At 43.1% G+C, this 270,807-nt stretch overlaps 2 protein-coding genes, 2 long non-coding RNA genes and 1 other non-coding gene across 15 annotated transcripts; 3 read left to right on the forward strand and 2 right to left on the reverse strand.

Annotated features, from left to right (window-relative positions):
• The first annotated feature begins 1,473 nt into the window (after positions 1-1,473).
• LOC128344344 (uncharacterized) lies at positions 1,474-10,301 on the forward strand. 5 transcript variants are annotated; one of them, XM_053294300.1, is made up of 5 exons: positions 1,474-1,497; positions 4,166-4,234; positions 5,591-5,715; positions 7,973-8,259; positions 9,477-10,301. In XM_053294300.1, the coding sequence occupies exons 4-5, from the start codon at positions 8,073-8,075 to the stop codon at positions 10,244-10,246; spliced, it is 957 nt and encodes a 318-aa protein (XP_053150275.1). In that variant the 5' UTR covers positions 1,474-1,497; positions 4,166-4,234; positions 5,591-5,715; positions 7,973-8,072; the 3' UTR covers positions 10,247-10,301. The 5 variants fall into 5 exon arrangements, with proteins under 5 accessions (XP_053150275.1, XP_053150274.1, XP_053150273.1 ...); XM_053294299.1 differs by lacking the exon at positions 1,474-1,497 and adding an exon at positions 2,329-2,348; XM_053294298.1 differs by lacking the exon at positions 1,474-1,497 and adding an exon at positions 2,414-2,469.
• LOC128348419 (small nucleolar RNA SNORA13) lies at positions 4,355-4,484 on the forward strand. Its single transcript, XR_008318142.1, has one exon. It is a non-coding gene; the product is annotated as a small nucleolar RNA SNORA13 (small nucleolar RNA).
• Positions 10,302-14,144: 3,843 nt separating the features above from the next.
• Positions 14,145-207,799, reverse strand: EPB41L4A (erythrocyte membrane protein band 4.1 like 4A). 7 transcript variants are annotated; one of them, XM_053294290.1, is made up of 24 exons: positions 207,716-207,799; positions 205,248-206,137; positions 204,343-204,953; positions 100,407-100,511; positions 89,752-89,803; positions 88,518-88,596; positions 84,394-84,491; positions 80,585-80,705; positions 74,877-74,964; positions 68,929-69,017; positions 64,020-64,083; positions 59,949-60,040; positions 59,334-59,411; positions 56,368-56,489; positions 50,823-50,904; positions 38,380-38,463; positions 36,696-36,809; positions 36,387-36,464; positions 34,470-34,589; positions 26,595-26,642; positions 26,419-26,487; positions 19,543-19,653; positions 17,331-17,412; positions 14,145-14,976 (listed from the first exon to the last, which is right to left on the reverse strand). In XM_053294290.1, the coding sequence occupies exons 3-24, from the start codon at positions 204,439-204,441 to the stop codon at positions 14,848-14,850; spliced, it is 2,004 nt and encodes a 667-aa protein (XP_053150265.1). In that variant the 5' UTR covers positions 204,442-204,953; positions 205,248-206,137; positions 207,716-207,799; the 3' UTR covers positions 14,145-14,847. The 7 variants fall into 7 exon arrangements, with proteins under 7 accessions (XP_053150265.1, XP_053150268.1, XP_053150264.1 ...); XM_053294293.1 differs by lacking the exons at positions 204,343-204,953; positions 205,248-206,137 and having other exon boundaries at positions 207,716-207,740; XM_053294289.1 differs by lacking the exons at positions 204,343-204,953; positions 205,248-206,137; positions 207,716-207,799 and adding an exon at positions 186,920-187,641 and having other exon boundaries at positions 36,696-36,776.
• Positions 206,550-220,073, forward strand: LOC128344350 (uncharacterized). The gene is made up of 3 exons (XR_008315808.1): positions 206,550-206,603; positions 210,306-210,424; positions 219,938-220,073. It is a non-coding gene; the product is annotated as an uncharacterized LOC128344350 (long non-coding RNA).
• A 6,843-nt stretch (positions 220,074-226,916) lies between these two features.
• Positions 226,917-228,795, reverse strand: LOC128344347 (uncharacterized). The gene is made up of 2 exons (XR_008315805.1): positions 228,084-228,795; positions 226,917-227,144 (listed from the first exon to the last, which is right to left on the reverse strand). It is a non-coding gene; the product is annotated as an uncharacterized LOC128344347 (long non-coding RNA).
• Between the last annotated feature and the right edge of the window lie 42,012 nt (positions 228,796-270,807).

A 270,807-nucleotide genomic window follows, 5' to 3' on the forward strand; every position in this document is an offset into this window, starting at 1 on the left:
ATCCCCAACGTTCCAAAGCCACGGCCACTCACTTAGCCTTTTATTATATAGGATAGTGGCATAAATGTCACAGGGTATGTGAGTCAGTATGTTTCTGCACCGCGGCAACACACGAGTTTTAAAAAAAACGGGTTTGCAGAGCGCTCGCTCCACAAACCTGTTTAAGGGCAGGGGCACTGTAGCGGGTTACCCGCTTAGGAACCACCGGGCTCGCAGTCGAGCCCGGTGGTTCACACGATGGGAGAAAATCGGGCTAGCCTCTGCTAGCCCGATTTTCTCCCATCGTGTGAATAGCCTCAGAGGCTGTTCACAGGAACATGCAAAACTGGGCTAAGGGAGCCCAGCCTGGTTTTGCACGCTCATGTGAACCACCAGGATCGCGCCCATTCACGGCGGCAAACACACCTAACTAGCCACTTAGTTAAATGAGGTTAAGGGAGTGAGCACTCCCTTTACCTCATTTTTTTAATCATGTGTCAGCTGCAGCTGCTTGCCTGGGGGGACAGGGGATCCTACTAATGCACAGCACACTCACACGGTGCATTATTTGGACTCCTGGGGGTGGGGCAACACACGGCGGCGCATCACAGCACCTCGACCCCCAGAACTGCCAGGCGAGCCACAGGCGAGTCACCACTCGTCTGGGCAGGTGATTTGCCTGCCCAGGAACGGACAGATCATATGCGAGGAGGGTAAGCATACGTGTGCAGACACACACATATATGTGCCACAATAGAACATCATCCTAAATTATTTTGTTAAAGTGTTTGTAAATTGTGGACAATGCAAGTCATTTAATGGTACTGGAGAAAGACATGCTGTTCTGGTAGCTCCAGGTCTTAACACTCACATCAATTCTGGAGGATGAATACAACTGAAGGAAGCCCAGGCGGGTGCGCAGCTGGGGGAGTCAGTCATGTGACTTGCCTCTGGGCCCCCAGACAACTGTCTCCCCTTGCCCTATTATAGTTACGCCCCTGCACACACCACTCCCAAACCCGGGTAGAACACAGTTTTTGATTGTGTGAATGACCTCATAGAATTCAGTCAGTTGACCATGTTTATAGAATGTTAACCAAATCAGCAAAATGTAATTCAGCCTTTTAAAAACCAAAAACTTGGACAAAGGGCTAACTTGTGTTGCTCTGAATCTTAGTAAGTTGTCTACATGTCTTAATGGAGCTTTGCTGTCATTTTCTGCATACAATAACCTCATTCAAAACTTCCTTCCAAACACTCTTTATGAATGGTTTTTCCAACCAGTTGTAAGCCTGCATAATGCTGTGTAATTTTGTGTAAAAAATAATCCTGGTTTATTATGTGTAAAAACGATTTTAAATTTTTAAAACATTTAAAGATACACATACTACATCACAGTTATTATTCTGTATTACAGGATTGGGAAGATGGAGTGCTGTGGCTGAGGTCCTTATGACAGCTCTGCACAGGAAGTTTTTCACACCTGGCTTTCAGTTCGCATCTCCTCCGGAATGGAAGGTGTGCATTCACATATCTGCCAAATTTACCTGAAATCTCTGCGAGCTATCAGGGAGCACTTCACACACAATTTGGGGTTTTCACTGCATATTAAAGAGTGTAGTCCGATTTATATCCAGGGTAAAAAAAAAATCCACTTTTTATGTCAGTTTTTGGAGGGCAACTTCAAACTCACAGTAAACCTGCGGTAAAGCCTGCCATCTGGGAAAGTTCATGTAGTTTGTGGTTAATATTGCAAAGTGGAGTTGGATTGAAGAAGGATGAGTGGTTTACAACAATCCTGCAATATCGCCCAGTGTTATTGTGCAGAGACTGGAAAGGTAGCTCATCAAATCATGGTAATAACTTGAGTAAATAATTGCGTGATTAGGAACATATGATAAACCCTGGCAGGATTTTGTACATCTGTCAGAGGTGTTAAGCAGCGCTTTAATGCTCCAATGGAATACAACCCCTTCCACTCCACTCCCCTTCCTCAGCCAATTTCTGCAGGTGATTGTTTTGTATGATCTACTCCCCCCACCCCGCTTTCCCTCCTAAGAAAAACTTGTTTAAAAATGCACCTCAATTTGCAGCAAAGGTAATTTCAGTTAATTAGCCACCTCTCTGCTTAATTTAGTAACGATATCTTCTCCCAATTCAGTTGCAACGCCCTTTCACACCTCTCGAAGTGCAACGTGGAGACATTCAAATTCAATTACCCACAGGAAACCGAGGCGGGAAAGCTGCCAGACTCTCTGCATATTCAGCAAGCTTTTGAAAGGGGGGGGGGGAGAAGAATAGCTAGCACCTGACACGGCTTTCTCTCGTTTCTGCAAGAGAGCGACTGATGTGCGTTCCATTTGTATTTGGTGCGTGATGTCACGCCTTTGCCTTGTTCCTCTCCTTCAGCCCCCCTGTAGAGCTGAATGGTACAGTCTTCCATTCTCCAGCAATGGCTTATCCCGAAGCAGAGCCGATAGGGAGCCGAAGGTGGGGGGAGGAAAAGTCTTTTTCTTTCCGGCGTCAGCGGGTGGGGTCAACGTGGGCGTGCTGAGGGAGGCCGTAAGAAAGGAGCGCCGTTCTATGGAAGCTCCTCATTTTTGGCTTAGCCGGTGGTTTCCTGCCCTGGGGGTGTGTGTGGCAGCTGGCGACGGGGAGGCGGGCGGGTAGTTCGCTGGGCTTCTTTCTCCTGCAAGCGAGCCATTGCGTGCATCCCGAGGGTGGTGGTGCTTCCTTTCACCTTGTTGCTGTGAGAGGCCTGTGAGCGAAGAGCACGTGGCAGGGCTACAGCCGCATGTCGCAGAACTCTGGGTCAGGGCGTGCTCCAGCAGCCCAGGTGAGTTCTCTGGGGCCGCCCCGCCCTTCCTAGATGGGGAACGCTTAGCGGGCTGGTGTGGCTTCCGTGTGGACTGGGAGTGCGTGCCAACCATTCGCTGGCTTGGCTTCTGTCTGTGCCTCTGCTCCTTCCCGCCTTCAATGCTGCCGGGCCGGCTCATTTTGGCCGCTAATTAATATGGTGTCGGAGAAGGCGTAAAACAAGCTCCTCCTTCGCAGCCGTTTCCTCGGCAAGGAGGTAGGACACGATCCCCCGCCGGGGATTGCTGCCGGTCACTGGGGAAAGAGGAAGTGCGGTCCCTGCCTGGGACTGGGCGCCTCCCAATCAGTGAAAGAGAAGCCTCGGAGAGAAGTTAAGTCTTAACGTGAGTCTTGAGAAGTGCTGATCGAGGGGCCTAGATGCGACTTATTTGCAACAGTCACATGTTGTGTTCCAATGCGCATATCTAGTTCTGTTTGGATATTATGTTGTAGGTGTGTACAAATATCAAGGAGCTAACGGCTCTTTCGCACTGGAAGGAAAGGCTGCTGCAAATATGCTCTCATCCCAGCCCCTGGGGATAACTTCTGGAGGGATAGCCATGTTAGTAGGTTGCAGTAAACACAGAATAGGTAAAGGTAAAGTGTGCTGTTAAGTCGACTTTGACTCTTAATGCCCACAGAGCTCTGTGGTTTTCTTTTGGTAGAATACTGGAGGGATTTACCATTGCCTCCTCTCACACAGCATGAGATGATGCCTTTCAGCATCTTCCTATATCTGGGAAGTATACTAGTGGGGATTTGAACCAGCAACCTTCTGCTTGTTAGTCAAGCATTTCCCCGCCGTGCCTCTTAAGGTGAAAACACAGAATACTGTAGATCTTTAAAGACTTGCATGTTTATTTCAACGTAAGCTTTTTTGGATTAGTAAACTTCTTCATCATATGCATGTGATGCAATAGACTCTAGCCCACAAAAGCTTATGATGAATGTGCTGGTTTGAATGAGTGATGAATTCCTTAGGGCAAAGGAGATAACTTGCCACAGAGTGGTGCTGTGTAGCCTATATATTGTTTCGCTGTGTAGAAAAAGCCATGTGTTGGGCAGGCTGCCACTTGAGAAGTTGCACAGGGCAGTACTATAGCATCCTAATCTGGAAAGCAGAGCTGTGACCATTAGGTATGCTAAGCCACACTTGCACAGCTTTCTCCCTCTGGTATTAAGTGGTAGTAGTCCTTTCTGGTATTAAGTGGTGGTCACCTGCACCTGGGGAAATAACTGGGTTATTTTAATGGAAAATGTTACTTTAGATTGAGCAACTAGCAACCATGTTGAAATGACTGATTTATTATGTTGCTGCTTTACTTTTCAGATGTTGACACAATCTACCCATGGACAACAAACATAATTCTTGGACAACCAACATTAAATATTAGGATAGGTATGAAAGCTCCTGAGTAGTGTACTTCTCAAGCACATACATTACTGTGTCTTACATATAAAATCAAATACTTCCTACATTACAACTCTGCATTGATTCATATTCTTTATTATATAACTTTGCCTTTGTGTTGCCCATTCATTACTTTCTCCAGTGAATGTGGTGTCAGAAAAGGCATATAATAACTCTAGCTGACCTGTGTTCAAGAGCTAGTTACTAGATCTTTCTCGGCACTTCAGCTAGAACATGCCTTAAGTAGAAAAATGTGTGATCCCTGCCTTAAGCTACCCACACACTCAATTCAGTGTGAAGTATGATAATATGAGTTGGAAATTAGACCGGATCTTCTCTTCCAATGCTTGCCCTAAAATAGGATATTCTGTGCCTGAAGTATCTGTACTTGGTGTCTATAGCTTTTGGGCTTCATTAAGGGCTTCATATATCATGTACTTGAAACCATCCAAAAGAGATTCCATAGTCCTCCTGAGCAACTTGTTCTTTTGCCAGGTTCTTAAGTGTGTTACAGGGCATCATCTCTGAAGTCAAATAAACAGCAGTTCCCCCAAGAGGTTCTAGTTTTTAAAGCAGGCTCATCAAATCATCAGAGCCAGCATGGTGTAGTGGTTAGAGTGCTGGACTAGGACCGGGGAGACCCGAGTTCAAATCCCCATTCAGCCATGAAACTAGCTGGGTGACTCTGGGCCAGTCACTTCTCTCTCAGCCTAACCTACTTCACAGGGTTGTTGTGAAAGAGAAACTTAAGTATATAGTACACTGCTCTGGGCTCCTTGGAGGAAGAGCGGATATAGATGTAATAATAATAATAATAATAAACTGACATCAGAGCAAGAGAGTGCAAAACTGTTCTAGTTAACTATAAGTCTGGAGCTTTTGCTCCAGATTAGTGTTTTGCTACTGAATGGAACAATGCTTGTTTGTGTGTGCAACATTTGCACAGATGTGGTATGCACTGCATCTGTTTTAATGGGAACTTTTGGGCACAGTAGTGCAATAGTAAAGGTAAAGTGTGCTGTTGAGTTGGTGTCGACTCCTGGCGACATAGTGCTCTTCTGGAAATCCAGGTTTTTTAGTGCAGCTAAGTTTAACTTCTTAATCTCACACAAACTTGCTTGTTTGCTCTAGATGCTAGCCCCTGTTTTTTGTGAGCTGGGACTCCCAAAACAGAATGAAGCTCAGTGGCTGATGATTTTGGAAAAGTTGCTCCTCTAGCCTAACTTGTTTCAGTGGTGGTTGAGAAGTTTAAATGCTGCTTTGTGGTATTTGAAGGAAAGTATACAACTAAGCTGAATTCAACTTGAAAAATGCCGAATGCATACTAACCCTTTTACCTTGTAGGCAAAAGGAAGCTGATCTAGAAAATGGTGCTTTCTGTAGCTGAGCCCAGATCAAGACATGGCTTGATCTGTGGTAGAAGATGTTCTGAATGCTGCTGCTACCTTTGCTTGGCTAAAGATGACTAGGTAACTGTTCAATAATAGGTGCAGGCTAGGCAGTGGGAAGAGCAGTTTTGCAGTGCTATATATTATACCACTATGCTTTTTTAAAAATCACACTAAACTGTTCTATAGTCTCAAGGGCCAGGATCAAAAAAACTGCATGACGACTACCACAAGTATTTATATATCGGTTTTCAACAAAAGTTCTCAAAGCAGTTTATATAGAAAAACAAATACATAAGATGGTTCCTTGTCCCAAAAGGGCTCACAACCTTTGCACTCACGTGTTATTCCTTCCTACCATTTAAACAATATTAAAAATAAAATAAAAATGGTTTTAGTCTTATCCTAGCCATCCTCACAACAGCGCTGTGAGGTAGGTAGGTTGCTTTTATCCTATAATGTCTGTCTCAAGTGGGTGGGGGGGGACCCAGCTGCTGGTGCCTCTACACTGACCCAGCTTCCTGAGCTGGAGCAGATGGTCCTCCTCATACTTCCGCTCTCACCGCTGGCCCTCTGGAGCATGCTGTGGTAGCAGCACCTTTGCTGGCTGTCTTTTCACAGCCCACTGCAATGCTTTGCAAAAACCAACTCCCATCCCCTGACACCATCATGTTTACTGGAGGGAGTTGAGAGAGCATGTGCACATGTACAGCAGTGGTTTTTGCAAAGCATTGTAGTGGGTAGTAATCACAAGTTAGCTGGTGAAAAGGTTGCCACAGGCCTATAGCCAGACATGGGCCCCACCCCCTTGTTTTTTTCCTAATCACCTAAATTTTTACAAATTATATTTATTGTGGGAATTTTAGAAAGAATTTCTAAACAAAGTGACGCTGTGGGAAAAGCCCTTGGAAAGAAGAAGAGCCAGACATATTGAGGCTCCACAAGCAGTGTGGAGAGCCGGATTGGGTCTGGAGGGGAGAGCGGGCTTGGCCTGCTCTCCCCATCGATGATCATACCGCCTTCCCTGGGTGGCTGGTTTGGCTGCCCACACAATAACCGACTCTGTCACGGAGCTGGTTGGGGCTGCAGGGATCGGGGCATTCTGAGGAGACCCCCAAGGCCGGGAGGCTTGCTGCAGCCTCCTGGTCAGGGGGTCTTCTCGTGAGTTGCTGTGATGACACACAGTCATGAAAATTGGGTTAGTGGAGCACTAGCTCCACTAACCTCGTTTTAGAGGAGGAGTATATAGGCAGACTAGCCACCGGGCTCACCCGCTAGCCTGGCAGTTCCCACAACTGCTGGAAAGCGGGCTGGGCTCCCTTAGCCCACTTTCCAGTAGTCATGAGAATAGTCTCATTGAGTAAATAGAGTGTGTGACTGCATGAAAGGAGTGGGCTTTTTTGATGTATTATCTCTAAATAACTGAATGGTGCTTGCACTTAGGATGAGGGCAGTTCACCTAATGGAATAGAATAGGACTGTGGAGTCTTCAGACTACACTTCCCAAGAGCTCTGCAGTGACTTGTATCTTCGACGTAGAGACGAGGATTGTCTTACTGTAAAAAGGAAGGAAAGGGGAGGGAGAGATAGAAAAATGGTCTATAGCCTGGGAGCAGTTTTGTAGGAACTAATGAAGCCCTAGTGGGGAGTTGGGGTTGAAGAAGACTCCTGCAAAAGTGGTTTGGAAACAAAGGTAGCTGGGCCCTGGGATTGTTGCTAGACAAAGAGGTGGGTCTCATGATCTGTGAGACCCGCTTTTGCCGATACTGCAGGGAGAGCGGGCTAAACCTGCTCTCCCTGCAGACGATCTCTGCAGGAGCCCTGGGCGGCCATATCGGCCGCCCACACGATTGCCGGCTCCATGACGGAGCCGGCGGGGGCTGGGGGGAGTGGTGGCCAATCGGCCCCCGCAAGCTCCAAAGTGCCCTGCGCTAGAGTGCAGGGCATGCTGGCGAGACCCCCAGAGCCGGAAGGTGGCTTTTCGCCTCCCCTCCGGGGGTCTCCTCGTGAGGAGCCACGGCACTCACTCCGCAAACCCGGGCTAAGGGGCGGGCTACTTGAGTGGGTTAGCCGTTCAAGAACCACCAGGCTTGTAGCCGAGCCCAGTGGTTCTTACGATCGGGGAAAATCGGGCTAGGCTTTCCTAGCCCGATTTTCCCCAATCGCGAGAATAGCCCCAAAGTGATGCTTTGAGAAAGGCTTGCTGCGGGGTGGGGGGAAGGCCTAACATAGTTCTGAAACTGTGCCAGGCCTACTGCTGAACGGAGGCTGTGCTTGACTTTGGTTAGAGTGTGACTAATCACAACTTCTTGATTCTGGAATTCAGTATCTGTTTTAGTTGCAGATATTGACCACCGCCATTATGACTTTAAAGCAAACATCTATATCAAGTTTCTTTGCTGGAAATAAATTGAACAAAACTCCTCCTGCCAGAGGCAATGTGGTGGCGCCTTTACCAAATGAAGAAAATGCTGAATCCAACTCTTCTTCTATCAGCAGGCCCACTGCTGTTTTGGAAAGAGCATGCCACTAAGGAGTTAAGAAGTTCAACTGACTTTCCTGTAATCACATCAGCAGACTTGCTTGACTCTAAACCTGCCCAACCTCATCTGTCGTCATATCCAGGTACTAAAATATCTGGCTATACATGGAGGTTCCAGTATTCCCGGTTTAAATCATGGGAGTGGCTGGAGTATTCAGCCAGTAAAGATGCTGCATTTTGTTTTGTTTGTAGAAAATTTCGTGTTGCAAACTCTGACTCAGCACTTGTAAATACAGGCTACACTAACTGGAAGCATGTGGCAGACAAAAGCAAAGGCTTTTCCAAGCATGCACAGTCACCAGCCCATAAAAATGCATTGTATAATTTTCTGGAGCAACAAATACAAGAACTAATAGGAGAAGCTACTCAGATAAAAATGAGTAATGAAGTTATTGAAAATAACAGGTACTATGTGAAGTGTATTGCTGAAGTAATTCAATTTTTAGTTGTCCGTCAATCATCTTCCAGGGACAATTCAGGATGTGAACAAGGAGTAGATACAAGTGAGTTCTTATTGCTTTTTGACTTTTCTATGAGAAAAGATCAAAAACTGCAAGAAATTGAGAAGACAATCCCTCCGAATGCTAAATACACTAGCCTTGAAATCCAAAATGAAATAATGCACATCATGGCTAAAACAGTTGTGAAAAAGATTATGGGACAGATTAATGAAAGTAGGTGTGTTGAGTTATTGGCTTATGAAACTAGGGGCAAGTGAGGCATTGAAGAGGTTGCAATTGCTCTCTGATATTTTGTAAAGATGAAGCTGGTGGAAAGATATGTTGTTGTTTTAGAGCTTCATTCACAAAGTGCTCAGGGTATAACCTCTAAAATTTTGTCAACACTGATTGGCTTACAGTTAAATTTTGACAAACTAATTGCTCAGTCGTATGATGGAGCATCTGTCATGAAAGACTCATCTGATAGTGTTCAAGCTTTGCTCTCAAAAGAACTTGAGCGAAACATTCCATTTGTTCATTGCTTTAATCACTAGTACATGCACTTGAGGCTATACCGGAGGTGAATGAATATTTTGACTTATGCAAACAGTTGTATGTATTTTTTAAGAAGGGGTGTGTTGCTAGGGTTTGTAAAGGTGGTTCTTTAAAACGCCTGTTGGTTCAACAATGGACTGGATCCTTGGATTCAGTTATAGTTATACGTTCAGAAAAAGAATTCATTCTGTCTACACTCAAATTAATCAGTGCATCTTCTCCTTGTGAAAAATTTGGTCATCTGAAAACACAGGCTATTGGATTGCTCAGTTGTAGCAGTAACCTTTCTTTTTCTTTCCTTACAGAACTTATGGTGGAAGTACTGGGATATCTTAAAGCTGTAACATTACATCTGCAGAAGAACCTGGATATTGAGGCAGCATTGAAACATGTTAAGTGTGTTGGGAGGCTCTTGCAAGAAATGAGAGATATGGTTTTCAGCAACACTTTTGAAGCAGCCAAGAGAGCCTGTGAAACTGCTGATCATGAAGCACCATCAAAACATCTTCGTAGACTCTCATATAATTGTTCTGACAGTATTGGTGGTGGTGGTAACGTTGAAGAAAGGAGTGAAACTGAGCTTGAGTTCAGAAGGCTTTATAACAGTGTGATTAACCACTGTGCTCAAGAATTAGAAAGCAGATTCAAGGAGAGAGATAGTACTGTTATAGTAGCAGCCTGCAAGCATTTGCTCCAGCATGGCAATAAAGAAAATTTGAATCCACTATGTGAAATATTGAAACACAACTTGGACAACTGTGAAAAGCTGGTAGACTTGCATTTGGAGCTTCAGTTGGCAGAATCTCTTATTAAAGAGAGACTATCATTGGTGCAATTTGCTGATGAATTCACACAGTTTAGATCTGCATTTCCTGGAATTAATCTTTTGGTTGAGGCTGCCTTGATAATTCTGGGCAGTACAACAGATGAAAGCTGCTTTTCTCATTCAATGTCAGTTTTGCATCCACTGAGATGGTCAATGCTACAAGAACGTAAAGCTTGTACTACATTTGGCAGCATCAAAGACAAGAAAACTGCTGTTGTAGTTCTTGATTATCTACTAGTAGGTTATTGATTTTTTGTTTATTGCCACCAATAAAAAAGATGAAGTTGCTTAGTTAACACTTGAATATATATGAGTTGTTTAAAATTTTTTATATGTAAACCATTTAAAAACTTAATCATTTTAATTGTGAATTTTTATTGAATGCAAGGAATTATTTTAGAGAATTGCAGCTTCTATAGACTCTTGTACTAATTTTACAAATGCACATTTTATAGGGCATAAAGAAAAGTTTGCCAGACCCAACTGCTTTCATCACCTAACCATAGCTGGTGAAAATACACTGCAAATTATTAACATGAACTTGTTAAAACAAATTATTTACAGCCCATGTACAATAGGAGTATCTTAGACTGCAAGTTGTCTTAAGACTTGCTTTTTGTGCTGCCTTTGTGAACATTTAGGCTAACTATAGATAGGCATGTCCTCTTCATTTCTAGTGGCAAGGAAGCATAGGAACAGCCCTGCTTGATCAGGCCCATGGCCCATCTAGTCCAGCATCCTGTTCCCACAGTGGCCCACCAGATGCCTCTGAGAAGCCCACAGGCATGAGGTGAGGGCATGCCCTCTCTCTTGCTGTTGCTCCACTACAACTGGTACTTAGAGGTATCTTGCCTCTGAAGTTAGAAGCATGATAGTTCAAGAACCCATGTCAAACAAATATGTGTAGTAGGATACAAAATGTACATTGACAATCTAGAGTTGTTAAACTAGCTCTGGCATTTCCAGAAGCGCCAGTCTTATGAGCAGCTGCTGGGGTGTTTTAAGGGGTGCAAAATGCCACCTTGGGGCCATTACTTACATCAGAAGATACATGGGCGAAAGAAGCATTATCTTTTGGGGAAGAGTGTATATAATTCTAAGCAAAATCTGACTGACCTTGTTGGGGGCTTAACCTCTTTCAGTCCACTCTGTAAAGGAGTAATTGAGGCCACGAATTGTGTCATAAGGTACATGGCTGAATGATACCATGTGATAGAGAGGACCTTCCTGCATCTTAAAAAGTGTGATCTGATTGCTTTACCTGAGGCCAATCCCAGATCAGACCACATAATGTATATGGGGCACTAACTGCATTATTTCTGAAATTATGGACTCTTAGCAATAAAGCCATCTCAACAGATACGGCTTGTTTCATCCATGTACTTGATGATGCAAGTAACAGCCCCAAGGTGGCTTTTTGAGGGGCTTGCAGCACCTAAATGCCCCAGCAGCCACTCATAAGACATAAATCTAGATCAGGTCTGCTCAATTTAGCCCCCCTTTGCTGCTTTTGGACAACAACTCCCATAATCCCCAGCCACAGTGGCCAATAGCCAGGAATTATGGCAAACTTGGAACGTGTCCAAGTCCTCCCACATATCTAAAGTGGATGGTGATATTAACCTTTGCTTGCTGCCCTTGGGCGGCTCTTTTGCAATCCAGGCTCACTTCTGGTATCTTGAGTCTAGTCAGGGAAGAGACAGCTAGTGGGTGGGGTGGTAAGATCAGCACGTACATATTGCTAAATGTTGCTTTGTCATACCTGCCTTTAGATATGCTTAGAGAGATGGGTTGTAGCTTGGGCCTGAAGTGCTTTCATAACTAGTGTGGTATGGGGTGGGGAATATGCCATTTAATAGGTGGGAATGTCAAATCCTACTTAACACATACAAATCTTAGGGCTGGCTTAGGTGGGGATCCAAAGATGTACTTTTAAGTCTGCACTTTAGAAAACTTGCTTCTTTTCCTTTGTCAAAGTGTGCTGGCACTTCATTTTCCAACTGGCACCTTGCTGGTTATTCCAAAACTTCCAGTTGTTTCCTTGGATAAACTGCATCTTTCCCTCTTGCTCCGAATAGTGGACTTGGCATCACTCTTCCAATCTCATCCTGCTGCTCATTCAGTCTCGTAAATACAATTCCTCTGCTGTGCTAGGAATGGGGCGGGGGGGCGGTACTAAGCACATCTGCAATGGCCAACTGTTTGCAATACCTTTAAATACTGTTTAACTTTGAAAACTAGGTTTTATGTATTGGACTTTTTAAAAATAACAGCTTTGTCTAATCTAAAACTACTGTCAGGCTAAACACTTGGAAGAATAGCAAAATTTAGATATAGACAATAAGTATGCTTCAGAACAAGCGAGATACAGGTTAAACCTGATTCTCGGCCATATCCATAATTAAATACAGCTACTTTGATAGATCCAGATGACATTCTTAGAGTGGAGACTCCATCCATGTTGGCATCACTAAACTGTCAACAGAACCATGACAGTCAAAACTCTGGATGTAGAACCTAAATGGTGAGGTAGTGCTGATGGTATATGAAGCCTCCCTAACAGAAACTTACATTCTGATGATCTTGCCTGTCCCTGTAAAATACTAGCCTTAAGAATGACAAGACCATAGTAGCCCTGAGGAAAGTCCCAGCATGCTGGACAGGGTAGTGGCTTGTCTCTTTGGAAAATGTGAACACTTTTTCTTTTCCAAAGAAAATGGAAAAATGCTCCATACATAAAGGATGTGTAGCACTACATTGCTGTATTCAAGGACCACTGCAGACTTTAAGACACTGTTCAGAAGCAGCAGGTTTCTCCTGTGACAGGGGGAACCTGCAGAAGTGCCGTTTTCAAACACCATCAAGCAGCCCTGGGGCACAGTGTTGCAGTTCCATAATGCTGTGCATCATTGTCAGTGGACATCTGTTGTAAAGGCAGGCCTGGAGTCCTCAGCCCTCACTGCAGCACCCCAGGAAAGCTCTCTAGGTGGTCTGAGCATTAAGTGGAAGATGTTGTGACTATTGGCCACCTTTTCTGACCATCCTAAAGGAACCAGAACCTCAGCATCTGGTCACACACAGGTCTCTGGGACAAAGCTTCCAGCAGCCTCAGAGTGCTATCAGTAGCTCTATGCCTAAATAGCAAAGGTACCCATCCAATCTCATGTTATCATACACCTTGGAAAGAAAAGGTGCAGTAGGAGGAAGATCTGTAGCTCAGTGATAAAACAGGTTCTGCATGCAGCTGGTCTCATGCTCAATCCATGGCATCACCAGGTACTGCTGTGAAAGATCCCTCTGGAACCCTGCAGAGCTACTGCCAGGCAGTGGAGGTCACTTTGAAAATACCCTCATACCAAGTAACACATTCCTAGCCATGTAGTCCAGTATCCACTCTTGACAGGCAGTGACTCTTAAAGTCTTTTGCAGAAGATCTCTCATATCACTTGATAGCTTTAAAAAAAACAAACCTGGGGATACTGGAAGTTGAATGTGGGACACTGAGCATTTATAAAAACATATGCACAATTGCTGATCTGTGAACACTTGTGTTCCAACCACTTTGGCAATTATGTCACTACTATCCTAAAGGTAAAGTGTGCCATTGAGTCAGTGTTGACGCCTAGCGACCGCAGAACCCCGTGGTTGTCTTTGGTAGAATACTGGAGAGATTTACCATTGCCTCCTCCTGCTCAGTATGAGATGATGCCTTCCAGCATCTTTCTATATCCCTGCTGCCTGATATAGGTGTTTCCCATAGTATGGAGAACATACAAGTGGGGATTTGAACCAGCAACCTCGGGGTTGCATGTCATTTTCCTTCTGCACCATTAAGTGGCCCTATCCAAAAGGTAGTAGTGACATAATGGACAATAGGATTTTGATAAAGTGACATATGGAATGATGGGGAAGAGTTGGTGGTTTCATGTCACCTTTCTCCTTCTCTGCTTATGTTAGTCTCCTTTCTCCCTCATTCTCTCTTTCCTACCCACTGAAAACACTAAGTAATTAAAAGGTAATTAAGCTTCCAAGTGGCTGTTTTCTGTAGTGGGGATAGTGTGTATGTCTGAATTTTCTAAACCTTCAAATATCCCAGAAAGTGAAGGGGAAGTGTGGATTTTGGAATATGAACAACCAACTCACAGCACACACTTGGAAATTATGTATATATAAATATGAAAGATACAGAGAAGCCTCCAATTCTAATACAGCTGTTCATTGAAAATTAGACCACATAAAGTTCTTGAAAGAAAGCCTGTTTTTTCATAACCAAGTCTGCATGAAAATTCTTTACATCAAGAGCTTATGACAAGTTCTAATAAGAGATTCAATACTAGAATGAACAAGAACAGTATGTCATTGCTAGGCAAGTAGAGGCATATGAATTACAGCCCTCATTCGGGACACAAGCCAAAAAAAGTGAATTCAGAAAGAATATTTACTATTGCACATTTGGCAAATGCATCGACCCTTTGACACCTTAACTGGTACTTTCACTTTTGGAATCAAATAATTGTCATCTAGATGGTGGTCTGTCCATTGTTATAATCCTGGTTTGGTATTGGAACAGCTGTGATGGCTGTTTTATTTTAATATGATCTCTCTTTCCATTAGTCTAAGTCAGAAGTGGACATTTTTATTCAATGCTCTGGTCTCAAAGTAGGAATGCTGAGGGGGAAATCAGTGTCTCCTCCAGAGCGATCAGATCATTGTTCCATATCCTCTTAAATGTTCTTCCACAGTCATCTTCTTTTTGGACCAAGAACCATCTTTTCAAACAACATGTATTGGAACTTCTGTACCACTTGCAAATCAAGGAGCAGAGCCTATATGGTCCTCTGTTACAGGAATCAAGTCTCTAGCTTGAGCTGGGAAGCTTGTACAATTCTTATTGTCTTTGCATTGTGCTTTCCATCCAGGTGGTTAATGGATGTCTGTGACTTTTCTTCTATCAAACTGTCTTTAGATCCATTTTGCCTCTGCAAAGAAAAAAATAAGACATTAAAGGCCCTAATATTGCAAACCAATATATGCATATCTTGCTGAAATAAATGGTAGTTCTGTTCCTATCCACAGTGTTTGTTTATTTTTAAATTAATGGATGGATGGATGGATGGATAGATGAGAGAGAGAGAGAATTTTCTATCTGGCAGTGTTTAATAGTGATGTGGAATAAACTAATTCCTAATTTTAGAAGCAAATGAAAACCAATTCCTAGATACACTGAGGCTGTTTTCACAAGCAGCCAAGATTGGGCTAGGGCAGCTAAGCCTGGGCTTGGCTGCCCGTGGGAAGTGTTGGGAGCCAACTGGCTCCCTGTGGAGCATTGGCGGCAAACTCAGCTAAGAAGTCAGGCTCTTAAACAAGGTTAAGGGAGCGAGTGCTCCCTTAACCCCGTTTACCTGACCTTGTGTCAGCGCTGGTGGCTTTCAGCCAGCGCTGAAGCACTGATGGGTGCCCGCCCGGCGCTGGGGAGATACTCACAATGCACCATGCACGTGTGGTGCATTGTGGGGTTTCTGGGGGCCAAGGGGTGATATGTCCCGACCCCCATGCTGCCCGTTGCAGCCGCGGGCTGTCTGGGCACGTGATTTACACGCCCAGACCCCCCACCCTAATCGTCTGTGGGGAAGGCAATCGTCTGCTGCCTTCCCTGTCACCCACCCTCAAGCCCTCTCATGCGATCATGTTTTTGAAATTGTTATACAGGATTTCAAGATGTAGCTGTCCTGTTTCTACAAACCGTTCATGAAGATCTATCTTCCTATCGGTAATATACATTGCTACAGAGCACAGTAAATATGCTTTGGTTCTGAAAATAGTGCCTATGTTTTCATCCTATATGTATGGTGTGAGGGTATTTTTATTTTTATTTACTTATTGTTAAATTTATATACCGCCTTTCATTAAAACAATCCCAAGGTGGTTTACACAGAATTAAAATCCAAATTATAAAAATGACACAAAATATTAAACCCAAAATATAAAACAAATCTGATTAAAAATTTAAAACACAAGCATAAAAATATTTATTTTTTTGGCTGTGATGCAGCCACTTTGCTGAAGTTAAGCCAGACTGGGTCTGGTCAGTGCCTGGATGAGAGGCAGCCTGGCAACTCCATGTATGCCTCCTTAAGTTCCACTGTGGAAGAAATGTGAGATAAGCAAGGCATACCTGTGGCTAATCCTATGTGTGGCAGCTCTCGTGAGAGTTTGGAGAATTGCCGGATAGGCTAGCCATGGGACAGGTGGGAATGGGGGAAATGGCAGCTTCAGTGTGGCTGAAGAAAACTGTAGCAGGCAGCAAAACGGCGGTGATGGTGGCCAGGGAAGAAGGTGGTGATGGCGGCCGGCCGGCGGGCAGGGGAAGGAAGAAGCAGGGTGGGTGGGAGAGAAAACAACAGCGACGGGGGAAAGGGCAGTAGCAGGTGGGTGGGGGGCGCAGCAGCTAGAGGTGCAGATGCTCTGAGCCTGGCCCAGCTAGTACATAATATTGCCTCCAAGGAAGTTCCACTGAGTTCAAAAGAACCTATTCTCAAGTGCATATAGGACTGCATATATAGGACTGCAATTTGCAGCTTGGGTTATTTTAATGATTTGCCACCTGGAAACTTCTTTTATTCATCTTATATCATCTACTAGTATGTGTAAGCCCGTTGTAATAACGGGCTCTAGTGGGGGGGGGGTTCCCGCTGCCGCCTCGGGCGCACTCCTTGGGCCGACACCTCCGCCGCCGCCTCGGGCGCTCTCTCCGCCTGCCGTTTCTTGTGGCGGCGGCCGCCGCCATCGGAGCCAGTCGCCCCGCCACGGCCACCGCCTCCTTGGCCCGCACTCCTTTGGCCGAGGCCGCGGCTCCGCCGCCGCCTCGGCCGCACTCTCCGCCCGCCGCTTCTGCTCCTTCTGGTCTCCCGTGGCAGCGGCCGCCGCCATCGTAGCCAGTCGCCCACCGGCGGCCGGGTCCAACATGGCCGCCCATCTCCGCGCATGCCCAGAACGGGCGAAAAAGACACGGGCAGCACGGACGCACGCCCAAGGCTTTTATGGGTAAGGATGCTTAGGAACTAAGTGGGGGGGGGGACCATTTCAATGTTAGAAGAGGGTCAGTGTTCAAATTTAAGGAAACTAATGTGATGAATAATGAGTGTGTTTATTTTGTTCAGAATTTAAAAGAATAATAAAATATAGGAAACATTCTGCTAAACCTCAGAGGAAAAAATGGAAAGCAATAGACCCAAATAAAAATAAGCCTTTCCCCCCACCTTTTAGAAAATTTACCATGGATTACAATATTCAACAAACATAAGTACACAAATAAAACTACTCCATTACTAACCTGTTGAGATCCTGCAATGGTGGGGCACTGAGCATCTGAAGAGTGGGTTACAGGTAATGGAGGTACAAGGTCTGTTTTGGAGCTAGAAAACAAAAGGCAGTAGAAGATGTGTGGAACTGACAGAGTAAAAAGGGGTTTGGAGCTTGAAAAGCTACTTGTGTATGAGCAGCAATAACTGATGATGCTTTTATCAGCAAAAAGCTTCCTAAGCTGGCAGTCCCATGTTTTCTAGCTGACAAGTGCCCGTTAGGCACAGGTGCATAATAACTAGTGAGAACAATTGAATCACAGCTGCTTAGACATTACGCTATTTAGTTCCAAAATTACGAGTGAAAACTGCAGCCTGTTCTGGGAGTCTTTAACAATAACGTGTTTTTGAACTTGGAGATGCTGCTGCAGAATTTTATTGCCCTGCATTCAAGGGGCCAAACTACATATTATGTTAAACCCATAGTTTGTGGTGGTTAAACAAAATAAAGAGCGGGGGGGGAGGGGGAGAGACAGACAGACAAACACACACAGAGAGAGAAGGAGATCAGAATTGGGACTATGGTGCACCAGAAAGGGTTTTTAAAAAACCCAACAACCTCTCCCCTCATACCAGGGTGCCAATGAAAATACTTCTCCAACTCATCAACCCTGCAAAAAAATCATAGGATGAAACCTCAAAAAAACCCCACAGAGGCCCAGATGACACGCAATGTGCAATTTGGCCATAAGTCAGGATTGCTTCCTAGACTATACTTCAAGTCAGGTGGATATTCATTTCCAAGAAAGCCAATATCTTCTCGTGAATGGAGCATATTCTCCTTTTGTCACCACGGAACAGAATGACCAAGCAAAAAAGCACTTTTAATCACATCATTTGGTCCTGTATGTTAGAAGTTAACCATGAGGGGTGGGGACCTTAAGCTTTTGCCCCTGTCACAGTTCCAGTCTGGATCATGCTGCCCCGCCCTTTGCCCCAAGAGGGAAACTCACATTGGCACCAATGGGAGCTTCCTTCAGAGCAAAGAGCAGGGGGGCTGAGCCAGACCATGATGGAACAAAGGGCTACAGCCAGTGTTCCCTCTAACAGGGATTCCTAGATGTCTAGATTCCGAGACTACAATTCCTAGTCTAGATTCCTAGACTACAAGTCCCAGAATGCCCAGCTGCAATGGCTTTTGCTTGGGGATTATGGGAGTTGTAGTCAACAACATGTGGGAATCGCTGTAAGAGGGAACACTGGCTACAGCCCCCACCACAGTTCCATGCTGGATCCTCCTCTTCCCACAGCTGTTTCAAAAATCAAGCACACCAGCTCAAACAACATGATTAATGGAGTCTGCTATTGCTATGGCTCTTATTTAAATTTTAAAATACAAATATACATGAATGTCATGTCTAGTTACATCCCTATATAATATATTATGGACCTTTCCCATCCAACATTTTCCTGAGGAGCCAGGCAGGAAACAGCAAATATGGTCATCATACCTGCCCCCCACCCCAAAATCCTAATGCAATTTGAAACAAAGGCAGAATACCCTCAGCAGCAGAGTCCTTGCCCTTTGCTGATCTCCACACACTAGGGGAGATCAGCCCCACGTTTTCTATGCGCACCTAATTCCTACACAATGTTTCTGAGCCCTAAAAGACAGCCAATGCAATACCAAAAAATGGACATATAACCCTTTTTGTTAGATATCTATTACCTTGTTTGTTCTCTAAACATTCTCAGTCTCTCACCATTCCCTCCCATAGTTGGGAATGTTATAATTCCAAGGAAATAAAAATGTAAATTATAGTTTGGGAAATCTGGATATAGCTATATAAAAGTATTTCACAGGTGGTTCATTTCCTCATCAGGTAGTTCCTTAAATTCCTGAGGAGGAGAAAGAGGCTCATTGTTTTCATTTACTGCACTGCCCTTCCCTCTAACAGGACAGTATGTCTAGTTTTATGCTTCTGAAAATACAGGAGGTACAACATCCTGTTAATAAAGATGAAGATTCTGCTCTAATCACAGTTAAGCATAATGAAAAAAGGAACAGGCCAAAGTGCAAGTCCCTGACCTTTCCCACCTAGCATTTTCCTGAAGAGTCAGGAAATATTGTAACAAAATGTTGCACAGTCATCTTCTTAAATAGTAGTCATGGTGATCCAGTGCAGGTGGAATATTTCTTTGTCATGAAACCAACCATTATGAATGACCAAATATTTAACATACTTCACTTCTGACAGAACAGATCTCTCGCCATCAGAACACTGGGATCGACGATACTGACGATAGCTTCGAGGAGAATGGGAGTGTCTAATGCGAATAGGATCACCTTGAGTCCTAAAGGGGAAATAAAGTTTGCAAACTCTGGTCAGCATCTCTGTGACTTGGTGTCAAAGAAGAAAATACAGAAATTGATAATCCTGGGATAATCCCTGTTCCTTTTAAGTTTTCATTATTTAGAAACAAATATAATTTAAAGTTAAAAATAAATTTTTAAAACATTTAATTTAAAAAGAGGTGCTCTCTTAAATAGCCTGGACCCAAGCCATTAAGGGCTTTATAGGTAATAACCAGCACTTTGTATCTCAACCAGAAACATAGCAGCAGCCAGTGCAGTTCTTTCAAAACCAAAGTTATATGGTCCCTGTTGTTCCAGAGACTAATCTGGCAGCCGCATTCTGTACCAATTGTAGTTTCCAAACTATGTACAAAGGCAGCCCCACATAGAGTGCAACACAGTAGTCAAGTCTGGAGATTGCCAGCATATGTACCACTGTTTTAAGGTCATTTACCTCTAGAAATGGACATAGCTGACATATCAGCCAAAGCTGATAAAAAGCACTGCTGGCCACTGCCTCAACCTGAAAAACTAGGAAGAGCTTTGGGTCTGGGAACACTCCCAAGCTACATACCTGATCCTTCAGGGGCAGTGTAACCCCATCCAGAACAGGCAGATTTAAACCATCTCTTGGGTCCTGACCCCCCACAGTCAGTACCTACTGTTTCTTTTATTCAACTTCAGTTTGTTATCTCTCATCCAGCCCATTACCACCTCCAGGCAGGCATTTAGGGAAGATATGCCATTTCCTGATTAAGTTGACATGGAGAAGTAGATGCTGGGTGTCATCAGCATATTGATAACACCCTGAACCAAACCTCCTGTTGATCTCTCCCAGCGGTTTCATGTAGACATTAAGGAGCACTGGAGACAGTATGGAGCCTTGTGGAACTCCACACTTTAGTTGTCGCATTGCAGAACAGTCACCAAGCTACACCATCTGGAATCTACTAGCGAGGTAGAAGTGGAACCACTGTAAAGCAGTAATACCCCATCCCACCTCCCTCAGGCGGTCCAGAAGGATACCATAGTCAAGGGTATCAAAAACTGCAGAGAGATCCAAAAGGATCAGCAGAGTCATACTCCCTCTGTTGATAGCCAGTTGGAGATCATCCATCAGGCCAACCAAGGCAGTCTCAACCCCATAGCCCACATGGAAGCCAGTTTGAGATGAGTCTAGATAATCTGCATCATCCCAAACTGCCTGGAGCTGAGAGGCTACCACCTGCTCAACCTTGCCCAACCATGGAAGATTAGAAACAGGTCTGTAATTAGCTAACTCCAAGGGATCCAGTGCAACTTTCTTCAAAAATGGTCTAATAATAGCTTCCTTAAGACAAGGAGGCCCCCCTCAGAGAAATATTTATAATATTTACCAGACCATCTCTGATAATATGATTATCAGATGAGATAAGCCAAGTTGGGCAAGGGTCAAGAGAACAGAATACACAGTCCGAAGTAGTTTCTCCACTTCCTCAGGAGTCACAAACTGAAAATGATCCAATCTAATCCCATAAGAAGAGTTGTGGACACCTCCACAGTGGACTCTCCAGTAAGTGTGGAATCCAGCTCGACCCGAATATGAGAGATTGAATATGAGAGATTTTATCCGCAAAGAAGCCATTAAAAACATCACAGCAAGTGACAAATGGTTCCAAGTTTAAATTCAAGGGGGAGGGGTACATACTAGCTCCCTCACAACTGTAGACACCTCAGCAGGACATGAAGTTGCAGAAGCAAGGCAGGCAGAAAAGACCTGCTTCTTTGCCGCCTGCACTGCAAGAGCATAGATCTTCAAATGTACTCTGTGTTGTTGCCGATCATACTCGCACCAAGTCTTCCTCCACTTGTGTTCTACTCTACCTCGCCTCTTCAGCTCCCGTTGTTCATCCAAATACCACGGGACTGTCTTTAAAGCAAGTCAGAGAGGACGTTTAGGAGCGATTATGTCTATTGTTCTAGTGAGTTCAATATTCCATGTATTCCATGTTTGCACCACAGCATCAACAGAATCACTATAAATATAAAGGAAGCACCACAAAACACTAGGTAGACAGTACTTCCTGGTGTTTCCTCTACTGCCCAACTAGAGAGAGTGTGTGTGTAGGCTGGGGGCACTAACTCCAGAATAATAAGACACAATGTTCATGGCTTGCATGTATGAAGATAAATCCTTTGGATTATCAGCAAAAGAAGTGTGTGGAAACTTTCCCCAGTCAAAGTGTACCTCCCCTCTTAAGCTGGGTTTAACTCAATGCTGGCATAGTCTTGGGTTCAAACTTGACTCCTAAGGCCATTGATTGAGTTTGTCACTCAAGTGAAGTCTTTATTCTTTCATCTTCAGCAACATCCTGCAATATGGAGATAATACTACCGGGCAACTTTTCAGCGATGTTGTAAGGATTACTAAATTGCTTCTCAAGTCCTAGATATTTGCTAAGTATCAACAACAAAAATTGAAGCATGCCTTTGTTTCCTACAACACTTGAGTGTCCCAGAACATATATAGGAGAACCTCAATAATAGCAGCCCAACATTCACCATTTTGCATATCTGCAGTCATGTAATTGCCACCCAACTTCAGTATTTGCAAAAATAAAAATAAAAATAAAAATAAAAATTGACAGTTAAGTGGTTAAGACTCTCATATCTGTGGATCGGGTATGGACAGAAATGATCTCTGAGGTCATTTCTGCCCACCATTTTGAGGGAAGAAGCAATTGTGTGGCTCATTTTTGTTGAAAAAAGTTTTTTAAAAGTGTTTTTTCACGGGGGGAGGACTGCAAGTTAGGACTTTGGGGGGCATCGCTGGACAGCTGGGGACACACGGAGCATGGTTGGGGGGACACGGAGCATGGTAGGGCACTCCCCCCTCCATTTCCCCCACTTTCAATCAGTTTTTTTCCCATTTTCGCTTGTATGCCCCGTTTTCACTGCCATGTTTTCGCCCGTATGCCCCGCTGCCTCAGGAACCTAACCTCCCAATTCCTATTGCTCTATGGTTTCACTATCCACTCCCTTCGCATGGAATGGAACCCCCAAAGATAATGGGGTTCTCTTGTATTAACAAAGTCAGAGATTAAAAATAAACATCTGACTTGGCTAACATAATGATGTGTGTGCGAGCATGCGGCTACATGTGTGCATGTGGTTTGAAAAGTAGTTTATTAAAGTTTGTTTCACATCTAGCCTGCAGAATTTTACCACTATCATTTCCTCCTGTTTAGTGATGCGGCAGAATTACATTGTGCTGCAAAATAAGATTGTGCTCCTGTCAGAAACACTTGCTCGCATCATTACACAGCATCCCGGATGCCCAATTATCAGAATGAAATGGAAGCTTCATGTGAAACAAGCAACTTTGCTTTGGCAACTGGCTGTGATAATGCTGAAGTAGGCAGGTCAAGTGGGTCAACCAGTCATTTTAGATGATCAGAGTAAATTTTAAAAGAGTAAATGAAAATGGGTGGTTTAGCTGTGTTTTCCCAACGCCTCTGAGGTTTTCAGTGCTATTCCATATGCTATTTAGCCAACTGACAGGAGTGTACCAGATGCCACTGAGAGCCAAAATGAGGCATGATGCTGATACAACTGTGTGTTTAAATATGGACCAGCCTCCCATACAGAGAGGGGTGAGGAGTTTAATGTAAACAGCAAAAGAGGTGTGTAATAGGTAAGGCGTATGGAACCCCTTTACCACCCGCAATTTACCTTGGGAAGTAGTGTTCTTCACTGTTAAGACCCAGGGCAAGTGGCAGCCCCCATCAACCTTAAGTGCAACTCCCTTACTAATTATTTATTGGGCTTGTGCAAAGCTTCAGTCAAAACTGAATACTCTGCACAGTCCCCCAGCACCATATGGAGGTGACCATTATTAGAGATGTGCAAATAAATTAGAGCTCGAATTAATTAGAGCTAAAAACAGGCCGTTTTGAGCTCAAAACAAAAGACCTTTAAAATAAAGGGCCTGTTCCGAGCTCAAAACGAAATATCTCCATTCTACTTGAGACATTTTGAGCACCATTTTGAGCCCTGTTTTTCTGGGGAGAGCTAGTCTACCAATTGGGGTCAGCAGGTAGATCAGCCCTCTACCCCAGACTTAATACGTTGACCTGTCTCAGAGGACTGGTCTATCTGCCAACTCCAACTGGTTGGAGCTCTCCGCAGAAAAACGGGGCTCAAAATGGTGCTCAAAACACTCAAAATGTTTCGAGTGTTTCAAGGTTGATTTGTTGAAACAGCCGGCTTGGGCCGCTGTTTCAATGAACTGATTAGAGGATTTTTCAATTTGTTTTGAACTCAAAACAAATTGCAAAATTCATTTCGTGCACATCTCTAACCATTACTACCATGCAGTGCTGCGCTTTGCCCAGCATCAGGTTCTTTAAGAAGCTCTTAAACACTCTTGAGCTCCTGCACCATCTTGGAAGGTGTTTATGGAGTGCTGAGATGTGTAGCACTTCCTAGAACTCTCCACATAGAGTTCTTGAGAGGGCTCCATCTCTCTTAAAGGGCCATCCCAACACTGAGAAAAGCACAGTACTGTGTGGAAGTCAGCACAGTGGGAAATGATTCTCACATTGAAGGTTGGTTGCTGAAGCGGCCCCCGCTTAAAAAAAAAGGAAGATTACTGATGTAGTCTGTCCTCAAGGCTCACTTCTAGTATTGGATCTCAGCTGGAGAGAGAAAAACCTATCCTGGGGGAGGGGGTGAAGAGAGAGAGAGATGGCACAGAGGTCCACCATGAGTAATGCAGGGTCCATATACTACTTTTTCTGTTTGCATTAGATCCCACACCAAGCTGTGATTTCTATATGAAAGAGGCAGATCCAGGATTAAACACAGTGATCTGCCACTGCAATGTCCATTACTGTACATTATACTGGGAACATGACAAACCTGACTGAAATGAATGGGATTTGAGAAATTCAAATTATTTCTGTGAGGTTTTAGAGATTTTCACAGTATATTAAGCCCCATATTATTTATTTATTTATTTATTCATCACATTTATATACCGCCCAAACTTTCATCTGTGGGCGGTTAACATAAAACAATTAACACACATATATAAAGTTAAAACAATTCAACAATTTAAAATCAATCACAAAATTAAAACCAACAAATTTTAAAAGGCTGAGAAAGCTTGGTTAAAAAGATGGGTTTTTAGATGTTTTTTAAAAATTGCCAGAGATGGGGAGGATCGTATCTTAGTAGGGAGTGCATTTCACAATCTCGGGGCAGCAACCAAGAAGGCCCATCTCTGTGTAGCCATTGTGTAGAGTTGGCGGTAACTGGAGACGATGTAGCCATTGTGTAGAGTTGGTGGTAACTGGAGACGGACCTCCTCAGATGACCTCAATGGGCGTTGGGGCTCATAGTAAACAAGACGCTCTCAAATACCCAGGGCCTAAGTCGTTTAGGGCTTTATAAGTTACAACTAGCACTTTGTATTTTGCCCAGAAACCTATTGGCAGCCAGTGTAACCCCATCAGCAAAGGAGTAATATGGTCTCTCCGAGATGACTCAGAGACCAACCTGGCTGCCGCATTCTGAACCAAGTGAAGTTTACGGACTATGTACAAAGGCAGCCCCACATAGAGCGCATTACAAAAGTCAAGTCTGGAGGTCACCAACAGATGTACCACTGTTTTGAGGTCACTGATCTCGAGAGACGGATGCAGCTGGCGTATCAGCCGAAGCTGATAGAAAGCACCCCTGGCCACCGCCTCAACCTGAGAAACCAGGGAGAGGTGTGGATCCAAAAGTACTCCCAGACTGCAAACCTGTTCCTTTTGGGGAAGTGTGACCCCATCTAGAACAGGTAGATCAAAATCGTCTCTAGAGTTCTGACCCCGCACAATAAGTACCTCCGTCTTATCTGGATTCAGCTTCAGTTTATTCTCCCTCATCCAGCCCATTACCGCTTCCAGGCAGACATTTAGGAAGGGTATGCCAGCTCCTGAAGAAATTGACATGGAGAAGTAGATCTGGGTGTCATCAGCGTACTGGTAATACCCAGCTCCAAATCCCCTGATGATCTCTCCCAGTGGTTTCATGTAGATGTTAAAGAGCATTGGAGAGTGTATGGAGGCTTGAGGGACACCATACTTTAGCTCACATTTCGAAGAGCAACAATCTCCAATCGACACCATCTGGAATCTACCCAAGAGGTAGGAGTAGGAGCAGAACCACTGTAAAACAGTGCCTTCCACCCCCAACACCCTCAGACGTTCCAGAAGGATACTGTGGTGAATAGTATCGAAAGCCGCCGAGAGATCCAAAAGGACCAACGGAGTCACACTTCCTCTGTCAATTCCCAAATGGAGATCATCCATCAGGCTGACCAAGGCAGTCTCCACCCCATAGCCCACCCGAAAGCCAGTTTGAAATGGGTCTAGATAATCAGTTTCCTCCAAGACCAAATGCAGCTGAGAGGCCACCACCCTCTCAATTACCTTGCCCAACCATGGGAGGATGGAGACAGGCCTATAATTGCTCAGCTCTGAGGGATCTAATACAGTACAGGCTTCTTTAGAAGAGGTCTAATAATTGTCTCCTTGAGACATAGAGACATCCTGTCCTCCCTTTAACTTAATGTAGAAAATTAAGTTAAAGGCTTGCTGCCTTCTTTACTCTTGCACGACCCTCTCCAACAAACATCTTCATACAAAGCAGACAATATAGAGAACGGACAAAGTAATGGGCAGCAGATTAATTGTATTGGAATAGGAAAATGCCCATTCTCCAGTGAATAAACTCACTCTATTTTGGTATATGGAATCTCTCTTAATTGTTCTTCAGAGAGGCCAGATGGGTCCACAAGTTCTTTCCTGGAAAAAATTAGACAAAACAGAAGTTAGAGGCACTTGCATTAAAAAAAAAGAAGATATCTATTATTTGAGAATAATAGTTCACCCCTACAGTAAATATTACTTACTGAATGTGTTTCCATAATTCTTCCTTTGCTTGCACATCTGGACTTCTCCTATAAATGCCAACAAAAAGATACTATGTCATATATATAATCCTATGAATAATTCTGGGCAAACACAAAATCCTGAAATTGTACCAAACAAGAACAGTGATTTAACCTGTAAATATTTCTGTAGAGGTAATATTTCATGTTATTTTTTTGTAACATGGGAATGCATCTTTTGCCTAAGCCAGGGTTCCAAACTTTGGGTTTTCATATGTTCTTGGACTACAAAGGACACTGTGGCAGGATAATATGAGTTGTAGTCCAAGGAGCTGTAGGATCCAAGGTTGAGAACCCCTAGATTAAGTAGTGCCGAGCTGAGTCACAATTTGTCTTCCCCCCAGCATTCAGTAAAAGTACACATAAAAGACAAGATATTTTTATGAGAAGGCCAGTCAAATAAGAGACTCTTGAACTTCCTTCTTCTCCCTACTAATTAGCTAGATGGAAACCCAATACTAAGACAGGCAACTACAAATCCACTTCCCGCGTCACCAATAGTGACTGCCCCCACCCCTCTGAGAGCAGGACATCCAACACCTCACAGATCCCCTTCCCAGAGGGCTTCCACTGTCATTTTTGAGAAAGTAAGAAACAGCAGGAATCCCTTCTGAGCAATATGAAAGGGCTCCTACTGTTTCTTACAATCTCCATACCCCAGTGCAAATGACAGAAGACCTGCTTCTTGGATTGGTGGTGACTATAAATAATGGCTAGCAGGTGAACTAAGCCTAAATTTGTGGATCCCTGGAACAAGACCAAGAAAACCTGGGTTCAAATCCCCATTCATCCATAAAACTCACTGGGTGACTTTGGGACAGTCACTTATTTCTCAGCCTAATCTATTTTACAAGGTAGTTATGAGGATTAAAACAAATAGCCATGTGCACCACATTAAGCTCCTTGAAGGAACTGCAGAATATAAATGGTAAAATAAAATGAATACCAAACTTCCAACAAAAATAAAAGGAATGCCAAGCATCTATCTCCATATCACCTTCAGTGAAAAATCCCACAATACAAGAGAAATGTGGACCAGTTTTCCTTTCCTGTTGAGGCTATGGATTATTTTAGTGTTTCATATCTTCCAACCTTTGTATCACTGCTTTCTTCTGGCAGATTCTTCTCCTCCGCCCCACCCCAAGTGCTTTTTTCTCCCTAGGGCAGAAGCCTAGTGCATTAGTTAGTATTGTCAGGGGGAGTGATTTTAATAGTATCTTTCAGTCTTTAATGCTGAGCTACTTTCTTCTTTCATTAAGTCCCAATTCACACAAAGCAGCAGCTGTGAACTCTGCCCTTATCCCGAGGGACTGACATCCCCTTCTGAATCTGTAATAATCAGGCACCAGGATGCAAAAGCAATCCATGATTCCCCAGGATGAAGACTGAGTGAATTGCTTTGATAATGCTTATGTCTCAGCTACCATGGCAAGGAAAAGCCCCGAGGTCAGTGTTCTCAGCATGCTCACGTCCCATGCTATCCAGTAGATTAGGCTACATTAGTGGTTTATGAAAAATGGAATTGGGATTCATATTAGGCCCCTTTATTGCCAGCAACCAGCAAGAAGTAACAAATAAGCTAGATAAAAAGGCCCTTTGACTTTTCATGGTTTGTTAGACATCTCACATCATTCATACCTACATTCTATTGTTTGATTGTCAAGGTTGTATGTATACTGCAGCTCATTAAATATACACATGATGCACAGACCACACAGTTCATGTTCCTCACATCATTAGAAATAAATGTTTAGTAATAGTAGCTTTATAGCAAAACTGAATCCAGAAACCTGTGTTTAGATGCACAGATGCATACAAATAAAGAAGGCAGCTGGTGCTTCCAAAGTGGGGGTGAAACAAGCCCCAGCCCACCCTGTCAAGACATTCGCATGGGAGAAACAAAATTGGTTGTTTGGGGCGGAGCGGGATATACAGAAATGCAGACATTTCATGTTTGTGCTTTGAAAGAAAAAGGCTTTACTGAATATCAACAGCTGACAGCAAGGACAAGATTAGAGAAACATTATCCTTTAAATACAAGATTACAGAGAAGGGTTCATTTGCTATTTTCTGCATTATATGAAAGATTTCCTTTTCCTTAAACCTGTTTTCAAAAATAGAGAGATTCTCTTGGCTGAGCAAATTGCTCCATCATCACCGTACAAACACTGTGGGGACAGAGATGATCTTGGGGGCAGGAAATAGGCCCTTCCAAGGGCCCTAGGCAGTCACCCACTAAGCGAATGCTGGCCCTGCCAACCTCCAATACATTGTAGGTCTGCCCTGGAAGAAGTCCTTCCTTCCCTAGTACTTGTGCAAGAGTTTGTTGGACAGCACACAGACATCTTCTCCTTCCGCTCATTGCACTCTGGATCAAAGTCATCATGATCATAAAGGGGCAAGCTGTAGTGCAAAGTTATCCTTTACCCTGTGCAGAAGAGCTCTACTGCACAGTAGGCTCGCTTAAGGTGGAGCAGGGCACTGATTGCCCCTTGTGCATGATCTAAAACGTTCAGGAGAGGAGAGCTGGTCTTGTGGTAGCAAGCATGACATGTCCCATTAGCTAAGCAGAGTCTGCCCTGGTTGCATTTGAATGGGAGACCACACGTGAGCACTGGAAGATATTCCCCTCAGGGGATGGAGCTGCTCTGGAAAGAGCAGAAGGTTCCAAGTTCCCTCCCTGGCTTCTCCAAGTTAGGGCTGAGAGGGATTCCTGCCTGCAAGCCTGGAGAAGCTGCTGCCAGTCTGTGTTGTAGACAATACTGAGCTAGATAGACCAATGGTTTGACTCAGTATATGGCAGCTTCCTATGTTCCTGACTAGCTGCAGATTGCCTGATGTGTAGCAAAACTTTCACTCTAGATTCATAAGTGTTAGAGCAGTTTTAGGGCTGGATGACCTTGCTCCACTTGCTACGCTCTGTGCAAACCTCTGTGCTGCTACCGCAGCAAAATTAACCCATTTGAGATCAGACTGCCTGCTAAATATCTTCCCTTCTAATCTAAGAACAGCCTTGCAAAACATGTGAGCCACAAATTCAAATACCCACCAGGCTTCTATGGTAGCCTGTTTGGGCTTCACTAAACCCTGTTTTTAATGCCTGCCTGGATCTCAAGAACAGGGAGGCAAGTATCTTACAAGTCAAAACACATAGCTGATAGGCAATATCCAGTGGGGTGAGTCAGTCATAAATTGTATAGGTCCACTCTAAAGGATATGCCTAGTATATTTGGATTTTGTCCATTTTTGTTTATTGTATTCTTATTTCATTTAAACAAATATAACCAGCCACAAATGCTAATGTATACATTACTTTTATGCCTGCAACTGCCACCCTTATTAATAATTCAAATTGAATTATTTTGTACTTTAACTATAAAAATTTAATGGCTATTTTTAATTCTAAAAAGCCCTTTGGCTACACAGATGTTTGACTTGAACTCTTAGAAATGAACCTTGCAGCAGTAGAATGTTGATCTTTTTATGTTCATTGTTGCCATAAAAAGTAAACTCCTATTGAGTTTCTTTGCCTCATCTGCAGCTCACACACAAAACCACCTCCAAATACATAAATACCCTTTTATTAAGCCAACTAAGCTTTGGTGGCCAGTGAAGTCATACATGAGTAAAGTAATCCCGACTCTTTTGAACTAAATCTAAAATGTGCACATTGTAGGAAGACAGTGGTGATTTCTTTCCAAGGGCTTGGATCCAAAGATGCCCTTCTGCAAGTGGAAAGTCTGTTCCTCTCACAGAAGGGCTTTTTATGACTTAGTGGAAGAGTGTTGTGCAAAAAAAAAGTGACCCAGATCCAGGGTAGTTCCTCTGTTAGTGCAAGCATATGCACAAGCTCTTTTGAAGATCTTTTAATGGCCACTCAAATTTACACACTGCTGTCTGTGGCTGGCATCCTAAGGAAGCGGCAATGCAGTGAAAGGATCAGAACAGCAGCACTTGCACAGGGTGTGTGCACGTGCGTGCAGGCATACACATGTGCAAAGGTGCACCTAGGTCATTTTGGAGCCTGGACCTAGAGGCCTTTGGAGGCCCTCCTCCCCTACAAATTAAGCATCATCACATTTGGCTGGGCAACCACAGAACCCAGGACAGAATAAAGATTTGAGGGCCCTGAGGGGCTGTGGAGGCCCTGGACTTCGGCCCCAAAGTCCAGGGGTAAGTGTGTGTGTGTCTCTGTGTGTGTTTGTGTGTGTGTATGTAGAATTTTGAGAACCTCTCCCTCCCAAGGAAGTCCTCTGTGCCACCCAAAAATATGTCCCTGAGGGTTGTGCAGCTTGCAGGGACATATTTTCAGGTGGCACAGAGGGCTTCCAGAAGAGTCTCTGGAAAAAATCAGCCTCCCCACCCCCCATGTGAGCGCCAGTGCTTGTTAGTCTGAACGTGCTGTTATTCTGAGCCTCACTGCACTAGCGCTTCCTTAGTCAGGGTCCCAGCTTGTATGTTCCAAATTCACTATGTTTCACATACTGTAATGCAGCCCCCCAATAACTGTGGCTCTGCACCGTGAGATATTTTGCACTAGCACTTGCACAAGAGTTCACAGCAGTAAGTCATTGCCTCCTCCTGCTCACTGTTGTATGAACCCAAGCTAATGCATCTGTGTAGCAAGGTAACTTAACCTGTAAAAGATAATTTTCATGTTAGACAGCTTGATGCTCCACAGCAAATGTCTAACACCTAGAAACTGACTTCTGTACATAGATTTACTATAGCAAACAGGCAACTCTTAAGGAGACAAACACAGCACCTAGCTTGCAAACCCAGCACAACTCTTAGGAAGCCTCACCGATCACCAATTTTTTAATTGGGGGTGCATGAGCAGAGGGAACTTCTGTACTGAATCTGGGCACCCCTTTCCCTGCTTTCTGTACTGCACTGTCCGCCGGATGAGTGAGACGATGAGAGAAGCTGCTGCTCTCCAGCCCCAATTAATCTGGGGGGCTGTAAAGGGAGCAGTGGGTGGGCACCCTTGTGCTGACCACATGGTTCTCTGGAGCAAGGCCAACAGGTATTTGTCTATGTAGGTGAGTATATCACCATCACTTTACTATGGCTAATTCCATAGACTTTAGATTAGTTTAGAGTAAGGGTGTTTAGGACTTGGGCCATAAAGTCTTAAAGATGACTTCTACACAGTCTTTTCTTTTTATTCATTGTAGCAGGGCAAGTTTTCTGTGCTGTTACTACAGTAAATGTAAAGGGAAAGAAAAACCAGTCAGTTATCTTGCTAATTAAAAGCTAATTTTTAGTGTTCACGTTGTCCACAAGAGGGAGCCTCTACAATCTCATCTAAGTATCATTTCCTGAACCAAATTGAAATTATATATTTACATTTAAAATTAACATTTACAGTGTATATCCTTTCTGCTTCTTTGCAGCCTAGCTTTAAATTAAGAACAAACTGCTTATTTTTCAACATGTTTGTCTAATAACATTTTAATGTGGTTAAAATAAAAAATAATTCTTAAAAAAACTTGACCATGGAATTTTAATAGCAATTGCAATGACTAGGTGTGAAGATTTGCTCCTGGGAGAACAGAATTTATTGCAAATGTGTGTGTTTGCTGGCAACAACTTGTGCTATGTTGCTTATATTTAACAATAAAGAAAAATACACACTAATTTACTGTAGGAGATGGTAATACTCCCCCCCCCCGCAATTTCCCCTAAGGAAGAGTGCTTTCACTCAAAATATGCAGGTTTTTACCACCATTGATTAAGCCTGTTAATTTCAACTATTTGAATCAATGAAGTCATTTAATATGTGGCATCACCCTCTCCAGCTTACATACTCTCTTTATATTTAAATAAATATAGCTGACAGCCATATTCTGTTCTATGAGTTTCATTCGCTGAAAGTGAATTCTATAATCTAATTTCTGTGTGCGTGCGCTGCCCTTTTGAGTTCAGTGGATGTATCCATATATGCATTATCTTCAAGATCCAAATACCAATCACACATTCTTCTAACAAGTTGTTAGTCTGATTTTCCAACTCTTCCTACGGAACTATTTCATCAGTAGCAAAAACCGCTTAGTAGCAAATTTACAAAAAGTGATGTGGTGAGATCTAATCCCTTAAAAAACCCTACAAACAGCCATGCACAGAAATTATAAGACACAGGAGGGATAATAAATCTATTCTGGAAATGCATTTACACTTAGAGGCATCCAGAGGTCTTTCTGAACCACACACCCATATTGTTATGCACTGATTAAGAGGAATAATATTTTTGAGGTAACAAGGGTGATGGAAGGGTGCTGGTTAAGCAAAGTAAGATCTTGAGCTAGGCCTCAAAAAGCCTAAAGGCCTGTTTTTGCTAAATGACAAGACAGATTTCAGATAGTATCTTGCATTAGCATTCTGTCTTTTCACCCATGACCCTGAAACCGTCGATCACTCTCTCCTACTTTTTTCAATCACTCTATTCCTATCCTAGTTTTATTTCATTTTGCTACCACAAATCTTTAAAATTCTCAAAGACAAAGATTCTCAGGGATCTCCAATATGGCAAGCATGAAACCAATATGAAAAATACACAGGAACGCGCTCTACTTAAAAAGAACATTGTGTAGCACCCAGACTAAGTACCCATGACTAAATCCCATTGAAATTAATGGGACACAAGTTAGTCATGGTTATCTTATTTCATAGATTTCAGTGGTGCTTTGCCATGACTAAGTAGTACTGTAATGTTGTCCAGTGAATATTTTACTTAATTCATTAAGTTATTTTGGACTGGGTAGTCTTGCTGCTCTGTGGGTGCTAAATGTATGCAGGGGCATGCATAGCAACGGTTAAAAATACAAGAAGAGAATACTGCTTAAAACTAGTAATTTGAACTTGTAAATTTAGTAGTAGTTTATGAGAATCTAGGCCAATGTTTGAAAGATTACACTGGCAGGACTTAAGTAAGTCATCTATAGGACTTAAGTAAGGAATACAACAAACAAAACAGCAGTAAACATCTGGTTGCTCGCCCAGGATAGCAAAAGAATGTTGTTCAGCTTAAGTAGCACACGTTTTACAACTTATTTATTTGGACTGGAAATTTAGCTGCTGTAAGTGGCACTGGGCCCAACCCATCAAGGTCTAACTGCATGTGCTAGAGGCTGTAGGTGTATATCTGGCTGCTTTTTATTTCATTTTCGCTACAGGATCCTCCCTCCAAGATTTTGAAATCACCACTTGCAGTTTGATAGGAGCTGCTTGAGTGAATTTGAAAACAAACGTACCTGTACGAACACATGGATTTCTATAACACACCACCTGGGGCGGAGCCACCATTGGGCGAACAGGTCCAAAGAACCCGGGCCGCCGCCAACTAGGGGCCGCATCTCACGGCCCCAACTTGCCCCTCGCCCCATGTCTGGCATCAGATGCAGGGGGCATTATTTCACTCCCAAACAGGGCTGCACAGCCCTTTTGGGAATGAAATTGACTCGCACTACATTGGCAGAGTGGGCTGGAGAGACTCTCCCTGCCTTTAAAGGCAGGGAGAGCTGCTCCTAGCCTTGCTGCCAACGCAACAGGGTCAATCTCCCTTCCAAACAGGGCTGCGCAGCCCCATTTGGGAGGGAGACCATGCCCCCGTGCCTGACGTCAGATGTGGGGAGCAGGGCCAGGGGGCTGCGGTAGCAGCCGGACATGGGCCACCACCAGCCTCGCTCCACGCCTGACAACAATCTTGATTAGAGCACAGATAAGAAGATACGTTATTTTCAGATCTGCTTAACTGAGTACTGGAGAACAACTAGAAGATTGTTGTTAGAATTTATAGCATTAGATGTCTTATTAAAAGGATCAGGATTAACATACGATCGAGATCTGTGCCTGGACCGCCGATGATTGGGATCAGATTGGTTTTTCTCTTTTTGTCGCCTCAACACTGCTTCCCACTGAGGAGCAGAATCAATCATTTCATTGTCCTGCCGTAATCTGTGGAAAGATTAACACACTAAACATGAACTTTTGAAGAATTAATATGTTGAATTTTCATCACTACCTGATGATAAAAATTCATCACAGCACAACTTCACTTTATGAAGACTTTTTAATCCTCATCCTGTATCATGAAATCCTATTCCAAAGTATGAGTCATTACTCCAGACTAGTCCCATTGGTTACATTACATGTCCCCCAACAATAATTGCATATTTCACTTTAAGGATGTGAAGTGATGCCTCTGCCAAGCCTATTGACCTGTGCTGTGCACAACTCAATGTGCTACATTTTGCAGCACTTGGAAGGTGATAGCCCTGAACAGTCCATGCTGTTTTTCTCTTCTGGTTGATATGCTTCATCTTATGTTGGTATCTATAAGTTGTTCCCCAAGAATGACCAGGAATAAGCACCATTTCATCCATGCAGACTGCTGTTCCCAGTCTGGATGGTTGGACAACTGACAATAGCAGCAACATACATCATGTTGAAACACAGTGCCAATGGCCAACTGTTGTTCTTTTGTTGGTAGCTGTACATTCTCATCAGACAATCTAGACTGTCAACACATTCTTCGTCTCACTGCAATGCAAAAATATGAGTGGCTTCCTCTGCTCCCCCTTCCACCACCACATAATGCATATGAGTGCATGGCTGACAAAAGTAGTATGGCCTTGCCCTACATGATTACATAGATTACCAAGGTTTTCTTTGTCATCAAAGCCAACACAGACAACAGAGGTTCCATCTCTGGGGCTATGTCTGCCTTGTTATAGAGCCTCACAGGTTAACGTCTTCCTTAGGAGAGCCTCTGCCTGCTGTACACTGGTAAAAAAGTTGTCCTCACCACTCATCTCCAAGTTTTGTTCCATGGCTGCACAATATGCAGGCCTACTTGTCTTTGTGGTAGCTCTCCAGCTTGCTTCCCAGAGTTAACACCTCCTATCAGCAGTAAGATGCTTCTACATCACAGTACAACCAAACATACTTTAAAACCATACTTGTTCTGCTTTGATGTGCATTGCCAGAAAGGAAAGATCCTCCAGAAAGACTGCTCATCAGCTGTTTGATCAGACTTGGGAATGTATCACTGCTGCACAAACAAGGTCCAGCTATCTCCAGTTTGTCATTCACTCTTCTCTCCTGTTGAGTTGCTTTGTCATGGAATTTTAAGTAACCTGGTCTCAAGTTGTCTCTGACTCATAGTTGCATGGAAGCAGGAACTCTCCAGACATGCTTCCCACAGTTCCCGCAGCCTTTCACGATTGGTGTGAAACACACAGCCAGGATTAGCAGGCCAAAATGTGCTCTTTTAAGTCAAGGAGCTTTCAAATTCATTTCCCCCCCTGGATGGCTCTCATTCCATTGCATAAATGCATGTTTAGCCTCTCAATTGGTTACCCTAAGAATGATGTGCAAAATATTTTCTGTGACCACAAGTATGAAGTTTTCCTCTATTGTGTGTCTAATTATTCCAGATGCTGTCCCTCCATGTTTGTATAGGATGTCTACATTAGGCTGGTTGTAGTGTTATAGACCATTTTTTGTCAAGAAGAATAAGTATTTTTTGGCACAGAAATAACTGCTTCCTGGGAAGGAAAGAGTAGGGGTGGCAGGGCAAGAAGGAGACATTCAGCTTTTAGCAACACTTTTTTTAAAAAAAAAGTTCTATGCAAATTAAACAGCTAAGCAAATATAGTTCCACACAAGCCATTTTCTACTTAAATCCATTTTGTTGTAAGCAATGCAAATTATATGCTTTGTTTCATATTCTTGCAAAATTTACATACTCACCTATGTCTTTTCTTCCGATGTTCTCGGTTGGAATTTTCTGATTCACTACCACTACTAGTATTGCAACGAGATCGTGACCTAAAAAGGAGATGGATTAACAATGAGAAATAATTTAACATGTCTGAATTATACATTTAAAAGAGAAACTGGAGAAAAGTCTTGCCATAAAACAGTAACCAATTATATATATATTATTTTTTTAAGTCTCACTATGCTGAATGCTACCTTGTCTTGGTTACCTAATATTCTTTCTTCAGATGCATCCACTGAAAATTTTTAAAATACTTCCGTTAACATCCAAGCTCTCACCTTCTCCTATGGGGCTGCCCAGGTTCATTTTCACTCCCACCTGAAGGATGTCGTCGTCGTGAATAAGGAAACTTTGGTGATCTGTTGCGGTCATTGGGAGAATTATAAAGCCCACTAGGGTCAAAGAAGTGTTAAGAGTAAGCAAGAGTTAAGCATAAACATTAACCCTCCAGCATTTATAACAAATACAATGTACATATCTTCTTTTCTTTTTTTGTACCATTACTTTGCTGGCAGTAGTGGAAAATACTATGATTTTCTACACCATGTTATTTGAAAGGTACACAGATAAAATTTGGTCATGCTGAGACTGAAGATGTTATTGCTTTTCAGGAATAATACTGCACTGAATTCTTCAAACAAAAACAATTGCACAGAAACCTTCAGAGAATGCTTACAGAACACTAAAGACATTTCAACTAATGCAATTACTGTAAGAAATCATGAGGTTTATTAAAAAACACACACATTTTTGTATTGTGGGATTTCAACAGCAATTTTTCCTTATAATATTAAGGAAAAGGAGTTCCTGTCCCCCACTAAGGTCAATAGCAGCACAGCCGTACACAGGATTGCAGTCTTAAAATTTGCATATACTATACTGCATTCTCACCACATCTATTTTTTTTAACAAATTGTGCTATAATGACTAATGGTGGGCCAGCAAGCATTTCTCAGTCCATTGTTGTGAACAAACAAGTGGGAAAATAAGATAACTCACAATGATGAGAAGGGGCAGGACGGACCTGCACCATTCCTGCTACCCACTCTAAACAATATGCTTGCACACATGCGAACATAGTGCACATGACGGGGAAAGAGGGAGGGATCCCTGATCAGCCTCTTCACCCACATACACACATGAAGCTGATGGAGGGGTTGGGCCAGAGGAAGAGAAGTCTTCCCCACTCCCACGCACACATGCATGCAACAGATATTCTGGCTGTCTGCTCCTATTCCAATTTCTTTCCTCCTCTTCCTCCTCCTCCCCCAGGACTCAATACCCGGTGCTTTCTTCCCTCCATTTTTCCAGTGACTTGGGTTGGAGGAAAGAAGGGCAATGAGAAATAGAAGGGTTGCCAGGCACCTCAAGCCAGGAAGAGTCGCTAGCAACTGCTTGCAGGTATGCACTGGCTGAAGTGGTAACCCCAATCCAGCCTTCTACATATCAGCACTCATTTTTATTATTATTATTATTATTATTATTATTATTATTATTAAATTTGATTTCTATACTGCCCTTCCAAAAATGGCTCAGGGCAGTTTACACAGAGAAATAACAAAAGTCAGAAGGAAGCCTGTCCCCAAAGGGCTCACATTCTAAAAAGAAACATAAGATAGACACCAGCAACAGTCACTGGAAATACTGTGCTGGGGGTGGATAGGGCCAGTTATTTCCCCCCTGCTATATAAAGAGAATCACCATGGTAAATGATGATGTCTAAGCATCCACTGAGGAGGATTGTTTTAACCACCAGCAGCCCTCTTCTGCAAAAACATCTTCTTCCACCTACCCTATCTTTCAATTTCTATCCAGTTGTGAATGAACATGTGATTGATAGAATTCAGAACTATGTTAGCATGTCAGAAGCAGCAAAATCTGTAGCCATTAAAATGAATATTATTTACAGAGCCAATGTATATTAGTGTATCTATGTGGCATGGTACCACCACCACTGCTTACCTTTGTGGGCAGTTTTCTTCCCATGGTGCACTCGTTTTACTTCTTTGGGTTTCTGGACTACTTTCATTTCTTGACTTTTTAAAACTGAGAAGTACAGAAAAAAGACATTTTCTTTGAAATGTCAACTTTTTGTAATGCTCAAATTTGATGTTATTTGAAAATCGTACTCTCTAGAACTTATTCTTAGGCATTTGTTTTCCATGCCATATTTTCTACATAATTGCCTTTCACTAGGAAATAATTCATTGTGGGGAGCTGCTGGGACTAGATCCAGGGCCTTCTGAACTTTGTTCTACTGCATCTTGTGTGAGCCAAATCTGGTTCCAGAGAGCAAGCTGAAAAGCAGTACCTTTTGGGCCAAACTACTAATTCCTTTATACACTGTCACTGACAAACACGTTTACACCTGGAAAATCCTCTAATTTAAGAAAAAGCAACAACTATTTGGCCCCAGGCTGTGGGTAAGCCCTTTACTCTTGCACTGTTAATTACAAACCACTACTTTGGTGGCAATATAGCACCCTGGGGGTGGGGTGGGGATGTCATAATTTTCAACAGGAAAATTTTTATTTTATTTTTTATTTTTTTTTACATTTTATATCCCGCTCTTCCTCCAAAGAGCCCAGAGCAGTGTACTACATACTTAGGTTTCTCCTCACAACAACCCTGTGAAGTAGGTTAGGCTGAGAGAGAAGTGACTGGCCCAGAGTCACCCAGCTGGCCCAAGATCACCCAGTGAGATTCATGGCTGAGTGGGGATTTAATTCATGTCTCCCTGGTCCTGGCTGAATGGGGATTTGAACTCTGGTCTCCTCGGTCCTAGTCCAGCACTCTAACCACACCACCACGCTGGCTCAATGCCTAAAATACAACGCCTAAAAATAAATGTGAGGGAAAAGTTAAAGACCTTCCCTTCACTACAGGCCCAATATGGCTCCCCCACTTCAGTAGCTGCTTTTTCCTAAATAAGGAGCTACCAGGATTAAGCACATCCTTTAATGATGTGTTTAAGGGTGGCCCTTATCCTCCCAGGAACTAGCATAATTCCACCCACCCAGGTAGCACTTTGGTTCCCTCTTGTCTAGCTTTTCTATAAAAGCTTTCAGCTTTTATGTATTTCTTTATTTAGTATATGCGTATATTGCCCCAAACTCACACCTCTGGGCAGTTTACAAGAAATATATCTGGGACTTTGCCTGGACAGATTTTGGCTTTGCCTCTGTGGATGACTAAGAACTGCCCAAGTCTTTATACTCCAGAGCATTCTTCCCTCCTCTGCAGTCTCTGCTTGTCTTTCTGTGCCTACTAGGGTCTTGCAAGTTCTGCCACTACCCTTTCTTCTGAGCTCAGGTTTCATTCTTCAGGGACTTATAATAGAACCTAAACTCCTGGTTGCTAATGTCTGAAAGTCAGCATAATGTAGTGGTTAGAGTGTTAAAGAACGACCAGAGAGACATGAATTAAATCCCCACTCAGCCATGAATCTCACTGGGTGATCTTGGGCCAGTCATGGTCTTCTAGCCTAAATTTCATCAGAGGGTGGTTGCAACGATTACAAAAACCTGAATTCCCCTTATATTTTTTATATTAAATATGCATAGCCTTGATTTCACCTGTGCTTGAGGAGGCTTACAAGATTAAGCTGATTGGGTTGTAAAGTTAGGGAGGAGAGCTGGTCTTGTGGTAACAAGCATGACTTGTCCCTTTAGCTAAGCAGGGTCTGCCCTGGTTGCAATTGAATGGGAGACCACATCTGAGCACTGTAAGATATCACCCCCACCAGGGGATGGAGCCACTCTGGGAAGAGCAGAAGGTTCCAAGTTTTCTCCCTGGCATCTCCAAGATAGGACTGAGAGAGATTCCTGCCTGCAACCTCAGAGAAGCCTCTGCCAGTCTGTGTTACTGAGCTAGATGGACCTATGGTCTGACTCAGTATATGGCAGCTTCCTATGTTCCTAAGTTGTTCACTCCAACAGGGAGGATATCAGTCAGTAATTTGTCTTCATGGTTAAGCAAACAGTGGGCAGAGAGTGGCTGGATATTTGTTTCTGTCCGAACTTTCTTGCTCAGAAAATGCTATGCCATAGAATGTTCTGAGGTAAAACCACACCCAAGTCATTGGGTCAGGAAATGTGTATCCTGCAGGAACACTGGAGACATAGGATGCTTGTGAGGTAGAGCAATCCAGAGCTGAGGGGCAAAGACAGTGGAGGTTGATGGTTCCCAATGGCTGTGCTGAAGGAAAAACAGAAGACCTAATTGGCTGAAGTCCTCCATTAAGGGCAGTGTTCCTTTGGCAGGAAGGGATGTTTTAAAAAAGCCAAATTTCACATGTAGTTCCAAAATATCCAGTCCAATGTTGGGCTGCATGTCTAATATTATGTGTTTGCACAACATATAGCCTCAGCTTGTAAAATGTCCTACCCAAGAAGGATCATCAGTTATAAATGGCTCAGTGGGAGGTAGAGCAGAGGCAAACTACAGGCCAGTTTTCATTACCTTCTCAAGGCTGAAAAGGCTGAGAATACCAGCTATAGTCATTTCCGAAGTACCTTTCAGAGTCCAACAAAGAATTTAGCAAAGAGCGAAGGGGTGTACAGACTAGCATTCTTTGCTTTTATTCATTCATTCATTCATTCACCGCCTTTCATTAAAACAATCCCAAGGCGCTTTACAGCAAAATTTAAAAACAAGATTGTAAAAAAGACAATTAAAATATTATGCTAAAAATATAAAACAAATCTGATTAAATTTTTAAATCAAAAGCATAAAAGCAATACAGAGTACAAAGAGCAGCAGCAGAAACAATCAAATAAAAGCCTGGGCAAAAAGCCAAGATTTTACACTCTTTCTAAAAGCTGTGATGGAGACAGAGGAGCGAATAGCCACCGGGAGAGCATTCCAGAGTCTGGGGGCAGCAACAGAGAAGGCCCTGTCCCACGTGCACGACAACAGCGTCTACCTCATTGTCGGCACCCGGAGCAGAGCCCCCTCAGATGACCTCATCAAGAGGGTAGCAACCCTTGAGAGCAGGCGGTCCCTCAGGTATCCCACGCCCAAACCATTAACGGCTTTAAAGGTCAAAACCAGCACCTTGAATTGGACCCAGAAATAAACTGGTAGCCAATGCAGCTCATTCAAAATGGGTGTAATGTGCTCCCACCGGGCAGCTCCAGATAAAACCCTAGCTGCCGCATTTTGCACTAGCTGCAGTTTCCGGATATAGAGTGCTGTTATCTGTGACAGGTGCCACTAGATGCAAGCAATTTGCCTATTTGACTTCTGAACTGCCTTTCAGGTCCAGACTTTGCATTCATGAACTAAAAGCACAATCCTAAATCTGTTTCCTCAGAAGTAAGCCTCACTATGCATTGTAATCCTATGTGAATTAAAATTCCTATCCTATCATTTTACACATGTAATACCACTGACTTTGGTATCCTGAGTCACCTGTGGGAGTTGGGATATATACTGTATAATGTATTGCTACAGTCAGGACTGGAAAGTAGCAAACGTAACACCCATTTTCGAAAAGGGTTTCTGGGGCGATCCGGAAAATTACAGGCCGGCTAGCTTAATGTCGGTTCAAGGCAAATTGATGGAAGGTATCCTTGAAGATAAAATTGTAAAGCACATAGAAGAACAATCCCTGCTAGAAGAGAACCAGCATGGCTTTTGCAAAGGTAAATCTTGCTTCACAAACCTTTCAGAATTCTTTGAGAGTGTCAACAAGTGAGTGGATAAAGGTGATCCGATTGACATAGTATACTGGGGCTTCCAAAAAGCTTTTGACAAATTTCCTCATCAAAGACTCTTGAGAAAATTTGAACAGTCATGGGATAAGGGGACAAGTACATGTGCATCAACCAGAAGTAACTGGTTGAAGGGCAGGAAACAGAGGATAGGTATAAATGGAGAGTTTTCACAATGGAGGGAAGCAAGAAGTGGGGTCCCCCAGGGATCTGTACTGGGACCTGTGCTTTTTAATTTATTCATAAATGATCTAGAAGTAGAGGTAAGCAGTGAAGTGGCCAAATTTGATACCAAACTATATAGGGTAGTGAAATCCAAAACAGATTGTGAGGAGCTCCAAAAAGATCTCTCCAAACTGGCTGAGTGGGCTACAACATGGCAAATGTGGTTCAATGTTGGCAACTGTAAAGTGATCCACATTACGACGAAAACCCCCAACTTCAAGTATACGTTGATGGGATCTGAGCTGTCGGTGACTGACCAGGAGAGGGATCTTGGGGTCATGGTGGACAGCTCGTTGAAAGTGTCGACTCAATGTGCAGCAGCTGTGAAAAAGGCCAATTCCATGCTAGGGATCATTAGGAAGGGGACTGAAAATAAAACTGCTAATATTATAATGCCCTTATACAAAACTATGGTGCGGTTATATCTGGAGTGCTGCGTATAATTCTGCTTACCATATCTAAAAAAGGACATTGTAGAACTAGAAAAGGTGCAGAAGAGGTCAACCAAGATTGTCAGGGGCCTGGAGCACCTTCCTTATGAGCTAAGACTACAACACCTGGGGCATTTTAGTTTAGAAAAAAAGACAACTGCAGTGAGACATGATAGAAGTATATAAACCCATGCATGGGGTAGAGAAAGTGGATAGGGATAATTTTCTCTCTCACACACACACACACACATAACACTAGAACCAGAGGTCATCCCATGAAATTCGTTGCCAAGAAATTTAGGTCCAACAAACGGAAGTACTTATAAATTTTTTTTAACCTTTTCACATAATGCATAATCAACTTTTAGAATCTTCTGCCACAAGATGTGGTGTTGGCTACTAGTTTGGATGGCTTTAAGAGGGGTTTGGATAACTTCATTGAGGAGAGATCTATACTAGTCTGAGGGCTATAGGCCACCTTCAACCTCAGAGGCAGGATGCCTCTGAATACCAGTTGCAGGGGAGTAACAGCATGAGAGAGGGCATGTCCTCAACTCCTGCCTGTAGGCTTCCAGTGGCATCTGGTGGACCACTGTGTGAAACAGGATGCTGGACTAGATGGGCCTTGGACCTGATACAGCAGGGCTGTTCTTATGGAATTGGGTGGCACTGTTTTACAGTGATTCCATTCCTACCTCTCCAGTAGATTCCAGATGGTGTTGCTTGGAGACTGCTGCTCTGCTCTGTAAAGCAGGAGTTAATGTATGGAGTTCCACAAGGCTCCATACCAATGCCTTTTAACATCTACATGAAACTGCTGGGAGAGATCATCAGGAGATCTGGTGCGGGGTGCTATCAATATGCAGATGACACTCAAATCAATTTCTCCATATCAATTTTATCAGGTAATAGCATAACTTCCCTAAATGCCTGCCTGGAGGCAGTAATGTGCTGAGTAATGGATAGCAAACTGATATTGAATCCAAATAAAACAGAGGTATGATTGTGGGGGGTCAAGACCAGAGAGATGGTTTAGATCTGCCTGTTCTGGATGGGGTTGCACTCCCCCCAGAAAGAACAAATACATCGCTTGGGAGTGCTCCTGGATCCAAAACTCTCTCTGGCTTCTCAGGCTGAGGCAACAGCCAGGGGTGCTTTTTATCAGCTTCAACTATGTCAGCTATGCCCATTTCTGGAGGTAAGTGACTTTAAAATGGTGTTACCTGCTGGTAATCTCCAGACTTGACTACTCTAATGTACTTTATGTGGGGCTTCCTTTGCACGTAATCCAGAAACCACAACTGGTACAGAATGTGGCAGACAGACTGGTCTCCGGGATAACCCGAAGAGACCATATAACATCAACCTTAAAGGCACTGCACTAGCTGCTGATATGTTTCCAAGCAAAATACAAAGAGCTGGTTATTATTATTAAAGCCCTTAACAGCCTGGGTCCAGGGTATTTATGAGAGTGCCTCCTTTGTCATGAGAGCCTATTAAGATCATCTGGGAAGGTCCGGATAGCCTGCTTAATTAAGATCATCTGGGGAAGTTTTGATAAAGCTACCACCAGCTCGTTTGGTGGCTATCCGGAACCAGGCCTTCTCTGTGGCTACTGGGGCTCTGGAATGCACTCCCTGTTAAAATAGAGCTCCTCAATCTCTGGCAGTTTTTAAAAAGACCCTTAAGGAGCACTCAGGGGCGTAGCAAGGTTGGAGGGAGCCCAGAGACAAGATTTTAAAATGGGCCCCTCGCTGATATACACACACAAACACACTTCACAATATATCGTGCACGTACACTCACATCCCCATTATGAATACGGTGAATATCTAGTTCACATTGAATCTAGTTTTTTTACTCTGTGCTCCTGCCGATCTCCAACATAATTCATAGGGGGTGCAACATGTGTGGGTGGGCAGTCATGTGATGTGCCTCTGGGGGGCCCCTCAAGGCAGTGGGGCCCCAAGACGACTGCCTCCCCTTGCCTAATTGTAGTTACGCCCCTGGGAGTACTGGTTTTCTCAGGCTAATTTTTAATTGGTGTTATATCATACTTGTTTTAATCGTTTTATCCTTTTTAAATATTTGTTGTATTTTAACTTATGTACACTGCCTAAGGATGCACATATCAGGTGGTAGAGAGATGAGATATGATAGATAGATAGATAGATAAATAAATAAATAATAGCATTCTACTACTCAGCTGAATTTGGTAAAAGTCTGTCCATTAGTATGAAGAGACATTTCTGCACAGCGATTTGCAAAATGCCACTGCGTCTAAGAATATGCTCTCTGCGTTTCTGTCCAATGTGGATTTAAAATAGAGAATGAACTAATCCTGGGTGGTGAATTATATGTATTATCCTCCTAAGCTGCTTGTCATTTATAGGAGACACATTTCACAGTTATAGTGCTAAATCACAGTAGCTCTCTAGATACCAGGATTATCTACAGCAGAAGAGAGGATGGACAATTTTAGATTTGAAAAGGGTTGGGATGTGAATTTCATGGACCATTTCTGTTTTTTTTCTGACAAATTCTTTGTAGGCTGATTCATGACCAATAATCTTTTCAACAATTAACAAGAGGCTCAGCTCTGATGATTAGACTTAAAGGAGTGACTTGGCATGCATATTTTAATGTGTTGTTTGAGAGTGAGTAACGGAACTCCCCCATTCTGAAATGGTACAGAACTCATACCCTAATCTCATTAGGAAAGATATCTGGCTATCACCCTGGTCCTGTCACTGTACTATTTCGTAATATTAAATCTTTAGTCTTTCTCAATGATTGTGAGTTAGTCATCCATCCGATAGCAGCAATGCTCCTCATCTGCTCTAGCTGGAAATGCCAAACCTCACTCCACCCCCCTATGGCCAGATTGGCTCTCTAAAATTTGGGACATGGTTTTGATGGTCAAACTTACTAGCCTGAATTACTTCCTTAGATTTAGGGAAGGCAGGTCATTAGAGGATAATTTTGAGTTTAAATGGAATCTGTTTATCCACTGCTGGAACAATAAAACACAAGACAATATTAATCTAGTTGCTACTCTTAGATCTATTAGAGCACTGGAATAAGATTAAGTTACGCAGGCATCAGTATTTTTTCCCCCACCCCCTCCACTTTTCTTTTTATATTTAGGTTTATAAAATGACATATTTTAGTATTTACTTGTTTTTGAAAATTGCATTAATCATATGGTATGTGTTAAAAGAGAGAATGAATGAGATTTTGCTATATATGCCATGTTTTGATTATTTGTTTTCAGCTATGTAATGCGATATTGAGAAAATAACATTGACTGGAAACATAAAGGAAAAAAGACATAGGCACAAACAGATTTCAGGAGCACAAGGAATTGTATAATTGCATAGATATTGGATGAAGAGAATCTGTCCCTCTCTACTTCATAAGCAGAGCTTTCCATAAAATATATAGAACACAGACTGAATACGTGGTCTATAAGAATACCATCTCCCTTACCAGGATCCCTCTCAGGGGGTGTTAATTCTTGGCTATGGGAGTTGGTTAACTCCTTGCTACATGAGGTTTCGTGCCAGCAGCCCTTAAAGAGGCGATAGTTCGCCCTCACTTGAAGAAACCCTCCCTGGACCCTGAGGTCCTTGACAACTATAGACCGATATCCAACCTCCCTTTTTTAGCGAAGGTCTTAGAGAGGGTTTTATGTGCCCAGCTTGAGAGCGTCTTGGAAGAAACTAGTTATCTTAATTCTTATCAGTCAGGTTTCAGTCCTTGGCATAGCACAAAGACAGCATTGGTCACTCTGGTAGATGACCTTCTTTGGGACTTTGACGAGGGTAGTGTCCCTCGCTTGGTCCTTTTAGATCTCTCAGCGGCTTTTGACACTATCAATCATGCTATCCTTCTTGACCGCCTGCGTGGGTTGGGTATCGGGGGCACTGTCTTACAGTGGTTCCATTCTTACTTTAGCGGGCGTGTCCAGTTGGTATGCATTGGGGACAAATGCTCTGACCCATAGCCACTCCTTTATGGAGTTCCCCAGGGTTCAGTTCTTGCCCCGTCCTCTTTAACATCTATATGGAGCCGCTGGATCAAGTCATTTCCCAGTTTGGGGTGAGATTTCATCAATACGCTGATGATACTCAGCTTTATATTGCCATCCCAGACCATTCTGGGATGTTTCTGTGTTTATTCAATGCCTGGAAGCTGTTAAGGTCTGGATGGATCTAAATAAGCTCAGACTGAATCCCACTGAGACTGAACTACTTTTACTCAACCCTCGCACCAGCCAACAGCTGGATGTGAACCTTGTTCTAGATGGGGTGGCGCTGCCCCCAAAGGAGCTTGTTCGTGATTTGGGGGTCCTTTTGGACTTGCTCCTCCTGCTTGAACAGCAGGTGGAGGCTGCGGCCAGAAGTGCTTTTGCCCAGCTTCATCTGATCCGCCAATTACGCCCTTACTTTGCTCTGCAGGCATTAATGGCAGTGACCCATGCCCTTGTTATCTCCCGCTTAGATTATTGTAATGCTCTCTATCTAGGGCTACCTTTGAGGACAATCAGAAAGCTACAACACGTCCAGAATGCAGCGGCTTGCCTACTCATGGGTGCCAGAAACTATGACAGGGTAACACCTCTCCTGCAGTCATTGCACTGGTTGCCTATTCGCTTCCGAGTTCAATTTAAGGTCCTGGTTTTGACCTTCAAAGCCTTGCGGGGTTTGGCACCTGTCTACCTACAGACCCGCCTCTGCCATCCAGTTACATCCCGTCTGGTCAGATCTTCTCAGATGGCCCTTTTGTCGGTCCCTGATTTCTGAAAGGTTTGGGCCGCTAGGACCCATGAAAGGGTCTTTTCGGTTGCTGCCCCACTTCTGGAACTCCCTTCCCCTTCAGATTTGTTTAGCTCCTTCCTTATTGATTTTTAAATCTCTGTTGAAGACTTTTCTTTTTCGCCAGGCTTTTGCCCTGTAGTTTACCTATTTGGTTTTTTCTTTTTTGTTAGTTACTTTAGTTTTTAATTTAGAATGTAATTTTAATGCTGTCTTGCTTTGCATGTTTTTGTACACTGCCCAGAGTCTTCGGAGTGGTTGGTATATTAAATGTTTCTAATAAATAAATAAATAAATTTGGCCTATATTGAATATGTGTACCTAGGTCTAAAACCAGGGATAAATTGGGACTTCTGCTGGTGTACCGATCACCCCTGCTGCCCAGTCGAGTCCCTAACTGAGCTGATGAACCTGGTTGCTGAGTGGGCTTTGGAGTGGTCGGGGACTTCAATGTTCATTTTGGGACTGGGTTGTCGGGAGCGGCTCAAGAGTACATAGCAGCCATGACGACTGTGGGCCTATTCCAATTGGTCACTGGGCTGACACATGATGCTGGTCACACGATCTATTTAGTCTTTTGCTCTGATCAGGGTGGTGCTCTGTGCGTGGGGACTCCTGTCATCTCTACATTGTCAGGGATGGATCACCATCTGGTTAAGGTAGAACTTACAGCCTCGGCCCACCTCTGCAGGGTGAAGGACCCATTAGGTTGGTCCACCCAAGGAGGTTATTGGATCGAACAGGATTCCAGGAAGGCTTAGAAGGGTTTAGGGTTGGCTCTGCTAGTAATTCTGTTGACACTCCAGTACAAACATGGAATAATGAACTCACTAGAGCAGTAGACACAATTGCTCCTAAGTGTCCTCTCCGACCTGCTTTAAAGACAGCCCCGTGGCATTAGGATGAGTTACAGTAGCTGAAGATGCGAGGTAGACAACTAGAGTGCAGGAAGAGAAAGACTCGGTGCGAGTCTGATCAGGAACAACACTGAGCACATTTGAAGATCAATGCTTTGGTAGTGAGGGCGGCAAAGAAGCAGTTCTTTTCTGTCTGCATTGGTTCCGCAAACTCACGACCAGCTGAGGTGTCTAGGGTTTTGAGGGGACTAATATGTATCCCCTCCACCTTGAATTTAAACTTGGAACCATCGGTTACTCGCTGTGACATTTTTAATTTTTGTGTGGATAAAATTTCTCAAATTCAGATGAGCTGGATTCCACGGTTATTGCAGAGTCTACTGTGGAAGTGTCCAGCAACTCCTCTTATGGGATTAGATTGGATCATTTCAGTTTGTGACTCCTGAGGAAGTGGACAGTCTGCTTCAGACTATACGCCCTACAATCTGTTCTCTTGACCCTTGCCTTGGAGTTAGCTAATTACAGACCTGTTTCTAACCTTCCATGGATGGACAAGATGATTGAGCGGGTGGTGGCCTCTCAGCTCCAGGCAGTTTTGGATGATGTAGATTATCTAGAGTCTAGACCCATTTCAAACTGGCTTTCATGTGGGCTATGGGGTTGAGACTGCCTTGGTCAGCCTGATAGATGGTCTCCAATGGTTATCAACAGAGAGAGTGTGACTCTGCTGATCTTCTTGGATCTCTCTGCGGCTTTCAATACCATCGACCATAGTATCCTTCTGGATTGCCTGAGAGAGGTGGGATTGGGTGGCACTATTTTACAGTGGTTTTGCTCCTACCTCTCTGGTAGATTCCAGATGGTGTCGCTTGGAGACTGTTGTTCTGCAAAGCGACAACTAAAGTGGAGTTCCACAAGGCTCCATACTGTCTCCAATGCTCTTTAACATCTACATGAAACCGCGGGGAGAGATATAATCAGGAGGTTTGGTGCTGGCTGTTATCAATATGCTGATGACACCAAGATTTAATTCTCCATGTCAACTTCATCAGGAAATGGCATATTATCCCTAAATGCCTGCCTGGAGGTGGTGATGGGCTGGATGAGGGATAACAAACTGAGGTTGAATCCAAATAAGACAGAAGTACTGACTGTGGGGGGTCAGGACCCAAGAGATGGTTTAGATCTGCCTTTCTGGATGTGGTTACACTGTCCCTGAAAGATCAGGTATGTAGCTTGGGAGTGCTCTTGGACCCAAAGCTCTTCCTGGTTTTTTAGGTTGAGGCGGTGGCCAGGAGCGCTTTTTATGAGTTTTGGCTCATACGTCAGCTACATCCATTTCTAGAGGTGAATGACCTTAAAACAGTGGTACATATGTCCATGCTTGACTACTGTAATGCGCTCTACATGGGGCTGCCTTTGTACGTAGTGCAGAAACTATAATTGGTACAGAATACGGCAGCCAGATTGGTCTCTGGGGCAACACGAGAGGACCATATACCTGGTTTTGAAAGAACTGCACTAGTTGCTGATACGTTTCCAGGTGAAATACAAAGTGCTGGTTATTACCTATAAAGCCCTTAATGGCTTTGGTCCAGGCTATTTAAGAGAGTGCCTTCTTTGTCATGAACCCTCCCGCCTTTTACGATCTTCTGGAGAGGTCTGGTTACGGTTGCCACCAGCTCATCTGGTGGTGACTCAGGACTCGGCTTTGTCTGTGGCTGCCCCAGAGCTTTGGAATATGCTCCCTGCTGAAATAAGAGAATCTCCTTCTCTGTTTGTTTTCAGGAAGACCCACAAGACTTCCCTGTTCTTGAAAACTTTTAATAAGTATTTTAATATTTTCAATAATTTGTTTTATATTGTTTTTATCGAGTTTTATTTTAACCTATGCTTTTAATATTAAAAACTGTACACTGCCTAGAGATTTACATATTAGATGGTATTAAAATATGACTAAATAAATAAATAAATATCTAATGCCTACTCTTCTGCTTTCTGAAGCCCTCACAGAAACAACATAAATTCAACCTTTTCAGTGCAAAATGTACAGTATGCTGATGGTTTTCAGCAATATATACTGCCCCAGATTCACAAATATAATTTATAATGTACCACTGCAAACTGTTTTACTAACTCTAAGTCTGTAAGGATGCTGTTATTCCCATTTTACAGAACTAGACTATTTGTCCATAACCGCTCAGTAAGTGTCTAAAGAGGGACATCACACAGATTTTTCCAAGTGTAAAAGGCCAAAAGTCTAGTTCCAAACTCTGTGCTTCCAGGTTCAGGCATCTAAAGTATCTTTCTTTAGACTTGCTGGTGAGCGTATGCCCATATTTGCAGCAGTTTAATTATTACCTTTTTATTTGTGAGGGTGCAATAATTTTGGTAGTTCCCCCATTCTCTCCACTGTGTGTCATCTGGTTTGTACAATGAGATCCTAAAAGAAAGAAAGAAAATTAAATAAATGTTATACTGGCTCATTTGGAGCACATTCTGCTTACAGATCTTTATGTGGTCCTATGGAATCTGAATGTGTTGCAGTTTTGTTATGCAAGCACCTAAAACTGCCAACACACTGGTTTTCAGCTGAAAAAAAAGTGCTGTTGTTTCAAGTGTAGACAAGTCCCAGGGCTGTAGCTCATTTCTCTGCTGCTTAATGCCTCAGTACAAAGGAAAAGCACATTACGTTCTTGTGTAATAAAACCTTTTCGCAAAGGAATTGCTACAACTTTCCCAAATCCATTGCTCAAATAGGACACAACAGTTTTCCCCCTTTAGGCAGGAAGCAGTGTCAATAAACCAAACACATATTGTGAAAATTCTGCAAAATAATGTCTCAAAATACTACTGTCAGGGAGTCAGTATGGGCCATCAGTATCAGAACCATGGAAAACAGATTGAAGACAGGTGACAAGAGGAAGACACAAGAACTTGTTTCAAAATCTAAAACAATGCAGTGATTTTGTACACTGCCTAGAGATGTACATATCAAGCAGTATAATAATAAGAAAAATAAATAAATAATACTAAATGGGTGAGGATCTAACAGTAGATTTTAAAAGGGCTTTGAAGTTGAATTGTAGATACTATGCAGATAGAAGTATGTCCATAAGATTATATCCATAATCTTGAAAATTACTTATTACAATAAGATGTGGCTTTTTGTTTTATTAGATATTGTCACTGCAATGTGGGATGCTGCATGAAACAGTTCACAACATAACAATGTGAGATACAGTGAAAACTACATTAGTAAAGCTGCTCCTGTAGTCTGAAACATGACTTCCTATGATTTCTTGAATCTTCAGAACACCTTGTCCTTTTATAGTTCATCACCCTGAGTTATTAAGAAAATATTTAGGGCCTGCTCTGACCTAGCTTCAAAGACTCAACCAATGCCTGCCAAGTTCGTCAGGCATACAAATAAAGCAATTTGCTTGTGAGCCAGTTATTCATGCAAACTTTTAGGGACTGAGCAGATACATATTGCAGAAAGAAAGATTTTATAGGTACCCTGGCCATTAAGGTGGCTTTAACCACCAGATCCACGTGTTGCATTTTTTTCTTACCAGAGAAGTTATAAGTATTTCTGTTCAATAAAGCAAGCAACTGGCTACTGTTTGGAATGCCCTCACTGTTGTCGTCAGGTAGGCGCCCACCTTTCTACATCAAGTGAAAACAGAGCTTTTAAAGTTAGCATTAATTTGATTTGTGGTGCTACATGATTGTAGTGCTGATTTGTGGTGGTTGCTGTATTAGTGATATTCTAATGGGTTGGGTTTTTGTTTGTTTTTGTATGTTGCTTAATTGTATCTGTAAGTTGTTACTATTGTTTTGTTTTTGTTGTTTTATTTTTCATGACTATAAGCTGCCTTGAATCTGATTAGAAAAGGTAGGATAAAAGCTTTAAAAAATAAATAAAATAGGAGTGATTAACAACATATATGCATTGTTATCTTTTTGTAAACAGCTTTTGATAACACAGTTTGCAAAGGTCATCCAATGTATATGAGCAAAGAGGTCCACACACAAACCATAGTAATAGGAAATTGCAGGTTTGTTTTACACAGGAGCTTCTCCAATCAAATGTGCAACATCTTATTCTAATAATTACGAAGCTCAGTGTTGGAACTGCCAAATGATCAGGATGGATGTGTGGGTTTAAATCAACTGTAGCTAATTTTCATTTTAACTCATTTGCTTTCCCTTTTGTACCATTTTAAAAATTTGTTTTAAAATATGCATGAAATAAAATTCAACAAGATAGCAGATGACTACATCTTAATGGCAAACTGGACCAGTGCTACAGTTCCAAGTTACAAAGCATGATTCTAATGCGGGGCGGGGGGGAGGTTAAGTGAATGAGTGAGTCATTTTGCTTGTAAACATTAACTATGGTGGTCAAAGAATGACCATTTATTAGCACTTGAGACTTATTTAACACTAATGTATACTGTGAATTATTCCCGTTGCATTAGTGCATAAAAGGAGATTTTCTAGTGTGTAAAAGGAGATTTTTCTGTGGTCTTATTAGTAAGCAGAGCATACAGCCTATATTTAAGATGCCCAAATCTTTTAATACGTTTTTTAACAACAAAAGGTCAGGTTGTTATATGTATGTCTGAGCATTTCATTATGCAAGGGATAGAACACTCTGCTATAAAGCCTACTGTCACTTCAATTATCAAATAAATATATTGTGAACACATAAGTAGTAAAGAGACATCAGGCATTACACGATCCCAAAAGATAAAATGTGTAACTCGTTTAACTTATACTTTAAAAATAAAAATTACATCTGATAAGTCAAAATCTGGGCAGTAAGAGAGTAGTCAGGCTCCTCCTCGTCCTCTTTTTTGGCCATATACTATTTCAATTGTCATTATGCTCTACTACCAAGTTTTCATTTAAAAATATTTAAGACATGCATAATGTCTTATCCAACAAATCGAACAAATAATGACAGATATATATGCCCCAGTACAAAGTACCATGCATGTAGCAGGAGGGTTCAGAGAGTGGAGATTTCAGCCCCAGTTATGGAATGAGAGTGGAAAACTGCACAGGCACCTGTTTGTGCAAGTGGGCCCCTTGTATTACTAGCCTTAAGATTATACTGAAAATATTTATACCGCTTTTCAATTAAAAATAATAATCCCAAAGCAGTTTACATAGCAAATGATATGAGCAAGTGTTTCCAGTCCCAAAGGGGCTCACAATCTAAAAACATACACACAAACAATAGGGATAGCTGCTCTTTCCAGCTAAACGTAAGGAAGTCACCATTTTAAAAGGTGTCTCTTTGCCCAGTTGGCAAGGCACACATAAGCCTATCAGCCTGTCTATCTATCTATCCATCTCCCTCTCCCCCACCCCGCACACACCTACCTATCAGCATGAAAAGCTCTAAACATCTATACATAACACACTACTACCTATTGTAATACTATCAAAAAAGCAAAATATGAGAAAGAAAGGTGTTTTAAAAGAAAATTCTACATTTTACTGTGAAAAAAGAAACTAACAGATAGTGCTCAAAGGCCCAAAATGCAGACTATGAAACCCTGAGCTGAAGACTATGTGTAGTGGAGTTAGCTTTCACACTTCAATAATCACTGAGCCGGAGGGAAATAAATGCACTAATTCAAGAACTCATTCATGAAGTCCTCACATCAGCCTTTTCTCAGTTCTACCAGTCTTTTGAGTGATTTACACATGCCTGCAAAGAAACAAGGACTTTGTCATTTATTTAAATTAATTCATGTGGCTTTAAGGGAATATACTAATGAAGGAAGGGATATCACTGGAAGTAGCTTGATTACTTTGGAGTCTTTGAAATAACAGGCTTGATACACAGGAAGCCTAACAGATGTAGCCTCCAGTATCTCAGGGTCCCATCCATGCATACAATGAAACACTCTTCAGCTCTCTCTCTTCCAAGAATGCCCTTTGTCTTGCCAGCCTAGTGCAAACCTTGGATGGATGAAGCTCAAGCTAATGGTAACCAGCTGTGAGGTTTAAGTTGGGGGGGGGGATACTTGCTCCATTTACATCTGCAATATCAAGTTAGGTTCCAAAATCCACAGTAGGATAATAATGTTTCCCTCTCACTCAGTTCAAATTTAGGAACATTTCCTCACATATCTGCATTTTGCTTGGTTGGCTCACCACTGTTGGGGGGATTCAGTGTGCTGCTGTTCACTCACTCAATGATGTCAAGTTCTTTTGTCTATTTCTATTGTCTATTGTGGTATTTGTCTACTGTCTATTTCTATTGTCTATTGTGGTATTTCTTTCTCCATTTAGTTTCTGATGTCGAAACAATTTACCTAGGGAGTCAGAGCTATAGGCTGAACAGTGGCTGGTGGGCCCCACAGCACAATGTGGGCAGTTCAAAACTGCCTATGTAGTTGCAGGGCTCTAACACACACATACACAATGCCGCACGAGGAGGTTGTTATGGCGCAACTCACCCTTGTACAATTGTTGGTCGCATATTACTTGCATTAGGAATAATGCAAGTAATATGCGACCAACAATCGTTGCATTACGAATAATGCAAATATTGTGTGACCTGAGGTCATACAAAGGTGAGTTGTACCAGAATGGCCCTCTTGCACAGAACCGTGGGTGTGAGAAAAACCCATTTTTCTCAGCAGTGGAAAGAAAAGCGAATCTGCAGGCATAAATATGCCATAGATGGGTCCACATACCCTCGTGCTCCAATTCAGAAATGCTACAAATGCCCATTACCTGTGTTCTTTGTGACACCCATGGTAAAGGTTTGCTATCTATGGCCTATATTGATGCCATATATATAGTGATATATATAGTAAAACACCTCCTTTCTGCGCCATATTTAAAGTAAGACAAGAGATTAATCCTAGACTAACAGCACAAATCCTACATATTGTCTACTCAGAAAGGAATTTCACTGTATTCTATTAGACGTATTCCTAGGAAAGCATACAGGACTGCACCTAAAAAGCATTCTTAGCAGCACTAAGAAAAAGAAAATGCTCACGAAAAGAAAATGCTCACGAAAAAAGACAAGAAGTGAGATCCAGCTTAAACTGAAAGTAGAAGCAAAGAAAGAATACTTCACAGGAAAGCTGACTATATAGACCTAAGCATATCAGTATGCATTTCCTGAAATAACAAGGTGTTTCCAGAGGAAGCTGCTCTCATTTATGGCCAAAAAAAAAAAGTGTAACACTCTGTAAGGAAAGGAGTGCCTTCCTGATACAATTAAACATTGTAAATTGCTTGCATTTTCTGAGTAGCACAACTACAAACCCACCCTTCAAAGACTTATTTCCAACCAGAGGGTGAAGTAATGTTAATGGTAGAAGCACTAACTTTTGTTAGACATCAAAGAGACCATAATAGTATGGAACATTCCCGTACCATTCAGCTGCCCAGCTTTTCTGTTCTAATCGAAACATGCTCTAACAAGGTGTTTTTTGAGAAATTCCATGAGAACATGTAAAATTTCCTATCCCCATTTTTAAAAAAATTCACTGGGGTATTGCTCTGCTCTTCAGTCAAATATCTAAATAAATTACAGATATTAGCATTGAAATTAGACATTTGATTTAAAAAGTGAAATTTTCAAAAGCACTCAATACCAGCTTAATTATCTTCCTATCAATTCTGAAGTTGGAGTGTTTTGCTGCAGTTAGCTAACTATTAAATTTAGAACAAAAATACAAGATGAAAAATATACAAATTTAATGCTACTGTTAACAATTAAAATGATTTCCTGAGAAATAAAGAATGAGAAGAATCAATGGCAAAATTCCTAGAATTATACGAGTTTTGCCATTGATTTCCGCTGAATAGGTTTTGCATCTTAGCTTTTTTTAAATTAAAGAACTCTGCTCAGGTCAGTAGGACTTACCAATGGGCTGTGTTTTGGACGTTCTTTTTGGATAAGTCTTACTGCGACTTCTTTCAACTATTTGATCAGGTCGAGGAAGTGGTACAGAAATGTCTCTGTTCATTTGCAGAGCTGTCCTCCCACTAAAAAATGGAAAACTATTTAATTGAAAATGGAAAACTGCAAAATAACTCTAAACCCTTCATATTGGTGTAAGAGGCCACTCTGTTTCTGAGTTTCACGTTCAAATACACAAATCATATTCACACAGTGGGTAGTTCTCACAACCCATGTGCGGCTGGCTGGCTGGGAATCAGGAGATTCAGGAGCTGTGCATGCTCCTGATTCCCAGTCATAAGAACTTGGAATTTTCAGTGACGTCAGCAGCATGCCAACCCAACTGCGATTGGAAACCTTTGGCCAAATCTTAGGTTACCAATACCATTAAGTGTCAGGTTGGCATGGTGACAACCCGACTTTGCCAAACATTTCTGGATTCTTACTATCGGATATTGGGAGCGTGCGTGGCTTGCAAAAAATATATATATATATGTTTGCTTATCATCACTGTTGCCAATGACATACTCCAATAAGTAACATATCCTGAAATCTCAGGTTTTTAGCATCAAGCGATATATTCTGTAAGTAGTGAAAAACATTCTATGACAGGAACCATTTCACAGAGAACATTCTATTTTTCCTGTTGTTGCACAATAAGATCTACTGAGCAGATAACATTATTTTAGTTTCAATAAAAGCAAATGCATGGACTTGCCAATCTTTGTTCTTGAGCGGCTATTCATGATGCAAAATACAATCCTTTTCTAGCAATAATTCCTAGTTGCCAAAACATCTGCTGCTAAATGTATGAAAAACATCCAGGTGGGTTTGTCTAGTGAGTGAAGAGCAATTATATTGTATGTAAACATGTTTTAATTACCGATGGATTCATATGAATAGTATCTGCAAGGACAGGTAGCGCTTCACCAAAAGAGTGCCAGTGGAGAGTTCAAGAGCAAGTTTAGATTTCTGGAAGGAACCTAACAGTCTCAATTTAGCTTGTCCAATACAAGGCATTCCTAAACTAAAGCCATTTACAGTTACAAAATTCCAATGTAACCCCAACACTATAGATATGAGCTACATGGTGGGAGGCTCAACCATGACAGGCTGACATAACTCTTCAATCTGGAATAAAAAAACTATCTATATCTATATATATTTATATATAAATAAATGCACTATACTCAAATTGGTTTGCAAACCAGATGGTCTAAGTGAGAACTGTGAAGCATGTGTTTTGCTTTTATTTTTCTTGATTTTTCTGTAGAAATGCACTATATGTCCAAGCTGGTTGGACATGTCCAAAAACCTCACTCAAACTATTTATACTTTATGTCATCAATCAGTATGATTCTGTAATGATATCAAATGTTAAGGCACATGCTGATTTGCCCACAGCCCTGCACCCCACTAGGGACAGCTCTGCTTCCAATAGGGATGTGCAAACAGGCTCGAAACAGAACCGGTTTGATGTCAAACTGGTTCGGTTTGAAGGTTCAGGGTAAAGATGACCTCCCCCCCCCCCAGGTTCAGCTCAACCCTGAACTGAACCCTCCCCTCGCCACCAGTTTGGGGGTTCGACAAGCCTTTTAGATTTTTTTTTTTTAAAACAACCCCTCCAGGGGGGGTTCTCCAAGGTGGTGGGAGGGGGTTGTCTGTGGAGGTTCCCCCTCCCCCTGACGGCTTTCCTTTCTTTAAAATTCACCTGGTTTGGGTGTCTTCAGCCCTTTCAGGGCCTATTCCCTAGCGCGGCCACACAGGTCCCACTGCGCAGGCACGGCGTGCTCCAAAATGGCTGCCACACCAGGGAATAGATGAACCGGACAAATTTTACATGACAGAAGGGGAGGCAGAACCTCTGCAAACCTCCACTTCCACCACCTTGGAGAAGCTCCCTGCCTCGGAGGAGACGTGGTTTTTTTTGTTTTTTTTTTAAAAATTAAGCCTCATCAACCCCCCCCCGACCAGACCGAGGGGGGTTCAAAGGGGGCCAAAACCAAACTGGTGCGGTTCAAGTTTGGCTCGAACTCAAACTGAACTGGGCCAGATGACAACAATAGAAAATGCTTTCCCAGCCAAAAGGCCGAGAAGCGATATCCGGGCCAAGTGGTTTTGTGCACAGCCCTAGCCTCCAACTCTAAAATTCTGTTCAGAGAATCATTCAGTTAGAAATGGTATTAAAACTGCCTGCGTTTTTCTTTTTCTTTTTTTTGCTACAGGCACTTCTTTCTCTGCTGGACATACAGATTTTCCATTCCCCCCTCCCCTACATGTTGTCTCACATAACCTCTTTGCAAAATCACACAGGAGCTTGAAAATTTTCAGCTTTAAGTAACAGTGTAATTTTATTCCTCACCATTGTATATCCAAACTTAAAAATATTATGACATAAAGTTCCAAATGGTTCAGAAATTGGAAGATAAAACAAAATAATTCACTACAAATTGTGTTTTCTGGGAATTAATGTTTGCTAATTAGAAGAGTCAGAGGAATACCCTTTTTGCATGTCAGGAGGAAAATTGGACATGTGTACATCTCCTCTCCTAGCATGACTCCATCACCAGCAAGGAAGCTGCTTAATCTCTAGAGGAAAATCTCTGGTGTGGCTACAGGAATCAGCAAACTAATGCATGTGTGAAAAGAATTTAACCTATAAAGATTTAATCTGTAAATAAATATACATACTTGCTCAAAGCATGCCACAACTGCCATTTTGTTTAATACCTGTAATTTTAATGAGGCAGGAGATAAACTCAGGGAATTCATTTTGAGCAATGTCTATGATATATAACAGCTGTTCCAGAGTCCAGAAATAAACAGGAGACAAAAAGCACATTAAAGATATACCTAAAGATTCTATGATCAGAAAAATGAACTAAGAAATAAGAAATTAACATGAAAGTTCAAAGTCATAATTTCTTTACCTGTATCGATGCTTATAGCCCAGGGATCCAAGTTTGCCAAGCTTTCTCGATAGAGAATTGGACTCATTTTCTGGCATTCTGGGTCATTTAAAAAATTAAAAAGTTCTGCAATTACACATCATATATTTGCCCTCATATATTCTGAGCTATGCACAAAACTTGTGAGCGTGCAACCGTGCGCACGCCTTAGAGGGAACAGAGGCTGCAGTGAAAGGGAAGCCACTGCATTTTATGTCTTCCTTTTCTTTAACACAGAAATCCAATCCAGAAAAGGTTAGTCATGCTTAAATTTCACTGATCAAGACTAACTTAAATCTCACTTATGTCAATGAAACTCCAAAATTCTCTGAATCAAGGCCAGAAAGCACACTGATGCAAATTACCCCATACTGCACTAGCTGTTTTATTTCCACTCAAAGATCTTTGAATCCAACCTAGTGTAAAGAAACCAGCTGGGATCCCCATCTGTAACAATCCAGCTGAGTTAACTGATCCGAAAATAATTTCCTTTTAATGGCAAATAAGGATTAGTCTTACACTCTCAAACAACTCTCCCAAAATATGCTTGTCTTCTATCATACCATTGCAGGTTCTTTACAGTTGTAGCTTACTTACCTGAAAAATGTATGTTGTTCGACACAGCATTTCCACAAATGTTTGCATGCAGTTTTGCTGTGTGCTTCAAAAAAGAAGGAAGTTTCATTACACTGAAATTTAAAAAAAAGTGAAAGCACTGTGAAGAATTCTTCTGACAAAGAATTTTGGACAAAGATGGTATGGGCATGTAAAGCTACATGTGTCTTTGATATCTTATATTCATGCACTAGGAAGCAAAAACATGGCACACCTTTTCCTGCAATCAAATTACATATAATTAAGAAATACATAGTAAGTGGTTCCATACTTGAGTTATAGCCCCCAGCCTCACCCCTAAAAAGAAAAGAATGCAATGTGTAAGAAACATACTAGCCTTCTGAAGGGACACTGCCTTGAGATTTTTATACTGGGCAGTATATTCAATCGATCAATCAATCAAATTTAATTTACAGCGAGTTTGAAAAGAACATCTGTAAAACTAGGGTATATTTATTAGACAGCGTATTTCAGACAGAATTATTGTTGTTTCTTCATGAACAGTTGCACAAGTTATAGAATTTTTAAAAGAATGCAATCATTCCATTAAAAATGTTGAACATTTTTAATAAGTTAGGGGGCTAGTCTGCACCCTGAATTAAGAAACTCTATCAAACCAAAATATTTACTGTTTAGCGCTGTCAATGGGTTAAGGTTGCCCAACTGGAATTTCTAATACTTTTCTATTTATTCATTCATTCGACTTATATACTGCCCTTCCAAAAAGGTGGTTTACATCCAAATAAAAACAATTAAAATCAATTAACAGTTAAAATCAAAACTATAAAAACAGCATAAAATTAATTTACAGTTAACACATTTAAACAGTTAAAAATCCTGAAGAACCAGGCAAAACAGCTACAGCGCTTAAAAACAATTGACAACAAATTAAAAACCCTAGAAGGCCAGGCCAAACAAATAGGTTTTAAGGGCTCTCTTGAAGGCTAGCAATGAATTCAGATTACAGATTTTGGCTGGGAGTGCATTCCACCAGGGCAGCTATAGAGAAGTCCCACCTCTGAGTCGCCACCAGATGAACCAGTGGAACTGGAGATAGACCTCCTCCGATTACCTTAACGTGTGATGGGGATCATGTAGAAAAAGGCACTCTCTAAGATAACCTGGATCTAAGCCGTTTAGGTCCGGGTTAGCCTATTTTGCCCAAGGAAGATGTGCAGCCAGATCCTATTCATATTTACCAAGAAGGATGTCCTATTGAGATCAATGAGACTTACTCCTAAGTGTGCATGGGATCACAAGCATCTTTACTGTGTTACTGATATTCATATACTGCTTTTAAAAAATTCACTAGGTGTTTACTGTCGGGATGCCATATTACCTGGTTGCTTGGGTGGCCCTGTGGAGTTTGGAGAAGGGCGTGGCATCCCTCCTAAGGGGCTTTCGTTCCCTTCAGGGGGCAGTAGAGATGAGAAGGGTCCAGACTGGTCGGATCCCATTGGGGTTGAGAGGGCAAGGCAGGGAAAGCTGCAGAGAACAGCTCCAGGGAGACAGCTAGGTTGGGTGTGGCAGGAAACAGGAAGCAAGGTCAGGAAGGGGGAGGGGCTAGAAGTAGGCTTTAAGCCTTGTCAGCTCTGCACTGGGGTATTTAAAGACAAGACAGCTGATGATGAGGAGCTGCTTCTGAGTATGGGAGCCAGGAGTTCTCCAGGAGAGGGAACTGGTTGAATGAAGCAAGCCAGGAGAAGAGCTCAGGTGACAAGCTAATCTCCTACCCTGGCTGCTTCTGAGGCTGGCCTTTTGTGTGTGTGTGCTTACCCAGTCATTCTGGGGTTCAAGAAGGGCTAGGAAGCCACCCCGTCCTCTGGGAGTCTGATATTTACATAGCAGAAAAATGGGGGGGGGGTAATTCCCATTGTGATCACTCCCCAAAGCTGATCACAATGTTTAAAAAAGAAGTGAGGATGTAGGGAGTCACTGGTAAAATTATAGGCCGGGTTGAATGGAGACAGTTGCTCTCACCCTGCTAAATATAAGAGAACCATCGTTTGAAATGTGCCTCTTAGTCCAGTTAGCAACATTGTATGATGGGTAGTGCAGTATGATGTTTTCTTTATTTCCAGGATTTATACTCCACATTTCCAAATTTCCAAACCATGCAAGTATAACCCCTTTGTAGCTTAATATACCTCACACTGCTGTTGGAGGGGGAAGAGTCCTAACTCAGTGATACTGCACATGGTTTGCACAAAGAAGGCCCCAAGCACAGTCCTTGGCCTGTCCAATTGAAACAGGGGATGGTGGGAACTAACTCCAGTTGAGAACCTGGTGGCCACTTCCAATCAGAGCGGACAACACTGGGCTAGATGGACCAAAGGTCTGACTCAGTATAAGGCAGCTTCACATATATGTATATTTAACTAAATGCAGCATTACCCTGAAAATTTCCACATAACGAAATCCACATTTTGATCATATATCTAAGCAAGATTTTAGTTCCTGAAGCAAAGTGGCATTGCTTGCCCTTTCCCATTAGCATTACATGATTACTGGATAAGCACAGCTTTTTAAGAGCTTTGATTTTTTCAGTGGTTTATAATCTTTAATTTAATTTGCCTGGGGGAGAAGCTATATGTAGTTATGCTTTCCTTTAAGCATAATACTGATCCCTGAATAAAGGCTTCCCCCCTGCAAGCAAGGGGTATGTATTACTAACACAGCCTTTTATAACCAGCTTTCGTTAATTTTATTAACAGATTCTTCTCAGATTTTAGATTTCATTTATGCCGTTTTGGTAGCTTTTTACAGTTTTATTCAGTGTAATAGTTTTATATTCGGCTATTGCCTTTATTTCAATGATATCCTTCGCATCAGCAGACTTTTACAGTTTTACACAGTGTTTTAATTCTATAGGTTTATAACTTGCTAATGATTTTGTGTTATTCCACATTGCTTTGGCTTTATGCTGTTCTATGGCCATAATAAAGGTCATAATGTGAAGTTTTATCACAGCACTAAATGCAACAAACTGTTTTCCATGTATTTAGTACATGGAAATGTGATAGCCCATATTCAAGGCTAATTTATTTTGGATCAGTATTATAATGCTGCTTTGGGTCAGCATTAAGGCTGACTTTCACTAACTTAGTTAAGAGAATTCCTGTTCAGGGTTCTGAACTGGAGTGTAATTCATCAAAGTTAATATGCTTTTAACTAGGTTGGTGGCCATCGAATCTAATGGTGAACAAGGGTAGACTTGGTTGCGGAGAAGGTATGTATCAAGGAAGGCGATCCTATTCCTAACCAAGGTCCAGCATTTCAGTAAACAAGGTGTTTTAAAAGGGCAGCATGGAGAAAGCACACATGATCTGTGAGCAGGGCAGGGAGGAAGGCAGGATCGCTTTTACCTCCCCCACAGACTATCGTCTCCCTTTCTTGGGCCATGTGGCTCATGCACCCACACAACCAGTGCTGCGGTGAGCCACACAGCCATCTGGAGACTGGGGAAATGCACCCTGGCCTCCAGAAATCCAGCATGGTACACTGGGGAATTTCCCCACAAGCCAGACGCTCTAGGCACCCGGCTCTGTGGCTGCAGACAGCCCAAGCAGACACACAACTGGGTAATGGGGTGGAAGGGCACACTCACACCCTTCTACCTCAGTAATAGCCCAAGTATAAAACTCAGGTTACCTGGTGGGGCAGCACCAGCGCTCCACACGAGCAGCCCTACCCAGGTAGGGCTGCCTCATAGGACTTCCAAATTCCCCATTCATCCTATTAATCATTTGAAATAATAAAAAAAATACAACATGTTTATTATAAGAACGGATTACATGCAACTGTGGCATCGCATCCATGCATTCTAATCTACTCTGATTAGCCGAGATTTATTTAAGCATGAATAGGTACCCTATTACTCTAATAGGGTATTACTATAATAGATGGCACAGATAGTCCCATTCTGTACTAAGATGCTAAGAATCTCTGACTGAAATGTAATGGACAAGAGAAACAAGAGAGGTGGAGAAAATCCCATGTACTTTTGAGGGAAAATGTTTTGGGGAATAGTTAAAGTAGAATGTATAAACTTACATCTTTCCCCAGAACTCTGAGTTCAAACTGAGTTTCCTTGAAGTGGACCTTTGTAATCCTAGGCCTGAAAGTTAGAAAAGACAATATATTCATAATGACAATGCCAACAAACACACAAGAAATTTGAATAGAGTAAGATTTTATCACTGAATGCACCAATTTGCTATCAAGACAAGACAGTCATTAAGTGGAAACATAGGCCATTATTCTACACTGATTCTCAACAATAAATATACAGGAGAACCCCATTATTCCGTTCCACAGGGGAGGACCGTGGATAGCAAATTTGTGAACAAGGCATTAAAGTAAATGTAAAGGGGGGGAGTTTCCTGCACCGCCAAAATTGCCCCAAAATCACCCCCCAAAGAAAAAAATGGGCCAAATAAAGTGCCCCACCATGCTCCAGTAACCTTCAGCAGTCCAAAGATGCCCCACAAGAGCAAAAAACCCAGTCAAAGATCAGAACACCTTCCCCCACCCCATTTTTTAAATAAAACGAGTCATAAAATGGTTCCCGATCTTAAAATGGCATCAGGAAATGATCTCTGAGGTCATTTCCTGCCACCCCCGAATGACAGATATGCAGATTTGACCATTTTAATGCTAATTCCCACCCCCTCCGCATATACCGAGGTTGGGTGTCTGTTACCTGACCACGGATATGTGAGTGCTGGACCTGCAATTAATGAGGTTCTCTTGTATTGGAAATATCTGCTCCTGAACGATGTATAGTTAATGATGGTTTCTATCTTTGCAGGTAAGGTAAAGTAAAGTGTGCCGTCAAGTCGATTTTGACTCCTGGCACCCACAGAGCCCTGTGGTTTTCTTTGGTAAGTAGTATGTTTATAATCAAGGTACTTTCTCTGTAGTAAAGTAAAGTGTGCCTTCGAGTCGGTGTCGACTCCTGGCGACCACAGAGCCCTGTGGTTGTCTTCGGTAGAATACAGGAGGGGTTTACCATTGCCATCAAAGGTGTTACCCATAGTCTGGGAAACATACCAGTTCATTAAAGAGAAACCATTTAAATGCATATCTTGAGATCAGGAAATGTTAAACTATCCAGTCCAGAATGAGATATAACATTATGAAACTACTGTACCTATCTCAATTGGTATTGGGCCCTACCCACAAGGCAGGGCATGCTTTGGATCTGGTTTTTGCAGACCAGGGAATGAATGACCTGGGAGATGGGTGAGTTTGAGAGAACTTCCTTGTCATGGACAGATCATTATCTGGTGGGTTTAGTTTGACTGCTCAAATCTACCCTCTGCAGGAGTGGTAGACCAATTAGAATGGTGTACCCCGAGAGATTATGGATCAGTTCTGTTTCCAGACAGCCCTGAGGAATTTTCCAGTTTCCAGAGCTGGTGATTCTGTCAAGGCCCTGGTGAACCTCTGAAACATGGAAACATCCCGGGCTATTGACACGGTTGCTTCTAAACACGCGCTCTGGCTTGGTGGAGCCCGTTCTGCTCCTTGGTTTTCTGAGAAGCTTAGGGCAATGAAACAACTCAGACAATGGCTGGAATGATGCTGGAGGAAGAGCCATGACTAATCCGACTAAACATGGGTTAGACCCCACTGTCAGGACTACTCCATGGTGGTGAGGGTGGCAAAGAAGTGTTTTTTTCTCTGCCTCCATTACATCTGCTCGTGTTGGACAGAAGAGCTTCTTTGTGTAGCAAAGTTACTGCTTCACACATCCCGCTGTGTAATGGGGGAAGAACCATCTAAAGCATGCTGTGACCAGTTTCCATGCTACTTTGCAGACAAAGTCAAATAGCATCCATGCCAATTTGGACACCAGAATTTTGGCAGTTCTGGCAGATGTGCCTTGGGTACCATCTAGTCCTATTTTGTTGGTGCAACCTAAGGATGTGGGCAAGATCCTGGGGAGTGTGCAGGCAATGTAGTATGCTCTTGACCCTTGCCCTTCATGGCTAATATAATCCACCAGGGAGGGTATGGGCAGGTTGTTGGGGGCTATGATTAAGGGAGAACAGGATGCCATCATGCCTCAAGGAAGCGGTGGTGAGACCACTATTAAAAAAAAGTCATCCCTTGATCCTCCCAACCTGGAACAATTATAAACCTGTTTCTAATCTCCCTTTTTTGGGCAAGGTTATCGAGGGTGTGGTGGCATCTCAGCTGCAGAGGGTCTTGGATGATATGGATTATCTAGATCCCTTTCAATCTGGCTTCTGTCCTGGATATGGGGCTGAAACTGCCATGGTCACCCTAGTGGATGACCTACGCCAAGAGATTGACCAGGGGCATGTGTTCCTGTTGGATCTGCTGCACTGCTCAGCAGTCCAGCAGATACCAACCATGGTATTCTTCTGGACCGTATCTCAAGTATGGGGACTGGAGGCACCACTTTCTTGCGGGAAGGGTCCAGAAGGTGGTGCTTAGGGACTACTGCTCGTCTCCTTGACCACTGGCTTGTGGGATCCCGCAGGGGTGGTTTTGTCCCTCATGCTGTCCAACATCTACATGAAACCACTGGGAGAAGTTAGCTGTGGACTTGGACTGAGTTGTCAGTAATATGCAGATCTTTCCTTATTACCTGATCCTAGGGAAGCAGTGGATGACCTGAATTGGGGGCTGGAGACCATGAAGTGGATGTGGACTAGTAAACTGAAATTGAATCCAGATAAGATGGAAGTGTTGTTGGTCATTAGGAGAGCCAATCTGAATGAAGGGATTAGACCAGTTCTGGATGGAGTTTAACTCCCCTTGAAAGAGCAAGTGTGCGGCTTGGGAGTACTGTTGGACCCAGCTCTGCTTTTGGATGCTCAAGTGAGGTGGTGGCCAGACATGCTTTGGCTAGTGTGCCAGCTCTTCCCTTTCTCAAGGCGGAAGATCTGGCCACAGTTACCCACGCCTTAAATCATGTCATGGCTGGATTACTGTAACACGCTCTACATGGGGCTACCCCTGAATAATATTGGAAAACTGCAGCTAGTTCAAAATATGGCAGCTAGTATTTTATCCGGAGCTGCCTGTTGGGATCATATTGCACCCATTCTGAAAGAGCTGCACTGGCAACACCAATTTGTTTTCGGATCCAATTCAAGGTGCTGGTTTTGACCTTTAAAGCCTTTAACAGTTTGGGCCCTGAACATCTGAAGGACCACCTGCTCCCAAGGGTTTCTGCCCTCCTGACAAGATAATAAAAGGTGGTTCTGCTCCATGTGCCAACAGCAAGAGAGACTCGACTGTTGAGCACACAGGACAGGTCCTTCTCAGTCACTATCCCCAGGCTTTGGAATGCTCTCCCGACTGGCATCTGCTCCTCAGCCTCCATCAGTTTTTAGAAAACAAGTAAAAATGTGATTCCTCACCCAGGCTTTTATATGATTAGTTTTTACTGCTGCTGGCTTGTGTTTTGTGTGTTATTGTTTTATACATGTTTTTAAACCTTTAGAGATATATTTATCTGAACTTTATGTATTTTAATTGTGCATTGTTTTAATTATACTGTAAATCACTTTGGGATTATTTTCATTAAAAGATATTTAGAAATCAAACATTAAGCCCCTCCAATTTTGCTCCACTAGAACGAGTGCAGTCCAAATTTCTAAGAGTGGCCCTCCAAATGCTATTGTGTCTCAAACGCCACCTTGCGGCTGGAAATGGTCATGATAGAGGTGGAGGCCAGAGTGGATGGCCACCCTTAGTCTCTGGCTTAAACTGTCTCTCAATTCCCGGGGCACCTTTCCCTCTAAGCTGCACAACTGCACGCACACAGCCTTCAAGCCCCCCCTGCCCCCCGCACAGTGATCCTGAAGAGCTGCTCACTGGGCCACTCACTCACCCTCTTGCCACCGCTGGTTACTGCTTCCAAGTCCCCTAGGCTCCCAGATAGTGCCGCTTCCTCCACGGCTGCTGCTCTCCCCCACTGCCTTTCCCTGTCACCTGGATTCCTCGTCAGCTCTCGGTTGCTACTCTACTCCCCAACCCACCTTCACCTTTCCCCCGCCACTTGGGCTCTTGCATGGCAAGGTAGGGGAAATCGGCTCCGCCCCGTTGCCTGTTTGCTGCTGTAACAGCGGCCACATGGGCTCTTGCCAGTGCAGTGGCAGCAAAGAGGTGACAGGAGCAGAGCCAATTCCCCCATCTTGCCATGCAAGAGCCCAAGCGGCGAGCGAAAGGGGAAGGGGGGGAGTGGGGGAGCAAAGCAGCAACCAAGAACCGAGGAATACAGGTGACAGGGAAAGCAGAGGGAATGGAGAGTCTGACAGGTGACAGGGGAAAGGCAGGGGAGAAATAAGAAGGAGTAATTAGAGAGTCTGACAATGGCAATGGGGAAACGAGCGTGTGCAGGGGGAGAAATAAGAGGGAACAACTGGAAAGTCTGACACTGGTGACAGGAAAAGGCAGGGGAGAAATAAGAGGGAATAACAGTTGGGCTCTTGGATGTTGTGTTGTGTTGGATCCTCCCAATGAACCTTGCTGCCTGCTGTGGTGTGGAAACACTATGTACTCTATTACTGGGGCTATGTTCACCTAAGCAGAAAGATCAGGGAAATCAGCTTCCCCCTGCAAGCAAGAGATATGCTATACTAACATAGCCTTTTATAATCAGCTTTCATTAATTTTATTAACAGATTCTTCTCAGATTTTAGATTTCATTTATGCCGTTTTGGTAGATTTTTACATTTTTATTCAGTTAAATAGTTTTATATTCTGCTATTGCCTTTATTTCACTATGATATCCCTCACATCAGCAGACTTTTACAGTTTTACACAGTGTTTTAATTCTATAGGTTTATAACTTGCTAATGATTTTGTGTTATTCCCTATTGCTTTGGCTTTATGCTGGTCTATGACCATAATAAAGATGATTGATTACAATTCATTAAGCCGCATTACTGTTATCTGGGCAAAATTGACCGATTTTACTTACCAAAAATACTTTCCTACTTGTTTTTTATTCTTATAGACAACCACACCTACAGGGGTTAGCCCTAAAAAATATTCAGATTTGTTTTCCCCCTGAAAAATAAATTTTTAAATTAGACAAGTAAATATACATGTACTTCACAAATATTGACATGAGAAGCTAGCAGCTTATACCTTCAAAACTGGTGCTTTCTTTGATTGATTGTTTATCTTCCAGAAGTTAAAGCACAGCGTAATATTTCTAATCTTACAAACAGTAAACTAATTTTAACTTACACATTCTGAATGAATGCACACTGTCATTTCAAAGATAGCTCATTTCCAACCTTGTTGCCTTTCCAGGCATTGTAATCACCATGTTATCCCACTGTCATGTTATCCCTCACGAGCCTGCCTGAACATTAAGATTACAGTAGCTTAAGAAGTCTAACACCTCTGTTAACTGAGCAAAGAGGGACCTTTTATTAACCAGGGAGAGAGCAACTATCCCTATTTAACCCCAGCACAGTATCTATCCAGTGGCTGTTGCTGTTGTCCACCTTATGTTTTTTTTTTAGACTGTAAGCCCTTTTGGAACAGGGAACAATTTTTTAAAAATGTATTTTTAATGTAAACCTTTGAGCACTTTTGTTGAAAAGTGATACATAAATATTTGTTGTAGTAGTTATCTCTATTCCACCATCATGTAAGATTAGAAAAAAGGGTACAAGAGATAGGGCCTTCTTAATGGTAGCACCAACACTCCAGAATGCCCTCCATTCAGAGATCCGCTGAGCTTCTTCCATGTAAATTTCCAAGCATGTGTTTAAGACTTTTTCAACAAGCTTGCATGTAACTTTAAATGATCTGCTGCTTGTACGTCTGCTCTACTTTTAATTGGATATGCCATTTTTGTCTCATAATCTTACTGTAATTCATTTTGTTTTTCAGTTTTATTTTGTATTTGACTTGTATTTGTTTTTCCATAAGCTGCCATTGATGGTTCTAACAGAAAATTCATGTATAAGCCAATAGTAATAACAACTATTACACGCTCATTTTCTTTGAGTAAAATTTCTATGTTTCCAGTGATAATTTTACTATGCAACTGTCCCCTAGTTCCACTCAGTCATTTTAATCTAGGATTTCATATCTTAGATTTCTATTAGAAGCTTGGACAACCCAAAAAACATATTCCTGTTCCTTCTCTTGAATGTGTCATTTGGAAGATGCCCACGAGGGTGAAAGTACCCAAAGGAAATACTGTGATAACCAGGTCACACAAGCCTGATCAACTGTACATTCACAGTCATAAAGCACTTTCAACTTAAAATGTCAAGGTTCTGACCTTCCTTGTCTGTGCAGGCCAAGTACTGAAACAGGTGCCACTTTCATTGTAATGTCTCAACAAGCAGCAAGTTAGGAGTCAAGTGTTTACATAAGAAGGAACAGCCCTACCTTATACATTCACTAGGCTGTGCAAAGTGAGCACCATTGACTACACTTTGTCCTTTGAATACCTGGCCACTGGGCGGGGGTGGGGGGAGGGTTAGCAGCAGTGGTCAGGTCACTGTGTAGGAGCTTAAGACTGTACCAGTTCCATTACCTGTGATAATGTAGTTTGCTGTACCTCAAGACTTAATGATTCGACTCTCTATTTAACCTTTAACTATGAAGAGGTGGAATTTGCTCTCCCACCATATGGCTTGGGGAAAGCTGTAAGGCTTTGTCTGAAGATGCAGAATCTGAGGATTAAGAACCCAAATCCAAGCCAGAAGCAACCCCATCTGCCCAGGGTTAATGGGTGGGAGACTGATCCATCAGTAGAGTTGAAGCAAAAAATCACTAGTGGAAAAGACCAAACAAGGAGCTTTCGCTGAAGTGATAGTCTCTGTTGGCTGATCAAAAATTGCACCTCCCAGTGCTTTCTGCAATATTTGGATGCCACCAAGACAAATTAAACATTGAACATATCCATTAATGACAACCATTTCCCCTTCACAACCACAATACTTTTTAATGACTGCCCACTGTGTTATCAATACATGGGAAAGTTGAAGAAGAAAACGAACAAAAATGGGTGATGCCGAACTATATTTATAACACAGAAAAAAAGGAGTGGAGAAGGATTTGGTGATTGTTCAAACCCCTGTAGAAAGAAAAAGTTGTGCCATCGAGTTGGTGTTGACTCCTGACGACCACAGAGCCCTGTGGTTGTCTTTGGTAGAATACAGGAGGGGTTTACCATTGCCATCTCCCGCAAAGTATGAGATGATGCCTTTCAGCATCTTCCTATATCGCGCCTGCCTGATATAGGTGTTTCCTATAGTCTGGAAAACATACCAGCAGCGATTCAAACCAGCAACCTCTTGCTCCTTAGGCAAGTTATTTCTCTGCTGCGCCATTAGGTGGCTCTGTAGAAAGATACACTATGGATAATATAAGATACACTACGGAAAATATTTCCCAAGCTGCTGCCACTGCCACCACCACAGTTGTTCCCACCACTGCCCAGGGTCGTAACAATAGGGGGGCAGGCAGGGCACGTGCCCTGGGCGCCACCCCGGCGGGTCACGTGGGGGGGGCGCCAAAAAGTGGCATCCCCCCGCCCCCCGGATCGCCCGCCGAGTGTGGCGGCGGGCGGGCGGCGGCGATTCGGCGGCTGGTCGCCCGCCAAGTGCGGCGGTGACTGGTGGCTGGCGGTGATTGGCTGTAGTGTAGCGGCCCGAGCAGCGGCGGATTGCCTGCTGAGAAGTGCAGGCAGAGCGACACCGAGGCCTGCTGTCACTCTCCCTGCACTCCTCGGCGGGCGATCCGCCGCCGCTCAGGCCGCTACACTACAGCCAATTGCCGCCAGCCACCGCTGCACTCAGCGGGCGACCCGCCATCGCCGAATCGCCGCCACCACCGCTGCACTCAGCGGGCGACCCGCCGCCGCCGAATCGCCGCCACCGCCGGCGATCTGCCACCTGGGGCGCCGCCGCACCGGCACAGGTATGTGGGGGCCGGGGGGTGGGGGGGCGCCATTTCAGGTCCAGAGCTTGCCCTGGGCGCCGTTTCCCCCCGATACGCCACTGCCACTGCCTGCTGGGTAAGGGATCTGGACCAGCTACCTGCTTGATCTACCTGAAACTAACCTATTGGTGGAGCAAGTAGGAGAACACAACCATCATCAGGGATGATGACCTCCTACACTGTGTGAGAAAAACCTCTTTCTCCATGAGTCCCCCATGAAGGTGAGCTTCCCTTCCATTTTCCTGGGAGCAGTGCTAAAAGTAGCTCCTATGAAAACAACAGAGCTTATACTTGGCCTTTCTGGGATGCCGTTTTAAATAGCAGAAGGCTTTTCTGGGTGCCTTTTTAAATAGCAGAGGATGTTGTGAGGATCAGAGAGAGAAGGTTTAATTTCCCCATCAGGCTCAGAAAATTCAGAAACTGAGTTATTCCCTCTCTCTCTCAGCAATTATTCTGCTGGTTTCCAAATCTATTCAAAGTGAAATGGTGCAAATGTCCATCTCTAATTAAATGATTTTTTAAAAGATGTCCTGTATTTAAGGTAACTTAAATACTGTATGTATATTAAACAGCCCCTGTACTTCTGAGCTACTAATTACTATTTCTTCCTGTTATTTTGAACTTTTTAAGGGCCTTACTCAGATTATTTCATCCTTCCTGCCTGAACATATCCCTTGTAGTGAACCCCTTTCATCTTGTAACACTTAGAATAAATCCCTCAGATTTGTAATCCATGTTGTTTTTTCAGCACAGTTAATTGTCCTTTAAATGAAAACGAAACCACATTCTTTCGCAGAAAGCCTATTAGTGTTCCTTAGGTATATATCTGCTTAATCCATGCTTCTCTTAAGTATATGTTCCTGCAGATTTAAACCCCACTTAAAAAAAACAAAACAAAACAAAACAAAGAGCATTGAGTTATATAATAACATAATTACTGTTTTATGCGTTGTGAGGCTAATTTTCCCTAGCCAGGTAACAGGATTGTTGACATTGTCCAGAATCAAAAGAAAAGTACAACCAGGTTTACATACCTAACAAGACTCAGCCTCTATGCTGAATGACAAACTACTTTTGAAACTAAAGATAATTTCAAAAGTAGTTTGTGATATAGCACTGGAGTTTGAGGCCTGAGGTTAACAGTTTGGGTCTTGGATACCTGAGGGACCGCCTGCTCTCAAAGGTTGCTGCCTGCTTGACGAGGTCATCGGGGGGTGGGGGGCTCTGCTCTGGGTGCCAACAATGAGCGAGGCTTAGCTGTCGTGCATGTGGGACCCGGCCTTCTCAGTTGTTGCCCCCAGACTCTGGAATGCTCTCCCAGTAGCCATCCCCTCCTCAGTCTCCATCACAGTTCTTAGAAAGTTTGTGAAATCTTGGTTTTTTACCCAGGCTTTTATATGATTGTTTCTATTGCTGCTGCTTTGTATCTTCTAGTTATATTGTGCTTGTTTTTAAATCTTTTAATCAGATCTGTATTTTTATATTCTAGCTGATATTTTAATTGTGTAATTTTTGTAATCTTGTTTTAACTTTTGTGTGAACCACCTTGAGATTGTTTTAATGAAAGGCGGTATACAAATTTTACAATAAATAAGTAAATATAAAATAAAGTTTGCTGTTCAAAGAAAAAAATCAACTACCCCACTGAATATGTAGGGATGAGCACGAACTGGTTTTGGAGGCCCTTTTACAGGCCTCCGAACTGGTTTGAACCCTGGTCGGCTCAAAGGTTCGATGGTGGGGGATGCCTTTAAGGGCGGGGAGGATGCACTTCCTCCAGCCACGTTTCCCCCACCAGCATGTAACATCCAAAAAGCCCGTTGAGGTGGCAGTGTACCTCCCTGCCGCCCCTTTGCAATGTTTACCAGATATACCTGGAAGTACGAGGTGCGCTTGCATGTGTTGGGTGCATGCGCATGATGCGCGCAGGCGCACCTCATACTTCCGGGTATATCCGGTAAACGTTGCAATGGGGCAGTAAAGAGTTATGCTGCATCCTAACCCACCCTTAAAGGCACACACCCCCACCCATCGGTTCTGTGCACATCTCTGTGACTATGTACCAAGCCATCACTCTTGGTCCCCAATGATATGGGCCTTCTGGCCTGCAATAGCTGTGTAAGAATTCCAGCTTACCCTCCTCCTCTGTTCCCGGCACCTTGGCATGTCCTGAAGACAGTTCCCATTAATTTGGTAGGAGCTCAGAATATTCAATCTTGGGATGAGCAGAAAACTGTAAGTGCTGCAGCTTTAGAGAGTAGACATGCCCCTTTGGCACTGGTAAGCCATGGAACTCTAATTCCTGCCTAATAAACTTGACTTTCTCTGGTTGCTGAGTATTGATGGCAGAGGGCCAGTCTGTCCCCACAGTAAAATGCCACTCATTACCTCTTAATGTGCTTTGATTTGATTTTAAGGTATGTTAACAGTTTTAAACCTTTATCACTTATAATTTGATATGTACATCTGTCATGACTCCTACCAGAGCCAGCTTGGGGGTGGGGGGGCGGATTTAATTCGTGTCTGTAAGGGGTTCACAGTAGACTGCCACCATTCACTTTATTTTGATGCAGGACAAACCACTCTTTCCACATAAGATTCCTAGGGGAGGATAAAGTGGCAAAACCCTCACAAAAAAAGGCTGAGCAGTCCTAGGCCTTCAAAGGCGTGTGACTAAGGCAGACCCAAAATGAATAGTAGCACACTTCAGCAACAAGCCAAAGCTTCTGCTGGTGGCTCAGCCAGAAATCCCTGCCCAGCCCTCTGGATTGGTCCCTTTGATTTGAACTTCCCGGGCTTTTTTCCTTTTTAGGAAAAAGGATACTTTTTCATCACTACAACATCATAGAGTGTGCAGGCTGCCACATTTACTTCAATGGAAAGATCAATCTTTACAATCTGAGTTTATCCCTGAGTAGGCTCTTAAAAAACAACAACAACAAAAACCCAACTACTTACATAGACAGGATGAAGATCAACACCATACATTTCAAGTGTCTTTGCCACTCCTAAATAATTCAATTCTGCCTCAGCTGGAACTTGGCCCCTGTTTGATATATAACAATATTGCTTTACTCAGTGCGGAAAAGTTATTTCAAATCATATACTCACATATACACTTAACAAAGGCTCCATTTCATTCATTATCTGGTGGATCAATGCTCCCCTTTGCCTTCAACATGAGAGTGATGTAACATGTGAGTCAGGAGCTCCATACAAACTTTCCAGTTTCTAAGAACTCCCTTTTCTTTGAGGGACAGAAGCTGTGTAAATTGGGAGCTTTAACTGTGTAAAACTCTGCATATTTACATGAACATCCTAGGTCATATCATTTGTCAGAAGAGGAGAGGAACTACTCCTCCATCGCATGAAGACTGATATTCTTTTGGATGCTCATTTGCATGACTGCTGGAAGAAAGAGGTTTGCAGCAAACTTCTGTTTATGTAAAGTATCTTGTGGCAAGATTTGAAATGGAGGTGAAATATAATTATCAGGAAATATGCAGAATATAAAAACACATTTGTTTAAAGGCTTACTGGGTTCCCCCCTCATTATAAAATAATGAAGAGTGTGCACATGTACACAATATTGAATAATATATTATTTCCAAACCAATTAGACAAATGCTATTACACATATGAAGATTTTCCAAGATCTGACAGGCTATTGCACTGACTCATAATGGTCTTTATCACAGTTATTATTCTGGATTAATGCCTCAGTTTCCTTCTACAGAGTATAGTTAACTACTTCATTTTCAAGTTTTGCCTGAGATTTGATTTGATTGTGTCAGAACAAATTTCTACTTTTCTAATCTTTCATTTATGTCCTTATGTTTTTTCTCTTATCTTATTTTTTTCTCAGTGTTCCTTTTTCCTGCTCCCTAGCTTTTTGAGGTGCAAAACTGTTAAGTATTTCCAACCTAGTCCTCAATCCAGTCCATTGTAGCCAGCCTACCAAGGCAAGCAGACCACTAAAAATGATCCACTTCAACAAGCTAAGCTCCACAGCACACAGTGATTTATGAATATACTACTAGCAGGGGCATACAGTCTAATAGGCAAGGGGAGACACTTCCTCAAAGGGCCCCCCAGAGACCAGTCATGCACACCTGTCCCCCATGGCTGTAGTGGTTACCTGATTGCAGCTAGCCACCTGGGTGGGCCACGCAATGGCTGTTAGCCTCAATGCGGTGAGGCCAGCGATTGGTAGGGGGGCTTTCCCTTGGCTTCAAGGCAAGATCTGAGCAGCTGCACCTGTGCACCCTCTCTCTTTCGGTCTGGGGCAGGTCAGCAGCCACCTGCCTGGGCTGGCACTGGGACTCATTTCCAGGGTGCCCCAGTCTGTTGCACCCCCACCTGTTTGCCCCCACCTCTTTCTCCCCTCTCCTCCACCCTCCCCCAGTTGGGTCTCCTCCTCTCCAGCTCTGGCCACAAACCTCGTCCAAAATCTCGTGGGAGAGTCCAAAGTCCCCTCTCATGAGAATTCCATATCTGCTGGTGGAGGTGGATGGCGGAGGAGGAGGGCAGCAGTGCAGCCGTCACAGGAGCAAAAGCCACCATCAGATGGAGCTGCAGCTGGGATTGTAGGCAGCAGATCTCGCAGCAGAGAGCATGGCACTGTAGCCCTAACTAAGTTTTCTCAATTTCCACAAGACCTCTTTCAGATAAGTTATTTCTTTGTGATGCATCTGAAGTGTTATTAACTACAATTCTAAAATTGTTGCATTGATAGAAATTTTAACTTTAGTCAGTGGTATATAACGCTAGTTTATGAATAAATGTGCAACCAGATTTATCTCCCAGATGTCCTATATAGCCAGCATCTCTGCCCACCCGCCAGTGAGAAGCAGTCCCTTTCCATGGCACCAAGAAGAGTGGAGGGGGCTGAGTGAAATGCTGGCAGAGGTTGGTACCGCTTATGCGATCTCCATTAACTTTGCTCTCATTAACTATCCAAAGCAGTGTAGAAATGTAATAAATAAATGCCATTATCCAGCAAAACCTTTCCAAATATATATGCTGGAAGTTGGGAGGCACACACTGTGTGTGTGTGTGTGTGTGTATGTGTGTGTGTGTGTATGTGTGTGTGTATGTGTGCCTGTGCATACCCTTCTCATTTAGCAGACACTTTTCCATCCCTCTAAGTGCTGTTTAAGCTCACTAAAGTCCAGAGAGTTAGACTCAGACTTGGGAAATGTGTGCGCTCAACTACCATTCACTGAGAGCAAGTAACAAATCTGACAAACTTAGTTCCCCATCCGCATAAATGTGGCCAAAACCAGCCTTGCTAGACCATTGGAAGTGTTTGTCCATTGTTTGTCTTCAGACAAATGTTTGTCTTCGGACAGCAAGCAGGTGGCGCTTCTATGTGCATCAGCATGGGGACTAATCCCCAAGGTGTGCTCTCAGGATACTGTGCACAAGTACAGTGTCCCTGCTTTATTTTTATTTTTTCAAGAGCATCTGAAGAGGGCTGTAAGTGTTGTATAAATTAGTGATAGCTTCTTTGCCCTTGCGGGTGGACAATTCAGTGAGAGGAGTTGGATCACATGCCCCCATTCTCCATGCATGCATTTGAGTGTCTCTAAAGAGTCCTCGTGTGTACATGCATTGGGCTCTCGCCACATGATTGGGAATGCTGCTTTTTCAGGTTTCCCAATTGCTCAAGGAGAGCCCGCTGTGTATAGTTATACATGCAGTTCTGTGCAGTGGCCCCTTCACTGTTATGCACATGGTCACTTGATGTTCTGCTCATTATGTGTTGACTGCATTTGTGAATCAGGCTGTTAATGCTTCTTGGGTGATGAGCAGGATCTTGATATGCTAATGAAACAGCACAAAGAGGTTTGCAAGATAGGCCCCGTCACAGACATTCAGTGGATACAGAGCTGAAGCCAGATCAGCATTCTCTCTAATTTTTTCCATCTGCATGTGGTATGATTTTTGTTCTAGGTGGCAGTGTGTGAATACTATTTCCACCATACTAATTTGAATATTGAAGTATTATCACCGTAAGTAACTGTTTGATGACATATTGCCTTGTTTTTATTATACTTTGTAATAAAATAGAGTAGAATTGTAAAATACACTTTTTTTTCCTTCCATATTTATGGGGCATATTTATGGTGCTTATTTCAGTGTTGACTAATAAGCTGCAGAAGAAGAGAGGTGGGGGCCAGGGGGGAGATTAATTTTTTTTAAATTAAGTGGGATGGGGGGCAGCCACTTTTTTCTTTGTCCCAGTGGGCCCCCCCCATGTACTGAGATCTGTTCTGCACCTAGTAGAAGGTGAAGGAGAGGAAGACAGAGAGGGGCCCATTTTAAAATCATGTCTCCAGAATTACTCAAAGGAGCTTCTTCCACAATATTATCCCAAAATAGCATCACTTTTCATTATTGGGGGAAATGTTCTGCATGTTTTTTGACAGTATATCTTGTCCTTTTATTTATTATTTATTTTATTTATTACATTTATATCCCGCTCTTCCTCTGAGGAGTTCAGAGTGGTGTACAAGGTTATTTTTATCCTCACAACAACCCTGTGAGGTAGGTTAGGCTGAGAGATACATGACTGGCCCAGAATCACCCAGTGAGTTTCATGGTTGAATGGGGATTCGAACTCGGATCTTCCCAGTCCTAGTCCAACACTCTAACCACTACGCTATCTTTCAGTCGTCTCCAATCCAGGTTACTGGATCATACTCACATTTGTTTAGGACCAAATTGCACAATATGATAAAAGCATTATTAGCCCCAATGGATTTATTTTTTCTTTAATTAATAGCAGCAAGATAAGTGTCCCACCCACTGCCCATGGATCATGACTCTAGTAGGTAGAGAGATTTTAACCCTATCCCATACCATGGTTCCAATCTGCAGTTAAGGATGTGTACAAACCGATGTTTGAACATAGGTTAGGCGGAAGGGAATGGCAAGCGAGAGCTTTAAGAAAGAGGAGAGCAGGTCCTTACATGCTCTCCGCAGCCCCATGCAACTTCCTCCTGGGGCGGCATGTGTCCCAGGTACCCACGTACGGCACCAGCACACATATTGTGTCCATGGATGAATGGGTGCCATTTGAGTGACCAGCAACACCATGCTGACATGCAAATTACACCTGCGCATGCACGGACACAATATGCACCGGTCACTTCTGGTATTATGCTGCCTGGGCAGCAAGAGGGTATACAGCTGCCCCACACCAGTAATTTTGACATCAGCTCCAGCAGGGGAAACACGGCAGGAGAGGTAAGGACAATCTTCCCACGCCTTAAAGCAACCCCCTCCCTGCCTGCGAACCAGCTCGAATGCCAGTCTTCCAAACCAGTTCAGCAGTCTGAATAGACTGCCTAACCGGTTGGTTCACACCCCTATTAGTATGTCAGTCAATGGCATCTAGAATCACAGCAGAACACATTCGGATACAACGCAATGCAATATAAGGCCATACTAGATGTGACACTGGAGATGTGTGAATGCATCTCCAACACTTTTTTGTATTTAAAGAAAGTCCTATGTTGGGGAATAACTGTGATGAGGAAAGTTGCATGGTGCAGAGGGAAATTAATGCTTTCCACCCTGCAGTCCCAATTCAAATCAGCCCCTCTCAGGACTGCTTTCAGCTTTCAGCAACGTCAGGAAAATATATGCTAGAAATACATACAGGTCTGTCTTTTATAACAGTCCAGCACGCGTCTTTTCCATACCACTTCCTCTCTCCTGTTCTTTCACCTTGTTTTTCAATTATTATATTTGACTACATTCCTTAAAGCCATCTCATCAGTTCCAAATCTCTGCCTGCCAGCCCTCTCTCCTGCTCAACAGCCATTTCCCCCAATGTTGTTTTCCCACTTCACACACACTGGCATTCAATCCTGTGAGCCTTATCTCTTTCCTTATTTGGCTCCTCATTCCACAACTTAATCACCTGACTCAGTTATTAAATATGCTTTTTCCTTCTCCCTCACCTTTTTGATTAAGATGTGCAAGCTTCTGCCAAACAACTATGCTGACTGATGAGCTGATTAAGCTCATAAATTATAAGGACTTCTAGCCTTTTATAAAATATGCTTTTGTTGCTGCAGTTTCTCCATTTTATCTCTCTTACTAACTGTAGGTGGTGTCCTTCTGTACCTATAGAACTGTTATATCTGCTGGTGCTTTTTGCATTTTTATTTCTTACCTGTGCCTCTGGTTGGAAGTCCAAGTAACACACACTGTTATATTGTACGTAGGAGATTAAAAGCTAAGGAGACACACATGCCAGGCTTAAAAACATGAGTTATATGTATGTCTGTTACAGTGAAAGACAAGACTCTATAGCTCTGTTCAGGAGTTCACAGAAAGCCCACTGAATACACTTACAAGGCTTGAAATGGGTTGGAAGTTCTGGGTTGCAAACACTTCATGCTTTCTGCAGTGTTCGTCTGAAGAGACAACGCTGTTAAGTGTAAATGCACAACTTTCCATTATTGGGTGAGAGGGGTGTCCAGTCATTTGAAGCCTTGTTCAGTGGGTGTTCTGTGAACTTATAGCTGCTCTGATTTAAAACAGCAGTCAATAGTTAATTCCTCCTTATTTGCAGCACTGCTGCTTCATTACTGCCTTTTCTCTTGAACCAGCAGATTTCACATGCAATGTCAATTAATGTCACTAATTCTTACATCAGAGTTTTGTGTATTCGTTCTATGGCATCTTCTAGTTCTTCTTTCTGGTCTGGAACAAAGCGGTATTCTGAAACATAACCTGCAGTGTGCTTGTACGGGTCATAGTCTCCAAGTTCAGCTGTACAAGTGGGCAAGAAAAATAATTAGAGACATACTTTTTGTGTAATTTACAAAAACAGTTTTAACCTCTAGCTCAACCACTAGAAAACTGTATGACAATGCAAAGAAGAAGAAGAAGAAGAAGAAGAAGAAGAAGAAGAAGAAGAAGAAGAAGAAGAACTACCCATCTGGGAAGAACCCAAGGTGGTACAGATCAGGGTGGCCAACCTGAAGCTCTTCAGCATTTGTTGAACTACAACTCCCGTAATTCCCAGTAACAATAAGCTGGGGATGATGAGAGTTGTAATCCAACAAGAAGAACAGGAGAGTCTCCGGTTGGCCAAACCATAAAGATCCTTATTATTCGGACATACAGGTGGGTCACAACTTGATCAAATGTGGATCATACCATTGGCATCACCACTTTTTAATTGCTTTGCTTAGGTTTTTTGTTTGTTTAGTTTAAGAGAAAAAATATGGGAGAGGGAGAGAAAGGGAGAAAAGGAGCAAATAAGAGAAAAGAATTAAAAACTATCATGTATGGCAGGAGTGGCCAACCTGATACTCCCCAGCCGATGGATTAAAACACCCATCATCCCTAGCTACAATTTATTGCAGCTGGGGATGAAAGGAGTTCTAGTCCAACAGCTGAAAAGCCTCCAGGTTGGCTACCTCTGCCAAATATGGTAAAAAGCCATCTTGTAGGCTAGTGTCAAAGGTGGGTCCTGGATCTGGGGGGGGGGGAATTGCAGACTCCTGGTATAGATCCATTTAAAAAATAGAACAAACCCCTCTCACAATCTTCACAGAATTATTGCACTTATGGTAAGACAAGTGCCAATCATTCATCTAAAATTGGCACCCCAGTTCTATGCATATATGTCTAACCCAGAGTTACCAAAACTCTGGAAGCATATATTTTGACTGAATTGAAATTGAAAGCATATTTACATCTGGAAAAGGTTCACTTTTAGAGTAAGATAAATGCTACCCAATCAAACACTATGATTCTATGAAAATAAGGAGCAGTGAGTCCTGTAGACACACAATGTGCAACCCACTCAGACTATGGGCCATTCTGCTGCATTTCTGCATCAGGATTCGGAAATCCAATCATACCTGATGTAGGCATCCCGCAGAAGTGGAGGCTGAACAGAAAGAGGCAAGGCCACAGCAGTATATCATGCAGAGATGCAGCAGACAGTCTCCTGCGCAGATTGGTATTTTTAGCATACAGGAGCCTATAATTATTTAGTTAAAACTTATTTTTCATGGCTCCAATTTCATTTGCAGCACACAATAGTATGCTCCAACAGAAGGTTTGAGAATTAATGGCCTAAATGCTACAGAATAGTATGCACCATGCTATAAATTCCATGTTTTTAAGTGACACAAAGTGAAGCATGTGCTTCAACTTCCATTGAAACCAATGGCATTTAAAATGGACTTTGTTTTTATTGGACATTTTTCCCCATGAAGTTAACATGAAGTTAAGTCAGAAGTAGTTCACAACCAAGGTATACTGGTATAAATATTCACATTGTTGAAGCAGCATTTGGTTAGCAAACAGGAACTCCGCTAATTTTTTTCTGCTTTTTTAAAAATCCTTATATCCGAGATCAGGGTTAAGAGAGTATTGCTGACAGCTAATGTTAGGATTAAGCAAACTATACTATTCCAAGTAACATTCTCTGCCAGTGAATCTGATTTATGATCATCAATGTCTCCCCCACCTTCAGCACTGATGAACGTAAGATGGTGATACTGTTCATCTGATGAAAAAGAAGAGGAGCTGTGAACATGAGTACTTTAAACTGGAGTTAAGCATGAAGGTGAGAGGCAGTGGATGGATGGATCTTAGCATTGCTTGCCGTCACCCACATGGCTTCCCTTTTCAGTTCTCAACTACATAGCATGTGTTTTTATGGAATGGATGATCTGAAGTTATAACCAAAACACAAAACACAAAGAGCCAAAAAGTAAACGTTTGGTAGTTTATATAATACCTTGTAACATTCTAAACAAAAACAAAAAACCCATCCCCGTGGAAATACTCTATTGTTGTGAGAGAATCAAGTACAATACTGTTTTTACACACTTTCTCTATCATTTATGTATGAGAGCCCATAGTACCATGTTTCCCCGAAAATAAGACACTGTCTTATATTTATTTTTCCTCAAGGAGACACACTATGGCTTATTTTCAGGGGATGTCTTATTTTTATTAAGTGCGGTACAACAATCTACATTTATTCAATTATAGTTAAGTCATCTTCTTCTGGAACACTGTCATAACTCCAGGCTCGGACTGGCCCATAGGTCAACAGGGCATATTCCCGGTGCGCCCTACCCATGCGGTGCCCCTGCGCCCCAACTCTCACCCTTAATTACCTATTCTGCTCAAAACCTGGCGCCCTCCCCACATACATTCCGGCGCCCTCTCGGTGCCCCCAGTCCGGCCCTGCATAACTCTCATATGATCCATATACGACCCACAGACTGTTGCTGGTCAGTGTTGGGGAGCAGCAGCTTTACAGTGTTGGCGTCGCCGCTTCCCGGCATACTCTTGCCGCCTCCCGCACCACCGCGCCAGGAGGAGGGGAGATTTTCTGAGGAGATTTTCTGAGGAGATTTTTTACCGTACTTCGCTCTACCGTATGCCTCAGCTTGCAGCCTGCCACCCCTACCGGTATCGTTACGCCCCTGTCTGTGGGTCTCTCTCACCCCATACACACACACCAGGGGGATAGGGGAAAAGCTTCAGCAAGCAGCCTACTACTGAGCCAAGAGAGATCACCACTATGTCTTATTTTCGGGGTATGGCTTATATTGCACAGCTGCTTAGAAATCCTGCTACGGCTTATTTTATGGGTATGTCTTATTTTCGGGGAAACAGGGTAACTGAACCTGCCGTTTATTTTCAGCTTGAGTTTAAATTGCATATAAATTGGCTCTGCATAGTAAAGTACAGTGTACAAACACACACACAGAGTCTTGTGGCACCCTGAAAACTAAACAGATTTGTTGTGGCATAAGTTTTCATCAACTCAAGCCTACTTTATAAGATTAAAAAGAGGGCATCCGATGAAGTGAGCTTTAGTTCACTAACACTTATGCCACAACAAACCGTTTAGTCTTTAAGGTGTCAAGAGACTTGATTTTGTGTGCTTGCTACAACAGATTAATATAGCTCCACTCCCACCCCCTCCCCCAGAACTTAACTTGAAGAAGCAGCCATTTATAGTCCTCCACCTTTGATGCATTGCTATTTAGGTGTCAGTATAAGGGGGGGAGGTGTGTGCACATGCATGTGTCTTAAGGAATATAGATATATAAATCAAACAAACAAGACATAAAGCAGGTCCAGACTTAACACTAAATCATTATTAAACTATGGTTTGGCATTATTAGCAAGAGCTTTGGACTTGCACACTTCCTCTTCCCCTTCACGTGCCAGAGAAGGAAATTTGCTCTTTTCATTCCTGGCTTAAAACAAACTGTGCAATTGTTTGTTGCAAACCCAACAAAGAGGAGAGAGAGAGAGAGTGTGTACACAAGCTAAGATACACCTAGGGAGGGGGGCAGGGAGTGTACAAGCCTGAGGCTTATGCTGGTAACACTAAATAAACTATGGTTTAGCATTACGTCTGAACCTGCCCACAGCATCAACAAGGGAAATACAGTACAGGTTGACCAAAAGCACATACACTGTATTGCATAAGCTCCCAGCTGAGCAGCAATGTTGATAGGACAAGGCAACCGGCCTTGCAAGACATCTTGTTTCACCTGTAAAAACACTTGGTACCTAAAACAAAGAGAGAAAGCAAAATTACCATACAATTATAAAGATCCTAATGTGCTAATATTTCACTGTCACAATTTATTAAGAAGGAACACTGGCTGACATCCAGACTAATGTTGCATGTGCTAAAATGTGTTTATGTGCATAATGGAGAAATGGCAATATTTGGCAATCTCCCCTTCCCTATGCAGCCCACTGTGCCTCCTGAAAAATATGTCCCCAGGGAGACATATTGGGCTGCATACAGAGGAGCAGACTGGCAAAAATCACCCCTCTCCCACTGAGCACGCAACATTCGTCTGGAAGTCAGCCACGATTTTACTCTTTTAGGAGGGAGCAGGCAGCACAAAGTCAGATTTATAGTCACATTTTGTTTCATTTGAAATCTCCGCTGCAGATGACAGTACGGGAGTTCTTTTTCTTTCAGATGAATCAGATTTTATTTGGGGGGAAACCAAAGCAGGGGAGGGAGGGAATGCAGTGTACTCCCCTCTGGCACATAAGTTATGCTAATATAAACGATATGCTGTAAAACGCACTACTGCGAACTCACAAAAAATATATTTTTAAAAATGATAGAAGGTTGGCATCACTAGTAGTTGCCTCAGGATACCTCTACATGACTAATACAAATTGTTTTTGTACCAACTTAAGTGCCATAGCTTCTTTGAAGGAATCCTGGGAACTGCAGTTTTGTGAGGATGCTGGGAAATCACTTTAGAGTTCTTTAGTGCCTAGTCTCATCTCAGAAATAGCATGCTGAGCATTTATCTTAAGACAGCTATTTCAGATAGTATGCAGTGTACACATGCCCAAGCATTGCCTTCAATGACAATTTTAATTTGCTTTCTGCATATGCACGTACATTACAAGCAGAATGTTTGTAGTGGCAAAAATAATGTCATATGAGTTTTGTCAGGGTTGGTAGCTAAGAAGGCAAGCCAGGAGGCAGGTCAGCTGGCCCAGGACATCTATAGCAACTCAGTTCACACCATGGAATAGTTACGGAAGGAGGCCAGAAACAGCAGTAATATATGGCCAGATGAGACCCTCTTGGCTCTTCCTATCACTTCATCCTCCTGGCCTTGGCAGATGCAGGACATCCTCTGCAGAGCAGCAGAAGTCAGGTCTGCAATTCTTCTTGTCTGCAAACTGTCTTGGTACTTCAGGAAAAGGCACCTGGGCCCGGCTGCTACACAGCCAAGGTCAAGATCCCTAGCGCCAGACACGCAGCTTCTTCCTCCCCTCCACTTCCCACCACGCTCTCCCTCTCCCTCACAGTGTATTTAGGCTTAAAATGACAATTTACTAAATTGCCACAATTTGGCATAGGAAAAAGAAAAGATTTCATAGAACCACTTTGCTATCAATCCGTCCAACAGAAGGGGTGGAGGGTAACCCATACCTTGATTTCCAAGTTATTAATCAGAGTTGCTATGTGGGCAGAAACAATCTGTGTGCTCCCAGTGGATCCTAGCCAATCTTTGTATGAGAAACATGTATTGAACACAAGCTCACTGGATGTATGATATGGTTGTACAAAGTGATGCTTCCTTGGATTAGAGTACTAAAACATAGCAACAAATCACTGGTGGAATATTAACAGCAAACTAGATGGATTTTTTTAAAGAGTTTAGACTTTAATTGCCATCCAGCCTGCACACAGAGTAGTAATAGCAGCAGGTTCTGTAGCTGATTATTCTTCCAGGGCCATCTTTTCCCACTACAGATGGAATTGAAAATGGTTCTGGAAAAGCATAGGACAACTATATCAAACCTTCAGAGCGGGCATGACACTGCAGTTCATATACACTTTTAGTCTATTCAGTCATAGGCATGCTTGTTTTTTTGCAGATTAATATTACATCATTGTGCTAGTAAAAACTAGTCTGCCTACTTTACTTCCACTATGTGTCCCTACACCTGTAGCAAATTTGGTCCAAACTGGTTAGGTGGTTCACAAGTTAGCCCACTTGCGCTTCAAATGTTCACATGACCACCACCATCTTGAATTGGGGTGGATGACATCATCACAAACAATGGCACTGAGGTGTCCCTGTGTGTCATTCAATACAACTGTATGAAATTTGGTTCATATTGCTTAGACAGTCCAGAAGTTAGCCCACTTGCATCTCAAACGTTCACGTGTCTGCTGTCTTGAATTGGGATGGATGACCTCATCACATACTACCCCATTGAGGTGACCCTATGTGTTCCTACAGCTGTAGCATATTTGGTTCAAATCAGTTGAAATGATTTGATGATGATGTCATCCAGCCCAATTCAAGATGGCAGACACAAACATTTGAGGCGCAATTGGGTTAACTTGTGAACTGCCTAACCAATTTGGACCAAATTTGCTACATATGTAGGGGCACATAAGAATGGGTCAACAGCGTGGTTTGTAATGATATCATCCACCCCGATTCAAGATGGCAGATGCATGAATGTCTGAGGCGCAAGAGGACTAACATGGACTGCCTAAACAATTTGGACCAAATTTAGTCCAACTGTAGGGATAGTGAAAGGAAGGTAGGCAGTTTAGTTCTTACTAGAGCAACTTGTTTTAAAATCTAGTCGTTGTTCACAAGGTTACAGTTTCTTTACAAGAGTTAGCTAAGGGATAACCATCCCTTAGGGATGGGAGTTAAGTGGGATAACCATCTCTCTTTTAAAAAATTGGGAATGAAACAATAGTGCTAGTACAAAAGTAGCTATAGAATTATCTATTTGGGAGTAACACATACAATTGCACATAGCAGTGCACTATTTGTTCTTCCCTTCTGTCCCCCTCATCTGCATGCAGACTGTGCTCGCTGGATCAGGCTACAGATTGAATATATCCACTTAAAATGCAGCACAATTAGCATTTCATGAGAACATAAGAAGCTGCCATAAACCGAGTCAGAACATTGGTCTATCTATCTCAGGACAGTCATCCCTTCCCAACTGCAAGGGTTCAATTCCTGGAAACCCTCACGGTTGGCAAATTCGCAGTAGATGAACCATTGGTTTCAATGGCAAGTGGGAGTTAGGGCAATCGCAGTTGCAAAGTGAATGGGAAAAGGTAAAAAAATTGAAAGAATCCTCCCTAACCCCCATAAATGACCCCACCCCCACGAAATTAAAAAATAGTCACCAAACCATGGATACTCAGGTCACAGTTGGAGAGGGCAGTCACAATTTCCCAGTCACTGATACAGGGGCAACTGTACTGTCTAGATCGACTGGCAGCGGCTTCGCCAAGGCTGCAGGCAGGAGTCTCTCTCAGCCCTATCTGGAGATGCCAGGGAGGGAACGTGGAACCTTCTGTATGCAAGCATGCAGATGCTCTTCCGAGAGCGGCCCCATCCCCCAAGGGGAATATCTTACAGTGCTCACATGTAGTCTCTTTTTCAAATGCAAACCAGGGTAGACCGTGCTTAGCAAAGGGGACAGTTCATGCTTGCTACCACAAAACCAGGTCTCCTCTCATATCTTTCCTACCGGTATGAATCTAAAATAATGGCTTCAGATCACTACCTAATAAAGTATGAGATATTAGTCTTTCATTATGAAACCTTGTTATACTGTGTATGGGCTGATCTGCTTTGAAAATAAATGAACTAAAAATTATTGGTTACAGTTATCAGGGGGAGGGGAGGCAAAACGATAGGAAAGCAACAAACTCTTTTCTAGTTGCAGATCCATTGTGGAACACATATCTGGGAATGACCCAAATAATAATAATTCCTGTTACAATCATTGAAAAGCTCTGACACAATCCAAACAAAGACAAGACACATTAACTTGTACCTAATGACAACAGTGGAATTTAAATGTGATTTTCCAACTACTTTTAAACACCAGGTTTTGTAAGAAATAAAGTTAATCGGAGGTTTTCCTCTCTCTTTTAAAAAATACACAATCCACCATTCCTCTCTCTTTTAAAAATGCAAAACCACTCCATGAACTTATACGATTATTTTTACTGGCTACTTTAAAAGCACCTGCAGTGTCATAATACTAATGGCTAAATGCATACAATACCTGGTGATTTCTTCTTTTAGCTTGCATGGATCTTCTGCATAAAATTTAACACCAAAGTACAGTGTATATGGTGGGCCAGCTATTAGAATTAAGAAAACAAATTAATTTTTTGAAGAACACATACTACAGAAAGATCTGTATCTGTTTCAGAAGACTTTACTGAAGAAAATGAACTTGACTGTAGCCCTGTTTATGTAAGAGCTATAAGACATATGTAACAGCTCTCCCATTTTTCAAAAACTGCTTGCATTAGGTGTCTTTCAAAGGTGTCTTTCCTCCAACGGAAAGAGTTTCCTCAGGAGGAAGATCCTCCAGGAGGAAGATCCTCCAAGCACCTTCTATGAAGAACTGATATGACTTGCCAACACTCCTAGCGAACTGGTTGTACCCTTGTATAAAGCAGAGGCCAGAAGCCATCAACAATTGTGCCTTTACAAATCCCACTGAAATCAATTAGAACTGCACAGGAACGCTTAGCAGATTGTCCAATAACTACTACAGAAAAATACTCTGGTATGTTTCATTAGTTTTCAGTGGCTGTTGAGCTCTCTGAAAATTGTTTTGTTAGGATTTGCCCATTTAAGGCACACAGGTAATTTATACATAATGTTTTATATCTGATATGTGCAAGCACATTCCTGTGTCAAATACACAGATTCATCAGATTGGATAAATGTAAATGGCTACAGTCCTATAAATGTGTGTTTCAAAGTATGTTGAATAAAAGTGTTACATGTTTCTAATATACACCAGAAGGATCCATCCAGCCTTACCTAATATATCACTGTATTCACCTCTCCCTCACCATTTTTCTCAGCTGTGCAATCCCTAGTCCTACTGTGATGTTCTCCTGCTTGTAGATTGCTTTACAAGTTGTGCCAGTCTAAATTCCAAAGTCACTTATCATGCTTCTTGAATCTTATTTCTGTTTTAAGATTCAAATCAAATGCAATCTCAGCTTATATAAAGTTCATGTCATTTAGAAATTTCAAAATTCTATTACTGTGAAGAATGGTTTAATCAGAAGAAATACCTGTGCCCCCAGAACGAGTAGTAATAGAAGAGCTAATACTCAGTGTATACAATTTTTCTATATATAGCAATATGGATCGAGCTCAAGAAACTGTAAAACTATCAGAACACCATACTCAACACTGCAGCCTCTGTGCATGTGATATTTTCTATACTTCTCTACCATCAAACAATGCTTAGGAAAGGCATATTATATACATACTGTTTATGAGTTCCTTGTGTTCTGTAAGGGTCTTTGCAGGATCCAGCCAGTACTGTAAGAGTAGTAATAAAAAGTAGTCATTTTGTTGTACATACATACACACACCACTCTACATTAAGAAACATTTTTGCTTTTGCCCTTGAAAGAAGAACCTAATGGAAACCTAAGACAAACTGGAAACCACATATAATATGCTTCTAGAAGATTATGAAAAACACAACTTGCTTCCCCCTAAGCCAGGGCTGCAGTACAACTTCAGCCCTCCAGCTGATGTTGAACTATGACTCCCATCAGTCCTAGCCACAGTAGCTAATAGTCATGGTTGATGAGTTGTAGTGCAACAACAACTGGAGGGCCAATGTTGTGTGACCCTGCCCTAAGCCCTGCAGCCATACATTAACACCACACACAACGCACACACATCTGTAAGTTAATTTTTCTCATTAAAGCTTAATTTTGCTCTTGGGCTCAAAAAGCACAATACTTTATTGAACTGAGGCTACTTTAATTCTAATGCAACCACCACCATTCTCAGACTGTAGAACTAATGAAGAAACAAATGTTGTGTATCTCCACAAAATTAAAGATGGATTGTCTACTTGTTACTAGATTATCTACCAACTCTGCTTTCAACTCATGTAATTTGCACTCGTGCACACAGAACATACAATTTTCACTTGTTCCTCCTTCCCTCTCCAAACTCTGCCCCACCCCCAAATCTGTTCCTGATATTTGGGGAACCCCAGGTTTGGAGGGGCAGATCATCAGACAGAGAAAAGGGAATCAGCAAGCCCCAGCCCCTCACCCAAGCAAAAGGAAGTGATGGGGGAAAAACTATCGAGTATAAGAATTCAAGTCTGGAATTGTATCACTTTATTAATTATTATACATTGCATTTCTGCCAATAATTTGAGGCAGGTAACAGGTTACAACTCAAATTAAACGGCTTACAATTTAATAGAAACAATGTAACAGAAAGAGGAACCAGCATGTAAAATAACGTATGCTATGTTCTATACATCAATTGGTGTCCTGCTGGCATTAGATATATTGTAAATATTAGCGGTGGTGATGGTAGTAGTGCAGGTGGTGGCAAAAGCTTTGTCCTTTAAATGATCTTTATGCTTGTTATTTCATTGTTGAAATAACATCCAACATTATCTGTTATTTGTTGACCCTTGTATTATGACAAAGATCATGAACTGAAGCTAAGTAAGGGATTTTTCTGAACTAAATTGCTAAATCAGTGCTTAAGATCCTGCATGTAAAATCTCAACGGGTAGCATTTAAATTGAGTTCGGGGCAATGTAAATTTGGTCAAATGCTTAAAGGTAACTTCTTGTTATGGAAATACATATATTTGTGTACTTTCAACAATGAAGCTGTGGCTAAGAAAGACCTTCATTAATGGATAGTACTAAAAATGGGAACTTTGAACAGTGCTAGCCTAAAAACACATTCTTATTAAAAGCAAAATCTCAAAACCATCTAGTCTTATGCCCCTTTCATTACTGCCACACAAAGGTATAAACTAAGGATACCTCAAATATCCATGCCTTTTTTTTATCCCTAGCCAAATTGGCACACTTACAATTGCAAATAAGTGTTAGTAGCAACATGTTACCAAATACTTCTTACAAACACATCAAAGAAAAGGAAAAGAAAAAGAAAGGGCTTGTAGGTCAATATGTTTCTCAATTGAGCCAATGTTGAGGAATGAAGGTGAAGCAGAAACCAGTCTGTTTTTAAGAGTAAACAATAAGCAAATGCCTGGCCTGAATGGGAAATCTGCACAATAATCTTGTCTTCTAGATAACTCAGAAGCAAAACAGAGCATGCTCTGGAAGTTGATGATAGTTGTGAAGTATGCCAACAGACAAAGGGGGGAAAAGTAGCGTTATATAGTCTTCCTAAGCATTTTTACATAAAAGCCAAACGCTTCTCCATAAACTTGTGAATAACAGCTCTGTCTTCACTATGACCACCGTTACTTATTTTTCAAATAATATATTAATTGAACATGACACAAATATCAGAATGTGTATTTTTTTAAAAAGCAGCAGCAAATTACAACTCCTCCTTTGGTTTAAGCGTAAAAAAGGAAAAAGGAATACAATCTCCATGGGTAGAGGCAATTCAAAACAATTGGAGAAGCACCTGCAAATTCACAGCAGCTATTTGAGCTCCTTGCAGAAATAATCATCAAAATGCTGGTTCCTAGCACATTATTCAAGTGTGTGTGGAATTTGCTTCAGGTTGTTTTAACATTAATAGTCGAGTTGCCAAGCCTTTATAGGGCTCCGTCACAACATGAAGCTGCACAATTACAATAGTATTTGCTAGTAGTTCAGCTTCAAAAGGGTATGTATCAGAGTGATGGCAGGCTTGATGTTTTATGGTCCAAATTCCTAAGGTGGACTTCTGTCCATAGGAGAGAAACAAGCAAACTGCACACCCATACCTTTAGAATGAAAACAGTCCACCACTTTCATTAAAAGCAACAGAATCAAAAACAGCCTGGGGAAGAGACAAAAGCATGGACAGAAAACTATAAATCTACCTGACCAATATTTCAAACACCTCTTCGAGGAGAAAGCTATGAATCTTTACCATGGCTCACTCATACCCCTTGAGGGTTCAGTGTTCCCATATAGCCATATAGTATTTCCTGGTCACACTGCTATCCATACAACTTCTTAAGAAGGCCCCTTTGTCTGTGTGCAATTATGTCTCTGTCTTTCCACTTCACCCTCTGCTCAGTATATCCATGATGCTGCTCAGGGGACCCTCACAGGCGACCTTTTCAGTCTGAACAGCAAAACCAGCACACTACTGAGGTCTAAACTATATTTGATGACAGAAGATATGTCTTTCAACTCAGGTCTATGCCTACCATATATGAAGTGGGGGCCAAATGAAGGAACTAAGGGGCTACTGAATCTCTGCATTTCTTTCTGCAGAATGTCCATTTTTTAAAACATGGCAAAAATTTATAAACTATAAACTCTTCAGTGATAAAGCCAAGCAAAACCACATGGAAAATAAGTTGTACATTCCACTGATGCACTGTTGTAATTAATGTTCTTTAAGTGGTAATAAATCATTTTGGTTGTGTGTTTTTAAAAGAACCATGCCACAATTGTGTACTGGGTCAAATTTAGGTCAAACACTCTGAACCTGTTTGTAAGAAACCATTAACTAGGTTGAAAAACTTTCCATTCACCATGATGTCAATCATCTACAGCAGCTCAAAGTCTCACACACAACCTTCTCTCTTTCTCCCTTACCCTGTCCACTTTGGCAGGGTCATTGCCTGGTCAGCTGGCCCTTTATGCTCACATCTTACAGCAGAAAAGAGAGGAACAGGTTCATAAATTCTCTTTGCAGCTTCACCACATTGCTCCATAGTTTCAAGCATACTAGGGTTGTGCACGGCCCTTTTTCAGCTAAACCCTTAATGTGTTATTCCGTAGATCATTCGGCTTTGTGATGGCCCACTAGTCACTGCTAAAGGAAAAGATTGCTAAAGTCTGTCAACTGTTTTTCTACCTGGGGCACATTAATAAAGGAGAGGGGGGGGTGATGGCTTAAAGATACTTGATGGAATAATTCTCCCAAGTTGAATCTCAAAGAGAACTACAAATAACACTTTAATAATCACAGACTATCCAATTTTTTTTCATTTCATTCAGAAATACTCTTAGAACATTATAATAGTTTTTCTCTTTTATGCTCATTAAAATATGCAGTTCATTTGAACGTATAATAATACATTGGAATGTATAAAAGTTAGAGATGTGAAGGCCTGGGTGGGGGACTCCAGAAAACAGCCCCCCCCCATGGGGAGGAACCCCAGTTTTTTTACGTGAAAGAAAGAAAAAAAATTCTGGGTTTCCCCCCAGGTCTTTAGATCTCTAATAATATATAATTAAATATATTAAAATGTCTTAACAGGAACAGTGGCCATTAGACTGAGACATGCGGTCAGAGATGTGGGACTCAAGGTTTTCCACTGAAAGTTCTCCAAACAGAAATTTTCCCCATGTTTTATTTTCCCCACTTCTAAAATGTCATTGAATCATCTAAATGTCTATTTCATAAATTTCATTAGTAACAACAATCAATGGATGCCTTTGCAATATTAGCAAGTTCAGTAATTTCAAAGTTGTAATTAATGCTTTTCAAATTATTTTTCCTAGGAAGTACATGAGAGAGTATTTGTGTTTTATCGATTTATGGAATATTCCAATAAAAAAATCTTTCCATATCAAGCTTTGAATTCTTATCAGTATAACATATAAGCTAAATTAACTGGCTTTATTAATTCCACGCCCTATCCCCCCACCAAATTTCAGTTCAACAACTTGGATACTTGAAAAGTTTTGACGCACAATGTGGAAAATTAATATGGTGGAGTGATTAACATATAGGTCAAATGACATGCCAAATAAGTTCACAGTCTATGCCTTTTGCAGAGGGAATCAGGAAATTTTGCTCAGTAAAATTTTCTGAGTATCTTTCCCTCAAAATTTAATGCAAAAGCGAGAGGAAAAAATGCTTGGGATTTCCCCCGCAAAAGTATTCTAATTCAAAATTTTCTAGAAAACCCACATCTCTTCCTAGGGCTAATCTGGCCATATTCATTTTTGCATCCCTTACCACCATTTCTCGTGAACAGAACAGAACTTCATTACAGTCATAGACCAATATACAAGAAATACAAACAATGCATCATGTAAATAAAATTTGAAAAGAACAGAGAAATATATAAACTACTTAAGAAATGCATTACTAAAGATCAGATCGAGTTTTGCAGATTATAAAACAAAACCTGGCCACTATATTAATATTTTTTTCATCTGGGTTAAGTAATAAAAACTTCAAATAAAAATCATCAGAGTGTCCTAAAAACTTAGACAATAAGGGGGAGATTAATCTCAAGCGGGCTTCCTTAAAAAAATCACAATGTAAAATTGAATGTGTACTGGTCTCCACTTGGCCAGAACCGCAAGGGCAGAGACGGGTGGGGAAAGGGATGCCCTTGAACCTGTCCTCTAAAACGGCAGATGGAAGGGCATCCATTTGGGCTAATGTCAATGCACGTCTGAATTTGGGGATAATAATAGAATACAGATAGCCTGCTGGCTTGAGATTAAACTATTGTGCCCCGAAATAGATGGTCTTAGAAATAGAAGCAGCTTCCTCTTGCAATGCTACATCAATGATGCGTTGTTTGATCTCCCCCTTAGCCCGATCATTGCCCATCTGCAGCAGAACCTCTGGAGAAAACCCATAGTAAGTCAATTTATCACTAATCAATGAAAACCATTTACATTTAAATGAATCATTCTTAATGAAGGAAGCCAAGCCTGAGCTGGAGGACATAAATTTTAACCAGAATAGGAAAATAGTTCTCCAGGCTCCGGGTTCCATTTGTAGCAGGCCAACCTCTCTTCTCAATACCACCGATGGAACACGAGGGACAACTAATAAGGATCTCAGGAATTTAGCTTGCAAAACTTCTAAATTCGAGAAGTTTTGAGGTGGACCTAACTGGGCATCGTAAAACAACTGAGAATACACTTTGGTGGTAAACAGTTTAACTGCTGTTGGGATAACAGAAGCACTTCTCGAATAGTACAAGGAAGTTATGAGTTTTGCAGTGAGTTGAGCCGACATCAGAAAGGAATTATAATGGGCATGACGAGACCCTGAGGAGTGAAAAACAACTCCAAGGTACTTGAAAGAATTGACTTAGGCTATCTTATGGCCATTCAAGGACCAATTGTGGAGTCTAGGGTCCTTAGCAAAGACCATAATCTTGGTTTTTTGATAATTTATCACGATAGCCTCTTGAGTGCAAAATTTTGATAAGAGAATCAAAGCACATTTCAAGCCAATTGGGGTTTGAGATAGAACTGCCATATCGTTGGCATATAGCAAAACGGAAATATGCCTATTAGCAATTTTAGGGGGATGGGTGAAGGGACTGGAAACAAAGGACACTACAGAATTGATATAAAGATTAAATAACATGGGAGCTAATAAACAACCTTGACGGACCCTCCTACAAGATGGTATGGCAGCTGACAAAGCCACAGATGCAGTATAGCAGACCTTCAGCAGGGCACCATTATAAAGGGAAATTATCAGAAGTAGCAGCCTCCTGTCTATTCCTAGATCCCATAATTTCTGCCAAAGCCTCTCCTGTGAAATTAAATCAAAGGCAGATTTAAAGTCAATAAAGGCTGCATAAAGCCCATGAGCTGGCTTGGTGGAATATCTCTAGGAAAGAAATTGAAGGATAAGAGCATCCATTTCTCTAGTGATACAGACCAAGTGATGTTGCAGGGGGAAGGATTGTGTTCACTGTTCCCTCTAAGGTGTGTGCATGCACATGCACCAACCCCCAGGTCCCTGTGCAGCAGTTTCTGGCAGGTGTGCAGTCTCTGCTACACCCACCTCCAACTGCCCCCTTCTCCCCCGATGGGTTGCCGCTGCACCGCCTTCCCTCCCTCCCTCCCTACCCCCCAAACCACCACCTCCTCCAGTTCTGGCTGCAGATCTCGTGTGACTTCTGGCAGACGGAGCCAGAGGACGGACAAAGGGAGGAGGACGGGAGACAGTGGCAGCGGCTGCCCCACCCCCACCCCCCCGTGACCTCCCGGTAGCCCAGAGAGACTGGAACTGGGAGCCTGAGGGCAGGGGGGAGGAGAATGGGAGGCGGAGGCTCCCACCAGAGGCTCCCCCTTGAAGCCCAGAGAGGTCGGAACTGGGGGCGGGGTGGGGGGCAAAGGTAAAAAAAAAATTGCTGGCTGGGTGACACCTTGCTTTTTGCTCTCCTCATGCCTCTCTGAAGAAAGCCGTGGGAAAGCAAGGGCCTATCTCAACATTTTTCCCAGCGCCCATTCCAACCTTGCTACCCCCCTGGCTAGAATATTCCTTTATTTTCATTGTATACAAAAGCTTAAGCTCTTCATTTCCCCCACAGCCCATGGCTTGGGGCACTTTTCCCACACCATGGAACCTATGCTTTTGTGCAGACACATTTGTGTTCTAATCTTGTCCTGTCCCCCATGTCCATACAGATTCTGCATATGCTCAGAGGCACTGTGTCTTTAGGTGTGTTTTTAAAAACTGAAGCAGGTTCCCTTCACAAAGGAAAAAGTAACACTATTTATATATGCTCAGAGATGCACCCAGTCTGCAGTGTTATCAGGGATGCAGAGGAAAGGGGAAACTGTACCAGAGTCCTATAAGACTGATGGTCCTCAACGTACTATTACTATTGTTATTTACTAAAAGTTTTGTTGGGGGGGTATGCATGCACAGGAAGTGGACCTCACGATTACGTTTTGCCTCAGGCCCTGAGTTACCTCTCTGTGGCCATGGTTGTTCTAGCCAAAGCCAGTATAAGAAAACACTGGCATTTGACTATGCAGTGCCCCTGGGTATGTTGACTTGTTACACCTGCTAACTGGGCAAAGAGGACCCTTTTTAAACGTGGTGATTCTCTCTATTTAGCAGGGGAAGAGTAACTGGTTCTATCCAGCCCCCACACAGTACCTACAGTGACTGTTGCTGGTGTCTATCTTATGCTTCTTTTTAGATTGTAAGCCCTTTGGGGACAGGGATCCACCTTATTTATTTATTATTTCTCTGTGTAAACTGCTTTGGAAACTTTTGCTCTAAAGCGGTATATAAATTGTTGTTGTTGGTGGTGGTGTTTTTGAAAACGTTCCCCAGATCCTGATTAGTACAAGGATGGGCCAAGAATTCCTGTAGGTCTCTCTCCTCCTCAGAAGTTTCCTAAACCAAAATAACTGAGTCACTCTTCTGCCCCTAGAGCCAGGATGTTGCCTTCCTTATGCCCACTGGCAGAGCTTGCTGTAGCCAGCCCATTTCATGTTGTAGTATATCTTAGGGACCGGAGCTGGTGGCCTGGGGGTGGGGGAGGTAAAAAAAATTGTGCGGAGTGCACTTTGCACACTGCATTAATTAACTGGTGTGAGAGTAAGAGTCTGTTATGTGTGCACACTGCCTTGATACTGCCACCCAGAACAAAACTCTTTCCACTCACTGATTATAAAAATTAGAGGGAACACCGATTGTGATATGGCTTCTGTGAGAGCACACCAAAACGTTTATTTCACCAACAGATGGACAAATTTTATTTACGGATTTATAAAAATCTTCATTTGTCCCAGTAAAAACAATATATAATTTTGAACAACCTGTACCAAACCAGGGGCTTGCTGGCATGACTCCCCTGTCCCACTAAGTCTGCCGGCACAAACATTCACAGCCCAGCAAACCCAGGAACCAGATACCACACCACATGTACCACCAGCACAAAGCCCAACAGCACTCAGTTACATACATCTAACCCAGGTTAGATCACTGGTGATAATGTCAATTCAAAGAGTGGAAAGGAGAAGCAAGCAACTAGATTCAATTCACCCTACTCCCTCCAACAACATATGATTGGTTACTGCTGATTATCTTAATCAACTACTACCGTAGATGGAGCTTTGAAGTGTCAGGTACACACAGAAGCGTAATGGGATCAATGTGTGAATTCAGTGAGCTCAGTGAGCCAGCACGGTGTAGTGGCTAGAGTGCTGGACTAGGACCGGGGAGACCCAAGTTCAAATCCCCATTCAGCCATGATACTAGCTGGGTGACTCTGGGCCAGTCACTTCTCTCTCAGCCTAACCCACTTCACAGGGTTATTGTGAGGAAAAACTCAAGTATGTAGTACACCACTCTGGGCTCCTTGGAGGAAGAGCGAGATATAAATGTAAAACTAAATAAATAAGTAAATAAATAATTCTTAAATCTTCAAAAGATAAATGTCCAATGCATTTGAAATGAGAATTGGGATAAGAACTTAAGAGGAAGAATGGGGGAAATTGCATGTCCATCATGATACAAAAGAGTTGCTTGCTCTTACTCTCTCAATTAAAAAAACCTTCTTGAAACAATCAAGATCTAGTTAATAAGGGTATACTTAGTCAGTTGACAGAAACTTGCAAGGCCCATTCTGTATTCAATTTCCAGTACGTGTGTGGCCATGGGCAAATTGCTTAATTTTTCTGCCTCCGTTTCATCACGGAAATATATGTTGCCAACACACTTCACCTTGAGTCAGAGAATCAAGCTTCAGGGATTGGTGGGCCACTGTGTGAAACAGGATACTGGACTGGATGGGCCTTGGGCCTGATCCAGCAGGGTTGTTCTTATGATTCAAAGAGCAAGTTGCATCATATTTATCTGTCTATCATATTTGTATACCGTCCCAAATGTATGTCTCTGGGTCGTTTGCAACAATATAAAAACAAGACACAAAACATTAACATAGTTTAAAGCCACAATCTTCTTTATATTTATTTCTCTAAGACGCACCCGTGGCTAATCCCATGCATGGCAGCATTCGCAAGCAGCTGCCAGATAGCCACGGGTACAGATAAGAATGACCACCACCTGGCAGAGGAAGAGTCAGGCGACTGAGTAAACTACGAAGGCAGGCAGCAGAGAGGGTGAGCAGTCTCTCTCTCCAGCCTGTCTGCTGGTCAAAAGGAAAGATGACCCGGCCCACCGGGCAGATGAAGGCAGGCAGCAGGAAGGCAAGCAGTGGAGGGCAGCGCATTACTTCTCCAGCCCGCCTGCTGGCCAAAAGGAAAGATGGGCCTGGCCACCAGGAGAAGCGGCGGGGAGGAGAAGAGACGGCCAGGTCAGCCGGCAGCCGGGTGAAACAAGGGGGGAGAACAAAATGGGGCTGGGGAGAGAGAACGAGGGGCGGAGACACTCTGAGCCAGGTCAGCTAGTTCTAATTAAAAAGACTGGGTGAATAAATGCTTCTTTAAGGACTTTTAAAAAGCTGTCAGAGATGGGGATGGGGAGGCTCTTATTTCAGAAGGGTGTGAATATAATTCTATTTCCAAATTCACAAACATTTCATTTCATGCCTACATACACACCATATTGAACTTTCAGTTCAGCACATGAGCCTTCTGACTCCAATTCTATAAAATTCACTCTAGAAAGTATAAAAATCCCTTCAACAGAGCCTACTTTTCACTGATCTCCCCATAAGATACTACTCTAGATGTTTGGCACCAGTATCATTATACAGGGAACTGGCTGACTAGGGCTAGGGCTAGAGTTTGGGGTATTCAGAAATGACAAATAAATGATGAAATAACCTTATTTTTGTTTGTTTCAGATGAATGAGCAAGTAAGCAAATAATAAAGCAAATAACCTTAACTTTACAGCTGATAGGATATCCTATCAGCTATAAGGTTAAGGTTATTTGCTTAATTATTTGCTTACTTGCTCATTCATCTGAAACCTTTTTGCATTCGGTCTTAACCTGGCAGGTAGATTTGGGACTCATTTCTATTTTGCAAAGTGTTGAACAAAAATGGTCACTTCTATACAAACTATGTTCTTCACTGTGCAAAGAAAAACAAAGGAAAATATATTCCTGACAGAAATATGTATTTGCATGCCAGCAACAGTTTTAAACAGTTGGTTTAAAGTATTAGAAGCTGATTTTAAAACTGCTGACTGTCTAAATGACTGGAAAAAGCATCACTGTCCAATAGTGTAGCTTTTACTATTGGAAAATCTAATCTGTTGTGGTTTTACTCACCGTCTGGTGACTTCTGTCACAGTAACGCAGTCCAAAGTAATCTATCTCCACAAGGTTTAAATGCCGGAATACGTAGCCTAGGACAACCGACCCTTTCGTTGACTTCTGTGGGAAAGAATGTACAGAGCCTTTTCATACAAGTGTTCACTCTTTTGTCAACTGCACAGTGGTATTCATGCATTCAGCTAGCTTTGTCTACCAGAGGAGATTGTTTTATTAGTTAGAAATAGCCTCACAGATCTCTAGCTAAAAATCTCAATGATAAGGCAGGGAGGGGGAACCTCCTATGCTCTCTTTTGCCATTTTATAAAAATCGTTGAATAAACATGCTTATATACTATTAATAGTTTATATGCTCACGTTCTATGTCACAAATCCTTTCTGTGATTTGCAATAGCTCTGCACTCAGCACTCTGATATTTTGCCTTAAATTTGTATTAATTTCTTGGGAAACTATATCATTTAAAGATCAGGAAGGGGGTGGGGACATACCTCATGGCTCAACTCCAAATTTTGTACTACAAAATTAATGGCTAAGACAGGTCACATCATCCATTGTGCCAATGCAAATTCACACACAATTGTTTTATAAAAACACTTCATTGGCAAAGCAGTTGGTGTGGCCCATTTTAACATTGTACACATGCTTTACTGACCAATACTATTGATGCTAATATTTATGGAGGTGCCAAAGTGTAAGTTGTAAACTGGAACATTTCCTCCTACCATTCTTTGAGGACCAGCTGCTTTATTTTATTTTTAAATGTTTCACACAATAATAGGGAAAAACCTAATTCACAGAAATAGCAACCAAGGACTCTAAACTCAAGAACTACGTACCAAGAGCCCAAAGCCCCACTACTAGTCTTTAGACCTCTCCAAAGAATCCTCCAATCACACTACCATAGGCTGAGTCTGTCTTTGTCTTCTTCCTCCTCTTTTCTCTCTCTTTCATTTTTTCTTCCTCCGTCTCCTCTCTTCCTCCCTCCCTTGCCTTCCACTCACTCATTCTGTTTTCCTTCTGCCCCTTTTACTCCTCCACCTTCTTTCTTCTGTCTTTGTCTTCTTCCTCCCCCCTCTATCTTTCAATCTTCCTTCCTTTCTTCTTTCCTCCTCTCCAGGCCTTTCTTTCTTCTTCCTCTCCAGGAGTATGCTTACCATTTATAACAAAATCCACATAGTTTAGAATCGTAAACTGTTTTCATTAAGAAACCACAACTTCTAGTTTATAATAAAGGTTTTCTTCCCTTTGCAGAGAAAGTTGGTTTTTAAACTTTTAGAAGCATTCAGCCCAGTCTAAAAGCATGGCTGCTTTCTGTGAGCAGGGCAGGCCAAGGCTTTGTCCAGCACACTGTTCTGTGTTCCACAGTGAGCAGCCAGATAGCAGCTGGGACACCCACAAGCAGGAGAGGGTTGTGGAATTCCCCTCTCCTGCCTTGCTGCCCTGCAACTTGCATGCAGTGAGTGGCATATTGCCTCTGAATTGAGCATTAGAACATTTTTGAACAAATGTGCCCATTTCACATATCAGAAATACAGAGGCCAGGGTAAAGGATAGTCAGAGCAAAAGTAAACCATGGATCTGAATCTCACACACAGCAAGGCAGTCAGAAGGAATTCATGGCAGAGAATTCATGCCAGTTAACTAATCATTTCTTATTTATATCATGCTTTTCAGCAACGCATTCCCAAAGTGGTTTAAGCAGCAGCACACACAATGAAATTTAAAATAAAAATAAAAATTACTTGCACGTGCCAATACAAAGCAGAACTAATAAAAAATCTTAACTGCAGAAAAGATGGGTTTGAATACATGTAGAAGCTTTTAATCCAGTCTAAAAGCATGGCTGCCTGCTGTGATTAGAGCAGGCTGAGGCTCTGGCCACCTTCGGACACTGTTAAGAACCGCGGATTAGGTGAATCTATGGTTCTTGCCCGTCCACCACCACACGCCCAGGTAAGCCGGAGTTGAGGTCTCAGAGCCTACAAGGGGGTGAAAACTGGCTGTGTGGGCTTCCTAGGACCCGAGAAGGAAAGCCTCACCAGCCAATAAACTCTGAGCAGCAGGAGGAGCTTCCTCCCCTGACTCCGATTTGGGTAAGTTGCCCAAACCAAATGACACACTCCAGCCTCCGGATCCTTGGTTTGATAAGTGAACCTCACAACCGAAGGTTCAATCAGAGGCTGGGGGTAGGAATCGGAGCCACAGTTGAGTTCCAGAACCATGGCTGTGACTGTTCAAGCATCACAGGGGCCTACCTAAGGTGAGTATGCATAAGGTTTCCTGTTATGTCCGAAGGCAGCCTTTGTGCCCCACCACAAGTGATCAGCCAGATAACCCAGGAAGTCAAATAAGCAATCTGCATGCCTCCAGCAATCTGAACACAAAGCTCTGTTAGGGTAAATTTCAGACAGGGGAAATGCTGGTGCTTTTTCTCACAGATGAGATATTTGAAAAACAACCTGCCTTAGGCAAGTAGCAAATTTTCACAGAAGGAAGAGCTTCAGGTCAGGTTGTGTTTCTAGTTAAAGCCTTGCAGCTAGAGGGACAGAGAAACTTGGTTGTGGGGGAGAGATGGAGCAATGGACACCCCTGGATACTTCATTGTCTTCATTATCAATTCTGAGGTGGATAGCTTCTGCCTTTTAGGATCGACTATCAATCATCAATAATGCCGGGAAAAGTTGAAGACAAGAGAAGAAGAGGACCACCAGCAGCAAGGTGGATGGACTCGATTACAACAACAATGACTGTACCACTGAGAGACCTTAAAGGCCAAGTTGAAGACAGATCATCCTGGAGAGAATCTATCTATGTGGTCGCTTAGGGTAGACATCAACTTGATGGCACTTAATCGATCGATCAATCAAGATTTTGAAAATGAAGGATTATTGAAAGTAAATTGGTCTTTTGGTGGATAGCTTCTGCCTTTTAGGATCAACCTTCAACAGTAAAGGATCCAGCAGTCAGGAAATATGCCGCAGACTAGCACTTGATGGGGTTGCAATGAAAGCCTTGGAAAGGATATTTAGATGCTGTGACGTGTCTATACCTACAAAGATTAGTATAGGTTGGACAATGGTTTTTCCTGTGACACTCTATGGATGCAGAAGCTGAAGCTTGAAGAAGCAAGACAGAAAAAGCATTGATGCTTTTGAACTTTGGTGCTAGAGAAGACTTTTGAGGATACCATGGACAGCCAGGAAAACAAACCAATGGATCATAGAACAAATCAATCCAGAATTTTCACTCGTGGCACAAATGACCAGGCTCAAACTAGCATTCTTTGGACACATTATGCCAAGATCCAGCTCCCCTGAGAAATCCATAATGTTGGGAAAATCTGAAGGATAGAGAAAAAGAGGACAACCAGCAGCAAGATGGATGGACTCGATTATGACAGCAATGAATGCACCACTGAGAGACCTTAAAGGCCAAGTTGAAGACATCATCCTGAAGAGAATCTATGTGGTCGCTTAGAGTCGACACCGACTTGAAGGCACTTAATCAATCAAATGCAAAGTCTGACTAAATAAACTTTCCCCTAGACCAAACTTCCTTGTCCCTTGAACTCACCAAACGCCTGATGAGAATTTAAGTTTCCTGCCCTCCTGTTTTTCAAGGATCTGCAGAGTTATTCTCTGCAGGAGAATAACAGAGTTATTCTCTGTTATGTTATAAAATTCTCTGTTCTCTAATAGCAGAGTTATTCTCTGCAGGAGATAATCCCTGCTAACCTAGCAAAGAGGCACCTTTTAACGTGGTGGTTCTCTTTATTTAGCAGGGGGAGAGTAACTGGTCCTATACACCCCCAGTACAGTACCTCCAGTGACTGTTGCTGGTGTCTATCTTATGTTTCTTTTTAGACTGCGAGTCCTTTGGGGACAGGGATTCATCTTATTTATTATTCCTCTGTGTAAACCGCCCTGAGCCATTTTTGGAAGAGCAGTATAGAAATTGAATGAATTAATAATAATAATAATAATAATAATAATAATAATAATAATAATTCTCCTGCAGCCAATCACCATGGCCACATATACTCCTGTGCGTCTCCAGCCCAGCCTCTTCTCTGACCAAGAACTCCTTTCTTCCTGGCAACATCTCTCTAGGTCTCACCCACTTGGTGTGCCGATTGCTGAGCCCTGGAGTTCACCAGCCTGTCAGTCAAGACACGGTTCGCTTCCTGTTAACTCTTAAGAGGGAAGGGAGGCTGGTCACTACAGATACAATGTTAAAATCTTGATTGCTTTTACACAATTAAAACCTGCCAGCACTGTGAAAGCGTTAACATGAAAAAATGTTTAAAAGCTTTTTCAACTGGATAGCAAAGAGAAATAAGACAAAGTATTCAGAGGACTTACAAGGATTATAACTATCAAGTAGAGGCTGTATAGCTCTCCAATAATGCCCCCTCCCTAAGCCTCATGCTGGGAGGAGGGATCTTTATCACCCCCTCTCCTGACAGCCCCAAGTGCTGCCCTGACTGCTGGTTGGGGTTTTTGAAGGGGCAGGGTTTGCATGTCACTCTGGCAGGTCGCCACCCATGAATAGACCAAACTATTCATTTGGTCTGTTCTTGGCTTCAGGCAGGGAGCTTGCGATAGCTTCTCCCTGCCCCTTTCGCAGCTTTGCAGGCCTTTCTTCGGCATCTGACTGGATGTCATCTGTGGCCGAGGGCAGCCCAGGCAGGGTCTCCCTTTTGCTCGGCTCTCCCGTTGTTAGAAGGCAGGGCGGAGGAACAAGCGGAGAGTGTCAGATACTTACTTCTAAGCATTTTATTTCTATCTAATGTTCTGAAGGAAAAATACTTTCTGGACACCTGTAGACAGGGTCAAATCTATTGACTATGTATGTAGTATATTATTAACAATTAATTTGTGTAAGTAAACTACACTGGCTCTTCATGCTTAAAAGTCTGCACGGATGCTCAGCAATTCAATTTGATCTGCAACACCATTATAAAATGCATACAACACTAATATAAGCATATATCTTATAGCACTGAAATAGTACAGAAGTTAGCGTACAAAAATGGTGTTTACATATCTGGCTCTTGCCTCCAAAAATACAAGCCACAACCAACCAGAACCAGACAACTTTTTGCCTTGTGATAAACTGTCATATATTGCATTCTTAACAATTGAGGATGGAACATGATCCAACAAAATAAATTAGAACACCTTTGATATATAGTTACAGTACACCTCTATATGCATAACACATAATTCGGAGCACACCTACTTTCTATACAGGGAATTGCCAGGCAAAAAGGTCACTTTAAAATGTGTTGGGCAAGTATTTTCTGTGGCACAGATATCAGCCTAACAGTTTGAGTAGAAAACTCCATCTGAGGGAGCCAGAGAGAGATCCAACTAGATTGGGCATACAGTATTTCTGAAGTTACACAGTCTGCCTCACACTAAGATCAAACTTGCTAGAGGCTTGCATTCTTAGAGGGAACAAGTTTATTTGAAATGCCATCAGTAACGCTTTCAGGATAGAACAAAGAATTGTTCAAAATGAGTCATAAGGCCATGCTTTATAAGCAACAACACTATAAACCAGAAAGGCAGGTTTCCACCAGCTTCATAAAATGACAGCTAGAACCGTCAGAGAAGATCTGGTTTCTTTTTGATAGAAATGAAATTGAACCATTAAAATACAGTTACATTTAAAATCTTTAAAAAGGAGAAGATTACTTTTTAAAAGCTAAAGTTGACCTTATAATTCACGTCCTCATAATGAGTAAAATTTATTTCTACGCATAGAAATAAATTGCTTAGAAGTAAAAGCACCCAACTCCTAAGCAACAATAAATATTTTTAATTAGGCATGTTCTTAATTGATTTGTTAAACATGATTTGTTAAACAATACTACTTTTTAGTTACAATGCTAAAATGATATTTAGTCAACCACTATTGCTAACTATAACAAGGATTCACTGAGCAACATCTAGGGTACATTCAGACATCACACAGAACCTTGGTTAAATATAACTAATATTTACTAAATACAGAGAACAGTGCTGTAGACGTTCACCAATCTCAACTTGTTTCTCTTAACAATGATTTTAAGCAGCCCCCCCCCATTTGTCTCCCATGCAATCCCAGGCTGCCCTGCTCCAGGCATGACTTTGCCCTATCACCCACTTCCCAACCTCTGCTCTTGATTACAAAGTGGGAAGACCTGCCTGAAACAAGCTTCATCTCTTTCTGCATACTTTTGGAGTTTTCTGAACATTTTTGGTTCCCTATAGAAGGCAAAGGAACTGTTAAAGTAGTAATCTTCCCAGCCCCCAACTGCAGTCTCACACTAGGCACAGTTAGCCATTTCCTATCCTCTCCTAGACTAGCAGAAAGCAACACTAATGACTATCAGGGAAGCTGAAAGAAATTAAGAGGAGCCAAAAGAGTGAGGTAATGGAATGACATGGTTAACTATGAATCTGTGATTGGGGTTTAAATGGTGGGAACAAAGAAACAAAATAGAAGATGGAAGGCAATATGGCTAACTGCATACCTGAGGAAAGGGGAGATAGACTAGCAGGACACACAAAGAAGAGAAAGTTGTGTGGGAACAAGGGGAAACTGAGGAGAATTTTGTGCCAATTCTGTGTTGGGGGGGCATTTTAGGGAGAACTATCCTGAAGTGTTAGAACTATGGAAAGAAAAAGAGAAGGCACAATTTGGGGACAAGGACATACGTGGTGGCAGGTGGCCACAGAAAAGGCTCATTCATTAATGCATGTTCTTCATATTCCTTTGGGCTTTGTCAGCAGTGATGCTGCAATAGCTCACACAAGTTTCCCACTGCAAAGGAGTACAGAAAGGCACTAGGCTAGCTGGGGGGGGGGGGAGCCTCCCAAAACAGGGGCTATTCAGATCCACACTTGCTAGTAATGAGCAGAACACCACACAGAATAGAGGAAGATTGGGAAGGGAAACAGACATCAGTGAACCCTGTGCTGTTTCTGTGAACTGATACTGGATTTCAGTTCTGGCAGGATGAGAGCAATAGGGGAGAAAGTCGTCTAATTCTGTCTGCTAAAAATGTCTGAATTTAGAAAGAAAAGTGAATCCTGTCAGCAACTTTGTTCCTAGGCAAAAGACTGAAGAGATGATGTAACAAGTTGCTAGGCAAACTAGGGGAGGTTTCAAGCTGGCACCAGTGAGAAATGCTTGCAGTGGCTGTGTTTTGCAACTGCTCTGGCTAGTTAGTGTCTCTGTGAGCAGCAGCCCTTGCTAGGAGAAGTCAAAGAAACTATGTCAAAGAAACAAACTATGGTTAATTCCAAGAGTGGGCTTGGATGTAAAGCGGATTAGGCTTAACTTGGGTACACAAGCCAACTTCAAGCCTAGGGTTCAGCTTTGGTTAGAAGGCAATAAACAAACCAGGGTTAGTGCTACAATGTGGGTTTAGATGATAAAAGCAATCTAGGTTACATGAAAGAAATAGAGTGCCCACATGAAATCTGAACCAACTCCTAGACTAAGTTAGTCATTACACATGGAGAAGACCCTGAATATCTGGATCAAGGACCAAGATCAGAAATAAGTGCCACTGAGTAGAGCAGTGATCCACGAGAAGGCACTGAAGCTGTAAAAGCATTTCACTGAGGAAGATCAAGCAGCAACATCTGGTGATGCTGGGCACACTTTTCAGGTGAGCAAGGGGTGGTTTGAAAACTTCAAGTGCTGCTACAGCCACCATTATGTGAAATCGGCAGGGAAAGTTGCATCTGCAGATCACGAAGTGACAAGCAGATTCCCAGCAGAGTTGCAGCAGTTGACTGAAGAGAAGGGATAGAGGCCTGAGCAGGTTTTCAATGCTGCCGAGACAGGCTTAGTTTGGAAAAGAATGTTAGCCTGGTCTTTCATCTCCAAGCAGGAATGAACCGCTCCAGGATTTAAGACAGGCAAGGACCAGATAACACTTCTAGATGGTGAGAATGCTGCTGGAGACTGCATGGTGAAGCCAATGCTCTTTTACCAGGCACTGAATTCTCAAAGCCCTCAGAGGGGGAAATAAGATCCAACTCCTGGTCTTCTGGCAAGTCAAAAGATACCACAGGGGACTGCTGAAGTCTTCACTGATTGGGTCAGCAACTACTTCCTACCAGAGTTGGAGCAATATCTGAAGCAAAAAACCTCACCTTCAGAGTTCTTTTGCTGCTGGATAATGCTCCTGGCCATCCTGAAGCCCTGCAGGAGAATCAGTGAGAAGTAGGCAAAAAAAGGCCGCCCCCAAAGCCAATCATATGTGTCCTGTCATTATTGGAGTCTGGGTGTGCAAAGTGAGTGTTTATTTGCAGAAACTAGCTGATTTTATTTTATTCTTTGAGTTCAAAACTGCTTTTTAATTGAACTACGCACAGGGATTTTATGTTATAAATATATGACATTTTTATTCCATAACATGATATCTACCTGTCATATTTTGATGGGAAAACGCTAATAAAAAATTTAAAAAATGAAACACAATTCCTTTTTTAAAAAACTGAGACAGAGGAGCTGCATCACTCCATCTGTGACTGGTCTCCTGCCTTACTGGCAGAAAAAAACAATGAAAAAGGAGTTACATCACTCCACTGGAGTTAGCACCACTCCAGCGTAGTAAACAAAGATAAATGGCGGGGGGATCACTCCACTGTAGGAGAAGGCCCTGGAGGGGCATCAGGCTGTCATCATCATCACTCGCTTCAAACCCACGGAAAGTGCTAGTGGAGGTATCACTCTCAGATCTTGCGTCTTCAGGTAGAATGGTGCTCTAAACCTTCCTGAAGAAGCTGCTGGTGGTGGTCTGCCTTTGCCTGAAGAGTCCTGTAGGTTTCTCTGTAGGGTTGCAGCACAGCCTCCAACTGTCTCTTGAATCTTATGCTGCACTCAGCATAATGGGTCAATTTCTAAGGCCTTCTCAACCAAGGCAGTCCCCATCTATAGAAATCCTGACAGGACCTTGGTGGTTAAAGGCTTTGCTGCCACCATCTCCTCCTCTCCCTGCTCTTCTTAGCTGCTCACAGCAGCTGCTTGAACAAGCTCCTCTAAGTCCTCTTCTGTCAACTGTTCCTCATCTGTCTTGAGCGGTTCGTGCACCTCATTTTGCTCAATATCCTCTAAGCCAGGGCTTCTCAACCTGTGGGTCCCCAGATGTAATTAGACTTCAACTCCCATAATTCCCAACCAAAGGCCACTGGGGCTGGGGATTATGGGAGCTGAAGTCCAATAACATCTGGGGACCCACACGTTGAGAAGCCCTGCTCTAAGCCTTCATCAGCAACACTGCGCACAAGGTTGACTATTCATACCACTTCATCCTCTGTCGAAGGAAGAGCCCAGGCAGATGTGTGATCCAAAAAATTCCTACTTGGCCCCCAAAAGGCGACCAGATAATCCTCAATGAAACGGGATGGGCAGACAGGTGCCTTGCTCCAGAGCAATTGAGCATGAGTGTAGGGAGCAACCACTTTTGCAGACACTCTCCTGCTCCAGTTGGCCGGCCACCATCACGTGCCAGGGTGACAGCCCCCATGCCTGTCAATGGACGTGCAACTCTGCCTGCCCCCCCCCCCCACTTTACTGTGAAGTGTGGCAGCAGGGAGTGGTCTTCACCAAAAATATAGTTTAGAGCATTGGGGTCATGCCTTGGGACCGTGTCCTCTTCTATATATTTTCAGACGGGTTCCCACATGGCATAGTATAATATACTTGGGTTTTGATTGGTATCATTTTTTCAGTAGCAAAGAAATTTTATCCATAACCATTATATACCTTATTTGGTATATGGTATGCTCTAACTGAAATGTGCCCTTTTTTCTTCCATTGTGAAGTGATGACAAATTTCGCTGATATAGTTAGAAAGCTAAAGAGTTCTTTGTTTGAAGTGGTGGATTGAGACTGTAGCGGTAAGGCTATTAAATAACTCATTGGGCTTAAGTCCAGGTCTATGTTTAGTATTGCTTTAATACGTTTATGTACATGTAGTCAAAATTTATATAAAAATAGACAAGACTACCATTGGTGATAGGAGGAGCCTTTTTTCCTGCAGCCTTTCCAACACAAGTGGGACGCATCTGTATTTGTCACAGCTAAGTTTGAAGCGGTAAAGTGCCACCTGGTTAATATTTTATAAGTTTCCTCTTTGATATTTAAAAGAAGAAAGCATTGAGTGGGACTTCCAGATAATCTTCCATTGATTGTCAGTTATTTCAGTCCTGTTTTTCTTTTCTGATCTGGGTGCAGATAACTCCAGTGGTGCTGCAGTGGAGTGACCTAACTGCCCTGTGATGATTTGCTGTCAACCACGGAAGAAACTTTTCAGAGCTGGACAAGGACAAAGTTGGTTTGGGGGCTCATTACTGCACTAGCTGGAGAGTTGGGGAGCTAGAGCAGCCAAGGAACAGTGCTATATTCCTCAATTATTTCTGCTTTTCCACTCTTTTTGGATGATTTTGGGAATTGGAATTTTTCCAAGGAACCTAACCCCCAGATTGTCATAGGCTCAATGAGGTTTTTTATGCAGTTTAGCCATTTGTGGTAGAAGCCATGTAAAACAAGGGCCTCCTGTACTGTCTCACTGAAATTAATCGGACAAGTTATCAGCCACTAACTTGCATCATCGATTTCAATGGTATTTAGTCTGAATGTTGCCCACTATCTCTTTTTCTTCATTTACCTTAAACACAAATAGCATACATGGATGCAGAGCTGACAAAATTGTTTTTCTAACAGAGGCTCAATGCCTTTACCAGATGCAAAGCAGACATAGCCTTATTTGGCATGGAACACCACTGGGAGGTAAGCTACACCTGCTGACTGGTATAAAGCTTAAAAATGCACAGAGTCTCTATCAGGGATTTTAAAAATGGCAAATCTGTTGAATAACCATATTTCCACCAACCTTGCTAAATGCAGTTCCTTAGCAATTTGCCTTGTTAAATCAGTCAGCAGTGAAAATATTTGAGGAGCAACTCATGAACAAGAGCAGAAACCTTCTGCTAATGCAATCTTGCCTTGTGTTAACACAGGTAGATGAGCACTACCATATCCAGTACACCTGGCAAACAGAAAGTACTCAGACCAGCTACAAACCCTGCAGCTACCAATGATGCTGCCCCATTCCCAGTTAATTCAAAGCAGTGCCAGCACCAATTGTACAGTAATTGCAATATCTAGCTTGCAGGTATGCCTGGTGTTTGTCAGGGCTCAGCTGCCTGGTAGCTGGCATAGAAAAGGAGAGAGTTGCATCAGTACAGAAGAATGTTTGTGCATTGCACTCTAAAGTAGATAGCTTAACCGCCTTAAGACCTCATATCCAACCTACAGTATATATGACTTGCTCAAGTTTATAGCTTATTACACTTTCTGCCTCCTCAACTCCCCCTTTCTTCCCCTCCCTTTGTTGTCTTCCTCGCTGATAAAATTTAGACTGAAAGTTCCTCAGGACAGGAACTGGTCATTCTGCCTTATTCAACTCCATATATTGTTGTAAAAGCAACCCCATGTTAATTCAGAGGCTTCAATTTGTACAGATGTGATTCTCATGTAAGCAAATACTAATGCTGGAAGTGATCAACTCAGAATGGTGGAAACCACTCCCTTCCTCAACATTTAATAAGACGGATCCCTGCCACCAAAGGATGCACAACCTAAAAACAAACATAAAATAGACACCAGCAACAGTCACTGTTACTGTGCTAGGGGTGGACGAAGCCAGTTACTCTCCCCCTGCTAAATAAAGAGAATCACTACATTAAAAAGGTGCCTCTTTGTCCAGTTAACAGGCTCACAAACTAAAAGGTGGTGGTGGCTGATAAGATTCGGGGCTCTGAGCCATTTATGGCTCATTTTGTGGAGCCCATGCTCCACAAGCCACCCCTTAATGATGCCCCTGATTTGTTCCCCATTTTGATATCTATAATTGCCCCTACAATCCTGAATTCAGGGTTCTTCTGAGAGCAGGCTGCTAGCGCGCACACACACACACACACACTCAGTTTCATTTGGAGCTCCCAACCTTCCTGCACCCTACACTTTGTACCCTGGTTTGTTGGCAGATGCTGCATGCAAGTCCTGCATAGAAACTGTGACTGGATGTCTTCAAATACCCCAAATCCTTTTTAGAACCCACTTCAACTACAGCTAGCAGGGCACTAGGGTTTGCAAATCCAGCCAGGTGAAGACTTACCCAATCCCTCACTTGGGATCCAATCTTTCCTTTCAAGTTTTGCCTGATCAGCAGATATAGGATAGGTAAAACATCTACTTTTCCCTCTACCTCCTCCACCACCACCTCCATCCCACTTTTTATTTCCACTATCTCCACCACTGCTGGCTGGCACTCACTCTCAAATAATCCCTCTCTTCTCCTTACTCTCCAATTTATTTTATTGCAAATTTGTTATTGTTCACTCAACCGGGCTTGCTTTCTTCATAATAAAAAAACCAACCGCTTCCTTTGGATAAATTCTGGCCTTTCATCTTTATCTCTTTCAGATACTCTGTTCTGATGCCCTACTATCTGGATCAAGGTTCCATAAGTTAGGCACATTGCTCTTGGTAATTGGCCATGGGTGCTAGTGTTCAGAGCCAGTGCTACCAGACTGGCAGCAGCCTGTCCCACAGTCACAGCTATAGAAAGTAAGATATCTTCCTACTATCAGAGTAATTCCCCTAAAACTGGTAAAGATTTCAGGTGGAGAACCAACCCCAGGTCACACAAATTAGATGCACATGCATTAGATACACAAGTTGAAACTCAATCCAAACAAGACAGGAGTAGTTGGTTGGCAATTCCTCTGCCTGGGTGAATGATGTTCAGCCTGTTCAAGATGGGGTTGGACTCCCTCTAAAGTATCAGGTTTGCAATCTGGGGATGCACATCAGTCCAACGCTCAAGTGGCCTTTGTGGCTCGGAGCACCTTCTATCAGCTTCAGTTGATATGTCAACTGTGATCTTACCTGGATAGAAATAGCTTGGCCACAGTTACCTGTGCTCTGGTGACCTCCGGCTTAGATTACTGCAATGCTTTGTATATGGGGCTGCATTTGAAAACAGTCTGGAAATTGCAACTGGTACAAAATAGGGCTGAAAAATTAATAACTTGGGCTGGGCGTTTTGATCATATCATGCCAGTGCTTTGTTAGTTGCTCTGACTCACAATCCATTTCCGGGCCCAATTCAAAGTTCTGGTTTTAACCTTTAAAGCACTAAATGGCTTGCAACCAAGTTACCTGAGAATATGCCTTGCCCCATGTGTCCTGACTCTGACCTTAAGATCTTCTTCAGAGGCCCTGCCAAACAAAGTGAGGTGGGTGGCTACGAAGGAGATGACCTTTTTGGTGATGGCACCCTGTTTATGGAATAGCTTTCCCAGTGAAGCTCGTCTGGCACCATCACTTTGTTCTTTTAGATGCCAGATAAAGACTTTTCTGCTCACTCAGCTTTTAAGTTTTGATTTTTAAAATTGATTTTTTAAAAGTTTTTAAAATGTTTTGTATTATATTTTGTATTTTTTTGTTTTGTATTGATCTGTTTGTCATGTTTTATGTGTTTTTATTGGATGTTTTCTAATGTGTTATCTGCCAATAGAACAATTTATGGGGCAGCTAACAAATAAAGTTGTTTATTAATTATTATGTTCAAATTTGTTGATGTGGATGGGGCTAGTTCCTGGGTCTGCTTAACCTATCAGTCAGGCACAAGGATTGGGAATTATCAATTGAGGTTTTATTGCTCTGCAGATAGCAATAGGTAATCAATAGGCTCATGCTCTCAAACCGATTACAGTTTGGTTACAAGTGCACCTTACATTTATACAAACAATCTAAATGATGCTGACACCCTAGACACAGTATGGTGGTCCAAGTATCTAGTACCCATGCGAATGATTCATTGTTCATCTGGTAATTACTCCTTATTTGGTTAGATCCTGTTTTCTTAACTGTGTCAGAGAAAAACAGTGAGAACCTTGACTATGTTAACAAGTTTCATAGATACAATTTTGCTACAGTAAAGGCAGTAATGTAAATTATGTCCCTGGGCTGGGCTGAGGTTAGAAATGGGGTTTCTGAGTAAAATGGAGTTGCTTTGGTTTTCTAAACACATCAATTCCCCCCTGAAATTGGATTATCCTGAATCTTCAGGATGTCCTTATTATAAACAGCAACATGTGACTATCAATAAAAAGAAAATACATGCTATAACTAGAATTATCTTCTTTGCTCATAAATCCATAGGCTCTCCATATTAGTTAAAGCTCTCTGTAAATAATAAAAATAATTCCTCCCTACCAGTTCCATTTCAGAAATGCAGACAGGATCAAACAGTTGTGTGTATGGCTGCAGTTGTAAAACATTTGCATTTAAATTTTAATATGACCAAATCAAATATTACTGATGTGTGAAATTCACAGAGCCCTTACTATACTATTGTGGACCTCAATGCACTATATATTTACACATATAAAAGTCTGATGTGATAGGCCAAACAAATAGAATATAATTTGCATACTACATGTTCAAGCAACAAGCTTTAATTTAATAATAGCTAATATTGCAAACATTTACCAAGACAAAGAGCCAGACTTTAATTAACTGGATACATGTTCAAACAGAAAATATAAATTAACAGAGATTAATATGTACAGATATTAACCAAGAAAGTCTCAGTAAAAATGCATATACATGTAGAGACATATTTAGTCCAAAATATATCCATGACTAGAATCTGCTTAACCTGCTAAATATTCAAGTCATATAATCTATACTGAATCTCCTTTCACCAATTCTGCCATCTTCTGGAACTAACCACCCAAATGTAGGGACATTTACTCAAAATTAATAGCAATAGCAATAGCACTTACATTTATATACCGCTCTATAGCTGGAAGCTCTCTAAGCGGTTTACAATGATTTAGCATATTGCCCCCCAACATTCTGGGTACTCATTTTACCGACCTCGGAAGGATGGAAGGCTGAGTCAACCTTGAGCCCCTTCGTCAGGATCGAACTTGTAACCTTCTGGTTACAAGGCGGCAGTTTTACCACTGCGCCACCAGGGGCTCAGTCATTAATTAAGTCATTATGTTCAATTGGGTTACTCTCAGTTAAGTGTGCACAGGATTCTAGCAAAACAGAATTTAGGCTGCAAAGACAAGGTCTACTTTTTAGAAGATAGAAGGCTGTAAGTATGGGTTGCATGTGGGAGAAAATGATCTGACCAGACACTGGTCCTCACCTCAGTTTAGAATTCTTCTTCCCTGCCTAGCAAACAGTTCATTTGTATGGCTGTGCAGTGTGCTTAGGATGACTACAGACAATTACTAGCTGATTGGAAGCTAGTAGCCCCTATTGGCTTTGCAGGAGTTTCTTTGTGTTGCTATGTCCATTCATATAAATGATTCTGTGGGGGATCTCAAGATGAGTTCTAGTCCTTACAACAGGGATGACTGCCATTTTTATTGGGATGGGAGAAATTGAATAGCACACCTCTGGATTTCAAAGGGGACTCCTTAACTATAATGGCATGCAACTCATTTCTGCAAAACCATCAAGCCATCCAGCGAGGGTTTGAATACAATCAGTCCTCTGCCTCTATAAGTCTCTGTCTGGCATCATTTAGTTTCCATTTGAAATATAGTAGCCAGGCTGGACATCACCACAGTGTTATCTGCCATTTAATGTCAAACCACGATAACATTTTAATTTTAAATGTTTTAGCCCAGTTCCATTTTTGTATTGTCTCCCCGTTTACTCTGTGTCCACTACAAGCAAAAATTTGATTCTTTGAAACATCTACCTGAATGCCTATTACCTACCCCAATTTTGATCTCTTGAAGAAAGGCAACAAAAATTTGCTTCAATAGCAACAAGCAAAGTAACACAGAATTTCTGATCACAGGAAACTTTTCTTATGTAAGTAAATATTATAAACACAGTACAGGCAACTAACTTCTGTATTTTAAGAATATGACCTAAAATAATGGGTGTGTACAGACATGCATCATGATCCATGAGAACAGCCCTACTGGATCAGGCCCAAGGCCCATCTAGTCCAGCATCTTGTTTCACAGTGGCTCACCAGATGCCGCTGGAAACCTACAGCCAGGAGTTGAGGGCATGCCCTCTCTCCTGCTGTTACTCCCCTGCAACTGGTACCCAGAGGTATCCTGCCTTTGAGGCTGGAGGTGGCCTATAGCCCTCCAACTAGTAGCCGTTGATAGACCTCTGCGCTCCATGAAGTTATCCAAAAATAACTGGATATCTTTGCCATTAACTCTGCCAGAGAACTGGCAGAGAATTCCACAAGTTGATTATGCATTGTGTGAAAAAGTTCCATTTGCTTGTCCTGAATTTCCCGGCAATCAATTTCATGGGATGCCCCCTGGTTCTAGTGTTATGTGAGAGGGAAAAGAAGTTCTCTCTATCCACTTTCTCCACACCATGCAAGATTTTACAGACCTCTATCATGTCTCCCCGCAGTCCTCTTTTGTTTAAACTAAATAGCCCCCGGTGTTGTAGGCTTGCCTCATAAGAAAGGTGCTCCAGGCCCCTGATCATCTTGGTTGCCTTCTTTTGCACCTTTTCCAGTTCTACAGTGTCTTTTTTTAGATGTGGTGACCAGAATTGTACACAGTACTCCAGGTGTGGCCGCACCAACTTTTTGTATAAGGGCATTATAGTATTAGCAGTTTTATTCTCAATCCCCTTCTTAAGGATACCTAGCATGGAATTGGCATTTTTCACAGCTGCCGCACATTGAGGCAACACTTTCAACAAGCTGTCCAACACCATCCCAAGATCCCTCTCCTGGTCAGTCACCGACAGCAACGTATACTTGCTTCATTCCTATGTACAGTTTGTAGGCAGATATGTACAATTTGTAGACAGCCTGTCTCTCCATCTGTACTTGTTAATGTACAGATGGAGTGACTTTTAAAATGAGCTAGAAACAATTCTGCCAATTCTTCAGTATTTTTCTGTGATTCTTCTGGGGGTTTGCTTGATAACACATAGACAAATACCAAAAGACCAATTTACTTTGAATAATCCTTCATTTTCAAAATCTTGATCGATCGATCAAGTGCCATCAAGTCGGTGTCGACGCTTAGCGACCACATATATAGATTCTCTCCAGGATGATCTGTCTTCAACTTGGCCTTTAAGATCTCTCAGTGGTGTATTCATTGTTGTTGTAATCGAGTCCATCCACCTTGCTGCTGGTCGTCGTCTTCTTCTCTTACCTTCAATTTTTCCCAGCATTATTGATGGTTGATAGTCGATCCTAAAAGGCAGAAGCTATCCACCACTTCATTGTCTTCATTATCAATTCTGAGGCTGGTTGCTGTACCCATTGTGAGTTTAGTCTCCTTTACATTTAGTTACAGTCCCATTTTTTCAATGTGCTCCTTGACTTTCATTACTAGAGCTTGCAGATTATCCGCATTCTCAGCTATCAGAGTGGTATCATCAGCGTGGTGCAAGTTATGATGTTTCTTCCTCCAGTTTTAAAACCACGCTCATCTTCTTCCAATCCAGCTTCTCCCAGTATATGTTCAACATGTAAATTGAATAAATGAGAAAGTAGACAGCCTTGTCTTACTCCTTTGCCCATCTGGGACCAGTCTGTTTCACCATGTTCTGTCTGGACTGTGGCTTCCTGTCCTGTGTATAGGTTTCTCGTGAGAACAATGAGATGTTCTGGGATGCTCATTTTCTTAAGAACATTCCACAACTTGACATGGCAAAACAATCGAAGGCTTTTCTGTAGTCAATAAAGCACATATGGACTTTTCTGGTATTCTTTGGCTTTCTCAATTATCCAGCGTGCATCAGCAATGATGTCTCTTGTTCCTCAACCTTTTCTTAAACCAGCTTGAACACCTGGCATTTCCCTTTCCACATAGGGCTCTAATCTGTGTTAGATTATTCTGAGTATTATTTTGCTAGCATGTGAGATTAAGGATATTGTGTGATGGTTTATGCATTCTGTTCAGTCTCCTTTCCTTGGTATAGGTATGTAGACTAATCTCTTCCAATCTGTTGGTAATGGCCACTGTGTTGTTCTCCAAATTTGCTGGCATAGTTTGGTTAGAGCCTTGACTGATTCTTCTTCTGTTGCTTGCCATATTTCTGTAGCTATTCCATCCATTCCTGTAACCTTCTGACTTGGTAATGACCGGAGTGCTGATCTAACTTCATCTTCCCATACCAGAGGTTCTTGCAAGTAGCAAATATCTTCTAGAGTATCTTGGATGTTGACATCCCTGCTGTACCGATTTTCAGTATACTCCTTCCATCTCTGATCTTCTCTGAATCAGTTACTATCTGTCCTTTGCCATCCCTTAATATATCGATTCGAGGTTGGAACCTCCTTCTGAGTTCAGCGATCTTTTGGAATACTTGCCTTGTTTTTCCATGTCTATTTCCCTTCTCAAGGTCTTTACAGATGCAGCTGTAGTGCTGCTCCTTGTCTCTTCTAACAACTTTCTGAAATTTCCTATTAAATTCCTTCCTGAGGTCTTTTTCTTTATTGACTTTGGCTTCTCTCCTCTTCTTGGCAATTTCCACCATCTGTTCTGACATCTATTTTGCTCTCTTCTATTTCTTGGTCTTTGGCAGTCTCTTTTTACATTCATCTTTAACAACTTCTTTGATCTTACAGACTATGGAAGATGATATGAGGTAACTTCATTCCTCGAGCAATTCCACTAGCTGAATTGTGGTCTTAGATCAGCATAAGTGAGTGCAAGCATAGAATGTGGGGTGTGGGTAAAATACATTGGTATTAGCAAAAAATGATATGCAGGGTATGTCTAAAATACACAGTACAAGGTATAAAACTGTAGGAATGTAACAAACTATAGGGCTGATAAAAAAATTGTATCTATAAACTATAAAAATTCTTGAGCTGTATAAACAGTAGCATTAAAGGCTCTAATATTTAAAACATTTTTTAAAAAAAACGTTAAAAACCCTTCAAGTATATAAGCAGATTGTGCATAAAATGCACAGAAACTGTACAAAGGCAGACGTGTAAAAATTTTCATGTAGCGGTGTAGCTGAATACAGAAGTCATCCTGGTCAGGAACTGCTGGCTGTCAGGACCCAGCTGATCATGCACGATGCTGCACAGAATCTGGCAACGTTATGCGTGATGGCAGGTTCATCATCAGGGAGCAGTAGAGAGGTGTAGAATTGGATTGGGCATCCTGGGAACCTGAGTAGTAGTGGCAGAATGAGATTGGTGTGAATGTCTCTATAAACAGAATAGGACGACATGTGCTGTAGTTTCGACCTACCCAGTATGGCAGGGGTATAGCCACTCCATGGGTGGGGTCTTTCTTATCTGCCTTCTAATACGGCTGAAAGGAGGACATGACACTGAGCAAGAGTAAAGGCCCTCCTGTGGTTTGAGACTTCCAGCTGTGTTAGGTATGTAGCGGGTGAGGTAGAGTATCTGAGCCTTATGGATACAAGGAAGTTTGGGGTTCTGCCTATTTCAGTTTGGCTTTCTATGTCTATTATCCTCTGTATGATAGATATTTTTGCTTGGTCATAACCCATAACAAGTATGAGAGAGGGGTAAAGACCCAGAGCTGACATTTTAGTCAGGAGTGTCTGTTTCCAAGTAGACTGATAATTGTCCTGTAGGGTGAGGGGGACCAAACCCCATAGGTTGGGGGATAGTTTGAGAGCCGGGGTTGAGGATGGACATGCACACTCTTTCCTCCACCTTCATCATGCCCATCTCCAGATGCAGGACGGTGTTGGAGACACAAAATGGGACTTGGAGAGAGAAATTTAGACTGTGTCAGCTCCTGTGGGGCTTGGTTTCAAACAGCTTAAGTGCTGCGGGGGTATAATGGCCTCCTCTGGTCCAGAGGAACTTAAGAATGGCAGAGGCCACTAGCTGAATTAGCATTCACTAAATTAAATGCATTCTTATCAACAAGTTGTTCTAGTAAGAACTAATCTGCCTACTTTCCTTTCACTATCCCTACAACTGGACTAAGTTTGGTCCAAATCAGTTAGGCAGTTCACAAGTACATCAGTTCACATGTACATCAAACATTCATATGTCCGCCATCTTGAAATGGGGAGGATGACATGACAAACTATGCATTTGAGGTGTCCCTATATGTCCCTACAACTGTACCAAATTCAGTCCAAATCAGTTCCCACTTGCACCTCAAGCACTTATGTGTCTGCCATCTTGAATCAAGGTGGATGACATTACAAATTACGCCCTTGAGCCATCCCTATGTGTCCCTACAACTATAACAAATTTGGTTCAAATTGGTTAGATGGTTCCCAAATTAGCCCACTTGTGCTTCAAGCGTTTACGTGTCTGCCATTTTGAATTGGGGTGCCCCCCCCCCACAGCAAGTTAAGCATCATTCACACACACACACACACATACACCCCATGGCCGCAACTGAACTCACAAGAATGTAATATAAAACAAGTATATTCATGCAAATATGCATTAGCAGAAACATTTCAACACACAACTTAACATATTCCCATCCTGCATAATTCTTTACCCATTCCCCGCTTGGTCTCTAAAAGATCCAATATTTGAACTGAATTTGCAAGATTATAAAGATTTTAAAAAAACAAAAACAAAAACCATGGTAATGGGTTTGGGGTTTTTTTTTGAGGTGGAGACCTTGGAATTTATTTATTTTTTAATGTAACTTGGGGGCTGGGTGAGGAAGAGGATCCACCATTCAGAAAATCAGGCAAGAAGTTGGAGCTGCTTAGCTGCTCCTTTGCACCTCTCTCTCTTTGCACACTTTTCCTCGGCATAGCTGAGTGCTTGGAAGGAAGGAATTTGCCCCCCTCTCCAAGCTTCCCTCCTGCTTTTGCTTTTTCAGAATTTTTGCAGAGTTCAGGAGTTTTGCAAGCACAGAGAGCAGACATGGGTACAAAACACAAAACATACACAGAACCAATCTCCACAAGGGTGCTCCATTCTCCACACTCACACGAAACTCTTCCCCTTCCCCCTCTATCTATCTATCTATCTATCTATCTATCTATCTATCTATCTATCAAAACATTTTTATACCACCCAAAACTTAGTCTCTGGGCAGTTTACAACAGAATAAAAACAAAGTAAAACGTTTGTTAAGACAAAAATGAGGTGGTGGGGGGGGGGCACAGACATTACAACTATTTAAAATTTTTAAAATAGTATTTTAAAACAGCATTAAAACCATTAGAACAACATTAAATAAAAGCCTGGGTGAAGAGATGTGTTTTTAAAGACTTTTTAAAAGTTGTCAGAGATGGGGAGGCTCTTATTTCACTAGGGAGCACATTCCAAAGCCTCGGGGCAGCAGCAGAGAAGGCCCGTCCCTGAGTGGCCACCAGACGAGCCAGTGGCAGCTGCAGACGGACCTCTCCAGCAGATCTCAGTGGGTGGTGGGGTTCATGCCAAAGAAAGCGTTCCCTTAAATACCCAGGGCCCAAACTGTTTAGGGCTTTATAGGTTAGAACAAGCACCTTGTATTTTGCCCGGAAACATATCGGCAGCAAGTGTAGCTCCTTCAATACAGGAGTTATATGGTCTCTCCGAGATGACCCAAAGACCAGCCTGGCTGCCGCATTCTGGACCAGCTGTAGTTTCCGGACTATGTACAAGGGCAGACCGACATAAAGCGCATTACAGTAATCCAGTCTGGAGGTTACCAGCAGATGTACCACTGTTTTGAGGTCATTCACCTTAAGAAACTGACGCAGCTGGCATATCAGCCGAAGCTGATAGAAGGCACTTCTGGCCACCGCCTCAACCTGGGACACCAGGGAGAGGCTCGGATCCAGAAGCACCCCTAGACTGCGTAACTGTTCCTTCTGGGGAAGTGTGAACCCATCCAGAACAGGCAGATCAAAATCATCTCTCGAGTTCCAACCCTGCACAACGAGTACCTCCGTCTTATCTGGATTCAGTCTCAGTTTGTTATCCCTCAACCAGCCTATCACCAACTCCAGGCAGGCATTTAGGGAGGTTATGCCCTCTCCCGATGATGCTGACATTGAGAAATAGATTTGGGTGTCATCAGCATACTGGTAGCACCCTGCACCAAATCTCCTGATGATCTTTCCCAGCGGTTTCACGTAGATATTAAACAAGATTGGAGACAATATGGAGCCCTGGGGAACACCATACAAAAGTTCAGATTTTGAAGTACAGCAGTCTCCAAGGGACACCATCTGGAACCTGCCCAAGAGGTAGGAGCGGAACCACTGCAAAGCAGTGCTTCCAAATCCCAACCCCCTCAGACGCTCCAGAAGGATACTATGGCCGATAGTATCGAAAGCTGCCGAGAGGTCCAGAAGGACCAACAGAGTCCCACTTCCTCTGTCAATTGCCAATTGGAGATTATCCATCAGGCCGACCAAGGCAGTCTCCACCCCCTAGGCAGCCCGAAAGCCAGTTTGAAATGGGTCAAAATAATCAGTTTCATGCAAGACTGTCTGGAACTGGGAGGCCACCACCCTCTCAATTACCTTGCCCAGCCACGGAAGGTTGGGGACAGGCCTGTAGTTGTTCAAGTCCGAGGGATCCAGGGTAGGCTTCTTCAGAAGTGGTCTAATAATTGCCTCCTTAAGACAAGGATGCATCCTACCTTCCCTCAGAGATACATTTACCCCCCTGCCAGATAATATAAGCCATGTCGGACAATGGTCAAGAGAACAGGTGGTAGGCCGCACCATTCCAATCAGCTTGTCCACATCCTCAGGAGTCACAGACGAACTGATCCAACCTAATCACTCAAGACGAGTCGCTGGACACCTCCACATCAGACACTGAGATAATTGTGGAGACGGAGTCTAAGTCGACCTGAATATGAGAGATTCTTCCCACAAAGAATTCATTCAACACATCACAGTGGGTAATCGATGGTTCCAGATTCTGATTCAAGGGAGGAGGGGCACTCGCTAGCCCTCTCACAACCCTGAACAACTCCGCCGGATGTGAACTTGCGGATGCAATACGGGCAGAAAAGAATCGCTTCTTTGCCGCACGTATGGCCTGAGCATAGGTCTTCAAATGAGCTCTATGTTGCAATCTGTCGGATTCAAGCCAAGTCTTTCTCCACTTGCGCTCCAGTCGTCTACCTCGCCGCTTCAGCCCCCGTAGTTCTTCTGTATATCAAGGGGCCAATTTTGAAGCAGGTCGGAGAGGACGCTTAGGAGCAATAATGTCTACTGCCCCAGTGAGCTGGCTGTTCCAATTCTCCACCAGGGCATCAACAGGATCACTAGCAGAGCCAACACTAAATCTCTCCAAGGCTTCTTGACATCCTGATGGATCCAATAACCTTCTCGGGCGGATCATCCTAATAGTTCCCTCACCCCTGTGAAGGTGGGAAGTGATTGTGAGTCCAACCTTAACCAGATGGTCATCCGTCCATGACAATGGGGAAATCACAGGAGTCCCCACCCATGGAACACCACCCTGATCAGAGTGAAAGACCAAATCAAGCATGTGACCAGCAATGTGCGTCGGCCCCGGGACCACTTGGGATAGGCCCATAGTCGTCATGGCCGCTATGAACTCCTGAGCCGCCCCGGACAAATTGGTCCCAAAATGAAAATTGAAGTCCCCCAGCACCACAAGCCTGGGGAACTCCAACACCAAGTCCGTCAGCTCGGTTAGGGACTATGGTTAGCTCAGTTAGGGACTTTGGCTATCGGAGAAAGAGACAGTTTGCAAATTGCAATCCAAGCCCACATGCTTCTGTCCCGAAGCTCTCCACAATTTGCAAAAAACAAGAACAGGGGTAGGAGTGGGGCTTACTTTTTCTTGTCTTCCTTGTGGTGTCTCCCACCCCCATCCACTGCCTGGTGCATCCTCTGGTGACAGAAGGCAGATAGAACCATCCCTCTACCCCAAGCTCAAGCAGGACAGAGCTCAGCAGCGATCCAACCATCTCAGCTGCCTGCCGGGGAGGAGAAAGCTTCCTTCGTTCCTTCCTTCCATTGCCTCGCAGCAGCCTCCGCTCCCTCTCACTCTCGTAGGCATGCTGCATGAGCAGGTAAGCAGGGAGAGATTTGACCAGCTACCATCGAGGCAGGCGGCCTGCACTTGGCAGGCGCCTTTGCTCCATCTTGCAGTCATGCTGCATGGGCGGGGAAGCCGGATGCTGGGGCTGTGTGGGGGAGGCCCCCCTGAGACCATCTGGAGGCTCCCCAGTCAGTGGGGGCTGTGAGGCCACGGACCAGCACCCCCTGGTCCGGGGGAAAGAGCGCCTCTGTACACACAATGCTGGGTGGTCTCATGAGCCTGCCTTGAAAGTAGGCTAAAGATATGTGTAACCAGATTTGCAAAACATGTTACCATATTATAATAAGTTCATTTTTAAAAGATTCACAAGCATAGGCTAAGAGATGTATCTCAAGCCATCTACTCTGGGGGACGGGGAATCTAAAGATACTAATGATGAAGTTCTGATTATCTTAATGCAACACAATGCTGTTGTGTATACACACCGGAAGAGTATGTATAGGTATTATTCTATTCCAAACAACTGGAATGAAAATCGACCCCAACCTTCAGGATTCAGAAAGGGGCGGACTCCTGCTGGCTATAAAGCTGCTCTAAAACAGCTGGTGCCAGTCTTTTGCTCATTCAACACTCCCTTAAGTGCTTGTACTTCCAGTGGCCTTGCTTGACTCATGTTTGGACACTCTCCTCCTGATAAAGAACCATACAAAAAACTATCGAACAATTCCGTTCCTTCCACCTATACAGAAGATCAGCAGCTCTATAGATCCACAGATTGAGACTTCCATCCAAAGGGCTACGTTTGTCCCCCTCCCACTCCTCCACCCACTCACACACACCTGCTCCCAGGGCTTTGTGTATACATAATGAGACATTTGTCTTCTTTTCTTTGAAAAGTAAATCTCTGAGTCATATCACAAATTACTTTTGAAATTCCTCAATTTCAACCATGGCCACATGGCATAGAGAAACCAAAGTCCAAAGAGTCCTGGAGCACATGGAGTTAGCTATATGGTTTCTTTATACCTGGAGCTGTATCTGTACAATGCATAGAAATCAGATAGCTTTCCAAATATTTCTACAGTGAACCTACAACTTCTGTCGTATTCATCTTTTATTGTCAGTAGATGACAAGTATTTTCCATTAATCAACCAGGACCTCAGTTCACTTAGACTTTTGAATGGTTAACCTCTTGTGGCCACATTCAAGGAGTTCTTTCTTCACAATGCTAATGAAAAATGCATTATCCTCCAGCGTTCTGACCAACATACTCCTGGGGTTAATTAATAAAATGCTCGAGGCAAATCTGCTCTTTCTTAATGTGGATTAAAGTTTGTCGTATCCTGTAAACCTTATCAGCGATTTGATTATATATTTATTCAACAGAAATGGCAGGAGGTGGTCTTAATATTTAAAATGCACATAGTGATGAAACGCTTCCATTGTTTCACTGTAGATGCATTGGCTAATTAATACCAAGAAGCAAAAATACAGTTGATGGTAGAAGAAGAAGAAAGAAACCGAACATTGGGAGCCATCGGTCTACTTTTAACTCAGAATGTGATTAGAGATTTGTTTTGCAGTAGAATGCCCTTGAAATGCCTGTAGGATTTTTCTTTGAATGTGTTACAAACACACTGACTCAGCACCTTTCTTTGCACACAACGCAAAACATTTGGGAATGTTTTCACACAGAATGATAGAATTGAAAACAGCACTAGCAAAAGCAAAGTTTACAAAGCAGTTACTTGAGTAGACACAAAGTTTTTCTTGATTACCAACTTCAATTCTATTGTGGGGGCAGGGTTTTTATATATTTTTTAATAATTTGTCAAGACATAAAAATTTTAACAAAGACAAAAAATAAAATATACTTCCCTTTTCCAACTTGATATAGCATATAAATATCCATCACATTCCTTAAAACCCTTTAAACAAACATTTAAAAGTACAAAACAAAAAAACCCCTCAATCATAGAATCACAATGACCACAATTTCCTATTAAATGGGCCAGTGTATGGCTCTCCCATTCTCCCAATCAACATGACTCCTGCAGCTGTATGCCTTTCAACACTGCCTGGATGGCTCAGAGAGCTACAGTGGCATATTCCCTATCTTTTGCCAAACATCCTCTCTTTCCCAGGCTTCCTTATCTTGGGAACTTTAAAAGCAAGTCCAAAAAGCTTTTTCATCACACTTCCCCCATTGTTGCAGTTCACCAGTGAACCACACAAATCAGTTAAATTATTGTTCTATCTTTTGAATTCTATGAATTGCAGATGGGTACATTCATACTCTCCTTACAGTAATGGCGCAGTGGGGAAGTGACTTGATTATCAAGCCAGAGGTTGCCGGTTCAAATCCCTGCTGATATGTTTCCCAGACTATAGGAATGCTTCCCAGACCATGAGAAACACCTATATGAGGCAGCAGCGATATGGGAAGATGCTGAAAAGCATCATACTGCACGGGAGATGGCAATGGTAAACCCCTCCAAGGACAACCACAGAGCTCTGGGATCACCAGGAGTCAACACTGACTTGACAACACACTTTACCTTTACATTCATACTGCCAACCAAAGTGATGTCAGCATATAATGCCCCACAGGCAGGAAGAGACTAGCTTTTTTCCTGAAGAGGGTGCATTTTCCCCACTTTGCAGCTGTGTTCACCAAGAGAATGCTAGGAACCATTTTTCTGGCCATTACTGAGAAGTTCTCATTTTAACAGAAGATTTTAACTTAATGATTCAGCTCATTAAGCTGGAAGGTTTGAGTAATTATGATAGTGTTTATAGCTGCTGACAAAGACATGAGATTTGACAACCTTGGTGGCTTTTCAGAAGGCCTTAAAAAGACATCCCCCGCCGTGAGGTTTTTATAGTTGATGTTTATTTTGTTTTAATTGTTATTAATTGATCTTAATGGTTTATACCTCTTTGTTAATTGCCTTGAGATCTAATAATTGGTAGTATATAAATAAAGCAATCTCTAAAGTTAGAAACTTTATTTCAAATAGATAAATCTACTGCAGAGTCCTTGTTCTAGCCAGTGACTTTAGTCCAACTTAGCGTGAACACTTTCTATGGTGCACTTGAAAGAGCTAAAACAAGACCCTACACATTAGCTGCAGCCCTCTACTGCCCATATGCACCCTGCTCCACTGCAGTGGACACTTGCTCAGTATTCTCTTTTAATTTTAGTTCATGTTCCCATTTCAAGGCTTCCACCCTTATTATCCATCACACTGCATAATATTGATGGAAATTAAATGGCAAGAGTTGCTCTCAACAAGGATTTAATTTTTAAAAACCTACAAACACAAAGCATGCAGAACTCTGAGAACCAGAGACAACATAGGAAATATATGGACAAGAGTACTGGTGTGAATATAGCTAAAATTAGGGAGCTTCAGAAATTGATTGATCAACATCAGTAGATTTTGACAGATTTTATTATTTCATCCTATTTGACATGCTGTGCATGAAGTGTGCCCAAGAGCCGGAAACTAAATTGTACAGATGTTCACAATATGCAACTCAGTAATTACAGCTCTGGGCTACAAATTCCCAGAATACTTCCATGTTTTTAGATAGAATTCTATCAACTTCAAATTGAATGCCTTTCCCCCCTTCACAGAAATCCAACAGGAGGGGCCTGAGGAGAACATAGTGTTTGACCACTGCTAGCAGTAGCTGAGGTGGGAAACAAACTGATGTTCTGCTGGAAATCAGGGGACAGGTGAGGGCTACATAGTGACAGCAGCACTTGGGAACTACCCAACAATCCCTGGGGTGGCCAGACAACACTCCTCCAGTACAATCCTTATCTGCATCCTGCAGCCATGGTTTGCCTCTTTCGACCACCACCCACCAGTAAGCGTACTGTCCCTCACTCTCAAACTCACCCATTAACTGATGGCAGCAGCTGTCAAGTAGTGCTGGTCTAAGATTATAGAATCTAGCCAAGAAAAACATCTGTGCTTAGGAAGAAAAAAAAATTACCTTGAGATTGTTAACTTTGAAATAATTCTTCATCACCAGCCACCTCCCCTCCCAGTGATGTTTGCCAAAGTTGCAAGTAGTAAAATGACAGCCATGTTTCAAGAAGGTACTTGCATTGCTGGTTTCCCTTCCATACATTTTAATTGGAAAACCAAGGGCAACAAATCCCCTCTCCCTGCCACCCCACTCTAAACTGGTGATGATTTGTAATTTTGAGAAAAAATTTCCCCAAGATAGTCTAAAAGTGTAGATACAACCCTGCTAACTAGGGAAAGAGGCACCTTTCAAAGTGGCGATTATCTTCTATTTAGCAGGAGAAGAGCAACTAACCCTCCACAGCATCTCTCCAGTGGCAGTGGCTGGTGTCTCCCTTTTGTTTCTTTTTAGACTGTCCTTTGGCAATGTTATTCTTTTTCTACGTAAACCACTCTAAGAACTCTTTTTGTTGAAAAACAGAATATAAATAATAGTAACTGCAGTGATGGGGTACAAGGGTGCAAACAAGTGTGGTAATTGGTGGAGAATGCAAGCGGTCACATGTCTTGACAATTGATGTTTCCATGCGAGACATTCATGTGTTTAAGTATGGGGTAGTTGTGCAGTCATATTATGGTATATCAAATAAAAAGGTTTCTCTTTCCTTCTCTCCGGCTATCATGAGACAAACTACTTGGAACTGCCTAGACTTTTAACCTATGGGGTGAAACAGTTTGTGCATATAAAGAGTTGAACAGGAAAACCTGAAGAGTATGTGCTATGAACCAAACATGATGAGTCAAGAGTTGGTCACTTGAGTGCAATATTCTATTAGTCCCAAGTGGAAGTAGCTATTGCAAGCATGGAGTAACAAATCAACTATTTTGAGGAAAGGCATTTGAATCCTCCACAACAGCATCCCACTCCACAGCCAAAATTAATTGAATGTTGGTTCATCTGTAAAGTCCAGGCTAGACCAGTCGCACTTTCATCCCCACTATCATGCACATGCGTGAGGGACCAGAACAGGTGTACATGATTTGTGGGGAATCAGATGAGAACATTATAATCCTAAGAAAAACACACTTTTACAAATTTTTGTAAAACCTTTACAAACTTTTACAGAAGTTTTTCCTTCGTGACATTACCGTACTTACTCAACCACATGTATGCTACCATGGTCTGTATCTATGCTTTCACTAGAGGAAATTAGCTCTTAAAGCCAATTGTGTGAGTGTGACACAATCTGACACCATAATATGTCAACATTAGGGTACCCCGAGGAGAAATGCACTGAGACACAAGCCTTATGAAACAAAAAGATAAAGTTTATTGATTTAACAGAAGCACAATGCAACTAGGAGGTATTTATATTCCTAGTGCTACCAAGGTTGCTAAACAGTTCATTGAGACTATGCTAGCTATTAACCCCTGCTAACTGAGCAAAGAGACACCTTTTAAGTGATTATTCTCGGGAGGAGGGAGGCGGGGTCTAAGTGCTGAAAGGGAGCTCATTTCTTTAGCTCTGCGTCTCTCAGGTTATTTACAAAGAATTAACTCGAAGAAGCTGAAACGGAGGCAAGAAGCTGGATTTTCCACAATAGTAAAGATCTTCTGTATCCGTCTAACTTCTTTTTGAAGAAGTTAGGGCGGCAGGAAGCCTTCACTTGGGAATCCTTTCTTGGCATACCATCTGCTGCTGCCCGCATCTGAGAAGACGACGCTGGAAGAAGCGAAACTACGGTTACTATCCCCCTAACACCCCCCCCGGTGCTATTTTTATTTCTACTATAGCAGACTATTCAGACTCAGCCAACTTTACTTTCTAGATGTCACTTAAAGAAAAAAGCTTATTTATTATTATTATTACTATTATTATTTTTTACCCACTATAGTATTTCTGGAGTTGGGATAGTTTAATTTTTTAGAACTGGTAAACTCCCATCTCTTTGTTATCCTGATTTATGAGTTTCTCAGCATTTAATTAGACTAAAGTTCTTTCTGGTTCCTCTTTTCTTTTTTGGCTTCAAGAGGACTTCCTAAGATATATTACCATGTGGATAAAGGTTATCTTCAGCATAAGTTTTTCTTTTTGAGTTTCACTGGTTTCTGGTTTCTTTTCCCTTTCTCAAGACAGCTTGGATTACAAATATATATATTTATATATAATATACAGCTTTTGGGGGAATGTTGGTCTTAGCTGCGGGACTATTTTTTTTCCTATGGCATAGTAATTTTCTTCTTCTTCGGTTTTGAGTGGCTTTGGATTTGCTGTTTACGTAACAGCTCCCTTATAAATTACGCATTTGGAAAATCATTTGATGAACTAATTGGAATAATATTATCGTTTGGATTATAACCATTGGAGACTATCTGGAGACTACTTAGAAGAAATCTGTACTGCCTTTTCTTCCTCTCCTCCCTTCTTTCCTTCTCGGGTTATATGACAGCGGAGGCTTTCATTTTCCCACGAATGGAAAAACTTTGAGGATGCGCTGTGGCATAAGAACTGCAATAAGGCTTTGCTATTAGTCAACTAGATGGAGTTAAAGATTGGAAGAATTAAGACTTAACAGACTAAGGTTTGCTTTCAACCTTATTACAGATACAGTGAACTCTTAAAAGAACTTATATTGATCTCCATATATTGTGTTCCTATTGATCTTTGTTTATCAATCTAACCAACCCTTTTTTAAATTATAATTGGTTTACAATAATATTCTTATATCTACATGTTTTATTGTATGTTTCATTAGGTTATTGGATCTTTTGAGCAACCAGATTAAAAGTGTATACATTTAGTTTATATTTAGTTTAGTTTATAATTATTAAGGTTAATAAGATAGTTTAGCATGTTCATTCCCAGTTGTTATAATTGCTGTCAGGACTGATTATTGCGAAGAGGGAAATTATCTCATTCTACATACTTAGTATCGAGATAAGTCTATATAATAAGTGTAATTATTTTGATTTAATCCATTTTTAAACTGCTATTACTAAACATAGTGTGAAAGGGAACTCTTGTTGTTGCTCTTGTTGTTGCTCTTTAAGAATAACAGGCGGTGCTTTTTGTATTGCTAAGATAAAACTGCATACACTTAGCCATTATATTTGACAGTAGGTTAAATATTAATAGAAACTTTTAATCCCAGTGATTGAGTAGCAATCATTAAGTCTTGTGTGAAGAGGGAAATCTACATGGATATAAGTATACAAGGGATGCTGAGTTGATTTACCTGAGTTAGTTTGGAAGGGATAGAATTTATTGATTACAGCTGAAACAGTTATTGGGTTGTCCATATAGATTTATGTACAGATATTTATCTGCAAAATCCATTAGAAGTATGCATAAAAAAGCGAAAGCATTAAAGTCCGAAAAAGACTCAGATGAGGAATTCGATACTGAGCCTGGCCTAGCCCCTTTTGCTAAATTTCAAGAGACACTTCTCAAGGAACTCCATAGTGTTTCTTCACAAATTCAGGGCCTGGATGCTAAATTTGAGTATTTCCAGACAGAGGTCACCGCAAAACCTTCTGTTGTTACTCAAAAACTTACACAATTTGATCAACTTACTTTTCAAGTTAATCAAGTCCAACTAGAACTAACAGAGAAGAAAACATCCCGAGAAGCAGATTTTAAGCAACTTGAGAACTGAATTGAAATTTTGGAATCTAAACAACATGCATCTAATTTAAAGATTCGGGGACTGCCTGAGCAATTTGGAAGAGAAGGCCTTCATTCTGCCTTGGAAACTTTACTCTTGGAATATTTGGGTTCTGGAGATTCTTTAGATATTTTGGAGACGTACAGATTGAATTCCAGATACTCTAGGGAGAGGAAAGTACCTAGAGACATTTTAGTTAAATCTTTGAGAATAGATACTAAGGAATCAATCCTTCAAGCACAAAAAAGAGCTCCTCTTGAGTATAACAATACTCCCTTACAAATCCTTCCAGATGTTCCCATTGATATTCTACGCAAAAAGACGAGAATTAAAACTTCTGACGACTGTATTTCAAGAAAAGAAAATAAGTTGCAGATGGCGTATTCCTTTTTGTCTTGAGGTTTTCTTGGATTGAGGGAGGGTACAAATTTTTACTCCAGCGGATGCTACTCATTTTTTAGAGTCTTTACATATTTCAGGAACAACCACCTTAGCACTACCAGTTGACAGCCTTCAGGAGGAACAGAAAAGCAATCCGGCTTCTGCATATTAGTATATTGTTTAACAGTAGCTTTTGGACATGGCGGATTTTCCTAGGAAATTGATTTCCATAAATATTAATGGCTTAAGTTCCCCATCTAAACAAAAGAAGATTTTCTTAAAATTGAAGAAAGAAAGAGCGGACATAATCTGTCTTCAGGAGACACATATTAAGACAAGCAATGCCAATTTATTGGCTTGTAAAGCATTGGGCCATTTGTTGCCTCTGGCCCTAAGAAGAAAAACGGTGTGGCAATTTATATCAAAAATTTGAACTGGTCTCTGGAGAAACAAATACAAGATGACTGGGGTCCGTTTATTGTATTAAAATTTTGAACTTGCCAGAAAAATAAAATTACCATTGCCTCTATTTATACTCCAAATGATAATAAAGTCCAATTTTATCAAAAATTCTTTCAGCTTTTGTTGGATATTGCGGAAGGTGAACTGTTCATCTCAGGTGAATGGAATGCTGTTCTTTCCCCATTAATGGACAAATAGGGTCAATATAAGAAGAATTCTGGAAAGCTGCCTAAAAATGTACTGGAATATATGAGAATTTTATCGATTGAAGCTGCATGGAGAAATAAACACCCACTGGAAGGAGATTTTACTTTTTCCCCCTCAACCTCATCAAACATATTCTAGAATTGACATGTGTATGGTTTCAAAGTCATTGCTATCTAGAATATATGACGCTGAAATTGCACCTTCAACATATGTTGACCATAATCCACTGATAGTAAAATTCCAATACTCGGACACTGGACAGAAGAGATGGAGACTGAATAATTTTCTTTTACAACAAGAGAAAATTCTTCTGAAATTCAATGATGAACTGTTACATTTTTTCCAAAGAAATAAGACACCTGACATTTCTATTATTTCCGTTTGGGACTCCAGCAAGGCTTTTATGAGAGGAATCTTCATTTCTGAATCTTCCAAAAGGAAGAAAGAATTACAAATACAAAAAGATCAGATATTTAATGAACTATCCCATTTAGAAGCTCTTCACAAGACTAATCCCTCCCAAGATATTTGGCAAAATATTAGAGAACTTTGTAAGCAAATGGATCTTACAGAATCCAAAGAGACATTTAGGAACATGACTTACATGAAATAGATATATTTTGAGAAAGGTAATAAACCAGATAAGTTGTTAGCATATCAGTTAAGAAAAAAACAGGAAAAGAGAATTATAACATCGGTTTGGAATGGTAAGGAATTGGTTATGTCAAATCATGAAATGTCTGAACAATTTGTATAGTATTACTCCAAACTATACAAAGAAGATAAGAAAGATCCTGAGAAAATCCAACAATTCTTAGAGGAAATACAATTGAAGTCATTCTCAGAAGAACAGAGGAGCTGTTTAAATAAACCTATTTCCAGGGACGAAACCAGGGTGGCAATAAAAAATCTTAAAAATAATTCGCCGGGCTCGGATGGATTATCTTCATTGTATTACAAAACGTTTCAGGACAAATTAATTGGACCTTTAACAGAAATAATGAATGTGATATTATCTCATTACACCTTACCGGTTTCTTGGCAAGAAGCATTCATTTCCTTAATTCATAAAGTAGGGAAAGACCCAACACGACCAGAATCATATAGACCTATATCCCTTTTAAATGTGGATTACAAAATTTTTACTTCAATCTTGGTGGCAAGATTAAGAAATTTCCTGTCTGAAATAATCCATACTGACCAATCTGGTTTTATCCCGAAAAGATTCATGAAAGATAATATGATATGTTTTGAATGCAATTGATAAAGTAACCATGACACGTACAAAAGCAGCTATGATTTTCCTAGATGCCGGAAAAGCCTTTGACAATTTGGAATGGCCCTTGTTCTCAGTGTTGGAGATAATGAACTGTGGCCCTCATTTTTTATCCTGGATTCGTAGTATATACCAACAGCAATCAGCAAAAATTATTGTCAATGGATCCTTGTCTTCAAAATGTATGAGAGCCAACGTGGTGTAGTGAGAGCCAACGTGGTGTAGTAGTTTAGAGTGCTGGACTAGAGAAGAGAGGAGAGCTGGTCTTGTGGTAGCAAGCAGACTTGTCCCCATACCTAAGCAGGGTCTGCCCTGGTTGCATATGAATGGGAGACTTGATGTGTGAGCAATGCAAGATATTCCCCTCGAGATGAAGCCGCTCTAGGAAGAGCAGAAGGTTTCAAGTTCCCTCCCTGGCTTCTCCAAGATAGGGCTGAGAGAGATTCCTGCCTGCAACCTTGGAGAAGCCACTGCCAGTCTGTAAAGACAATACTGAGCTAGATAGACCAATGGTCTGACTCAGTATATGGGCAGTTTCCTATGACTAGGACCGGGGAGACCAGAGTTCAAAACCCCATTCAGCCATGAAACTAGCTGGGTGACTCTGGGCCAGTCACTTCTCTCTCAGCCTAACCTACTTCACAGGGTTGTTGTGAAAGAGAAACTCAAGTATGTAGTACACCGCTCTGGGCTCCTTGGAGGAAGAGGAGAATATAAATGTAATAATAATAATAATAATAATAATAATGGGCCACAGAAATCACCATCAGCCAATTACAAAAAGCAGCTTTACTGGGAACAGCCTATATTTTGCGACGATATCTATAATAACCAAAAGTATTGATGATAAAATTCAGCCATCCCAGGTCCTTGGGAAGGACTCGATGTCTGGATAAAACAAACCAGTCAATAAAACCTGTCTGACTGTGTAAACAAGAAATAATAATAATAACAAAACAACAACAACAACAATAAATGTATCATCAATAAAGGTATGAGACAAGGATGTCCGCTTTCCCCGTTGCTGTTTATACTTGCTCTTGAACCTTTGGCAGCTAAAATTAGACACGAGCAGCAGATTCAAGGTATCAAAATAGGTGATTGTGAACATAAAACTATATGCTGATCATGTATTGCTTACTGTCACGCAAGTCAAAGACTCCTTGGATACATTAATGAGTCAGATATATCAGCACAGTTCAGTTTCTGTCTATAAGAGTAACAGAGATAAAACTCAGATCATGACATGGAATCTCTCAGAAGAAGAGATAGAATATTTCTCTAAAGTTTTAAGATTACAAATAATGAAGAAGCCAATAAAATACTAAAGATCTGTTTAAGAATAACTATGTCCCAATTTGGAAATCAATAATGGCTGATCTGGATAGATGGAAGAGGCTGACTATCTTGCCTTAGAAGAATCTCTGCAGTAAAAAATGAACATATTACCTAAGATGAACTTTCTTTTTCAAATGATTCCCATAAAGATAAACGACAAGATACTGAATAGATGGCAGTGTCAGCTTAATTCATTTATCTGGAATTATAAAAAACCCAGGATTCGATTTAAGGTGATGCAAGATTCTAAAGAAAGAAGTGGTCTTGGAGTTCCTAACTTGAAACTTTATTATCACGCTTGTAGCTTGACTTGGATTTCAAATTTGATTTTCTCTCCTTACGGAAGTTTTACTCGAATGGAGGAATTTGGTCTTACTAGAGGAATGCATAATTTCTTATGGATTTCTGGTTCGAGGAAAGATTTGGAGATACAACAACATACTATCTGACACAGTCTTTTTTATGTCTGGGATAAATAACAGAAAAGAATAAATCCTAGATTATCACCTTTGGCCTCTATACTGAATGCTTATTTCCATGAAGAAGAATTTTCTTCTAAGTATAATATTTGGCAAGGCAGTCTATATTCCTTACAAAGTTTGGCCCAATATTTAGCTCTAGATAAATCAGTTTCTTCTGGGCAAACAACTCAACAAGCATCCTGGTTTCAAGAAGCTCGGATCAGCTCAATCGTTAGGAAAGCGTTACAGCTACAGGGTGGGAAACTTAGAGATCTAACTGAATTTGAAGAATTAATCACCCGAAACACTGATCATTTATTAGGCAGAATTTATAACCTATTACTGAAGTATGAAACAGAGACTGAGCAGATAAAAAAATATATGATAAAATTGATGCAGAACTTTAATGGATCGATCAATCTCTCGGATTGGGAATAACAATGGAAAAAGAATGTGAGATTTACTTTGTGTACCAATCCGAGGGAAATTTGGTATATGATGTTTTTCAGATGGTCTATAACTCCTTTGACTATTAATAAGATAGATAATTCTTTTTCTAAGAAATGTTGGAAATGTAACTCACATTTAGGTTCATTTTACCATATGTGGTGGAGTTGCAGTAAAGTTCAACAGTTTTGGAAACAAATTCATATGAAATTTGAACAAATCTTAGAAGTTAAGATCCCCGTCCTTCCAGAAAATTTTCTTTTAAGTATGATAAAACCTTATATTCCTGCCAAATCAGACGAATTGTGTTTATATATGATTACAGCGGCTAGGATTATATATGCATCTAACTGGCGTACTTTGGAAATTCCTTAAACGATTGGTTTTTGAAAGTGTGGGACTATGCTTCAGTTTCGAAAGTCTTGGCTTATGTACATGGTATCTCTACTGAATCATTCATGTCTTTGGGAACCCTTTATAAATGTTAATATCTGTTATGGTCAAACTTTGTTCCCATTTTCTGGATTTGACTTATAGTGTTTCCGATATGTAACTTACAAGAAACTGAACAGATTAGATTTTACAATTTTAAGAGTCTGAATTTCTTTTGCTTTATCTTGTTTTAGATATTTTTTCTATACTGCTGTAATTAGAAAAATGAAGTTTTTCATTACAAAAAATGGTTTGTTTTGTATTGTCTTTATGGTGATTTGTCTTTGTCTTCTTTACTTCTCAATAAAAATTCTTTTTTTTTAAGTGATGATTCTCTAATATTTAGCAGGGGGAGAGCAACTATCCAACGCCAGCACAGCATCTTTCCAATGGCTGTTGCATACTGTTGCTGGTGTGTACCTTTTGTTTCTTAGATTGTGGGTCCTTTGGGGACAGGGAAGCATCTTTATTTTTCTATGTAAACTGCTTTGAGAACTTTTATTGAAAAACAATATATAAATACTTGTAACAACAACAACAGTGACAGATACACTATGCAAGCAAAAGGATATTGGAAGAAGAGAAAGAGGCAGAGAGCACAACACAGATTGTAAGGCAAGAGAAAATGCAGCTACCTTTTCTTAATTTGCTGTCTTGTGTGTGATACTAAAGGAGTATTTCCCACACACAGGAAAGGGGGAAATTGGGGTGGAAGTGAAATAGTCTGGTACTATTTTATGCTATCTGGCCCTGCACTATATGAAACCAAATATTCCATGTTTCACCAAATACAAACTCCTGGAAGAGCAACAGCAGGGAGAACTACTGCCTTCATGCCCAACTTATAAGCTTCCCAGAGGCATCTGGTTGGCTACTGTTGATGGACAGAACGTTGGACTTCATGGACTTTGGGCCTGTAGAGTCGTCCTCCTGTTCTTGTATTCTAGTCACTAACTCTTAAGAACCCCAAGTAAAAAGATGGAATAATTACAATTTAATATAAAAACATTATAAAGGTACAATTCATAGCAACCACTGAATATACTACAGGGATTTAATATATTTAAATCGCAGCTGACAGTTGTGAATTAGAAAACCTTGGACTGAAAACCTCTAGGGAAAAGAATATGTCTATATATTAATTAAGGAGACCACTTATAAACAGAGAGAGAGGATGTTACTGTCAATATTTAAACAGATTTAAGCTGGCAAAATTTGAATATTTTGATAAATGCAACTGTTTTTCACTAGTTATCAGTGAAGTTTCATTATTTTTGCCCCTTCTTGTTAACAGTAAACACCACAATGTTTTGCTGTAATGGCTCTCCGAATAAAATTAATGGTTCTATCATTTTCTTCTGTCTAGTACTAAATCAAGCACATCAAGGAGTCTTCAATTCCAAGGACATATTTAAAAGTAAGTGTAGTGATAGTCAGACTTGAGGGAGGTAACTGAGGTCTAGTCCTCAATTTCAGTAACTGTTTGGAGAGTGTGCTTTTTCAAATAAGGAAAAAAGCCTGGGACAAGCAAACTCTTGTGGCCCAATGAGAGACAGGGTTTACTGGACAAGAACATATAGAGGAGTGGGGGAGGTGTGTGTGAGGGTTCAGTTCTTCCCCAAGAGGCCTCCGAGTAAGATCTGATCAGCAGCAATTGTAGAGAAAGGAACATTGGTCTTACTGTGAAGGGTTCTTTTTCCCTGTAGTAGGAGAGTCTCATGATGGGTAGTGAACTGAGCATGCCCGAGACAGAACTGGACCTTGTGAATTGTTTGGAGGCGTGGCTGCCTCCCAGCCCCAGTTCCAGGGCTGTTGAGCGAGGAAAGGTAGACTTCAGCGGAGAGAGCTCTGTGAATGCGTGCTGTATGCTGCACAAGAAAGTAAAAGAGGAAAGACAAAAAAAAAACCCAGATTAGACAGTGATCAACAGTGGAAAATAGAGAGGCCTAGGGACTAGGAACCCTGAGAGCTGGCTCTAACCCCCGACCGGGAACCACCCTGACAGGCAGCCATCCGGAGAGGCCATATTCCCTGCCCTAGAATAATATATCCGGGTGGGGCTGAGGATCTCCTACTACAGGGGGAAAGAACCCTTCACGGTAATACCAATGTTCCTTTTTCCTCTGAGTAGGAGATCCTCATGATGGGACATGCCCAAGCTGCCAACATGTGTCCCATGGGCGGGAAGGATGTATTCAGAGAACTTGTTGCAAAGCTGTACGGCCAAAGGCCGCCTCGGTCTGAGAGAACCCGGAAACCTTATAATGCCGAATGAGGGGAGTAATGGATGCCCAAGTGGCTGCCCTGCAGATTTCAGACAGGGGAATGTGAGCAGAAAAGGCCGCAGATGTAGCTGCGTTTCTAGTCGAGTGTGCGGTAACACCTCCAGGGGGGAAGGTGAAGAGCTGCGTACGACATTAGGATGCAGGATTTGATCCATCCTGGTCACATGGCTTTTGAGACCTTGTTGCCAAGGGTTCAAGGATGGAAAAAGACAAAGAGAGCGTCCAATTTGCGGATATCCTTGGTTCGGCGTATGTACATGCACAGGGCCCTGCGCACATCGAGCTTATGCCACAACTTCTCCTTGGGATGAATCAGGGAGGGACAAAACGAATGGAAAATAGTAACTTGGGACCTATGAAACGTGGAGTTAACTTTTGGAAGGAAGGTAGGGTCCAAGCGGAGAATCACTGCATCTGACTGGAAGGTGCAAAACTCCTTTCTAGCCGAGAGGGCCCCTAACTCGGATACCCTGCGAGCGGAAGAGATGGCTACCAAGAAGATGACCTTATAAGAAAGGACCTTCAGCAGTATGGTTCCTATGGGCTCGAAGGGCGCCTTGGTAAGGGCATTCAAGACACGGTTAAGTTTCCAGGATGGGAAGCGTCTGATGGGAGAAGGAGCTAGGTTAGAGGCACCTCGCAGGAACCAGGAAAGGAGAGGGTGAAGAATCGAATGCCCAGAGGACCAGGAGAAGATTTGCAGAACTGAAAAGAGAGCAGAGGCCTAGCGCTTTAATGTGCTAGGACGGAGGTGGAGATCCAATCCGGCCTGCAGGAAGGCAAGGACCTCTGGAACCCCAGCCGTCAGTGGGTCTTTGTTGTGCGTGCGTGCCCATCTCAAGAAAGCAGCCCATATGGCCCGATACACACGTCGTGCAGCCAGCATGGTATTCTGAACCTGCTTTGAACATCCCTTGGCCGCTAGCTTCGCGCGCTCAACCTCCAGGCGGAGAGCTGTAGCCACTGGGAATCGGGATGGAGCAAAGGACCCTGGTGGAGGAGATCTCAACACACTGGAAGATGCCATGGTGGTCGAACAGCTAGATTGAGGAGATCTGGGAACCAAGGCCTGCGAGGGCACGACAAGAATCAGTTCCGCCTGCTCCAGGATCAGTTTCTTAGTTACCTTCATTATGATGGCAGTAGGTAGGAAGGCGTATAGTAGGCTGCCTGGCCTCGGGGAGTGAAGAGCATCGGTCACTTCCACCAGAGATGAATGGTATCTGCAGAAGAAGTGGGGCAGTTAGTGGTTGCTTGGAGAGAAGAACAGGTCCACCTGGGGCTGCCCCAGTACTTGTGTGAGTTGAACAAATATCTCTGGATGGAAAGACCATTCCCCTGGGTTGAGGGACCTGCGGCTGAACCAGTCCGCCAGATCGTTCTCTTCACGCTTCAGTGTTTGGCGACTATGGATAGCACCGAGGATTCCGCCCAGTGAAACAGGAGGTCCATTTCTCGCATCAGGAATCTGGACTTTGTGCCGCCCTGTCTGTTGATGTGAGCCTTGACTGTCACATTGTCCATCCAAAGGAGAACATGTTGGCCCTGTAGAAGATGCTGAAAGTGGAGAAGAGCCAGTCGAGCAGCCCGGAGCTCCAACCAGTTGATAGGATTTTTGGACTCCTCAATTGACCTGGAACCCTGTGCTACTAGGCCCTGACAATGAGCTCCCCAGTCCGACAGGGTGGCGTCTGTCATGACAATCTTGCGTCAAGGTTCCGCCAACTGGTGTCCCCGGAGGAGAGCCGGGGAGAGCTACCAGTGCAGGGAGAGCTTGACTTCTGGAGAGATCAGAATGGATTTCCTTGAAACCGCCATGATGTCATCCTGCCAAGGGAGGAGCAACAACTGAAGAGGGTGCGAGTGCCACCTGGGCCAGGGGGTGCACTCCAGACAAGCTATCATGGACCCCAGGGCTTGAGCCAGAACCATGATGTCTGCCTTGTATTTGTGGAGTAGGTGACGAAGTTGACCAATGATCTTGTCGCTGCATTCCTGGGGCAGTTGAATCGTACCCTGCGCGGTGTCGAACATCGCCCCCAGGTGCACCAGCTGTTGCAAGTGAATGAGGTGACACTTTTCTGCATTGACCACGAACCCGTGGTCCCTCAGGGCCGTCAGCGTCATGTAAACATCCTTGACGGCCTGGTCCTTTGAGTGCGCTCTGACAAGCAAATCGTCCAAATACGAGTGAACATTCACCCTTTGGAGGCATAGGTGAAAGACTAGGAAGACCATGATTTTAATAAATACCCTTGGGGCAGATGACAGGCCAAAGGGCAGGGCACAGTACTGGAAGTGACTCCCATTGTACTCAAAGCGCAGATATTTGGCGTCAATGTCCCTGATAGGAATGTGTAAATATGCCTTGGAAAGATCCACCAATGCCAAATAATCCCCTGGGCGGATGGTTTCCTTGATGGTATAGAGAGACTCCATCCTGAACTTCTTTTTCCTTATGTAGCGGTTGAACGTCTTCAGGTCGAGGACGGCCCTCCAGGAGCCGTCCCTCTTCGGCACTAGAAAGAGGATAGAGTAGGTGCCTTGATATTTTTGATAGAGGGCACGGTCTCTATTGCCGTATCTGGAGCAGATGATGTACTGCTTGAAGCATTCGCTGATGCTTGGCTGGATTGGAGGACCGTGGTGTGGGGATGAAATGATGAGGGGGAGTAGAGATATCTATTGTGTAGCCGTTGGCCACCGTATCTACTTGAGGTACTTGAGGGATTGCCTGCTCCCAAGGGTTGCTGCCCACTTGACAAGGTCATCTGAGGGGGCTCTGCTCCGGGTGCCGACAATGAAGGAGGCTCGGCTGTCGTGCACTCGGGACAGGGCCTTCTCTGTTGCTGCCCCCAGACTTTGGAATGCTCTCCCGGTGGCCATTCGCTCCTCGGACTCCATCACAGTTTTTAGAAAGCTTCTTATATCTTGGCTTTTTATCCAGGCTTTTACATGACTGTTTGTATTGCTCCTTCTATGTGTTTTTACCCATTTATAGTTTTTATGCATGTATGTTATAGTTTTTAAATTAGATTTGTTTTATATTTTTTAGCTTAATGTTTTTACTGTCATTTTATTGTATGTTTTTTAACTTTTGTAAACCGCCTTGGGGTTGTTTTTAATGAAAGGCGGTATATAAATTCAACAATCAATCAATCAATCAATAACACCCAGGTATCGGAGGCCGTGGACATCCAGGTTACGCAGAAGTCTGCCAGCCTGCTGCTCACTGGGGTAGCGTCATAGTCTACATTGTGAGTAGGAGGAAGTAAATCATCTGGAGGCAGATCCCCTGGAATTACCCCAGTATCGTTGCCACCACTGTGGTCTGCTGGAGCCTCTGGGGGCCTGGTGTTGGAATTCTCTACTGGCATAGCTTTGGTTGTAGGGTTGCTTGTAGGGGAGAAAGGGGCTGTGTGAGCCACGAAAAAAGCATTTTGAGTCCCTGCGGGCAGATGGCATAGCCTTCTTTTTGTCCTGCGTCTCACCAAGGATAGGTTCTAGTGCCGTGCCAAAGAGGTCAGATCCTGCAAAAGGTGCCAATGTCAGAGCCAATTTAGATTTAGAATCTACATTCCAGGCCTTAAGCCAGAGCGCCCTGCGAACGGCTGCGCCCGCCACCATGGCCCTAGAGGAGTGCTGAATGCAGTCCAAGCTCGAGTTTACCGTAAGGGCAGCAGATTTGGCCCTTTTATTTATGCCCTGGCATAGTTTGGGGAGCTCAGGAGGCACCATTTTGACCAGCTCTTTAGCCCATAGTACTGACACCCTGTCAAAAATAGAGTTGGTAGTGGCGATCTTTATAGAAGTGGCAGAGGCGTCGTGGACCTTCTTTAAGAGCGTGTCACAGCGCCTGTCCTCTTGGGATTTAAGCTGTTCCTGACCCTCGGCATGCAGGATGGCCCCTGAGACCAGTTGGGCCACAGGAGGGTCCACTTTGGGGGTGGGCAGCTGGTAGTGTTTCTTGGGCAAGGTGCCAATTGGTTTGGATGATGCTAGCCTCTGCCATTCCGCACTCATCACCCTGCAGAAGAGAGATGGGAAGGGTACCACCGAAGTTACTTGTTCCAATGATGGGAAAACCTGTTGATCTAGAGTGGATGAAGGCTGTGTGGGCTCAGAAGGAAAGACATCATTAATCACACACTTTGCCTTAGTCAAGAGTACCTCAAAATCAGCAGAGGAGAAAAGCCTGGCAGAATTAACAATAGGGGGAACCCCCTCTTCCTCTGAGAGTTCCCCTTCCTCCTTTTCTGAGTCTATAGGTTCCAAAGGGTCCAAGGGATGTGAGTGCGAGGAGTCGCCCCCAGAAGGCGAACAAGGGGGGCGGGGGAAGTGGGTTTTTCTGGAAAGAGGAGAGGTAAGGAGGACCAATTAGATGCCGGGGGGAGAGAAAGAGTGGGGGGTTGGGAGGAGCAGGGCGGGTAGAAGGTTTGGGTTTCCTTGGCCTCTTGTCTTGCTGGGGGGAGGACGAGAAGGAAGAAGATGAGCTTCTATGTCTGCGCTTACCCCTGTGGGGCAGGATTCTGGGCACAAACAGGCCACGTTCAGAAATGGGGATGGCCTGCCTGCTTGAGCTGGAATCAGGCAATGAGGAGGAAAGCCTCTCGCTGCCCTGCCTGTTGAGTAACCGCGTGTGTCTTGTTCTAAGCACTGGAGCAGGTGGAGGCAGCGCAGTATCAGTAGGGGGCGCCTGGGGCAGGATAGAGGGGTTGCCCACAGGATCTGGAATAATCTGACCTGGAGATCCAGGGTTCGGAGCCGCAGGTGGCTCAATGGAAAATTCCTTCCTAAAAAGTTCCCTAAGCCATTGAGTAGCTCTCATGGAAAATGGATCAGTACTCAAGAAGGCAAACGTGGAGGCTGAGAAGGAGATGGTCGGGCGGGAGACTGATCCTGCAGCGGGGAGGGAATGCACGGGCCAGCAGGTTCCCCCTCAACCGCTGAGCCCTCATTGGGCAGAGGAAAAGACACCGGGAAAGTGCCCAGGGGGCTCCGGATACCTTCCTCAATGCTGGGGCGTTTCTTAGCCTTTTCTTTTGCTTTGGCACCATTTTTGCCTGGTTTCAGTTTCGAGCGCCGACACACCGCTCGGATGAGCAGCCGCTCGCTCAGGCATTTCTGTCCTTCCGCCCTCTGCAAAGTCTCCTTTCGTTTCTTTTTAGGAGACTGTTGGCCCCCAATGTGTTTTGACTTCTTGAGGGTTCTCTATCCCCGTAGCCTTGGGAGCCAAAACGGCAGCAGTCGATGGGGGAGACGCTAAAACCGCATCGGACTGAGTCGCAGCAAGCAAAAAGGCGCCCTTCCCGCTGCCTAGGTTCTGCAACTGAGAGCCCTCAGATAAGGAGCCTTGTAAAAGCTCCCCTGCATGAGCCAATTCCATAACAAAAGGAAGAAAGTAGCAAAAGGCAATTTGAAGTACTCCAATCAGGCCAAATTAGCAACTGAAAAAGCTAATTTACAATGGAATAATAGAAAACCAAATTTAGCACAAACTCTCCTCCCACCCTTGCACAAGCTAAGATAGGGAAGGAGGAGCAGGTTAGAGATAATCATTTGAGTAAATGATTACCCAAAGAAAATCTGAAAAGCAGCAAGAGTTATCTCTCCAAATGACTTGTCCTGAGCAAGACAGAACTGGAACTGGGGCTGGGAGGCAGCCACGCCTCCAAACAGTTCACGAGATCCAGTTCTGTCTCAGGCATGCTCAGTTCACTAACCATCATGAGGATCTCCTACTCAGGGGGGAAAGGGAAAAGGGAAGACTAAAAGCATTGGGCTGGGAATCAACTGGAAGTTCCTTACCCAGAAATAAGCAGAAAGGATAGGGACCAGTTTAGCTAGACATGTCAGGGAATTTATTCTTGATTAAGTGCTTGGATCTGACTGCATGGTTCTTGTAGTACCTGGGGAAAGGTTTTACTTGAACAGAAAAGAAGCAGCAACTGTTGATGCCTCTATAGCAACTGTTGATGCCATCATCCAATTATTAATAAATCCTTGTTGCTGCTGCTATAGAGTGTCACTCCTTATTGGTTTCTACCCTACTCACACGCTCTTGAAGGCCTAAGACTGCTCAAGCCTTTCTTGTAGGGAGAGGTTTTCCTCTTTACTCTCCCAAAATGTTCCCTTAGAATAGTGAATCTGCTCATATAAGAAGTGGATAGTGGCAGTCTATCCAGGACTCACAGCTCGAATTTCCACCATCCTTGATCATTTCAGGAAGCAAGCCCTCTAAAAAACATTGAGGGCACCTAGCTTAGGAATGTATGTGAAACACAGAAATACCAAAACAGAATGTGCACATTTACTTCACAACAAAAAGCAGGTAGTTGGTGGCAAAGTAAAACTTTCAAATTAGCATATTCCTTCTCTACCATATCTACTCAAAACTCAAAGTGACATAACAGCAAAAATAAAATCATAAATTATTATAAAACAGCCACACATGGGATCATCACCATCATAATTCCTCAGTTAACCTAGTTTTCCCCTATCCTCTTTAGAGCTGTTTTGGATATACATAGTGCTCCCCATGCATACAAGAGCACATCCAAAGCACATATTCTTTGCTAGAAGCCCAGCAGATAGATAGATAGATAGTCCACAGAACTGGGGCTCACTGAGGTGTTGCATTAAGAGTAGCACTGGTGGGAAACTTCGGTATTTATAGTCCTATAGGCTATCATGAAGATTGGGTCTGGGCTAAGCAAACACTTTGTGAAAAAGGGGAAATGTAATTTGGTGGGAACTCATGTAAGACAGGGAGACTTTTGCAGTTTATTTTGTCAAAGAAAGCTGTGCTTGTATCACAGCAGAACACCTGAAAATAGAGGATATTAAACCAAAGATTAAGGTAATACAAATAATAAACCTCATAAAAATTCCTGAACTGCCCACCCCAGCTTAGACATACAAATTGTAAAATACCTCTATGCTTTTCAAAATCAACAAAAGTATTTTATTTAGTCGTGGCCTTGCTAGCAAATTAGCCTGGGGTAATTTTATTAAGCCTAATCAAGCCATCCTTTAGTTATGTCAAGACTAATTATTTTCACTGTAATGCACAGCCAAACCAATGAAGGGATAGCAGCACTACAGAGCCCATACTGCTTTCTTCATATATTGCTATTATCATATGTTGACATCTGTGTTCAGAAACCAAACTAACCAGATCTTACCCTTTCCTGTTCTGGACACCCAGCCCCAAACATTTTTGTACCTGCTTTTTAAAAACCAATTTAGCTTTGCAATAAACACAAGCTAGAAGTGCACTAGAGATGTTGGCACTTTCTATCTCAAGTATTTATTAGCACTTTTCCCTTCAAGGTGTGCACATGTGTGCGCGCACACAAGTTTTTTTGGTATGCACTCAGTTAATTTTAGATCCTGCTCAGATTGAATCAGGAGCATACTGTTTCCAAGTGGGAACAACAAGTTGTACAGCAACTTTAACTATATTTGCCAAGTTGCAACTCCTATCAAGGTTAATAGGACTCCCTAGAAAGTATGCTTAAGACAGGATTGAAGTTTAACATTGCAAGCTGTACTAACAAGCAACTTTTAAAGTGATGACTTTCATATTTAGCAGGGGAATACATGGTTTCCATTCAATCCAGTGTTATTCACTACAAGGCCTGGTAGCCACTGGCGGCTCCCTAAGTTTTAGGCCGGTGCAAAACTTTGATCAAAGCCAAATACTCTGCACAGCAACCCTGGAACTGTGCAGAAGCGACTACCAACTGTGCAGTGTTGAGCCTGCACTTTTCCCAGCACTGGTGAAATCTAAGGGAAACAGGGTCCTATCGAAGCCTAGCACTTTACAGGTCCCCACAAGAACAAATGTCAGCCATTAGCTTATGCGCGAGAAATAGTAAGGAGCACGCATTGACAAGGAGTAATAAGGCCACTAATAGTAGTAAGTCACTAGTAGTAGTAGTGAGGATCAAGCCTTCTAAGAACATAAGAGCAGCTCTGCTGGATCAGGCCCAAGGCCCATCTAGTTCAGCATCCTGTTTCACACAGTGGCCCACCAGATGCCGCTGGAAACCCACATAGCCTTATTGTGGAATCTTGTGTCTTGGCCACACTGAAGTGTGTACGTTATATGAGATATCAGAGTTAGATTGCAAATGTGCTTGCATTCTGATGACTGTGCACAACTGTATGAAGGTGCTTCCCTGCTTTGGGAGAATATATATTTATTTTACAGATGGCTGCCCTACCCTTTAATAGACATATTCCCAGAGTGGTTAACAGATCTAACGAGAAGACTGAAAACAATAAACACACATAAAATATTAGTCTTTGTCTGCAATGAGACTTTTTTTAAGATTGTGAGCCCTTCGGGGACAGGGATCCATCTTATTTATTTCTCCCTGTAAGCTGCCCTGAGCCATTTTTGGAAGGGCGGTACAGAAATCAAATAAACAAACCTGATACCATCAGAAGTTAAAAGGACTAGGGAAATAATGAAGTCCTTGCCTAGCACCAAAAATATATGAGTAGGCACAAGACAAGCCTTCCTGGGGTGAGACATTTCAAAGACACTGTGTCACAACTGGGAAGATCCAAACCTGAGATCAGGGGTATAGCTAAAATTGACCCCCAGCTCCTGGGGGCCAACCCAGATCCATCACTCCCTATTTTCTTCATTAGCTCCCTTACTCCAGGGAAAGGAGTGAACACAGGCCCCCTCTCCCCTAGCTTCGTCCCTGCCTGAGATAGCAGGCACACATAAATGAAGGCCTCCAAAGATGAGTTTAGTGTTTTCATGTTAACAGGGAAATGCATAGGACCTCTTTGATCAATTCACATTATCTGACATTCACTAATGATTAATATATTAAGCAATGTGCAAAAATCTCCATTGCCAGTGTCATTTTGTGCATACTCACCAGCATGCATACACATGCAAACAACTCATTATCTGACTTTTATCTACTTCAATATTTTTAATGAATGTTTATTTTTGCTGGGTATAAAACTGTTAAACAATTCTTCTACAATACTTCTCTCCAGACCTTTTTTATTGCGCAAGTTAACACATTAAAAGCGAACTGCAACAAAGAACAAACGTTTCGAAGTATATACGTCAGCTTCAATGTTCTGTGTTATAAACATTTTATAAAAATAAATAATCCATGTCTGTAGTGTGCCACAATTCTTCTCATTTACTCTTCCAGCAACCTGGAAATTCAAACTAGTGGCCATTTCTACTACTGGCAGTGAAAAAAACCTGCACATTTTAAAACCTTAGCCATTTTCGGTTTGTGCGTTCAAGTCATTTTGACTGGCCAAGCTTCAACAAAACCTTTATATGAATGGAAAATGGAACTGATGACTGGCTTCACTCATATTCTAAAAATACAGCCTATCATATAATATAATAAAACACTGTATTACAATTCATATTCAAAAGCTATTGTACACGTTTTGGTTTGCCTGCAAACCAATTTGCATATTCCCAACAGAAAATCCGGGCAAAGTATAGCATAAGGCCCCAATCCAGACATACATGTGGACCTCATCACATGTGGTTTCAACAATCATGGTTTTATGTATCCATGATCAGGCAATGGAGACCCAACCTTGGTATACACCGTATAAAAACACTGTATCCACAGTTCTTAGGTGGCCAGAAATAACCTTAGAGATCATTTCTGTACACTATTCTGCTTAGCACTTAATAAGCACTTTTGTGGCTTATTCGGGGGAGGCATTGCTGGATAACTGGAAAGCCACAGAGCACAGCATGGCACAACACTTTATTTCTTCCATTTTTAGCACACACATAAAATTAGCCTCCAGGAACCTAACACCACCACCCCGCCAAGATTCCTATTGCCTTGGTTTAAAATCTGCAGTTTAGGGATATGCACAGTACTGGTTTGGCCGGTTCAGTTTAAATCCAAACCGGCCCATATCCGGTTTAACCATCAAACCGGGCCGAACTAATTACGGGGATATATTTGTAAAGGGGAATTCAGTGAGGGGCACAGAACTGTAAGGGGCAGCCAGGTGGGGATGCTGAGAGAGGGGGAAAGAAACACTGGTAATTACCATGAAGGGTTCTTTTTCACAGCCAAGGAGGTCATCCTTCATTGTATGGGACTGTGGACTGAGATTGCTCCAGATAGGACCAATGAAAGAACTGCAGGCATGGCTAGCTTCCTGTGTAGGAGGCAACCCAGCCCCAGTTCCAGGACTACTCAGAAAACAGGACTACTCAGTTCCAGGACTACTCAGAAAAGTACTCTCAGAAAACAGGAGACAAAACAGTAAATTTAAATAAAGAACAAGACCAGGAGACAGAAAGGTCCATAAAAGCCTGCAAAGTTAAAATGCCCAAGAAGTCGCCTCTGCCCAGACACGCCATGCCCTCCCTGAAAAAAAGGACACTCAAAAGAAGCAGCAGCAGAGTACATCCTCGGGTGGGCCGGATGACCTCTCAGCTGTGAAAGAGAACCTTTCACAGTCAGTACCAATGCTTCTTTTTCCACAGCCCGAGGAGGTAATCCTCCATTGTATGGGACATACTCAAGCTAAGGAAGAAATATAACTGGGCGCAAACAGAGAGGATGTGGATCAAACCACTTGTTGCAAGATAATGCGGCCCAAGGCCTCTTGGGGTTCATGAAAGGAGGCAATCTTGTAATGTTTGATAAAGGGCGTAATGGAGGCCCAGGTGGCTGCCTTACAAATCTCCACCAGTGGGGCACTGGCTGCAAAGGCCGGGGAGGTAGCTGCACTACAAGTAGAATGCACTGTGATCCCTGATGGTACAGGAAGATTAAGGGAGTCACAGGCTACTGAGATGCAAGATTTTATCCAGGAGGAAAGTGTGGCCTTGGAAACCTTAAGCCCCAGGGATAACTGATAGAAAGAAACAAAAAGTGAATCTGAACGTCAGACTGCTTTAGTCCTGCAGAGATAGATGCCGAGGGCTCGCCTGACATCCAGTGAGTGCCAAAGTTTTTCTTTGGGGTGGATAGGGGAAGGGCAAAAGGAGGGTAGGACAATGTCATGTGACCAGTGAAAGGTGGCGTTAACCTTTGGCAGGAAGCTGGGGTCGGGCTTCAGGATTACAGCATTCGACTAGAAGACACAGAACTCCTTCCGTGACGAGAGTACACCTAGCTCCGAAATCCTACGGGTGGAAGTGATAGCCAGCAAGAAGAGGACTTTAAGTGAAAGGAAACGAAGTTCCACCTCCAAGAGGGGCTCGAAGGGAGGTTTGGTAAGGGCATTAAGAACCTTGTTCAGGTTCCAGGTAGGGAATCTGTGGACCGGGGGGGCAGGTTGGACGCCCCCCCTGAGGAATCTTGTAAAGCAAGGATGGAGTTGCATGGATGACACAGATTGTAGGCGAAAAACCAAGGATAAGGCCGAGGTTTGGCGTTTCAGAGTGCTGGGGCAGAGTCCCACGTCAAAACCAGCTTGTAAAGAGGAAAAGAGTTGGGAAAGGGTTGGATAAATCTAACTAGCCACGCCAAAATTTTGCCAGAGCAAAAAGAACCAATCTGTTTAGAGCACAGACAGGACTAGAACTGGGGCTGGGTTGCCTCCTACACAGGGAGCTAGCCATGTCTGCAGTTCTTTCATTGGTCCTGTCTGAAACATGCTCATTCTACAATCCCATACAATGAAGATGACCTCCTCAGGCTGTGGAAAAACCTGTGAACCCAGCATGGCTGCCGGTGCCACCACTCACCTTCCAGGTACTCCCCACTTATTTACCAAGCTACTGGCTTGGCGATGGCTCGGTTCCAGCCCCCATGCATGTGTGTATACCATTGGCGTGGCCACGCATGCGCAGAGGCCAGAACCGAGCCATCACCAAGCTGGTGGCTTGGTAAAGGAGAGAGGAGAGTGCTTGGGGCCATGCTGGGAGGATGAGCGGTGATGTTCCCACGCCAGGGGGGAATCTCTCCACTCCCACCCAGCTGCCCCTTACTGTCCAGAACTGGTTCACCTGAAGTGGGCCTAATTCCACCTGATCATGGACAGAACTGCCTCTAGTTTGGTCCGCAATCAAACCTTCGAACTGGCCTCAGTTTGAGGTGAACCAATTCTGCATGAACCGTTCATACAAACCCCTACTGCGGTTCCATTATCCGTGGTTGTAGCAGAGAATGGAACCCCCCCATAGGTAACAAGGTCCACCTGTACAGATGCACAATACTATTAATACTACTTCACATTTGTGTAACTTTCAAATATTCACATCACATATATTATTCTTTTATAATCCTTACACTGCCCCACTGAATTATTATTAACACGTATTATGTAGCCGCACTGCAGATCGATGGGCCAAGTTGTTCAAAGCAGGTCACCTAGTGAGTTCAGTTCAGGGACAAGATTCAAATAGAGACCTTTTGTATTTGTAGCTCAGTGTCTTAGCCACTGTCAGACTGAGAAGTCTTATGCAGCTGAAGCATTAAGAAGAAAAATAGAAATGGACAGGTGAAAAGTTCTTTTAAGTTACCAAAAAACCCCCACAAAAACTTTCCAATTATCAAAAATTAAGATGTTTTCAGATGCAGTTTCTCATCTTGATAGTACCTTTTAAAATTCACTTCTTGGGTGTTAATGCAGAGAAAATTATAACCCTTTTGTATGCACACAAAAGGAAACTTATGCATGTCACGCTTGCCCATCTATCCTGGTGTGCAAGAAAATGAAGCAGGAAGTTTGTTTACTTTTCATTCAAACATCTTTTCAAATCATTCACAGTGGCATGTTATTACAGCAGACAAGTAGGGGAGGTTTCACACCACATTCTTTTGTATCCCTAATCTAGGGGAACAAGGTTATAGTTCTTCAACTCAATACAACAAAGTAGTGAACCATTTGCTTATGAAAACTGCTATATCTAATATGTCTGATATGCAGCAGTTTTTTTTAAAAAAGACAGTAACTTCCTCAAGCATGATAATTTCACATCATGTAATAGATAATGAGCTAGGGTAGCTACAGCTGAACCAACTATTTTAGACCTGAATTTATTCTCAGAGTGCCAAGTACAGTTAGCCATTGTTGCTCCATTGTAAACTGCAAGACTTGACTATTGTTCAGCAGACTGTTAAACTAATGAGTTATTGAAGGAAGGAAGCACAGGTGAACAAGTCAAGTCACATCATGCATGAAAAAGTGTGTGTGTTCTGTATATTTAATTCACAAAACCTGGTACAAACCTATTTTTATTTATATCCCACTTTCAAAATATAATTTCCCCAAAGTGAATAAAAACATACTACAATCAATAGAAAAAACCTGACATAGTTAACTGTCTTAAAGTATCCATAAAGCTTCAAATAAATGTCTTAATTTATTTCTAATTTTACTTTACCCACGCATCAATTCGTTACCTTGTTATGAAGTTTATTAGAAAGACGTTATGCAGCAAATAACTGAACAGTCTGAATTTTTATTTTATTATGATTTTATTCTGTAAGCAATGAATTAAATAGCTTACAGAATAATGAAATGAAACCTTTTGGGAGGTTCACAAAGAAAAGAATATGAAAAAAAACACCAAGTAAAAATTTTCAATTTGAATACAAACATAGCTTTGGTCATGTTATCTATATTTAATCAAATGTGTTAAAATACCACTTCATTAATATCAAAATACTGATCCCAACTACTAAAAATCCTATTAAATGCTCACACATTAAAAACATACATTAAAAGCATAAATAAATACATAAGTTATGTCTAAAAATAAAGCGCAAAGATTATATTCTTGGGTGTGCCCCAATCCATGCAATCCAAATCCACAGATGGACTTTACTCCAGCCAAGATGAGTGAGCTGAAGTGCTTGGTTGCTAACACAGAAATATATATAGTGGGCATAACAGAAACAAGGTGGAACGGTGAGAACCAGTGGGACACGGTCATCCCCGAATATAAACTCTATAGAAAGGACATGGAGGGGCACCTTGGAGGTGGAGTAGCACTGTATGTTAAAGAAGGGATAGAATCTAACAAGGTAGAAAACCTAGGAGGACCGGAGTCCTCCACAGAAACTCTGTGGGTGACAATACAAGGCCTGAAAGGAAATGTGCTACCGGGGACGTGCTACTGCCCTCCAGATCAAAATGCTGATAGTGACTGGGAGTTGCAGGAAGAAACCAAGGAGGCATCAAGGAGATGCAGGGCAATAATAATGGGTGACTTCAATTATTTATTTATTTATTCATTCAATTTCTATGCCACACTTCCAAAAAATGGATCAGGGTGGTTTACACAGAATAATAATAAATAAATAAGATGGATCCCTGTCCCCAAAGGGCTTACAGTCTAAAAAGAAACATAAGACAGAAACCAGCAATAGTCACTGGAGGTACTGTGCTGGTGGTGGATAGGGCCAGTTACTCTCCCCCTGCTAAATAAAGAGAATCACTACATTAAAAGGTGCCTCTTTGCCAAGTTAGCAGGGGAGTACCCCACACAGTTACCCACACAGACTGGTAAACTCACAGTCAGGTAATGACAAAGAGGTCAGATTTCTAGATACACTGAATGACTGTACCCTAGAACAGTTGGTCTTGGAACCCCATGGAAACAGTGACCATAGTGCTATCAAATTCAGCATACATGCAGAGAGAGAATCACCAAAGAAATCTAACACAGACACTCTGAATTTCAGAAGAGGAAACATCTCCAAACAGAGAAGTATGGTGAAAAGAAAGCTGAAAAGGAAAACCAGGAGAGTCACTTCGCTCCAGAATACATGGAGTTTACTCAAAACCACTGTACTAGAAGCCCAGTTAGATAGTATACCCAAAAGGAGGAAAGGTACCACTAAGTCCAGGAGAATGCCAGCATGGCAAACAGGTAAAGTCAAGGAAGCCATAAAAGGGAAGACTTCCTTCTGAAACTGGAAGGCCTGTCCAAATGAAGAGAACAGAAAGGAACACAAACTCTGGTAAAACAAATGCAAGGTGAGGCGAAAAGAGAGTTTGATTAACATTTAACTAAAAGCATCAAGAGAAATAACAAAAACAAATACATCAGACACAGGAAAACTGCCAGAGAGGCGGTCGTACCATTAGACAATGAGGGAGTGAAAAGGATTATTAAGGAGGATATGGAGGTTGCAGAGAAGCTAAATGAGTTCTTTGCATCTGTCTCCATAGCAGAGGATACCGAGGATACCTATTCCTGAACCAGGCTTTTCAGGGATGGAGGCTAGAGAACTGAGTCAGATAGAAGTGACAAGAGATGATGTTCTAAACTGTCTGGAAAAACTGAAAACTAGCAAATCACCAGGGCCGGATGGCATCCATCCAAGAGTCCTCAAAGAACTCAAATGTTAAATTGCTGACCTCCTTGCTAAAAATATATAACTTATCCCTGCAATCAGGTTCTGTACTCGAGGACCCAAAAGTAGCAAATGTAACCGATTTTCAAAAAAAGCTACCAGGGCAATCTAGGAAATTACAGGCCAGTTAGCTTAAGGTCCGTTCCAGGCAAATTGATGGAAAGCATCCTCAGGAATCAAGTTGTAAAGCACATAGAAGAACATTCCCTGTTGGACGAGAACCAGCATGGCTTCTGCAAAGGTAAATCTTGCCTCACAAGCCTTTAGGAGTTCCTTGAGAGTCTCAACAAATGTGTTGATCCAGCTGACATAGTATACTGGGACTTCCAAAAAGCTTTCGACAAATTTCCTAGTCAACGACTCCTGAGAAAACCTAACAGTAATGAGATAAGAGGTCAAGTACATGTGTGGATTGCTAACTGGTTGAAGGACAGGAAACAGAGGATGGGTATAAATGGAGAGTTTTCACAATGGAGGGGAGTAAGAAGTGGGGGTCCCCAGGGATCTGTACTGGGACCAGCACTTTTTAATTTATTCATAAATGATCTATAAGTTGGGGTATGCAGCACAGTGGCCAAATTTGGGAGATGATACCAAACTCTTTCAGGTAGTGAAATCCAACACTGATTGTGAGGAGCTCCAAAAAGATCTCTCCAAACTGGGTGAGTGGGCAACAAAATGTCAAATGCGGTTCAGTGTTGGCAAGTGTAAAGTGATGCACATTGGGATAAAAAACCCCAGCTACAAGTATACATTGATGGGATCCGAGCTGTTGGCGACTGACCAGGAGAGGGATCTTGGGGTCATGGTGGACAGCTTGTTGAAAGTGTCAACTCAATGTGCAGCAGCTGTGAAAAAGGCCAATTCCATGCTAGGGATCATTAGGAAAGGGGTTGAAAATAAAACTGCTAATATTATAATGCCCTTATACAAAACTATGGTGCGCCCACACCTGGAGTACTGCGTACAGTTCTGGTCACCACATAGTAATAGTAATAATTTTATTTACAGTCATTGACCAAACAGAAAATGGAAACTAGCAAGCATACACACACACACAATTTAAAATTGGGATGATATCCCATTATACCTTTTAAAAGCAATATAACTAAACTTAGCTACAGAAATAGAAACTAAAGCATCTTTATCTGAAAGCAGATGTTTTACAAGGTTGGCATCAGATTGATCTGCCAGTTTACATATTAGAGGAGCAATAAGGCGTTCCCTGGGATATAAATGGAGATTACAGTGGAGAAGAATATGCGCGACAGTTTCTGCATCTCCTGTCCCACAACTGCAATGTCGTTCTTGTAAAGGCACACCCTGAAACCTCCCAGCTAGAAGTGCAGATGGAAGGGAATTAACCCTTACTCTCGTGAATATCCATCGAAACTTAGAAAAAGTAATTGTCGACAGATATCTTGCGGGAAAAAGATCCATATTAGTTCTTATAGTTTTATAAAACTCTGGAAGCGCAGCCCAGTTTTCTTGGATCTCAATATCAACAAAGCGTTGTCTCACCACTCTTTTCGCATTCACTAGACCCAGTTCCAGCAGCTGAGTTGGGTCTAAGCCTAGAGAGGTGAGTTTCGTACTTACTGTGACACACCATAGTGACTGGGGGCTAACTGACAGAAACTCAGGAATTAAACCAACTGGTCGCAGATGTATTTTCAACCAGAAATAAATAATCAGAAGCCAAGCCCGAGATTCAATTTTTATAAAGCCAGCCTCTGTCCTTAAAGTCACATTTGCTGTACATTTTGGCGTGCCAAATAAATTCCTCAAGAACCCTGATTGGGTTCTTTCCAAAGTGTCAAACCTTGAGTATGGACCTAGTTGTATGCCATACAATAATTGCAGAATGACCTTTGCAGTAAAGAGCTTTAAGGCAGCTGGTATGAAGCCTGCACCCTGAGTTCTAAAAAATCTTAAAATTGCTGCTGTGCTGCGTTTTGCCGATTCTGTGACCATGCTTATATGTGCTGATTTCCCAGCATTATGTTGAAAAATTACCTCCAAATATTTTATTTGATTTACCTGTTCTAATCGGTGTCCGTCTAGCATCCATACAAATTTTTTTACTTTGTTGGTGAAACACATAATTTTAGATTTATCATAATTAATCTGTAGATGCTCGTCTCTGCAGTAAAGTGCTAAGGCATCTAACGCTCTTTTGAGCCCAACCCTGGTTTGAGATAGAATCACCGCATCATCGGCATACATCAGGATTGGGATTTTCTTGTTAGCTAGTTTTGGTGGATGAGTGTCAGATGTCTGCAAACACTTTATCAAGTCGTTAATATAAAGATTGAACATATAAGGGGCCAACACACACCCTTGTCGCACCCCTTTCCTAATGGGTACTGGATTTGTAAGATTACCAGCATGGTCCAAACACACTCTTAAAAAAGAATTCTCATGCATTTTGATGAGCAAGAGTAGAAGCCTTCGGTCCATAGAAGTAGCCGCCAATTTAGACCAAAGACAGCCTCTAGGAACTGTGTCAAAAGCCACCTTAAGGTCTATAAAAGCGGCAAACAGAGGTCGCTTATTCCTTTTGACCTGTTTGTCCACAAGATGTTGTAATATTAGACAGTGGTCTAATCCAGATCTGTTAGCTCTAAATCCTGCCTGCTCATCCTCAATAATGCACTCCTGCTCCATCCAAGCACATAGTTTGACACATAAGTGTTTTGGCACAGAGTTTACTTATAATGTTTAAGAGGCTTATTGGTCTATAATTAAAGGGGTCATCCCTTCTGCCTTTCTTATGGATGGGGACCACGATCGCCATTCCCCAATCCTGTGGGAATTGTGCGGTTTGATCAATATATGTGAAGAGAGCAGCCAGCACAGGAGCCCACCAATCTTTGTAGAGCTTCAGGAGTTCTGGCGGGATACGATCGTTTCCAGGTGCTTTCCCGCATTTCAATTGCATAATTAACTGCTCTATCTCATATGTGGAGACCGGAGACCAATGTGGTAATGAACCTATCTGAAGGGCACCTTGGGGAGAGATATCATTGTAAAGTGCCCGAAAATGAGTTTCCCATAATTCTGGGGTTATTGGGCAGACCTGAAAGGAATGTGTCTTATTATTTGATATTGAAATTAGTTTCCAAAAGCTCAACGAATCGTTGTTCTTCACTGCACTTATTAGAAGTGACCACTTCTTTTGTGTATCAGCCCTTTTTTTGATCTAAGAAGGGCTTTATATTCCTTTTTCTTTTTCGATATTTCGATAACCAGGTCTGCAGAGGGATTAGAACTAGCATACTTTGAAAGAGTAACGAGATGTTTTTTAGCCCTAATACACTCATAATCGAACCATTTTTTAGGGCAGTAAGATTTTAGTTCTGAACTGACGTGATCCAATTTGGTTATTAAAGCTTTAATTGAGCAAATGAAGATCTCATAGTTCTCAATGACACAATGGTCTCTATCCTGATCTATTAAAATACCAAGTAGATTCCTCCTAGCCACTTCACCAGTCTCTGAGTTGATCCAAAAAGAAAAAAGTTGATCCAGTTTGTGATTCCACCTAACTCTGCCACCCTGCAATTCCTTGGATTGAGTTAAACCTAGGGGTGTGCACGGAACTGGTCCGGCACTGGGGTGGGGGGTTCCAATTTAAAAAGGGGGAGCTTTACTCACCCCTTCCAGTTAAAAAGCGTATTTCTTGTAGTAATTGGGCGGCAGGGTGCCGCCCGCTTCAATCTCCGAGTCTGGCCGCGGGCTCCTCCTTGGTAGGCATAATCGGGCGGCAGGATCGCTCCAAGTCCCTGCCGCCCGCCCTCTTCATGCTAAGCAAGCCCCCCCCCGTCGGCTGGCGGCCGCCCCCTGTGCATATTAGGGGGTTCCCCCCTCCCCTCCACCCCCTTCTTGCCAAATATCCCCCCCTCCATTACAGGAGGACGGCAGGAGAACTCCCTGCCGTCCCCCTTCTCCTTTTCCGGCTGGGCTGCAAATGGTTCCTAGGAAGCCTTTCGCGCGCGTGCGCGAAAGGCTTCCTAGGAGCCATTTGCAGCCCAGCCGGCAAGGCAAGCAGGCGGCAGGGAGTTCTCCCGCCGCCCACTCGCTAAAGTTAACGTTAACTTTAGCAAGCGGGCGGCGGGAGAACTCCCTGCCGTCCGCTTGCCTTGCCGGCTGGGCTGCCGTCCGCTTGCCTTGCCGGCTGGGCTTCCTAGGAACCATTTGCAGCCCAGCCGGAAAAGGAGAAGGGGGACGGCAGGGAGTTCTCCTGCCGTCCTCCTGTAATGGAGGGGGGGATATTTGGCAAGAAGGGGGTGGAGGGGAGGGGGGAACCCCCTAATATGCACAGGGGGTGGCCGCCAGCCGACGGGGGGGGGGCTTGCTTAGCATGAAGAGGGCGGGCGGCAGGGACTTGGAGCGATCCTGCCGCCCGATTATGCCTACCAAGGAGGAGCCCGCGGCCAGACTCGGAGATTGAAGCGGGCGGCACCCTGCCGCCCAATTACTACAAGAAATACAGTTTTTTACTGGAAGGGGTGAGTAAAGCCCCCCCTGTTTTGAGTGTAACCCCCCACCCGAACCAAAACCACCCCGTGACCGGACCGGTCTGGAGGCCTTTAGAATGGCCTCCGAACCGATCCGTGCACATGACTAGTTAAACCTACATTCCTACAGATCTTAGGTTGTCCGTCATAAATATAGGTTAAAGTTAAGGGATTATGGTCACTTTCGGGTCTAGCACTAATTTTAAAGTTGTCTATTGCATCAAATATGTCTCTCGTGACAAGCACATAGTCAATTGTAGATAAACTTTCCCCTCGATGAAAAGTGTATTGACCCGGGCAGTCACCTGGAGCAACTCCATTTAGCAGGAATAGATCCAGGTTATTAGCCATACGGGCTAGACACAGTCCTGCAAAATTGCTCGTGGTATCCAGAAAGACACGATTTGTAGAACTAAGCTCCGTGTTGTTCAATGGGGGCCACTGGGAAAATTTGCCATAGAGAGAAACATCATCATACCCCAATCTTGCATTACAGTCACCAGCTATAATTACCGGAACATTGGGGTATTCATCAATTAACCTTGAGATGTACGACTCAATCTCTTCCCATAATACCTTTGTTTGGAGATGGCGGCTCTGGGTGGGGATATATAGACCAACACAGAGAAATTTACTGTTATGAGAAGTGACCAACACTGACAATGCCCAATCTACCAGGTAGGATAGCATTAAAACCTGCCCTTTCAATCTGGCAGTTATAAGAATTGTAAGACCTCCAAGTGGTCTGCCAGCTTTCTGACTCTCCACGGCAGGCACCGTAAAGGGAGAGTAATCCAGAACTCTTATCTCGCCCATCCACCAAGTCTCTTGCATGATTATAATATCAAATGACGAAATGAAGTTTAAGAAATCACAGTCCAGCAACTTTGAACCCAAGCCATGGATGTTCCAGGAGATTATAGAAGCAGATTGTTGATGCGGATCAGGGGCAGCATATCAATCCTCCACAGGTCTATGAGGTAGCTTCAGTATATCACGGTTATTATGTTGATTCTGCAAACCCGAGCCATCATACCATCTCTATAGGAAGTCTCTATTCGATTAAAGTTAATAGGTGTCAATATTGAGAAGAAGTCGTCTAAATGTGGGTCAGCTGTCAGCGGCAATCTTAGAACAGATTTATTATAGTTCGGAAAATTAGTAGCAACAGTTGCCACGTTGCATCTGGTCACCACATCTTAAAAAGGACATTATGGAACTGGAAAAGGTACAGAAGAGGGCAACCAAGATGATCAGGGGCCTAAAGCACCTTTCTTATGAGGCAAAGCTACAACATCTGGGGCAATTTAGTTTAGAAAGACGACTGTGAGGAGACAAGAGGTCTATAAAATCATGCATGGTGTGGAGAAAGTGGATAGAGAGAACTTCTTCTCCCTCTCACATCACACTAGAACCAGGGGTCATCCCATGAAATTGATTGCCAGGAAATTTCTGGCAACAAACCGAAGTACTTTTTCACACAACACATAATGAACTTGTGGAATTCTTTGCCACAAGATGTGGTGACAGCCAACAACCTGGATGGCTTTAAGAGGGGTTTGGATAACTTCATAGAAGAGAGGTCTATCAACGGCTACTAGTCGGAGGGTATAGGCCACCTCCAGCCTTAATGGCAGGATGCCTCTGAGTACCAGTTGCAGGGGAGTAACAGCAAGAGAGAGGGCATGCCCTCAACTCCTGCCTGTAGGCTTCCAGCAGCATCTGGTGGGCCACTGTGTGAAACAGGATGCTAGATGGGCCTAGGGCCTGATCCAGCAAGGCTGTTCTTTATATTCTTTACACAGTAAGTGAGAATGCTGCAGTAAAAGAATTACATGTGTATAATGTGGTTTTAAGAAAGGAGGATGACTGTTTTTATATTTTACACCTAATTCTGGATATAGCTGATACATAGTTCTAGTGATTATCAATCCCAGTGTATGATGTAAAAGGTATAGTCATGCAGCTGCCTCTAGCAGCATTACATCTGGACCACTCTGAGAACTATACTGTGTAAGAGGTATGTTCTTGAAAGAACTCATTTATGTATCTATTGTATATACTACATTGAAGAACTTTCTAAATAACGCCACTGAGGAATGCTGAGCAGCCATAACAAGTCTGGCGTAGTTATAAGCACTATTGGATACATGTCTTCAGAACAGCTACTGTTTGCATATGGATTTTGTCCCATTATAAAACATCATTGGAAACACCTCCCAGCATTCGTTGGTTTTTTCTAATGGAAGCTTTAGACATGTCTATGGAACTGGAGTAAAGTACATCTGTGGATTTGTACTGCATAGATTGGGGCATACCCAAGAATATAATCTTTATGCTTTATTTTTAAAGATACTTTATGTATGCTTTTTATGTATGTTTTTAATGTGTGAGCAGTTAATAGGATTTTTAGTAGTTGGGATCAGTATTTTGATATTAATGAAGTGATATTTTTAACATTAAATTGAGATATCTTATGATGAAAGCTATGTATGTATTCAAATTGAATGTTTTCACTTCGGGTTCTTTTTTGCATTTATTCTGTAAGCTGCTTTAGTAAAAATTATGTTTTTCAAGGTGGGTTATAAATGTGTAAATATAAGTAAGTTTGTATCAGTATTTTCAAGTAGTTTGTGAGGAGAGCAGGAGAAAATTAAAATGAATTGAACATGTTTCTTGGGAAATCTATTGCATAGTACTTAAACATGCTGTCCTACAATTTGCAAGTTTATGAGAGTTTCTAAATTTATAATGCATTCGCTCATCATGGGGAAGAAATGAAAACCTTATGAAAAGGCATAATTACAGCACATCATTTCTGTTCATACCACTGAGCAGTCAAAAATGTCAAACCAATTATAAAACTGTGCAAATAAACTTAAGGAGAAAATACAGGAGTTGCTCAAAATTGAGAAAATTAATTCTCCATTTAGTTTGAAGAGTTCTCTATATAGCAGCTAAAATAGAGCCTGCCAGAATTAAACAGGTGATGTCAGTACAACTTTAAACTAAAGAAAAAAAAACTTTAAAACAAGCTAACAGTACATTTTATAACTATGTGGCTAACACAGCTTCACAATATGAACAAATCAGAAAATATGTTCTTGCTGACAATTCACTTCCATTGTTCAATACAAGATTGAAATGAAAAGCCTACGATAAAGGTTTCTTCTCAGAATCAAAACTAAACCTAAAGGCAGTATGAAATCATAATAAGAAATCTCCTGGCATGGAAAATAGATTTTTAAATTCAATGCTTCAGTCTGTTTTCCATGCCAGAAAGAAAAATTGGTAGACTTACCGTGAAGGGTTCTTTTTCACAGCCGAGGAGATCATCCTATATAGAATGGGATCACAGACCGAGCATGCTCCAGACAGGACCAATTAGAATTGCGGGCGTGGCTAGCTAATTGCCTCCTACCGGGCCTCCGGCGATCGGAGGCCCGGTCTACCCGGCCCTTTCCCGGCTGGTACACCGGGCCTCCGGAGAACGGCGTGGTTTGCGGCGCGCGCATGCGCGCGTGCGCAAGCCACCATTCTGCTGGAGGCCTTCCAAGCGAGAGGAGCTCTGTGCCGGAGCTCCTCTCGCTTTTTATCCAGCGACCGGGTGAGCGACCGGGTGGGTGGGTGAGTGGGGGGGGCGGGCGGGCAGCTAGCTGGGAGGGAGGGAGGGCTGGCTGGTTTTAGGGGTTATTTCGCCGCCGCGGCGGGGGGGGGCGGCTGGTTTCCAGCGCCCCTATAGTGTTCAATACGGGCGCTGGCGGGGGCAAGGAGGTGGGAGGGCTAAGCAAGCCCTCCCCGCCCTAAAAACAAGGCCCCCCTTCGGTGCCGGTCCGGACTTCTCCGGACCGTGCACATCCCTACCCGATGCGGCCGGAAGATTAAGGGTCTCATAGGCAATTGAGATGCAGGATTTAATCCATGAAGAGAGGGTAGATTTGGAAACCTTCACCCCCAAGGAAGACTGATGAAAAGACACAAAGAGGGAGTCCGAATGGCGAAAAACTTTGGTCCTACGTAAATAGATGCAGAGGGCTCTTCTGAAATTCAAGGTGTGCCATAATTTTTCCTTGGGATATGAAGGAGACAGGCAGAAGGAGGGCAGGACAATGTCCTGGGATCTATGGAAAGCGGAATTGATTTTAGGCAGAAAGGTAGGGTCAGGCTTCAAGACCATGGAATCAGGCAGAAAAACACAAAATTCCTTGCGGGCCGATAGGGTGCTCAATTTGAGACCCTACGAGCGGAAGTAATTGCAACTAAGAAAAGGACTTTAAAGGATAGAAGGCGAAGCGAAGCCTCTGAAAGGGGTTCAAAGGGAGTTTGCGTAAGAGCGTTAAGGACTCTGTTCAGGTTCCAAGTGGGGAATCTTGTGTATAGGAGGGGGGCCAAATTGGATGCCCCCCGCAGAAACCTGGAAATATGCGGGTGACGCTGCAAGGAGGACCCCAAATGGAGTTTGAGGACTGAGGACAGAGCCGAGGTCTGACGCCTCAGGGTAGCTGGGTGGAGACCCATATCCAAGCCCGCTTGAAGAAAAACCAGGACTTCAGGAATATCCGCTGACTGAGGATCCAGGTGCTTCTTGCGTGACCATTTTGAAAAAGCTGCCCAGGAAGCTCAATAGATCAGAGTAGTGGAAGGGTGACGGGAAGCTAAAATCATATTTAGCACTGACGGTCCATAGCCCTTGGTTGTCAGAAGCGTGTGTTCAACTTCCAGGTGGCTAAGTGGAGCCACTGAGGGTCCAGGTGATGAAGAGGACCTTGAGAGAGTAGGTCCGGGCGCACTGGAAGGTGCCAGGGAATGGTGATAGCTAGTTGAAGGAGATCGGAGAGCCAAGCCCTCCTGGGCCAATAGGAAGCAACGAGGACAATCTCTGCGCGCTCTGAACGAAGCTTCTGAACTATCTTCCCCAAGATTGTTGGGGGGAGAGGCGTAGAGCAACCCCGAGGGCCATTTGGCCATCAAAGCATCCGTTGCTTGTGCCGACGGGGTTGAGAACCTTGAGAAGAACCGGGGAAGACGGTGGTTGTGCGGGGAGGTGAACAAGTCCACTAGAGGACGGCCAAACCGCAGTGCAACTTGATTGAACATTTCCGGATGAAGAGACCACTCTGTTGGGTCTACCGTCTGCCTGCTGAGCCAGTTCGCCTGGACATTCACCGCCCCCTGTAGGTGTTCTGCTAGGAGAGAGGATAGATGACGGTCCGCCCACTGAAATATCTCGTCCTTTTCTGCCATCAGCAGGACAGAGCGAGTGCCCCCCTGTTTGTTGATATGTGACTTGGCCGTCACGTTGTCTGTACAAAATCAAAACATGCGCTCTCTGAATGAGACTCGAGAAGTGTAGAAGAGCGAGTCTGATGGCACGTAGTTCCAAGAGATTGACTGAGAGTAGAGTCTCTTCCCTTGACCAGAGTCCCTGGGCAAACTGTCCCTGGCAATGGGCCCCCCAGCCCACGAGGCTGGCGTCCGTGGTGATGATTACACGAGACGGAACTATCAGCGGTAGAGGATCGAGGAGAGCCGGCGAGAGCCACCACTGGAAGGAACGTAGAACCGATGGAGGTAACAGGACATCCCTGTGAATGCAGGCCATGATGTCGTCCTGGAAGGGTAAGATAAGCCATTGAAGTGGGCAAGAATGCCATCGAGACCAAGGGGTACATTCCAAGCATGAAATCATGGCTCCCAGGACCTGGGCCAGGGTCATCAAGTCCGCTGAGACACTTTGTGTGAGAGGGCGGACGATGGAGACCAACTTGAGGCGGCGGTCCGAGGAAAGGGATACCAACGGACCTCGAGTATCGAACAGGACTCCCAAGTGCTGAAGAGATTGAGAAGGCAGAAGATGGCTCTTTTGTAGGTTTATCAAGAAACCATGATCGTTGAGGACTGAGCAGGTCGTTCGGATTGACTCCTGGGCCAAACGGAAGGACGGGGCTCGGATCAACAAATCGTCCAGAAAAGGATAGATATGGATGCCGCTGGTCCTCAGGTGGGCGACTAGGGCCACCATTAACTTTGTGAAGACCCTGGGCGCTGACGAAAGCCCGAAGGGTAGGGCCCTGTACTGGTAATGGTGGCCGTTGTAAACGAAACAAAGGAAGCGGCAGTGGGATGGATGGATGAGTACGTGGAGGTAGGCCTCCGATAGATCGATGGAGGCAAGGAAGTCTAGGTGGGCAATCGCTTCTTTGATGGATCTCAAAGACTCCATCCTGAATTTTCGCTTCCGGACAAAGCGGTTGAGATAATGGAGGTTCAACACTGCTCGCCACATCCCATCTTTCTTGGGAACCAAGAAGAGCAACGAGTAAACGCCTTGCCATAACTCTGTCGTAGGTACTGGCTGTATGGTGTTGATGTGTAGCAGGTGAAGAACAGCTTGACTCATCTGCCGCTGCTTGTCCAGGCTTCTCGAAAGGGGGGTCCTGACAATATGATTTGGCGGAGGAGCATCGAATTCTATCACATACCTGAAACTGATAGTGGAGCGGACCCACTGGTCTTGAGTGGAGGCTCGCCATTGAGTCGCGAAGTTGCGAAGCCTGCCTCCGACCTGTGGGTAGTCATTGTTTGCGTTGGGGTAAGGAGGAGTTCTGGGGGAAGGTTCTGGACATGCGCCCTTCTAGACGCACCTCCTCCCCACTGATGCCAGTGAGGGCGCCAGCCTGAACGAAAAGTGGACCCCCTATTGTCTCTGGAGGATGACCAAGACGGTCGTCTGGATCCCCTGAAAGGATGAAAGGATTAGTTATTGGACCGAAAAGGCCTGCGAGGTTCTCGACGTGAGGAGGGAAGTGCCTTTTTCTTTTCACTATTTTCCACCAGAATAGGGTCAAGTACTTCCCCAAAATGTTTAGCCCCCGCAAAAGGTGAGGCGGAGAGGTTAAGTCTGGAACATGAATCCACGTTCCAATTTCGAAGCCAAAGGAAGCGGCGAACGGCTACATCCGCAGCTATGGCACGGCCCGCGTACTGGATACAATCTAAAGAAGAGTCCGCCATAAGGGCAGTAGCCTTGGCTAGTTTGTTTAACCCTTGGCGAACCTTGGTCAGTTCGGGGGGGAATAAGGGCTGCGATTTCTTTGACCCAAAGCATAGATGCCCTAGAGAAAATAGAATTTGTGGTTGCCATTTTAATTACGGTGGCTGAGGCAGAATGCGATTTACGTAATAGCATATCAGCCTTACGGTCCTCGGGTGACCTGAGTTGACTCTCACCTTCCTTGATGACCACCAAAGGGGACAGCAATTGAGCCACGGGAGGGTCTACAGTAGGGATTGCCAGTAGAGAAGAAACATCAGACGGTAAGGCATAATGCTTTTTGGGGAGAATACCCAGCGTTTTGGCAGATGCTGGAGCCGCCCACTCCGCTACCATTACATCCTTAAATAGCTGTGGGAACGGAACAGTAGCCTGAGGAGCTAGGGTGGAAGGGAAAACGTTCTGGTCAAGAGAAGGTGATGTGGTGGAGCCCTCAATTTGTGTTACATCATTGATAGCCCGCCTGGCTTTGGCAAGCATGACTTCGAAGTCTGCTGAAGCAAAGAGGCAATATGAGGAAGGGAGCACTACCGGTGCATTCTCATCAGAAAGTTCCCCGTCCTCTTTGACAGAAGGAGAGCACTCACCTCCCCCGCCACCACTAAGACCCAAATCATTGTCAGAATTCCCGTGACCAGTGGGATTGGAAACAGGGAGGGGTGGGGGGGGAGGAAGTGAGGGAGGGTTAAGGTGCGGTAAAGGCAAGGCAGGGGGAGTAGGTAAAGCTGGGGCTGCAGGAGTAGGTGCGGGACACTTAGGTGCATGAGGGCGCTCTGAGGAAGAAGATGAAGAAGGCGAGCGGCACCTTCTTTTGCGCCTGGTAATACAACGGCGATTTTGGAAACGGCCCCTCTCACTGAAAGGAATAGGATCCCTGTCAGGGGAGATCGGAGAGGAGGACCAGGAGGCATGGCGATTAGCCCGTCGGATCCCAGAAGCCCCAGGTGGTGGCGGCGGCGGCACAGAAAAGGCAGGTACATGAGCCTTAAGAAACTCAGAACAGTGCCTGTTAATAAACTCCCCCAGCCAACCGGCCGCATCTACAGGAATGAAATTGGCGCCAACCGGCGCGTTACTCACAGCTCCAGAAGTTGATGGCAGAGATGGTCCCGGCAGGGGGCAGACCTACAAAGATGGCGACTGGCGCGCTGGACTACACGAGGCTTGGAGAGTCAGCGCGGGCAGAGGAGAGACTGGCGTTGGGCGCTGAACCGAAAGCTCAGGCAGGGTAGCAGTAACGGTGGAAAGCAGCGCCGTCTCCCCTTCCATGGAAGAGGGAGGAGGTGGAACGGAGCCAGCAGCAGCGATCACCTCCACCGACAAGGCGGGAGGAGGGATCGGAAGTTGGACCGGAGATGCAGCGCCTAGAAGAGTCGGCACAAGCTCCCGAAGCGGCTCTGGAGTGGGTAGGCGGCGTGGAGGTTGGTCATTGCAGACTGCCTGCACCAGAAACCTTTCACTCAGGCGAACTGCCGAGGCAGACGCCGAGTGCGTCTTAGCTGAACAAGGCTCTGCTTTGCTGCCTCCTGGAGCTGTTTGGCTTTTTTCTTTGCCTTCTTGCGGTCATGCTTAGAGAAGCAGGACCCAGAAAAAGCCTGCTTAGAGGAGCAGGGGTCCACCAAGGAGGGAGCAAGATGTTCGTTCCCATGTTGGGAAACGGAGGCGTTCGTTCCCTCAGAGAGAGACCTCCAGCGGGGCGCCGGCATGCGCCCGCTCGATGAGTAGCAAGAAAAAGCAGGGGAAAAGAAGGAGGGAGTGAAAACAAACGAACTCCTTTCCCACCCTTGCACAATACTAAAAAGCAGAGAGAGTAAGAAAATAAGAGATAAAAAATAAAAAGGAGCTAGCCAACGCCCAAAAAGGCCAAAGGTGTTGCAGAACAAAGGAATGGACCTGTTCACGGAGCGAAGACAGGACCGGAACTGGGGCTGGGTCGCCTCCTACACACCTAGCTAGTCACGCCCGCAATTCTAATTGGTCCTGTCTGGAGCATGCTCGGTCCGTCATCCCATTCTATATAGGATGACCTCCTCAGGCTGTGGGAAAAAACTTTATGCCACTCAACTCCCCATGCCAAATAACAGAAAAGCTGATGATGACCCCTATGGTAAAAATTTGTTATACTGAGAGGCTCTTGTGCCCTCACCGGCAGGTCCCAGATGTGTGTTTCAAGGGCATGGAGACGTCTGAATTGATACCAGTAATCCTATTCAGATGTTAGTTAAAGAAGGCTGAATGAAAATACAGCCATCCAGAAGGGCACAAGAACTTCCACCCAACATGTCACTCACCACATTAGGGATGCCATTCACTGTTCCAGCAGTGATTGTCTGAAGCAAGTGCTGCAACCATGATGACAGGAGTTTGGATGATTGGGAGGCTGGGTTTCCCCAGCTTCTAGATCACAGAACACCTGCTATCTTGGTTACAGCTGGAACTGTGAGCAGCACCTGTGAGGGTGAGAGCATCACACCAGGTGGGACTTCCAGCGCACTTCTATACAATTATATGCATGTACAGGCTTCTTTAACTAACATCTAAATAAGGGTTCCCTCTAACAGGAATTCCCAGATGTTGTGGACTACAACTCCCACAATCCACAGCCAGAGACCATTGCACCTCCAAAGGAGAGCAGGTCTTGTGGCAGCAAGCATGACTTTGTCCCATTAGGTAGGCAAGGTCCACCCTGGTTGCATTTAAAGGGAGACCACACATGAGCACTGTAAGATATTCCCCTCAGGGGATGGAGCCACTCTGGGAAGAGCAGAACGTTTCAGGTTCCCTCCCTGGCTTTTCCACGACAGGGCTGAGACACTCTCCTGTTTGCAGTCTTGGAGAAGCCACTGCCAGTCTGTGTAGACAATAATGAGCTAGCTAGACCAATGGTCTGATTCAGTATATGGCAGCTTCCTATGTTCCACCTGGGGATGCTGGAAGTTGTAGTGAACAACATCTAGGAATCCCTGTTAGAGTGAACAATGAGGGTAACGTAAGCCCTTCTTGCAGGACATGAATCAATGGTTCACATGCTGCACAGCAAACCATGGATCTAAGCAGTGGCGTATGGAGACCAGCGGCAGCCCCAGTTCAGCCGCTGCCAGCATCCCCCTAGCCACGCCCCCTTGCGTCCAACGTCAGATGCAGGGGATGTGGTTTTGCTTGCAAATGGGGCTGCGCACCCTGTTTTCAAGCAAGTCCCGTCCAGCGCTGCATTCGCAGCACGGCCAGGAGTGGCTCTCCCTGCTTTAAAAGGCAGGGATACCAGCCAGGCTGGGAAGCTGGCGCTGACTAAGCTTCTGAAAAACGGAGCTGTGAGGCTCCATGCACCCACACTTTGCCTTGATCAGAGATGCATCAGGCAGAAATTCACCATCAGCATCTCTAGGAAGTGATTAGGGAAACTACACCTGTTAAATATCTGCCTGGATTCATCCCTCCCCAGCCCAGAGTCCAACTGAAAGACCGAGGCAATGTCTGGGTGCATGGAGCCTCATTTCTAAAGCCATCATATACCAGACTGAACCAAGTCTTTAAAGTATATATGGGGTGGAAGTTAAGATGGGCACCTTAACTTGCAATTTCCATTCTTTTTAGGGCACGAGTGAAAACATAAAGCAACTTAACTCTCATTTTAAACCAGGGTGGATTTGATTTAAATCAAACTGATTTAAATCACGATTTAAATCACTAGCAGGGTGGATAAAAATCAATGATTTTTTTTAAAATCAAAAAAATCCAATTTAAATCAAAAAAATCCAATTTAAATCCAAAAAATCTGATTTTTTTGATTTTTTTTAAAAAAATCATTTATTTTTATCCACCCTGCTAGTGATTTAAATTGTGATTTAAATCAGTTTGATTTAAATCAAATCCACCCTGTTTTAAACCAAAGGTTTCTGGATTACTGAGTTGCCTGGCATTTTAAAAAAGGAAAATATGATTAGACATTATAGGGAAGAGCTTACCCAAACCATAGGGCAAAATTCCCTGATGTTGAACTCCAAAAACCTTATAAAACCTCCAACAGATAAAGTCACACTCCTCCCACCCTCCTGAAAAAACAAACAATTAAATGAAATTAGTGGATTCAGAAATGGTGACAGTGTGATCCCATCTCATGATTATTCAGCAGTGAATAAGGACACAAAAAGCAGATAATCTGTGTTCACTTTAAATCTGTACTTCGTTTTTTCCTTTTTCTTAAAAACACATGGGCACAAACCACCAAAAAACAACAAATGCATTAACAACCATGTTCAAAACTACAGATTTTGAACCAATAAACCTCACAATTCTCCTGCTTGGTTTAATTTCCTTCAGGATGATGTTATCAACAAAATAGTGTAAAAATTGTACACAAGTGACTAACCATTCACAGATAATACACAGGTGTGCACACACAGGCAGGCATGCGCATACATATACAACCTCACATGTTCTGGAATGCTCCTCATCCCAGCAAGCCAGCATTCCCTACCGGCTGCTGCGCATGCACAGAGGCCATCTGAGCCTTTGGAACAGAGGCCAGGGCAGCTGGCAAAGAATGCCGGCTTGTGGGCTGGGACGAGCAGCAGGCAGGAGGGTCGAGGACGCGTGTCAATGGAACAGTGGGCCTGAGCGCAGCAGCAGGGTCGGGGCAGGGCAGGGCCAGCAAGTCAGGCACCAACCTCAAACTTGCTACTGCACAGCCTCTGTTTGCACTAACAATGCATTTTTCTGCCTGTTAAAACCCAACTTTGTGGATAAATTGAAAGACAACAATCAATTGGGTGCCTGGAGCTATACAAAAGGCATTTTTCTGGCATGCAGTCTAAAGACTGCAACTATGCAAATGGACTACAAAATCATTTAAATAGCACTTCCTCAGTCTAAATAAGTGGTGCCAACTCTTTAAACCCCTGTTCGAAAGGGGGAAAACAACAGTGCAATCTTGAAAACACTCTCCAGCTTAACTATCCTTGCACAATTGTGCCAGTATAAATGGGAATAACGGGCACAATTAAGCCCCGTTACTGTCCACTTAAAATGATGGGTGCAGCAAAGAGAGTGTGAAGAGTCACTGAAAAGTTAGTCCCTCCACTATTTCACTTCTGTGTGGTGAACTGCATTTACCAGGGGTGTAAATATAATTAAGCAGATGGGTTCAAAGAACCCAGAGCCACCAGCTCCACCCTTCCCTGTTTTCTTCATTGTTTTCCTCACTCTGAGGGGCCGCCAGGGAGAGGGGCAAACACGGGCCCTCTCTCCCCTAGCTAAGTCCCTGGCATTTATATTGCACATTTCACACCAAGGTAACTTATCTTGTAATGACCCAACTTGTCAGTGTTCTCTCTAATCCTTTTTCATTTATGTGTAGAATGAGTTTTGTTCTGGGCGACAGTATCAAAGCAGTGTGTGCACACATGCATTCAGAGTGGATTCTGAACAAGATTCTACCTACGTGGGATCTAAAATTAACTGAGCAGACATCAAAAAACATGTGAACGCACAGGCACGCGCACACCTTAGAGGGATCACTGCAACCTGCTGGTGCAAGTCTTTCCAAAATGAAAGTCTAACATGCATATAGAGCATTCGCCACAAAAGCACATAATATATGAAAGCAAGCTTTCCCACATCCCGCCTGCCACGCCTCTTTTCGAGAAACAGTTTTACCAATACTATCAGCTGTGCCTGCTGTAGGAAGATCCATAAGGCAGACATTTGCCTGCAAGAATCTTTAGCAAGTCCCTCCCATCCACTTCTGTTTTCCAAGCAGGGAAAAGAAAAACCACCAAGTCTCATTATGCCAGGAGCTTACTTGTAACTGGAGTGCTCTGGCTTGCTTTTTATCTTGCAGCTGCTACTGGTAGCTTTAAAAGATACAAGATAATATTTTCAAAACAAGACAGGGAAAGAGACAGGATTCTGCTTGAAGGTTCTTTTGGAATATTCAGCTACTGTAAATTCCTCCTCTTAGCCAAGAGAACTAGCAGCACACTAGAGATACAGGATTCCAGATTATCTCATTGCCTTACTGCATTTTCTCTTGAACAAAGAAAGTATCAAGTGCATCACAGGACACAGGTTAAGAAATAAAATATTCAACACCTTTGAAAGCTATTTATGTTTATTAAGGCTGCTGCTTTTGTCCCCCTTGCTCTGATGCTCCTCCAGATAACCACTATTTTCATCTGGCTTCAGGGCCATTCTGCTTCATTTTGCCCAATCAAGCCGAGCTGGACTCTACTATATTAACAAGATATACTGGATTATAATTGATAAACAAAGACTGCCAGCAACCATGAGTGTTTGTGTCAGCATTTCATTCATGTAAAAGTGCACCGGCATGTGTGGGTTTCCAAGTAAACAATATGTAGTCTAAAGCATAAGAACAGCCCTGCTGCATCAGGCCCAAGGCCTATCTAGTCCAGCATCCCATTTCACACAGCAGCCCAGAGGCAAGAGCTGAGGGCATACCCTCTCTCCTGCTGTTACTCCCCTAAAAGTGGTATTTAGAGCCATCTTGCATCTTAGGCTTGCGCTGGCCTATAGTAGAGATGTGCATGGAACTGGTTCCGTGCACTCCCAGGAGGGCGGGGGGAATGCTCTTAAGAGTCAGGGAAGGCACTGCCCACCTGCCAGCCCCTGGACCACCACTCTTCACCCTCTGGCGCTCTCCTCAAAAGCGAGTGTGTGGCAATGCAGCATCCCGTGGCAACACAGACCAGGGCACAGGGAGAAATGCTGCAGGGACAAGGAAGAGCGACGGGGTGGGGGCTGGCAGGTAGGCAGCACCTTCCATGCCTCTTAAGGGAACACCACCACCCCGCATTCGAACCGACTCAGATGCCAGTTCACAGAACCAGTTCAGCGCTCCAGAAAAGGAGCACCAGACTGGTTCCATGCACATACCTAGCCTTCAGCCCTCAGACTAGTAGCCATTGATAGATCTGTCCTCCATAAATTTATCTAAGCCCTTCTTAATGCCATCCAGCCTGTCACATCTTGTGGAAGAGAAGTCCATAGATTAATTATGCATTGTAAGAAAACAGAATTTCCTTTTGTCAGTCCTAAACTGCTTGGCAATCAGTTTCATGGGATGACCCCTGGTTCTAGTGTAATGCAAAAGGGAGAAAAAATTCTCTATCAACGCTCTCCACACCATGCATAATTTGATGTCTATCATGTTGCCCCTCAGACGTCTTTTTACTAAACTAAAAAGTCCCAGGTGTTGCAGCCTTACCTTGTAAGGGTGGTGTTCCAGGCTCCTGATCATCTCAGTTGCCCTCTTCAGCACCTTCGCCAGTTCTGTAATGTCCTTCTTAAGATATGGTGACCAGCACTGTACACAGTACTCTAAATGTGGCCACACGCTAGATTTGTATAAGGGCATTATGATATTAGCAGTTTTAGTTTCAATCCCCTTCCTAATATTCCAAGCATGGAACAGGCCTTTTTCACAGCCACCACACATTGTGTCGACACTTTCAACAAGCTCTCTACTATGTCCCCAAGATCCCTTTGCTGGTCAGTACTGACAGCTCAGAACCCATCAGCATATATGTTAAGTTGGGATTCTTTGCCCCTATATGCAACACTTTATGCTTGCTAACATTGAAATGCATCTGTCATTTTCTTGCCCGCTTCCCCTGTTTGGAGAGATTCCTTTTGAAGCTCCTCATGATCTGTTTTGGATTTCACTATCCTAAATCGTTCAGTGTCATCTGCAAAATCGGCCACTTCACTGCTTAGCCCATGTTAACTGCATCACCTTTATCCACATGCTGTTGACACTCTCAAACAACTCCAAAAGGTTGGTGAGTCAAGATTTACCTCTGCAGAAGCCATGCTAGTTCTTCTTCAGCAGGGTCTGTTCTTCTATATGCCTAACCATTTTATCCTTGAGAATGTTTTCCATCAATTTGGCCAGAGCAGACATTAAGTGTCAGTGGCCTATAATTTCCTGGATCCCATTTTGAAAATCAGTGTTACATTGGCTACTCTCCAGTCCTCTGATACAGAGCCTGATTGTAGGCATAAGTTATATATTTTTGCAAGGAGGTCAACAATTTCACATTTGAGTTCTTTAAGGACTCTTGGGTGGATGCCATCTGGTGATTTGTTAATTTTTCATTTTTCCAGATAGTTTAGAATGTCATCTCTCATTGCCTCTATGTGACTCAGTTCTTTGGCCTCTGTCCCTAAGAAGTTTGGTTCAGGCTCAGTATCCTCTGCCATGAAGACAGATGCAAAAATCTTATTCAGCTTCTCTGTAATCTCCATATCCTCTTTAATAATCCCTTATCTAACAGGCCAGCCACCTCATTGGCAGGTTTCCTGCTTCTGATGTATTTAAATAAGTTTTTGTTATTCCCTTGATGCTTTTAGCTAAATAACCTTTAATTTGAATCTAATAATGATTGTGGTTTTTAATGACAGCTTTTTGTTTAATTTAGTTAATTTTATTACTTTGATTTTATCTTGTGTCTATCTTATTGTTGTGAGCCGCCCCAAGCAGTAGTGCACTGGAGGAGCGGGGTATAAATATTTTAAATAAATAATAATAAGTGTTAGCAAAACATTTAGGTAAATAGGGAAGAGAGGTGGTCTTGTGGTAGGAAGCATGACTTGTCTCCTTAACTAAGCAGGGTCTGCCCTGGTTGCATATGAAAGAGAATAAAAGTGTGAGCACTTTAAGATATTCCTCTTAGGGGATGGAGCCGCTCTGCGAAATGCATCTAGGTTCCAAGTTCCTTCCCTGGCATTAAGATAGGACTGAGAAAGATTCCTGCCTGCAACCTTGAAGAAGCTACTTCTAGTCCGTGTAGACAATACTGAGCAAGAAGGACCTATAGTTTGACTCCGTATATGGCAGCTTCCTATGTTCCTCAAACTCTCTTTTCTCCTCCCTTATTGTTTCCTTGCATTTCTTTTGCCAGAGTTTGTGTTCCTTTCTGTTCTGTTCATTTGGTCAGGCCTTCCAATTTCTGGAGGAATTCTTCTTCCCCTTTATAGCTTCCTTGACTTTACTTGTTAGCCATGCTGGCATCCTCCTGGCCTTGGTGGTACCTTTCCTCTAGGGATGTGCAATTTGATTCACCTGCAACTCAATTCATGGATTCGACCATGAATCAAATCGCCCCTTAAATGAAGGGCTGATTTGACTGTGAATCGAACCCCGATTCATCACATATTGATTTGCGCTGCAGGCACCATTTTGTCTCCATATTTTTCAATTGCTGATTTTCTGGCACTGATTTCCAATCGGCTTGAGATCTCCTTGCTTCTTGGTTGGCTTGTTGTCTTTTAAATCAGGTGTTGGCATGGGCAACTGTGCCCCCATTGGCTGGGGGGAGGGAGCGGGAGGAGGGAGCCAAAGAAGGAATTTTCAAGATGTATTTAAAAGGCTGCTTGGAGGCAGAGAGAGCCACTGCTTTTGTGCCTCAGGAGAGGAGAGAAGGATCAGAAACAGACTGCAGCAGCACTGACAGGATTGCAGAGACTGTGGTCTGGACCTGCCTGTTCTGCTTGGCCCAGCAGTGAGTGGCGAGACAGAGTGTCTCTCTTTTAAAAACAGAGTCACCAAAAAGACACTGTAATTGTAGTGCCAACAATCATTTTGCTTTTATTTTCTTATTCTTTTTAATTGTACCAGCAGCACCAGGGGCGTAACTGAGTGCTGCTTTCAATTTTTATCATTATCATTATTATCATTATTATTATTGCTTGTAGCCAGCCCCACCCCAAGTAGCTTTAGTAACTGGGGTGCTGTGTGTGCTGTTCCCCCCTCTAATTATTTTTAAATAGTGCCAACAGCCCCACTAGTTTAAGTGGGTGCTGTTTGGATTTTTTTTTCCCTGTATGGTTCCCCCTGCCTCCGGCAAGCTTATTACTTTTAGATTCCCACCCCCACAAGCTTATTGCATGTAGTAGCTAGCTCCGAGTGGCTATAAGAACTGGGATGCCCTGCTGGTTTCCCACCCCCTTTCCTTGTGGCCCCAAACTGCACCCCTTCTTTGCTGCTGCTGGACTTTTGGGGGGGGGTGAGTACACAGGCTGATGTGCTATGACTTCTGTCTGGTACAAGCCTGTGCCCAGGCTCTCTATGATTTGTCTCCCTTTTTGTGCGGGTTCTTTTTTGTTTTGATTGGGTAGGTGAGGGCCTGACTGGTACCCAGCTATCTTCCCCCAGCTGCTGAGTCCTGGAATCTGCTCAGCCCAAGAGTGCCTCCGAGAGCAACACCTGGCTGACTCCAGCTGAAAACACTGCTGGAAGCCCCCAGACGAAGACACCAAATAGGTGAGCCCCCACCCACCCACTCTCCAAGTTGTCTCCACTGCTGTGGTGCTGTTCAGGCTCACCTATCTGGAGAAACCTGGCCCCGCAGCACAATCTCCTGTGGTAGCCAGGATAGAAATAGAGGGGGAGGTCCTCCCCATCAGGGAAAAAGCTCTTCCCATAGCAGTGGAGAAGGTGTTGTTGGCTGCTAGACCATTCTAGCACTAATCCCTGTTAGTGATGTGACACGCACACAACTCTCAACTGAGACTGAGGAGGAGCAGGAGGAAGTCATTCCAGTTGTTCCTGGACCTACTCAGCCCCGGATGGAATGAACCAGCCCCAGAACAAACCAACAGCCCCATTACCACCACCAAAATTGTCCTGGACCAAGAGCGGTATGGTATGGGACCATGTTGAGTTCCGCCATGATGACCCACACCATGCAGTCTGCATCCACTTCAGGGCACAGGTCAGCAGGGGTAAGGACCCCAAGTGTCTTGGGACAGCGGGGATGCTGCAGTACCTGCAACAGTATCACTCAAGGGTCCCTGCTCCTGCTCGCAGCAATAGACCTCGTGTGTCCTCTGATAGCGGCAAGGAACCTGCTTCCAAGCAAAGGAAGTTGCCTATGTGGTCGGTGCCGTCAGTGGGCAAGCAGTCTGGTCACCCAGCCAGAGCCTCATCTCATCACCCAGGCCATTGGGGAGATGATAGTTTTGGACAACCAGCCATTTTAGATGATGGAGAACACCAGCTTCTGCCGCCTGCTCACCCCTGACTACAAGATCCCTGCATGCACCACCTACATCAGGCAGGTGGTGCCCTCATTGTACCTGTATATCCAATCCACATATAATGAATGGAGGAGACTTTATATTCAGAAGAAGGTACACCATGTACTGTTTGAATCTTTAAATATGTCACTTCCTAACTGTGATTTGCCAGAGGATTGGTTATGTAGCATATTGTTACCCAAGCACACATACCTACAGGCTATTCTGTCCAGATTGCTCACGAGGCAAGGGAAAGCAAGGGTGAAGGCAAGCAAGACAGCTCTGCAGGACCTGGGATCGGTCCAAGGGAACATGTTGACTCAACAATGCCTTGAGACCAGATTATTCCTTCTGGGCCGACTCCCTGCCTAGAAGCCTTAAAGAGCTAGCTCTCTAGATTCTGACACTCCTCCACTCTACCTGCTCCTGCCAAGCTTGTGAGAGGCCCCAGTATGCAGGCATCAGGAGCGTGATGGTACAGACTCAGAGTAAGGTGCAGACTGTAGTAGACTCAGATTTTGGGGTCAGTGTTCCCGCTAACAGGGATTCCCAGATGTTGGTGACTACAATTCCCAGAATCCACAGCCAAAGGCCACTGCAGCTGGGGATGCTGGGAGTTGTAGTCAACAACATCTGAGTATCTCTGTGGGAGATTCTCCCACAGAATGAGGGAACTGTGTCTGGGGGTGCTTCTACAGAGAGCCCAGGTCCAAAGAGAGCCTTCTCGGGGGATCCCAGCCTCAAGGCTTCCTCAGGCTACAGTCTGGTATGATCCAGGACTGGGGACAGAGCTGGTCCCCCCTCCTCAGTATCTGACTCAGAGTCATACTGTGAGCGGAGGTGGTCACAAACTAGGCACCATCATTCCAAAAACTTACAAACAGAAAAGCTGCTTATGAGAATAAATTTCCCTATACCAAGAGAAAAAAGAAAAAGCAATGTGGGAACTGGCTTTAAGGCTTCATAACAGCTCAAACAGAACTTATGAAGACCTTCAAACACCCACACAAACCACAGTACGTCTCTCAATAACTTTCAACAAGGACATATCTTCCACTTTAACTGGAATAAAACAATTATAATACTGGCTCCTCTTTTTCAAGTACTTGAGTTAGAGAGCAGATGACTAAAATAAATTTGTAAAACATTCAAAGCATTAGTTCGAAAGAATATAAAGAATGCAAAATATCCAATTTTACTCTCTCTCTGAAACAGATTAGAAGTAGACATTCCATTAAAAGCAATGCTGATGTTACAGCTTAACCTCATTTCTACATCAAAATAGAATCCAAAAGGCACTCTTAATGGTTTAATTAAAGGTAGATTTGTTACCATTTTAGAGAGTAGCAGCTGCTACCAACACCAATAAAGAAATGTTTGCCTCTAAGCTATGTTCTGTAGTATGCTACATGGGAACTAATTAAGATCTATTTTCAGAAAGACATTTGACAATCAAAGCCATTTATTGTACTTATTCAGTAACACTGAGTTTATAAACTGATCATAGGACTGTAAGCGAATGAAATGCTGGCCATGACAAACAAGACAGGTGCCAAAGTAATGAGCAATATTCTCCATATGTATACTTTTTTTTTTTAATCTTTACCTTTTCTTATACTCATTTTATGAAAAACCACCAAGAAGAAAATATTTTTTAAACACACAATTAGTTTTCCTTGCCTGCAAATAGATGCTATGAATCATAGAGATAATTTTTTAGCCTTTAGGTGCTACAAGTAAAAGAGAATTGTTGAACCAAAAGGTGCACTACTTCTCCTTGCTTTTTACAACTGCCTCTATGGAAAATATACAAGACATTACAGAAAGGGTGTTTATGGGCTCATCTGTTCCCCACTGATTTTCAGTCCTTTTGGAGCATTGTTTTGGCTTTCTTATATATACCAAAACCTAAATACCTTAGCACCATGCTGACTCAGAAGGGTAATACTGACTGCAATCTAGTAATAGATCAGTACTTATCTTAATCCTACATTATGCTCTTGTGAAAAGAGATAAGACTTGTCATCCCAGCAAACCTCTTTACATACAGGAAGAAGAGCTGGTCTTGTGGTAGCAGGCATAAGTTGTCCCCTTTGCTAAGCAGAGTCTGCCCTAGTTTGCATTTGAATGAAAAAACTACATTTGAGCATTGTAAGATTACCCCCTTAGGGCAAGGGGCCATGCTCTAGGCATCTGCATGCACAAGGTCTCAGGTCCCTCTCTGGCATCTCCAGATAGGGCTGAGAGAGACTCCTGCCTGTAACCTTGGAGAAGCCACAGCCAGTCAGTATGTACACAATATTGAGCTGGATGAACCAATGGTCTGACGGTATCAGGCAGTTTCCATGTTCCTATTTATTCTCCCCTCTTATTGTCAAAGACAGAAGGAGCTTTTAGCATAGAGATCAGCAAAGGAAAGCAGTTCATCTCAAGTACAGACTATGAAAGAATGCACAGTAATGTGCATTCAATCTAATATATTGAGAGCTAGCTCACACTGCTCTTGTAGCATAAATATAAATGAGGATCCAAAGAAACAAGAAAACTTTGCACAGGATTCCTAACGGTACACACACAAAATTCCAATCTGACTGACTGACTGACAAAATTCCAATCATACATACCCCTCAATCACCAAACATGTTTCATCAAATGAGAAAGAGGATTCCCAAAGTAACTTTTTAAAAAAGAAAGATATGAGCTTTACAGATCTTGTCTCCACCATACAAGACTTGCTTAATTTAACAATCCAGCAACGGTCAGATTCCACTGATAAATATTCTTCCAGACAGGAATAGGGAAGGAAATTTTGAGCACAGGCACACTGATACAGCATACTTGATATCAGCAAGCCAAACAGTGACAAGAGTCAATAACTGTGTTGATCCTTGATAGTCAAAATGGTAGCACAATCCAAAACACTGATTATTCTGCCAAGTCCCTACACACACACACACACACACACACACACACACACACTCTTACTTATTAACTTTTTCTTGTAATACCTTCAACCACCGATATATACTTTTGGTATAGTGCTACAGCAACAATTGAACCTGCCATATGAACAACTCTTTAATCTCTAGAAAGTGTCTGTGAGCATTGAGCACAAGGGTATATTTTTAGCCTACTTTTAAAAGGAAAGAAGGCTTAAGAGATCACCATCTATGTATGTGTGCCCATCTGTGAAGAACTGCTACCAAACTGGATCTCACTTGCTCTAAAACCTATCAAGAAATTCCTGGTGGGCTCAGGTCTGTGCAGAAAAGAGTGGAATGGCCACTTACCTAGGCCCCAAACATCCTCCCAGATACTATCCCAGGAAAGCAAGTTTCTGTTGGTTGTTTTTTTTACATTTTATATCCCGCTCTTCCTCCAAGGAGCCCAGAGCGGTGTACTACATACTTAAGTTTCTCCTCACAACAACTCTGTGAAGTAGGTTAGGCTGAGAGAGAAGTGACTGGCCCATAGTCACCAAGCTAGTATCATGGCTGAATGGGGATTTGAACTCTGGTCTTCCCGGTCCTAGTCCAGCACTCTAACCACTACGGGGAATGGTTTCCCTTTAACTTCCTACTCCAAGGGCTGCCATATGGAAAAGAGAGCAGATCTTCTATACCTTTAAGAGAGACTCAGAAGAGGGAATTTCAGCAGGTGCAGCCTCTTTTTCCCCTGCATAACCAGGGGCACCTGCTGAAATTCCCTCTTCTGTGTCTCTCTTAAAGGTATAGAAGATCTGCCCTCTTTTCCAAGTGGCAGTGGTAAGGCTGCCATCATCTATTCCCACCACAGTGGTGGCTGGTCAGTAAGGGCAGGAGCAGCTGCACACACACCCCTCCTCCACCACCACCACAAGCAAGCTAGTTAAAATTCAGACTTACAGCCAGCCAGGGAAACCTCTCTAGAGCAGGGAGCTTTCTGCAGCCCTTCCTCCCCTACCTGTAATTTCTTTTTACTGGCTTTAACAGCAGCTACTCAACCTGCTCCTGCCAGTCTGATTCCTCCTGGCACTGCCCCCAGGAAGAAGGGGAAAACATGTAAAAAAAGTATAATCCCTGAAGCAACCAGGAAGCGTATTAACCACCCATTATTTTAGTTCTTCTGGGGGCAGTGCCAGGAGGAGCCACCTATGAATTGGACTAAGCCTTGCAGTCCCACTGCTTCTAGCCAGTCCATTTCTGACCCAATGACCACTTTAATTTAGCTCCCAGATCAGTTCCGAGTCAGTTTTTTTTTCCAATCCCTCAGATTTGATTATAAGATGTGTTAAAAATCAGTTCCATTTTGGCACCTTCCAGACAGCAATCACTTTGCCAACTTGACTGACAGCATATAACAACCTAACAGTTTTTACTGTTGGTCTATCTGACAGGCTTTCCAGTAATGAATGAATAAATGAATGAATGAAGAGTGAGTGAGTGAGTGTATTATATATAAAGTTAAACAAGTCTAACCCTATAAATGCCAAGATTAAATCAGATTATCTACACATTTTAATAACTTGTGTTTACAGTCCTATACAAACCAGATTTACAGAACATGGGAGCGGGTCCTAGTGTCCCCAGTGGGGTTTTGTTTTTTGTTTTGTTTTGTTTGCCAATCCACCATATTGTTTCAAGATGGAGGTAACGCAAAGTATAAGCAACACCGCTTTGTAACCCATGTGCTAACAGTCAGACACAATTCACATCACATGGAAGAGGGTCGTAGATAAGTCTCACCATATTAGAGAACTGGAAAGTATCTCTACTTAGAACTACTTGTGGTAAAGAAAGAAACATTGGTAGACTTACCGTGAAGGGTTCTTTTTCTGGGTATGGGGAGGGCATCCTAACGTGATGGGTTATCAAGCTCTGCATGCTCCGAGACAGGACCAATCAAAATTCAGGTCGATCATATGTATCCAGACAGCTGTCACTCATCCCCAGTTCCAGGACTGTTGAGCACAGAAAATACAGAAAGCAAGGAGAGAAAAAATAGTCCACAAGGGATGAAGTTGTACAGTAAACAGTGACAGCAAAGAACTAAGCAACCCTGGGAGTCGCCCCACCTCCCTGCATATCCATCGTAAACATTCGCGGGTGGGCTGGATGCCCTCCCCATACCCAGAAAAAGAACCCTTCACGGTAAGTCTACCAATGTTTCTTTTTCCTTGGTATGGGGAGGGCATCCTAACGTGATGGGACGTACCAAAGCAATCCCAAGGGCGGGAGTGAATGATTAGACAACCTGTTGCAATACCGTCCTTCCTATTGCTGTTTGAGCAGCATGAAAAGACGGAATCTTGTAATGCCTAATGAAGGGAGACACTGATGCCCAAGTTGCCGCCTTGCAAATTTCTTCCAAGGGGGCACGAGCTGAAAAGGCCGCAGAAGTGCTGGCCTGCGAGTGGAATGGGCAGAAATGTCACGAGGAAGAGGTAGGTGAAGAGACTCATAAGCCAACGATATGGCAGCTCTGATCCATCGACCCACGGAAACCTTGTACGCCTTGGTCCCTAGGGAAGATGGCTGAAAGGAAACAAAAAGGGAATCCGTATTTCTAAAGGTTTTGGATCTTTTAATATACAATCTAAGTGCCCTACGCACATACAGAGTATGCCAAGCACGCTCCTTAGGGTGAGCAGGACTAGGACAGAAGGAAGGCAATACTAAATCTTGGCTCCTATGAAAGATGGAATTAACCTTGGGTAAGAAGATGGGATCCAACTTCAAGAACAACACACTCCTTTTGAAAAATGCATAGTTCATCGCGCACAGAGAGGGCAGCTAGTTCAGAAACCCTTCGTGCTGAGGTGATGGCCACAAGGAACAATACTTTAAAGTACAAAATTCTCAAGGGAGCTGAACGAAGAGGCTCGAACGGAGCCTTAGTAAGAGCATTTAAAACTAAATTCAAATCCCAGGAGGGAAACCTATGTATGGGAGGCAGAGCCAAGTTGCTCACTCCCCTTAGAAAATGTCTAATATGAGGGTGCAAGGAAGATGAACCAGGCACTGCTAAATCCAGGACTGAGGACAAGGCTGAAGTTTGCCTCCTCAATGTGCTGGGATGCAGATCTTTCTCAAGACCTGCTTGAAGGAACCCCAGCACCTCTGCAACCCCCGCCAAGGATGGAACAAAGTCCTGCTTCCGCCCCCAGGAACAAAAGGCTGATCAGGTAACCTGATAAATGTGCAAAGTGGACGGCCTTCTTGACGCTATGATAGTGTCTTGCACCTGGCGGGAATAATCCCTTGGAATCTAGGGTAATGCGCTCAACCTTCATGCGTGAAGGCATAGCCAGACCAGATCCGGATGACATAGAGGTCCTTGTGATAGTAGATCTCTCCTTAGAAGAAGAGGCCACAGCGGTTGGACAGAGACTCAGGAGGTCAGAAAACCACGGTCTTCGCGGCCAATAAGGAGCTATCAAAATGACTTCTGCTTCTTCTAATAGGAACTATCTTAGGAAGGAGCTCATGATTGGAGTCAGGGGAAAGACATAAAGTAATCCCCGCGGCCAGGGAGACATGAGAGCATCTACTTCTTCTTTGTGAGGAGTTAGATATCTTGCAAAAAACGTTGGTAGTTTGGCGTTTTCCTGTGACGCGAAGAGGTCCAGCTGTGGACGACCCCACCTGTGGACAATTTCCTTGAAGATTTCCTGATGCAGGGCCCACTCTGCTGGATCCACCATTTTGGCGGCTCAGCCAATCCGCTTGTAGATTCTCCGTGCTGCTCAGAAGTTCCGCCGTCACGGAGTATAGGTGAATTTCCGCCCATGCGGATAGTAAGTCGGATTCCTGCATGAGGGGCCTTGATCTTGTGCCACCCTGGTGATTTACGTGAGCTTTTGCAGTCACGTTGTCTGTCCTTATCAGAACATGTCTCCCTATCAACAGATCACGGAACTGCAGAAGAGCTAATCGAATTGCCTTCAACTCTAGCCAGTTGATATTGTTCTCCAAATCCTTCTGAACCCACAACCCCTGCGCATGATGTGCCAGGCAGTGGGCCCCCCAACCAGAGAGGCTGGCATCGGTCATCACCACGATCCTCTGGGGAATTTTCAGAAGTATTTACTTTCCTATCGCCGGCGACAGTCACCAAAGGAGAAAATTCCTGACCTTCCGTGGTAAGCGAAGTTTTATCTGCTTCTTTGCCATAATGGCTTCCTGAAAAGGAAGCAAGAACCACTGAAGTGGTCTCAAATGCCACCTGGCCCAGGGCGTGCATTCTAGGCAGGCGATCACTGAGCCCATGAGTTGAGCCAGAGACATGAGGAAACCCCATTTCCTGGACAGCCATGGCCTGGTGTGTGAGGCAATCTTCTGTTGTCAGTCCGTTGGGAGAGAAACTGTGCCCGATCTCGTGTCGAAAACAACTCCCAGATGCTGGAGTACACAATGTAAATAAACCTCAGGTATGGGCGAGAGGCAGGATGAATCGGTACATGTAAGTACACCTCTGAAAGGTCTATCGAGGACAAGTAATTGCCCGGGTGTATGGCTGCCTTTATTGTCCTTAAAGACTCCATTCGAAATGTGCGTTTTTGCACAAACTGATTCAATCTTTTCAAATCCAGAATCGTGCGCCAGGAGTCGTCTTTTTTTCCCTCTCTTTTCTTTTTTTCCTTTCCTTTCCTTTCTTTTCTTTTCTTTTCCTTTTGGCACCAAAAAGAGAAGAGAAAAGACACCTACACATAATTCCGTCAACGGAACCAGTTCTATCGCATGGATGTCTAATAAGTGTTGGATGCTTTGGTCCATCAACAGCCTCTTGGACCTCACCTTGGGGACAGGTGTTAAGAAAAGAAAATCGGGAGGAGTTGCCACAAGGTCTATAACATAGCCATGCTTTACTGTTCTCAACACCCATTGATCCGTGGTGCTGTGCACCCAGGCTTCTGCGAATTCCAGAAGCCTGCCCCCCACCGATATCGCATCATTGCTTACAGTTTTGTGCGTTGACATAACCTCCAGCATGTGCTCTTCCCGATCCTCTGCCTGTTATTCCAGGGGTGACACCAGTTAGCCCTGAAGAAAGATCCACGATCATCTCTTTCTTGGTAGCTGTCTCTAAACCCTGTATTGGCAGGTCTATTGAAAGTTCTGAAGGAACAAAAGGAATTCTGGAAGGTGTTATATCCCCTGAAATTCCTCCTTGAATTACCACGCCCAACCGGCATGGTTTTCTTTTTGTCCTTTGTGTCCACTAAAATAGGATCCAAGGATTCACCAAATAACTTCCCCCCCAGAAAGGGAGTAGATGCCAAGGTGACCTTGGACTTGGCATCTGCCCTCCAATTTTTCAACCACAAACCTCTGCGGATTGCCACGCCTGCTGCCATGGCACGAGAGGCGTGCTGTATGCAGTCCAAACCAGAGTCCACCATAAGGGCAGACGATCTGGCTAACTTATTCAAACTCTGGCAGAGTTTTAAATTCTTTTGTGGTACCAGCTTAACAAGCTCCTTAGTCCACAAAATGGAGACTCTAGCGAAAATAGAATTAGTGGCAGCTGCCCTTATGCCAGTTGCAGATGCCTCATGAGCCTTACGTAGCAGATGATCCGCTTTCTCTTCCTCTGGTGTCTTAAGAAGGTCATATCCCTCCTTGTTCACCAGAGCCCCAGTGACCAGCTGGGCCACAGGTCCATCCACCACAGGAACTGTCAAAAGAGCCATTATATCTGGAGGTAAGGCATACAATTTTTTGGGAAGGATATGGCAGGTTTAGTGGCCCCCGGCACACCCCACTGCAAACATAACATCTTTTAAAAATGGTGGAAAAGGTACAGTGACTGCTGAAATAGAGGTTGATGGAAAACCTTCCTGATCCAAGCCAGCAGCTGAAGGTGTGCCAGTCTCCTGAGACACATCCTTGATGGCCCTTTTGGCTTGAAAGGGAGTAGCAGCCAAGGTGACCTTGGACTTGGCATCTACCCGTCAATTTTTATTTTTATTTATTTATTTATTTTTAACCATAACCCTCTGCGCAGTGCCACCCTGGCTGCCATGGCACGAGAGACGTGCTGTATGCAGTCCAGACCTGAGTCTGCCATAAGGGCAGAAGCTCTGGCCAATTTATTTAAACCCTGGCGGGGTTTAAGATTTTCTGGAGGTATCAGCTTAATAAACTCTTTAGTCCACAGAATGGAGGCTCTATTGTAGCTGCTTTTCTGGGCGGCGGGGCGGGCAAAACAGGAGCCTCCTGGCTCACAGCTGCTCCTTCTTCAATAACATTAGCCGAAAGGCTCAAGCTCGCTGTCCCTCCAACTGAGGGAACAATCGCGGCTTCTGTGAAGGGGCCCTCCGAAAGGGAACCCTTCAACATAACCCCCATATGAGCAGGCTCCATAGTCAGAATAATACAGCCTTAATCAGAGGAAATAATCAAAATAAGCAGCTAAATGAGCACAACTGGCGACTTCCTTCCCACCCTTGCACACAGAATAAAGGAAGGGAGAAACTGGCCTGAAGTAGTCAGAGAGAGTGAAAGACGATGATAAAGGCTGTGAAGATTTTCCTCACAGCGCTAATCAAGCTCTGACTGCGGACTGGCTTAGCAGAGAAGATACCCATGCCAGACAATGCCTCTTAACGAACTCCCCCAACCAAATTAACTCACCCGGGGACAGCTGTTCGCCACCAGGGAGTGGAGGCTTATTAGACAAACTGACACCTGCAGCGGTAGACATAGCAGCAGCAGCAGAAGAAGAAGACAGACCCTGAGGAGGGTCGAGGACCGTGAGTGGCGTCGGCGCGCTAAACAGAACCTGAGGAGGGTCGAGGGCGGTACATGAAGTTGTTGCACTAATAGGACCCTGAGGAGGGTTGAGCACTGAGACCGCCGCTGGCGCGCTAATCGGACCCCATGGGGGGTCATTAATAGACACAGACCCTGGAAGGGTTCAGAGATCGGCATTATGCGCCCAGGTTCCCCATTGCTCTTAAAAAGAACGGCAGGGCTAGACTTGGAGAGGAGAGCTAAAATGGCCACCGCGCCTTCGGCAGTTAAATCGGGTGGGAAAGCGGAAGGTTGCTGCGCCCAAACTGCCTTCAACTGCAGTCTTATCGCTCAGTGGCGTGCTGCCAGGGGATCGTATATGCTTTTTCTTTCTGACAATGCCCTTTTCCTTTAGGTGTTTAGTTTTCTTTTTCAATTTCTTGGGCAGTGGGGCGGGCAGATTAGAAGCCTCCTGGCTCACAGTAGCCTCCTCTCCTTTATCAATGGCCGTTAGGCCCAAGCTCGCTGTCCCTGCCACCGAGGGAACAATCGCGGCTTCTGTGAAGGGGCCCTCCGGAAGGGAACCCTTCAACATATCCCCCATATAATCAGGCTCCATATTGCTAATAAGAGAGACCTCAACAGAGGAAATCCCAAATTATTAAAATAAAAAAGGAGAAAGGCTGTGAAGTTTTTCCTCACAGCAATACTCAAGCTCTGTCTGCGGAGCGAGACAGGACTGGAACTGGGGATGAGTGACAGCTGTCTGGATACATATGATCGACCTGAATTTTGATTGGTCCTGTCCCGGAGCATGCAGAGCTTGATAACCCATCACATTAGGATGCCCTCCCCATACCAAGGAAAAAAGCTGAGTCACCCCGCTCCAAAACATCAGGGAGTATTACATTAAAAATGTAATGAGAGAGCTAGAACAATTAAGGCTGCAACTACAATCCTATGTACACTTACTTAGGAGTAACTGACACTGAAATCACTGGTTCATACTTTTGATTAAATAAACAGAATTGGTCCAGATGCAGCCTCAGACTATACACTAAATGTTAACTTTGTATCTATTTGGGGTTAAGATCAAAGCGTTTTGCTCCGTAACAACTACTTCAAAAGGTTAGAAGCAATCTAGAGCAAAAGTAAACAACAAACCACTAGAGATATCAATGGATGCAACATTTCACGCCAAATTCTTTGTAATATTCCTCATTGTAAAATACAAAGAATGGGGGAGTTTTTAATCCTATTCTGCACTTGTCTGTCTGGTCTGTTCAAAGTGAAAACTTGCATAACAGGATCCTGATCTCAGATGGGATCTTTGGTTAAAACAAACAAACAAACAATAGCAGTAAATTAAGGAAAAGGATTCTCTGAGGGAAGATGCACTGCAAGGAGAAGAAAGGAGAGAGGACACTGTCTGCAACACCCTTCTTACACCTCGAGACTATATTATTACATGTAATTAAAAGCTCTGAAACAAACCTTTCTTGTAGGTGGGTTTTTTTTAGAAAATGTTTGAAGGTAAGACTCAGGTAACTTAAAAATTTCAGAGATTTTGTTTAAACTTCAAAGATCTTATGAAAATGTTTTTTATTTTAAAGAACATGAATAGCTTTTTGTTCACTGGGATTGATCCAAGTCTACTGTGGCCCTGATTTTACATCTGCTCTTTGAAGAACTTTCCACCATATGTCAGTACTTCTATTTACATGGCACTGTCACATCTAACTTCAAATGTGCAAATGATTCTATGCATATCTTCAAAGGTAATCTCTGTCTTAGAGAAAATTCTTCAGAGGCTTGCTAGACAAAGGGTGTTTTTAAAATAAAAACAAAACATCTTTGTTCAGAAGGTCCCCAGGTAAACTTATTCAGATGCCTCACATGCAAGACTACAAGTTTAGCTCTTATTTATCCACAGACCTGACTTGAAATAACTAAACATCAGAATTTCAACATATTTCAGCCTATGCCCAAGTGAAAAGTTATACTTTCTTCTTTCAAAATACCAATTCAGGTCACATAAGAGCATATCCATGCTTTGAAAATGGAGAGGAGAGCTGGTCTAGTGGAGAGGAGAGCTGGTCTTGTAGTAGAAAGCATGACTTGTCCCCTTAGGTAAGCAGGGTCTGCCCTGGTTGCATCTGAATGGAAGACTTGGTGTGTGAGCACTGCAAGATATTCCCCTCACGGGATGGAGCTGCTCTGGGAAGAGCAGAAGGTTTCAAGTTCCCTCCCTGGCTTCTCCAAGATAGGGCTGAGAGAGATTCCTGCCTGTAACCTTGGAGAAGCCGCTGCCAGTCTGTGTAGACAATACTGAGATAGATAGACCAATGGTCTGACTCAAGTGTATGGCAGCTTCCTATGTTCCTGTATAGCCACACTTAAGTACGTACCATAATAGGTCTGTTCACACGACCATTTAGGGATGGGTTGGAAGGACAGGGAGCTCCTATTTTATCTACAGCAGATTATCAGAACCTCTCTTTGGGTCTGCAAGCCCAGGGAACACACAGTTAAGCCAGGTGAGGCCTCCATTGTTGAAATCAGAAGCTGGAAGCACAGAAGATCCTCCAAAGGTCTTAAAGGCCTTCCCAGCATGCTTTGAGCCACCAGTTGACTGGAAAGCCCCGTTACATCAGCAGCTACCCTCTAATTGGCCACAAGGAGCAGGAGGTGGACTCGGTCCTGCTGAAGCAGCTGCACAGACCGACGTGCATAGATTGGCACATCGATGATTTGCAGCCCCTGTAGTCAAAGCTCTCTATTGCTTCCAGGGTAGAAAAGGTGAGTAAGTTTACACAACCAGAAGATCAAGGTAGGAGGGCTCTCTTTCCTTCCTAGCTTGGTTAAGAGCAGGGTAAAGAACCTGGGTTACCCTGGTATGAGAAACCTGGGCTGGAGGAATATTTGTGAGTTCACACAGCAGTAAAACATGGGTAGCCCAGCTTTTAACATGCTTTTGATGATTGTGTGAACCAGCCTAATAACTAAAGCCCTTTTTAGACTATCATATATCATGTATAGTCAATATGCAGAGGAAGAGAAAGATCATGCCCATTCTCCCCACCAACAAACTCTACATATTGGGCATTCCTTTGAGCACAGAGCCTATGTGCTTACAACTTGGATGCATGGAGACTCTCTCCAAACAATTGAGGGCCTCCAAAATCATGTATACAGAGCCCATTCACTGAAGGCAAACAGCTTTTGACTAGTTGATTCTACACATATTACTCCAATACAGCACCTGCAATTTTTACGATAAAAGAAAAACAAAGATGCTACCAGCGTTGGCATGATGTACCCAGTGGTTCTAACTATTTGCATGTCAATGGGGGCAATGTATCAAGTAGTGTCGCTGTACAGTGTATCATCTATCCACTTCAAAAGCTAATGGGGCTCACATAATCTATTTTAAAAGAGTGAAGTTGACCCAGCTGCAGTTTGGGTGGATTGTGTCCAGTGATATTTTCTTGCCAGTAGCATAGGTTTTTTCAGTACACATTAACAACAGTGCTAAAAACTGTGCCAAAAAAAGGGGGGGGTCAGGAGAGAAGCCAAATAAGCTGCTATTTTTATTTTATTTTTTAAAGGAAGACTGGGTGTGTTCCGATCAAGACAGATTTAACTAAACAGTAACATTTAACTTGGCAGCATTACAAGGATAAACTTTTTAACACAGCAGCTCTTCAGTTGTGTAGTAAGATTTTTCCTTAGCTTTTTCCCCTCAATAAATTAAACAAAATATGAGTGCTGTATGTCAAAATATGCTACAAGTGCATATTATTAAGACAAAGGTCTCTATTTGAGTCCATCCATAAGTACAGAGACCTCTCAGATAAAAGGTTAAGATGTCTTCTCTAGAATTCGTTGTAAACTCATTTCCATTTGCCTTCTGTTTCTATAGAGAGCACCTTGTCCCAACCCAAAACATAAGATCTTCTTCATAGGCCCAACTCCAGGTGCCCTACCAAACAAGAGGGTCTTTTTGGTGGTTGTACCCCATTTATGGAATAGCCTCCCCAGTGAGGTTCGCCTGGTTTCATCCCTTTGTTCTTTTAGACGCCAGGTAAAAGACCCTTTTGTTCACCCAGGTCTTTTAAATTCTGGTTTTCAGATTTGATCTGATTTTTAACTTATTTTAAAATGAGTTTTTAAGCTGTTTTGTATTGTATTTTCGTCTTACCTTTTTTGTCTGTTATGATTTAATATGTTGTGTTTTTATTGTATGTTTTAATCTTCTGTTGTGAGCCGCCCAGAGAACAATTTGTTATGGGGCGGCTAACAAATTTTATTATTTTTATTTAGTAGTATACTCACTCACCTATATAAACACACACATTCATTTGGACGCAAGATGTACAATTTATGGAATTTACTTCCCAGTAAGTGTTAAAGATTACAGTCAGTAATATTTTCACCATTCATTTTTCTTCTCTCTGTGGATCAGTTCTATGCAAATGTCCCAATGTGATGGAATGAGCTCATTGAGAGCTATGGCAAAATGCATCCCTTTCAAAGTGTTCAGAGACTTATGTTAATAATTATTTCTTTAAAAGAGTTGTCAAACTAAATGAAGAATGTTTTATGTATCTAAACTTTCCATTGCTGTTAGACTATTGCTGAATATTGCGTTTTATGTTTTATTATTATTGTTTCTATATATCTTGTCAGAAGCAACAAGTATGTGGAAAGACGAGTTGGAACCTGATAAAATTAACTGGCTTTGTAGAATATCCATGTGCACTCTGAGTATCAGTTGCCAAGGGAGCAACAACAGAAGAGGACTATTGCCTCCACATTCTCCTTGTGGGCTTTCAAAAGGCATCTGCTTGACTAGTAATAGTAATAGAAGACTGTCTTGGTGGGCCTTTGGTCAGTGGAATCTGGCCCTTTTTGGTCTAATCCAACAGGACTCTTCTTATGTAATCACCACATTTAAAATAATGTGTGACTGCTATTACTAATCTTTCTCTATTATAGTATGGAGGGGAAAAGATTGTCCCAAATTTTAACTGTTATGTCTAAAAGAGTCATTTAATTAAACCTTTGTTAAATTAATCAATTTGGGCTGGGTTCACACAAGCACAAGGACCATGGTGGTTAAAAAGTTAATCAGGATTAGTGAGCCCTGCAGAACCGATTGCGAGAACCTGAATTTCAGGGCAATCCTGTTCAAACTACTCCAGTTAGCCAGGATAGATACGCACATGGACAAATTTGTTGGTACCCTTACAGCTCATTGAAAAAGTGTTTTATGCCTCCTGAAAAGCGATTAAATGAAAAGCAATTGTTCCATGTATACCTGTATGTCATCGAGTAAAGCAAAGCCAAGTGTGAAAAGTGATAAAGTATTGCTTATTCTACAAAGATATTCTAAAGTGGCCTGGACACATTTGTTGGTACTGCTAGAAAAGATCATGAATAATTGGATTAGAATGATTTTTCAAATTAGCTGTTTTCTTTCATTAGTATCACACATGTCTCCAATTGAGCAATCGGTCATTCTGCCTATTCAAATGGAGAAAAGTAGTTACTCTGCTGTTTGGTATCACTGTGTGTCCCACAATGAACATGAACCAGAGAAAACAAAGGAGAGAGTTTTCTGAGGAGATCATAAAGAAAATGATAGACAAGCATGTTAAAGACAAAGGCTATAAGACCATCTCCAAGCAGTTTGATGTGCCTGTGACATCAATTGCAAATATTAAGAAGTTCAAGGTCCATGGGACTGTAGCCAACCTCCCTGGACATGGCCACAAGCAGAAAATCGACCCCAGAATGGGCAGAAGGACAGTAAGAATGGTAGACAAAAAGCCAAGGACAACTTCCAAAGAGATACAAGCTGAACTCCAAGGTCAAGGTCCATCAGTGTCTGATCGCACCATCAGTTGCTTTTTGAGTGACAGTGGGCTCAATGGAAGACAACCAAGGAGGACTCCATTGTTGAAAGAAAAACATTAAAAAAGCCAGACTTGAATTTGCTCAAATGCATATTGACAAGTGCATATTGACAATGTTTCTGGGAGAATGTCGTTTGGACACATGAGACAGAACTTGAGCTTTTTGGCAAGTCACATCAGCTCTATGTCCACAGACAAAAAAAGGAAGCTTTCAAAGAAAGAAACATTGGTAGACTTACTGTGAAGGGTTCTTTGGCTCGGATATTAAGGAAAGAGAAGGGAAATCACACGTGGAGCAAACAGAAGGGGTGTAACTCATGAGACCGAGACCAAACAATCTGTGAAAAAAAAGCAACTCCTTCCCCCCCGCTTGCACACAGAGAACAAGATGAAAGAACGAGGTCCAGCAAAAATAGACTGTCCTGGAGTGAAGACAGGACCAGAACTGGCAAGCAGGGGGAAGAGCAGAGAGAGTGGACTACATGCTCGTTTTTCATTGATCCTGTCTTGGAGCATGCAGAGGCTCAGGGGCGTAACTATAATAGGGCAAGGGAAGACAGTTGTCTAGGGGCCCACTGCCTTGGGGGACACCCCAGAGGCAAGTCACATGACTGACTCCCCCAGCCACGCACCCGCCTGGGCTTCCTTCAGTTGTATTCATCCTCCGAAATTGATGTGAGTGTTAAGATCTGGAGCTACCAGAACAGCATGTCTTTCTCTAGTACCATTAAATGACTTGCATCATCCACAATTTACAAAACCTTTAAAAAAAATTTAGGATGATGTGTGAGTTGGGGCCCATTTTAAATCTTGTCTCTGGGCCCACTCCAACATCACTATGCCCCTGCAGAGGCTGACAACCCGTCAGTGACAGATGCCCTCCCCATACTTGGAAAAAAGAACACCATACCTATTGTGAAACATGGAGGAGGCTCGGTTATGTTTTGGGGCTGCTTTGCTGCGTCTGGAATGGGATGCCTTGAGTCTGTGCAAGGAACAATGAAATCTCAAGACTATCAAGACATTCTGGATCGAAACGTACTGCCCACTGCCAGAAAGCTCTGTCTTAGTCGCAGGTCATGGATCCTCCAACAGGATAATGACCCAAAACACACAGCTAAAAGCACCCAAGAATGGCTAAGGACAAAACATTGGACTATTCTGAAGTGGCCTTCTATGAGCCCCGATTTGAATTCTATTGAACATCTATGGAAAGAACTGAAACATGCAGTCTGGAGAAGGCACCCTTCAAACCTGACACAGCTGGAGCAGTTTTCTCAGGAAGAGTGGACCAAACTACCTGTTGACAGGTGCAGAAGTCTCATTGAGAGCTACAGGAATCGCTTGTTTGCAGTGATTGCCTCAAAAGGTTGTGCAACAAAATATTATTTATTTAATCAAATTTGTACACCGCCCCAAACTTTTGTCTCTGGGCAGTTAACAATAACATAAAACGAGTTAAAGACATATACAAAAAACTTAAACAATTTTAAAATAAACCAGAAATTAAAACAAAAAAAATTTTTAGGAAGCTGAGAGAGCTTGGCTGAAAAGATGGGTTTTCAGGTGTTTTTTGAAAATTGCCAGAGATGGGGAGGATCGTATCTCAGCAGGGAGTGCATTCCACAATCTGGGGGCAGCGACCGAGAAGGCCCGTCTCTGTGTAGCTACCAAACGAGTTGGTGGTAACTGGAGATGGACCTCCTCAGATGACCTCAATGGGCGGTAGGGCTTGTAGTGAAGAAGACGCTCTCCTAGATACCCAGGGCCTAAGCCATTTAGGGCTTTATAAGTTATAACTAGTACTTTGTATTTTGTCGGGAAACATATTGGCAGCCAGTGTAGCTCCATCAGTAAAGGAGTAATATGGTCTCTCCGAGATGACCCAGAGACCAACCTGGCTGCCGCGTTCTGAACCAACTCAAGTTTCTGGACTACGTACAAAGGCCCACGTAAAGCGAATTACAGAAGTAAAGTCTGGAGGTCACCAACAGATGTACCACTGTTTTGACAAGTCATGCCTGCTACCACAAGACCATCTCTCCTGGCAGCAACTCTCAGTGTCCAGGGTTTCAGGCAGGAGTCTTTCCCAGCTATACCTGGAGATGCCAGGGATTGAACCTGGGAACTTCTCCATGCAAAACAGATGCTCTACCACCGAGCAATGGCACCATCACGTGCGCACACACTGCTTTAATGTTGCTGCTCAGAACAAAACTTATTCCGCACATAGATGAAAAGAAGTAGAGAGAACACTACAGTCCACCTTCAACTACTTACTGTACAAGTGAACAATTCAACAATGATTCTCTCCAGAATATTAATATTCATTCTGATACACTGAGTAATATTCACCTCCCCATGAACTCTTCCAACTTCAGGAGTAATTTTCTTGTTTTTCATCAGGATATCTTCATCTTCCCTCCTACACATTTGCACTGGATGTTCCAACGCCCATGGGGATCAACCGTACCAGCAACAGTCTTGCCTTACACTATTAAATGAATATTGGGTGTAGTAAAAAATATACATAGTCTGTATTAAGGCAAGTATCTTGATGTTGTAAAGGATGATGGGATAGTTTCCCAAGTATTTGGAGTACGCATAAAACAACAAAGTCTGACAAACCTATCCCAGATGTTTGTACATGAATTTCTACTGGGAGAATGATATTTTGAGAAGCGCCCAATTACTTTAGACACACATTAAACTATTGTCTAAACAAAAATAAAACTGATTTACTCTTCATTTAAGACCAAGCACCTATTTGCATGACCACTTCAGTTTATGGCAACTATTGCTCACCTCATACAGAGGTGGCTACGCGATTGCTTTGGCACATGCAGAAGTCCGATCTCAATCATATGTGGGTTGTTCAAAATGCAAGTCCATCAGTAGAGTGCCAAGCACTGCTTAGTTTATGTGGATGCCAGTTGGTCCTGTTGGTTAGTACACACCAAATCAACACTGACATTTTTTCCACTGGTCAAAGATCTCACATGGCAATCTGGAAATTGTATACTGCCTTATATACTGCCAAAAGCTTTCTGAATTCTTCTGGACTGGAGTTAGACTAGCATTGCTTTTTCTTCCACTTTGTTCTTGCTTTCCCTACTAGCCCTCCTTTTCTCTAGCTCTTCAGTTTATGAGTCCAATAACAAAAAAAGCACCTGAAGACGTATGGCATCTCAGTTCAACTCTTAGCATATCAATTGTATGAGCTTTGAGGATACTGGCCCATAGCTGCTTAATCTCCAGCTGAATGCCCCCTGTCCCTTCCACTGCTGCAGTTTCCACAACTGTACCACAATGGCAGTTATATCTAATAACCTAAATAATATAAGTTACAGCATAATACATCATATTTTTGAAGATGAAGTTGCCACATCATCTTTGTTTCTTGTACAAGTCCAATACTGCCTCAGCATCCAAGTTGCAAAATATAAGACAAGCCATAGCTGTCAGCATTTCAGAGTTCTTTCTTAAGCACAGGAGTATTGCCAAAACCCAGATTCCCCCACCCTGCAAGCTAACACACTTATTTCCTAATCATTATAATTCCACAGTTGGTAGCTTCATTTTTTTTAGCAATTTTCAATGAGGCAAGGATGAATATGATTTATTTCAAAGGGGGCATCCTGCAGCACACAGTCTTTCTAAATTTGCTGCTTCTACAGCAAAAGTCTAAATTAGACATGCAAATGGAAGATTATTAAATTTAAAGAATACAATGCCTCCATGTTTTCTACTTGCATTAGAAAATTACCATTCATTAAAACAACTATATCAGCCCCATTCAAGGCCATTATTGCTCAAACCTCAGGCTGACCAGGAGGTAACTTCATTTAAAAATTAATGCGTTTCTGTTGTGCTGTCATGCCAGTTTCATTAATTTAGTTAGATGCATCCTGGGAAAATAAAGTGTCTCAATACTCATTCATTACATGGTTATTCCTTGGAGAATTCAGAATTGCTGGTCTCATCTGTAAAGTTGCAGGAAAAATTAGTAATCTATTTCAAATAATGACAGTCATTTTAAAGAGTAGTTAATTTATGGAAAGATTTGCAAGATCTTTTGTTCCTTCCAGTCTTTTCCAAATGAATGCTAGAAATATGAAGCGAGTTGATATGATGATGCATGTGAATGATGCAATATGTATAGAACTATATTAAACATTCAGTTACAATGTCAAAATTCTAAACCTTTTTAAAAAGCCTCTTCTCTATCCCATATTACAGCCATGTCAACTTGAGATAAATGAATTCAAGCTGTGCAAGCTCTCTCTTGTGTGAATACAAGCAGCCTTTAGTAGCACCTAACATGGTTTGGCCCGATGAGTGCCCAGGTCTGGTGGTATACCATTGCTGAAGTCTACTACAGAACACTCACTTCTGATCATACTCTGGCCTGATGGACAACCTTCCAAACAGTTGCTAACAGGGGCAGCCCCTCTTGAAGAGAGGTGCAAAATGATCCTTTCCCCACATCTCTGGTGGGGGCTCAGTCCTCTTTCAAAACCAACACTTTGCAGGCTTTTAAAATGCAGGGAGGTTGATAGCAGCTTCCTCTTCTCTTCTCGTGCTTCTTGCAAGCTTTGCAGGGAGAATGAGGAGAAGCGTTCTTTGCAAAGTTTGCAAGGGTCAGACCAGTCCCAAAGAGCTCCTCCAAAAGTGTTGGCAGAAGTATCTTGCTGCCTGGTTGGCATTCCCATGATCTGCTGCCTGAACTGTTGTCCCTGGCTGTCAAGGGTTGTGAAAGCATTATCCTTGGCTGTCAAAGTACAGGAAGAAAGGGGATGAGTGTAGCGCCGCTGAGGCATGCTAGTCATGATGCTCCCAAAACATTCCCAGAGAGGGAGCCAGTCATAGAACCACAGACCCACATACACAATTAGGATAATTGAGACTTAAAACCTTGAGACTACAGATATGACAGCTTAAGGTGAAGTGGAACTCTCTCCAGGTAATGGTCCAAGTGAAACAAGGCTCTCTCCTTCCAATATTAACCGTACAGCTAAGTTTTAGATGAAATTCTGAATACAAAAATATCTATGCTTACAATCTCTCACAACTGAATCCAACACATCAAAAACATTGAGTTCATTTTTATGCAAGTAGTATATCGAGTCTTCAATAAAGTGATTCAGGCAAGTGGACATATTCCGAAAGCCATTGGCCAAGACTGATTTAACACAGTAACAAGCTCTTGTCACTGACTCAAACCTCTGATTCTCAGATGAAAGCTTCATTTGCTGGAATCCAGGGCCAAGCAACAAAGATTATGAGAGACAGAAAAGGGCAAGGCTAGAAGGGAAGGCCACAGAGGCATGGTCCTAGAAAAACAAGTGAAGGAAGCATAGAGGCTACAAAGAGAAAATGCTATACAAAGTAGGGATGTGCCAAAACGTGATTTGGCTTCCAAATCACAAGGCATATCCCTTTAAAACCGAGGGCTTATGAAGTCTTCATCGTATGTCTTCATGAATGTTTGTATAAGTTGTGTTTGTCCTTTTGTGTTGTGAAACTTGAATAAAAAGTATATTTAAAAAAAAAAAAAAAAACGAGGGCTTATGCAGCCCCTTTAAAGGAGAGGAGACCAGGTCCATAATTGCTCCTCCTCCACTCGCCACCACTGACATCATCCCGGTGCTCCCCCCAGCTAGGCCCACACGCCAGCGGGGCATCTCCCAGCTGCCTCTGTGCGAAGCCGGAATGCACATGGCCGCTGTGCAGCTGGGAGACAAGCCACTGGCATGCGGGAATAGCTGTGGGGAGCACCGGAATGGTGTCAATGGTGACAAGTGGATTCCCCGTTAAGTCACATACAGCCATTTGAACAAGCAATAATTCAGGAATTTTATTCCTGAGACAGACCGCTTTCTATGCCTGCTTCACAATATGTTGGCTCTTTATCTTCTGTCTTGTAATTTATTTCATTTCCCAGTGTAAGGGCAACAGCGATAAGGCAAAGACCTCAAAAATTGTTGCAATCACAACACCATGGCAATATTCTTCTGGCAGACAACTTGATATCACTGGTGTACACAAGTACATCTCAGACATTACAGTTTGAAAATCAGTGTCTCTGGATAGTTCCAGCAGACCTATGTCCACTGTGGTCACAACAGCTGAAAGAACTGCATTAGAACTGATGAGATCATCAGCATACTTGCCAGGAAGCAAGTACCACAGAACTCAATGGACCCAAGGACTACTTCATTGGTAGCATGAGTGCCATTTCTCCATGGTACAACATCTCACCACTGAATAGAAAAAGAGTGTGTGTGTGTGTGTGTGTGTGTGTGTGTGTGTGTGTGTGTGTGTGTGTGAGAGAGAGAGAGAGAGAGAGAGAGAGAATGAATTAAGCAACTGCATGAGTTGGATCAACCACATAGGTCTCATCATGCTTGGCTATGACCACATGGTCCTCACACACTCCCCAGCAGTAGGGAATAGCAGTGCAGGGAAGAAGCTTCCTACGCAATCACAAACCAAGTTACCACCTTGAAGATCCTGCCACCCCCACTGCAACCGGTGCTGCACAGTAAGTCGGGGAAGGGAATGTAACTGATGAAGGTGTGGACAGAAGAACCCATGGTTGCCTTATCTCCTACTACATCAAGGGATTTAAAAGGTGTGTGGCAAATATCTAGGATGCAAGGTGGTGACTTGGGGGTCCTTATTTCCAAGTAAATGTATTCAGCATTAGACTGCAGATGTATCACCGCTCTCTTTAGTCAGAACAGTGAATTGTAGTTATTCCACTCTATTCATAGTCTATGCCACATGAAATCACTGATATCAACTGACAGAAATACAGCAGGTCAAGCAACCAGTGTACTTTTTATTATTTGCTCCTCCTTGCTTTCCCACTAAGTTACAAATATATATTATTTGATACAGTAGTGCACTTCGAGTGAAACCACTCTGGAAGCAAACCCACCATATCTGGGAAAGATGAACAATTTCCTCACCAGGGTCAAGCTTAGGAAAAGCTGATTTTGCAAGCAGAATCTGAATGTAGACAGCACTGATTAGCCACACACACCTGTGATGTCAAACCTACCGAGTCCTAGAACAATATTGCAACATTAAAATAAATGATTGTTTTAAAACAAACAAGGTAGTGAAAGAAGATCTTAACTGAATGTTTTTATTTAGAAATATAAAATTAAATATAAAATATATTTGACATATAAATATATCTCAAATATATTTATTTCTCAAATATTAAAAAAAACATATAGCCATCTTGAAGCTGGGTGGGGAGGGTCAAGCAGTGTTGGAACTGCTCTTAAGTCTGGTTTTTCCATAAGTTGGGAGGGTGGGGAGGAGGGCTTCACCTCGCTGGAGAAAAAATGTCAACTCCTCTTTTAACAGTACATTTGTACACAGTCAGAGAAACATATCAGAAAAACTGACAGTCTACCTTACAGTTTTATTTGTATTTATTTTTACATTTATATTCTGCTCTTCCTCCAAGGAGTCCAGTGCGATGTACATAGTTAAGTTTCTCCTCACAACAACCCTGTGAAGTAGGTTAGGCTGAGAGAGAAGTGACTGGTCCAGTCTCACCCAGCAAGTACCATGGCTGAATGGGGATTTGAACTCAGGTCTCCCAGGTCCTAGTCCAGCACTCTAACCACTACACCACACTGGTTTGTGTGCTCATTTTCCTTTTAAGCTCTTCTATCATCATCTATCATTTTTTCTCAGTTTGCTGGTCTAATTCTGCAAATCACTATGCTCCTTTGTCCCAAGGAATCCCTCAAGTAGCTCCAGCAACATGCTCTCTTACATTTATGCCCAAACTCACTCCCCCTGCAATATTCACATCTCTCTACATGCTGCTTTTCTATGAATCATGTTTTTAGGTACTTCTCCTGTACCCAGACTTGCTCTCGACCGTTCCCCCACAGGTACCCTGACAGTGTTGTCCTGAGACATGGGTTCAAAGGATAATCAGTTTCATATGAGTGAAAGATACCCCAAAGTGGCCAAGGTGTACTACCAACATGATCCAAGGAAATGGAGCAAGGCTCCATAATGGAAAGAACAAACAGTTACTTTAAAGTTGCATATCTCCAAGAACGTATTAACTCTTAGGCAACTAACTATTATCCAAGTTATATCCACGGCGATTTTACGACAACATATGTGCTAAACCTGTTTAGAATAAAATGCTTCCATCATGAAGTGCTTGAGTTATTATTTACATAAATGAAATTTAGACAAAATAAGTGTTTGTAAAGTGGCGACATAACAACCAACTCTTAAACTATTTGAAATGTACACACCATTCATAACAATCTATTACTTGTCAATTTTTTTTGTACTTTTAGATTTCTGTTATGCTGCAGGGATGATGTCTCTATTCTGACATTTCAGAGGGACATATTCTCTCGAGTTTAACCCTCAGGTATGAATTAAAAATCACTGCATTCTTTTAGACTCTTTTCATGTAAATGCTCTGAAGTAGAACTCACTACATATTACATGGCTATGCCACCACATGCAAAATGCAAACAAAACAAATATAAATTTAAGGTTACATTCACGAACTTATTTTTATCTTGCCTATATTAATTGTTACTCTCTGGGCCAATGATTTCTACCACTCCATTAAACTTATCTTAAGCATAAAGGGTGAAATCCAGTGAGATTTATTTGTGACAAGGGACTTATCTGCACTACAGATTTTAAACATGAGCTTTAGAATATTGATTTGGAAGCAAGTCACACCAAGTTCAATGGACAGCATACATGGAACCCGCTAGAAGTCAATAAGCCGTTAACATGTCCCAAAAGTGTCACGGTGTGGAAGTGCACACTCCTGGCAGGCATGATGTCTCAACCAGCCCAAGTCCAGTTCCTATACTGTGTTACCAAAATTTGCCCAACTTTCTCCATCTAACTTCAAATTGAACTTCAAACTGATTTGCATGCTCTCACATTCTGAAAATTATACCGACATGTTACCAGTTTTCAAACTTGGAGTGGGTCATGTGAACTCACCTATAGGATTTCAGCCTTCAACAGTAGTTCTCTTTCCCCAGGGAACTGAGAAAATCATTGCGTGTGGGGGGGGAGAGACACTAGGGAATCCAGAAGAAAATTCCAAGCACTTTGGACTACACTTCCCAGGATTCTTTGGGAAGAAGCTAACAGTTAAAGTGGTATAAATATTAAGGCCACAATCCAACACAAAGCTAAGTGCACTTAAGTCCATTAAAGTAAAAATAAAATAAACAAACTTAAGCAAACACTGCTGTGTTGGGATGTGAACTAATTGCACATTTTAGTTCAGTTTATTTCAGTGGGCATAAGGCTGCTCCACATTTCTGTAGCTCATTTCTGCTCCACATTTCTCCTAACTGGTATATACTCAAAGAGCTACAGATAATCCTGATTTCCTTGCAAGTGGACCTGTATTTTAAAATACTTGTAAAAATGTATTCATCATATATTACACATTTTTAGGTGCACACTTAAAGTGTACCCCTAAAGAAAATGTATGCTATAAACAAAGAATTACCTTAGTTGCACCCAAAAGCCAAACTAAACAAGACACTACAGGCATTACATCATCATCATCATCATCATCATGGTGCAGGTTTATTTTTTACTTTAAAATGTGGGAGGTAAGGGTATTTAACCCTCTTTCTTCATGCCAATCCCCCAAATTGCTATGGGTCCCTGAAGGGGCTACTTCATCAAACGGCATCTTTGGAGACTCATATGGGGGGCAGGGGGAGGTTGGCAGGAAAACAGCTCAAAATTAAAGGATTTAAACACCCCCATTCCTGCAACTACATTTTTAAAGCAAAGCCTACAGTTAAGCAGTGAGACATGTAATGTCACATCTAATTTGGCCCTAATTCCCAGCTGCATGCACCCAAAAGACTGGAGAATATACACTGGTCTGGAGTCACACAGGTTTTGATCCTAAGCAAGTGCACTTGGAAATAAGTATCATTTAAATCAGAGTGACAAACTTAATTGTGAACATTTAGCTTTGAGGAGTAAATTCTTCTTCCATTTAAAATAATGTTAGAGTTCTCCGAACTGCCGCAACCAGCTTCAGTTTCAAGCAAGTTTGCACTCATGATCAAGTTCACAAACAAGGCAGGACATGAATACTCATTAAAGAGAACTTGTTATAGGCAGATATCTGTAGCAGAACAACTTCACTATTGTTACAAATGTGAAATCCTTTCCTTCCTCCTAGGACAGTCCAACATTTGTAGAACAATGTACAAAGCACATAATATACTACAGGCCTACTAAAGAGTGAGGAAAAGACAATATGAACACATATTTGAGATTCTTAAAATCATCCTCACTTCCCTGCACAAATACTTATGTAAAAATGTTTTAAACCTGCCTTTCTGATATAAAGAGTCTGTAAACTGATAAAGGCACCCTTCAGTAACAGGACTCTGACATTATGGAATAAACTCGGCCCTATCAACCTTTTGTTTTATAAAACAGAAAACAGAAAAGTATTTGAAGAAGTTATCAGAAAGGGAGAAGACAAAATCAAAACTCTGTAAAAAGATTTACATATATGCTGTACGTGCAAGCATGAATACTGACCGAACCCACACAATACTGGACTTAGGCCTGCATTTCCCATTTACAGGATTGGTGCCTGTAGACTTAGCATTTTATATGCAACTACATATATATTTTTGATCACTATGAGGATGATCAAAACTGGGACACAACCTAGCCAAAGTTAAAGCACTTTTACATCACACTGATTTCAATGGGAATGTGAAGCACATGTTGACATATGTAACGCTCATATTTAAATCATGAGGAATTGGGATGTGCTTAAAAGGAGCTGGATAAAGACCCCCATGCCGGATTTCACTCTTCAGTGGATGCTGACAAATATTCAATGCCTCTGATGCAAACTATGCTTTTCATGCAAACCCAAACGCAAGTTTATTAGGCAAAACACTGAACCCATCCTTATTTGTGTGTATATATTTTTAAAGTGATTGTTTTTCATATTTTGATGAAAAGCTACTTAACAATTATGGAGCCCACAACTCCTAAGAACTATAGTGCCAAGTAATGTAAAGCAAAGAAGCCATCTAGAAAAAGTTTTCACAAGGGCTCACACCACTGGCCTAAACACTTTGCAACATAAAGTTATGATATTTTATTTGCTTCTTACTATTTCTTCTTTTCTGGTAGTGAAATGTGATGCAAAGTTAAATGCCACTTGACATGTCCATTTCCTGGTAATTAGAAGAGAGTCTGTTTTGATAACTGCTCTCTGAACACTGCGTTTCCATGCAGATTTGCCCCCTATTGCTCAACTCCAGACAAAGCATTTCAAGAACTACTGACAAGTGCCTGGGTAACCCCAGTGAAAACAGAACAGGCTGTGCTTACCTTTATCCCCTGCTGCTGGGTGGTCAAGGTCAATTTGGATTCATCCAGAAGCAGAACTTCACAATAAAATTCCTCTGGGACAGCACAGAAACAGCCCATGGCTGTTTCAGTGCTTTGATGTCGAAGCACAAATGGGAATGAGAGATGAGGGTGATTCCAAGCCCAAGAACAGAGAAAACGTGTAGAGAGTCTTCAACTCGGTTACTGTGGTGTATGATAAATTATTTGGTTCAGCAACCCAGGTCGAGGAAGCAGAAAACAGGTTATTCTTTGCCCTCGTGTCTCCAGCTGCTAATAAGGTGGGTCAGCTGAACACAATAATGTAAAATCCTCTTTAGACATCCTGCAGAAAAGCTGAAGTTCTCCGAGCTGCCTGTGAATGAGGGGGGCGGGGGGAAAGCATTGGTTGCTGGGCATGAGAGATATTTCCTTAATACTGCGGTATTAAAGTTCTGGCAGGTGATTTTTTAAAGAAGTTTGCAGTTCAGGCACTTTGCAAGCCCATGGATTTCTCTGTCCACCGTTCAGCCGTAAGAAACCACGGAGTTGTGTAGCACCGTAGCTGTATCGATGAGTGGTTAGATACCCGACTATAAATACGAACTCCTTGTCTAGACGGACAAACGGAAACACAACATCAGTCGAGGCCTAAGAGTCTAGCGGCCCTCACACTGCTCTCCTCCCAGTCCAGAGGAACTTAAGAAAATGGGCTAGAGAGCTCCATTCTCTTCCCGAGGAGGCTCCCCCGAGCCATGGTCTCCCTGGATCGATTATTCCCCGCACCTGCCCCCTCCCTCCCTCCCGCGGACTGCTCTTTTGTGCAAGAAGAGAAAGGGCACCGTGCAGACGAAACACACCCATACACTCCCAACCTTTCCAGAGTTCGAGAAATACGAATGAGTTACCTGCACTGAGCGCAGGCAGGGAAGCAGCTCCACGCGACAAGGCGTGAGGCGGCGAGCAGCGCTGCTCGGGCGAGAGCTCAGCTCACCGCCACGCTGCGCAAGGCGCAACCCGCTTGCGCTCTCCAGCCGGGCAGCGCGTCTTCCTCTTCTTCCCCTTCTAGCCTTCGCATGAAGACGCGAGTGGCGGCTTTGCGTCGCTTTCTCCTCGCCCCGCCGCCACTCCCCGTTGAGGAAACGGCGAGGAATTCGAATTCCAGGGGTTTCCCTTCACGCCCACCACCTCCGCCCGGCGCCAAAGTTCTTCGTGAAGGGGCTTGAGAGGGAGGTTGGCGCCCAGCGCAGCAACCAAGCCGTCACCTGCCCCGGGAAAGCGTAGCCGGCGCCGCCTTCGCTCAGTTTGTGGTGCCCCAGAAGCGGCCAAGCGGCTGAGAGGGGAGTGCGGCTGCCTCGTTGCTTAGTCCTCTTGCACTGCTAGGACGAAGCTCTGCTTCCCGGTTCTTTTCCTTGGGCGACATGGCTAGAAGCGCAGCCCGGCGCGTAGCAGCCACAGCTTTGCGGGTGGCCGCCGCGCGTTATACGCGGAGCAGGCAGGTCGAAATCTCCTCCAGTACAATGCAATGCCGTTGCAGCGTCTTCTTGCGGCCCGCTGCTTACCACCTCCGCCGAGTCCTTTTCCCGGTCGGCTGCCCAGCCGGCGTTGCCTCCCTACCTTTTCCTCCGCCCTTCTGCTCCTGCCAACCTTTCACCTTCCCCTGCCCTAGCAGCGGCACACCGGGAAGGGAGGTGGCGCAGCTGCACTGGGACAGCAGTGACCCCTGCTGGGCAATTCCTGGGACGTAGCCGATGCGGGGTGGTCTCAGCCGCTGCAACCTTTACAACAGCTACTGTCGCTAAAACGTTAAAAAGGAATTTTTTTTTGTACTGATAGGTTAATTTTCTTGGGGGGCGGGGGTTAAGTCTTTGCTAAGAAGGGTTTGCCCTGGTTCGCATTTGAATGGGAGACTACACTGTGAGCACTGTCAGAGATTCTCCTTAGGGGACGGGGCCATGCTGGGTAGAGCATTTGCAGACTTGCATGCAGAAGCGTAGCTAGGGAGAAGGGAACGTGTTCAGCTCTCTTCCCCAGGAGGCCCCCAGAGTGAGGGAAATAAAGAAGAAAATGGGGAGGAGTGGAGCTGGGGGGGGGGCCTCAGGAGCTGGAAGGCTGGGGATTTTTGAACCCAACCCATCCCCTCAATTATAGCTACACCCCTGTGCAAAAAGATCCAAGTTCCCTTCCTCTCATTTCCACAACAGGGCTGAGAGAGACTCCTGCTTGCAAATTTGAAAAAACTTCATTATGAGAGTGAGCCGAAGGTAATGGAAATTACTTTTCTCAAAATCTATGAAAACCAACCTCAGAGTATACATGGGGAAAAGGGACTCATCTCTCTCCTTTGCAAATGTAAAATTTATTTTACTTGGGGCCAAACTACAGATTTAAGAACTTACAATGCAACTGTGAGCTTGTTATTCCAGCTTTATTCCTGCTAATGCATACTATGTACAAAGGCAGGTGTTAGTGTTTTAATATCTGCTGATATTAGCAGAGAGCAAATTACAGTGGATTAATTTCAAAGTATTTCAAAGCAGGGAGCTACAGCTGATATACATCTTGATTAGTCAATATGATTTTACAAACCCTCAGATATTCTTAAAGTGAAACACATTTTCATTAGTTGTCATTTTCATATTTTCATAAAACCTCTCCTTAAATTATGCATAGAATAAATGCAGAGGCATATCTAGGGAAAATAGCGCCTAGGGCAAGCACTGAAATTGCGCCCCCTGTCCAAACATCTGACACCCATTTTTCAGATAACTTTAACATAATATCAGCTGAAAAATGCAAGTCAAGCTTGTTAATCTTTTAATATTTCAAAAACTATTTAGCAATGGACGTAGCCAGACCAAAAAAATGCTGGAAAACTACAAATTTCAGTATTCTGGGGCTCATGAAATACCCAAATACTATGTGGAGGTATACTTGGAAGACTAAACAGAAATACCTGTTCTAATTCTCTACTATGCATTGTAGCATCACTATTACATAAGTTTTAAAAATAAATGGAAAATTTGGCGTTTCCCAGCTACTCTGAAAATAATTAAAAGATATGCAGAGTAAACTGTGTCACAGCTTGTAATATATTCTAGTATTTCAGAAAGACAGTTAAAATGAGAGAAGGAGAACAAGGAACTCCCAGTGGGTCTTAATACTAAGGATTTCACACTGATTCAAAGACAAACTCACCATTAATAGCCATATTATTAAGACATCACATTTAACTCACTTATCACAAGAAGCAAAGTAAGAGCAAATGAATACAATCCTAGCTTATAAGCTTCAGCTCAGTTTTCACAAGCCCTGATTCTCTGTACCTAGTTCCAAACTAAATATGTGTACAGTGACTTATGTTATTATTTTTTACCTGTAGTGTAGCCCTTTGGGGTGCTTCCTAAAGGCTGGGAGGGTCTGCAAAGGTTCCCCCTCCCCATGCTGGCTTCTAGGGCCTCGCAGGGACCATTTGAGCATGTGTTGTAGCCATTGTTTAATTTTTTTTAAAGGCCACTAAAAACAGAGGCCATTTGAGCATGTGCAGTGGCCATTTTGTTTTCGGCGACCATTTTTAATTTTTTTTTAATTTTAGAGAATGGCGCCCCCCCTTCAAGTGGCATCCGGGGCACGTGCCCTGCCTGCCCTACCCTAGATACGCCCCTGAATAAATGCCAAGTTGGTAGAATAAAGTATCATAAAAACAGGGCACCAATATTTTTGGAAGCTTTTTTTTTTTTTTTTTTTGGAAACTTACTATATTTTCTTAAGCCAGGCAAATACAAATCCGCTTGCCAGTGAGAGTGCTCCCAGCCCTCTGTTGAACAGGACACTCAGCAGCAGCACAAAGATTTCCTCATCAAAAGTCTCCTTTCCACCGCCATTTTTGAGAAAGTAAGGAATAGCAGGAATCCTTCCTGAGCAGTAGAAGACAGCTTTCATGGTTCCTTCCCATCACTGTATCCCAGTGCAAATGACAGATCTGCTTCTCTCCTTTATGCCAGAAAAGGATCTGAGGGAATAGAGACTGGCTAGTACCTGTCCCCTGCCAGCACAATGTCAGGACCTGTGATGCTGAACGATTGTGATCAATGAATCTGATCCAGGAGCAGAGCACAGAGACACAGAATTAGCCTCCTAGGTGTTGAAGTGCTTTCAGAAGGGCAAAGGAAGAATTATTCCATGTTAGAAATGCATCTAAGTTAACAACAGAAAAGCATAAAAATAAGTAGGGGAAAGGCACAAGTCATTAACAAGACTAGTGGAGTACAAGGTCAGTAAAGGTGACTGGTTTCTTATCATTTGGAGCCTCCAATTCAAAACAAGAAAAAAATGCCTTTGCTAAAGAGAAATCAATAACTTTCATTTGGTAACAGTGTGGAGGAATATAAAGCTTGGGGTTCCTGATCCTTTAGTGCTAATGGAGAAGTTCAATGCATTTTGATGAATTTGGTCAGCTGAACTGATTGCTAGTGTTTACTGACTTGAACAGTAGTTTGGATTATTATATCAAAAATCTTGGTAGAATCTTAGTAGTCTCCATTGCAAGTATAACTAGAGACATTTATGTGGCATCTCCTGTTCATTATACCATTATACCCATATTTACCTGAATAGAAGACAACACTGAATTTAAGACGACTCCCTTAAAAATAGAAGTTAAATGGAGGTTATACCTATATTTACCCAAAAAGGACTGTGAATTTAAGATGATCCCCCAATTTCCTAACAACAAATAACTCAGGGGGAAACCTAGTCTTGGATTCAGGTAAATACAGTAACAGCAAATCAGGAGCTGCTACTCCAGCCTAGCCCAAATCTCAACATCATCACTGAATTCCCCATTTCTAAGCCTTCTTGTGCCAATTGTTCTATCATGTTTTAGAAATCAACACAATGTTGGATATTGACAGCAACTTTTAATTACATATGCCTGTAGAGTTTGGGGTGTTGAAGGGAAAGTGGGTTGCAGTATTCCCTCTAACAGGAATTCCCAAATGTTGACTTCAACTCCCATAACCCAAAGCCAAAGGCCATTGCAGCTGAGGATGTTGGAAGCTGTAGTGAACAACATCTGGAAATCCATGTTAGAGGGAACACTGGGGGTTGAGCACTAAAATCCAGCTTTATTCCTGCTAATACATACTATGTACAAAGGAAGGTGTTAGTGTCTTAATATCTGCTGATATTAGCAGAGAGCAAATTACAGTGGATTAATTTCAAAGTATTTCAAGGCAGGGAGCTACAACTGATATACATCTTGATTAGTCAATATGATTTTACAAACCCTCAGATATTCTTAAAGAGAAACACATTTTCATTAGTTGTCATTTTCATATTTTCATACAACTGCCAGTTTGACCTGTCACTTCTGTGTGCTGTTAAATATAGATGAATATATGAAACTTTAGCTGCAGGCACATTGCAATGAATACTTTATGTTGTGCTGTGTGTACAGTTTATGATCAGGGTTACATTTTCTGTAGATTACTTCCTTACCAAAAGCACATAGCTAAAATGCCATTTCATTTTTTATGACTTTTCAATATATATACATCCAGTTATTAAACTGTTTGTGGGATATACTATATATGTGTATGTTTTCCATTGAGGTCTCTGGGACATTCTGCAGCCCTGTAATTAATGAAATCCTAAATATAACTGCAAAGAATTATGAATGGTGCCATTTTAAAATTTCATTATCCTTAAATATGCCATTAACTGACAGGCAAAGTTGCAATAAATCAGTTAAATCTGAAAAGTATTTTAGAATCTATAAATCCTACCTTTTTGTCACAAAGCTTGCTTTGTTTCTAAGAAGTCAAGAATGTGCAAATTTTCTCAAAAGTATTTGAGTGGCTGTTATTCAGCACTTTTATAGATTGTATTGCTGACTAAAGGAAGAATTCAAAAATAATAACTGAAAGGCAAAGTTACATATGTTAAATCTGTTTCCTATTCTCCAGACAAGCTTCTCCCTTCCTGCAATGAATTGTGCAGATTCATGGCCAGTGGCAGTTCTGACGGTCTAGAGCTGTATGCCTGGCACAAGAGAAGAAGGTCGAATGAATAGGAGAGGAAGAAGGTAGTTCCCCTGCCACACACACACCTTTATCCCCCTGCAATTCCCATTCCCTACAAGGCCTGAACAGCATTACAGGACTCTGGTTCTTGATTGGCATTTAAAGATACAGGACACTGCAATGTCTCGTTGCAGATCCTATTTGTCCTTCTATAATGTCAACCATCTATAGTCCTTTGTTAAATATATATGCAGGAATTCATATATCAAAAATATACCTCTCACTGGAACCATTCCCCACAACATGTCTGGAATACAAATTGCATAATATAGTTTTCCCCACTCTCCCACATATTCACCTTTGCCTTTAAAAATATTGTGTTTGCCCATAGCTGCTGGCTATAAAACTGCATAGAGCTGCTTGTGTGGCAATATAGCCCACGTGTGGCCAGGGAGACATGAAGCAGCGAGCACAGGCACTTCACACCTGCCCAGACTTTGTGGTCATTGTGGAATGCTTTTGGAAGCTCTATACACCTTTAAAGAGCTTCTGGCAAGAGTTAACGTTTTATTGATGGCTCTACATACTCAGCCTGCTAGCTCTGATGTTTGCTTCCAATGGCATGTCAAGGGCCATGTACAATTAGCAGAAGAAGTTTGGATCACTGAGTGGCTATTTATTAACTAGTAGAATGAAAGAAGCAAGAATCTATCCCTACTTGCACAATGCATTCAATAAAGCTCAGTTTGGTCCAACACTAAATACTTCCCCAGCTGATTTTGTGACATATGAAAAACACATAACCTGGGGGGTAACATGGTGACAGTGTTATCAGATCCTTATGTTGGCTCCAGGAAAATCCACTTTTCATCCAGCATAGCTTAATTATTCAGGGATCCTCAACGCTGGGCCCCCAGATGTCAATGGACTTCAACTCCCATAATCCCCAACCAAAGGCCACTGGGGCATGGGATTATGGGAGTTGAAGTCCACTAACATCTGGGGGCCCAACATTGAGGATCCCTAATGTGTCACACCATAACACAGTTAAATTTACATTCAACCCAAATCAACTTTGTGTTGCTATAATCCAGGGCTGATTTTCTGATATGTGGATTTGTTTTTATTGGTTAGACTTATGGAGGACAATGTTGGAGAGATGGATGGATAGGTATTGTGCACATAGGTTTTTGTGGAAGGAGGATAACTCCAGGAATAACTTCTGGCTTTGAAAACTTCAGCATTTTGCAAACTACACTTAGCCTGTGAGTCTATTTCCTAAAGAGGACTGTTATACTGGCTTTGAAGCATTCTCAGTCCATAGACTTAAAAAAAATAAAATCCCCTGACTTCAAAAAGGTAAAGGTTGATACATGATCATAGAAATCAATGCCAGATATCCTTGGCTCTGGAACAAGAGAAAAAGTATCCCATACTATATCGTCCATTCTTAGTGCAATTATTTTGAAAGAGGCTATTGAAAGAAACCATTAACTCTTCATCTTGAGAACTGGGAAAGATATGCCTACTGATCACCACAGGCCAGAAAACATTGTACATCTGCAAATAAATGTTTGTTTCCTCACAGCATGGTGATTATGCCATATATCTAAGAGGAAACCTCATCTGTGTGATTTTTTTATGCCCAGAGCTAATGATTTTCTACACAGCTGCTTTGTAGCACCTAAAAATGTAGCCATGCATGATACACTAGAAAATTAACAATTTTCTTTTTTCTTTTTTTTAAATGGATGGTGCTTTTACTTTTAGAAAACTGTAGAGGTAAAAAAAAAAACATTTAGAAAATCATTTAAAAGTACCAGCTAAAACACCATCTTCTCTCCAAAAGCTCAGTTCCTGGGGCAGGAGGTGGGGGAGGGGACATAGAATATTTTCAGTGGGGGAAACCGATCTCCCTGCTGTCCAGCTTGATCCAGTGCATGCTTAAACAGAAGTCTGAGTTCAATGGGATTTACTCTCAAGTATGGTTTATAGGATTCTAGCCTGCAATCCCTGCAATGAGACTTACCCAAGCATAATAATGGGAGGAAAGCGGATTTATGGGAGGAGAGCTGGTCTTGTGGTAGCAAGCATGAATTGTCCTCTTTGCTAAACAAGGCCCACCCTGGTTTGCATTTGAATGGGAGACATGTGAGCACTGTAAGATATTCTCCTTAGGGGATGAGGCCACTCTGGGAAGAACATCTGCATGCTTGCATGCAGAAGGTTCCAAGTTCTTTCCTTGGCATCTCCAAGATAGGGCCGAGAGAGACTCCTGCCTGCAACCTTGGAGAAGCCGCCTGCTGCCAGTTTGCATAGACAATACTGATCTAGATGGACCTATGATCTGACTCAGTATATGGCAGCTTCCTATGTTCCTAGAAGTCTCACTGAACTCAGCAGGACTTATTTCAGATAAAGCATACATAGGACTGGACTGAAAGTCTCATGTATAATCCCTGGAAGCTTTTCACACGGGACTTTTGAAGGCCTTTAACTAGCATCTCCTCCAGAATGGAGGGGGTGCATTCACATATTGGCTAGATTTACTCCGAAGTCCCTGTGAGTTATTGGGGAGCAGTTCACAAACAATTTGGGTTTTTCACTGTGCATTACAGTGTAGCCCAATCTATATCCAGGGCAAAAAAATCCACTATTTGCGGCAGTTTTTTGGTACAACTTTGAGTTAGCAGCAAAGCCTCCCTGTAAACTCGCTGTAAAACCTACTGTGTGTAAAAGTCCTTTTGAGTTCCAGGGGGGTATGTTAGCCTGTTGCTGCACAAACAACAAAGGGTCTTGTGCTACCTTGAAGACTAACAAATTTTTTGTGGCATAAGCCTCCATGGAATACAGCCAACTTCATCAAATGCTCTAGCTCACCAAAGCGTATGCCACAATAAATCTATTAGTCTTTAAACTGCCACAAACCTCTTTGTTGTTTTTGCTATGAGGAAGGTTGCAGAACTACTTAGTTGAGGGGGAGAAACCACAATGAAGTGAGGAGCACACATTATAGAGGTGTATAAAATTATGGATGATATGGAAAAAGAGGAGGATCAAGAAGTATATAATGTTAGATCTTGGAGTTATCCTATGGGGAGCTTCACATGACCATCTGAAAGTAAGCTGGAAGGAACTGGAGGTTTCCAGGGAGCACATAATCCCAGCTTGATCAGCTACTTCCAGCCATTTCCATGTTGTCCAAACTCAGAAATGTTGGTTTGTCAATGTCAGGTTCCTTCTGCCTTCATTGCAGGTGGCCGTGTGAAGCTGAATATAGGATGACCACAAGTCGAAGGAAGCCAATACTGACAATCTGATTTCTGTGTTGTCTGAGTTCGGACAGCATGGAAATGGCTGGAAGAAGCTGCTCACACTGGGAGTTTATGCTCTCTGGGAACCTCTGGTTTCCTTCACCTAACTTTCAGGTGTTGTGTGAAGCTGCCCCAAAATGAAACTGACTGTCAGGAGATTCAGGACAGACAAAAGAAAGTAATTCTTCACACAAAGCATAATTTATTAAATTTGTTGCAACAAAGTGTGCCGATAGCCACTTGTTTAGATGGTTTCAAAAGGGGGCTAGATTAATTTGTGGAAAATAGGTTTATCAATGGCTCTTAGCCAAGATGGCTTACCAGCAATATGCCATGGAATAACTTACAGGAGGAGAGCTGGTCTATGGGAGGAGAGCTGGTGGTGGCAAGCATGAATTGTCCCCTTTGCTAATCAGGGTCCACCCTAGTTTGCATTTGAATGGGAGACTATATATGTGAGCACTGTAAGATATTCTCCTTAGGGGATGGGGCCACTCTGGGAAGAGCACCTGAATACTTGCATGTAGAAGGTTCCAAGCCCTTTCCTGGCATCTCCAAGACAGAGCTGAGATTCCTGCCTGCAGCCTTGGAAAAGCTGCTGCCAGTCTGTGTAGATAATACTGAGTTAGATGGACCAATGGTCTGACTCAGTATAAGGCACGTCCTATGTTCTGAACTGTTGCTGGAGAGCAACAGAGGGAGAGGGCTAGTGTTGTCATGCTCAACTTATGTGCTATCTGGAGGGATCTAACTAGCCACTGTTCGAAGCAGGATGCAGGACTAGGATGTAGGACTAGGTGGACCTTTGGTCTGCACCAACAGAGCTCATTTTGGAAAAAGGAGAAGAAGACAACCAGCAGCAAGTGGATGGACTTGATCAGTACAGCAATGAATGCACCACTGAGAGACCTTAAAGGCCAAGTTGAAGACAGATCATCCTGGAGAGAATCTACCTATGTAGTTGATAAGAGTCTATAAGAGTTGACACCGACTTGACGCCACTTAATCAGCAGAAAACTAAGAGTATAATAAGTTATTTTCATTCCCATTGATTTTAACAGAAGAGTACTAAGTTCTATATTTTTAGGATGGTTTACATTGTTAGGTAATGGCTAAATCAATAATGGTTCTCTTATTGTGTTATGTGATTTAAAATGTGTCTTCTTAAATATTTCTTTCCAAGTTCATGCACACAAAGATGTTTAAACATACAGCAATCTTATGTTAAACATACTGTATATATACTCATTATTTTATTATATGCATTGTAACAGGTTTAGCATAATTTGTCATATGAATACAATTCTAAGTGCATCCTCTCAATTTTTTTAATCTTATGTGCAGCAATGTTTACCAAGGCATGTCATCATAAAAAAGGAAATTGCTCCATCTCATTTTAGTCAATTAGATAAGATTAGATAATGTCATAGAAAAATGTGTTATTCCTCATGTTTGCAAAGGCCAATGAGTATCATGCATCAAAAATGTAAATTGCACTCCAGCTAGTATATAGTTGGCATTTAATGTCTAAGGTTTTCAGACAGCTGTTTTTGTCCATTAAATTCTGAAATGACTGCATTCATTAAGATATCCTTGCACACTGAGTTTATTGAATTTTATGCCATACATGCCAAAGATCCTGATGGGTAAAGCTAGCCAGGATGCTTTTCACACGGGGCTTTTGAAGGCCTTTAACTCGAATCTCTTCTGGAATAGAGGGGGTGCATTCACATATCGGCTAGTCCCTGTGAGTTATTGGGGACAGGGGCAGAGATATCATTGGGCAAACGGGTTCAAAGAACCTGGGCTGCACCCAATCAGGGGCTGCACTTTGCAGCCCCGACACACACACCCATGTCTGACATCAGATATGGGGGTGCTAGTTCAGCTCCTGAGCGGGGGCTGCGCTCCTGTGAAAGCAGCACCAGCTTTAGTTTAACTGCCGAAGGGGCTGCACCAGGAACACAGCAGAAATAATAGCAAAAGAAATAATAGCACAACAGCATAGCAGTATTATTGGAGCTGCATTAAAATTAATAAAATCAGCATCATCCTTCATTAAAAGCCTAGGCAGATAGGATCATTTTCAAGTGGTACTCAAAAGAAAGCAGCGTGGGCCCCAGGCAAACATCTCGCGAGAGAGTGTTCCACAGTTGGGGTATCACCATAGAAAAGTCTTGCTCAGCATCTCCCTAGCCTGCAAATGTGGGAACCCACAGAAAGAACATTAAATATCTTAACAACAGGCAAGTTGCCCTTTAGTTGTTTAGTTCTTAAACCATAAAGGGCTTTAAGAGTTAAAAACAGTGCTTTGAAATGCTAATAATGTTTGCAAACTATTTCCAATTAATCTAACTACCTCAAGTGATGAGAACTTCCAAGGGTATAGTGCTAGGGCCCTTTCTCATGATCAGGGTGGGAGGGTGTGCAGGGAGGAAGGCTACAGAAGCTTACTTCCTGTTGACATTTGGATTGCTTTAATGAAAGGAGGTATACAAGTTTAACAAAAATTAACCATATATACTTCCTCCACAGACAACCAAGTCCCAGTTGCTGGGTGCACCTGCTGCCCCTGGTAGCATGGAGTTGCAAATGACGGGACGCATTGTCCCAGCCCCCAGAAACCCCACAATGCACAGCACGAGTGTGCGGTTCATTGTGGGTATCCCACCAGTGACAGGCAACTGCCCCTCAGTATCTCAGCACTGGCTGAAAGCAGCTGGCACTGACACACAGTCAGTTAAACAGGGTTAAGGGACCACTCACTCCCTTAACCTTGTTTAACAGCCAGGCTTCATAGCCAGGGAGAAGAGCTGGTCTTGTGGTAGCAAGCATGAATTGCCCCCTTTACTAAGCAGGGTCTGCCTTGGTTTGCATTTGGATGGGAGATTACACATGAGTACAGTAAGATTCTTAGGGGATCAGGCCATAGATGAGTGGAAGAGCATCTAGGTCCCAGGTTCACTCCCTGGCATGTACAGGAAGGTCTAGGAGGGACTTCTGCCTGTAACCTTGGAGAGCCACTGCCAGTCAGCGTTGACTATGAGCTAGATGGACCAATATTTACTTATGTGTAGAATTAGATAAATGAATGTAATTTGAATGTAAAAGCTATTGTAAAATCCAATAACAATTTAAAATGACAAAAAAAAAAAAAAAAGACAGACCAATGGTCTGACTCAGTATAAGGCAGCTTCCTATGTTCTGTTTTCCCCTGAAAAATAACTCACTGGAGGCTTACGGTATCTTTGCAATTTTGGTTTACATATAAGTTGAGCATTAGATAGAGTTGAAATAGCAAAGAATTCCTACAAGCAGCAACAGATTACTTAAGGTTTCCAGAGAGAAACCCCTGTATGCTAAGGTGATTTGGGGCTCCATTGTCCCTCTTAGAGCCAAACTAAAGGTAAAGTGTGCTGTCGAGTCGATGTTGACTCCTGGTGACCACAGAGCCCTGTGGTTGTCTTTGGTAGAATACAGGAGGGATTTACCATTGCCATCTCCCATGCAGTATGAGATGATGCCTTTCAGCATCTTCCTATATCGCTGCTATCCGTGGGGATTCGAACTGGCAACCTCTAGTTTGCTAGTCAGGTCATTTCCCCGCTGCACCATTAGGTGGCTAGAGCCAAACTACTCATGATGTTAAACCAGGTTTTTTTGAAGATGGACTTAACAAGGAAGTGGACTAGAAGTGGTCCTTCTATCTAAAAATTAGCTTCAGGGACCCCTGATCTGGGCCAAAAGTGTGGTGAGCAGTTTGGGGGGTTTTAAAACTTCCTCCTGTACCATTCAGTGCCATTTTTGCACTAAAAATCCCTCCCCCAAGCTTAACTTTGGTTCATGGTTGCATCTCTTGTTTTGAAAAGATGTTGTACTGGAGTGATACCAAGGGCAAAATTAAATGTGACATGACAGACCCACAAACAAAATATTGCACCATTTAAAAAATATATATATTAATCTCACCTGTGTGTGTGTTTGACTTAGGATAATGATGATGTGAAAATGTGGGCTTGACCCATTTCCCTGTGCTATTTTCCTAATTAAAAATCTTTCCCTCAAACATGCTGTTTGCCCCCACAGGGGAGAACATATTGGTAACTTTATGGCATTTATATGTTTTGTGCTCAAGAGGCAAAAAGCAGCTCTGTGGGAAGAATTAAGCCCACCCTCTCCCAATTCTATGGTCCCAGTTTAAACTGGGAGGGCCATGGACACTGACATCCAGACTGGTGCTACTGTATAAGAGGAGAGGTTTAATTTGGAAAACAACATGGGGGAAGAGCAAACCACCTCCCTAGGCCACATGCCTGGCTGTGCCCATCTAGGTGGCCAGATTTGGCTTTTTTTAAGCCAAATTCTGGCTTACAGCCCATTTGACCCACAAATATACCCCTTAGGTTCTGGCCACCCTGGTGCCCATCCTCTTCTCAGAGGCACGATGCCTCTTGCAGGGGAACAACAGCAGGAGAGAGGGCATGCGCATACCTCTTGCCTGTGGGCTCCCCAGAGGCATCTGGTGGGCCACTGTGTGAAACAGGATACTGAACTAGATGGGCCTTGGGCCTGATCCAGCAGGGCTGTTCTTATGTTCCTTCCATCAGCTGGACACCTGGCTGATGGGATGAAAACAGCCAGGCGAGCAGCCACCGCCACCTCCTTCAGCTGCACTGGCCAGGCTGTGTTCATCCTTCTTCCATCTTGGCCAAGCCCAGAAGGAGGCAGCTGGCAGTGGCAGCAACTGCAGGTGGCCGATGCTGCAGAAGCCCTGGTCTGGTGGATGGGGAAGTGAGGGGGAGGTGAATGGGAGGGTTGTGAATGTTCTGAACACGGGCCACTCTCCTCTTGCTACGCCCCTGGGCTTTTAGAATGATCCCTGTGGAGGAATACATGTAGAAAACACTAAGCCGAGCCCAGGCTAGAAAGTCAATGAACAAGAGCCGGAAAGCATCCTACCAATCAGGGGTGTAGCCACCATGAGGAAAAGGGCCAATTGCCACCACCTTCCCTGCCCCTTTTACTGCTCTCTGGAGCCAATGAGTTGATCCAGTGGAGTTGCCCCATCCCAGTGAGAACAGTCTGTTCCTTTAAGGCAGCCTGTTCTCCTGGCATTGGGGCAACCCTGTGTCACCAGGCCACGCTGACTTGGTGACATCATCAGTCTGCAGGGGCTTGGCTGCTTTCCAGCTCCACAGTGAAGGTAGGCGGCGGAGGTCACAAAGGCAGGCTGTGGAGGAGCTTCAAAGGGAGGCAGCGGTGGTAGTGGCAGCAAAGGCAGGCATCAGGCAGGAGAGGCCCATCCTCCAAACTTGCGCCAGGGCCACCACCAACCTTGCTACTCCCCGGTTACTAATTCAGGGTTACTAATTCAGACATCTCTTCTGGGAAACCATGCAGTTTGTATTACAGTTTTAATGTTATTATTCTGAACTTCACAAGGAGGTCTCTTCAGGAATCAGGTTTGAATTGTTTCCATGAGAAGGACAACACGGTCACATTACATATAATGTGGGCATCGCACGAAAGCAGAGCTCACTTGTTCTTAACCCTTATTTTTGCTTCAACATCCAAAGCAGGAAAACATACATTTCTTTCATAGTATGATCCATATGCTCAAAATAAAACCTTGAGCTGGAGTGGACCACTGCCCAATGTTTACTACCCAAGGACCACCTAGATCTTGATTTTCGCTGGGTTTCTTGCACATCCAAGGACTTTGGTCTGACCCAGCAACGGGCTTCTTAAAGAAGAGTGCATATTCAGGAGTTCCTAAAACAGATTGGTGATTATCTTTTATGATGCCACTTTTGAATAAAAGGTTTGCAACGTGGTTTCTCTCTTAACTGTGAAGACATTCTGAATATGCATTCTCATATGTATGTAAATTTAATATATGCCAGTAGACCATGGGGATTCTAGTTTTTTAAAAGTAGACGATATAATATGAAGTCAACCCATCTCTGCTTTTGAGTACAAGGATCTGATTGAAGATGTTTCCATTTTTGCTGGATTGTTCCAACAATGTTTTCTAGACATTCAGCCTTCTTTTACAAGCTCTAGGCTTCACAATTTAACCTGAATTCTTCAGTATAGACCACTAGGAACACCACTAGATGTCACTCAAAACTTATTTCTATTAAACAATTTGACATTTCAAAACCTTATTTATTTACTCTAAACACTGTAAAACAAAATATTTGTTTTATGCATATAAATCTTTGGCACAACTTTAATTCTCGTATAAATTTTCCTCTCTAGTTTTCTTGAATGTCAGTTTCAGAAGAACATTACATGCTCTGGATATTACACTTTACAACAAATATTGTAAATGAAATGCAGCAATAATGGTTCTTCAGCAGTATGGTCAAGGCATCTTTCTGCAAGATTGCACTTCTGATACAGGTAAGCGACATGTTCCTTCCAGCACTCAAAATAGGACTTTTTGTTGCCAGAAAAACTGATTCCTTCTTCCTCTAGGGTAGCACCTCCATTGCTATTATGAGCACTTTTTCAGCTGTGATGATACAATTGTTGTGGGCATAGTGATGAATGACAAAGCTCTTTCCTCCCATCCCCTCACCTGTTGCTTTTTAAAAGAATGTTTTCCTACTATATTCATCCAGGTATAGAAGTCCACCTCAAGCTTTTTTAAACACTGGCAAGGCTACCCCTGACTCTTTAACCTCACACTAGCAAAGCCTATATATTTTTATAAACATCTCCCCCCACCACACTGCCAGTGTATTTCCTATCCTCTGATTAGCTCCAATTATTGCTTTTGACAAACATTCACAAACAGGTTTACACAGAACTAAGTACTAACAGCAACTAGAAATGTGGGAAAAACCCAAAGTACATAGGTTTGTTGGGAGAAAAGCAGAAATGAACAACAAAATTCCAAAATTTTGCATGCACACAAAAAACCACCACAGCTTGAAGAACTAGAAATTAGCCAAGATGTCTCAATCTATCTCCCCCCCACACACACACCTTTAGTTAGATGATTTACTTGTTACATCTGAGATTTCTGAGGCCTCAGAACTGTTCCAAGAGTTCTCTTGATGGAATATTTATTGTCATTTCAAGTAAGCTGTATGCTGCAGCACAAGAAAAACTCTTAATTGGTGTTAATAATTTATATTATGTGACTTACTAGATTGGTAGTAGTTAGAGAAATTGTTTCATTCATGCAGTTTGTTTGATTTATGAACCTTAGTAACTGACTTTCCCTATGAAACTGCTTGTTACAGGATGACATTCCAGGATAATTTGAAGTATTAATTTTATAAATACCAGGGGCTCATTTTTGTTCTAAACTTCATATATTCTTACCTTCTCTTTGTGACGAAGAACTTTGGACACACTTTGAAAGCACTGCCAAAGGCTAAGGTGAAATGTTCAATTGTGTTTAAAGCACTATTTTTGTAAATGACTAATAATATACTAGTCACATTAGAGAAAAGTATTTTGGCCAGGATCCAAAGATCCCCTCCTGCAGGCACTTAAAATGCTTCCACAAATGCATGGGAGCTCTGCCAATTCTTTTTCTTTATTTTGCAGCCTCTTGTGGTGCATCAGATGATGTTCCAGATGGTCCCTCCCCCAGTGGCTTTTCAGGACTCAAAGGGAAGCAGTGGGAAGGGGGTGGCATTTATCTAGCCCCTGGTTCCCAGCCTTTGTTTCAAAGGCTTGCAAAGCTTTCTATGACACCACAGGCTATAAGATCAGATGAGTCAGTGGCAGCCAGAGGGCAGCTAATTCACATCCAATGCAAGACCAACTGTGACATAAGAAAGCCTCTTTCAGGCCCCCAGTGATTTAAATCAGCCTGTCCAGACTCTGCAGTCATCCTCATCAGATGCTCTCCTTCAGGTGCTTTTGCTTTCTGAGGCAAGGCAGGTGGTGATGGGGAGATGGTTTTTTCCAGCTGTAGCTTCTTATCTGTTGAATGGTCTCCCCATGGAGGCTTGCCTGGCACCGACTTTGATGTCATTCTGGCACCAGACAAAGCTCATTTTATTTCCCCAAGCTTTTAACAGCTTTTTGTGATTGTTGTAGCTGCTGGATCTTTATTTGCTGTTTCCTTGGCTATGTTTTGTTGGGGTTACTTGATTTTATGTTGTTTATAATAGCTGTATTTTGCCTTTTAAACTGTGTGAGCTGCCCTAAGAGGACTGATGTGCTGAAGGATGGAAAAGAAATGTGTTACATAGCAGGAAATGACTTGCATTTCACACCTCCTGTTTATCTAGATCTAGGATAAACCAACTGAAATCAATGGCTGACATGCTGACTAAATTATTCATCAGAAGTCCCACTGAAATCAAAAGGACAAGACCTATTAATTTCAATGGGACTCTGTTGAGTAATTTAGTCAGGATGTCAGCCATTGATTTCAGTTGGTTTATCATAGATCTAGATAAACAGGAGGTGTAAAATGCAAGTCATTTCCAAGGCAGGCAGGGGTGAGAGAAAACCCCTTTTTGTTCTGAACACCAGGTGTCACTCTTGCCTTAAATCTAGCTATTCATCACTGTGACTGCAAAGTGAAGAATCTGTCCTATTTTAATATGTCAGGATACTCTGTATTCTGCAACTTTCCCAAGAAATGTGTTGGTCTTTCAGGGGTAGCTGCTCAAGGATATCTTGAAGGCAGCAGAAAGGGCAAAAGAGGACCAACCACCCCAACACTGAACTGAACTGAGTGGATACTAGGACCCAGAGGGACAGCTGGAGTTGTCCACCCCTCAATGCAACAGCTGGAAGCTCTGTACGTGGCCTGTGGGTGGGGCTAGTGGGGCAGAGCTGCTAAAGCATCCCTTTAGGCATAGGAAAACATCCAGCTCCAAATAGCAGAAGCTGAACATAAGAACAGCCCTGCTGGCTCAGGCCCAAGGCCCATCTAGTCCAGCATCCTGTTTCATACAGTGACCCACCAGATGCTGCTAGAAACCTAGAGGCAGGAGTTGAGGGCATGCCCTCTCTCCTGCTGTTACTCCCCTGCAACTAGTATTCAGAAGCATACTGCCTTTGAGGCTGGAGGTGGCCTATAGCCCTCCAACTAGTAGCCGTCGACAGACCTCTCCTCCAAGAAGTTACTTAAAGCCATCCAGGTTGTTGACTGTCACCACATCTTGTGGCAGAGAATTTCACAAGTTGATTATGCGTTGTGTGAAAAAGTACTTCTGTTTGTTGATCCTAAATTTCCCGGCAATCAATTTCATGGGATAACCCCTGGTTCTAGTGTGATGTGAAAGGGAGAAGAAGTTCTCTCTATCCACTTTCTCCACACCATGCATGATTTTATAGACCTCTATCATGTCTCCCTGCAGTCATCTTTTTTCTAAACTAAATAGCCCCAGGTGTTGTAGCCTTGCCTCATAAGGAAGGTGCTCTAGGCCCTTGATCATCTTGGTTGCCCTCTTCTGCACCTTTTTCAGTTCTACAATGTCCTTTTTTTAGATGTGGTGACCAGAATTGTACGCAGTACTCCAGGTGTGGATGCAGCATAGTTTTGTATAAGGGCATTATAATATTAGCCATTTTATTTTCAATCCCCTTCCTAATAATCCCTAGCATGGAATTGGCCTTTCCCCAGCTGCCACACATTGAGTTGACACTTTCAACGAGCTGTCCACCACAACCCCAAGATCCCTCTCCTGTTCAGTCACCGACAGATCAGATCCCATCAGCATATACTTGAAGCTGGGGTTTTTCGTCCCAATGTGCATCACTTTATACTTGCCAACACTGAAGTGCATTTTCCATTTTGTCGCCCACTCACCCAGTTTGGGGAGATCCTTTTGGATATCCTCACAATCCATTTTGGATTTCACTACCCTAAATAGTTTGGTGTCATTTGCAAGTTTGGCCACCTTGCTGCTTACCCCAACTTCCAGATGATTTATGAATAAATTAAAAAGCACCGGTCCTAGTACAAATCCCTTGGGGGACCCCACTTCTTACTTCCCTCCATTGTGAAAAGACCCCACTTCTTACTTCCCTCTATTATGAAAACTCTCCATTTATTCCTACCCTCTGTTTCCTGTCTTTCAACCAGTTAGCAATCCACACATGTACTTGTCCCCTTATCTCACAACTGCTAAGTTTCTCAAGAGTCTTTGATGAGGAACTTTGTCAAAAGCTTTTTGGATGTCCAGGTATACTATGTCAACTGGATCACCTTTATCCACACACTTGTTGTCACTCTCAAAGAACTTCAAAAGGTTTGTGAGGCAAGATTTACCTTTGCAGAAGCTGTGCTGGTTCTCCCCCAGAAGGGCCTGTTCTTCTATGTGCTTTACAATTTTATCCTTGAGGATGCTTTCAATCAATTTGCCTGGTCCAGGTATACTACATCAACTGGATCACCTTTATCCACACACTTGTTTACACTCTCAAAAGAACTCCAAAAGGTGAAGAACCTGCACAGCCCTGCTTGCACCAAATGCTGGTGACCACTCACCTGTATGCATTGCTGTGCTGTTTCTCATGCTGACTGTGTCCCTTAAAGAGAAACAGAACCTGGGAGAGTTCCACCAATGTCTGGGAAGATGCATGTGGAGCTCTGGGAAGTGGAGTCCTTTCCAGACCTTTGCGCATAGACCTCTTCCCAGTGCTGCCTGCATGCCTTCCCATATGTCCTGGGGCTCACCAGGGCTCCATTCCTCTTTAAAGGGCTACACCGGCATGGCAAATACAGCACTGTGCACAGGTGAGCAGTTGGAACTGCAGTCTCTGCACAGTATCAGTAGGGTTGTACAGATCATTTCAATGGCTCTTCCTCTCTTAAAGGTCCCTCCCAGCACTGAGAAAAGGTTTGAGTGTAGTACTCAAATAAGTTGGGAAAGTATTGGAAAATGTAGTACTGTGCGTCGGTCAGCACATAGCCAGGGGTATAGCTAGGAGGGAGAGAGCTTGTGTTCACCCCTCTCCCCATCAGCCCCTCAGAGTGAGGGTGATAATGAAGGAAATAGGGAGAGGTGGAGCTGGGGGTGGGGCCTGGCTTCTTTGAACCCCTCTGCTCAATTATAGCTGCAGCCCTGGATATAGCTCTCATGCTGAAGTTTTTTTGTCTCAGAAAAGAGTTTCTTTCCAAGATGATCTTTGCCAAATGGCAGCTGGGCCACCAGTTGTCAAAGAGCCTCTCCAATGGTGCCAGGCAGCTGGGTGAGGTGGTGGGGAGCATCTTGCCACCCCACCGGCATGCCAATAAGCCAGTGGGGTGGAATATTGGAGAGCCCTGAGAAAAACAAGGGAACCCTTAGGACGCCAGGGATGTGTGCAATAGTAATGCACAATGGTGCCAATACACATGGAGTGCCTTTGTACACCACTAACTGCCCCCCCCCATTACCATTAACTGTAGAGTGCCCTAATACACTCAGGATTAAAGAGTATGGATTCCAGGGCAGATGGACTCTTTCTTGACAGGGGTGGGTAATTAAATTTAAGTAATGCCACAGGTGTGAGATTTCTCTCGATCTTCATCTTCTTGGCCCTCCCTCTAGGAACATGGAAGAGACTTAGTAGACAGCTTCCATGGCCTTTGTATCTAATCGCCCCTCTGCAGAGACACTGTTCTCTGCCTTCTGCTCCCCACCACTCCCAGGTTCACTTGAGATGTAAGAGGGAGGGAGAGAGTTCCTTAGGCATTGGGTACCAGTCCGTGAGGCATCACTAATAAAAATTACACCCCCAAAAAACAATTTTGGACCAGCAGGGGCCACCAGGAGCTCTCCAGAGCTCATTTCCAGGCAGCCCTTGCTGCTGGATAACATTCATTTCACTCCCTTGAAATGAACTCCAGACAACTGCCCAAAATTGTTTATTGGGAGGTGCCTGGGGGCGGGGGTGGGGGTGGGGATGAGGGGGAGGCGACCCCCTTACTAACTTCTGGTCCAGGAAACGGCACATGAATAATGTACCAGTCCATGACTCCAAAAATGTTACACTGGGCTATAGTACCTGTTCTCTTACATGATCAACATGGTTTCTAGTTCACCTAATGACATAGACTAAGTCATTTTTCTAGAGTTACATACAGTACATCAAAATGAAATCTAACAATATTAACATGGCTTGCTACTTGCATGCATAGTAAACCTGTGATGCTGTTGAGGCAGCACATAATTGAATGCAGTTATGGGACTGAACCCAAAGTCAGAGAGTTAGGAAAAAATTAGTCAATAAGTCAAAGGCACAAGGCAGCGACAGCCCGCAGTGGGCTAACTGTGGCTCTTACCTCACTGGGGTCCAGTTGGTGGGATTTAAACCACACCACAGGCAGCCACAAGACCTTTTCCAGAGGAGGGGGGAGGCTTGGGCCATGCTCTCTGTGCCGTGCTCCAGCTCCCGCTTGCTTGCTCCCTGTGCCAGAGTTCCAGCCATCCCAGGGCTGAGGTGAGGGACATGTCCTCCATCCCACAGGAGACTAGGCGGGCACACAAGGCTGCCCCCCACCCCGAGGCAGAGTGAGCCCTGCTGTTTCTCTTGCTGGCTGGAGTGCTCGGTGCACTTCAGTCAGGGGGGCAAGTCTGCATTCTTTTCTCCACTCCAGATGGGTCACACCCCTCCTTTGCCCCAACTTTAGAAGACCTGTGGTGCAGCCAGGAGGAGGAGCGGTCTGGCTACCAGGTGCAACAAGAAACTCCCCCCGCACACACACACATACACACCATATAAATTGGGCAGCCTGCCTCCTCCCAGCTCAGTTTGAAACAGTGCAGAAAATAGGAGATACCTGGAGACAAGAGATGGAGATGTGGTCAGGGGAACTTCCTGATCTGTCCCAGGCTCCGGCCATTGTCTTTTGCTAGACGGAACAGCAGGCAATATCTGTGCTGCAGAGTAACCAGCTTCTTCAACAGAGGGCAAGCCAGGCCTGATCCGGCCGCAAGTAGGGAATATATCCTCCCCATGATTCTTCCCTGGTGAAAGGCAATCCACTAAAACTGCTTTTTATGCAGCAAGGTGAGGCAGGCAGTCACCTCAAGCAGCAGCTTATTGGGGTGCCAGCAAGATGGCAAGATGCTCTCCCCCAGGGTTCCTACTAACAGGGATCCCCACATGTTGTTGACTACAACTCCCTGGACTCCACTCTTCCTGTTATTCCATTCTGCTCCCTTTTTCTTCCAAAAGGCAGAGAGAGTGGACAGAAGTGGCTTATAAGTAAAGGCAGGAGGAGCTGCACCCCCCACCTCAACCCCACTAAACAGAAACGAGCTCACAGGGAAACTGATCAGATTCATTTATTTACGGTCAATGACCAAATAAGCACTACAGCAAAAAACAATACAATAACATAAGTAAAAATTTAAAAACCAGTTTGCAGAAATCTTATTTTACATGCTTCTGAACAAAAACAAGCAATCCAGTGGGTGACTTCTTCATGCTTATCTTCTAAAAAACAAACAATAAGATTTTCCTCAGACCAATCCAAGTGTTTCTTTTGATAGGGATCGATCTGAATAGAACGGGCGATATGATAAAAAGGGCAGTTAGACAAAATATGTGTTAATGTTTCCACCTCAGCAGCTCCACATGGGCACAAATGTTCCTCCAAGGGGGTCCCTCGAAATCTGCCCTCCAAAATAGTTGAAGGGAAGACATTAAAATGGAAACTGAAACTTCAAGGCAGCCAGCAAATATTCCAAAGCTCTGAGCTTCCTCCAGCCCCTGCTCCATGCTTGTAGCTTCCTTTCCTGGTGCTCAGACTGTTCTAGCTTCTGATTCCTTGTGGATACCTCTTGGCATCATCATCATCAACAAATATTTATATACCATTTTTCAACAAAATCTTCCAAAGCAGTTTACATAGAGAAATAATAAATAAGTCAGTCATCAACACCATGAGGAACTAAAAAAATAGTAGAAAATACAGCCCCTGAAGTCACCCGGAAATATATTTAACCTATATTTTACTTATGTTTTATTTCCTTTGGGGGGTATTATCAGGAGGACAATAGAGGTGCCCCCTAAAAATCAGAAGTTGGAACAGCTTGAGTAGCAGCTGTTCTAGCCAGCAAGACCAAAAATGGAAGTTACAGACACAGAAAAGGGGCTGGAGAAAGCTGCATGCTTTGGAGAATTTGCTGGCTGCCTGTAAGTTTCCACTTCCCCTGCTAGTTTGTTTTTGTTTGCTGGAAACGGGATACAAGCCCTTGCTTTCTCCCTCTTTCTCCTTGCTCTCTGCCCCTGTTTTGATCCCCCTTTCTGCTTTCTCCCTGTTCTATATGTTTCCCGTGACTCACAGGTAAGCTATAAGATCATTCACCAGAGACTCAGCTTCAGAACAGTAGTATTGCCAAGGAACCAGCCTAGGGACCACCTGGGCAGGGGCAAAAGCCTCAAGCAGCATTACACAGAGCAGAGGAGTAGGGTCTGAGACAAGTAGGAGGATCACCTGCAAATGGAATGGAGTGCAGCCCCAGGGTCCACCAAAAGCAAGGTGCTAGACCAGGATCTCCAAGAGCAGGATGCAAAGATGTGAGTCTATGAAAGAAGCAGAAAAGCAATAACTGATTAGCCCAAGAGCAGAGCTTAAATGGGAATTAGTAGGTACCCCTCCCTTCCTCTGACTCCTTAGGCTGTTAGTAATGGCACCTGCTGCTGGCTCTATTCTTTCTCCCGAGGAGATCCCCACACACACACTTCTGAGGAGCTTGTTCTAAACTGAGCCATGATTGAGCTACCAGACATGCACTCCTACGGCACGGTCCGTCCAAGTCAGGTGTTGACGTCTCTCCCTGGGTTCCAGCGGGGACACAAGGACCACTACCCTGGAGGCGGATATGGGGGACCCAAAGGTAAAGTGGGGAGTGGGATCAAGTTATGGCAGTGCTGCCCATATGGGTTCCTCTAAAGAGCTGTCCAGAGGGTCTGGTGCAGGGGCTTCTTGGTCTATAGTGCCTTGCCAGCTTCATCAGAGGGTTCCCTGTCAGGCTTGGAGGAGTGGGTGGGCTCCTGAGGCAACTCCTGATCAGGAATGAGCGTGCATGCTGGCTCCTCCTCATATGATTCAACCTCCTCAGGGAGCTGCCTGACACTCCCCCCTTTCTGCCTTTTGCCACTGTTTTCCACTCCACCCTTACTGCTGCCCACCCCTTTGCCTTCTGCCTTTTGCCCTTGCCTTCTGCTCTTCCTTCTCCCTTTCTGGTTTCTGCTGCCTCCCCCCCCCCATTTCTGTTTTCTGCCTTTTGCCCCTGCTGTTCTGCTTTCCTCCATGTCTGTGGGCTTGAATAAATACCCAAGCCCACCAGCATGGAGGAAAGGGGTGTGTGTGTGGAGAGGCTGCTCCTATCTCCTGTCTCAGTGACTGGGGCAGCTCACCCACCCCTTCCCAGTGCCCCCCAGCACCCACGAGCCTCTTCTGTCATTTGCTGTAATTCTTGCCCTGAGCCATTTTGGAAGGGCGGTATATAAATCAAATGAATGAATGAATGAATGAATGGTCAGAACTCTTCCGAGATTTGTACTGCAAGCTTGCAAACGACATTCAAACTTTCACAATGGTAAAAAATGTGATGATACACTTGTACAAGCAATTGCAATCACATGGTAAAATAGATAGAGTCCAATAACATAGAGTTTAATGTGACAAGATTATATCTAGAAAAAGAAATCATTATATGTGGGCGGGGGGGCGTGCATTGCTTTGAAATACACGTTTCTTCAAAAAATGCAGGTCATTAGGACATAGTTGAACATTAATATTTTAGTTTGCTGATGCAGCACGGCATTCTCTCTCTCTCTCTCCAAAATTATGTGTCAATGATGAGTTGTTGAACAGTTTCTAGGAATACATCTTTGTCCTTGTTTTTCTAACAGTACACCATTAATAAACTAAAGAGGGCACCCTTGAGTAATTATCTGAGATTTCTACAGGATCCTAAGGAGAAGATCTCAGGTATGTTGGGCCCAAGGTGTTAAGGGCTTTATTGGTGAAAAATAAATTTTTGAATGCTGTCCTTGGAGGAGGAGATCCTAGGGATTAAAAACACATGTGAAATGCAGAGCATTTATTGGTACCCAGTTCCAGCCTGTATTTCAATCTGAATCTTTTGTGACCCCAAATCTCCTGCACTGATATTATCCACTGTTATAAATATTTTACAAAGATGTCTTAGATTTCGTAACTTTTAACAACCTGTTCCTTTGCTTAGCACACCAAAGGTGATAAAAAGATGTTAAGTGGTAGTGACAACACTTACAGCAGCTGTATTTGAGTTTTGTTTGAGCTCCTGATCAAGCTGTTGCATTGATACTTCCCATACTCTAAATGTTAGCTCAGCAGGGTTTGAATGGATTTTTCCATTACTCTGTGAAACTGAGGTTATTGGAAGCTCTTCTGCGCTAGAATTGTCACATGGATAGGGAGATAACCTACAGTTCCACTATTAAGCAGGTGCTGTTAATGTCGATGTAACAGTCTCAATCCTATATACACCCAGTTGGAAAACAGTGCAACATCATTGCTTGATGCAGAGATTAATACTGAGTTTTTAGTGTATTTATTATGTTAGTCTTTTAATTATGTAAGCCACCCTGGGACCACTCTAGGAATATGTGGGGTCTATGTGGGGCTGCCTTTGAATTTAGTCTCTAAACTACAGCTGGTTCAGAACGTGGCAGCCAGATTGGTCTCTGGGTCATCTTAGAGAGACCATATTACTCCTGTGTTGAAAGAGTTACACTGACTGCCAATAGGTTTCTGGGCAAAATACAAGGTGCTGGTTATAACCTATAAAGCCCTTAAAGGGCTTGGGCCTCAGGTTTTTAAGACAACCCGTTGTCTTTGTCATGAATCCAACCACCCATTGAGATAATCAGGAGAGGTCTGTCTGAAGTTGCCACCGGCTCATCTGGTGGTTACTCGGGGACAGACCTTCTCCACCACTTCTCTGAAGCTTTGGAATGTGCTCCCTGCTGAAATAAGGGCCCCTCCATCTCTGACAATTTTTAATAAGTCTTTAAAGATGCATCTGTACACCCATGCTTTTAATTAAATAATGTTTTATTAGTTTTAACATTGTTTTAAAAATTTTTAATTGTTGTAATGTTTTAACTTTTTAAAGTTAAAAAGTGGTATAAAAATACATTAAATAAATAAATAATATATAGGTATACTAGCATATAAGTGTACTAAACTAGGACTTCCCAACAGGGGGTACTAGGACGCCCCCTGGAGGTACAAGAAGGGCTCCCAGGAGGTACTCAGAGCCCTCCTGCCTCCCCACATTGCAGTCACGCTATTTGTTCCCCATCTGAGGATCACCAGCTTGAAGCTAACATGTTCTCAGCTATGCGTGATAGAGGAGGGTGAAGAGCCTTCTCCTCTGCTCCTGATTGGCTGGCTACGTGCTGAATCTCAGCATACCCCTCCCCTCAACCTGACTGACTGGTTTCAGAAAATTACCACTGAGCAGTCCAATTTAGATTAAGTGAAAAAATTTACTTGTCCTGTTAATTCCTATAAGACTCCTTATGAGTAACTTATCATGGGATCTGATTCAGTAAGTGTAGTAGCCTGTAGAGATGTGTACGGAGCTGGTGGTGGACAGCTTAAAGGTGAGGGAGGATACCTTTAAGGGTGGGGGAGGGTGCTCTTATCCCTCCTGCCACATTTCCCCCACCAGCACTGCACTTTAAAAGGGTCCAGCAGGGTGGCAGCATACCTCCCTGCTGCCCCGTTGCCTTGTCAGACCGGAAGTACTGGAAGTACCTGACGTGCTTGTGCACGTCGGGCACATGTGCACACATGCCTCTTTGCACTAGACCACCACTCACTCTGGGCCACCCCAGCACCCCACAAGTGGCTTTAAGGTTTTTCTCCATAGGGAAGAATGGAGGTTTCAGCAGCCCCATAACTGCACTTGGGGGGTGCTGAGGTGGCCCAGAGCGAGGGTGCCAACCACCTCCATGGGTTGCTAACCCATGGGGTACTGGGGTTTTTTGTTTCTGAAGTGTTCTGAGTGTAGATTCTTTGGTAGCATATAAGATTTTCAATGACAAACCATGAATCCACTCTCATTGCTAACCTTAAAGACACATAAACTTCAAAAATCACTTAAAAATCAGCCCTTTGCCCAATTCCTTTCAAATAATTCTGATAGCTACCTGCCCACCCTTGGGCACTACCACCCACCACACTCTGCTCTTGGACACCCCTTTCCCCCCGACGTGAAGCTATACATTTGCTGACACCTCCATGCTTCTTTATGGAGAAAAACCGTAAACTTGCGTAAACTTCAAAAACCACTTTAAAATCAGCCTTTTGCTCAATTCCTTTCAAATAATTCTGATAGCTTCCTTGCCCACCTTGGGAACTATCACCCACCACACTCTGCTCTTGGATACCCCTTTCTCCCCGACTTGAAGCTATACATTTGCTGCAATCCTCATTATTCTCTGAGGAATTCCAAAATAATTTTAAAATTCACCAATAATCAGGAGTGTCTGATTGCCTTGGAACTTTGTGGATAGTAGGCACCCCTGGTTGTCTACCACCTACCCCGCTTTTGTGCCCCTTGGTGCTCCACAATAGGGGATATGGGCTGGTTCGGATCCTATTATACCCTATGAGAAAAATAATTAAAAATATTTCAAATATTCATAAAAATTCATAGGGGTGTCTGATTGCTTCAGGGTTTGCATGGTTGTTGGCACCCATGGGTGCTCCACAATAAGGAATAATGGACTGGTTGGAGTCCCATTATATCCTATGAGAAAAAATAGAAATAATTTTCAAAAATTCATTTAAAAAATCGTATGAGTGTCCGATTGCTTTGGGGTTTGGGTGGCAGGTACCCCTGGGTGCCAGCTACCATCCTACCAATTTTTGGGTGTCTGAACTGGTTTGAACCAGTTCAAATCAGTTCGAACTGGCTCGAATTCGAACCGAACCAGGGGGAGGTTCGAGCAAAACCAAAACCAAACCACCCCCTCCTAGTTTGAACATGGTTCGAATTCGAACCGAACCGGGCAAACCAGTTTTGTGCACATCCTTACTGACAACAACCATCTGAGTTATGCAAGGTAGAGAAAGTGACTGGCCCAGGGTTAGACTGTAAGCTTCACAGCAAAATGAGAACCCTTAACTTCACTCACCAGGGGCAAGTCCAACATGATCACCACTACACCTGTCTGGCTTTCTAATAAACCCCCTACTGCATTTAAATGGGAAATATGGAATGGGAACTTCTTTTGTGCAGTAAATTCCACTAGCTTAGCATTTATTTTCAAGCACTGAAAAGATATGAAGAAGTTTTTCTTCCTGGAAAAACTGGAGTACTGGTTAGTTCACAATGCCTTGCTATTACAGCATGAGCAGCTCTTGAGCTAAACACATCTTGTTCTCACAGACAGCAGTTTCTTTTTGCAAAATTGGTTTCAGGATAATTTTCTATCTTCATGGCAGGCAATAATTTATCAACAAGCTAACGATGTATTTCATCAGATGTGGTGCCTCACTGTAATAAAGCAGAAAATGTTCAGGAAACAGGTTGCCATTGGAGCATGATGTGAACACATTTTTAATAGCTCTAATTAAATGTTGTGGTGCTGTGATTGGATCATGTGGTAAATATTCACTAATTTATTCAATGGCACAGGAAATTGTATGTCCACTACAGGCCTCCAGTCTAATTCATTTTTAAAAGGAAAATAATTTATTTTGCTGAGCAGTGCACATATATGATTATGCTATCAATAGTATATTTTTTCCTTCCTCTTCAATTATGTTTTAGGTGTATTGCTAGAGCAGACAGATAACCCCTCCCACTTGCATTCATTTTATTGTACATTACAGACATGTGGGGGGGGGGGAATGAATGCAAGTGTGTGGGTGAGTGGGTGGATGGGTGGGTGGGGAATTGCAGAGGCAGATTCCCTGCCTGACCTAAATGTGTTCATTAGAATGTCGGCAGAGAAATCCCACATATACAGCTGTACATTTGACTGCACATGCATACATTGGAGCACTGTCATTCCTCCACCCCAACGTGTGCTCGTTTTACTTCATATGCATGTCTGGAAATTGCTATATTACTTAGGATTTTTAACACACTTGTAGTTTTTCAGTCTCTTTCTCTCTTTTTTTTACACAGTGCTTCTGATCAGTTGCTATATTCCCATTTTACTAAAGGAGCTGATGATGACCCTTTGTGCCTTTCCCAAGAGAATCACCCATGTCCACAAAAGTCCATTATTAAACGAGGTTTAAATCTGCAACTTGCACATATCTAAGGGCCGAATAAGAAGATACATTAAGCATATGATTTGACTCTGTCTGTTCATGTGTTCCCCCGCCTTTGTAAATAGCAGCTATGGAAGAGAACCAGGCAGGGAGTATTTGACTCTTTCCTGTGCATATTGGTCGCCAAATGGCATTCCCAGCTGCTATTAGTCCCAGTGGGGAAGCTGCCATTGGCATTGAGGGGCTATTTTTGTCAGGGCTGCAGCACAGCAGGAAAGGGTTAAATAACTTACCCGGTCCCAAACCTGATTCCCCAATCCACCACAGCTACTATTTATGAGTGAGAAGTTACAACCTCAGTGCCCAATTACAAATAAAAAGGGTATTCACACATTGGGGAGGCAGGGAGGGAGGGCAGAGGGAAGGCTGCACTAAACTGACCTTCCCCCCGCATATGAGCCCCTGGTGGCGCAGTGGTAAAACTGCTGCCCTGTAACCAGAAGGTTGCAAGTTTGATCCTGACCAAGGGCTCAAGGTTGACTCAGCCTTCCATCCTTCCGGGGTCGGTAAAATGAGTACCCAGAATGTTGGGGGGCAATATGATAAATCATTGTAAACCGCTTAGAGAGCTTCCAGCTATAGAGCGGTATATAAATGTAAGTGCTATTGCTATTGCTATTGCTATATGATTCCTCAACAGTGGTGAGAAACATGGACCGCACTCCCACACAATCTGCACTGCTACCCGCAGCACAGATCTCTGGAGGTTGAGATAGTGTGTCCCAGCCTCCATGTATCCCACAATGCAGTGGATGGTGAGCACAGTTCATTGGGGGATGCCCCCATGAGACAGGTGCTCTAGGTGCCCATCTCTGTGTGTGCTCTAGGCACCCGTCTCTGCTCTGCAAGCAGCCTGAGCACACACACAATTGTGGTGCCAGGGTTAAGGACACACTTGCGCCCTTAACCTGGGCTAAAGGCAGGGCTTAAAAGTAGGGTTAGGCAGGTGGGCAGCATTGGGATACAGACAGATCCCAGCACACGAGCAGTCTAACCCAGGCTGGGCTGCCCTAGCCTGGATTAGGCTGCTCGTGAGAACAGCCTTAACCTGTAGTTTGACCCTAACCATCTCTCCATTATGCCTAGCCCTGCTTGCACACCATATTTGCACACCATACAACCTGTGTACAACGTGCACATGTACAGATCTGTAGGCACATACAATACACATTACGTTCAACACACATATGTCAGCATACTTATTATTTGTATTTTGCATTTGAAGGGGTTTGTATGCAGGTTTGCTTTTAAAATACTCAGGAACTACTCAGGAACGGGCCTTCTCTGTTGCAGCCCCTGGAATGCACACCCTTTTGAAATAATAGGCTCCCAATCTCTGGCAACTTTTAAAAAGGCACTGATGACATATTTATTCACCCAGGCTTTTAATTAGATGTATAGTTTTAAATAATTTTAATAATGGATTTTAAATGTTTTTAATATTTTAAATGATTTTAATTGTTAATTGATTTAATGTTTTAAATGATTTTAATTGTAAACTGCTCAGAGAAGCAAGTTTTGGGCGGTATAGAAATATTTTAAACAAACAAACAAACAATAAAATGAATACATGTGTGGCCATTCATACAAAAACATATATTCAAACATAATGTCTGAATAGGGCTACAATGTCAGCAGAAAGTCAGCTAGCAGCTCTTTTCAGGGACTGAGACTTTAAAAGAGCATGAAAGAGAAGATGCTGATCAATAAGGTTATATGTGTTTTACCTTTTTGCAAAAGACTGTTTCCTCCTTTCCATTTTTTCAACTCCCAAGGAAATTTAGAGGTCGTTCACACAACTGGGTGGGCGGGGCAGCAGGGGGCGAGGGAGGCTGGTTTTACTTACCCTCCCTCCAGAAGAGCGACGTTATGTCTCTGGGAGCACAGACCATGCTCCCAGATGAGCAGTGCTGTGTGGCACAGCACACAGCTCCAGAGGCTGGGACAACACATCCCAGCCTCCGGAGAGCCCACAGTGCACCGCACGAGACATGCAATGGATTGGGGGACTCCCCCAAGAGATGGGAGCTCTGGGCACCTGTCTCTGTATGCCGCCAGGTGGGAAGCAGCCCAGCTCACACATGAGCAGCAAGCCTGGGTTAAAGGAGTGCTCGCTCCCTTAACCTCGGCGAAAAGCCAGGCTAGGCGGTGCTGGCCCACCGGCATCAGGCCCTATCCTAGCGGTTCTCACACGCAGCCTAACCCAGGCTGGGCATCCCTAACCTGGTCTCGGCTGCAGATGGGAACAGCCTCACTGTTTAAGAACTTGGAAGTGATCCATAACTAGCGTAGTCGCACACTGGCTTGAGAATTTGATTTGAATGAAAGAGACTGGTATTTGAAGCCTCCGGTATGAAGCTCTCCAGATGACGTTTCTTTCAGCCTAACCTCTCTCAAAGAGATATATTTTGATCATATAACAAGGAAACCCCCTGTATACTGACTGACTTGGATATGGGGACACATGGTTAGTTACAGTGAAGAATATTATTAAGATTTCAGAACAGAAGTGTTCATGTTGTACACTTATATATTTGGTATATTATATATACCAAACATGCCCAGATAGTAGATTTAAACAGCTGCTTTGAAAAAACACACAAGTCAAATTAGAAAAATCTTCTTTTAAACTGCACCAATGAACCAGAGAGATTTTATTATTTTTTGTGGGATTTCTAAATTGATACAGTACTCTTGACTCTACCTTCAACTTCCACCCTACTTTCAACTTTAGGAGGATGATATCCTCAGAATAAACTCATTGGTTGTTACAGCTTGAAGGCAGACCGCTGTTACTTAGCAACTAGAAAGAGTTGCACGTTGTACAATTAACTCTTTTAGGACTGTCACAATGAGCATAGCCTTGAGGTTTTTTCGAATCACTGACAAGCTCAGACATGGATCTATGCATTAGGAATAGCTGACCTGATTTTGTCATAGTTTAAATGAGAGGTGGATCCATCTCAGACCTGATTTTCATAAGCCTAAGAAATCCTGGTAGGATGGATGAACAAGGTTCCTTGCACACAACCAACATCAGCTTTGCTCTCTTGAGGTGACATCTGTCATAATACATTATGTCAGATTCTAGAGGAAAGAGAATGTAGCATTACATTGACAGTTACGAGGTGAAAGTATTTCCCAGTTAAATGCAACACGACACTTAACATTTCTAGGTTTTGGTAGCAATTGGTTAACCCTCAGAATATACTTAGTATCATAGCCACAGGATATTCTATGTGTGAGTGCAAACCAGACAGAGCAGAAAGTGGAACATTTGTACCAGTCATTGGTGAGGGTGTGTCGCAGAAAATTACGGCACTGGAAAAATCCTTCTTGAGCAATGATATTTGAAATTACATATATTAATTAACTTGCCATTTCTGTATTACTTGAACTTATTTTTTAATAGTGCTGTCCTTTCCCATCCATAACTTATCATTCCCGGTGTGGTTGTTACTTTACCTTTGGGCTGTCTAAAGCAATCAACTATATTCTGGCATCCTCCAAGGTCACAAAGAAAATATCTTTTGCCTAGCTATGCCAAGCAAGCATTTAAATATCAAGTTACAAGACTGACCTGTGAGGATCATCCATTTCTTCACCCAGCATTCTAGGGAGATATGTGGAATAATAAAAGTGTCATGATTTATATATTTGCTTCTTCTAGATAATACTTGCCCCAAACATGCTAATATTTGATTAATGTGCACTTTCTTTTGACATCTCAGCTGAAAATGCTAAGCCTTAAATGAACAGATGGTGCATTAAATTGAATGATAAGAGGAAAGCGTTAAAGGGCTTTGAACATGAAAAAAGCAAAAAGGAACGAAAGTGATGAATTTTTATCCACTAAAGAGGACATGTGAATTTTTTTTCTAGTTCTCAGAAAGGAAACTGCTCTTTAATTATTGCATTTCAGTATTTGCAGCTGTGCTTGAGAGAACCTATTTTTAATGATACTCCTTGCAACAAGCATGTAATTAAGTCCTCAGATTGACTTCTTCTGAAGTGTTATGGTCTAACCTCAAAGAAGGGTGTGTGTACTCAATCTTTGTGTCATGATCCCATACAAATAACCCTCCTCTGGGTACTCAAGGGAACATGTCATGATTATCTAGGTCAGTCTTCTTCCCTAATGTAGGATCTTTCATACCTTTAATAATATCCAAAATGCCATCTTTGGTCTAGATGAGATGGAAAAACCCCACTCATCCCCACAGCCACAACTTCAGTTCAGTACCAAGATTTTCAGACTGCATTAATTACCTTCCTTAGACCATTAGCAATTCCACCTCATCCTATCCACTGATAGTGAAGCTCATCCTCCTCCAGCTGTCACCAAAGAAAAGAAGACAACTGTAATGCCCCATTTCACCACCAAGAGCCCACAACATCTGGAAAGCATTGAGAAAAGGCAGGTTGCAGCACTATGGACAGCTCCAAGGAACAAGTTGCTCCAACAGCAGTCAGATGAAGCTCTTACATATCTAAGTAGTCCAGCTACCTTTTCTGGACTGCCCCTCCTTGCCTGCAGAGTGGAAGCCTTAAAGAGGCAGCCTTCTGGCCTGGAGTCTGGCATTCCTCCTCCTCCCTTTCTGGTCCTGCTTAGCCTGTTGCCAGTGCTGATGCGCAGATGTCAGAGAATGCTACCATGTGGGAGGTGCCAATTCTTAGGAGCCTGCATTATGAGGGTGCTGTTTTGGAGGGCTGCAGTGCTGGAGGTCTTTCAGGCTCTGGTCCAGTCTTGTGGCCCAGAACTGGGTCTATTGCTGGTCCTGCCTCCTCGGGATTCAACTGTGAATCACTCACAACTGTGAGTCGCTCATATTTGTCACTCAAACAAATATTTGCTTGCAGAACAGTTCCGAATTCTGTGAGGAGCAGTAAAAGTTATCTGCCTCCCTTTGTACAGCATTTTCAGCAGCCACATGGTGCGTCATGCAGTCTACTATGTGAACCTAATTTTCAAGGCCACTTTTTTTACTCTCAGCCACCAGCAGTGTCCTCTTGTCTTGTATTATTTGTGGAAAGTTAAGGTACACCTCACCTCTGGTATGTGCAAGAGGCATGGTGGTGTGGTTGACGTTTTCATGAAGCAGCTAGATTATCCTATGAACTTTCACAGGATATAATTAGACTTCCTATAAAAAGGACCTCCTATTAAAAGGCTCTGGACCTCCTATAAAAAGATCATAATATAAACAATTTTATAACATAATTTAACTCACTTGCTTATAAAATGCCTTATGTAAAAGACATCTGAAGCTTCATTTGTAAACATGACATAAGCCATCATCCTACATCACTGTAAAACAATTTATTATGCAACTTTGCAGAGGAAAATAATGAACTGTGCTATAAACACTAATTGCTCATATTCAGGCTATTTTCAGAAACTTGTTTTCTAAGCTCTTCTGGTTAAATGAAATCAGTGCTTGAATTCTGGAGGAAAATGAATTAATCACAAATTATTTATTTATTTATTTATTTATTTTTACATTTATAGCCCGCTCTTCCTCCAAGGAGCCCAGAGCAGTGTACTACATACTTGAGTTGCTCCTCACAACAACCCTGTGAAGTAGGTTAGGCTGAGAGAGAAGTGACTGGCCCAAAGTCACCCAGCTAGTATCATGGCTGAATGGGGATTTGAACTCGGGTTTACCTGGTCCTAGTCCAGCACTCTAACCACTACACCACACTAGCTCTCATATATGCTCTCTAGTTATTTTTATTGAGTACGGGTGCTTAAATTAATACCATTTTTGTTGCTATTTCTGAGAGTGATGAGCTGAAGAATTCCTTCCATTGCATATACTTGATATAATGTTCACATTTATTATCTTAAGCATGCATGGCATTGTCTAGTAAGCAACTTACAATGCAACATTAAGACCCTACTTTTTAAGTATCCATATGAAAACAGGAGCACTTGTACTTTAGATATACAGGGAGCATTCATACACCAAGAAGTAATACATGTGCTTTCCTTTTTCAGTGGTATCATAATATATCATGTGGAAAGAAAGCAGGTCACATTACAGTTCATTAATAATATGTGCCTGGAATCTAAATTAAAAATAAGAAAACATAATGGCAACTCCTGCAGATTTTCTTCAGATATGTGAACAAAGATATGCATTGATGTTAACACTGGATCACATATGTCTTAGTCCACTGATATGTGTAGTTAGTTCTCATGTGTTAGCCCTGTTAAGAGGTACATCGACCAAGTACACATGTAGACATGAGCTGAAGTGCCTCTTCAAAGTGGGAGCCTGTGAAGACCACAAAGCACAATACTCACTCACACCCCAGCTCACTCCAGTAAATACTGGGTCAGGTTCTGGGTCCAGGAAGTACTGGGGAACTTGTTGCAGGAGATTTCTCCACCAAAGAGGAGATGTTATCTCCTCTAAAAACTGTCCTCCCTTCCCTAGTATCCAAACTTCACATCCATCCAGAGGAGGCAAAGGGGCAAGATACCAACATTGCCAGAGTTTTGCCATTGCCCTATCCATCCCCAGCACAGCATCACTCCAGTGGCTGTTGCTGGCATCTACTTTATGTTTCTTTTAAAATTGTGAGCCCTTTGGAGACAGGGGACCATCTTATTTATGTATTATTTATGTTTCTATGTAAATCACTTTGAGAACTTGGGCTGAAGAATGGTATATAAATATTCATCATCATTGTCACAGAGTGCATGACACAAAGCCATACCAATATAGCATTTAACTGGAACACAGGAACATAAGAAGCTGCCTTATACTGAGTCAGACCATTGGTCCATCTAGCTCAGTATTGTCTACCCAGACTCGCAGCGGCTTCTCCAAGTTTGCAGGCAGGAGTCTTTCTCAGCCCTATCTTGGAGATGCCAGGAAGGGAACTTGGAACCTTCTGCATGCTTACAAGCATGCAGATGCTCTTCACAGAGCGGCCCCTTATTTATTTATTTATTTATTTATTTATTTAGCAAATTTATTGACCGCCTGACTTCCTTAGGCTTGAGGTGGTTTACATAAATTAAAACAACAACAAAGAAGAGAGGAAAGACGGGGGAGAAAGAAAAGGGAGGACACACACACCCCCACACACACACATTAAAAACTAAAAGCCTGGCCAAACAGATAGATTTTCAGGAGCTTCTTGAAGGACAGAAGAGAGGGGACAATTCAAATCTCAGGAGGCAGAGTGTTCCATAGGGAGTGGGCTGCAACAGAGAAGGCCCTCCCATGAGCCTGGGCCCCACGTACCTCCCTCGGGCCCAGAACTCTGAGAAGGCCCACCTGAGATGACCTCACAGGCTGGTTCAAAGTTGCATGGGAGAGGCGGTCCGGAAGGTACACAGGCGCCAAACCTTGAAGGATTTTATAGGTGATATCCAACACCTTGAATTGGACCTGGAAGCGAACTGGCAGCCAATGCAGCAACCTCAGCAAAGGTAAAACATGATTATATTTTCTGCTGCTGGGCCATGGCATTTTGGGCCAGCTGAAGCTTCCAAGTCATCTTCAAAGGCAACCCCAGGTAGAATGCATTGCAGTAGTCCAACCAAGAGGTGACAAGGGCATGAGTCACAGTTGCCAGGGCCTGCCGGTTGAGGTAAGGCCGCAGTTGGCGTACCAGACAAAGCTGGGCAAAGGCTTCCCTGTCCATGGCTTCCACCTGCTGTTCCAGCAGGAGCCGTGAGTCCAGGATAACCCCAAAATCATGGACCTGCTCTTTCAAGGGGAGTGCAACCCCATCAAGGGAAACACTTAAAACCAGAACCTGGCCAGATTGAGAACTGAACAAGAGCAACTCTGTCTTGGAGGGATTAAGCCTGAGCTTGTTTGGGCCCATTCCAACCCTTACAGCCTCCAGACACTGGGTGAACACATTCACGGCATCCCCGGATCGGCCTGGGGTGGCAATGTACAATTGACCGATGATACCTCACCCCAATACTGATGATACCTCACCCCCAAACCAATGGATGACCTCACACAGCGGTTTCATATAGATGTTTAAAATCATGGGAGTGAGGACTGAGCCCTGCGGCACCCCACAAGAAAGAGTCCATGGGCTAGAGTACTCACCTCCAATGCAAACTATCTGAAACTGTCCACTAAGGTAGGAACGGAACCAGCGCAAAACTGTGCCCCCTTTTCCCAATCCCTGCAGACGATCCAGCAGGATACCATGGTCAATGGTATCAAAAGCCCCTGGTGGCGCAGTGGTAAAACTGCCGCCCTGTAACCAGAAGGTTACAAGTTCGATCCTGACCAGGGGCTCAAGGTTGACTCAGCCTTCCATCCTTCCGAGGTTGGTAAAATGAGTACCCAGAATGTTGGGGGCAATATGCTAAATCATTGTAAGCCGCTTAGAGAGCTCCGGCTATAAAGCGGTATATAAATGTAAGTGCTATTGCTATTGCTATTGCTAAAAGCCACTGAGAGATCTAATAGAACCAAAAGAGGAATGCTACCCTCATCAAGGTTCCAATAGAGGTCATCCACCAAAGCGACCAATGCCATTTCCATGCTGTGCCATGGCCTAAACCCCAGCTGAAAAGGGTCAAGAAATCCACTTCATCTAGGATTCTCTGTAGTTGAGCAGCAACGACTTTCTCCAAAACCTTCCCCAAAAAGGGAAGGTTGGAGATAAGTCTAAAATTGTCTAATATCTCTGGGTCCAGCTAAGAAGACTTCAGGAGAGGGCGGACCCCTGCTTTTTTCAAAGCTAGAGGAACCTTCCCTCCCTGAGTGATGAATTCACTAGCTACTGGACTCAGGACCTCACACACACCCCGGCCGAACAAATCAATCAGGAGGGGCAAGGATAAAGCGAACAAGTTGCCATACTCATACCACAGAGAATCCTATCCACATCATTAGCCTCCACAAGCTCAAATGTATCCCAAATGACATCACAAGCCATTACCTCTGTCACCTCAATGGACATAGCACAATCAGAATCCAACTCAGAGTGCAGACAAGTGACCTTATCGGCAAAGAATTTGGCAAAAATGTCACAGCAACCATTTGGAAGGTCTTCTTTCTTCTGTTTCCCCAAAAGGGTATGAGTAATCTGAAATAATGCCACTGAACGGGATTCCGCTGATGCAATGAGAGCAGAGAAATAAGCGGACTTCGTCACTCTCACTGCCATAGTATACTCCTGGACACAGGAATGCAACTGTGTTCGATGGTCTTTGCTCCCAGTTTTCCTCCAGCATTGCTCTAGGTGTCTTTTGACCTGTTTCATGACCCTTAGCTCCTCTGAAAACCAAGGGGCGCAAGACCCACAGACTTTAAAAGGCCACTCTAAGGAAGAGCAATCTCATCCAGCGCCCTCGTGGCCTCAATGTTCCAAGCCTCAATGAGTCGCACTGGAGAGCTGCCCACAAGATTGCTGGGAATTTCCCCATGTGTCCTCTGGAATCCAACCGGATCCATTAAGCACCTGGGGCGGACTTATAAAATGGGTCCATTGCTCCTGCAAAGTGATATGCAGACATAGCAGGAAATGATCTGACCATGGCGAGCATGAGATAACTATATCCCCCATTCTCAGATCATGTTGCCAGTGCTCCGAGACAAAGACAAGATCCAATGTGTGGCCGCCAATGTGAGTTGGGCCCAAGATTAATTTCAACAAGCCCATGGTTGCCATGGAGGCCACAGATTCCTGAGCAGTCACCTGACTCCCACCCAGGGCAGGTAGTTTGAAATCTGCCAAGACTAAAAGTCTAGGGAAATCAACCACTTATATCTTAAAGTGCTACCATTCAAATGCAAAGCAGGGCAGACTCTGCTTAGCAAAGAAGACAATTAATGCTTGCTACAACCTAATGGGCAGCAGGGAAGTAACTTGCCTAGAAAGCAAGAGGTTGCTGGTTCAAATCCCCGCTGGTATGTTAGTTTCCCAAACTATGGGAAACACCTATAACAGGAAGCAGCGATATAGGAAGAAGCTGAAAGGCATCATCTCATACTGTGCGGGAGAAGGCAATGGTAAACCTCCTGTATTCTACCAAAGATGCCACATGGATCTGTGCTTGCCAGGAGTCAACACCGACTCAATGGCACAACTTTACCACAAGACCCGTTCTCCTCCCAGGTACTAGCTAACTTCACCCAAGGAGATGGAACTTGAGTCACATACCTCCTTGTAACAGTATTTCAGAAGTAAGTAGGCACCTGTGTAGTGATGGAACACCACCTAAGGCAAAAAGGTTGCAATCATTAAGCCTGCATCGTTACCATAATATCTGTCCATGGTCCTGACTAAGGTTGTGTGAGTAGTTGATTAACGGGTTACAAATCTTTTGATAGGTTAAAAAAATGTTCCTAATGGATGTAGAGCAGAAAGTAAGCAGTATTTTACAAACCATAGGTGACAGGCGCTATGTTAGGAGAGAAGTTTCCTCCTCCTCCTTTCACATAGAGGAGGGAACATATCTTCAAAAATGATGGCAGGAAATATGTCAGTGGTGACACAGTGCTGTCAGTGGTGTCACTGCATGCAAAGGCATGCAGATGCATTGCACTGCCAGAGGAAGAGGAAGAACCATCATTGGTTCTGCAAAGCTGAACAAACTAGTTTGAAATCCTGGTTGGATGACAGCACTATATTCCTTTTATTTTCAGGTAATAATGGTTTCCTAATGTTCCAGTAACCAAGTATATGTTTTTCTTCAGAGCAAGTGTTTTATTCATATTCAAATTACTTCTACAAAGGTTTTATGATGTTTGTTTTTAATCACATGTTCTGAAGGCAGATTGCCAATTCAACAGTAAATTAAACTCCTATGCAAATTTAAGCACATTTAAATCATCAATTAAAAGTTATTTGATTAATCAACTTTCTTTAATTGTTATGACAGCCCTGGTTCTGGCATCTTGCCTGTCATTCCAGATTCATGGGTCTTGAATAAATCCTGTTTCCTTCCTTCTGGTACCTGAGTCTACCTAATTCTAAGACTGCAGGCACTTTCCACCATATAATAGAATTGTCAGAGGCTGGATGCCTTTCTCAACATAGGAACACCCCAGGATGTGCTGGGCAGGTCAAAAGGCAGGGAGGAGCAGTGGCAGGTCCTTCAAGTAAGGTTTGCGGTTCGGTGAAGCAGCACCAATGGCTACATATCATCTGACAAACTGGAAGTAGCCAAGTCTGAGACAGACAATGCTAAAACATTTATTCCCTTCCCAGGTCTCCACTGAGCAGGCACTGGCAATGCCAGCACTTATTTCAGGGCCAGTTTAGGGAGGTGAAAGAGAAGGGTGATAGTGGTGGGCTAGATAGCTGAAGCTCCAAAGAGCAGAACAAGCTGAGAGATGGTGCCCCAAAGGCATCACAGGAAGAAAAGGATGGCAACATACTCTCTCCCTCTCTTGAATACTGAGGCCTCAAGGAGAGGGTGAAGAAGAGGGTCAGGGTAGGAGCTGGGCAACTGGAGCTGGGACTGTGAACCGGCACAATCCAATACTACCCAACAGTAATGTTTATGGAGCACATATGCTAGAGAGCATAGTTGCTTTCAACCCATCAAAATTCTATTGTAATATTAGATATGTAATATGAAAGTGTGGACTTTTTACTCAGACTTTTGAAAAGCATTTTATTTTCCTTAGGAGTGAAATTATGGGGGAAACATGTACTGCACCGTAATTCAAATGCCCAGAAAACTGAGTACTAGCAGTCTCTATCTAATCTGATCTGATCTGATCTGATCTGATCTGATCTATCTATCTAATTTGTTTACTGCCCCAAACTTCCATCTCTGGGCGGTTTATAACAACATAAAACATTAAAAATGAAAACCTTAAAACAATTTAAAACCACAGTCCAGTGAAAAAGCTTGGGTGAAAAAACAAGTCTGTAGAGACTTTTAAAAGTTGTAAGAGATGGTGAGGCTCTTATTTCAATAGGGAGTGCTTTCCAGAGTCTCGGGGCAGCAACAGAGAACAACAATGTTCACAGGGGCGTAACGATAGGGGGGGCAGGCAGGGCACGTGCCCTGGGCGCCACTCTGGTGGGTCACGTGGGGGGGCACCAAAAAGTGGCATGCCCCCAACCCCCCCCGGATCTCGCGTCGGTGGCGCAGGTGGCGGCGGGAGTGAGCGCGGTGGTGGCGGGCGGCGGCGGCGGATCGCCGAGTGCCGCGGTGGCGGGCAGCAGCGGATCGCTGAGTGCGGCGGCAGTGGGTGGCGGCGGATCGCCGAGTGCAGCAGAGCAACGACGAGGCCTGCTGTCTGGCCCGGCATCGCTTCCCAACTGCACAGACACACCTGCGCAGTTCATAGAATGAACTGCGCAGGCACGCCTCGTAGTTGGGAAGCGACGCTGGGCCAGATGGCAGGCCTCGGCGTCACTCTGCTGCACTCGGCAATCCGCTGCCGCCCGCCGCCGCACTCACTCCCGCTGCCCGCCACCGCCGCGCTCACTCCCGCCACCCGCCACCACCGCGCTCACTCCCGCCGCCCGCCGCTGCGCGATCTGCCACCGCCCGCCGCTGCTGCGCTCACTCCGGCCAGCCCAGGGGGGTGCAGGTATGTGGGGGGGTGGGGTGGGGCACAATTTCAGGGGCAGAGCTTGCCCTGGGTGCCGTTTCCCCCGTTATGCCTCTGAATGTTCATTTCTGCTCTGACCTGGCATTACAAAGGAGCAAGATGAGGCTCTGTGGATGGTTGGCACTGCTCCCCAAGGTCAAAGAGCTGGCAAGACAGCCGGAAAGGGAAACAGTAGATTTCTGATTTCCCTTCCCCTTTAATAACCTGCTGACTTGCCAACAATACTTCTTCTATTCCCCAATCCCAACCACCACCGGAATAGCCGCCCTATAATCAATGGATAAGCCCCCTGTCTCCCCATCTCCAAACAAAACTAGACACATTGTAAACCAATCTCACCCAAGGTCTAGCCCTCACTGTTAGCCCTCACTTAGCCCAAACTCACCCAAGAGTTAGCCCTTTCTGTTCCAAAGGGACACAGGGGGTGGTGCCATAGTTCCATGAAAGAGCACATCACCTGAGAACTCCCGTGTTTCAATCCTTGGCATCTACAGGTAGGGCTGAGAAAGATCCATCTGAAACCCTAGAGAGCTCCTGCCAGTTAGTGTTGACAATACTGACCTAGGCGAGCCAACAATCTAATTCAGGATAAGCAGCTCCATAAGCTCATGTGTGTAATAGAACCACACTGCATTAACCTGTACTGTGTGCTGTGATTTCAGTGTGAGAAACACATTTGGCCCTGGAAAATAAACAAATTGTGACTTGTGGAGTATGATGCATCTGAGGCAGGCTTGAACAACTGGTATTCCATCAAGCTGATTTCATGTAATGTGGCCACTCTGAGACATAACAAGCCTTTTATTGTTGCAACCAGGTAGGTAGCAAAACTAGGTCTGTCAAGATTCTGGCAGGTTTGGTTGAGTCAGCTAGTGGGGTGTGTTAGCTTTGGTGGAGCACAAGCTGTGCAGGTCTGATCTCTGGACACTTTCAGTTGAAGCCACATGAAGACTGTGCTAATCCCCATGTTTCCCCACAGAAAATGGGAAGATTAAGAGGTTAGTACATCAGGACCACCACTGAAATGACAGATTGTATTGGATTTTGTGCAACGGTTCCTTCACAGGCTTGTACATCTTGATTGAGAGACTGCTTCCCGCATCTAGTTTAGTGCTAAATCATGCAACCCATAGTGGAATATTGCTGTCTGTGTGGGTTGCATGATTTGGCACTACACCTGGTGCAGCAAGAAGAAAGCAAGTCTGCATTGGATTTTGTGTCACAGCTCCTCCACAGCCTAGTGAACCAGTTAATCTGGCAACAATGTGAAATAAATATTGAAAGAAAGAAAGAAAATGCTATGATGTGGTTTTAAAGGTCTCTTTTGCTACTACATAATGCACTGCAATCACTACACTTGACTTTAACTTAATTCCAAATAAAACCAAGAAAATGAAACATGATGACTGACATCCAGACTAATGCTGCACCAGTGCCCTAGCATTTTCCATTGGGCATGGAGGGAGGGGTGATTTTCAGTCATCTTCTCCTCGCTTTGTAGCCACCTGTGCCTTCCTAGTTGGGGAGCCTTCAGAGACATAGTTTCAGAGGTACAGGTGACTGAGGAAGGGGGGAAAATCACTCCTTCCCTCTTCTGCAATGGAAAATGCTGGCACATGGGTGCAGCCTTAGTCTGGACATCAGCCAATATTGTTTTCAAAAATTAATATACATAGGAGACAAAATCAGGTTGTTCAGTTGGATTCATTCTGTGCTGCAGTAAGTAGAAGATGTGATTAATTAACCTAGAAGTGGGATAGGAACATAGGAAGCTGCTATATACTGAGTCCAACCATTGGTCCATCTGGCTCAGTATTGTCTACACAGACTGGCAGTGGCTTCTCCAAGGTTGCAGGCAGGAGTCTCTACCAGCCCTATCTTGGAGATGGCAGGAAGGGAACTTGGAACCTTCTGCATGCAAGCATGCAGTTGCTCTTCCCAGATCAGTTCAATCCCATAAGAGGAATATATTACAGAATGTAAGATAATGTAGTCTCCTATTCAAATGCAAAACAGGGCATACCCTGCTTAGCAAAGGAGACAATTCATGCTTGCTACTACAAGACCAGTTCCCCTCCCATGCTACAACAGGACAAATCCTTTAAAACTGTATTGCAATCTGCAGACTCTGCCAGGAGGTATTATAGTTTCATCCACTTTGTCCTTGTCCTTGGTGCTAGCAATTTCCCTTTGTTGGTCAGATCCCTTTCCTGCTTTTTCATGCAAAGTCTTGAAGGATAACTAAGGTGTGATAAATTGTTCCTGACAGTGGTTCCCAGTAGTACAGCCGATAGCCTTACGGCTCTGTGGTTACTGCTATTCTGATGTCATTATCTTCCAGAAGGGAGACACTAATAGAATGAAATGTCTATGCAATTGAATCTAGGGTTCATTCTCAAAGGGACATTTTCTCTGTGAATTTCATTTGTCTTATTTTAATCCAACAGCCCCCGCTATCTCCTTTCATTCTAGAAATAGTCTCTCATTTGTCTGCTTGGAACCCAACATTCAAAAGCTGTTTTCAAGGACTTTTGGAGAGATGCCATTTGTCTATTCTACAATTTAATTGAGCCAGTGTGCTTGTTAATAATAAAATGCTTCCTGTCCATGTCAAGTCTTTACAACTGAATTAGGAGAGTAAATGCTTTTAAACTGAGACTGCACAGATATTTGGATTAAAAAATGGCTTTGTACAGTTATTCACCAAGTATGTATGCCCTTGTACTCTCCCTCTCCTTCTCCCTTTTTTAGCTTGCTTGATTTGTTTCTTGCTGTACCTGGAAATCCCCTCCCCTATCAAAGGATTGTTGAAAGGGGAACTCCCACATTCCAGCACTTCATTAAAGGTGTGGCTTGGCTTGTTATCTGCTGGAGGGCTGGCTGCTATTATGATGTGCTCTTTGCATCACTTGTTCCAATCCTAGATATATAAAACTGCCCCATGTTCCAACTAAGTAACCAGAGAGTCTTGGACTATCTCTTTCTCTATAGACACAGATATGTTGGTTCCAGCTTTCTGCCTGTTGGAGAAGTACCATAACAATATTTATACTGCCATAAATGTCAAATCTCTTTTTATATATGACACCCCGGGTGGCGGGTAGACCGAAGAATGAATGCAAAGGTCCACTCACCTTAGACCAGTTCTGCTTGGGTTCCCTCTCTGAAGGTCTGCTTGCCCGTAAGGTCCACTCGCCTTTTTCCTCTGTTTCCCCGAGGAATTCACTGTGTGTCGGGCCCTTTTAAAATGTATTTCCCACATTATTCTCAGGGCTGAGAGGAGTTACATACAGTTATTTAAAGTATTATATGAAAGATAACAGTAAAATAAAATGAACAGAAATACATTGCTATTCCCAAAGGATTCACATTTGAACAACCTATTTGTATGCAGGAAGGGAATTTGAATTACATGCAGCACAACTCCATACACGTCGAATTGGCCTTACCATATTAGGATAAAGGAAATAAATTTGATTCAAATATCCTTTCAGAACTTTTTATCACTGGATGTTCAGTTATTCCTTGCCTCCTCTCTCTCCTTAATTGTTAATATTACTGTAAAATAAAATTGCGTCTTGTTTCTTGACTGAGACAATGAATACCCATGCAAATTCAATTTAAAGTATGAACCCCTAGCATAGTAATTGTCATCAGTATGAACCCCTAGCTTGTCATCCTTAGACTGAAAAATCTCAAGGGAAATATTTATGAGCTTATTTAAATACTAATGAGCTGGTAATCAGGAAGCAGCAAGATGTCAGAGATCTGTGATAGCAAGAGTTCAACTATAATGGTAGCCTCTTTTAATCAATTTCCTGTTCCATTCAGCAAAATGGATATGGTTGTCCCCTTCTGGTCTTCAGTCTTAAAAATACAATCTATAAAGGGCGTGAACTATTATTTCTAATGCTACAAAGCTTATTCAATTTCTTGCATCCACATTTTAAAATGTAATAAATTGAATACACTTGGAGTAATAGATTTAAGTTTTTGCTGTTCTTGTTATGAATTCTGACCTTGACTGACAGCTATTCTTCGGCAAATCTTGGCCTGCTTGTCTTGTAATTAATTTTCATAGAATTTCCTTAGCTAGAATAAGCATGTGTCACCAAGAAAGAAAAAGGAATGTGAGGGTGCAATTCCATCTTAATCTAAGGGACTGCTTGTCATATAACTTTTGACAACAAGATGGTCAGTCTTTCCTTACACAGACACTATACTTTGGTTCATTCGTGAAATGTTACTTTTAAAGGCCTTTAAAAATTCCAATTTCCATTTTTATAATTTGCCATATTTTAAGCAGTGGTCAGTATATCCTTATTGGACTGCAAATGGTGGTTGACATTCCGAGCAAGAAAGTGCTGCTGCCATGAGAAAGCAGCCTTACAATACTTCCAAACTAACTGCACTGGTGCAGTGGGGAAACCTTCCCTGCCACCCAGAAATATGTCCCGACCAGGAGGGATAAGGGGGATGGAGTAAAGGGATGGAGGAGTGACCAAGAGGGGTGAGGGAGATGGAAGCAACTGGATGGAGGAGGAGCAGGAGTGAGGGTGAGGGTGGAGAGATCTCTGAGCTGAGAGGGGCTGTGTCAGGGGGTGAGGGAAGCAATCGAGATGATCTGCGTGGGTTAAGCTAGTTTATAATATTTCCCAGACCCTTCCTGATAATACGATTACCAGATGAAATAAGCCAAGCTGGGCAAGGGTTAAGAAAACAGGTTGTAGGACATACAGTCCAAAGCAGTTTGTCCACGTCCTCAGAAGTCAAAAACTGAAAGTGATCCAATCTATTACCTATAAGAGGAATTGCTGGACACCTCCACAGTAGACTCTGCAGTAACTGTAGAATCTAGTTCAGCCTGAATAGGAAATATTTTATTTATTTTTAAAAAATGATTAAAAACATCACAGCAAGTGACTGATGGTTCCAAGTTCAAATTCAAGGCGGAGGGGGCACATATTAATCCCCTCAGAACCCTTGACAACTCAGCTGGATGTCAATTTGCAGATGCAATGCAGGCAGAAAAGAATGGCTTCTTTGCCGCCTGCACTGCCAGAGCATAGATCTTCAAATGTACTCTGGGTTGTGGTCTGTCGGATTCACACCAAGTCCTTCCCACTTGCCTTCTAGTCATCTACCTTGCTGCTTCAACTCCTGTAATTTTTCCAAATACCGTGGGGCTAATTTTGAAGCAGGTTGGAGAGGACGCTTAGGAGCGATAGTGTCTACTGCCCCAGCGAGTTCATTATTCCATGTTTGCACCAGATCATCGACAGAATTGCTAGCAGAGCCGACTCTAAACCCTTCCATGGTTTCTTGGAATCCTATTGGATCCAACAACCTTCTCGGCTGGACCAACCTAATAGATCCTTCACCCCTGCAGAGGTGGGTTATGGTTGCAAGACCTACCTTAACCAGATGCTGTCCATGACAATGAGGAGATGACAGGAGTCCCCACCCATGGAACACTACCCTGATCAGAAGGACAGACTATGACTTCTATTGGTGTACCGATTACCCTGCTGCTAAACAGAGCTCAGTTAGGGACTCTGTTGGGCAACAGAACACCAGCAGTACACCAGCAGAAGTCATAGTCTGTCCTTGGTACCTAGACAGTACACACATTCATTATAGGCCAATTCCCTGACAGGGATCCTGGTAAGGGAGATTGTATTCTTATAGACTACAGCCACCCTGCCCACATCCTCTCACTTGCTCCACCACAGAGTAACCCACAGGGAGAAGCTGGGACCACTAGCGGAAAAAAGTGGACCACTAGCCTCTCCTGACCAGGTCTCCGTAATGCATACCAGGTTGGCTCCTTCATCTATAATCAAGTCATGGATGATCTCAGACTTGATCAATGCAGATTGCATTGAGACATGCAATCCATAACCTGTAGCTTAAAAGGGTACAGCCCAGCAGAAGCTGAATTCATGGGTACTCTGGTCTGATGGTTTGTTTCTGGTTGTATTTACATGAATTGAAAGTAGGTTCAAATGTGAGTTGTGTGAACAAACTTGGGCATATGGTGAAGTGATCATACAACCACTGTGATTAACATTGGAGGTCTGATTTCTTTTCAGTACAGGTTGACATGTTCCCATCTACCACAAAGGATACCTTGTATCATATTGAAGCAAAGTTTAGATTTCCATGAAGCAATCCAAAAGTGTGTTGCTGCATAGCCAAACACAACTCTCATTTCAGTCCTCTTGCTATGTTGTGTGAATCAACCTTTATTTGTGCGTTACAGAGGGGCAGAACTTTCATTTAAAATAAAATAATAATAAGAAGAAGAACTAAAGCAAAAAATAACTGAGCACATGAACCAAACAACCACCAGGGTTCGACTTCCAGCTCTAAAAACAGTTGCCAAAAAACAACTTGCTCAGGTATTAAAAGATGTCAATGCTGCACTTGCAGAAATAACAACCAATAATTTGCAAGAAACAAACCAACTAATGTACAGTGCAGCAACAATAACAACACAAGAGCTCGGATATAAGATCAATGGACCTGTCAGAAAAGAAAGTAGTACATCACCTAAATGGAAGATTAGATTAGAAAATAAAATCTCTTTCTAGATTAGAAAATAAAATAATAAAATCTTATTATTTCTTGTTTACACAGTCAGACAGGTGTTATTGACTGGTTTGTTTTTTCCAGACATCGAGTCCTTCCCAAGGACCTGGGATGGCTGAATTTTACTGTCAATTGTTATAGATATCATCGCAGAATATAGGCTGTTCCCAGTAAAGCTGCTTTTTGTAATTGGCTGATGGTAATTTCTGTGTCCCCTATGGTGTTGAGGTGCTCTTCAAGGTCTTTTGGAACTGTACCCAATTACTAAGCCAATTACCACTGGGATTATTTTGGTCTTTTTCTGCCACAGCCTTTCAATTTCAATTTGTAGATCTTTGTATTTGATGATTTTTTCTATTTATTTTTCTTCTATTCTGCTATCCCCTGGTATGGGTATGTCAATTATTTTCACTTGTTTTTCTTTCTTCTCAACTACAGTTATATCTGGTGTATTGTGTGGCAGATGTTTGTCTGTTTGTAGTTGGAAGTCCCATAATATTTTTACATCTTCATTTTCTACCACTTTTTCAATTTTATGGTCCCACCAATTTTTGGCTACAGGTAGCTTGTATTTTTTGCAGATGTTCCAGTGTATCATCCCTGCTACCTTGTATGCCTTTGTTTGTAGTCAGTCTGTGCGATCTTTTTACAACAGCTGATTAGGTGGTCCACGGTTTCATCTGCTTCTTTACAAAGGCGGCACTTGCTGTTTGTGGTTGATTTTTCGACTTTTGCTCTTATTGCGTTTGTTCTTAGTGCCTGTTCTTGTGCAGCCAGTATTAAACCCTCTGTTTCTTTCTTCAACTTGCCATTCTTAAGCCATTGCCAGGTCTTGCTGATGTCTGATTTTCCACTTATATTGTGCAAAATGTGATTGAACTGTTTTGATAGTTGTTTATGAAGGCTTGTTAGGTGTTTAAGCCAAAAGCCATGCAGTTCATCGTTGCCTGGAGCAGTCCAATTTTTTATTTTCTTTGTTCTTTCACTTATTAATTCTGGTGTTATTATTAGATCTTGCATTTGTTGGTTACAGTTTTTGACCTCTTTCATCCAGCCTGCTTTTTTATTATAATCTATTGGATTGTCCCATAATTTCCCCCAGAATTGCACTGTTTCCTCTTTATTTGGTGTTTCTATGTTTCTTGCAGTTTCTCCTTCTATGCTTTGGTAGAAACCTCTCTGATTTGACTGGAATTGGAGATTCTGCCTGTGTTGTGTAGTTCTGGCTTCATATCTGCTAATCTTCTTTGACACTGCTGTTATTTGCTGCTTTATTATTTCCAGGACTTCTCTAATTTTCCTTGAATCTAGGTGGTATTTTTGGATCAGATACTGTTTGGTGTTTTCATTCTTCAGCTTCTTGTCTTTCATATCTTTCAATTTACTAGCATCTGATCTAAGCCTGGAGATTTTATTTTCTAATCTAATCTTCCATTTAGGTGATGTACTACTTTCTTTTTTGACAGGTCCATTGATCTTATATCCGAGCTCTTGTGTTGTTATTGTTGCTGCACTGTACATTAGTTGGTTTGTTTCTTGCAAATTATTGGTTGTTATTTCTGCAAGTGCAGCACTGACATCTTTTAATACCTGAGCAAGTTGTTTTTTGGCAACTGTTTTTAGAGCTGGAAGTCGAACCCTGGTGGTTGCTTGGTTCATGTGCTCACTTATTTTTTGCTTTAGTTCTTGTTGCTTTTCTGTTAAACGGCATTTGGGTTTTTGAGGTGAAGGCAAAGGGGAGGTTGTTGTTGTTGTTATGGACAAGCAAACATATAACCATGGCACTGAGTGACTCAAGGTAGAGTTACTGCCAACAAGGAAGTAGGAAAATGGGAAAGAACAAAGGATTAAACATCAATGAGGGTTTCTTTTTTCAGGTTGTTTGTGGCACAGAATAAGTTGTGCTTCTTTAGAGGAACAAAGTAACTTTGAAATATTTAAGTGCATGGGAATCTATAAAGAGAGCAAAGAAACCCTTTGTAGTGTGCCCCAGACCTTCAGCAATCATCAGAACACAAAGCTTCAAGTTTATCTGTTTTGAGGCCACATTTTGGTATCACACCTTCCCTTTTGCCTGCTGTGTGCTGCTGCATTCTGCTCTCTTTTTCCTTCAATCAGAAACAAATCGCAGCTTTCTTGCCACTAGGTGTTCTTTAAGGGGGGAAAGTAATAAAAATTGTCTTTTCTTTTTCTTCAAATGTTACTGGCTCAATATTATTTTTTCATTTGTTTATATTTCTATACTGCCCTATCTATCATCTCTGGGCAGTTCGGAACAACAAAACAAAGACATAATCAATGAAAAATAAAACAAACAAAAACCCAATATAATATAAAACAGTTTAAAACAATTCAAAAACAGTTTAAAACAATTAAAACAATTTAAGAACCCTGGAAGGTCAGACCAAAGAAATACGTTTTAAGGGCTTTCATAAAAGTCAGTAATGTTGCTAAGCCACGGACTTCTGCAGGGAATGCATCCCACAACCCTAGAGCAGCTGCAGAGAAGGCCTGATCCTGAGTTGCCACCAGACGTACCGGTGGCAGCTTGAGGCGGACCTATCCAGATGACCTTAATGTGCAGTGAGGGTCATGCAGAAGACCGCGCTCTCCAAGGTTCAGAGCTTTTAAGCTGTTCAGAGCTTTAAATGCAATAACCAACACTGTGTATTTCCCCCAGAAATATATTGATAGTAATAGTCTGCCGCAGATTGATTTTAAGATTATGAAGTTCTGAAGTTCGGGTGAGAATGGTCCTGAAAGTTTCAAGAAATTTACTTGTTTATTCATTTTATAAGTTGCTACGGCCCAGAGAATAAGCAACAACCCCCACAAAAGATATTTTATCCTTGCTTGTGTTTAATGTGATTAATTTAGTTATTTATGTCTACTTATGTGTTAGAAGGCTGGGCTGTTTGGCAGCAATTTATTTATTTATTATTTATTATTAAAACTTTTATACCACCCTTCCAAAAGGCTCAGGGCGGTTTACATTCCTGCACACACAATCCTTCACACACAATCCTGCACACAGTTAGACAACTCAAATTTAATTGAAGTCAGTGATCTTAATCCAGAAAAAAAATTAATTGTGCTTAAATTCCATGTAATCAAGGCGACAAGTTAGTCTCATAACTTGTCCCATTGCATTTATTCATGTAATAGATTTTGTTTGTTTGTTTGTTTGTTTGTTTGTTTGTTTGTTTGTTTGTTTGATTTCCTGACAAGCTGAAGATGGCCAACAATTGCACAAAAAGTTATGACAATTCAGTACAAAATCATATCTTTTAAAAGCGGTTCAGGTTAGTGTAGAGCAGATTGAATCAGTGAGTTGCAACAATAAACACATCAGACTACCACACAGATTTTCAATGTGTAACCATGTGCCTCAGGAGTTAGCTCCGGGCTATAAATAGTACAGGGCTAGGCGCCACAGCTGAATGCTGCATTCCACTTCCAGGCATAAGTAAAATGTAAGCATAATGAGTAGTACCGGTATGGAACAACTTGATGTAGGATTCATTTTGCATATTCATCTGTCAAACAATGGGCATGATCTAGCTGAGACACTTCTGTCTCAGTGATTCAGTTCCAGAGAGGTAGCTGCATTATTCTGTTACAGCAAAAACAACCAAGTCTGTTGGTACATTAAAGACACTGGCCAACATCCAGAGCAACAAACTACATGTGGGAGGGCATTGTGTTGGCACAAAGCTGTTGTGCTAGCTAGTTGTGGTAAGTCTGCAGCCTGTGTTCCAAACTTGTGTTGTGCAACCACAAACTTGCTTGCAGTTGTACAGCAGTTGCACAACTGCAGCACACCTCCTTTGTTTAATGGGGACTTTTGCACAAGAGCACTGTAGTGCTTAAACGTGGTCTGCAAATTCCCCCTTTCCCACCAACTAAGCCCATGAGGTCATTCATGCAATCAAAAACTGTACTCTACCTGGGTTTGGGAGCTGTATGTGCTCCCAGTTTTTGGTTGTGTGGAAGCAAGGTAAGAAGAGAGCCTGGGTAGAAGTGATTCTGTGGAAGCAAGGTGAGAGGAACATAAGCACATAGGAAGCTGACATATACCAAGTCAGACCATTGTCCATCTAGCCAGCCCTGGATTAACCATAAGGCAAAACAAGCACCTGCTTAGGGCATCAAGGGAAGGGGGGCACCACAGAGTTTCTCACAGAGTAGCAGACAGTAAAAAAGGGTTAAATTTTCTTCCAGCCCTATTGGTTCTCCTGGAGTCATGTGCTCCTCACCCGCTTGGAATTTGTTTGTAATGTAACTGCAGAGCTGAGGAAGCTGGCTGTTGGGCTCCCTCCAAGAAGGAAAGTAAGAAGACATTTTGTAAAAACAAACCGTTTGCTGTATGTTTTGTTTGTGTGTGATTTGTTTGTTCCCCTTGTTCAAGCTACCATGTTGCTCGCTCTCCCCCCCAGCCCCATGAACCATTTGTGTGTTGTACATGTGAGAGAAGTCCCATCGTGTGAGAGAGAGAGAGAGAGAGAGAGAGAATTCTTAAGCTTTAAAAAAACACAACAAACATTTTCAAAGCATGCCAAAAGTATTCTAGTGCAAACTTGTAAGAAAAACCCTCCCCATCCCAACAGTATACCCTGTGTGAGGAAATTAGTTAGTGCAAAAGTATTAAAAGTTTTGAAAAGAATGGGGGGGGGGAATGCTCTGACAAAATGGATCTGTATTTGTTTTTGTTCTGTTATACCTCTAATCTGGTCTCTGTGTATGTTGCTTTCTCCCCACCCACCCCGCCCTTATCCTCTATAATAAAAGGCTTGAGTGTGCGCCCGTGTCTCTGCGCCCGTGTCTTTCTCGGCCGTTCTGGGCATGCGCAGAGCGCATGCCCAGAACGTCCGAGAAAGATATGGCCGCAGAGACACGGCAGCCATGTTGGAGAAGAAGAAGCGGCGGCTGAGGAGAAGCAGCCACCACCGAAGCCAGGCAGGAGGAGGAGGCGGCAGGGGAAGCTGGCCGAGGCGCGGCCGAGGCAGCAGCAGAGCCATGGCCGAGGCCTGGCCGTGCCTCCGAAGCAGGGGGAGAGGCGGCGGAGGAAGCCGGCCGAGGCGGCGGCAGAGCCGCGGCCGAGGCCTGGCCGCGCCGCCGAAGCCGGGCGGGGGGAAGAGGACCCCCCCACCCAAAACCACCACGGGAAGAGCCGCCGGCAGCCTGCCGAGCGCCATCAGGCAGAAGCATGGACCGGCGGCTTGCGGAGGAGAAGAGCTCCGCCAGCCCGCCCCTGGCAGCAGCTGCTGCAGCTCCTCCTCACGCCCAGCCCGGGGAGGGAGGCGCAGGCAGCAGCTCAGCAGGGCAAGCCGTGAATGCTACTGCTCTGGGCGCCTGGCCATCGCCACTGTCCCCGGGGAAGTGGCCCTGCGCGTGCCTGCCCCACTCCTTCTCCTCACTCCTCCTCCTCCTCCTCTGGGGGCAGCCCTCAAGGGGGTTCTTTGTGGCGGCCACCGCTGCCTCCCTCCAGCAGGGCTCTGCTGCTTCTGCTGCTGCTGCTGTTGCGCTTTCAAACGGCGGCGGGTCCAGGCCGGCTGCAGAGAGGGGAAAAACGTAACCCAACTAGCAAAAGAAGACAGAAGGAAGGAAAGGAGGGAGAGAGGGAGGGAGATGGAAGGAAGGAAGGAAAGAAAGAAAGAAAGAAAGAAAGAAAGAAAGAAAGAAAGAAAGAAAGAAAGAAAGGCTACTAGCGAGAACCAGCGATAGCGGCGGGACCAACCCGGTCCCGCGAGGGAGAAAAACGGCGACGAAAGGTCCGTCCTGGCCATGGGGAGGGAGAGAGACCCTACTAGCGCCCGTTATTTTAACGGGCTTAAAATTACTAGTTAAACATATTTATATAATGCTTTTTTAGCAACAGAGTTCTCACAATGGCTTAAACAGCAAAATATGAGAAAATGGTTATCTTAACATGACATTATTATTTTATTTTATTTTGCTTTGTTCTTGTAGCATGCTCCCCCACCAAAAGTCTATTTTTGTACACTTGCTTCAAAATAAGGCTTTGCAAATCAGTTCACAAAAAACTCATTTTTAATTTGCACATGAAATAATTGGTTGTCTTTAAATTCTGCAAAATTGGGGTAACTCCATGTATGACATTCTGCTGTCCTATTTGAAATCAAAATGGTGGCTTTTCTTTCCGTCGTGTATAGACACACTATACATTGTATATATACTGTAGTATACAGACATACACTATAGTTGCTTTTTTTTTTTTTTGCGCATGGTTTTCTTGCTTAAATGAAATGTACTAAATAAAAGATCAAACTGAATTGCATGCTGCGGTGATTGGTGTAAAAAGCACTTCTCTCAGCCTAATCTAATTCACAGGTTAACTTTTAAAAATTTAAATAAATATTAAGGTATAAGTAAATAATTTGCTTGAATCTTAATGTCTTGTCAGTTAAGCAATGGAGGGGCCAAGCGGGGGCACCATTGTTGGGCTGTGCTTAGGGCATTAGTCGCCCTGCATCTAGCTCAGTACAGTCTACAGAGATTGGCAGTGGCTTCTCCATGGTTGCAGGCAGGAGTCTTTCTCAGACCTATCTTGGAGATGCCAGGGAGGGAACTTAGAACCTTCTGCAAGCAAAGTGCTCTTCCCAGAGCGGCCCCATCCCCTAAGGGGAATATCTTACAGTGCTCAGACATGTCTCCCATTCAAATGCAAACTGGGGTGGACCCTGCTTAGCAAAGGAGATAATTCATGCTTGCTACCACAAGACCAGCTCTCCTCCCAAGTTTTCCTCCTACCTTGCTTCCATACAGTCATTTCTACCCAGGTATTTCTCCTACCTTGTTTCCACACAACCAGATATTGGGAGCACAAACACCCCCTAAACTTGGATAGAACAGTTTTTGATTGTGTGAATGACCTGTTTATCTTGCACTAGTGCAATTGTGGGGGAGCCAGCATAGCATAGTGGTTAGAGTGTTGGACTAAGACCAGAAAGACCCAATTCGAATCCCCATTCAACCATAAAACTCACTGTCTCTGGGCTAGTCGTGTATCTCTCAGCCTAACCTACCTCACAGGGTTGTTGTGAGGGTAAAAAATAAGCATGTACTCTGAGCTCTTTGGAGAAAAAGCGGGATATAAATGTAATCCATAAAATAAATAAATAAGCTGTGCTCATTCCGCATGTGATTCATTACTCTCGATGTCAGTCACTGAACTTGTTCTCACCTTCAGTTATTCGCATATACTGAACATGAGGAAGTGGAGCAGGATTATGCCCACCACCCCCTTGACCTCTGTTTATTCAGCAGAAGGTGAGAATGGGACTCTTTGTTCATACAGCTGTACACACATAGGCTTCATATGTTCAGTCAGGAATCTCAGGATCACACAGGGTTCCCAACTGCATACGCACATACACCTGTATGTGTTGAGAATCTCATTCTCACCTTTCACTGAAAGGGTGGAGGGCAGGGCAGGGACAGCAGATGTGTGGAAATAGTTGGGCACTCAGATGTGGCTCCCCAGATGTGGCTGGACTCTGGCTCACATCAACCCCAGCCACAATGGCCTTTGGCTGTTGGTGTTGTAGTCCAACCACATCTGGGGACCAAAGTTTGGGAATTTCCACACTGGAGGTTTTGAAATATAACAGAAGTTTGCAAAACTTGCTTACCAGAGGCCATAGTGAAATGAGTGTGGATACCATGGCAACAATGGCTTCGCCTTACCACTTTGAACATTCAGAAATAAATCATCTCCAGCCTTACACTGACCCTTTGAAGGAAAGTGAGTGCGCTGACATGATTCTTTATAAAATAATTTCCAGAAGATTTTTGGTGCAGTCAGCATTAACTATGTCAGATACTTTAGGAAGAGATTCTATGGAATTAGAAAAAAAAGAAGCATATGATTCAGAATGATGTCATTGCCATTTCTTGCACTTTTCTAACACAGGGCTTATTGACGTGACCTCCAGTATTTTATGGGTGGCTTAAAAAACCCTAAAAATACACATCGAGTGGGGACACAGTCTACTGGAAAGTTCTCCTGAACAAGCCCTATTGAAATTAATGAGAGTTACATGAAAGCACCTGTTCGTACATTGTTACTGACTGACAAGTTGTGCAGCCCAACTGCCCACACTGCCAAAAGTGACTAGATCACAGTTGCACACAGCCGTGCCCACTATTTCCAATGGATGGAGCATCGCTCAACTTTGATCCTGTAATTTTAGGCAGTAGTGGAACAAAGCTCATCTACAACAGTGCGGGCAGAATTTCAGATGCCTGCAGTAGCACAGGTGATTCTGAACCACCCACATTTCACTACGCAACATGTCAAGCCCTGTGTTTTTTCTGCAGGTCTTTAAGTGAGAATTGTTCAACAGGAGATTTTCAGAGGGAGAACAGAGTGTGAATCAGCTGCATTAAAATTCACAAGGAGGCTTGACACCACATCATAGGCCTCAGTCATTGGGACAAAGAGTGTGTGTGTGTGTGTGTGTGTGTGTGTGTGTGTGTGTGTGTGTGTGTGTTAAAATCACAGTGTAGAATTTATTAATTTAGCATTGTTAGGAGATTGTCACCAATTGTGAATTGTCACTATACTTATTTTTTTAATACTTTTAAGTTTGTCACAAGATTAGGCTTTTCACATTTCTTTTTGTATTTGACTCTGTTGTTATCAGTATACCATTTACTAAAGATTCACTTCCTGCAGCCAACGAAGTGGTCTGTAGTTCACAAAAGCTTGCACTATACTGATCAGTCTTTAAGGTGCTACGAGACTCTTCTGTTTTGCTTTTGTTTTGTTTGATATGTGTTTTATGTGAAACAAAAATTAAAGATTTGAGCTTAATCTTGAAAAATGCTCAATTTCAAAGCATAATGAAAACTACGCTGATTTTTAAAAATCAAGCCTGACCTTATACCAAAAAAGTCTGTTTCTGTTCTGTCTCTTATTCTAGTGCTTTTAGGAGAACTTGTATTATGTGATTTTTTAAATGTTTAAATCAGTTCAAAGGCCAAGTGAGAGGGAGGCAGCTTCCTTTTCCCCAACTCGGATCCTGGGAAGGCATCTCAAGGAAAGGCAAGTACTTGCACTCATGTGTGGAGTCTACATATGTGTGCAAAAATGCAAAAGACTTCACAAGTCTCCACACTCATGGGAAACTAACCATGTGGACTGTAGGGTCAGCACTGGTTTCATGTTAGCCATGTGGAGAGGCATCGGTCAACACAAGTTGAGTTAACCTGCATACTTGGACTGCAGGGGTGCAGTAGCACTATGCTCTGCTCAAACTGAGAACTATATGTGTGTGCCTTGGAGAGCTCAACCCCAAATCACTGGAAATGTGAGTATTGGGACAGTAAGAGATAACTATTACCTTCAGAGGAGTGTGGTATTATGTGCATCCACTCCCCACTTCTATGAGCAGAGAGGAGCTCCAAGGTCAGCACTACTTGGATTCTGGCTTGCTTGGGAGGAGAGGTCATTGGAAATTTATAGGACCTCTGTGATATTTGGTTTATTTACAAATATACACATTGAGCATTAGGTGGAATTCAATAACAGTAGAGTCTTCCAAGTTCCCTCCCTGGCATCTCCAAGGTAGGGCTGAGAGAGACTCCTGCCTGCAGCCTTGGAGAAGCCACTGCCAGTCTGGGTAGACAATACTGAGCTAGATGGACCATTGATCTGACTCAGTCTAAGGCAGATTCCTATGTTCCTAGGTGGACAGTAGAACAGGCTAGTCAAATGGTAGTATTGGCAAATGACACCAAATAATGGCTTTCAAATGCAGTTGTTGGTAATACTTTTCACTGTGCATAGAACAAAGCCCTTCCTGGCCTTGTCCCTCCCAGCCTACAAAGGAAGTGGCCTTAAACTGAGTCAAACCATCAGTCCAGCTCTTATCTGCACTTAGAAGCAGCTCTCCCATAAGTTCCAGGCATAGGTTCTTCCAAACCCAGTTTTCAGAAGACCAAGAATGCCCCACTCGGAGAAGAGGGAACTGGCCGAAAGAGTGGCCCTCTGCCTTTCTGGGGTGTGCTCCGTCTGTGCCTGCCTGGTCTGCTGATGCAGCCCACTCTGTCCATCACTGCTGCTGCTTCCCAAGCAGCAGCAATGGGCTCACTCACTCATTGGTCCATCACATGGCCTCTCCACTGATTCCGAGCAGCCAACTGCATTGAACCATTGAGGTTCATCAGCGAGACACGCCAAGAGCTCTTCATGGCTCCTGTTATTGCTGCAGGATATTCCTACCTGGGGGCTAGCAAAAAGGTCCCCATGGGGCAGATCCAGCCCCTGGGCCTTATGTTGTACAGGCCTGCCCTACTGTAACTCATTTAAGCATGTGTTACTTACAATAAAGAAATAAATCTGAAACAATGATTTATTCTTCCCATTTGCTCCACCTGTTTCAGTTTTCTTCCTCTGTTATCTCCCTTGCATTAGTATCAAGATTGTAAGCCTCACAGGCAGGAGAACTGTCCTCTCATTCTTTGACAAGCACCATGTACATGGATGCTGCTACACAGTATAAACCAATCAATAAATTAGTAATTATTTAGCTATTTCAAGCCATAACTGTTCTGACCTGGTTTCCTATCAAATAGACTGGGGCACTCCAAAGGAACAACTTGATCCAACATGGTCCCAACTCCAGGCTCTAATTGTGTCCTTTGATGTCTAGAACCACATAAAGAGCAGACAGAAGGCTGTGCTAGCTGGTCAAAGAGATCAAAGACCCAAAACAAAGATAGCATACACCAGGTAAGCAATTCAGTTTATAGGTGCTTATATGCCATTGCCAGAAGCCTCCGAGCCAAGATGGGCGAACTGGAGTGCTTGGTTACTAACACAGAAATAGATATAGTGGGCATAACAGAAACATGGTGGAACAGTGAGAATCAGAGAGACACTGTTATCCCTGTATATTCCTTTCTATAGAAAGGACAGGGAGGAGCGCCTTGGAGGTGGAGTAGCACTGTATGTTAAAGAAGGGATAGAGTATAACCAGGTAGAAAACCTAGGAGGACCGGTGCCCTCCACAGAAACCCTGTGGGCAGGGCCGTCCTTAGAGAGCCCTGGTGGAGTGTGGCCCGGGGCAAATCAGCCAGTGCAGTACTCCCAGTTAATTCTAATGGGGGTTAAAAGAGCGGGACTCTGTGTGGTCGCCCTTCTTGCCATGCCCTAAGGACAGCCCTGCCTGTGGGTGACAATACAAGCCCTGAAAGGAAATGTGCTACTGGGGACGTGCTATCGCCCTCCAGATCAAAATGCTGACAGCGACTGGGAGTTGCAGCAGGAAATCAGGGAGGCATCAAGAAGAGGCAGGTCAGTAATAATGGGTGACTTCAATTACCCACACATAGACTGTGTAAATCCACAGTCAGGTAATGACAAAGAGGTCAAATTTCTAGATATGCTGAATAGAACTGTGCCCTAGAACAGTTAGTCATGGAACCAACCAGAGAGAAGGCAACCTTGGATTTAATCCTGAGTGGCACCCAGAACCTGGTGTGTGATGTCAGTGTCATCGACCCTTTAGGAAACAGTGACCATAGTGCCATCAAATTCAGCATACATGCAGGGAGAGAATCACCAAGGAAGTCTAACACAGACATTTTGGATTTTAGAAGAGGAAACTTCTCCAAAATGAGGAGTATGGTGAAACGAAAGCTGAAAGGGAAAATCAGGAGAACCACTTCACTCCAGATTGCATGGAGTTTACGCAAAACCGCAAGACTAGAAGCCCAGTTAGATAGTATACCCAAAAGGAGGAAAGGTACCACTAAGTTCAGGAGGACACCAGCATGGCTAACCGGTACCGTCAAGGAAGCCATAAAAGGGGGAAAGACTTCCATCCAAAACTGGAAGGCCTGTCCAAATGAAGAGAACAGAAAGGAACAGAAACTGTGGCAAAAGAAATGCAAGGTGACAATAAGGGACGGGAGGCAAAAAGAGAGTTTGAGGAACATTTAGCTAAAAGTATCAAGGGGAATAACAAAAACTTATTTAAATACATCAGATGCAGGAAACCGCCCAGGGAGGCGGTTGGACCTTTGGATAATGAGGTAGTGAAAGGGATTATTAAGGAGGATATGGAGGTTGCAGAGAAGCCAAATGAGGTTCTTGCATCAGTCTACACAGCAGAGGATACTAAGCATATAACTGATCCTGAACCAGGCTTTTCGGGGATGGAGGCTAAAGAACTGAGTCAGATTGAAGTGACAAGAGAAGATGTTCTAAACTAAAAACTAACAAATCGCCAGGGCCGGATGGCGCCTATCCAAGAGGCATCCCTCCAAGAGCAAAAATATATAACTTATCCCTACAATCAGGCTCTGTACCGGAGGACTGGAAAGTAGCAAATGTAACACCAATTTTCAAAAAGAGATCCAGGAGCGATCTGGGAAATTACAAGCCAGTTAGCCTAACACCTGTTCCAGGCAAATTGATTGAAAGCATCCTCAAGGATAAAATTGTAAAGCACATAGAAGAACAGGGTCTTCTGGGGGAGAACCAGCAAAGCTTCTGCAAAGGTAAATCTTGCCTCACAAACCTTTTGAAGTTCTTTGAGAGTGACAACAAGTGTGTGGATAAAGGTGATCCAGTTGACATAGTATACCTGGACATCCAAAAAGCTTTTGACAAAGTTCTTCATCAAAGACTCTTGAGAAACTTAGCAGTCATGAGATAAGGGGACAAGTACATGTGTGGATTGCTAACTGGTTGAAAGACAGGAAACAGAGGGTAAGAATAAATGGAGAGTTTTCACAATGGAGGGAAGTAAGAAGTAGGGTCTTTTCACAATGGAGGGAAGTAAGAAGTGGGGTCCCCCAAGGGATTTGTACTAGGACCAGTGCTTTTTAATTTATTCATAAATCATCTGGAAGTTGGGGTAAGCAGCAAAGTGGCCAACTTTGCAGATGGCACCAAACTATTTAGGGTAGTGAAATCCAAAACAGATTGTGAGGAGCTCCAAAAGGATCTCTCCAGACTGGGTGAGTGGGCGACAAAATGACAAATGCAGTTCAATGTTGGCAACTGTAAAGTGTTGCACACTGGGATGAAAAACCCCAACTTCACATATACGCCGATGGGATCTGAGCTGTCGGTGACTGAACAGGAGAGAGATCTTGCGGACGTGGTGGATAGCTTGTTGAAAGTGTCAGCTCAATGTGCGGCAGCTGGAAAATGGCCAATTCCATGCTGGTGATCATTAGGAAGGGGATTGAAAATAAAACTGCTAATATTATAATGTCCTTATACAAAACTGTGGTGTGGCCACACCTGTAGTATTGCATACAATTCTGGTCACCACATTTTAAAAAGGACATTGTAGAACTGGAAAAGGTGCAGAAGAAGGCAACCAAGATTATCAGGGGCCTAGAGCAACTTCATAATGAAGCAAGGGAGGCCACAACACCAGGGGCTTTTTGCTTTAGAAAAAAGATGACTGCGGGGAGACATGAGAGAAGTATATAAAATCATGCATTGTGTCGAGAAAGTGGATCGAGATAAATTTCTCTCACACACACATAACACAAGAACCAGGGGTCATCTCATTAAATTGATTGCCAAGAAATTTAGGTCCAACAAACGTAAGTACTTTTTCACACAATGCATAATTAACTTGTAGAATTCTCTGCCACAAGATGTGGTGTTGGCTACTGGTTTGGATGGCTTTAAGAGGGTTTTGGATAACTTCATGGAGGAGAGGTCTATCAACGGCTACTAGTCTGAGGGCTACAGGCCACCTCTAACCTCAGAGGCAGGATGCCTCTGAATACCAGTTGCAGAGGAGTAACAGCAGGAGAGAGGACATGCCCTCAGCAACTGCCTGTAGGCTTCCCAGCAGCATCTGGTGGGCCACTGTTTGAAACAGGATGCTGAACTAGATGGGCCTTGGGCCTGATCCAGCAGGGCTGTTCTCATTTTCTTAGGTCTGTTTGGTCCCACTTTTCTCCAGCTCCACTTTTCCATTGCAGATAGTAGATCTTTAAATGAGTTATATCAACTCCACTGTCTTGTGGCCTCCTCTCACCCGATACGTTCCCTGCATCAGTGAGCAAGCATCAAAGTTTAAGAGGTTCCTGTTACGATTGCTTTCGATCCCTCTGGCTCAGGGGAGACAATCTGTGGGGATGCAGGTGCCTCATTCCTTGTTTAGTTCTTGGTGCTGTGTCCTGGGGCCTGTACTTCAGTAGCTGGTGTTAGTGATAGGGATTTGCCTGGCTTTTCTCCCTCAAGGTCTGAGTCCGGGCTGTTGCTTGAGGTTGAGCCCATGACAGGAAGAACACTGACTCCTCAGGAAAGTAGAGGATACTAATGGCCGCTAGTCAACCCCACCTCACAAGTGAACATATGACTTGACTTTGCAGTTGATTTGCAAGAAAAAAAACCCTATTGATCTGTATGAAGAAAATGGACATTTTCCTGTCTGAAAACAAAAAGAAAGAAAGAAAATGTGGCAATGGTAAGAAATCAAGTAATTGAGCATGTAAACATATATGTAGCCAGTACCTTAAGGAGGTTAAATCCCTCTGGGCTAGAGTTCACAATCTATGCATGAACATCTGGGTCCTATCTGTACCCGAAGGGCATGGAACAAGCTGTTCTTTCTCCCTCCTTCCCTCCCTCCCTCCCTCCCTCTGAATCTGCAAGAAGCAGCAACATGCTAGGCTTCTACAGCAGCACACAACATGTGCAACGAAGTCACATCATACTATTTGCACGGAGTGTAATCAATATCACTCTTTTTTCAGGTTGCAAGAACCTGGTGTGACTCGTGTGCTTTGCATTTTATGAGAGGGTGGAAGACAGCGGAGATATTTTTCAACTGGCATCTCTTCAAAGAATAACTCATCTGGGAGCTGCAGAGGGCTTTTGCAGAGCAAATTATGCACATTTCTGACATGTCATCTAGACTAGTTCCCTGTTAAATGTGAAACAGTGAGCTGGAAATAGCTGTTCATGTGAGTTCCATGAAACAATGGACAACATCTTTCTGAGCATACAGCCTCTGAATGCCCCCCTTTTCTACTTCAAAATAATTTGTTGACCAACATTTATTAAAAAAAATACCCTCAGCAATAACAAGGTGAAGGACCTAATTTCAGGAAGCCTAGTTAACTATGGCTAGAATGCAGCAGCCATAGTCATAGTCATAGTCAGTCATACTTTATTTATGGTCTTTGGCCAAAAAAGAAATGAAAATCTTTACATAGTTAAAAAGAAAAGTATAAATAGAAAATCAATTACACATAAATGGATAACAGCTTTGGAATAATTACACATAGAAAATAAAATAAAATAATGGCATTCGAAAGGCGTAAGTGTATATACATAATTTAAAGTTAACACTAAGGAACCCAAAACTGTATTCTATTCTTTTGAAGTTCATAATCTGGTGACCACATAACAAAATTTTGCTACAACATATGAAATAGTTGCGTCTTTATCTGCTATTATTATTATTATTATTATTATTATTATTATTATTATTATTATTACTTTTATACCGCCCTTCAAAAAGGCTCAGGGCGGTAATAATTCCAAAAGGCTCAGGGCGGTAATAAATATGCTACAACAAGATCCTCAGGTTGTCCCCTCATATCTTTTATCAGTGGGCTGATTAATTGAAACCTCAAGTGTTGATACATTGAACACTTTAAAAGTATGTAGGCCATGGTTTCAATCGCCTTTCCACAGGGGCATTTCTGTTCTTTATATAATAGTTTCAGATATTTCCCATAAAGCATTGCAGATGGGAAAGCGTTGAACCTGGCCCTGGAGAAGGCCCATCTGAATTTACTCAAGGTGATTGTAAATAAATACGTTGCTGGGGCAAGATCCGTCTTAGCATATGCTTGTTTATAAAAAGGTGGTAAACAAGCCTTCTCTTCCTGAAAGTCTGTGTCAACCAATCTCTGTCGTACTAAACTGCAGGCTGTATTCTCACCACTCTCTAGTACTAGAGTGGGTGATAGCCGCACTGGCAAAGTTTATCTATCGTTTTGCGAGACCAAGATGCCTGATGCTCAGCTGCAAGAAGCTTTGGAATTAGCCCTAACGGATGCAGATGAAGTTTAATCCAATAAAATATCCTTAGGAGCCAAGCCCTGGTTTCCAATTTAAGTATGCCCGCTTCCATGCGTATCACCGAATTGGAAACGCAGTTGAGTATACCAAATATAGTTCTTAAAAAACCAGTTTGAATTTTTTCCAAATTTTTAAAGCTGGTGTATGGTCCCAATTGTGTCCCGTAAAGGAGTTGGGGAATCACTTTAGCCTTATAAAGTTTAATGGCTGCGGGAATGTAATTCTCTCCCTGGGACCAAAAGAATTTCAGAATGGCTGTAATACTACGTTTGGCCGTATCTACTTCTGATCTAATATGGGCCATTTTGTAGCTGTTGAATTGAAACACTATCCCAAGGTATTTGATTTGCTTTATTTGGTCTACTTTATGATCTTCAATTGACCAGTTAAAAGACCGCTGTTTAGGACTAAAACGGAGAATGTTTGTCTTAGAGTAGTTTATTACTAATTGTTCCTTGTTGCAGTAGCTTGCCAGAACACCCAAAGCTCTTTTTAAACCTATTCTAGTTTGTGATAGGATTACAGCGTCATCGGCATACCGTCTGCCAGTTTAGGTGCATGTATGTCCGAACCTTGCAACTGCTGGGGGCCTACCCACAAAAGGCTCCCAGTGGAGCAGGAGTGTAGTTGGGTCAGCATGGACTGCTTTGATGGGACGATCCCTCACAACAGCATCCTAGGTCATGACGGGACAGCATCCTTTGCCTTCCCTCATATACACATCCTCTATTAAGATGTCTCTATATTCCCCAAAGTAACAGGGAAATAGTGCCCCTACCAGCCCCTCCTCGTGCTAGTGCAGGACTATTTGGGTGCGGGGCTCTTTGAGGGGTGGCAATGCCATCGCTGTCAGAAGAAGTGCTGGCATGGCATGGTATTTAAAGGAACTTAAATACCCTTACCCTACCAAGGACGGGTGGACTGCTCTGAAAATGCATGATCGTGCTTGGCACACTCCCTTCAAGATCGTGGCCAATTGCAACTACTCTACTGATGTGCTGACACTTTGCTCATAGTCTGGCCATGGAGCTTGCTGGGATCGGAGGCCAAGCAGCAGAGAGGGGCTCCCCTCTCCTGGAACAGGAGGTTGGTGGGCAGCGGTTTGACAAACGTCTGTGATGTGATTTACAGTTTCAAATCAAAAATGCGGATTCACCAACCTCCGGTTTCGTGTTACATCTGAATCCAGCCAATATTTCCCTGGCCCACTTAAACAAGAAACATACACCTGAAATACCTGTTACATCAATCACAGATGTATTTATTCCTGTTTAAATCCAGTTGACTTTAGTGACACTTACTTGCAAGTATACTGCAAATCCTATGTATGAAATCCTATGAACGTATACTGCAAATCCTATGTATTCTTACGTGAATACAGTGGGACTTACGTCTGAGTAAACACACGCAGGATTGTACTTTAATTTAATATCACAGCACATATTATTAATAAGCAGCAGCATTTGGGTTGTATTCAAAGGTTGTTTTCTTCTTATGGAAGTAGCTTTTCCCAGAGGAAGGAATCATCCTTCAGACTCCTTCCTCTTGAGCAGGATTGCTCAACTTTGGCCCTCCTGCAGATGTTGGCCTAAAACTCCCATAATCCCTGGTTATTGGCCACTGTGGCTGGGAT

Source organism: Hemicordylus capensis, chromosome 2, assembly GCF_027244095.1.
Source record: "Hemicordylus capensis ecotype Gifberg chromosome 2, rHemCap1.1.pri, whole genome shotgun sequence".
Lineage (NCBI taxonomy): Eukaryota > Metazoa > Chordata > Lepidosauria > Squamata > Cordylidae > Hemicordylus > Hemicordylus capensis.

Coding starts and splice junctions, on each gene's coding strand:
- LOC128344344 (XM_053294300.1), top strand. CDS start 8,073: ATGTGGTGGCGCCTTTACCAAATGAAGAAAATGCTGAATCCAACTCTT. Junction 8,260..9,476: donor TCATCTGTCGTCATATCCAG/GTACTAAAATAT, acceptor CTTTCCTTACAG/AACTTATGGTGGAAGTACTG.
- EPB41L4A (XM_053294288.1), bottom strand. CDS start 187,216: ATGCCGATCTCTGAACCCTTCCAGGGTCTGTGTCTATTAATGACCCCC. Junction 19,654..26,418: donor ATTCCATATACCAAAATAGA/GTGAGTTTATTC, acceptor TTTCCCCTTTAG/GACTCAAGGTGATCCTATTC. Junction 17,413..19,542: donor TCTGTTCTGTCAGAAGTGAA/GTATGTTAAATA, acceptor TTTGTTTTCTAG/CTCCAAAACAGACCTTGTAC.